Source organism: Myotis nattereri (genome assembly GCF_964212035.1).
Source record: "Myotis nattereri genome assembly, chromosome: 2".
Lineage (NCBI taxonomy): Eukaryota > Metazoa > Chordata > Mammalia > Chiroptera > Vespertilionidae > Myotis > Myotis nattereri.
Genome location: NC_138076.1, coordinates 167,394,920 through 167,683,277, shown reverse-complemented (window position 1 = coordinate 167,683,277; position 288,358 = coordinate 167,394,920). Strand labels below are relative to the sequence as shown.

At 42.8% G+C, this 288,358-nt stretch overlaps 9 protein-coding genes and 2 pseudogenes across 16 annotated transcripts; 6 read left to right on the top strand and 5 right to left on the bottom strand.

The window, feature by feature from the left end:
* Nucleotides 1–29,521: 29,521 nt before the first annotated feature.
* Nucleotides 29,522–30,451, bottom strand: LOC308512932 (olfactory receptor 8S1-like; the record flags this gene model as incomplete). The annotated part of the gene is made up of 1 exon (XM_081082656.1): nucleotides 29,522–30,451. The coding sequence occupies one exon, from the start codon at nucleotides 30,449–30,451 to the stop codon at nucleotides 29,522–29,524; it is 930 nt and encodes a 309-aa protein (XP_080938782.1).
* A 30,494-nt stretch (nucleotides 30,452–60,945) lies between these two features.
* On the top strand, nucleotides 60,946–70,575 carry LOC308513939 (glutamate dehydrogenase 1, mitochondrial-like; annotated as a pseudogene). The gene is made up of 3 exons: nucleotides 60,946–61,011; nucleotides 62,553–62,758; nucleotides 69,189–70,575. The product of its transcript is annotated as a glutamate dehydrogenase 1, mitochondrial-like (transcript).
* A 5,685-nt stretch (nucleotides 70,576–76,260) lies between these two features.
* Nucleotides 76,261–79,446, top strand: OR5BS1 (olfactory receptor family 5 subfamily BS member 1; the record flags this gene model as incomplete). The annotated part of the gene is made up of 2 exons (XM_081083995.1): nucleotides 76,261–77,033; nucleotides 79,284–79,446. 2 exons carry the CDS (start codon nucleotides 76,261–76,263, stop codon nucleotides 79,444–79,446), a joined length of 936 nt encoding a protein of 311 aa, XP_080940121.1.
* Nucleotides 79,447–85,282: 5,836 nt separating this feature from the next.
* Nucleotides 85,283–87,277, bottom strand: LALBA (lactalbumin alpha; the record flags this gene model as incomplete). The annotated part of the gene is made up of 4 exons (XM_081084316.1): nucleotides 85,283–85,404; nucleotides 86,140–86,215; nucleotides 86,662–86,817; nucleotides 87,145–87,277. The coding sequence occupies 4 exons, from the start codon at nucleotides 87,275–87,277 to the stop codon at nucleotides 85,344–85,346; spliced, it is 426 nt and encodes a 141-aa protein (XP_080940442.1). The 3' UTR covers nucleotides 85,283–85,343.
* A 16,287-nt stretch (nucleotides 87,278–103,564) lies between these two features.
* On the top strand, nucleotides 103,565–104,545 carry LOC308513937 (olfactory receptor 11A1-like; the record flags this gene model as incomplete). The annotated part of the gene is made up of 1 exon (XM_081083994.1): nucleotides 103,565–104,545. The coding sequence occupies one exon, from the start codon at nucleotides 103,565–103,567 to the stop codon at nucleotides 104,543–104,545; it is 981 nt and encodes a 326-aa protein (XP_080940120.1).
* Nucleotides 104,546–120,205: 15,660 nt separating this feature from the next.
* Nucleotides 120,206–122,805, top strand: LOC308514243 (lysozyme C, milk isozyme-like; the record flags this gene model as incomplete). The annotated part of the gene is made up of 4 exons (XM_081084320.1): nucleotides 120,206–120,344; nucleotides 121,345–121,506; nucleotides 122,090–122,168; nucleotides 122,739–122,805. The coding sequence occupies 4 exons, from the start codon at nucleotides 120,206–120,208 to the stop codon at nucleotides 122,803–122,805; spliced, it is 447 nt and encodes a 148-aa protein (XP_080940446.1).
* A 14,258-nt stretch (nucleotides 122,806–137,063) lies between these two features.
* Nucleotides 137,064–156,834, bottom strand: KANSL2 (KAT8 regulatory NSL complex subunit 2). Of its 2 annotated transcripts, XM_081115115.1 has the most exons (10): nucleotides 156,747–156,834; nucleotides 155,918–156,176; nucleotides 154,729–154,907; nucleotides 153,625–153,739; nucleotides 150,174–150,337; nucleotides 149,783–149,949; nucleotides 148,671–148,767; nucleotides 144,132–144,385; nucleotides 138,453–138,572; nucleotides 137,064–137,784 (listed from the first exon to the last, which is right to left on the bottom strand). In XM_081115115.1, exons 2-10 carry the CDS (start codon nucleotides 156,166–156,168, stop codon nucleotides 137,653–137,655), a joined length of 1,479 nt encoding a protein of 492 aa, XP_080971241.1. In that variant the 5' UTR covers nucleotides 156,169–156,176; nucleotides 156,747–156,834; the 3' UTR covers nucleotides 137,064–137,652. The 2 variants fall into 2 exon arrangements, with proteins under 2 accessions (XP_080971241.1, XP_080971242.1); XM_081115116.1 differs by lacking the exon at nucleotides 153,625–153,739 and having other exon boundaries at nucleotides 156,747–156,804.
* Nucleotides 156,835–168,760: 11,926 nt separating this feature from the next.
* CCNT1 (cyclin T1) lies at nucleotides 168,761–210,434 on the bottom strand (the record flags this gene model as incomplete). Of its 5 annotated transcripts, XM_081083117.1 has the most annotated exons (9): nucleotides 209,416–210,434; nucleotides 205,083–205,164; nucleotides 188,973–189,101; nucleotides 183,950–184,010; nucleotides 181,327–181,389; nucleotides 179,872–179,917; nucleotides 178,580–178,743; nucleotides 178,348–178,418; nucleotides 168,761–170,167 (listed from the first exon to the last, which is right to left on the bottom strand). In XM_081083117.1, exons 1-9 carry the CDS (start codon nucleotides 209,571–209,573, stop codon nucleotides 168,761–168,763), a joined length of 2,181 nt encoding a protein of 726 aa, XP_080939243.1. In that variant the 5' UTR covers nucleotides 209,574–210,434. The 5 variants fall into 5 exon arrangements, 4 of the variants coding, with proteins under 4 accessions (XP_080939243.1, XP_080939244.1, XP_080939246.1 ...); XM_081083118.1 differs by lacking the exon at nucleotides 188,973–189,101 and having other exon boundaries at nucleotides 209,416–209,618; XM_081083120.1 differs by lacking the exon at nucleotides 178,580–178,743 and having other exon boundaries at nucleotides 209,416–209,581.
* A 5,758-nt stretch (nucleotides 210,435–216,192) lies between these two features.
* SPMIP11 (sperm microtubule inner protein 11) lies at nucleotides 216,193–247,774 on the top strand (the record flags this gene model as incomplete). The annotated part of the gene is made up of 4 exons (XM_081084767.1): nucleotides 216,193–216,271; nucleotides 244,051–244,173; nucleotides 247,041–247,185; nucleotides 247,632–247,774. The coding sequence occupies 4 exons, from the start codon at nucleotides 216,193–216,195 to the stop codon at nucleotides 247,678–247,680; spliced, it is 396 nt and encodes a 131-aa protein (XP_080940893.1). The 3' UTR covers nucleotides 247,681–247,774.
* Nucleotides 224,120–224,671, top strand: LOC308512286 (elongation factor 1-beta-like; annotated as a pseudogene). Its single transcript has one exon. The product of its transcript is annotated as an elongation factor 1-beta-like (transcript).
* A 449-nt stretch (nucleotides 247,775–248,223) lies between the features above and the next one.
* Nucleotides 248,224–266,153, bottom strand: ADCY6 (adenylate cyclase 6; the record flags this gene model as incomplete). The annotated part of the gene is made up of 21 exons (XM_081084766.1): nucleotides 248,224–250,644; nucleotides 250,849–250,973; nucleotides 251,755–251,959; nucleotides 252,739–253,002; nucleotides 253,297–253,426; nucleotides 253,510–253,545; nucleotides 254,398–254,576; nucleotides 254,870–255,028; nucleotides 255,266–255,382; nucleotides 255,550–255,637; nucleotides 255,829–255,926; nucleotides 256,153–256,339; nucleotides 256,514–256,539; nucleotides 259,390–259,518; nucleotides 259,634–259,775; nucleotides 259,855–260,013; nucleotides 260,527–260,654; nucleotides 260,820–260,931; nucleotides 261,025–261,146; nucleotides 261,542–261,691; nucleotides 265,296–266,153. 21 exons carry the CDS (start codon nucleotides 266,151–266,153, stop codon nucleotides 250,519–250,521), a joined length of 3,540 nt encoding a protein of 1,179 aa, XP_080940892.1. The 3' UTR covers nucleotides 248,224–250,518.
* Nucleotides 266,154–288,358: the final 22,205 nt, after the last annotated feature.

The following is a 288,358-nucleotide window of genomic DNA, read 5'->3' as shown; positions in this document are numbered from 1 at the left end:
TCTTTACACTGATTCTAAATATCGTATTTTAAAAACATTGCTTGAGTAACCATCCTAACAGAGATTCACATTTTGCCTTTAAATGAAGTATATGAAGCTCAAGTTTATAAATCTGTGGAGGCATGAGAGTAATTATGTCAACATGTTCAGACCTAATGGCTAGGACATGACTACCTCCTTGTGGTGCAATTTCAGAATTATAAGGTTTGATTACTGAAAATTTATATTTTCAAATCAGAGTTTTGGCAACCAATGTCACAGAAGCCATAACTTGGGGTAGAAAGAGAGTTGTCACAGATCCCAGATGGTCCAGGAAATCTTTATAGGAAAAGTACTATTTGATTCTGTCTTGTTTAGATCATCAAATTTTAGAAAGAGAAGAGAAATATTTTCCAGGCAGAAGAAACATTTTAGCAAAGAGAGAGAGAGAGAGCTGTGAATGTATAATGTATGAGATTAAGACCATGAACTTTGATGTTAAACATAGTTGAACTTGCATCCCAGCTCTGCTCCTCACCTGCCTGTGACCCTGTGTGAGAATAAACAAGTAATCTTTTCTGTCAAAGAACAGTTTAGGCAGCCACCAGTTTGGTTCACATGACTTGGCAGCCACCATGTTGGCCACATGACTTGCAGCTCTCCTGGGGCCGCCATCTTGAAATGGCAAAGGCCAACCCTTTCCTTTAAATTAGCCAATCACAAAAGACTGTGCGCCTGAGCTCCAATCAAGAGTGAGGTACAGGTCACGTACATCAGGATTAAAAAGCCAAGCAGACCTCCTGCTCAGGGTAGGTGTACTCCCAGACCATGTGCTGCGCACCCTTCTGCAGAAGTAAAGGTATTTGCCTTGCTGCCTGGCTCCCGAGTATGCTTTGTGTTCTACCAGGACCCCCGAATTTGGGGGCTCACCTTACTTCTTACACCTGGGCAGGCTACTTCTCTTCCTCCCATTCCCTTGCCTAGAAAATAAATTTGGTCTTGCACCCCATCAGAGCTTGATTGTGGGGATTAAATGAAATGTGCACATAACATTTAGCACATTATCTGACCCATTAGTGCTTGCTTATCCTATATAATAAAAGGCTAATATGCAAATCAACCAAACAGCAGAACGACCGGTTGCTATGATGCACACTGACCACCAGGGGGAAGATGCTTAATGCAGGAGCTGTCCCTGGTGGTCAGTGCACTCACACAGGGAAAGTGCCACTCAGCCAGAAGCCAGGCTCACGGCTGGCGAGCGCAGTGGTAGTGGCAGGAGCCTCTCCTGCCTCTGCAGCAGCGCTAAGGTTGTCCAACTGACGGCTTAGGCCCACTCCCCTAGGGAGTGGATGGCTTGGTTAATCGACAAAATTGTCGCATTTGGGGTTCAGAAAATCCACAAGTGATTGTTGAGAAACAAATGCATCCACAACATGTCACTGTTTGGTGCGGATTTTGGGCTGGAGGCATCATCGGACCATTCTTCTTTGAAAATGCAGCTGCTCAGGCAATAACAGTTAATGGTGCTTGCTATCGCGACATGATAATCCATTTACCCGATATGCTATTCCAGACATAACCCTATACTGTATGCTTTATGAATCAATAAAAAGTTTACAACTTTTAATTATAAACCTATGTTTTCTATCAAAATTACTTCTTGCGTGAGTTTTGGGACACCCTTTATTTCACTGTAAGTTGTCATTTGGTAAAAAGAGTAAACAACCTAGTAATTGCTAGATTTTTTCCTCTTTTGGGGGGGGGGCAAGCACAATAAACCATATTAAACTTGCATGTCAACTATAAGATGCATCTGAATTTCAGAAACACTAAAATATGAAAAATGTGCATCTTAGAATCCAAGGAAAGTATGTTATCATTCGCAGATAGATATAGATATATGACATTTCACAAAAGAAAATATGTTATCCTGGTATTACAGATTCTTTGCAGAGGACCAATCTGCAAAGAATCTGTAATACCATGCTTAATATTTAGATTTGATCCTATTGTTAAAACCCTTCCCCTCTTGGTGGTTTCTAGGCACTCTGTTTGTAGTTCTTAACTCACACATTAAAATTAATGTTTAGTTTTCTTTCTTATGTGGTCTCTACAAAATCTTCAGTACATACAAGATGTTCCATAGATGATGGAATTAGATTGAATCTGACCAACATGGTGGTGGGTTAGGGTCTCATCAGGGTCTCATCCTAGTACTCAAATAATGAGCCATAAGCTTAAATGAATGCAAAGAGAAGCAGTTATTTTTCCTGAGCATTATAGCTGATAGATGGCTCACCTCCTCCCACTGTGTGTTTGGTAATTTTATAAAAGAAACAACCACAAGTGTGGTTACCAAACTTTAGCGGGCATCTGAATCACATGTTAAAACATTGCAGTGTTGCTGAACCCCACCCCCAGAGTTACTGATTCAGTAGGTCCAGGGGTGGAGCCTGAAACCTTGACTACAACAATTCCCTAGGCAGCCTGATACATCTTGTCTGAGGATTACACTTTGAGAACTAGAGCAGTAGAGAAAACTGTGTCTCCAGAGCCTCAGCTAGCGACATTATTCTGATAGCCCTTGGCTCATCCGACCCTCTCTCTAGTGGGATGGCTAAGTCGGCCTCAATGCCCAGAAGGCTATGAGCCTCCCCAGTCCACTGCCATCTCTGGCTTTGGCTCTTCTTTTTGTTTGGCATTCTCTACATTCACAATGACACTGAACTATTGTCCTGGGAGAAGCAAGTGTGATCCCTTTGAGCATTGCTAACCCTTTGAGGGAGTGATTACTGTGGAGTGAGATTCTGCCAAGTATCTTGGGGTCTTGTTACGGCACTCTGAACTGTCGTCTCTTCAGACCCCAGCAATTCTGCCTCTTTCAACAGATCACAGGAAGTTTAGTTGAGGGAAGTTTGTGGAAGCATCTCCCCAGTGTCTGAGCCCAGGAACAATTGCTTGACAGCAAGAATGTTAGCCTCCCTCATCTAGAGACTTCTGAAGAAATTGGCCAGATGCCTACTTTGTCTTCAGTTTTCTCTCCACAAAAGAATCAAAAATGCACAAGAGAAAAGATGCCCTTGAGGCTTTCCTAGTGAGTTCCAGCATGATTTGCCCCAGCCAATTATATCTACATACTGCCCTCAGCCTCACTCACTGCAATTGTTCAGAGCCAGCTGGGTGAATATTCTGGATTTAGAAAATATTTGTTGACTGATATAGGATAGAAATCAGGCCATCAAGTCCCTTAACTATTAACACTTAAAACACAAAACTTGCTTAGCGGGTTTGGCTCAGTGGTTGAGTGTCAACCTATGAACCACAAGGTCATGGTTTGGTTCCTGGTTAGGGACATACCCAGGTATTGGCCTCGATGCCCAGTGAGGGATAGGGGTGCTTCTCTCTCACCATTGATGTTTCTATCTCTCTTTCACAGAGCTCCAAGTATCCTTGGGTTAAGGTCGCAGTTTTCCAGACCTCATCTCTGTTTAGAAAAGACTTGGGATACAAGGCAATGGTCTGCGGAGGAGTAGATCACAATCTCAATCATCCAAACTTGGTTTTCCAGTTTGCCACATCTAAAAATGGTATTTGCATTTCTAGCAAAATATAAAAGAACTTTAGCCCATAATAGGTAAAAGGAGGTTTAGGAACCCTAATTTGAACAAATGGTTTGGATAGGCAACATAATGGAGAAAAGGAAAAGATCAGAGGTGAAGCAAAAGAATCACAGTTTGGGCTGCAGTAGACTGCATCACAATTGGTCACATACAGTGATGGAAGACTAATTCTGTGCCATCAGACCATCCATTTTTGAAGTCTCAGAGTTCAAAACTGGCAGCAGAGTAAGGGAAAGCTATACTGACACTCTCCCAGGACCAAACTGGAATTACAACTAACATGAAGAAAAACCATCCTGAATTATCAACTGAAGACTAGCTGGAGAGAACCCTGATAACAAGGATCTGCTATGACCCCTGGGATCTGTGAATTAGAAGACAGGGTAGAAAAAATCATGCAATCAGAGAACCAACAAGAACCCTGATAACTGGAGACCACAATGAGACTGGTAGGAAGTATGGAGGTGCCAAAGGGCTGGCCAGGCTCCCACAGACAGCAGCTAAAGTTCCAGAGGGATATCTCAGCTGTGGAAGGGTTGCCACTAAGAACTCTGGGGTCTAAACCCCAAGCTTGGCTCCCCAGCCCAGAGAACCAGAATTGAGAAGGTGCCCACATAACATCTGGCTGTGAAAAGCAGGGAGAGATGGCTGGAAATATAGGCACTCTCTTAAAGCGCCAACACTCAAAATTTCATGTGCAGCCACTCACCTTGGGCTCTGGCAGAGGGAGGGCATAATCGACTAGAGCTGTGTGAGGAGAATCCAGGGCTGGGAGCTCTGAGGTTAGAGCTCAGAAGGCACCCACCCTAGATTCCTGTGCTCAATCATTCCTTCATACTACAGAGGACTTCTTTCTCCAGTACACCTTTACCATCCAGGTAGCTTTTGCCTTGGACAGAAGCAATTTCCCTACCCTACTGTAAAAACCTCACCCTGTGGAGTCTATGCCTTGCTGTGGTCAATAGCCTGAGACTAATCAAGACTGAATAACAACCAGACAGTAGACAGAGGCAGGTCTCTGAAGGCTTTGAGTCTTTGCCTGATATAATTTGGGTCCCTGGGCTAGCAAAAGCAGACCTTGCTGCACATCTTGATCCTTTCCAAAGGCACCCAACCCCAGCAGACAGAGTCACAAACTATGGATTGCTGATAGCTCTGAACAGTACTCAGGTCCAGTTATAAACAGTGTTTGACATTGTCTTGCACCAGGAACTGGGAGTCATAGCAGATCTACCTAATATATAGAAACAAACCCAAACAGGCAGCTAAAATGGGGAGACAAAAAAACAAGCCTCAAATGAAAGAAGAAGAGAATTCTCCAGAAGAAGAGATAAATGGAATGGATATAAATGATCAGATATAGAGTTCAGAATAATAATTACAAGGATTCTCAAGAGCATGAGAAAAGATATAGAAACGATGAAAAATAGCCACTCAGAAATGAAGAATGACATAGCACTAATAAAGAACACATGGAAGGAATACACAGCAGATGAGGGGAAGCTAAGGATTGGATCCGTGAATTAGAAGACAGGGTAGAAAAAATCATGCAATCAGAGAACCAAAAAGAAAAATAAAACAATTAAAAACAGGAAGACAGCTTAAGGGAGCTGTTGGACAACATGAAACATAGCAATGTTCACATCATAGGAGTGCCAGAGGGAGAAGAAAGTGAGCAAGAGATAGAGAACGTGTTTGAAGAAATAATGGCAAAAAAACTTCCCTAACCTGGTGAAGGAAAATGTCACAGAAGTCCAGGAGGCACAGAGACTCCTAAGCAAGAAGAACTCAAACAAGCCCACACCCAAACACATCATAATTAAAGTTCCAAAAAGTAAAGACAAAGAGAGAATCTTAAAGGCAGCAAGAGAAAAGCAATTTGTTACCTACAAAGAAGCTCCCATAGGCTGTCAGCTGATTTCTCATCAGAAACTCTACACATTAGAAGGGAATGGCATGAAGTAATCAAGGTAATCAAAAGCAAGAATCTGAGACCAAAATTACTATATCCAGCAAGGCTGTTATTCAAAATAGATGGTGAAATAAAGAGCTTCCCAGATTTAAAAAAAAAAAAAAAGGCTAAAGGAGTTTATCACCACCAAATCAGCACTGCAAGAAATGCTAAAGAGACTGCTATAATGAGAAGAAAAAAATGAGAGAGAGAAAGAGAGAGAGAGAGAGATGTAGGCATACAAAATTAAATTGGCAATAAATAATGACCTATCAATATTAACCTTAAATGTAAATGCATTAAATGCTCCAATCAAAAGATATAGGGTAACTGAATGGATATGAAAACATGACCCAATTATATGCAGTCTACAAGAGACCCACCTCAGAACAAAAGACTCACACAGGATGAGAGTGAAGGGGTAGAAAAATTTGTTTTTCCATGCAAATGAAAATGAGAAAAGAAAGCTGTGGTATCAATGCATATCTGACAAAATAGACTTCAAAATGAAGGCCATCACAAGAGACAACAAAGGTCACTACATGAAACTAAAGGGATTGATCCAACAGGAGGATATAACCCTGGTAAACATATATGCGCCCAATATAGAAGTACCTAAATATATATTTTTTAAAGACAAAAACTTCTGTCCAAGCTGATTTGGCTCAGTGGATAGAGCATTGGCCTGTGGACTGAAGGATCCCAGGTTCAATTCCAGCCAAGGGCACATGCCTGGGTTGCGGGCTCGAGCCCCAGCAGGGGGTGTGCAAGAGGCAGCTGATCAATAATTCTCTCATCATTGATGTTTCTATCTCCCTCTCTTTCTCCCTTCCTCTCTGAAATCAATAAAAAATATATTTTTTAAAAAACTTCTGACAGCTTTATGGGAGAGATCAATAGCAATGCAGTCATAGTAAGGGACTTTAACACCTTTCTGACATCACTGGATAGATCTTCCAGATAAAAAATTGACAAGATAACAGTGACTATAAGTTACACACTGAATCAGATAGATTTAATTGACATTGACAGAACATTTCACTCCAAACTGCAGAATATACATTCTCCTCAAGTACACATGCGTCATTCTCAAAGATAGACCACATGTAAGAACACAAAACAAGTCTCTACAAGTTCAAGGAGACTGAAATCATATCAAGCATCTTCTCAGGTCACAATGGAATGAAATTAGAAATCAACTATAGTAAAAACACTCAAAAACATTCAAACACATATAGGCTAAATAGCATGTTATTAAACAATAAATGGGTTACCAATGAGATCAAGAAAGAAAAAACTTCCTGGAAACAAATGAAAATGAGCACACAACCCAAAATCTTTGGGACACAGCAAAACCAGTCCTGAGAGGGAAGTTCATAGCACTACAGGCCTACCTAAAAAAAAACAAGAAAAATTATTAATGAGCTATTTAACCCTACAACTTACAGAATTAGAAAGAGAACAACAAGAAAATCTCAGAGTAAGGAGAAGGAAGGCAATAATAAAGATTAGAGCAGAAATAAATGACATAAATACTAAAAAATATATATATAAAATAATCAATGAAACCAAGAACTAGTTCTTCAAAAAAATAAACAAGGTTGATGAACCTTTAGCCAGACTCATCAGGAAACAAAGAGAGAGGACCCAAATAAATAAAATCAGAAATGAAAGTGGTAAAGTAACAACTGACACCACAGAAATACAAAGGATTATAAGAAAATACCACGAACAACTATAGGCCAACAAGCTGGACAATGTGGATGAAATGGACAAATTACTACAAAAATACAATCTTCCAAAACTGAATCAGGAAGAATCAGAACACCTGAATAGGCCAATAACAACTGAGGAAATAGAATCAGTAATCAAAAGCTCCCAGCAAACTAAAGCCCTGACCTGGATGGCTTCGCAGGGGAGTTTTCCAAACATTCAAAGAAGAACTAGCACCTATCCTCCTCAAACTATTTCAAAAAATCCAACAGGAAGGAACACTTCCAACTCTTTTTATGAGGCCAGCATTATCTAATTCCAAAGCCAGATAAAGACACTACAAAGAAAAAAATTATAGGCCACTGTCCCTGATATATAGAGATACTAATATCCTCAACAAAATATTAGCAAATCGGATCCAGCAATATATTAAAAAGATCATACATCATGACCAAGTGGAATTTATTCTAGGGATGCAAGGCTGGTACATTATTCCCAAATCAATAAATGTGATACATCACATAAACAAATTGAAAAATAAAAATCACATGATCACATCAATATATGCAGAAAAAGCATTCGACAAAATTCAACACCCATTTTTGATAAAAATTATCAGCACAGTGGGAATAAAGGTAGTATATCTCAATATAATAAAGGCCACAGATGACAAACCTACAGCGAACATCATACTCAATGGGCAAAAGCTAAAACCATTTCCCCTAAGAACAGGAACAAGACAGAGATGTCCACTTTCACCACTCTTATTCAACACTAGAGGCCTGGTGCATGAAATCGTGCATGGGTGGGGTCCAGCCGGCCAGCCCCCATCAGGCCGAACAGGCCAGGCAGCAGGATGGGCCATGGGAGGTTGGTGGGCCGGCCCCTCCCCTGATTAGGGTCAGGGGGCCAATCGAGGGCAAGGCCGACTGGGAGGAGGGGCCACGGGTAGTTGGTAGGCCAGCCCCACCCCCTGGTCCAACTCCGGGTCGAACTCCCAGTTGAGAGGACAATTTGAATATTATCCTTTTATTATATAGGAATTTCTAGCCACAGCAATCAGTAAAAGGAAACATAAAAGGCATCCAAATTGGAAAGGAGAAAATAAAGTTCTCATTATTCTCAGATGACATGATATTATACATAGAAAACCCTAAAGACTCCACACAGGAAAAAAACTAATAGATTTAATAAATGAATTTGGCAGTTTAGCAGGATACAAAATTAATACCCAGAAATTAATATCTTTTTTATACACCAACAATGAATTCTTAGAAAGAAAAACTAAATAAACAATCCCATTTACCGTTGCAACAAAAAAATTAAGATACTTAGGAATAAACTTAACCAAAGAGGTAAAAGACTTGTACTCAGCAAACTATACAGGATGGTGAAAAAAGAGATAGAGGAAGATATAAACAAGTGGAAGAATATACCATGTTCATGGATTGGTAAAATTAACATCATTAAAATGTCCATACTACCCAAAGCAATCTATAGATTCAATGCAATCCCTACTAAAATACCAACTGCATATTTCACAGATAGAACACAAACACTCCAAAATTTATATGGAACAAAAAAAACAACCCTGAATAGCTACAGCCATCTTGAGAAAGAAGAACAAAGGTGAAAGAATCACAATACCAGACGTCAAGTTGTACCACAAAACCACTGGAATCAAAACAGCCTGGTACTGGCACAAGAACAGACATATCGATCAATGGAACAGAAATCTACCCAAGCCATTATGCTCAATTAATATTTTACAAAAGAGGCAAGAGCATACAATGGAGTCAAGACACTCTCTTCAATAAATTGTGTTGGGGAAATTGAACGGAAACATGCAAAGAAATGAAACTAGACCACAAACTTACACCATACAAAAGAATAAATTCAAAATGGACAAAAGACTTAAATGTAAGTTGTGAAATCATAAAAATCCTAGAAGAAACCATAGGCAGCAAAATCTCAGACATCTGTCATAGCAATATGTTTACTGATACATCTACAGCAAGGGAAACTAAGGAGAAAATAAACAAGTGGTACCACATCAAAATAAAAACTTCTGCACAGCAAAAGAAGTCATCAACAAAACAAAAAAGGGAGCCCACAATGTAGAACATATTTGGCAATGATACATCTGATACAGGTTTATTTTTTTTTAATATATATTTTATTGATTTTTTACAGAGCGGAAGGGAGAGGGATAGAGAGCTAGAAACATCGATGAGAGAGAAACATCGATCAGCTGCCTCCTGCACACTCCCCACTGGGGATGTGCCCACAACCAAGGTACATGCCCTTGACCGGAATCGAACCTGGGACCCTTTGAGTCCACAGTCCAACGCTCTATCCGCTGAGCCAAACCAGTTAGGGCTGATACAGGTTTAATACTCAAAACATATAAGGAACTCATACAACTTAACAAAATGAAGACAAACAATCCAATTAAAAAATGGGCAAATAGACACTTCTCCAAAGTGGATATACAGATGGCCAATAGGCATATGAAAAAATGCTCAAAGTCACTGATCATCAGAGAGATGCAAAATAAAATGACAATGAGGTATTACCTCACACCTTTCAACAAATGACAAGTGCTGGTGAGGATGTGGAAAAGGGAACCCTATTACACTGCTGGTAGGAATGCAGACTGGTATAGCTATTATGGAAAACAATATGGCGTGTCCTCAAAAAATTAAATATGGAACTTCCTTTTGACCCAGTGATCCCACTTCTAGGAATATATCCTAAGAATCTTGAAACACTAATCAGAAAAAAGGCATGCAACCTTATGTTATTAGCAGCACAATTTATAATAGCTAAGCTTTGGAAACAGCCCAAGTGCCCATCAGTAAATGAGTGGATAAAAAAGCTTGGTACCATGGAATGCTATGCAGCAGTAAAAATGAAGGATCTCTTACTCTTTGAGACAGCATGGAAGGACCTGAAGAGTATTATGCCAAGCAAAATAAGCCAATCAGAGAAAGACAAGTATCACATGATCTCTCTCATATGTGGAATCTAATGAATAAAATAAACTGATGAACAAAATAGATCCAGAGACATAGAAGAACAGAATAGACTGCAGAATTTCAGAGGGAATGCGGAGGTGGATGGGAGGGAAGAGGTTAACCAAAGACCTTGATGCATATATGCATAATCCAGAGGACACAGACAATAGGGTGGTGAAGGCCTGGGGCAGGGGGCAGGAGCAGGCTAGTAGGGGGTCAGTGGGGGGGGGGGGGCATATGTAATTTTCAACAATAAAGATTTATTAAAATAAAATAAAAGTATTCTGGAATTATGGTTAATATGCTGAACATATAAACTGATTTGGGAGCAACTGACATCTTTACAATAGTCAGTCTACCTGTTCATAAGCAGAGATATTATTCTCTATGTATTTAGAAGTTTTTAATGTTTGTCAATGGGCTGCTATTATATATTTACTAGGGGCCCGGTGCACGAAGTTCGTGCACTGGGGGTGGGGGGGGGGGCCGGCGCGGGGAGTCCCCTCAGCTCTAAGTGCATCCTCTGTCACGTTCTGGAACCCTGGCCGCTCAGAGCCTAGGCACAGGTCTACAGGCTCGGGATGGCCTGGCTCCCAAGGATGCCTGTCCAGGGGACATAGGCCTTTCTGCACCAGCGCGCTTGCAAGTGGCCACAGAGCGAGAACCTCCGCCTGCACCCGTGTGTGCACTCCAGTGGGGCGGGAGCTTCCCCTGCATCACCATGGCCCCCGGCTCCCAGGCCCCTGCGCACACATGCCAGCCAGGCGGGAGCTTCCCCGGGGTCCATGCGCGCCTCTGCGACCCCAGCTCCCCGGTGCCCTCATGAGCACAGGGCCACGTGGCCACGGGGTGGGACCAGCCCCAACCCAGTCTCCCTGGCGCCTGTGAGTGCACGCCAGCCAGGCAGGAGCTTCCCCCGCATTGCTATGTCGACACAGAGGAAGCTCCCACCCTGACCCCAGCTCCCCCAGCTTCTGAGTGTGCCACCCCACCCCCCGGCTCCCAGGCACTTGTGCTGCCTATGTGTGCACAAGTGGCTGTGGGGCTGGAACTTCCCTTGGGTCGCCATGGCGACATGGGGGAAGTACCTGCCCTGCCTCCAGCTGCCCAGTGCCTGTGTATGCAAATTAACCTGCCACCTTTGGCAGGTTAATTTGCATACTCACTCCTCATTGGCTGGTGAGTGTGGCTGGTGGGCATCCTGGGGGGTGGTTAATTTGCATGTTTCTCTTTTATTAGTGTAGATATTTATTAATTAAGTAGATGCAAAGGAGTAGCTTATTAATCTTTTAAATTTGCTTCTATAATTATTCACTTCTATCCCACATTCCGTAAACTGTACCTGATTCAAATGTACCTGAATCAAATGCACACTCTATATTTTAAAATGTAAGACCTCAGGTAGGAGAGCTTAGGAAAAATAAAATAGGAACAACATACTGATTTCTAATCTGACTGCACTACATACAGCACAGCCAGTGGTGAACCTGAGGAGGGGCAAAGAAGGATTAAAGAAAACAGACAAGAGAATATAGTTGGGACCAGGTGGATCACTGTGCCTGGATGAGGAAACAATGACACAGCCTGTAAGCCAAAGCTTTATTTTATAGTCAGATCACACAAAGCAAAACAAGGGCAAGATGTTTACAATGTTCTTTCGAGTTTCAAATCTACTTCTTTCCTGTTGTTGCCATTCTCTGAATTCTATCAAGCTTTGTTTAGGCAGCGCTTGCTGCACCTCCTGAAGCCCATATCCCTTAGCTACCTAGGACTGCAGGGTCAGACTGTAAGGTCAAGCTTACAACCATAGCCTTTTGGCTATAATTGTGCTGGGAGGGCTTTGCCCTCCAAGCTGGGACTTGTATGTGGCTTTGCCACAAGTCAGCCCAAGGCCTGAACCTGTCCAAACGCTGTAGCTGCTCTCCACATCTGACAATTCATTTTTCTTTTCCCTGCTGTGTTGGTCATGGTTCTCCAGAAAAACAGAACTAGAAAAACAAATTAGATATAGATTATATTAGTAGATAGATGATATAGATAGATATAGATATAGATAGATATTAGATAGATAGATAGATAGATAGATAGATAGATAGATAGATAGATACATACATACATACATACATACATAGATACATAGAAACATAGATAATGTATTATGAGAGATTGACTCACATAACTATGGAGACTGAGAAATCCCATGATCTGCTTTCTGCAAATTGGAGGCCCAGGAAAGTCAGTGGTGTAAGTCTCAATCTGAAGAACCAGGAGCACCAGTATGTGAGGGCAGGAGAAGATGTGTGTTCCAACTCAAGCAGAGAAAGCAAATTCACCCTACCTTCACAGTTTTGTTCCATTTGGACCCACAACAGATTGGATGATACCCACCCACGTTGATGGGGGCAAATTCTTACTCATTCTACTCATTCAAATGCTAATCTCTTCTGGAAACAACCTGATAGGCACACCCAGAAATAATTGTTTCACCAGCTATCTGGGCATCCCTTAGCCCAGTCAAGTAAAGACACAAATTAACCACTGTACCACCCTATCTGCAGGCATACTTGCCATTTTATTCCAGTAAATAGCACAAGGTCAGGTGAATGAATAGTTCTATCTCCATTCTGGAGCATTATCTATAACTGATTCCTTCATTCTTGTAACCCCTTTCTTTATTGTGTTCCTTTGTGAAAATTGCAAGAAAAGTCAGCAATTTGGCCAGAGACCCTGTTCTGCTCCAATACACTTCATCTGTGTCAGCCTGCTATCTCTGAAGATGGAGCCAAGATTCCACTCTCAGACTATTTTGCAAAGCGCTGCTGGATATGAGTCAGTATATCAAGCTTTTTTTCCTCTCAGCCTCTGCTTTTGTGGAAGTTTATTTACTTCAAAATCCAGACAAAACATTTTAATTTAATTAAAATGCAATTTCCCCAAGTGCTCTGTGCCTATAATAATCTTTCTTCTCTAGAGATAATTTTTGTCTTCTGAGAAGAATATACACAGCATTTTCTGAGCCTCTGGCACACTCTGTGGCCTCAGCTCCCTCTGCAGAGCAGCTCCACTTCCCAGCTCTGGAGGCTGTAGATGAGAGGGCTCAGCAAGGATATGAGCACACTGAACTGAGTGCAGAACACTCACTCCAACACTGAGCCTTAGTTGGGGCCGATGTCCCTGAACAGAGCCATCCCATAGAACAAGCGCACCACAGTGAGGTGGGAAAAAGCTTTGTCCTGGCCCTCAGAGGAGTGGATGCTCAGCATGGCAGACATGATTCTGGAGTAGGAGAAGAGGATCAGGGGAAGTGTCAGCAGCCCCAGAAAAGCACTGGACCCTGAGAGAAGGAGTTCTTTGGCAGTGGAACAGAGGGACAGGACAGAGGGAAGAGCCAAGGCAGCTCACCGCAGAAATGGGAGATAATGGTGGACTCACAAAAATGTAACTTGTGGATGAAAAGATTATTCCCCAGTGAGTTTAGAAACCCCATCACCCATGCCACACTGACCATTGCAGTGCAGAGGCCTGTTCATGGCCACGGTGTAGAGCAGTGGGTGGCAGGCAGCAGCATAGTGGTCATAAGCATGGGAGAGACAAGACGGGTTTCAGCACACCCAAAGAGGAGAAAAAGGTGGGGCAGTTTCTCAGGAAACTCTGAGATACCTTTCGTATGAGGCAGGAAGTTCTATAGCATTTGGGGCATAATAACTAAGAAGCAGCTATCTAGGACAGGTGTGCGAGGAAGAAACACATGGGTGTGCGGAGGTGATAATCCCCTCTGATCACCAGGATCATTGTCAGCAGGTAAAGCCCCACGAACAGCACAAAGAGCAGAGCCTGGATGAGGGAGCCAGCAGACAGCCCGAGAAGGATGAACTCAGTGAACAAAGTGAGATTGTTCATGAATGTTTATAAATTCCACTCCTAGAAAAAAATCAACTGTACTATAGAATCTGAGTAATTTCTAGTGATCAAAATAGCATCTCCATACCCTAAAACTTCTAAGACTATACTTCTTTCTGCTTAAGAATAGAAAAGGAACAGTTGAGTAATTCCAACTGTGACAGCTATGGGTCAAATTGGTAAAAATATGTTAGAGTCCTAATCCCCCAGCACCTCATAATATGACTTTATTTGGAAATAGTGTCATTGAAAATGTAACAAGCTAAGATGAGGTCATACTGGAGTAGGGTGGGCTCTCAATCCAATATGACTGATGTTCTTATAAGAGAGAGAACACCATGTGAAGACAGACACACAGAGTGAAGACAGCCGTGTGACAACAGAGGCAGAGACTGGAGTGATGCACCTGCAAACCAAGGAATGCTGAGGATTGACAGCCATCACCAGAAGCTAGGAAGAGACAAGGAAGGATTCTTCCCTACCCTACAGGTTTCACGGGGATTGTGACCCTACTAACACTTTGATTTCAGACTTATATAGCCTACAGGACCGTAAGACAATAAATTCCTATTGCTTGAAGCCACCCAGTTTCTGTACTTTATTACATCAGTCCCAGGAAGCTAATTCAGTGATTTTCAGGGTTTCTGCCCCTTGGTCCTTCCAAGCAGGCCTCACTAGCTCTGTCAGTGAATATAGCAAACATCTTTGAACCCTAAATCAGATTATACACTTTAAGGTATACTTATGAGAACAAACAAAGAATGCTTCAAATAAAATTGTTTTTAAAAAATAGATATTTAGTTACAGTCATTTTATATTTGGATTTGGGTCTTAAAGCCAAGAACTATAGAACTCAACCATGTAATCATAGACATTCTGAGTTTTGGATAAAGACATGGAAAAGGAACTTGAATGATGCTACTAGAGATTGCAAGAGGCTTTCCAAACACTTTGGGATTCCTTCAAGGGGACCCTATCTCTCCAAATCCATGCTAGTAAAACTGGAAAATATTGGGTGGGGATGCCTCAGAAAGTTTGCTCTCACAGCATCTCACAGTGGGGATATGGAGGCCCACAGAGATGAACTGACTTGCTCTGCAGCACTCAGCTGTCAGTGGAACAGCTGGGAGTTAAACTGAATGCTTTACTCTCAGTCCAGTGCTCTTTCCATCATAGCACATCCAGCAAATGGACAACATATTTTTTAGTTATTTAACGTATGTTTAGAAAACTGTGTAACATGGCACTGTGCTTAAAATAGAAAAGCTGGACCAGAGAACTGAAAGCTATGTTAACTTGAGCAAGTTACTCAACCATTTTATAGACATGGAGGTCAATTTTCACTGCTATACAATGGGACAGTTATGTCTTCTCACATGATTGACCTGAACTTATTTAAAAATGCTTATGTCCCACTGGTGTGGCTCAGTGGTTGAACATTGACCTATGAACCAGGAGGAGGTCATGGTTTGATTCCCGGTCAGGGAACATGCTCGGGTTGTGGGCTTGATCCCCAGTGGGGGGTGTGCAGGAGGCAACCAATCAATGATTCTCTCTCTCCCTCTCCCTTCCTCTCTGAACTCAATAAAAATATATATTAAAATTTTTTTAAATGCTTCTTAGTGGTTGAGGACTTAACTCTGACACTAACTTGCTTATTTGGAGACTGTGATGGAATCACTTTCATCTTACTCTTAGTGTTAGCTCAGGACCTGATAATTAAATGCTCATTAAGTATTTCATTTCCTTCCCTTTATTTTGCTGCTGTTGTTATTGTCTTTACTGACTCAAAAACATCTAGGCCATGACTTTTAACTATGTCTACATTTTTTGCTGGAGCCTGAACTGGGTTATTCTAACTACCTTCCTAGCAGTCTCTTTTTTTTTTTTAATCCTCAGCTGAGAATATTTTTTCCATTGATATTTAGAGAGCGGAAGGAGAGGGAGAGACAGAGAGAAACACCGATGTAAGAGAGACACGTCAGTTGATTACCTCCCGCATGCTCCCGACCAGGGCCAGAAGCCTGCAACTGAGGTACATGCTCTTGACTGGAATCAAACCTGGGACCCTTCAGTCCGAAGGCCAATGCTCTACCTACTGAGAAAAACAAGCTAGGGTCTTAGCAGTCTTTTCAAAACTAGTCTCCACACCCATAACCTCTTTCCCTTGTCAGTCCATTTTACCCTTGTTATTTTATAAAGCAGGTAGTGACGACCAGGTTAGACAAGTTACACTAGAGAAAATTCAAAGGAAAATAAGCCTTTGAAAGAGTATTCAACTTCACAGTTAAAAAATAATCAAATAATTAACAGGAACATGGATCCAATTTTGTGATTTTTCGAAGAAGTTTACAATAATAATCTTAGGAAGACTCTGATATGGGTGATAACTACACATTATTGATAGCATTGTGAACTGCACACTATGAGTCAGCAATCTATAAATCCTTGGATTTATGTTAAAAATATAATTCAAAAGACCTTAAATGTGACATATCAAATGATGAACACCGCATTATTAAATGTTCAAAAAATGGAAATAATACCTCCATATCCCAGAATGTCTAAATACCAACTGGATAGAATATGTAGCCAATAAAAATCTATAATAATATAGAGCTAATATGCTAATTAGACCAGATGGCTCAACGACCTTCCAGAACGACCTTCCGGAATGACCAGTGGGCAGGGCCACAGGGCCACGAGGCAGCCAGGACTGCGAGGACTGAGCCCCTTGCACGAATTTCATGCATTGGGCCTCTAGTAATAATCATAAAAACTATGGGGTAGCATGAAAACATACCAACAGTGGCTGCAAAAACTGAATATGAAATTTCTCTTTGATATGATTAGAACTAGCCTTTAAGACTCTATGCTATGGTCTCCCTCAAACCTCTAAGAGCTGCCCCTTTCTTTCAAAGTGCTCCCACCATATCTCTGGTTTTAACAGGACACTTACTTCCCTTTCTCCTTTGATCATGCATCCAAAAAATGTACTTGCTCCTCAAAAAAATTAAGAATAGAACTACAACATTATCCAGCAAGTCCACTTCTGGGTATTTACCCAAAAATAAACAAACAAAGAAAAGCATAATTTGAAAAGCTGTATGCACTCCCATGTTCATTGCAGCATCATTTACAATAGGCAAAATATGGAAACACCCTAAGTGTCCATTGATAGATAAATGGATAAAGAAAATATGATATGTAAGTGTGTATGGAATATAAATTCCATATATTTTAATGGAATTTTATTAAGCCATAAAAAGAACGAAATTTTGCCATTTGTGACAACATGAATAGAATTTGAGGGCATTATGCTAAGTGAAATAAGTCAGAAAAGGACAAATACCATATGATCTCACTTATATTTGGAATCTCAAAAAAACACAAGTTCATAGATACACAGAACAGATTGGTATTGGCCAGAGGTGAGGGACAAAAATGGGTGAAGGAGGTAAAAAGGTATAAACTTCCAGTTACAAAGTAAGTAAGTCATGGGATGTAATGTACAGCATAGTTAATAACACTATATTGCAATTTGAAAGTTGAGAAAAGATCTTGAAAGTTCTCATCACACAAAGACATTTGTAACTATGTATGATGACAAATGTTAACTAGATTTAGTGTGGTGATTATTTCACAAAACATACAAATATCAAGACATTATGTTGCACAACTGAAACTAACATAATTATATATGTCTATTATACCCCAATTAAACAAATAACTTTCTAGAAAAAACGTAGGAGGAAATCTCTGTGACCTGTACTAGGCAAAGATTTCTTAGTATCGAAAAAGCAGGAAGTATAACAGAAAAAAATGAGTTAGACTTCATCAAAATTTTTCAATGTGCACTTTGGAAGACACTGTTAAGAGTGTAAAAACTGGCCAGGTATCTCAGTTGGTTGGAGTGTCATCACAATACAACAAGGTTTCAGGTTCAATCCCTGGTCAGAGCACATAAAGGAAACAACCAATGAATGCATAGATGAGTGGAACAACAATCAATGTTTCTCTCTCTCTCTCTCTCTCTCTCTCTCTCTCTCTCTCCCCCTCCTCTCTCTCAAATCAATAAAAATAAATTAATTTTTATTTAAGAACAACAACAACAATAATAATACAAAACCCACAAACTGGGAGACAAGGACTGGTGCCAAGGTATATAAAAATCCCTACTATTTATTTAAAAATATCCAATTTTAAAATGAGCAAAAGTCTTGAATAAATACTTCATAAAAGAAAATACATGAATGAATGACTACTAAATGTATGAAATAGTGTTCAATAACATCAGTCATCGACAGAACCAACATGGCGGCATAAGGTATAGACCTGTGCGTGCTGCCTCCCACAACAACTTTGAAACTACCAACTATACGACAAAACAGCTATCATCCAGAACCATGGGAAAGCTGGCCCAGTGGAAGTTCTACAACTGGAAGGAAAGAAAGAAGCGCATTGAGACTGAGTAGGAGGTGCAGAGGCACCAAGAACAGAGGTATGGAGTCGCACACTATGCGGGCTGCAACTGGATGCTCATTTTTTTTCAATTGGAAGGGGATACAAGCTTGTTTGGGGTGGGATTCTGAGGTCCCAGACCCCTACGGGGAGAGGCGGTACGGCCTTGCAGCGGGTCGGAGAGCGAGGGTGGCTTTCTCGCGGAGCTGCTCGCTGGCACTCGGGGAAGTGGAGACGCGGAGTCACGGAGAGGCGAGGAGTCCCAGAGACGCTGACTACAACCATTGTTGTTTGCTCCGCCCTGGTGATTCTCTGAGACCCCACCCTACTCAATTTACATCCCCACCCAAGCTGTGCCAATGGCACAAAAGGAACTACCTCTGCTTTTACAGCCTAACCCAACAAACTGCAGATTTCAACTCCTCGCATCCATAAGGGGCACACTCAAGAAGCAGAATCAGGTTCAGAGGAAGCCGGAGCCGGACCCGGCTGGGCTGGTGACATGGAACCACTGTACCAGCAAACGCACAAGCAGGTCCACCAGATCCAGTCTCACACGGAATGCCGGGAGACAGCAGACAAGCAGTCTGTGCACTCAGTAGAAAACAAAATCCAAGCAAGCATACCAGATATTCAGCCAGCTAGAACGCCTGGAGATTTTGTCCAGCAAGGAGCCTCCCAACAAAAGTCAGAATGCCAAACTTCGTGTTGACCAGTTAAAGTATGATATCCAGCACCTGCAGCCTGCTCTCAGAAACTTACAGCATCGGTGATACGCAAGGGAGCAGCAGGAGAGACAGCGAGAGGAGCTTCTGTCTCGCACCTTCACCTCCAACGTGGAATGCAGTACCCCCTGTGAGGCTGCGTGAGGCTGCGATGGCCCCTGCGAGGCTGCGACCGCCCCTGCGAGGCTGCAACGCCCCCATGAGGCTGCGTGAGGCTGTGGCAGCCCCTGTGAGGCTGTGGCGGCCCCTGCGAGGCTGTGATGGCCCCTGCGAGGCTGCGACAGCCCCTGTGAGGCTGCGTGAGGCTGCGATGGCCCCTGCGAGGCTGTGACGGCCCCTGTGAGGCTGCGTGAGGCTGTGATGACCCCTGCAAGGCTGCGACATCCCCTGCGAGGCTGGGACGGCCCCTGCGAGGCTGCAACGGCCTCTGCGAGGCTGTGACGGCCCCTATGAGGCTGCATGAGGCTGCGACGGCCCCTGCGAGGCTATGGCGGCCCCACTGAGGCTGTGATGGCCCCTGCGAGGCTGCGATGGCCCCTGTGAGGCTGCAATGGCCCCTGTGAGGCTGCGATGGCCCCTGCAATGCTGCGACGGCCCCTGCAAGGCTGTGACAGCCCCTGGGAAGCCGGCGGAACCACGCAAGCTGCCCAGACAGCTTCGTCAATGGCCCGCGAACCAGCTCGCAGCCCCACGCACAACTATCACCCGAAGGGCGAGAGAAGTGAGAGCAAATGTAGTGTTGTTTTCTCCTCACTTCAGGTAGTGAAATCATCATTTTAAACATAAGAGGATACATTATTTTAAAAAGCAGTTACGTGGCTCCGTACCCTTTCTGAGTAGAGCATGAACAAGTCGTGAGAGACCTTTCCAAACACAGGGACAAGTTGCGGATGGAAATAGCTACATTTTCCATGTGTACGACCTTTGACCCGGCGACAAAAAACGTACACCTATAGATGAGGACAGTGGGGGGGGTGGGGGTAAGCGCAGAGAGTGGGGTGGGAACTGGGTGGAGGGGAGCTATGGGGGGAAAAAGGGGGAACAACTGTAATAATCTGAACAATAAAGATTTATTTTTTTTTAAAATAACATCAGTCATCAGAGAAATGCCAAATAAATTCACATAGATATTTCAATAGACATTCACAAAACTGGAAAAAATTTAAAAAGGCTGACCAAACCAAATGTTGGTGAGATGTAGAACAATCAGAATTTGCAAACACTGTTAATGGAAATATAGAAGGATATGACCCCTTTGTAAAAATATCTGGCAGTTTCTTGTAAAACTTATACCTACTTAATGATCTAACTAGTAGCCCTGTGCACGAATCCATGCACCAGTAGCTTCCCAGTAGCTTGCTGCTGCCCTCCAGTAGCTCTCTGCCCACTGCCCTGCCCTCCTGTAGTTCCCCCTCTCCTCCCCCCCCCCATAGCTTGCTGCCCTTCCCCCTCCTGTAGCTCTCCGCTGCCCACTTGTAGCTCACTGTCCCACCCTCCTGCTGATCCGTGATCCGGTAGTTATGTGGCCAGTTGTTATGCTTCACGGTGTAAAGACCATTGCATATCACATCTTTTTTTTAATATATTTTATTGATTTTTTACAGAGAGGAAGAGAGAGGGATAGAGAGTTAGAAACATCGATGATGAGAGAGAAACATCGATCTGCCTCCTGCACACTGCCCACTGGAGATGTGCCCGCAACCAAGGTACATGCCCTTGACCGGAATCGAACCCAGGACTTTTCAGTCCACAGGCCGATGCTCTATCCACTGAGCCAAACCGGTTATGGCTGCATATCACATCTTTATTATATAGGACTAGAGGCCCGATGCACAAAAATTTGTGCACTTGGGGGGGGGGGGGTTCCTCAGCCTGGCCTATGCCTTCTCGCAGTCTTGGACCCCTCAAGGGATGACCACCTGCTGGCTTAGGCCCGCTCCCTGGGGGGATTGGGCCTAAGCTGGCAGTCAGACATCCCTCTGGCAGCCCAGGAGCCCTCGGGGGATGTCCACTTGCCAGCAGGGAGCAGGCCTAAGCTGCAGTTGGACATCCTTAGCGCTGCTGAGGAGGCGGGAGAGGCTCCCACCACCACCGCTGTACTGGCAGCCGTCAGCCTGGCTTGTGGCTGAGAAGAGCTCCCCCTATGGGAGCACACTGACCACCAGGGGGTAGCTCCTGCATTGAGCATCTGCCCCCTGTTGGTCAGTGTGTGTCATAGTGACCAGTCATTCCCAGTCATTCTGCTGTTAGGGTCAATTTGCATATTACCCTTTTATTATATAGGAGTGCCTGGCAAGCCTGGGTGATGGGCTGATGGCTGTTTTCAGGCTGGCCACAGCCCCTTCAGGGTAGGGGTTCCCCCCTGGGGTGCCTGGCCAGCCTGGGTAACAGGCTGATGGCCGTTTGCAGGCTGGCCACAGCCCCTTCAGGGTAAGGGGTCCTGCTGGGGTGCCTGGCCAGCCTGAGTGAGAGGCTGATGGCTGTTTGCAGGCTGGCCACAACCCCCAGCCACCCAAGCTCCCATTGGAGGCCGGCTGGGAGCAGGTATCTGGGATTTATTTGTCTTCTATAATTGAAACTTTGTTGCCATGAGCGGAGACCACAGCTGGCTCAGGGCATGTGGGAAGCTGGGCTTCTTCCATCGCCCAGGCAACCAAGTCTCCTGCTTGCACCAGCTTCGTGGCTGCCAGCTGCCATCTTGGTTGGGTTAATTTGCATATAGTCTCTCTGATTGGCTGGTGGGCATGGCTTATGGAGTAGCAAAGGTATGGTCAATTAGTATCTTTGTCTTTTATTAGTGTAGATAATTTCAATACTAGATACTCTCCCAGAACAAATGAAAATAATTATGCAGAAAAATGCTTTCATGAGACTGTTCCTTGCAGCTTTATTCATAATACCCCCAAACTGGAAGCAGCCCAAGAGAATGGATAAACAAATGGAGATGCATTCATACAATGATATATTACTCAATAATAAAAAAAAACAAATTACTGATACATGGAACAACATGGATGAACCTCAAAAACATGATGGATAGAAGTTTGACACAAAATCGTGCATACTATACAATGTTGTTTATATGATGTTTTGTAACAGGTAAGACTAATGTATAGTGGAAAAAGCAGAACAGTGATTATCAAGGGAGGAAGAGGATACAAAATTGACTGGAAAGAGACATGAGGTAGTTTGTTTGGGTAGTGGTAATGCTCTATACTGAATAGGCATTTGAGTTAGACAGTTGTTTATCAGAATTCACTGAATGACATTTTCAATATTTCAGCATGTAGATTTTACCACAAAAGCAAAGAAGAGAGTGCAGTCAAATTTTGAATTCTAGTTAATGATATGCATGCTGAAGTATTTAGGGTGAAGTGTACTGATGTCTGTAACTTTTTTGAAATGCATTTTAAAAAGGCAATTGGTGAATGGATAGATGAATAGAAAGTTGATAAGGCACACATACTAAAATAGTAAAATTTAGATGTGATTATATGGATATATAGAATTCATTCTTTGCTTTATGTTTAAAGATTTTTATTTCAAATTAAATCAATGCTAAAAACATTGAAAATATTAGAATATTATAAGTAACAAAATATCAATGAAGGTTCCGGTCAAGATGGTGGAGTAGGTAAATGTGGCACTCACCGCCTCCCACAACCACATCAAAATTACAACTAAAATACAGAACAACCATCATTCAGAAATACCTGAAATCGAGGAACAAATGTAATAATCTGAACAATAAAGATTTAATTATAAAAAAATAAAAATAAAAATAAAGACACGGGGAAAAAAAAAAAAGAAATACCTGAAATCTAGCTGAAAGAGGGGGAGAGGGGGGAAATTGAGGAACCAGCTGGGCACACACCCAAGCATGGCGGTTTAAAATCTGGAGGGATAGCTTGACTGTGGAGGTTTTACTGAGGAGCGAGGGGTCCCAGCCCCACACCAAGGCCCCCAGCCAAGGGTTCCAGTGTTGGGAAGAGAAGTCCCCACAACTTCTGAACTTCTGGCTGTGAAAACCAGCAGCAATTGTGGCAGAGTGGCACAGAGACTGCTGGAGCCCTAGGCAGCACCTCTTAAAGGGCCCACACACCATCTCACTCCCTCTGAGCTCTACCACTGAGGAAGCAGCTTGAAAGGAACCTGGGACATCTGGGGAGAAACTAACTTGTCTGGAACCAGGATGAGAGCTATAAGGGAAGCTTTCTCCCAGAAAGAAGTGCTGGCAGAGACCATTGTTCCTTTGCTGAGCCCTCCCCACCACAGAGGCAACAGGCATTGCCATATATGAATCTTCATCAAACTGGCTCATACTTTTCACCCCACCCTGGTGAATCCCTGAAACCCTGTCCCTCCCTACTTGCAGGCTCAACCAAGCCATTTCCAGTGTCTTTTCCATAAAACCTGTCTCTCTTGCCTCATGCTTCAGACTTTCCTAAAATCTCTCAAACAAGCAGGAGCCAGCTCCAGCATGCCCCCATACCTCTCAATAAGTGGCCCCAGGCCCAGCACTATTGGCAGCCTGCTTTGGTTCACAGTTTGGCCTCTCCTGGGCACCCCCAAGCCCAACACAAGTAGCAGCCATCTGCAGATTGCTTTGTAGCTCATACTAGGTGTTCCTGGGCAAGGCAACAGGAGTGACTGACTTTGCACCCCCCAGGAGACTCCAGAGTCAGTGCACCTGGTGGTCAGCTTTGACCATGCCAGATTACAACCTACCACCTCCATGAGTGACACACTCAAGAGGCGAACCCAGTGAGCACCAAAGCTCCACTCAAGCAAGTTCTATTCCATAGGGTCAGCTCCTGCACAGCAGCAGCTCTTCTTCTATAGTTGTGGGCAATCCTTGTAACCTGAGGGTCAATCCCTCCTAGTGGTGACAATATCAAACAAGGCTCAACTTTAATAAGATAGTGCACACAGCTCACACAGGGGTGCACCTGGAGCACCCAGCTCAGACGACTGAGGAGGCTGAGCCCCTGGGCCCTATAGGATACTTTCTACACAAGGCCACTCTGCCAAGTCCAGGAGACATAGCAGATCTACCTAACACATAGAAACAAACACAGGAAAGCAGCCAAAATGCAGAGACAAAGAAATGTGTTACAACTGAAAGAACAGTAGAAATATCCAGAAAAAGAACTAAATAAAATGGAAGCAAAAAAATACCAGATACAGAGTTCAAAACAATGGCTATAAGGATGATCAAGGAACTTACTGAGTACTTCAAGGAACTTAATGAGAATTTCAAGGAACTTAGTGAGAACATCAACAATATAAAAAAGGACCAGTGAGAAATGAAGGATACACTAACTGAAATAAAGAATAATTTACAGGGAATCAACAGTAGAATAGAGGGTACCAAGAATCGAATGAAGAATTTGGAATATAAGAAAGTAAAGCACACCCAATCAGAACAGCAAAAAGAAAAAAAAGAATCCAAAAATATGAAGATAGTGTAAGGAGCCTCTGGAGCAACTTCAAGCATACCAACATTTGCATAATGGGGGGGGGGGGGAGCAGAAGGAAAAAGGAAGGACCAAACAATTGAAAACCTATTTGAAAAAATAATGACAGAAAACTTCCTATACCTGGTGAAAGAAATAGACATACAAGTCCAGGAAGCACAGAGAGCCCCAAATAAGATGAACCCAAAGAGGCCCACACCAAGACACATCATAATTAAAATGCCGAAGGTTAAAGACAAGGAGAGCATTTTAAAAGCAGCAATAGAAAAGCAGTTATAGAGGATGTGAACATGTACATGCACATGTGCACATCCTGATTTCTCAACAGGAACTTTGCAGGGCAGAAGGAGTGGCAAGAACTATTCAAAGTGATGAAAAGCAATATTAACCTATAACCAATATTATTCTACCCAGCAAAGCTATCATTTAGAAGTGAAGGTCAGATAAAGAGCTTCCCAGACAAGAAAAAGGAGTTCATCACCACCAAACCAGTATTACATGAAATGTTAAAGGGTCTTCTAGAAGAAGGAGGAGGAAGAGGAGGAGGAGGAGGAGGGAGAGGGAAGAGGAAGAGGAGAAGACATAAAAAGTATGAACAATAAAATGGCAATAAATACATATCTATCAACAATTGAATCTAAAAATCAAAATAAATGAACAAGCACAATGGAATCAGACTCATAGATCAGAGAACATTCTGACATTTTCCAGATGGGAGGGGGGGATGAGAGGATGGGTGAAAAAGGAGAAGGGATTTAGAAGTACAAATTAGTCATAGCCCATGGACACAGACAATAGATAGGTGAAGGCCTGGGATGGGTGAGAGATAAGTGCAGGGGGCAAGGGAGAAAAATGGGGGACATCTGTAATACTCTCAACAATAAAATAAGATTTCAAAAATATCAATGAAATTTAACACATTATATGAATAATAAACAAAAATTAAAAATAACTAAAATTAATTCATGAACAAATATCAAACCCAAATATAACACTAACCATTAAAGGAATTAAGTTGGCAATCAAAATTTTCCCTACACAACAACAAAAGACAAGAAATACTCAAAAAAAATTTTTTTTTAGTTTTTTTTTATTGCTTAAAGTATTGCAAAGGGTATTACATATGTGTCCATTTTTTTCCCCCCACCCTTGACAGTCCCCTAGCCTCCCCTATCCCCCAGTGTCTTATGTCCATTGGTTATGCTTATATGCATGCATACAGGTCCTTTGGTTGATCTCTTACCCCCCTCCCTCCTGCCCCGCAACCCTCCTCGGCCTTCCCGTTGCAGTTTGACAATCAGTTTGAGGCAGCTCTGCCTCTGTATCTATTATTGTTCAAAAGTTTATAATGGTCTCTATTATCCATGAATGAAGAAATACTCAAAATTTTATAGATGAATTTTATAAAGCCTTCAAGGATTTCCCCTTTTTACTGAAAATATTTTAAGGAAACACAAAGATGAAAGAAAACATACTATTGATGCCAAGATCAGATGTCTGGAATGGGCAAATCTATACGGGCAAAAGAAAGATTAGTGATTGTGTAGGGGGAGGGTTTGGAGTGTTACTGCCTATAGTTATGGGGATGATAAAAATTATTTGGGATTGGTTTGTGGTGATGTTTGCACACTCTGTGAATGTGCTAGAGACCATGGCATTGGATTGAATAGATGAACTCTGTGATGTGTGAAACATAATTTCATTAAAGCTGTTAAAAAGAAAACATCAGGTGAATGCAAGAAAAAGAAATTATACTATCTCACTTATGAACATAACTAGGAAATTCTTAAGTTAAATACTGATGAAAGTTAATTCAATTTTTACTATTCTAAGTAGCATTATTTCAAGAATGCAACAATTCTTCAACATCAGGTAACCTATTATAAAAATTTATTATTAAAAAATCTAATAATAAAAACCATTTGACTATTTTGATGAATTTATTTTTTTATTAAACAGGTATTTATTCCATGCTTAATATGTGACAAACACTATACATTAGTAAACAAAAGAGAAAAAGTCCTGATACTCAATAGAAATAAAAAAACACACACACACATATGACCCCAGCTGGTGTAACTCCGTGGTTGAGCGTCTACCTATGAAGTAGGAGGTCCTGGTTCGTTCCCAGTCCGGGCACATGCCCAGTTTGCAGACTCAATCCTCAGTAAAGGGTGTGCAGGAGGCAGCCAATCAATTATTCTCTCTCATCATTGATGTTTCTCTATCTCCCTCACCCTTCCTCTCTGAAATCAATAAAAAATATATTCTAAAAAAATAAAAACAACACATTTGATAAAATTTTACATCAATTCTCAGCAAAATATGGTTAAAAGAGATCTCGTGTACTAAGTCAACAATGTTGATCAAAATAAGAACAAACATCATCCTTAATGCTGAAACATGAGCAGCTTTCTCACTGATCCCAATAAAAAAGATGTCTATATTAGAGACTGATGTCCAACAAATTAACTTTAAAATATGAAACATAAAAATTGCAATGAAAAAATAAATTATTTCCTTTATTTAAGATGAAATAATGAAAACATACTTTAAGATAAAAAATTAAAATGTAATTTTCCTTTATTTATGATGAAATAATTAAAGCCCCAATAGTATCTTAAGCGATTAGAACTAGGAAAATAGTTCAACAAACTTGACAGGTACAAGGTCAGTGTACAAACCACCAAGCAATCCTACATACTAGAAATAATTAAGTAATAGATGTAGTTTAATTTTTAATTCATAATGAAAACAAAAACTAGAATGTATTTGGTAATATAGCTAACAAAAGTAGTGTGTGACCTTTATCAAAATAAAATTCACCAGTGGCAACAGAACATCCTTCATGCACAAAAATCTTGTTGAGCCTTTGCATAACCACCACCTTGCCCAGCTATGACCAAACTGAGTCCATGGCCCAGAACTGGGCTCACAAGGAAGGAAGAGATTTGCATTCACATAGTAGACTATTCTACTCATATAATTATTTCCAACTGCTTTGGCAGTGAGGTCCCTTGGTGAGACTCCATCTTAGATATATTCTCATTTCTTTGCCCATAATTGACACATTCAAAATTTACTTATTGTGCAGCAAGCATATCTAAATTGTCTTTAATATTCTTAAAAATGTAGTGCAGATGCCAAAAAATGTCCGTGATCTCTTTGAGTTTATATTCTCTGCAGCTGGAGAGTGCAAATTGAAGGGGACAATGACAGTTGATAGGTTGTAAATAAGCAAAAACCAAAGGTAATTTCAAAAAGAAATAATTAATTTTTTACCACAATTTTAATGCACATATTTCTCACAAATCTCCTTCTCACTAATTCTCCAACTGAGTTTCATGATCTAAGGGACCTCTGCAGAAATTCTGTTGGTTTCTTTCTGAAGTTGCCACAGGCCTTGTGCAGCGTTTGCTCTGCTATTGATGCTCTCGTGTTCTGCCATTTCTACAGCATCACTGGGATGAGGGCCAGGGCTACCTGTCTAGCACTGCACACGAGCTGGGGAATCTTCTTTTATCATGGGGTCCCCTCACAGGATTTTTGGCTATTAGGTAAATGGTTTGAAGAGGATAAACAAATGTGCTATGTGTGGTCTTTATAGGACATGCATAGGTCCAACAAACAATTTCAAATTTCTCCATTGTCCTTGGATACCTGCAGGTATATGTCTATACCTGAAATTCCATGGTGGCACCAAAATATGTCTTTTAGGTCATTTCCTTGCAAATGACAGAATATAATTCTGACTTACTTAAACAACGTAAATTAAGACAACAACAATAATTAAAGAGGGAATTCATGAATTTCGCCTGGGGTAGCTCACAGCATCCAGGGGAGAGTCAGTGTGGCAAGGTGGTAAAAAAATACACTTAGGGGTAAGTCCATTTGGTTCCAAATTCCATCCCCACCACTTACCTCTCTGAGGCAGTTTCCTCCCTCTTCTTAAAATAACGATAACTAAAGCATTTACCTAAGGCACTTGTGGTTAAATACACATTATGTATATAAAATGCTTGGCACAGCCCCTGACATCATGCAAATATCTGATCATGTGTTCTTATTATAATTCATGTTTATGAATCTGCCTTGAAAAGGAAGAATCTAGGATAACACCAGTCATCTTATCAGTGGGCCATTGGGATTGGCTGTCAGAGTACAGCAAACAGAATGGCTGACCTCTGCCTCTCTCTCCTCATCTGAATCTCTCCTCATTAAAATTCCTACAGAGTGAATGGTCTGACATTGACCATGTACTCATTCCTGTACCAAACACTGTGCCAGGAAGAATGAATGAATAATGAGCAGGGATGGGGAGAATTTGGGGTCACCATGATTAACAGAACCTATGATTAGAAGTCTCTGTGGAACTATATTGAGCAAGTGGAATTTAACTGCTAGAAGCATGGCAAAGATAGACGAAGTATAACAGAAATGTGTACCATACTGTGTGTAATAAATTAAATATTTTTCTAGGAAAAATACCTAGGACCACTTTTCTCTGACTCAGGCTCAGCTGGTAACATTCTAAGAAATTTAACTCCATCTCTGCTTAAGGATTCTTAAGAAAAGCTGTAGGGCACCTTGCAGATCCTGATATCAGAGAATTCTCCTGAATATCCAGGCACCACTTATCGGAGTTCTACCCAGAATCCTCATCATTCTGATGTTATTATTTGAAGCACCAGAAATATTTTCTCAACATCCTTTTCACAGCCGCCTTCATCTCCTTGTTCTTGAGGCTGTAGATGAGAGGATTCAGCATAGGGGTGATCACACTGTACTGCAAGGAGAAGATTAACTCTCGAATGGATCCAGAATTTGGCATGAGATAACGGAGAAGTCCCGAACCATAAAAGAAGATCACAGCAGTGAGGTGGGAGGAGCAGGTAGAGAAGGCCTTGCTTCTGCCTGTGGAGGAGCTGATGCGCAGGATGGTGGACAAAATGCGAACATAGGAGAAAAATATCAGGAGAAAATTTCCAAAGAAATGCAGGAGGCTAGAGCAGAGCAGGGCAGTAAAACTTGCAGTCACATCAGAGCAGGACAAGGGGTAAAGAGAGGGCAGCTCACAGCAGAAGTGGTGGATATCTTGAGCCTCACAGAAGTCTAAATTGAGAGCTACAAGGATATTGATAAGAGCATCCAGAAAAGCCAAACTCCATGAGGCCCACACCAGCCCCATACACAGCTGTCTGTTCATCACCTGGGCATAGAGCAGAGGAGAACTGATAGCAACATAGCGGTCATATGCCATCACAGCGAGTAGGCAGGATTCGGTGCCCCCAGAGGCAAACAGAAAGAAGACCTGAGCCAGGCAGCCCTCTACTGAGACAGTTTTCTTCTCAGACAGCAGATTCTCCAGCAGCTTGGGCACAGTGACAGAGGAGTGGCAGAGATCCAGGAAGGACAACTGCCTCAGGAAAAAGTACATGGGGATGTGAAGACGGGGATCAAACCCGATCACCAGCAGCAGCATCAGATTCCCCATCAGGGTCAGGAGGTAAATAACAAGGAACAACACAAAGAGCAGAGCCTGGATCTGGGGGTCCGCAGACAGCCCGAGGAGGATGAACTCAGAGATGACACTGTGGTTCCTCATTGCCTTCAGTATGTCTTGGGAATGTCTGAAATAAACTCGGTGAAGCCTCTTCTAATGTCTGATATCTCAGTGTTTTCCATTCACAAAGTTTCATGCCCACTCAAAAAATGTATTTCTGAAATGGTAGGTCTCTAGATTTCCTAAAATGTGTAATAATCTTTTCTACAGAATCCCAACACTAGATCAACTCCCTGTCCACATTTATTATTCTTTCTGTAATGTCTTAGAGTTACTTTGCTGTTGTTTTATTATTCAACCTACAGAAGGATGTTTGTAAATGGTTGATAATAATCCAGTAGAAAGAGAGAAATTCCAGGAGGAATGAGATACAATTGCAGAAATGGTGTCTGGAGCAGCTGGGTTTCACAGCAGAAGCAGAGCATGGATGGCCTTAGGTGAGAATGGGTTTTCTTCATCCATCAAACACGCATGCAGTCAGTAGAGTTGGTGTTAGGAAGGAAGCACTTCTCATCTGATGGCTTTTGTTTTCACTAAGTATTTAAATGAGATCATTAATGGAAAGTGAAGAGGGGTAGTGTCTGGACATCTGCCCAGTGAGGAGAAAGGGAGTTAATTAGAGACGAAGCAGCACAGAGACATCCCAGATACCATGTAATTTATCACAAGAAACTGTTGACTGATATGAAAACATATTCTGGTCATAATCTCCATGCACCGTTTGTGTGATCTATTCAGAGTCAGCTCTTGTCAAGCCTTCATGCCACTTGTAAATACAGACTACCCTCTAACTTTCAAAAGCTTGACCCTTTTTTCCAACTGTGATCCAAGAACCCAGATTACAACCATCAGCTCAGGATAACCCTTCAACACTATTAACCACACCATCTTGACCTTCATGTCCTGCTCTATCTCTTGTGTTCATACTACAAGACCAACACATTCAATTTTTCAAAAGCCATGCTTTCTCCCCCACTATTTATCCAAACAACACACAGGCCTAAAGCTACTCTTAGGAATCAATTCCACAGTACCTGCATTTCTCGCCTCGTTGAGCAATAACTAACACTGAGTTAAAGAAAAACCTTTGAAAATCCAGTAGCCCAGAAGACAAATAAGTTTAAATATCAGTGTGAGAATTTGGTATTAAGGTGAAGTTTAAAAATTCCTGTTGATATAGATCTCCTCCTTGATTTCTAAAAGAGGAAAATACATGGGTAAATTGTAAAAACCTAAATACTTCCAGTCATGTGGGGATTGCATTTTCTCTTGTTATTATTTTACTTTTTTCTTTTACTCACCTCTCATGGTCTAGCTATAGAGACTGGATTCATCTGGAGAACAGTACACCAGTGGCAGAAGATGCTGGAAAAGCAAGGAATCAAACCATGAAATTCAGACAACCGCCCGTTATCATTTCGGAGGGCAGCAGAAAGAAAGCTCCCCTCTGTTCTACTCATCTCCAAATGGAGCCCCACTATTAGCACTAGAAATTCCTTGAACTTTGGGGAAATGTCCTCTCAGAAATAAAGGCCAAAGCACAAAACTCTTGCAGAGGACAAACCTGAAAATTGTATCCTGTCAGGCCAGACTCCCTCACAGGTAGAGGTGGACTATATTAGCTATTTGAGGGCCACAGAAGTAAATAAAATCATCACTTTCACCTGGTGCTACAGTTTTACTGTTCTCGGTGCTTCGTTTATTCAGGCTAGTGAGTCCAGATGTGGAATGGAAACAGCTCTGAGAAGCTGCCACTTCATGTTTTCAGTTACTGTCACAGTTAGGTGGAGGTAGCTGACTAGGTCATTTCCAAAGAAAAGCTGCCCGAGAGGAGAGGAGTTCGTCTTAGAATGAGACATGCAAAAGCATCTAGGAATTGTAACTGCCTCAAAGGAGTTGCTCAAAAGTATTGTTTAAAAACAGAAGTGTGTGTGTGCATGAGTAAGTGAATGGAAGAGACTCAGGCGGAGAGGAGTCACAGAGAACAGATCTGATTAGAAACCAATGAGGGACTTGGACATCCTAGACTCCCATGAACCCAGATGTAGAAAGGATACTGGATAAAAATTTCACCCACTGGAAAGGTTTGCACCAAAGCTGTGCCGTGTGCCCTGTTCTGAACTTCCACATACCACAGAATACGTAATTATGGGGGATAACTATGACTAAAGATTTGTTTGTGGACCCTATATGTTTGAAGTGCTTGGAGAGGGTTACTTTTTGAGTCACGAGGTGATATTCTGATCTCCTCCCAACTATAACAGACAGCTCTCAGGTATCAGCCTCCCCAAACCTCCAAGTTTCTAGTATAATGTAGGCTTTCAGCCCCAGAAACAAGGAATACAGCAAGGGATATAGCAAAGAGACGTGTCTCAATTGTCCCATGTGTAAAATGAAGACTAAAAACAATTACTTTGTTAAGTTATGAGTTTTTAACTTACTAACTTAAGTATAGTGCTGAAGACAATTGAGGTGCCAAAAAATCATTAGATTCTCTTTTCTTTACCCCCAATCCAAGTGTGTAAATTTCTCAAAAGGAAAAAGAGAAGTGGTTTTGAGGAGCAGACCAAAACATTTAAGGTAATAGAAACAAATACTACATCAGAGAAAAATGTTCTCCTACCTCCAGAGCAGGAGAATAAAAAGATAAGTTGAGAGATGCCAAACCGGTTTGGCTCAGTGGATAGAGCGTCTGCCTGCAGACTGAAAGGTCCCAGGTTCGATTCCGGTCAAGGGCACGTACCTCGGTTGCGGGCACATCCCCAGTGGGAGGTGTGCAGGAGGCGGCTGGTCAATGTTTCTCTCTCATCGATGTTTCTAACTCTCTATCCCTCTCCCTTCCTCTCTGTAAAAAATCAATAAAATATATTTAAAAAAAAAAAAAGATAAGTTGAGAGGACTGAGGGGGAACAGAGTGCCCGAAGAGGAATAACAAGAAGTGGTGGGAATCAGGGTAAAGGGGTCCTACAGAGAACACCATCAGAGAACTGAGAAAACATTACCTGATTTCTGTCTTTTCCTGGCACTGAGTGCATCTTGTTTTTCTGAGTTGGTGGGCATGACTCTCAGGAGAAATTCACAAGACAGAAAATGTTCCACAACATTGAATCATGTAAAGGGACGTTGCTTTTTCTATGGGAGGCTTTTTGTGCATAAATAGAAATCTGTAAGCTCAATACTCAAAAGCTTCTGCAAATCAGAAACCTCTTCTAAACTTTGACAGCATTTTTACCCTTATCCCCTAATGTCTCCACAAAAAGACAAAGAAAAGCTTGAAAATTTCAAATTCCTAATAAGTAGTATAGCAATTCTTTCATTCTTCCTCTAGCACAATTACACAGTCATTTCTTCACAAATCTCTCTCTGTGACTGTTATTACATTGCTAAAAGCACCTTCTTAACAAAGGAGGCTCAGGTGTAGCCATTCATAAGGGCTTGTGGATGAAGGTGCCTAATAGGTTGGCAAGGTCTGACCTGAAAGCCCAGGGGATGTCTAGGTCCATCCTGATTGTTGGGAAGCTCAGCCCCAAGCATACTTTGTATTCATTAGCTAAGAATGAGTACCGGAAGATCCCAGTGCGAATTCCCACTGAAACTCAGTGACTCACAGCTTACCTTTAAATCATCTTGCTAATGTTTGTCATGAGTTTAATTATTATAGACAGTAAAGACAATTATTATTATAGAAACACTATCAGGTCTACAGTAATTTAAATTTTCCTACATATTTGACTTTGTTGCTCAGTGTTTTTCTTCATCTGCAATTGCAAATTCAAAAGCTGAAACTAGGTTGCAATGGATGAGTTTAACACAAATTAGACAGAGTTAAAAACTATTAGTGAATCAGGATAGGTCAGAAGAAAGTAAGAACTTCCATCTGAGAACGTTTTCTTTCTCCTTTAAGAACTTGTTTTCATTTTTCCTGTAGTGAAAGTCTTCTAATGATATATTTATCTCACCTTCATTCTTAAAGGACATAAAATCATAATTTTTTAAATTCAGTACTTTGAAGATAATATTTCATTGTCCTCTGTCCCCTTGTTCATCTAATGTTTCTCCTGAAGTCAACTGTTAGTCTAATTCAGTGATTTCCAACTGATGTGCTGTAGCACACTGGTGTGCCTCAAGAATTTTTAAAACAAGCAACACCTGACTATTTAGTCAGGGGCACTGACCTTTTTTCCCTTAGATTATCAAATAAGAAAATGACAACAGCCAACACAACAATAGCCATCTGGTGTGAATGAGTAAAATTATATTAATTTTTCGTCAGATTGGCAAAAAATATAATAATTCTAGAGGCCCAGTGCACAGATTTGTGCACAGGTGGAGTCCCTTGGCCTAGCCTGTGCCCTCTCTCAATCCAGGAACCCTCAGGGGATGTCTTATAGGCGGTTTTGGCTCGATCCAGACAGGAGGGAGCCTGATCCCTGCAGGCCTGATCTAGACAGGAGGGAGCCCAATCCTGTGCATTGAGCGTCTGCCCACTGGTGGTCAGTGCGTGTCATAGTAACTGGTCGTTCGGTTGGTTGGTCGCTTAGGCTTTTATATATATAGACTAGAGGCCCGATGCACAAAATTTGTGCAAGAGTAGGCCTTCCGTCCCCCAGCTGCCAGCACCGGCTTCCTTCTGGCACCCGGGACTCGGACTTCTCTTGCAGCCCCGGCTTTGTCCTGAAGGTCGTCTGGAAGGACATCCAGTCTAATTAGCATATTACACTTTTATTATTATAGATGTTATATGTGCTATGAGATGAAAAAGGTTGAAAATCTCTGGTCTAATTGTACTTCTCTGGAGTTAATTTGTCTTTTTTTTTCTTGCCACTTTCAGTATTATGTCCTTTGATTTAGTAATTTTATTATGATGTGAAAATGTGTGACTTTCTTTTTATTTATCATATTTGAAGTTTATTTATAGAACTTCTAGCATTTGTAATTAATATATAGTGTGTCCCAAAAATGTATACACACACTTTGAATAATTAAAAAGGCAGTGTTTATTAAAATACATTTCATTTTGTATTAAAATACATTTTAAAATTGAGCTATTAGCTGTTAAAGTATGTATATATTTTTGGGGACACCCTGTATTTTTTTCAGTTTAGAAAAATTTCACCCATTATCTTATATATTGCCCCATTTTCTCATCCATTACTCATTCTTTCTGTCTTCCTTGGAATTCCACGTACATGATGTGTATGACTCTGAGCTCAGGAAAAATTCACAAGACAGAAAATGCATTCTATACATTATGTATGTCATACTGTATTTTTTTCTGTGCCTTGCTGTATATATTTTCTTCTTACCTATCTTACATGTCACTAGTATACTCCCAACAATGTCTAATCTCCTTTAAATGTATACATTGAGATCATAATTTGTCATTGAGTTATTTCTAGAATTTTCATTTAGAGATATTTTTATAGTTTCCAAAAATAATATGCTAAAATTCTCAATCTGTTTTCAAGCTTCATAAATAGTTTAAACTTTAAAGCGGTGTGTCTGGATCTGCTTCCAATGACTCTAGTTTTTGTTTCCCCAGATTCTTGTTTAATTTTTTCTATTGAGAACGGGATATTATTATGAAATTATGGTGAAAATTAATCAAGACTCTGGATTGCAGTCTCTTCATCCAGAGAGAATTTTCACTTGGCATGGACGTCATCAGTTCTGGATTATTATTTGTAACTGCAGGGGCTGAGATGAAGTTGGGTTTCAGCCCATGCCAAGCCAGCCAGTTTCCAATCCAATTTTACTTCAGGGTGTTGCCCTTTGAGGTTCCAACCCACACCCTTGGTGGTCCCTGAAATCCATTTTTCCCATGAACTTTAGGTTTACATAATTAGGTTTACATGAGGTCATGAGGATGGGGCCCTCATGATGGGGTCAGCTCCCTTATGAGAAGAGCCCAGAGAAGTTGCTTTCTGTCAATCTTCACCATTCAGTCTATGGTATTTTTTTATGGAAGCCTGAGTTAATACACTACAGATGTTCCTTCTCAATCCAAGACAAATGTCTCCACCTATGCTTTAGATATTATTCCATTCTGCTTCCTCTGGGATCTAGCATCTTCAAACTTGTTATTTTTCTAGTTGATATTTAATTTTTCTTCTTCCTTGTGTCTTGCATTTAGTAATTAGCACATTCAAACTATTTTCTCTATTTGTGTGTATCATAACATTGTTTTTTCTAAAATACTTTCCCATGCCCTAGCCAGTTTGGCTTGGTGGATAGAGCGTGGGCCTGCAGACTGAAGGGTTCCAGGTTCAATTCCAGTCAAGGGCACATGCCTGGGTTGCGGGCTCAATCCACAGTGAGGGGGTGTGCAGAAGGCAGGCAATCAATGATTCTCTATCATCATTGATGTTTCTATCTCTCTTTCCCTCTTCCTTCCTCTCTGAAATCAATAAAAATATATTTTAAAAAATAAATAAATAAAATAAAAATACTTTCCCAGTCCCACATATCCTTGTAGCTTCTAACTAAATTATCTCATTTTCTCACACCCAAGTATATTAAAGTAATAATTGTATTACCTGGCTATCATTTCTGCATCGACCACTCTTCTGAAGCATCTCTATGGTTTACTAATGACCTCTGAAACTGGTATGAATTTGCTCTCAACCCTGAAATGCATAAAACAGCATTTTCTATATTTTCCAATGTTTTGTTGTGTATTTTTAAAAGGCGAAAGATTTATGCAATCTGAAGAGAAACCAGAGTATGTTGTTTTTGTGTATTTTTAAAAGTGTTTATATTATGTAATTTTTCAAACATGCATAAAGACTTGAAAATATAAAGAACCTCCATTATACCACACATACTTAACAATCTTAACTTTTACCATATTTGCTCTAGATTCCTTTTTAAAAATAGAACATTATAGATCTGAAGTCTTCTTGAGAGCTTGTTTGAAGGTTTTAACAGGGGAGCACAGCTCCTTGTATATCCTTGACTGAAGACTGGTCTCCTCTGGGGGGAAGGTAGTCCTCTTAGACATACCGAGCGAGCAGCTTTGGGAGGGACACATATGGATCAGTGATGGAGGAGGAGGACACCTGACTAGCCAGCCAGATCAGCTGAATCAACCCTGGCAACCAATTGGGTGACAGATGCCGCAGCCAGATCACCCTCACATCCTGAGGTTTTCTTTATACTATTCCCTTCCTCTACCCATAGATAACCACTACCTTAAAGTCAGAACATAGCCTTCTATGATAGGCAGAATGGCCCCCTAAGGATGTCCACTCCCTATTCTTTGGAACCTATGAATATGTTACTTTACATGGCAAAAGGGACTCTGTAATGTCATTAAGGTTACAGACTTATAAAAATGGAAAATTATCCTGGATTATCCAAATAGACCCAACTTAATCACATGAGTCCTTAAAAGCAGAGAACACCCATTGGAGAGAGATGTGGCAGAAATGGAAGTCAAAGAGATTCAAAATATGAGACTTGATCCATAGTTGCTTGAGGAAGAAAATATAGAAAGCACAAGAAGTCATGTGACGCCGAAACCGGTTTGGCTCAGTGGATAGAGCTTCGGCCTGCGGACTGAAAGGTCCCAGGTTCGATTCCGGTCAAGGGCATGTACCTTGGTTGCGGGCACATCCCCAGTGGGGAGTGTGCAGGAGGCAGCTGGTCGATGTTTCTCTCTCATCGATGTTTCTAACTATCTCTCTCCTTTCCTCTCTGTAAAAACTCAATAAAATATATTAAAAAAAAAAAAAGAAGTCATGTGACCAGCTTCTAGGAGCAAAGCCCAGACAACAAATGACAGGCAACAAAGAAACAGGGACTTCAGTACTACAATTTCTTTTTAATTATTTATTTGTTTGTTTGTTTTTTAAATCTTTATTGTTGAAAATATTACAAATGTTCCTTTTTTTCCTCAATGACCTTCTAGCCCGCACCCACCCCCGCCCCAGACCTTCACCACACTATTGTCTGTACACTCTGGATTATTCATATATGCATCAAGGTCTTTGGTTAACCTCTTCCCTCCCACCCACCCCCGCATTCCCTCTGTGATTCTGCAGTCTGTTCCATGCTTCTGTGTTTCTGGATCTATTTTGTTCATCAGTTTATTTTGTTCTTTAGATTCCAGGTATGAATGAGATCATGTGATATTTGTCTTTCTCTGACTGGTTTATTTTGCTTAGCATAATATTCTCCAGGTCCCTCCATGCTGTCTCAAAGGGTAAGAGATTCTTCTTTTTTACTGCTGCATTGTATTCCATGGAGTAAATGACCACAGCTTTTTTATCCACTCATCTACTGATGGGCACTTGGGCTCTTTCCAGATCTTAGTTATTATAAATTGTGCTGCTATGAACATAGGGGTGCATACATTCTTTCCGATTGGTAGTTCGGGTTTCTTAGGATATATTCCTAGAAGTGGGATCACTGGGTCAAATGGCAGTTCCATATTTAATTTTCTGAGGACACTCTATACTATTTTCCATAATGGCTGCACCAGTCTGAATTCCCACCAGCAGTGTACTAGGATTCCCTTTTCTCCACATCCTCACCAGCATTTGTCATTTGTTGATTTGTTGATGGCAGCTATTCTGACAGATGTGAGATAATACCTCATTTTCATGTTTTATTTTGCATCTCTCTCTGATGATTAGTAACTTTCAGCATTTTTTTTTTCCATATGTCTCTTGGCCATCTCTATGTCCACTTTGGAGAAGTGTCTATTTAAGCCGTTTGCCCATTTTTTAAATGGATTGCTTGTCTTCTTTTTGTTAAGTTGTATGAGTCCTTTATATATTTTGGATATTAACCGTTTATTAGATGTATCATTGCCAAATATGTTCTCCCAAGCAGTGGGCTCCCTTTTCATTTTGTTGATGGCTTCTTTTTCTGTGCAGAAGCCTTTTATTTTGATGTAGTCCCATTTGTTTATTTTCTTGTGTTTCCCTTGCCCCAGGAGATGTATCAGTAAACATATTGCTATGAGAGAGGTCTGAGGTTTTGCTGCCTATAGTTTCTTCTAGGACTTTTATGGTTGCACAACTTACATTTAAGTCTTTTATCCATTTTGAGTTTATTCTTGTGTATGGTGTAAGTTTGTGGTCTAGTTTCATTTCTTTGCATATTTCTGTCCAATTTTCCCAGCACCATTTATTGAAGAGACTATCTTTACTACATTGTATGCCCTTGCCTCCTTTGTCAAATATTAATTGAGCGTAATGGCTTGGGTAGATTTCTGGGGTCTCTGTTCTGTTCCATTGATCTATGTGCCTTTTCTTGTGCCAGTACCAGGCTGTTTTGATTCCAGTGGTTTTGTGATACAACTTGATATCTGGTATTGTGATTCTTCCACCTTTGGTCTTCTTTTTCAAGATGGCTGTAGCTATTCAGGGGTTTATTGGTTCCATATAAATTTTTGGAGTGTTTGTGTTCTATGTGTGAAATATGCAGTTGGTATTTTAATAGGGATTGCATTGAATCTATAGATTGCTTTGGGTAGTATGGATATTTTAATTATGTTAATTCTACCAATACATGAACTCAGTATATTCTTCCACTTGTTTATATCTTCCTCTATCTCTTTTTTCAATGTCCTGTAGTTCTCCAAGTACAAGTCTTTTACCTCCTTGGTTAAATTTATTCCTAAGTATCTTAATTTTTTTGTTGCAATGGTAAATGGGATTGGCTTTTTCATTTCTTTTTCTGAAAATTCATTATTGGTGTATAAAAATGCCATGAGGGGTGCGGCTATAGGGTTAAGCCTCGGACTGACCTGTTGGCAAAGTCACAAACAAGTCCCAGCTTAGAGGGCACAGTCCTCTTAGCATAATTAGGCTTGACCTTATGACCTCCTTAGATCTTATCTGGGAAGCTAATGGGCTGAGGGAGGTGCAGCAAGTGCTGCCAAAACAAGTGAAACTCACAAGAACAGTATAACTATGGTAACCAATCTACCAAAACAAGTGAAACTCACAAGAACAGTGTAACTATGGTAACCACTTCCTTGTTTACCTCTGACTATAAAATAAAGGCTCAGCTTGCCTCTGGATCTCTCTCTGTGGCCTCAGCCAGGCACAGGGAAGATCCACGGAGAATAAAGAGAGAACCTGGCTATGCTGATCATCTGAACGCTGTCTCCGTGTTCTTCATTCTTTGCTGACTCCATCCACACCTTTGGGAAGCCCTGGCCCGCTGGGGCTGGACCCCGGCAATGCCATCCATTTCTGGGTGCTAATTTTGAATCCTGATACATTGCCAAATTCATTTATTAAGTCTAGTCATTTTTTGGTGGAGTCTTTAAGATTTTCTACATACAATATCATGTCATCTAAGAATAATGAGAGTTTTACTTCCTCCTTTCCAATTTTGATGCCTTTTATGTTTTCTTCTTGTCTGATCACTGTGGCTAGGATGTCCAGTACTATCCTATATAATAAATATATAATAAAAGGGTAATATGCAAATTGACCCTAACAGCAGAATGACCAGAACAACCGCTCGACCAGTCACTATGAGGTGCACTGACCACCTTTCGGTCCCTTTCCCAAGCCGGCAGGTTCCAATCGCCCAATGGTGAACAGGGAACTGGGGTAGGTGGCGATGGGCAGCAAGGCTGGCAAGTGGGCAGGAAAGGCCGACCTCTCAGTCCCTTCCCCTGGTCATTAGGCTCCAATCACCTGATGGCGTACAGGGAACCGGGGGTGGGTGGTGGCCACTGGAGAAGATGCCCCTGATATCAGGTTAGGCCTAGGGACCATACCTGCACATGAATTTTGTGTGTCGGGCCTCTAGTGTGAAATAAGAGTGAGAAAGTGGACATCATTGCCTTGTTTCTGTTCCTAAGGGAAACGCTTTTAGTTTTTGCCCATTGAGTATGATGTTGGCTGTAGGTTTGTCATATCTGGCCTTTTTATGTTGAGGTATGATACCTCTATTCCCATCTTGCTGAGAGATTTTAGAAAAAAAAGGGTGTTGGGTTTTGTCAAATGCTTTTTCTGCATCTGCATTGATGTGATCATGTGATTTTTGTCTTTGAATTAGTTTATGTGATGTATCACATTAATTTATTTGCAAATATTATACCAGCCTTGTATCCCTAGAATAAATCCCAATTGGTCATGGTATATGACATTTTTAATATATTGCTGGACCTGATTTGCTAATATTTGTTGAGGATTTTAGCATCTATGTACATCAGGGATATTTACCTGTAATTCTATTTCTTTATAGTGTCTTTATCTGGTTTTGGAATTAGGATAATGCTGGCCCCATAGAAAGAGCTTGGTAGTGTTCCTTCCTCTTGGATTTTTTTTTTTAACAATTTGAGGAGGATAGGTGTTAGTTCTTCTTTGAATGTTTGCAAAACTCCCCTGTGAAGTCATCCTGACTAGGGCTTTTGTTTGCTGGGAGTGTTTTTATTACTGATTCAATTTCATTAGTTATTATTGGCCTATTCGGGTTTTCTGATTCTTCCTGATGATGTGTCTTTGCATGGGCCTGTTTGGGTTCTTTTTGCTTGCGACTCTCTGGGCTCTCTGAACTTGTGTGACATTTTCCTTCACCAGGTTAGGGAAGTGTTCTGCCACTATTTCTTCAAACAGGTTATCTATTACTCACTTTATTCACCCTCTGGTACTCCTATGATGCAAATATAGTTGGGTTTCATGTTGTCCCACAGCTTCCTTAAGCTGTCCTCCTGTTTTTTAATTGTTTTTTCTTTCTGGTTCTTTAGTGAGTGATTTTTTCTACCATCTTATAATTCACTGATCCTATCCTCAGCTTCTCCTAATCTGCTGTGTATTCATTCCAATGTGTTCTTTATTAGTACTATGTCATTCTTTATTTTGTACAGGTCATTTTTCATAGTTTCTATATCTTTTCTCATGCTGTTGAACATCCTTGTTATCATTATTCTGAACTCTATATTTATCATATTCTTATCTCCATTTCATTTAACTCTTCTTCTGGAGAATTCTTTGTTCTTTCATTTGGGACTTATTTTTTGTCTCCCCATTTTGACTGCCTGTTTGGGTTTCTGTCTGTGTATTAGGTAGATCTGCAACAACTCCCAGTCTCTGGTGCAGGACAATTTCAGATGCTGTTTTTGACTGGCCTTGAGTACCATTTGGAGCTATCAGAAATCTACAGCTTGTGGCTCTGTCTGTCTGCTGGGTCTGAGTGCCTTTGGGAAGGACCAAGATGTGCAACAAGGTCTGCTTTTCCTAGTCCCTGACCCCAAATTAGATCAGGCAAAGACTCAAAACCTCGAGAGACCTGCCTCTGCCTCCTGTCTGATTATTAATCAGTCTTGATTAGCCTCAAGCTATCTACTACAGCAAGGTTTAGACTCCATAGGGTGGGGTGAGAGGTTTTCCAAATGGGTGGGGAAATTGCTTCCCCCACAGGCAAAAGCTGCCTGGATGGTAAAGGTCTACTGGAGAAAGAATCTTCTGCAGTATGAGGAAATGACTCAGCGCAGGAATCCAGGGTGGCTGCTTTCTGAGGTTTAACCCCAGAGGCACCAAACCTACTTTCTCCTCACACAGCTCTAGTCCACTCTCCCCTCCCTCTGCCAGAGTCCAAGGTGAGTGACTTCATACAAAATTTTGAGTGTTGGCCCTCTAAGACAGTGTCTGAATTTTCAGCCAACTCTCCCTGGCAGACAACCAGATGTTATGTGGGCATCTTTCTTAGTTCTGATGCTCTGAGCTGGGGAGCCCAGCTTGGGGTTTAGATCCCAGAGTTCTTAGTGGGAACCCTCCACAGCTGAAATTTCCCTCTGGAACTTCACCTGCTGTCTCTATGTGGTCTCTACTTTCTGTCCTTGGTTATCAGGGTTCTCTCCAGCTAGTCTTCCTTGATAATTCAGGATGGCTTTTCTGTATGTTGGTTTAATTCCAGTTTGGTCCTGGGAGAGTATCAGTGTAGCCTCCACTTAATCTGCTGCCATTTTAGAAGCTGTCTCAGTCCTACAATTTCAAGAAACTGAATTCTGCTGTCAATCTGAGCTTGGAAGTGGATTCATCCCCAGAACCTCCAGAAAGGAATGCAGCCCTGCTGACACCTCAATTTCTTTCAGCTTAGACTCTAACTGACCTACACAACCTTGAGATAACAAATAGGTATTGTTTATTGTTTCAATTTGCTAAATTTGCAGTAATTTTTGAGACATAAAGCCAATTTTTTGGTACACTGTTTTGAAATCCAAAGTGAAAAATTGATTTTTTTTCTGGGCTCATTCCTACTGTGTCTCAGAAGCAGTGGGTGTCTAACACAATGGGTGGAGGTCAGTGAAGCAGCAAACATTTTCAGAAATTAACATTTCATAACATTATCTCATTATTTTATCATTATCATTTGGATTGAATGGAGCCTGGCCTGAGAGGGTGGGAGGGAGAACCAGTTGTTCAAATCTATGAGGTCACAGTTGAGGTCACAGAAGAATTTAAAAGGGCAAAGTTGATAGGGGAGCAAATGAGATGGGGATGTTGTGAGATGTGACTCAAAGAGAAGTTCTAGGGGTAAAGGGGTGGGGTGCAGTGGATTTGGGGCACCTAACTGGTTACTTTTCTAGGCATAATTGCCTAGTTTGTGACTGGGGTTTGAAGGTGGGGAAGGATGGGAGGAGGAAACTGGGAGGCAACTTCTCATATGTCACTGCTTTGGCCTCTCAACCTCATGGGTTTTTGACAGTCAACTATGAGGCTTCCCTCCTCCCCACAAAGCACTTGAAAGCTGGAGCTAACAGTCCACCAGCCTGTAGTACTACACTTAGTCGACCATGAAGATTTTGTGAGGTGAGACAGGATGGGGCATTTGCCATTGTGACTTCATTATACACTGCTTCCATTCCTTGCCCGACAGCCTTCCACCACCTCAAGGAGCCTCTGGCCAACTCCCTAGCCCCAATCTCAGCCAGCTATTATTTTTTACTTAAGATTCTCTCTTTTATTTTTCACCCACCTTCTCACTGGAATTACTGAGAAAGAGGACCACGACTTCACCTGGGGCAAACATTTCCTTTCTCTCACCCTACTTTTCTTTACATATATGTAAACACACACACACACATTCAAAACACAGATGCTTCCTGAACTACTGAGACATCAGTGTCAGTCCTGGTAATTCTCCAGTGGGTAAGTGCTTCTCTTTTCACTATTCACCTGCCCTCTCCCTATTCATTTATGCCTCCCCAGGGCCTGGAGGAACCTCCATCTTCAGCTCCAGAGTCTCTGGTTTCTGCTCAAGAACAAATGGCACAGCATACCTTCCATGATCGAGAACAAAAAGCTGGAAGGACATTCAGGCAGCAGATTAGGTAAATGAGCTATTATGACCTTCAAATGTCGTTAGATTTGGATATGCTTTATGGGAGAAAAACTAGAGTTACCTGTCTCCCACCCTCTTCCGGGTGCACCTATTTCCTGGATGGGGAAGGTGGGATCTTTCATGTGTCCTCTCCTCTCCACCTCCTCAATGGAAGGGACAATAGAGAATATTTACCATCCTAATTTAGAGGGTGGGCATCAATCTGAAATTCCTCTAAGAGTTAGTTGAGCATACAACCCAGGAACATTTGTTTATCTCAGAGTCAACTTTCTAAGAAGTCCTTATGTCCTCTACAGTATAAATCAAGGCCAGCCATCCCAAACCATGCTTCCCTTGGACCAGTTGGAGAGGGGGACCAGAATCTGTTGCTTGAAACTGAATAGTAGACCCAGACAGTGTTACCCATAAAACAGAAAAAAATGGGCTTACTGTGAGCTTATAGGACAGGAACGTTTCCAAAAGGAATTGGGACTTGGCTTGAGCTTTTGAAGTATGCAGAGTTTCTAGGAATTCAGGAAGAAAGAGTTAAAAATGTCTTCTAGGTTTCTGGTCATCTATCTTATTAAAGTACTTAGAATGATTAACTGGGCCTCAAATCTGAAAGCCAGTGAGGAATCAAGAAGCCTGAAACTTGTAGAGAAATGGAAACCTGTTCTAAGAGTATGAACCCTCTCCAGACAGCTGCAGGACTCAGAAGAAGAGTGAGTAGAGACTGGAGTTTCTGAGAGTTCTACATGGGAAAGCACATAACCACATCAGAGGCCTGTCTTCTCTACTAAAGAACAGATGTTCTGGCAGCAGAAGTGGGCACAACACTGTAAAATAGTAATACCAATAATATTTGAAATTAACTTTACAGTTATAAAGGCTTTCATATAATTCCCCAAACCCTGTAAGATAAAGATCATTCCTCCTATTATTCAGGTGAGGAAACATTCATAATTGGCAAAGAGACTTACCAAAAGGCCCAGAACTGGAATTTGGTGATGCTGGAATCCAAACTTTTCTCTCTCCAAACTCCAAATTCTTCCCACTGCTATAGAATTAGGATTCCAATAACTCAGCTATAAAACAAGGAGAGCACAATAACTAGGCTCCTTGAGAGAAGTCATATCAGAGAGTGGAGTCAAACAGACCTGACCTGAGTTGGAATCTCAGCCTTTACACTATTATGACTTAGCCTATCAGAGCCTACACAGTACAATAGTCCACCCACACCCTCACAGGGCTGTGTGAGGATATGTGGTTCAAAGCACCCACCTCAGTGCCTGGTTCATGGAGGCTCAATCTTCTCTGGCCCAATTTCTAGTAATAAATCACTACAATTCTACTGTGAGTACATCTCTTTTTTCTTCTCCTCTCCTCTCCCCCCTAGTCTTCTCCCCTCCTCCTCCTCTTCTCCTCCCCACTGTCTTCATAATGTGACACATTTTCCATACAAACAGTTGTTCTATGGAAAATAATACAATAATTAATAAATAATAATACAAGAATAAACTTTCACATACTCAGAACAGTAAACCTGCTTTTGCCCCACTCTCTCTATGTATGTATGTATGTATGTATGTATGTATGTCATTCTCTTCATATCACACCAGACATACACACACAGAGGCCCATACTTCCTAATCCTCTTTCCAATGTCCTTTATCCAGTGTGTCAATTATTCACTATATGTTTACAAAGATTGGATTAAAATGCAGCCTGCAGGAGAAAATTCTAGGTGAACCCAGTTCTGTTTTATTTTCTCTTCCTTCCTCATTCCCTAAAATAGGCAGATGAAATCCTCAGGAAAACAATCTTAAAAGTAAGAGGGTTTTCAGGATAACAGGTATGGCTTGTCCCCAGGTTCCACAGAAAAAAACAGCATTCTAGCTGGCAGAATTCTGTGCATGAGCCATCTGATATAATGGTTCCAAGATACTCACCTTGTTCTTTGCTACGCTGAATCTATGTTCATCAGTAGTCCCCTCTTTCCTGGCCGGTGTGCTCAGTGGTTGAGCGTCGACCTATGAACATAAGGAACCTAGGAGGTCGCGGTTCAATGTTTGGTCAGGGCACAAGCCCAGGTTGCAGGCTCCCTCCCCAGTTGGGGGGATGCAGGAGGCAGTCAATCAATGGTTCTCCCTCATCACTGATGTTTCTATTTCCCTCTCCCTCTCTCTTCCTCTCTGAAATCAATAAAAAAATAAGAAAAAAAAAGAGTCCCTTCTTAACAAGAGTCCCCCCGTATCTTGTGACACACGTTGAGAAAGCATAGTGCAGTGAGTGATGGTCACCGTTATTAAACTTGACAGAGATCTGTTAGGCTCAATGTTCTCTTGGACTCAGTATTTGCTCTTTTCTGTGTTCCCCTTCCCTGTGGTCAAACTGGCCTCCTTACCCTTGTTTCGAAAAATAAATTGCTCCTTTCTGTGGCAGGAGTTGTACAAGTAGGAGGTCCAGGCCAGAGATAGAAGATCCTTGAGTTCTGAACCATGCTCTCCCCTCCATCATTTTTCTGCCTTTTTTCCCCAATCCTTTCTTAGGGTTCCACACTAGGGTTCCTGAAACAATTCTAGGAGGAAATGACCAACCCCTCCTCCCTCCTGTTTGTTACCAATCCCCTGACTTCCTTTGGCCTGTCACCTCTACACAGGTCTACACCGGGCCAGAAGACTCACGCTGAGTCTGCTCAGGATCCACTAGCATGGTAGATGAGACTGGTTGTCCATTTTCACCCCTCTTTTCCTTCCAGTTACCCCTCTAATCTTATATACAACTACTTCCTCTCCCAGGTAATTTTGACACTGATTACATTGGTCTTTAGAAACAACAGCTTGGGTTGTGCTGCCAAGAATAAGCAAAATCTTTCAACTTCTTCCTCAACCTTAAATCCCCATCTCCACTCCGTCAGAGTTGTGAAGAAAATAACACATTGTGGGGGAACAAAAAAGGAAGCAGTTTGGTCACTGAAAGTACTTTCTCAAGGTGGATCTGAGCTGTTCACGTTAAGGAGGGTGAAGGGACTGGAGCGAACACAACCAGGCAGGAGAATGGTCAAGTTTAATGATAGTGACCATCACTCTTATTGCCACTGCTCTATGCTTTCGAGTTCTCAATGTGCTGTCACAGGATACTGGGAAGATAAGGTTGCTAGTTCCAGAGGAGACATGAGAGGGGGAAGATGAGACCCTGGCTACCATGTTGCATTTTTAGTATAGAAACATCAAGAAGTCTCATTAGGAGTTGTGAGGATAGAGTTTAGGAGAAGAGAAGCCCTTGACTTATATTTCCAGTACATCAAGTTTATTTTATTTTGATTCTTTATTTTATATACTTAAGAAGTACAGTTTGAGGGTTTGATATATGTATATACTATGAAATAACATAATAATGAAAATTAACATTTCCATCCACTCACATAATTTTTTGGTGATCTACCCTCTTAACAAATTTCATACAGTACAGTATTGTTACCTATAGTCAACATGCTATACATTAGATCTCTGGAAATTATTCATCTTGCATAAATGAAACTTTGTACCTCTTGACCAGTATTTCCTCATTTCGCTCTCACTCAAGTCCCTAATAACCACCATTTACCCTGTTTCTGTGAGCTTGACAATTTTAGATTCCACAAATATAGATCATACAGTACTTATCTTTCTGTGTCTGGCTTATTTCACTTAGCATAATGTTTTCCAGGTCCACCCATATTGTCATAAATGATCATTTTTTCCTTGTTTTCCAAGGCTGAATAATATTCCTTGTGTGTAGATGCCACACTTTCTTTAATCACTCATCCATTGTAAACATTCGTTTGTTTCATATCTTGGCCTTTGTAAATAATGCAATCAATGTAAGAGTACAGGTATCTGTTAAAGAACAATAATCTTAATTACTTTAGATATATACCCAGAAATGGTATTGCTTGATCATATGGTAATTCTATTTTTAAAATTTTTGAGAAAACACCACTGTTATCTATAGTGGTTGTACCAATTTACAATCCTACTAACAATGTACCAGGCGTTCCTTTTCTGCACATCCTTGCCAATACTTGATAGCTTTTTTAAAATCGAGGTAACTGATATATAACATTATATTAGTTTTGGTATATAATGTAATGATCCTATATTTTTATATACTGCAAAATTATCACCACAATAAGTCTAGTTAACACATATCACCATGGTTACAAAATGATTTTTTTTATGATGAAAACTTACAAAATCTACTCTCTCAGCAACTTTCAAATACGCAATACACCATTACTAACAATCGTCACAATGCTGTACATTACATGCCATGACTTATTTATTTTATAACTGGAAGTTTGTACCTTTTGACCCCTTCATCCATTTTCCCCATCCCCTCAACCCCCACCTCTGGCAACCACCAAGCTGTTGTCTGTATCTGAGTTTGATTTGTTTATTTTTTTAGATTCCACAAGTAAGGGAGAGCAGAGTATTTGACTTTCTCTGTCTGACTTATTTCACTTAGCATAATGCCATTCATGTGATTGCAAGTGGCAAGATTTCCTGATTTTTTATGGTTGAATAATATTTCATTATGTAAATATATCACATTTTCTTTATCCATCCATCCACCAACAGACATTTAGGTTGTTTCCATATCTTGGCTATTCTTGATAATGCTGCAATGAACACAGGGGTACATATACCTTTTCAAGTTGTTTTCATTTTCTTTGGATAAATACCTAGAAGTGTAATTGCTGGATCATATGGTAGTTCCATTTTTAATCATTTGAGGGACCTCCATACTGCTTTTCACAGTGGCTGCACCAATTTACATTCCCATCAACAGTGCTCAAGGGTTCCCTTTTCTCCACATCTTCACCAACACTTGTTTATTCTTTTTTATAATAACCATTCTAACAGGTGTGAGGTGATTTTGTGGCTTTGATTTACATTTTCCTGATGATTAGTGAAGCTGAGCACTTTTCATATACTTCTTGGACATTTGTATATCTGTGTATCTTCTTTGAAACAATGTCTATTCAGGTCCTTTGTCCATTTTTTCAATTGGGTTATTTGCTTTTCTGCTGTTGGGTCTGAGTTCTTCATATATTTGGACTATTCACCCCTTATCAGATATATAGTTTGCAAATATTTTCTCCAATTGCATAGGCTGCCTTTTCATGTTGTTGAATTTTTCCTTTGTTGTGCACAAACTTTTAGTTTGATATAGTCCCACTTATTTTTGCTTCTGCTGCCTTGGATTTTGGTGTCATATCTAAAAAATAATTGTCAAGAATAATATCAAGGAACTTTTCCCTATATTTTTCTTCTAAAAGCTTTACAGTTTCAGGTCTTATATTTAAGTCTTTAATCCAGGTTGGTTTGACTTTTGTGCATGTTGTAAAATAAGGTTCCAATTTCATTATTTTGCATGTGGATATCCTGTTTCCTCAATACAACTTATTGAAGAGACCATCTTTCCCCCACTGTATATTCTTGGCACCTAGTCCAAGATTAGCTAGCTGTGTGTGTGTGCATTTACTATTATATCTGGTCTCTCTATTCTGCTACATTGGTCTATGTGCCAGTACCATAATGTTTTGATTACTACAGCTTTGAATCAGAATGTGTGATGCTTCCAGCTTTGTTGTTCTTTCTCAGGATTGCTTTGGCTATTTGAGGTCTTTTATGGTTTCATACAAACTTGAGGATTTTTTGTTCTATTGTAATTTTAATAGGGAGTGCATTGAATCTGCCATTTGCTTTGGGTAGTGTGGACATTTTAACAATCTTAATTCTTCCAATCCATGAGCATGGAATATCTTTCCTTCCATTTATTTGTCGCTTCAATTTCTTTCTCGATGTTTTAGTTTTCAATGTACAGATCTTTCACCTCCTTTGGTTAAATTTATTCTTAAATATTTTATTCCTTTTGATTCTACTATAAGTTAAATTATTTTCTTTTTAAACTTTTTTTATTTTTCAATTATACTTGACATTCAATATTATATTCATTTCAGGTGTACAGCATAGTGGTTAGGCATGTAGATAACCCAAGAAGTGACCCCCAATAAATCTTTGCCTACCTGACATTGTATATAGTTATTACAATATTATTGACTATATTCCTGTGACTATTTTGTAACTGCAGTTCTTCTTTTTTTAATATATATTTTATTGATTTTTTTACAGAGAGGAAGGGAGAGATATAGAGAGTTAGAAACATCGATGAGAGAGAAACATCGATCAGCTGCCTCCTGCACACTCCCTACTGGGGATGTGCCCGCAACCAAGGTACATGCCCCTGACCGGAATCGAACCTGGCACCCTTCAGTTGGCAGGCCGACGCTCTATCCCACGGTTGGACAAACTTTTTGACTCGAGGGCCACAATGGGTTCTTAAACTGGACTGGAGGGCCGGAACAAAAGCATGGATGGAGTGTTTGTGTGAATTTATATTAATAAATTCAAAGTAAACATCATTACATAAAAGGGTACGGTCTTTTTTTTTTTTTTTTTAGTTTTATTCATTTCAAACGGGCCGGATCCGGCCCGCGGGCCATAGTTTGCCCGTGGCTGCTATCCATTGAGCCAAACCAGTTAGGGCCCAATTTGCACTTCTTAATCCTTTCACCTTTTTAACTCAGCTTCCCAACTCCCCCTTTTTTTTAATATTTTTATTTTAGTCCTTTGATTTTTGTTGTTGTTGACATACTAATTTTTCAGGAGTGTGCCATTTAATTGCCTGTATTTTTCAATTTGCCAAATTTCTCCTTTATTAATTTCTAGCTTAATACCATGTGGTAAGAAAAGATACGCTATCAATCTTCTTAAGTTTGGTAAGACTTGCTTTGTGGCTCAACATGTGATTCCTCATGAATAACATTCTATGTGTGCTTGAAAAGAATGTGTATTTTCTTGCTGTTATATAAAATGTTTTGTATATGTCTGTTAGATCTATTTTGCCTGTTATTATTCAAATCTACTATTTCCTTATTGATAATCTGCCTGCATGTTCTATCCATTGTTGAAAGTGGGATATTAAAGTCTATTTCTTCCTTCAGTTCTGCTAATACAGGGTGGAGCAAAAGTAGATTTACAGTTGTTTGTATAGAAAAATAATACAATAATTAATAAATAATGCAAGAATAAACTGTTTCAGACACTCAAATTATAAACCTACTTTTGCCTCATCCTGTGTTCCAATATTGGGTGTATATATATTTAGAATTTAAATTATCAGTTTGTTCTCTGTAGCTATGAATTTGTTTCTGTTTTGTTTATTTTGTTTTTTAGATTCCACATATAAGTGAAATCATATGGTATTTGTCTTTGCCTGATTTATTTTACTTAGCATAATACCCTTAAGGTCCATCCATATTGTCAAAAATGGTAATATTTCATTCTTTTTTCTTATCCAAGTAATATTCCATTGTATATATGTACCACATCTCTTTATCCATGTATCTTTTGATTGGAGCATTTAACCCATTTACATTTAAAGTAATTATTAAGTATATAGTTATTACCATTTTATTGTTTTCTGATTGTTTTTCTCTGTCCCTTTTTTATTCTCTTGATCTCTTCTCTTATAATGTTGACTTTCTATAGTGTTGTGTTTAGATTCCTTTCTCTTTATTTTTTGTATACTCCATGGAGTTCATTGGTGGGCTTCTTGGTGGAGTCTGCAAACCAGTTAACAGAATCTGCAGCTGGTTTCTGAGATCCATGTAGTGGTTGCTATGAGTGCCTATCCCTATTCTCTGCTGCCAGCTCCCCACTACAATTACTCAGCTGTGCTGATCACCTCTGTGATCTGAGTAGGGTGAGGTAAAAGTGGGTCTCTTGGGCAATGTCTTAATAGGCTGGGAAGCAGGGCGTTCTTTTCACTCTTACTTTCCCTCATGGGAGAACCACAGGCTGAGAGGTTCTCTCTTGACAATGAGCTATGCTGCCTCTGAGGAGGGGTGACATGGGTAAAGTGAAACTGTCTTTTCTTACCCTCTCCAATGCATCTATTCATGGCCTTTTTTGTTTAAATGAGGCGATTGGATTTCCTCACTGGACTACTGATTTCCTACAGGGGTATTCCCATCCACAAATAGTTGTCAAAATTGATGTTTCCATGGGGAATATGAAGGTTGGAACCTCCTTTTCTGCTATCTTGCTGATGTCACCCACCCAGTGCCTCATCAGAATTATATCATCCTTTCTTTCCAGAAAATCCACTGAAGAAACGATGAAGCCAAAGGTTGGTTAAGACTTCCAAATACACTGGTTCCTTTGGGGCTGGTTCCTAGGGGCAATGGAGGAGAATAAGCTGTGGCCAGGAGGCAGGAAAGCTGCCTAATAAGGACTATGTATTGAAGGACTTGGGCACTGTAATTTGAAGTGCTTTTGACTAGCTAGCTGGTGGGCCACTGGCTATGAAGACTAGTAATATCTTCAATGCCCCTACTACACTAGATGAATCCATGGGGAAGCAGGTTATGTGGATATTGATAAGGTAGGTAAATATATGGATCTTTTTATACCTGTTATCCACCAGATAGATCGAAATGACAGGAGATATGGGCTGAAATTGACCCAATTGGGTTTGAAGGAGTCTTGGACTACCTGACAAATGGGGTGTCTATCTCAATTCCAAAAATGCCTTGTATTCTATCGGTTTCACATGTGTCAGTTCAGATTCTGGGAGAATTAGGGTAATGTTCCCAAGATTTGTCTCTTATTTTAATAGGAAATACAGGTAATGCTCACTGAAGCCCTGTGGGACCAGGTGAGTACAGCTGCCACCAGCTTGAAAGCATGGTGAGAGGTGGGAGGAGGAAGAAAGGGCTTAAGAAAGGAGAAAATTTCTTTCTGTCCCCTTGAGTAATTAAATTCACTGACTGATGGTGAAGAATTACCATACTTTGTCCCATTTTGTTCTATTACTCATCCAGTCTCAAATCCTCAGAGATTCCCAGTGTCTGCATCTTAGCACCCCTTCTTGACATCCACCAGTCCATTAGATATTGCCCTCTCAAACATGTCTTCTCTGCCAGCCTTTTAATAAAAACTGTATAATAAAAAAGTTAAATCCAACCCACTAGCCAAGTACCTTAGGGAAAGTACTGAGAAAGCATCTACTTTAACTCTCAGATGAGAAGGCAAAGTTACAATTTCGTTATGAAAAGTAAAGACCTTAATTCCATTTCTGATTGGAAAGAAAGTTATTTTACCTCTGGAGCCATTAAATTTGTCTGAAAAATACTTGACTGTGGCTCTTGATTCCTGCATCCTAAGACATAATTTTCTGAAAGATTTGGTCCCTCCAGAATGAGTTCGCTTCAAAATAAACATCTCAAAAAAGAAATGAATCAACCTAAAGAGTAGAAGTATTTAATTTCATCCATTTGAATACCAAATTAAGTTCATAAAAATTATCAATTTTTGTATAATTGCTAGTGAACTCTTGTTTCTGAGGATAACATGCCAAATGGTCCCATTGCTTCTGAAGGTCTTGCCTGGGACATGATTAGGATCCTGTCATTAGCACAGAGGAGAATTATTTTATTTCACTGGCTATAGCTGGAAGGTCTCTATCGAGACATTAAAAAACATAAAATTTGGATTAAGTTATTCAGATATAATTCCAGCATAATTCAATAGTTGGAACACCATTCTGCTTTGCATTATTTATAATGGGAAATTGTTTTGTTACCAAGGCATTTCTATCTCTCTGAATTTCTTCAGAGTATTTTAATGAAGATTCTGAATGGACATAAATGCCATATTTGCTCTGTGGCATCACAGGTTGCCAACAACATTTTTTAAATGCTTCAAGATATCCTACATCTTCCCAAATTTATTGACAATAGTTTAAGTGAGAATAATGGCTAATAGTAGAAAGTATGGCTCGAGCTTTCCTGTTATTTAATTTATTAGATTTGAGAGACTCAGAACTGCTATTGTTGGAGAATCCTAAGTGTTGAGAAGTAAAAGAATAATAAGTATCTGTACTTTGGATGTGAAGAATTGTCCTTCCTGTTGTTAAGAAGAAGATAAAATTTTAATTTCATTTCAAGGAAATTAGATTAAATCATTTAAATTCGTTTAAAGAAATCTAGTTCCCAAAAAATGTCTTCCTTTGTAGAAGACAGTTAAATTAGATGTTTGATAATGAATAAAATTGTTGAATCCTATCAAGAAGGTATTCTGAGACCTGAAAAACTATGAGTTGAAAATGAAAAATAGATTCATTAGGTCACCAATGGGAATTTGTTACCTTCAGACATCTAACTGAAGCAATGCCATGGCAAGTAAACCTCAGAATCTAGATGATTAAGCCATATTTTTTGAAATTGTTTTAAAATACACTTAAATTTAATGAATTTGAAATTAGCTTCTTTTAAATTCTACAAAAACTGATATATTTTTCATTTTGACAAAATGTCCTTGGTTTCCCAGCTACCTGAAAATGACAAAGTAGCCAACTCTCAAACATGAAAATGCCAGATTTCACTTCTTATTTTAATGGTATATCAATGCAGAAGCTAGTTATGCCCATAAAATAACCAGAGCAAAATGCTGCAAATTTTCATAACACAGACATTTATTTAGTTTCTGAGGCCTTCCCCAAAACATTAGCTACTTCAGCTTCTCAATCTTAACATTCTCATTGCATGTACATTTAAACTCTTGAGGAAGCGTAAACAAGAATTACAGTACAACTGATCACTTCTGAACCCATAATATCAATTTCCCATATGGAGACAAGCAAGGAAAGACTGTTTATTAAGTCAATGACTATAATTTTTTTATTAAAGATGAGGGAAAGTCTCCACAGCCTCTCCTGCAAGCCCTCATTGAACAATATTATATGAAATGAGTAATGAACTTTTTAATTTTCTGTGATTTTCAATGACTCTTCCTATAATTTTTACAGCAGAAAATAGTCTTCTTAATTAAAATGCTATATAGAATAACTATTTAATGTTCTTACAAGTATTATATTAGCTAAAGAGTGAATTGCTTATGTAAGGGTCAGAAAACCATTCTTTTGGGAACCAGCACATAATTGGATACTTATGACATAATAAAGGGTGAATATGATATAACAGAGTGAACAAAGGGTGGCTGAGAGGCAATAAATTGATAACTGATACTGTCTGCCCCATTGACTATTCTACCATATGCACCCTTATACACGTTAAAACTCCAGAATATCAACAAAAACAACTCTATTTCCACCAAAGAAGATACAGCTATCTTTCTTAAAGTCCTCATCTTTTCCTCAATGAGGCAACTGAGGTTTCCAAATGTCATTATATTCATCTATGGCTGGGTGAGAGCATAGTTACATACTTAGTTTTACAAGAAACTGCCAGAGCTTTTTCCAAAGTGATCATACAATTCTGCACTCCTCCCAACAGTGTATTAGAGTTCTAGCTACTCTATATCCTCACCAACATTTGGTGTCTTCTTGTACGTTATACTTTAAATACAAATATGTGTTTAATAGCTATGTTTAGCTTCAGAACAAGAACCAATTAAACAGAAATGAAATATAATAGTGGGTTTCATTTATATTCCTTTTACAACTCAGCCCTCTTTAAACAACTTTCTGTATTTCACCCATTTCTCATATGAAGAAATGGTGGCCCAGAAATATATGTAGAGTGAAAGTCAATGGGATTTATTGCTAGGAAGCCATAGTCTCTTGGCATTCACACTCTATAGCCTACTGACTGGAAAATCCTATCTGAGAAAAAAGTGATATGCAAATTGACCATCACTCCAACACACAAGATGGTCACCCCCATGTGGCCAAAGATGGCCACCACAAGATGGCCTGCAGGGGAGGGCAGTTGTGGGAGATCAGGCCAGCAGGGGAGGGCAGTTGGGAGGGGCCAGGCCTGCAAAGGAGGGCAGTTGGGGGGAACCAGACCTGCAGGGGAAGGCAGTTAGGGGTGACCAGGCCAGCAGAGGAGGGCAGTTGAGGGTGACCAGGCCTGCAGGGGAGGGCAGTTGGGGGGAACCAGGCCTGCAGGGAAGGGCCACTGGGGGGGACCAGGCCTGGAGGGGAGGACAGTTAGGGGTGACCAGGCTGGCAGGGGAGGGCACTTGAGGGCAATTGGGCCAGCAGGGGAGCAGTTAGGTGTTGATCAGGCTGGCAGGGGAGTGGTTAGGGGGTGATAAGGCTGGCAGGCAGAAGTGGTTAGGGGCAATCAGGCAGGCAGGCAAGTGGTTGGGAGCCAGCAGTCCTGAATTGTGAGAGGGATGTCCCATATTGGAGAGGGTGCAGGCTGGGCTGAGGGACACACACCCCTCCCCTGCACAAATTTCGTGCACCGGGCCTCTAGTTCAGTGATGGCGAACCTTTTGAGCTCAGCGTGTCAGCATTTTGAAAAACCCTAACTTAACTCTGGTGCCATGTCACATATAGAAATTTTTTGATATCTGCAACCATAGTAAAACAAAGACTTATATTTTTTATATTTATTTTATATATATATATATAAATGCCATTTAACAAAAAAAAATCAACCAAAAAAATTAGTTCGTGTGTCACCTCTGACACGCGTGTCATAGGTTTGCCATCACTGCTCTAGTTCTATATATAAAATCCCTTTGTAATAAAGTCTATAATATTAATTTTTCCATTATTTTTTGTCTTCTGTCAGGTGAGGATGGCTTTTAGGGATATACAAAAGGAGGTAATATTAAATTTCAATTCTCTAAATTCCCTGGCCACATCACTTTCCTTTGCTCCCGTTTTTTTTCCATAACCTACTGTGATGTTGATTCTGATCAAGATTTTCGTGTCTTCATCTAGTCCAGGAAGCTGAGGCAAGAAGATGCCTAACCATTCCCTTGTGGAAATATGATCACATAGACAGAAAACTGTTTCTACCAGAAACCCTCTCAGCAAGAATACCCTATGTGGTTATAGGAAATGCTGAGAAGTGACTGAGTTGGGAGGAGTCCCCAAGTGGCATGGTAAATTGCCTTATTAAGAGCATATGTCTATTACCTGCAGGGAAATGCAAATTAAAAGCCAGAGCTAAATTTCTTTGCTAAACAGAAACAACCCTCCTCCTCTGCTGTTCCTCCATACAGATTTCAGTCTTTCTTCTATTCAAATCCTAATCAAATATTTAAAAATATAATCAAACATGCTCTAGATTACTGGCCTGCCCAAGCACTGAGTTATTATATTAGCTTGCTCACAGTATCGCTATATCTTGGTCCTATGGTCCTACCAAGCCTTGGCTTTTTCTTTTTCTGTTTGTTACAGTGGAGAGCAACAGGCACTGTCTATACAATGTGCTTGTATTTTACACAAAACTTAGAGCAAATACTAATATTGTAAAATGGGAAATGGGAAACATCTGCACAGATTTCTTAACTTGTGTTCCTCTGAGTAAAAACATAGCTCCATTTAAATATAAATATAATATAAGCCTCCTGTGGTCTTAAAAACAGTAGTCCTCTCTTCCTAGTTGGGGAGAATGATAGGTAAAGAGATTGAGAAGCCACTGAAAATAAACTCCACTATTTCACTATCTCAACCACTCTTGGCCTTACAACTGCATCCCTTTCTATAGTTCAAGAAGTCATGTCATTGTATCCTGTTACTGTGTCTGGGACTAACTCTATGAAAAATTATAGCAGTCTTTCCTCCATATGGCAAGAGTGCAGTGGGTAGCGATCAGAAGCTTCATATTTCACCCAAGTTTCACCTTGGGGTTAGGGCACCTCCAATCTACCCAGCACTTTAGTCCCCTGAGTCATGAGTCTCCTCCAGGAAGGACTTGAACTAGTAGGACTTGAGTGTGTTTGATTTCTATCCTCAGGGCTTCTGTAGCAATGAAAAGTCCCATCTGACATCCTCAGTGCTGAAGCGCTCATCTGGTGCTGCTTCATAGAGTCCATCAGTCACAACCCCTGCCCTCATAGGTCCTCCAGGCCGGTGCGGACAAAATAGACACCCTAACCCAGACTTATAAGAGCAATTTTTGTACTTAAATACTAAGAGAAGAAAGGAAAGCAAAAGATAGCAGGGAGAGGCCAAATTAAAATGTACTTTCTTTCTGATGATGTAAACATTAAGACCCAGCTCCAGAGCACTGTTATATAGAAAGACCATCCAGCCGGCTCCTGAGAGCTAGGCGGCCCAAAGTGTCTCATAAGCAGCAATGTACTTTGGGATGAGTAAGAAGAATTTTTTTAAAAGGTCCTTCACCGATACTTAAAGCTTCACCTCAGAGAACCACTAGAGACTCAATGGGGAGGGTGAAAGGGCAGAGTGTCTCTTGCCCCTAAAGAGGCCAGGGCTCATCCCATTTCTTTATCCATCATTCAACAAACATTTACTGAGCATGTGCTGTATGCAGGGCATTAGGTCCAAGTGGTTTGGTGTGAGAGAGAGAAAACAACACGAATTCTGCTTTCTGGAAACTTAGAATTTAATTCCCTTCCCAGGAAGCCCATACCCCCACACAGACATCCCTATGTCTGACCAAGTCTATAGCCAGAGGAAACTGGCCACTGAGTCTCTGACTGACTCTCTCTGAATTCTCATTATTTTTCAGCTACAGGAAGATGCTCGGACTCGAGGTAAAAAAGCAGTATTCCAAGGTTTGGATTAGCCGGGAGTGGTGGGAAGAAATAAGGAGTTCATCCCAAAGTCTCATCATTAGACCTTCCATTTAACTGAGAGCTAGAGTCCAGGTCCACTTTTCCTTTCCCCTTCAGTCAAGATTGTCATTGGCTTTCCTTGATCTTCCATGATCACTGCCAGTCTCTCTTCTGTCCAGCCCAGTAACTAGACAGACACAGCAAGATCCCTTTGTCCCTTGGGATGGCTGTTGAGGACCTGGGGACACTCTCAACCTTCAGTCAGACATGGCCCTTTTCAGTAGAGGAGAGAGAGCAAATGCAGAGGTGAGTAGCTTCCCAGCTCTGCTGTAAGGACTGAGCAGAGCTGGCATAGGGACTGAATAGTGGGGAGGTCAGAATGGAATGATTATTCAAGATGGCCAAGTTATAGTTCTCAAATGCCCAAATGCAAATTCTAGTGTTCCAGGAATATATGCAAAATACCCAGGAGCCTAGAATTATAGCATGAAGGCCATATTGGTATCACCTTCCTTCACCCATCGAAGAAGGAACTTATATCAGGGCTTTTCAAACTTTTGCATGTATGCAAATCACCTGGGTACCTTGTTTAAAAAGAAGCTACTGATATAGTAGGTTTAGGTGGGGCTCTGACATCCTACTTTTCTAACAGGTTCCTAATGCCAAGCTGCTGGATCAGACTTTGCGTAACAAGGGTATAAATGATTGAGCCCAATGAAATATCCTCTAAGGTCAGAATAAAATAAGATTTAATTCAGTGACTTCCAAATCCCATGAAAAGACTGAGGAGACTTTGTATGTGAGTGCAGGAATCAAAGGGAGGAGAAAATCAAAAAGAGGTTCTGACTACTACAGGGTCTCTCTGGGAATTGGAACTACTCTATGCTTTTCTAGCCCTCCACAAAACAGAGCTCATAAGATTCCAAGCCTTCTTGGGGATCTATAAATACAGCCAGTCCAGACAGAACCCACTCTGATCTTTCTCCAAACCTGGTCAATCACCTCCACTCCACTCAAGAGTGATAAAGGAAATGGCCAAGCAGAATCCTTCATGAGATACAGAGAAAACTTTTCTTGGATGCTGATCCCTAAGGATCAACAAGTCAAAAGAGCCAAGCTTACCTGAGCTTGAAGAATGCTCTCCCTTATTCAAGGAAGACTGACTTCCAAAAAAGTCACTGTAGGGCCCTGGGAACATCTGCCTATTGACCAAGGACCAAAGACCACGTTAGATTTAGGATCCTAAATTCTAAATCTGCTGTTGCTTTTCTGCTGTCTAAAGTGATAGGTGAGGGAGAAATTCAGAATAAAATGAGAATTCAAGTCTCATATCAATTTTCCATGCAAAAGAAAAGGAGACAAGTAAGAAGTCAAGGACCTGCTCCAGTGGCAATGGCCCAGTACAGAGGCATTTGACAAACTCGTAATGCCCAGCACTGGTTAAACAGGTCTGGTGGCCATGATTCACTATGCTTTGCAAATGACCAGATGTCTGGTGCCATATTCTGCAACTGCTCAAAGATCTTTAGCTTCCCCATAAGTTCTGGCCTCTCCCACCCTGACTGGCTATACTCCAAACTAAGGATGTGAGCAGGACTCTGGACTTGTAGGGAGATACTTCCAGACCCTGGTAACAGAATGACTCCTTTCTGTATCTACCCCAGGGATGAGAAACTGCTTAATGTCACCTGCATCCAGGACTGGGTAAGTGACCTTCTACGATAGTCCCTAAGGGAAATGGCATCCTTCTAGAAATGGGTGTAATGGCTAGTAATATATCTCGGTCTTGAGCCTTCAGAAGCTTATACTTCCAATATATATCTCTTCTAAAGGGGAAGGAGTTGGCCTCCCATCACTCTTAACTAATGAACTATAGAGCCAGAGCTTCCTCCTCCATCCTCATCCCCAACAAAAATCCCTGGAATTGCAGAATCAGTCCTGGACTTCACCATAATAAATACTGGGAGATCCTCTTCATTCAGTTCTGAGAATAACGGAATAAAGAATGAGGATAAGAAAAGAAAAGCCGCCGAAACCGGTTTGGCTCAGTGGATAGAGCGTCGGCCTGCGGACTGAAAGGTCCCAGGTTCGATTCCGGTCAAGGGCATGTACCTGGGTTTCGGGCACATCCCCAGTAGGAGATGTGCAGGAGGCAGCTGATTGATGTTTCTCTCATTGATGTTTCTAACTCTCTATCTCTCTCCCTTCCTCTCTGTAAAAAATCAATAAAATATATACATTAAAAAAAAAAAAAGAAAAACCATGAAAATAGAATTAAACATCAGGGACTTAGAAGTAAAAGGACTTAGAAGGAGAAAATCAATAAAATGAGAGTCCGGGGCCCCAACATTGGGAGATGTCCATTTATTTACCATAGAAAAAATACTAAAAAAAAATCAGGCTACAACACTAAATATTTTAATTTAGACATTAGAAATGACTTTCCAATTAGTGACTATTGAGAAACAGAGGTCTGGGTAGTCCAGAAAGACAGAAACACCACGTTCTGCAGAAGACTTTGGAAACAGTTTTTAAAAAATCACTTTGATGTGTTTCAAGAATGGTCTTGCCTGAACCAGGAAATGGAGAAGGTGAACTCCCTAGATCCCTGTTGGAACCAAATTTGATCCTATGTTAGAGAGTTGGCCCTACTGAAATAAAATCCATTCCTCTTAAAAAGATAAAGCTTTATACTTTAAATTGATCAGTGTTGAAACCATGAAAAGAATAACTGACAGATAATGTCATATTTACATACATTTTAAATGTAATTATTGTAAACCTTTACATATGAGGAACACTTTTGATTGGATAAACCATATTAGATTTAAGCCTTTACTTAATTTTAATATTCCTCTGAAGCAAGCATTAGAAATTTTCCTGACTTTCCTAATGAAAACACAGGCTCTGAAAACTAATAACACTATGTCTCCTAACATCCAGCAAGAGCTCTTTCCTTTGGGCCACATGATTATCAGGGAATTGCAGCTCCCAAAGCCAGTAATGCCATTCCAGGTAGAGAGTGATAACAAGATCCCTAAGGACAGTGGAGGCAAGGGAGGGGAGCCCAGTGGTGGGATCTCTCTCCCTCATACACTCACAACCTCCTCTTATTTGGTACAGAAGCATCAGGCCTCCAGATTCCTGGACATCCCAAAATTTGAGAATTTTACTGCCCAGCACTGAAGAGCAGCCACCAGGGGTCCAGGCCCACAACGTGAAGAGCCAGCACTCTGTTTAACCAGCTTGCTACCCTGGACCCTAATCATTCAATCAAGGAAGAAGACCTCCTTGGCTTCTGCCAGGTGTTTCACCCAGATGACCTGTCCCCTGAGCTCCACTCTGCCCATCCTACTGTTGTCAGGAACCCAGGCTCCATGGATCTTCACTCCAACTTGGTAGAACAGCACCCCACCGAACAGGTAGGATCCAATACAAGGAGTGAAAAGATGTAAGAATGAGGGCAGGGCCAAGCCAGGATCTTTAGGTCTCTGGGATCAAGGCAAAGAGCCAAACAAGAGTATCAGCTGTGGATAGTTTTGTATAGGGAGGAACATTCAGGAATCAAAGAGAGACAATTATGGGATAGAAAGATGAAAAGGTAGAAATTTTAAAAACACACTGAGAAATGTGTGGCCATTATCCCCTTCTGGAAAGTGTTCTGGAAACTTACCTTTGAGGCTTAATTCGGAATCAAGAGTCAAATACAATAGGTTCATAATAAACTCCATTGTCAGAATTTTCATTAATACAGTACTTGAATGTGCTGCCCTCAGAGACACTGCTTAAGTGATGAGCTATTTCTTTCATCTTTTCAACTCCCCTACAATTTCATCTGACATCCAATCCCATATGGAGAAGACTGTCTCATGCTCACATGTAGCACAGACAATACTCTATCTGGGCTTACCTAGGGCTTATTGGGAATTCTTTTTAAGACACAGTCTGAGTAATGGGTGATCGAGAAAATTGGACTCATTTGCATGTGTCTAAGTATAGTGAGTGTATATTTTCTTGAATAGTCCCTTTTCAAGTATTTTATCCCAGTTTCCCCATATATTAGCAAAATGCATGAAATGTTCCAATTTTTTGGAACAAGTTTACATCTTTCAGAAAGAACACATACACTCACAAAATCTCATCATCACTCAAAACTGTTTTGGTTCGGAAATTCAGGCAGAAAGCTTCCTTTCTCTTCAATACAACATAGCAAGTGTAAGATACCAAAGAGTGAACACTACATAGAAGAAAAACAGAAGATGGTATGCAGTCAGTGGATCTCCTCCCTTAGTTTGTGTTGGGATAGGGTCATGAGGGTAGAAGCAGCACTGTGAGGACTGCTTATCCTTTCACTGCCTAGTAAATTAAATTTCTTTTATTCCTACCCATGAGACTGTGACATCTAGGGCATAGCTTTGGTGTCTGAAAAATAGAAGTTATTATGTAGACATCATCACTAACTCAGAAGAGGGAGTGAGACTCATGGGCAGAAATGCCAGGATCTACGGCATAACTGGGAACTTGGAAATCAAGTGAGTCCCAAGCACATCGTAATTGCCAAGCAAGGAAACCAGCAAACAACTGATAAAATAAATGTGATGTAAAAGATATTTGCCCGGCTCTCTCTCTCTGTGTGCACTGCCCCTCCAGAAGGCAGGCACCACACCCAGTCCAAGCTTTTAATCTATTTTATGTCTGTCTTTCATTATTTCTTTAATCCCGAAAGCGCCTCCTAGTTTGCATGAACGGGTTCAAGTCTCCCTCTCCTTGCAGTGCAGGCGGCGCGGGAAGAAGACCTCGGCCCCAGCACCGCTTGATAGAATCCTAGAAAATAATTTCATTTTTTAATTAACTGACCTTATCTGGGGCTCCTCAAGTTCTTCGTCTCTGGTGGTTTACGGATCAACTCCCTGGGGTGGTTGGAAATACACAGATTTTATCCTGACAGCCCCACGCTGTGAATTAATTGTGGGGTCTGGCTGAGAGATGTTCCTTTATAAAGGTAAGAAATAGCCTGGCTGCATCAACCTATGAACGATCAGATCATGGTTTGCTTTCCCATCAGGGCACATGCCCAGGTTGTAGGCTCGATCCCCAGTGTGGGGTGTGCAGGAGGCAGCCAGTCAATGATTCTCTCTCATCATTGATGTGTCTATCTCTCTCTCCCTCTCCCTTCCTTTTTGAAATCAACAAAAAATATTTTTTAAAAAGGTAATAATTCTTTCAATTCTCTAAAGATTAAGGAAAGTTATTTATGTATATGCTATTTTCAGTTAGCTTTATATTAATCAAGAAACCTGAGAAGATTTCTCAACCCACTCATCACTGAAGTTCAAAACCATTCCTGAAGGGTAGTTGGAGTCTGTATTAGTTTTATAGGTCTAGTGTAACCAAGAACCACAAACATAGCTTAAACAACATAATATTATTTTCTCACAGTTTGGGTGTATAGAAGTCCAAAATTGAAAGGTTACGGTCCAATATTTATGTCCCCCCAACCCAAATTCATATGTGGAAACCCAATGACCAATGCAATAGTATTATTTCATTTGGCAAGTGATTAGGGTTAGATGAGATCATAAGGGTGAAGCCCTCATGAACGGGAATAGTGCCCTCGTAAGGGTCATGAAGAGCTTGCTTCCTCTCTGTCTACTCTCCATGTTTGGATGCCATGTGATATCAGCCGTGTACTGTAGGCAACCGACATATTTCTCTCTCATATTGATGTTTCTCTCTTTCTCCCCCTCTCCCTACCCCCTTGTCTCTCTTTAAAATCAATAAACATATCTTTGGGTGAGAATTTAAAAAAATATCAAACATGGATATTGAGAATTTCAAGGAAATGGCAACATTTTAGAACTGTAAAGTGTGTCCCACTCCACACCACTCTAACTGGTGTATTTTTTAAGTCAGCTACTTTTCCAGGAAGCAGTATGGCCATGGGAGAAAGACTCAGATTTCAGCTTTGAAGAGGAGCTCAGATTTCCAGACTGGACTAGCTCTTCTGAATCTCCTGAGAATGAAGTATGGTAGCAACCATCTCAAGTAGAAACTGTAGTTTAACTCTAACCCTGCTGTTTGGCTTAACAATAGAAAAGTTATTTTGATTTTCTGAATTATATAAATCATCTCATTCGATTGAATGCCTTATTGATTGTAATGTGAATATCCCATTGATTGTGATCTTACTGGTTTTAGGAAGCATATTTTTCTGGTCCCAAAAACCAGGACAGCACAATGACTCTAAATTGCCTCGATGGCTCTAGATAATGTGTTCCTGATAACTCAGTGGTCCCAAGACCCGAGGGCTCTAGAAAATGTGTTTCTGTCAACGCAGTGATCCGGAGACCCAAAACTATAATTAACATGCTTAATTCTGCTTCTATAAACTGCTTTTTTGCGAACCAGGTTCCCCATTCCAATACCCTTGTAATTTTTGCCTCTATAAATCTGGTGTTGCGGCCATCTTATCACTTCGAGACTTGGGAGAGCGAAATGCCCCCTCAGAGTTCCAGATTGCAAGAAATGTGACTCTTTAATTCGAAAAAAAAAAAAAAAAAGATATTTGCCCTATCAGCTCTTACTGGATAGTGGAATGTAGGGATAGAATGTCCAGATATGGTATTGCATTTGGTTCAATGAATAGCACTGTATATTAGAAGGTCTGGATTATGTGGGGGTCCAGAATGAGTCACTACAAGATGTCCCTCTGTGGTATGCAGATTGTTTTGAGCTAAAGGCAACGTTAGCCATAGGCTCAAGAGAAACTTCTGCCCGCTCCCCTTAACTACCTATGTGAATTAGAGGTCTTGCCCATAAGAGATTATCAGAGATCACTTCTTTTGACCTATTTATAGGGTAGGGCAAATTTATATTTACTAATGTCTACTCTTCCAATCATCCTGCAATGACATTTTGAAGCTCATTATGTCTTTTATACCCACGTTCTCTTTATATCTATGAACCTCTCTTGCATGTGGGGTCTCTGACTCTCTCATATCTGAGGGTTTCCCATACATATGTATGTATTAAATTTGGTTATGTTCTCTTGCTAATCTGTCTCATGTCTATTTGATTATCAGACCAGACAGAAGAATCTTGAGGGTAGAGGGAAGTTTGCTCCTCCCCCACAATCATAAGATCACGAATCCATATTGGCCTTGCGCAAGTGATTCTGCTTTGTGGGCCTCAGTTTCCTCCCCTATAAAGGAGGCACAACAGGAAAAATGATGAAGGCTCCTTTTATTTCTAATATCCTGTGATTTACATAACTATTCCAACATAGCTATTTCCCAGATAGTGAAAAAGCCACCTAGTCCAAAAATATTTCCTATAAGAAAGGACTATTTAGGATTATTTGTCAAAGATAGTAAATTTTGCACATATAAATGTACATATTACATGAGGGGGAAAGGTAGTTTTAAACTCCTTTCTAAACAAATGAACATAAACCCAGCTGGTATGACTCAGTGGTTGAGCGTCAGCCTGTGAACCAGGAGGTTCGATTCCCGGTCAGGGCGTATGCCTGGGTTGCACCAGGATTGCGGCTCGATCCCCAGTGTGGGGCGTGCTGAGATAGTAAGTACAGGAAATAGTTTAGGACTAGGGGAACAAAGAGAAGGGACTGGAGCATCAGCAACTAGAAGCCTGCAGGAGATTCTCCAGGGGCTGAGTCTCAGATCTCTGAAGAGGGGTGCTACCCATCTGTGCTGCTATCTCGGGAGCTCAGTCGGGGCTTATAGAACTAGGAGGGGGAGCTTTCTTGCTGCTGCTTTATCTGAGAGGGCATGAGAAGACTAGTTCTGGGAGTTCTGAGGAAAAGCTGGAAAGCAGAACCCCAACTATTGCTGGCGTGATGCTAACAGAAATAACAAATAGTCTCCCTGTAGTGCCAGAACCTAAGAAGATTTGGTTGTCAAAGGAGAAATACACTTTCCAGATTCTGCACATCACAAGGCTTTAAGAGTGGGTTGGGAGAATAGAGAGAGTACCTCAATAACTACTATGAACCTCCATCGGGATAAATATAGAGAAACCACAGCTAGGCACTTCATAATAAACTACTGAAGAACAAAGAGAAAACATTTAAAATAGCCTAAGACAAAAGACAAATTACCTTTGTGAATGAAAAAGGGGCCAATACTAAACCTGACAAGCTCAGCAGAGGCCTGCATGGCAAGCCTTACAAATTCAGAAACCTACCAAAGTAACCACAGAGGATGGTCTGAAATTAAAACCGCCTAACTGAAAGTGAGCAATAGTGGGTAGTCATACCATAGGCTGGTCTCTTCTTTGAGAAAGATCAATCTTTACCTGTCCATTGTCTTTTTGCATCTAGAGTAACATACCTTGGGAATGTCAGCAACCCCCATTTATCCAGACCCCTCAGAGCACATTCTCCCACCAGAACAAGAGCCAGGAGCCCCTCATTATAATCTTGTTCTCCAGCATGCCATCTCTACGTGCTATAAATGTTAATTAACTACCCTATAAAAGAAGTATATGTCTGTTTTACTTTTTATCCAATCTCAGAAATTTTGCCACTTTGCTTTCTCTCACCTCCCTAATTTACCACTAGTGGATTTCATGTAACCTCTTATACCTTCCCCTTTGATCTATAATAATAAAAGGGTAATATGCTAATTAGACCGGACGTCATTCTGGATATCATTCCGGATGAAGCCAGAGGTCAGAGGGAAGCCCGGGTGTCAGGTGCCTGCCGGTGGCCAGAATGAAGCCTGGGTCCCGGGTGCCAGAGGGAAGCTGGTGCCGGCAGCTGGGGGTAGGAAGGCCTACTCTTGCACGAATTTCGTGCATCGGGCCTCTAGTTATAACGTGCAAAACTTCCATTCTCCGGAGCATTTTCTCAATCCGTTGAGATTTTGCTTCCCAACAATTGTTAGCAGTTTGGCTCAGATAAACTCATACTAAAAATTCTCTACAGGTTTGGACGTTTTTACCTGGACGCCTTTGAACAGGACCACCTTTAGACACAGGCAGATGTGCTCTCGGTCTGGATTTGTGTTTTAGGGCTTCCTGTGTCTGACATTCTTCACGGGGTGCCAGTCCTGCGGAATCCAGCTGATACACCGCCCACAGCCAGCACACTCCATAAATCAGACTCCAAATATTTGGACCCTAAAATTCCCTGCCCAAACAGCCTCGGGTCCACCTGCAGGTCTCAGAAGAGTGTGCACACCAGGCCTGAGCGGCGCGGAGCTTGACGGTGTGGGATGAATTCTTTTACGCAAAGACCCTCTGAGCTCATGAAGAACCAACCCAATGAGGGGACAAGAGAGGGCCTTGGGTCAAGGGCCTCCATTTGTACTTTTTACCTGGGAAATAAGTGGGGGTGAGCCTGCCTTTGAAGGAACAACCATTAGACTGAAAACTGGTTTCCCAACAGAAAGGACAGAAGCCTTAAGTCAGTGGGTTGATATTTGAAAATAATGAAAGAAAATAAATGCAAACTAGAGTTCTATACCTCAAAAATGCACCTTAAATTGGAAGAAAAAGTACCTCAAAAATGGAGCGCTCCTCCGCCACCACAGGGCTGGTGGGCTGGGCTGAGGGGGGGCGCGCGCTGGGGGCCAGGGCGCCCGCATTCCCAGGGTCGCGGGGCGCAGCGGCTCATCCCGGTCAGGCGGCCAAGCGACCGGCAGCAGAGGGACGAGGGCAGCCGGCCCAGGGCCTCCGAGAGCGCGCCTCCCGCGCGCGCCCCCACGCGGCCGCCCGGGGAAACGCTGCTGCTGCCCTGGCCGAGCGACGCGGTTCCACAGCCCAGGCCTACACCCCGCGCGCCGCGGACCGCGAGGATGGCCCAAACTTAAGGTGGAGGGCTTCTTCCCCCCCCCCCTCCCCCCCCCCCCCCTCCATGCCAGAGTACTGGAGGGCAAGCTGACCCAGCACGTCAAGACCCGGGAGAACGAGGAGCACAAGCAGGACCTGGCGCATGGAGACCACGTGCTGAATATGCCCTTCCCCATCCAGCTCAACAGCGGCTCCTGGGAGGTCATCCAGGGCTCCCGAACCCAGCGCAGCCAGCACTGCGCGCCCTGCGAGGCAGGTGTCTCTTACAGCAAAGATGTGAGTGTAGACGAAGTAGAAGTTTGACGTGTAAATGCGCTGTGGTTTATGGGCCCATCAAAGGTGCTCAAGCTGGAGGTTAGATCAATCCCAAGAACTATGGTAATGAATTGGAAAGGACCACAAGGAGGTTCTCCATGGAACTAGCAAAAAAGGGCTTTATTGGTCCTGGCATTGATGCGACTTCCCCAGGTGAGCGGAAGCTGTCGGGGATTGCTGACACCAATGTCTGCACCATAGGGCACTTGGATATGAATGCACATGCCCGCATTACCGGTAAACGCATCAGTCAAAGCGTTACCCACAATTGTAGCTCTACCATTGGCCCACTTCCATGGGATTGAAAACTTCCTCAGTGAAGCTTCTTACATAAGCATTTTAGGAATGGCTTCCGGGTTTGGAGAGAAAACATTTGTTATTCAGGAATTCAGCAATGTGGGCTGCACTCTGAGATATTTGCATTGTATTGGTGCTAAATGTGCTGGTGTTAGTGAATCCGGGAACACAGGGAATTTAGATGGCATTGACCTAAAAACAAACAAACAACAAACAAAAAAACTAGAATACTTCAAGTTGCAACACACATAGATCCTGGGCTTCCTCAAGGCAAAGCTCTACAAAGGAAATATCTTGGAAGCAGGCATACTGATCCCTGCTGCCAATGAGAAGCAGTTGACTGAATCCAGTGCATCCAGAGTCCAAGCCAAGATCATGGCCAAAGCCACCCATAGACCAACAACTCGAAAAGCTGTTAAGATTTTTCTGGAAAGGAACATTATGGTTATTCCCGATCTCTACTTGAATGCTGAAGGAGTGACAGTATCTTACTTTGAGTGGCTGAAGAGTATAAATCATGTCTGTTATGGTTGTTTGACCTTCAAATATGAAAGATTCTAACTACCGCTTGCTCGTGTATGTTCAAAAGAGTTTAGGAAGAAAATTTGGAAAGCGCTATGGAACTATTCTCGTTGTACTCACAGCAGGATTCCAAAATATTACCAGGTGCATCCAAGAAAAACATTGTGCATCTGGCTTAGCTTACGCTATGGAGTTTTCTGCCAGGCAAATCAATCGCACAGCCATAAGGTATAACCTAGATTGTACCTGAGAACAGCTGCCTGGGTCAATGCTGTTGAGAAGGGCTTCAGGGTATACAATAAAGCTAGCTTGACCTTCAAATAAATGGATCATCGCTGACATCTTAACTACGGTCTTCATCTGTAACTTCTGCAAACCTATCACACAGTTTTACATGTAACCACAGACATCTCTTTCTCATATGGACATCATTCTCTACAAGTCAATCCAAATCAGCCCTTGAAGAAGAAAAACTTAAAGTTAGGAGATCATATACAGGCTGATGAGTGTGACAGTAGAAACTGCCTATGCCAGAGGGCCATTTGAGAAATTTTGTCTTTAAATAAAACGTCTCCTTTCATCTGGCTATGCTCCCTTCGCCATGGTTTGATCCCAACACTTTAGTTATCTTTTGTTTGAGGTAAGCAGTCAGTTGCCCGCATTATTTTGCTCTGTCCAAGTCTGGGATGGGACGTGCTATAACTTTGACACATTTAAGAAGGGGTGTGTGGCTTTTTCAGAAGATGATAGGGCCCTAAAATGAATTATTGTTATTTCACATCAGCAAAATAACTCAATTTCATGAGTTGCAAACAAAAATAAAAGCTGTTTCTCTTCATGCATTTTATTCTTTTAGAATGAAATAAATACATTTTGCTGTGATAAAATTGTTTTTAATTACCAAGCCTAACATTGCCTCAAGCAGTGAATGCTTATAAACATAAATTTAAAAAAAAACTAGCACTCTTATGACATAAAACAATATCTTTTATAGCTCATCAGTTCTGTATTGTTATCCAGAATAAGAAAAAAGCCATATGGTTAATTATCTTCATAACTGATGGAAGCTGTTTGCGTTAAGACTATCTGAATTTGCTAAATATAATTATGCCATATAGTCCAAATAATGCAGGAACCTCCTTATCATGTTAATTTTTCATTTCCTTTGAAGATCTAGTATGCTGAGTAATTGCACAGTATTTCAGATAGAGTAACACCAACCCCACCCCCACAAAATACCTATTTGGTTTTCCTGTCTGGAGTCTGGCTGACAACTCTAAGTATTGCCAATGTCTCTACCTCAGCCTGATTATGAATCCCCCCCACCTTTTTTAGAGGTTTTCCATGCTACACACAAGCTTAATTAACAAACTGGGGCTTAAAATATTAGATGGAGTGTTTTGTCTGGAATGTTTTTAACCAGCGCCTTTTGCAAGTGGTATACCAATGAAACACTAGATATTATTTATGTATTGCATGTGCCTTTTTAAAAAAACAATAATACCCTTTCCAAAAATTTCTAATTACTTTATAACTCCATGACTTAACCTGTTAATAAAAAGCTGTTAAAATTCTGCCTTTTGCCCTAGCTGGTTTGGTTCAGTGGATAAAGCATCAGCCTGCAGACTGAAGGGTTCCCGGTTTGATTCCAGTCAAGAGCACATGTTTGGATTGCGGGCTCAATCTCCAGTGGGGGGCGTGCAGGAGGCAGCCAATCAATGGTTTTCTCTCATCATTGATGTTTCTATTTTTCTCCCTCTCTAAAATCAATAAAAATATATTTTTTAAAAACAATTCTGCTTTTTCGGCCCTGGCTGGGTAGCTCAGTTGGTTAGAGCACCATCCTGATACACCAAGGTTGTGGATTTGAACCCTGGTCAGGACACATACAAGAATTAACCAATCTATATATATAAAAGCCTAATATGTAAAATGTTCCCTCAGGAGTTCGATCGCTCACTATGACATGTGTTAACCACCAGGGGGTGGTGTGAAATGAAGGAAGGCCCGCCAGCAGCTGGCAGCTGCTAGAGATCCTACCTGTGCAATAATTTGGTGCACTGGGCCTCTAGTGAATGCATAAATAAGTGGGACAACAAATCAGTATCTCTCTCTCTCTCTCAAAATCAATAAATAAAATTTTTAAAATTCTGTCTTTTTAAAAAAGAAATGAAAGGGAAATATTTTCGGACAAACAACAGCTTAAGACATTTGGCACCAGCATACTTACATAACAGAAATACTGAAAGGATTTCTTTATATAGAGAAAAAATGTTCCTAACTGGAAACATTGAACTAGAGAAAAAAATTAGGAGAACCTGAAAATGTGAACATGTGGGAAAATTCAAATTAGTATTGATCTGTATAGTAACTTAATAATGTCTTGAGGAATTATACACATACATACATATGTATACATGTATGCACATACATATAATAAAAATGCACAACAATAACAGCACAAAACGTTGGAGGAGGTAAAAAACAAACATTAAAACTATGCTAAAATCCTTATATTGCCCAGGAAGCAGTAAAAGTTCTAACTTATAGGATGAGTGTGGTAATATCCATGACAACAACTAAAACAGGAGTAAAAGACTGTCTCCTAATAGAAAGGAAGGAATGGAGTGATTTTTTAAAATGGTTAATCCAGCCGAAACCGGTTTGGCTCAGTGGATGGAGCGTCAGCCTGCGGACTGAAGGGTCCCGGGTTCGATTCCGGTCAAGGGCATGTACCTGGGTTGCGGGCACATCCCCAGTGGGAGATGTGCAGGAGGCAGCTGATCGATGTTTCTAGCTCTCTATCTCTCTCCCTTCCTCTCTGTAAAAAATCAATAAAATATATTTTAAAAATAATAATAATAAATAAAAATAAATAAATAAAATGGTTAATCCAAATGAAGACAAGAGAGAGAAAAAGAAATTTATATAGAGAACAAATGGTGAGATGGGAAGTTAAGTCCAACTACTTAATATAATCCAACTATTTAATATAATCAGTAATTATATTAAATGTAAATAGCCTCAGTACTCTAACTAAAAGAGATTATCTTGCTACTTAAAAGAATTTTACCTTAAATATCAGGTACAAAAAGGTTGACAATAAAAGGATAAAAATGCTATGTCTCATAAATAATAAAAAAGAAATATCAGAGGCCTGTGGCTTTCTTACAAAGGTCAATCTTTGCCTCAAGTGAGCCGTCTGTTGTCTTTTTGCATCTAAAATAACATACCTTTGAAATGTCAGCATAATCTTTCCCAGACCCTCAAGGCACAACCCAGGCACCAGAGCGGTAGACCACAGAACCCTCACTGTCATCTTGTTCATCTTGTTCCCTGCATAACAACTCTATGTGTTGTACATGTTAATTATTAACTATTCCGTACCCACCGATGTAAAAGAAGTATGTCCCTCCATTTTGCTTCTTATTCAATCTGCTTTGCTTGCTCCTGCCCCTTATGGATTTCATGTAACCCTCCTTACATCACCTCTTTTTATTCTAATGTATAAAGCTGCAAAACTGCCATTCTCCAACGCATTTTTCTCAATCCGTTGAGATTTCACTCCCTGGCAATTATTGTCAGTTTGGCTCAAATAAACTCACAAATTTCTCAATTTGTTTGGACGATTTTTACATGGACGTAACCACTAACAATGATTATTATGTAAGTGATAGAGGTACTAATCACTGCTACAATGGCAATCATTTTGTAATATATAAATGTTGGTCAAATACTGAATGGCTAAGTTTCCAAGCAAAGGATCTGCAGAGTTATAGTCTGTGAAAAGAGAACAAGTAATCAGTAAAACCTTTAAAATAGTCAAAGGGGTGCTCCAGTTATACTTAATCAGCTCCCTGACTGTTGATGTTGCAGATAAATTCTGGAGAGGAAAGTAACCTTTGGTGACTTACATGCATAATCGGATGAACATGTGATATCCAGAAAATACACACCACTTACATATACTTTCTGCTTCTGTATATATTTAAATTTGTCCATAATAAAAAGTTTTTACCACAATAAAATTTTGTTTTAAAGTTTTTAATCTGTTTGGATTTCATTTGAGTTGCAATAAGTGATGACACATTTTTATTTTCTTCTTTTATCATTAAAGTATCTTTAATATCTTTATGTTTAAAGATCTTCAATAACTTTTTTCACTTTTGTCTTTTATCATTATCTTATTTTTATAATGACAAATATAAATTTAAAACATAAGAAAAAGGGAAGGAAGGGAAAGGAAAAGGAAGAAGAGAGGAGAGGAGAGGAGAGGAGAGGAGAGGAGAGGAGAGGGGAGGGGAGGGGAGGGGAGGGGAGAGGAGAGGAGAGGAGAGGAGAGGAGAGGGGAGGGGAGGAGAGGAGAGGAGATAAAGAAGGAGGGAGGGAAATCCAACCTTTAGAACTAAAAAACCTTAGAACACTATATTATCCTTAGAAATTGCTGGCCATCCTAGGGTCCCAGTTATGTGATGCAACCCACTGAAACAAGAGTGATACAGGAGAGGAATAGTTGGCCCTAGAGAACTCATTCAGATGCAGATCAGACCTCCTGCTTAAGGGCCTCTCCAGGGACCTCCCAGACTCTCTAGGTCAAGTCCCTCTGGCCACTGTTATTTGGGCAGCAGAGTCAAAAAGGCTTCCCTTCGGATAGAAAGACCACAGGGATTTTACCCTGCTCAGAAGCTCCACTCTGCATCTTCTAAAGGAGGGACGAGGTCGGGAGAGCTCTAACCACGTCAGTGGCTTTTGTTTCTGTGTTGGAACAGATACCATTCTGTAGCCTCCACTGAGAGCCTCTCTTGTTGGTCTGTGAAGACAAATCTCCATCTCATTTAAATGCATCTTCTTCTAAAACTATTCACTCTGGGAACCTGTGAGTGCACAGTTCATGAATAGAAATCAGATCCTCATCTATCATCTTCCTGAGTTCTCTCTCAGGAAGGGAGGGGTGACCAGTCTACCTTCCTCTGATTTAGACTAAACTCCATAACTGTCCATTTTACCAGGTGTTCTAGGAGTTCTTTTATGTTTTACCCTTTATTGTTTTTGTTTTTGTTTTTGTTTTTGTTTTGGCTTTACCATCCCTGTGATGTGGAGAAAATGGTCCAAGTTTGACTTGGTTTTATCCAAATCTCCTGATACCAACTTAGAGAATAACTCAGTCTTCGTGGACTCTCATGTTAAATCCTGAGATTACAGTGCAAACAGTGGACATTATAATTTCACAGAAACCCTTGTACGGGAAGCCCTTGGAGTAAGTGATTTTCCATTGTGAGGATTCCTTCCTGCCTGGCTTCCATGAAACCAGCAAGCCCCTTTGTGTGCCACTTCTGCTTGGGTTGACACAGAAGGGGAGGAATTTCTACTTAGTACCAGAAATACTCCCGGAAGATCATTCCTCAGTCCTTAGGATTTCTAAGCTGAAATGGACTTTAGAAACCATATAGTTTTCCCATACTGTTTTTTATTCAATGAGGCTATTTTGTTGTTTTTTAACTCACAAACTGTGGCAGAAAAACGTCTTGTACCATCAACAGGTATCCCAATACCATAGCAATCATTAAAACAGTCATCATGGTCTGTCAGCTGGATGCCAGCCAAACGTTTATTACTGACTCACTATGCCAGCCAGCCCTCCTGTGGTTCGAACTCAGTTCCTTTTGGAACGGGAGAATAGCACTTCTCAGTACTCTGGCATCTATCCCCAACTCCCTTCCTTTCCCTTTCCAGTCTGGATAGTCGCTGTTCTCTTCTCTTTCCTTCCTAGGTCTGATTCTCTACACTCCTCCTCCCCACCTCTCCACCTTGGCCAGTAGGTGACTGTCTTAAGCTGGGAAGGGCTGATGAGATCTCACTCGGCAGGGTTGCCTTTGCTGCATGATCTGTTCTGTGTTAGCCAAGAAGCTTTACTGACAATGCCTCATCACCAGGCATGTCCTGGGACTGATAAGCCATTTCAGCATTCTTCTCTGTTCCTGTCCCTCTAAAGGAAAACTTGTCTGCTCCATGGAAACTGGCAACATAACCACAGTCACCGAGTTTGTTCTCCTAGGACTATCCAACAATCCTCAGGTCCAGGTAGTACTCTTCGTACTGTTCCTGGTGACTTACCTCCTGATCCTCACAGAGAACCTGCTCATGCTGCTGGTGATCAGGGCTGATTCCCACCTCCACACCCCCATGTACTTCTTCCTGAGTCACCTCTCCTTCCTGGATGCTTTCTATTCCTCAATCATTGTGCCTAAGCTGCTAGAGAACCTTCTTTCCAAGTGGAAGACCATATCCCTTCTTGGGTGTTTCACCCAGGTTTTCTTGGTCATATTTTCTGGAGCCACTGAAGCTTGCCTCCTTTCAGTCATGGCCTATGACCGGTTCCAGGCTGTGTGCCACCCACTGTTGTACATGGTGGCTATGGACAGGAAGGTGTGCACTGGCCTGGTGGGAGCATCCTGGGCCATAGGAATGGGGAGTAGCCTCGTTAACACCCTTCTCCTGGCTCAACAGAACTTCTGTGGCCCCAACGTCATCCACAGTTTTGTCTGCGAGCTTCCTCCAGTGCTCCTTTTGGCCTGTTCTGACTCCCACATGAGCATCGCCTCCATCCTGACAACCGTGGGGGTCCTGGGCTTTGGCACCCTTGTCCTACTGCTGGGTTCCTACACCCGTATCATCATGACTGCCCTGAGGATCAACTCCGCCATGGGTCGGAGCAAGATCTTCTCCACCTGCTCTTCTCATGTTCTTGTGGTCACCATCTTTTATGGTTCAGGAGTTTTCAGGTATGTCATACTGTACCTCCTGAATATACATGTAGAATATTCCAAGTGGCCTTGGTCTGTAGATCCAAGCATTGCAAAAGTAGCAGGATAATAATTGTGATGTAATTCAGAAGGCTGGGCTCTAGTCCTGGCTCTGCAGAGAACAAACTGTGTGAATTATGAAAAATCCATTTCTTTTTGAGGCCTCAATGGTCGACTCTGAAAAATGAGCTTATTCAAGGACTAAACATGTTCCTAATTACTTTAACCTATGATTTCGGAGTTCTCAAAGGGGAATCAGGGAGCCTTTAGTAGATTTTTATTCAAAAAAATAAAAACATATTTTTGAAACAGATCCTCTCTTTCTTTCCTGCTGGAAGGTGATGTCTTCAAAGCTTATTTATGTTATAACTATTTATTAGGCACCTACAAGACACTGGGTGCTTTACATGATTGATTTGGGCATGTATCATGTCACAAGAAAAATATTGGTAACTCCATTTTTATATAAGGAACCCGAGTTTGAGGAGTAACCAGGTAATTTCCCAAAGGTCCCAGAACAAGTTAATCATGGAGCCATAATTTAAAACAAGTCTCACTGGCTTCAAGCCTCATGCTGTTTCCTACCATGCTTCTCTCAAACATAAACAGCTCCAGCTGATGAGTCCTCATTTATAGGAGACACAGTAAGTATGGCCTGAGCTCTCTATTAGTGAAATGCAGATGGATTTGCACAAATTGCTCCATACTCGTCTCACCTGCTTGTGACTTGGAGAGAAGTCAGAGGTGGGAAAAAATTGTAAAGAATGGTCTAGGTCACAGTGGTCGGCAAACTGCGGCTTGCGAGCCACATGCGGCTCTTTGGCCCCTTGAGTGTGGCTCTTCCACAAAATACCGATTTCTGCGCATGGGCCACGAAGTTTCAGTCGCACTGTGCATGCGTGCCCGCATGTGGCATTTTGTGGAAGAGCCACACTCAAGGGGCCAAAGAGCCGCATGTGGCTTGGGAGCCGTGGTTTGCTGACCACGGGTCTAGGAGAGCTCACCTGAGCCTGTGGGCAAATCTCATCTTTCTCTGTCTCAGTATCCTCATGTGCTGTACGAGGACAGTAAGATTTCTCCTACCTACCTCACAGAAATGTCAGGAGAGATAAAGTAGATGATGAAAAATCATAGTAAAACAAGTAACTTTTTTAACCAAGCATACCAGAACTCACAAAGAACATTTCAATGATGATGACATCATTGCTAATAATAATAAGTAATGCTTCTGTGGGAAATACTCCCAGTGGCACTTTAACAAGATACAGCCAAAATTTTAATCTTATTACTTTGAACTTATATATTGTGCTGAACACATGTTTACCCTCCACTGTGTTTACCAAGCTTGATCTTTTCTAAGCCAGGGAAAAACGCACCTAAAAAGGCAAATGTTTGTCCCCTACGCATTATAAAAATAATGTGCTATGATTCTGACGGTAACTCCCAGAGTTGGGAATGTTGGGAACAATGACAGTTTTATTGGATTAAGCTTACAATTTTGCAAGAAAGAATGATCACAGGATGAGAACATGTAGTTGTATATATAGAGAAGAGAAGATAAAAATTCCTCACATTATCATCACAGCTATTAAAGAAAGGTGCTTTGGGGAGTATGAAGTGTTCTGGAAATGCATGGGATTATTATTAGTTCTACTCTAACCTGCAGCACTTGATCTGTTGCAGAACTTTTGTGCCCAGGGCAGCTCCTGTAATGTTCTGCATAAGATCACTCATATTTGGCCCTGACTAGTGGGTTCAGTGGTTAGAGCGTCAGCCCACGCACTGAAGGGTCACGATTCCTGGTTAAGGGCATGCACCTGGTCAAGGTTACGTACCTGGATTGCGGGTTTGATCCCTAGCCCTGGTCAGGGTGCTTGCCAGAGGCAACCAATGGATGGTTATTTCTCTCTCGCTCGCTCTCTTTCTCTCTCTCTCTCTCTCCCTCCCTCCATCTTTTCTCTCTCTCTTTCTCTCAGAAATCAATGGAAAAAATATCCTCAGGTGAGGATTAACAAAAAAAGATCACTCATGTTTGAAGGCATTTGAAGGCAGAAATGCTTAACTTCTCACTGACCATACAGTCATTTCTAGCTGCCGCCACCAGTGCTGGTCGGCTCACTCTGAGGACCCTCCTTGCAGAGTCTCTGGCATGGGGTAGACTGTGGCTGCCAACAGTACTGTGGCCATTGTCCTGAGTTCGGTTTATCCCTTTGTGCCCTTGCCTTCCAGGTACATGACTCCAGCCTCTGGTTCAGTCCTGGAGCAAGTGCTCTCCATGCAGTACAGTGTGGTGACGCCTCTGCTAAACCCCCTCATCTACAGTCTGAAGAACCAGGAGGTGAAGGCAGCTCTGAGGAGGATGCTGGCCAGGCAGCCCAGGCTGACCTTCTAACCCAGGCCCCACCGCCTCACCCGGAGGAAAAGTTATGGGAAAGAAGAGGAGGCAAAAGGGCTGTCAGCACTCAGGGGCCTCAGCATTCATTCTTTTCCAAAACAGAAGTCTTCGTTTTCCTCACCCAGTGCCCTCCCCAGTCAAGCAAGCTTGGGAAACTTCACAAACCAGATGACACCATCCACCGGGGGCCCAGTCACCACACAGGAAAATGCTCACAGCTTCACTGGCCATTTCTACAACGATCGCTTTTCCCTCTCATTTCTTGTCCTTTCTACCCCTCCCCTTTCTGCCTCTTCCTCACTCTTTTATTTTTGTCTATGCACAAAGTGTAAATCAACCTAGCTGGCCACTAGCAAATATCCCACTGCATTCTGGGAGAGTCCAGTCTTGGTACTGTGAGACCCAACTTCTCCTTTTTCCCTTCCCAAAAAATTCCTGGCAAGATCTACAGCTCCATAACAACTCAGAAAGAAAGAAAGTAAGTAAGTGTGTCTCCTCCTGTCTTTGTTCTTAACAAGGAACATCTAAAGTAAAGCCTAAAAAAAATAAAATAAAATAAAATAAAGCCTAGCAAATAACAAATCCTCAATAACTACTTGTTGACTATTTAAGGAATGAAGGCTAAGTTCATCTGAAGAGTCCTTTCTCTTAAATGATCCCAGAAAATGGGAGGAAGTGAATATCATCCTCTAACGTGTAAGTCTTAAGAGCAAAGCCCCTGTCCTAATAGCTTCTGTATCCTCGGTGTCTAGAATAGTCCTGTCACCTAATAGATTCAATTAGCATTAGATAAGTGGAGGGGAAATGAATGAATGAAAGAGAAGGGGGAGTGAGAGAAGGAACATATTAAAAAGAATATTTAATTTTATTCAGTAAAATTCTTGCATTGATAGCAATATAGATATCAGAGGAAAAGTAGCAGGGAGAAAAAATTGGGATAGAAAGAGAGAAAATGATTCCCTATTTCGGGGCACTGTCCTGGGTCCTCCTCACATAGAGCTCTGTGAATGGCATGCACAGTGACAGCCCTGCCCTGAGGCTCCTCACAGCCCACCTTAGCCTAGAGACCACCTCAGCTCCCTGCCTATTCCAGACACCCCAGCCGAAAGGAATGAGGAGTTGGAGAGAGCAGAGCAAATGCTCAGCTGCCATCCCACCTTCCAATCAGCTCCCAAGAAAGTTCTCAGGAGAGAACAATAGCAGTTTCCTTCCTGTTTCTACCTAAAGGCCAACACCTCTGCTTCAGTCAAGACTACCTCCATGCCAGCTCCCTGGCTTAGCTCTGTCCTTGACCCTCTGATCCTCTCTGAAAATAAATGTATGGTCAGTTTCTTCCTGCAAAGGCCTCTTAAGATTATGGCCTTATATATAGTATACCCACAAGTGAAATTTCTTAATCTTCTCTATAGGATGAGGGCCAAGGCTATGGGGCTGAGCCAGCCTCAATTTTAGTTGTATTTCTGCTCTGACCACTTGATGGAGCTGGACCCTTATATTTTCCAGAGCATATCGCTCCCTGAGCATGTCACTGAGGCAGGGTAATAAGAAGTAGACGTGTGAGCTCAATGGGAGTAATGGACATCCAATCCTGCCCTTACCATACACCCATACAAGAGGATTACTCTGAAAACCCTGTATACTTGGGGAAAAGCTTTTTGTCCCATAATTAGGAGAGGAATAGCATTCAATACCCTGGAAGATGCATCACATTGTCTTTAAATTCACACAAAACTTGATATGATGAATATCAAGTTATTTCCTGAGAGCTTGTTTTCACTAAGTATACAAGAGGGATGGTCTCCCCACCCCTGCCAAGCCCTATAGGTCCCTAAGCAGGCCATGGGGGCCTCATTTGGAAGCTGCTAGTCTCTGAGATAAGTAAAGTCAGATTGCCGAAAGCCCCAGCGGGTAGAGGGGGTGGGGGCAGTGTAATTAGCTATATTAGGCATCTTAGGAAAGCAGGAAGAAGACAAATTAGAAGATAATTCAGCTAATTCGGAAATGTGGCAGATTAAATTGGCGTTTTGGAATGCTGGATTGTCAAAGAAGGAAGAGATTTCTGAAAAACCACCTAGGTTAAAACCCTCATTTTAAGAGAGGAACTTGGGGTACAGAGGACAGAGGTGACCCGCCCAGATTTGAACCATCAATGAGCAGCACAGACAGACATTAGCACTCAAATCTCCTGATTTTTCTTCTTTCACATTTCTCATAATCATTAGAAAAAATAAAGTTCTGTGAAAATCCTTGTTAAAAACAAGAGAAGCAGCGAGGAGGAGCAATGGCAAGCAGGGCCAAACCCAGGCCCGGGGCCGGATGCTTCTATCACTGAGCTGACTCTGAGGGGTCTCTGTTTTCAGCTCTAGTTTCCAGACAGAGTTCCTCTCACAGCTCTTTGTGAAGAGCATTCCCTTGTCTCAGAGACAAAGAAATCCCTCAGCCCTTTTCAGATGCTTGAAGCCCCTGCCCTTGCCGTCTTTTTCCCATTCCACATCTCCATCCGTCAAAATCCCACCCACATACAAAGCCAACTCAAATGCTACTCCTTTCATGAATCCTTCCTTGATCCCCTTTCCCACACATCTACACTAATAAAAGAGAAACATGGTAATTGGCGTACGACCGCTACCCTTTTCATTGGCTAATCAGCGAGATATGCTAATTAACTGTCAGCCAAGATGGCGGCCGGCAGCCAGGCAGCTTGAAACTAACATGAGGCTTGCTTGCCTCAGTGACGGAGGAAACCAACGTTCCCCGCCTGCGGCTGCAGGCCTCTGAGCCTGCAGTTTGAAACATTTTAACAAATACCGCCGGACTTCAGCCAGCAGATTCGCAACATTGTATGCAAAGGCCAGAAACCTACTTTCAGGAGCAGACGCCTAAGAGCTGGAGCCAAGCCTCAAGCTAAAGCTGGCCCAGAATAAAAAAAAGAAAAAAAGAAAAAAAGGAGCGTTTGGGAGTTCAGTCACCCCCAGCCTGTAAACAGCCCTCAGCCCCTCACCCAGACTTGCCAGGCACCCTAGTGGGGACCCCCACCCTGATCCAGGACACCCTTCAGGGCAAACCAGCCAGCCCCAACCCGTGCACCAGGCCTCCACCCTATATAGTAAAAGGGTAATATGCCTCCCAGCACTAGGATCAGCGGAGCCGCGAGGCCTCCTGGCACCGGGATCAGCATGACAGGGGGCAGCGCCCAAACACTCTGATCGGCCCTGCTCTGTGTGTGACAGGGGGCGGGGCCACAAACCCCCCCCCCCCCCCCCGGGCCCTGCTCTGTGTGTGACGGGGTAGAGCCATAACCTCCCCATCGGCCCTGCCCTGAGTGTGACAGTGGCGGCGCCCCAACCCCCTGATTGGCCCTGCTCTGTGGGTGATAGAGGGCGGCACCCCAACCCACTGATCCGCCCTGCTCTGTGTGTGACAGGGGACGGTGCCCCAACTCCCCTATCGGCCCTGCTCTGTGCGTGACAGCGGGGAGCTCCTCAACCCCCTGATGGGCCCTGCTCTGTGCATGACAGGAGGGAGCTCCCCAACCCCTGATGGGCCCTGCTCTGTGTGTGACAAGAGGGAGCTCCCCAACCCCCTGATGGGCCCTGCTCTGTGTGTGACAAGGGGCAGTGCCTCAACCCCCGGATTGGCCCTGCTCTGTACATGACAGGGGGTCGCGCCGCAACCTCCCCATCGACCCTGCCTTGAGTGTGACAGGGGGTGGTGCCCCAACCCCCCAATCAGCCCTGCTCTGAGCCCGACCAGGGGCTGCACCTAGGGATTGGGCCTGCCCTCTGCCACCTGGGAGCAGGCCTAAGCCAGCAGGTCGTTATCTCCCGCGGGGTCCCAGACTGCTAGAGGGCACAGGCCGGGCTGAGGGACCCCCTTTCCCCCCGAGTGCACAAATTTTTGTGCACCGGGCCTCTAGTATAAATATAAATGATCTTCCCTCCTATGAATATAAATGATCTTCCCTCCTATGAATGCTCAGGGCACATTTCTAACCTTCCCCATGATATTTATGATACTACTAGAGGCCTGGTGCATGAATTCATGCACAGATGGGGTTCCTTGGCCTGCCTGGAGATCAAGGCCTATCGGGGGGCTGGCCGGCTGGGGGAAAGGACCCTGGGAGGTTGGCCAGCCGCCTCTCCCCCATTGGGGCCTATCGGGTCAGCCAACTGGCAGGGGGAAGGGACTGCGGGAGGTTGGCTGTGGGAGTGCACTGACCACCAGGGGGCAGCTCCTGCGTTGAGCATGTCATAGCATCTGGTCGACCGGTCGTTCCAGTTGTAACAGTCACTTAGGTTTTTATATATGGACTAGAGGCCCGGTGCACAAAAATTTGTGCACTTGGGGGGGGGGGTCCCTCAGCCCGGTCTGTGCCCTCTCACAGTCTGGCAGCCCTCGGGGGATGACCACTTGCTGGCTTAGGCCTGCTCCCCAGGGGATTGGGCCTAAGATGGCAATCAGACATTCCTCTGGCAGCCTGGCAGCCCTCGGGGGATGTCCACTTGCCAGCGGGGAGCAGACCTAAGCTGCAGTCAGACATCCTTAGCACTGCTGAGGAGGCAGGAGAGGCTCCCACCACCACCGCTATACTGGCAGCCATTAGCCTGGCTTATGACTGAGCAGAGCTCCCCCATGTGAGAGCACCCTGACCACCAGAGGGCAGCTCCTGCATTGAGCATCTGCCCCCTGGTGGTCAGTGTGTGTCATAGTGACTAGTCATTCCCAGTCTTTCTGCTGTTAGGGTCAGTTTGCATATTACCCTTTTACTATATAGGATAGAGGCCTGGTGCATGGGTGGGGGCCGGCTGGTTTGCCTTGAAGGGTGTCCCGGATCAGGGTGGGGGTCCCACTTGAGTGCCTGGCCAGCCTAGGTGAGGAGTGATGGCTATTTGCAGCTTGTCACACCCCCTTCAGGGTGAGGGTCCCCACTGGGGTGCCTGGCCAGCCTGGATGAGGGACTGAGGGCCGTTTTTAGGCTGGCGGGCAACTGAAGCTTCCAGCCTCTTCTTTATTTCTTTTCTTTTTATTCTGGGATTTATTTACCTTCTATAATTGAAACATTGCTGCCATCACTGGCGCTCCCAGCTCTGAGGCTGCGGCCGGCTGAAAGCAGGTATCTGGGATTTGTTTAGCTTCTATAATTGAAACATTGTTGCTTTCAGGCTCAGAGCCAGGCCCAGCAGGCGGGGAACCTTGGCTTCCTCCATCACTGGAGCAAGCAAGCCTCCTGCTTGCTTCAGCTGCGTGGCTGCCGGCCGCCATCTTTGTTGGCAGTTAATTTGCATATCACCCTGATTAGCCAATGGGAAGCGTAGCGGAGGTACGGTTAATTACTCTTTTGTCTTTTATTACATAGGATTCCTTGTATATTATTATTTATTAGTGTTTATTTCATCTCTCTTACTAGTTCTTTGGCCAATTTTGGATCTCTTCCATAGTTCCTTAAATATTCTAGGTGATCCATAAAAGTTTGTTGACTGAGTTGGCACAGAAAGTAAATCCATCTTTCTAAGTTCAGCCTATTTCCTTTCCAGTAGAGATGGAAGGTAGCTATGATCTATGGCTTCAGTATCCATCCACACACCCTATTCCCTCTCCCACCAGGAAGAAAATACAACCAGCCATTCAAAATCAGATCCTTTATTTAAGACAGAGGTAGAATCCATTGTTGTAGTGAAAGTGCCACCAGGAGCATTCAGCATGGGACAGAAGTCTAGAGCACCAGTCACATACCCCAGAGAACTGTCCTCCCATGTCCAACGGTGTGACTACAGGGCCCACATCTCAAAGGCAAATTAGCTTCAAGAGAGTAGAAAGATGCAAACTGGGGTATCTTTGGGGAAGGGGAGTTCCAGGAGCAGAATAAGAACAGAAGAAGCAAGAACTGTCTGTGCTCACAACTTCTCGCAGAGCCACTGTTCCAGCTTCTCAGAGCAGAGTGGCTTATGGGGCAACCTGGTAATGGAAAGGAGACAGAGCAAGTTGGCTGACTGGATCTTAGCTTAAACTTCCATCTAGCTTTATCCTCAGGAGAGCTGAGGTGGAACAGTATAGGTGAAAAATACAGAAAGACTTTCCTAGCCAGACGAGCCACCTAGTGGAGTAGGGTCCTTTTTTAAAACTAAAATAAAATAAAATAAAAAATTGCAGGGCTAGAAAAGGTATACAGAGGTACTGAGGGTTCACTTTAGGGTCTAGGACAGGGGTGGGCAAACTTTTTGACTCGAGGGCCACAATGGGTTCTTAAACTGGACCGGAGGGCTGGAACAAAAGCATGGATGGAGTGTTTGTGTGAACTAATATAAATTCAAAGTAAACATCATTACATAAAAGGGTACGGTCTTTTTTTTTTAGTTTTATTTATTTCAAACAGGCCGGATCCGGCCCGCGGGCCGTAGTTTGCCCACAGCTGGTCTAGGACTATACAAGTAGAATCAGATGTTCAAGTCTAGCTGAAAGGAGGTTGGGTCTCAGCCTTCTATGGGAAACTCCTATTAAGACAATTGCCAAACAGGAGTGGAGTGATGGAGGCTTAAAACTTGGAAACCTGAATCTGCTCGATGAGTGTTGCTTTGGAGACTATATTCTAGATTAAATGGCCAGAAGATAGAGAGGAGAGGAGTGGTGCAGGAGTTAAAGGGGTGAGAAGAAGAACGGGAAGGGGAAGTAGAAAATAGAATAGGGACTCACCAGTAGTCAATTCCGTCACTATCCAGGATCTTCTTGGCACATATCATGTCATCAGTAAGGTCATCATCCAAGAATTCTGGAAATAGTTTGAGGGAACAAAATGAGAGAGCTGAGTATTATCCAGAAATGTAATGAGTTTTTCTCTTCCCTGGATCTAGTAGGTCTGGTCCTTCTCTGGAAGCTTATGCCTATTGCCTTTCTACATAAGAAAGCCAATACAGAAATCCAGTGCCTCCCCTAGCTGAGGGGCATGTCTGGAGGAATTATCAACCTCATCAACTGACTTACTCTGAAAATGCTGGGTATCAGACTTCAAGACTCCCAGACAGCTCAGATCATCTACCTATAAACTTCAGGGGACTGTTCGGGGATTTGGTGATCATGAACAATTCTAACAGCCTCTTACATAGCATTCTCAATTCAAGTCCCAAAGTTGATGTGGAGTCCAAGGCAGTGAATCCAGAGATCATCCAGGGCTAGGCTCCAGAAAAACAGAGAAACGGGATAAAAGAGGCTACTCACTATCACAGGAGATGTCACAGATGTTCCTTGACTGTATCTGATTGTCCCTGCACCAAAGTTTATTATTGATCTGGAAGAGTCCATATTCTGTCTTGCCATTGTTATTGACTATGGTTTGTGTGTCATAACCACTGACATGAAATATGTTACAGATCCCTGGGAAAAGAGGAGAAAGGTATCACAGAAATGTCCAGGCATAGCATAAATGAGGACCTGTATTCCTAGGAGAAAATGGCTCTCCAGCAAGTCTTCAAATATGGCAAAGCAACAGAGTATCTTGATGAGATCAAAAGAAAAGTTCCAAAAAGATCAGACAATGGGAGAAAGAAAATATAGGAGTATAAATGTACTAAACATGTAAATAGATCAACACAAGAGGATTATTAGATATTTGGATGAAAGTAAGGATGAAAGGGGCGGGAAAAGAGGGTGGAGGAGAGAAGCAGAGAAGAGTGGGATGAAGCAAGGCAGCAGAAAACTCACATTCAGGTAGAGTGACGCCTCCATAGCCATCCATGTCTTTCAGCACCTGGGACAGCTCACATTTTGTAAATTGCTTGGCCTCAAGGGCAGGGAACAGAATGCCCACCAGGAGCAGAGACAAGAAGGACATCATGTTGGCTTCCCCCAAGAATCTGAAGTGGGCGCACCACTCATTCTTCACCTCCTTTTATTTGCGGAGAAAGCCTCATGAGCCCTGGCACCAGGCCCTACTTCTAGGAAAAGGATGAAGAAAAAAGAGTTGTGCCACACAGAAACACTGAGCCTGCCAACTTCCTTCCGTAATTTCACCCCACTTTTCCTTCCCCTTCCCTAATCTCTAGTCTATACCAGGTATTGTTTTTTCTCTGTCCAGAGATAGTTCCAAGCATGATCCTGTTCCGCAGTTGGCTTGATTTATAACTTTGTTTCTTGTGGGGTTGGTTCTAGGAAGGAGGATGTCCCCAGCCAACCTCAAGAACAAAGGAGACCTCAGGGGTATTATGAGTGAGGCAATCAGAACATACAATGAAAGTCCATGGCCAATGCCCCTCTCCCCCTACAGACATACAGATTATGTATAAGGATTATATGTCATTATATGCCATGGTCCCAGGATTAGAACTAGCACTTGTCCAGTCAACCCAGGCATAGTACAAAGCCAAGGAAGAGTCCCTTGATATAGTGGTTCATGGCTGAGGGCTCAGGAACGGTTATAAAATATGGCAGCACAGACTTTCAGAATCAGATATAACTTGGATCTAGAGACTTACTACTTCAGGAAAACAGACAACTTGAAGAGTGTGTGTGACAGTACATATTTATGCGTCCTCTGCACTATTATCAGGCTCCCACCCCCACCCCCAAACCTGATTCTGCACTGGCATTCATTAAAACATTGTGTAAACCCAAGACTAACAACTTGTAGCAGATTTGTTCATGGGTATAGAAACTTGTAGACACCCTCAGAATTGGCCTCTGTAGATTAAAAATAGCGTGACCCAACCCAATAGAAAAACGGGACTTAAATCACTTTAAGATTAGGCCAGGATATACATGGATCCTATAAAAACAGATTCTAGGTCTGAGCTCTAAGATCAGTGCCCCTGAGCAAGTGGAGGTGAGGGTACTGAGTCTGAATAATTCCTTCAACTTGCTGGCAACAAGCTCCATGTACCAATAGCTGTTCGCCTCCTTCATGCCAAGGCTCATCCTCTGAACATACCTTCTTACATTGCAGAGAGGTGTCCTTCCCAGCTGAGCTATTTAAGACTTCCAAACGTAAGGCATTGCAAACTGTATATTCTACAACTCTTCGGAATCAGGGAAAACTCCTCTTGGTTTTATCCCATTTCTGTACCATGGGTAACCAGTATATGAAGTAACATGAGTGAAATGAGTGTGGAGATCTTGGAGTGCCAAGAGAGAGGAGGAGAAAGTCCTGATAGCAAAGAAATACATTTTCAGAAACAGAAAAAAATGCTGTTACTGAATTTCTCCTTCACTCCACCCTAAGGTATTGGGAGAGGTACATGAAGGACAGGAATAGGAATTCTTTACACTAAGCAAGTATGGCTGAGAATGTGACTGGGAATGAGAGGATGATCTTGAACCACGTGTGATAGGGACACATTTAAAAAGCTAGTCCTGCCCAGCTGGTATGGCTCAGGTCATGGCTCGATTCCCAGACGGGGCACATACCTAGGTTGCAGGCTCAATCCCCATTGTGGCATGTGTAGGGGCAGCAGATCAGTGATTCTCTCTCATCATTGATGTTTCTATCTCTCTCTCCCTCTCCCTTACTCTCTGAAATCAATAAAAAAATAAAAATAAAAAATATAAAAATTTTAAAAAGCTAGTTCTAAGGACTAGTCTTTCTAATAGTGGAGTCTAGTGTAAAATAACTTCTGTCCTGGGCTATGAACTAAGTGCCTGTGATAGAATAAACTAGTGGGCCAGGAATCACAGGGACTTTCTATACTTCCAGTCAAGTCAAGACTTATGGCAGTAGCCCGCTTGCCTATAATTTGACTAGAGGCCCGGTGCACAAAATTCATGCACAGGTGCAGTCCCTACGCCTGGCCGGCAATCAAAGCATGAGCATCTGGTGTGGAAGGGCAGGTCCCAGCTGACCTCTGGGCCCTGGGCAGCACCTGGGCCCCCAGGTCCCTGTGAGCCCCCATGCACCTGAGTCATGGTGCCCAAGTCCCCACACGGAGATGCAGTGAGCGCAACCAGACACCACATGCTGGGGTGCAGCATGGGCCTCTGGGCCACCCAGTGGTGCCACACAGAACCCAGGCAGGCAGTGCGCTCTCTCCCAGCCATCCTCAAGGCCAGCTCCTGCGTGAAACCACGGGGAGCCCCACCGGCTCCTGCAGTCCCGATGGCTGTGGGCCTGGCTCACCCAGAAGAGGCATGGGTGCAAGGTGGACTCCTTGAGGGTGCCTGGCACCTAAACGCGAGCCCTGGCGTCCCAAGGGGAGGTAGCAGGGGGAGTGAGAGCGAGCTCTGTAGGCACCCCGCATTCTCACCACGCCTCTGTCCCCGTCACCCCCACCCCCAGGTAACCAGAGAGAGGTTGCAGTGTGTCACTGACAACCACCATGTTCCACGCTGCCTCTAATGGTCATCGCATGTCATAGCAAGTGGTCGAACTCCTCAAGGGGACAATTTGCATATTAGGCTTTTATTATATAGAATTACCTCTATCCTTCTCTATAAGCAATAAAAGCAGTATTCAGATCAGCAATCACAGCCAAGTGCAGAAAAGAAAATAAATATGCCTCGGATAAGAGGAACCATTACTTTCCTAGAAATGTTTGTAAAATAGTGTTTCTTGAGGTCATCTGAAAAAGAAGATAGATATCTAATGGGAACAGTTGCATTCAGAGAAAGATGCAGATTCTTGGAAATAGACCAAAGAAGAACAGCAAACAATGGTCACAGCACTGGAAGAGAGAGTGTATGGCAAGATGTTCACAGGTCCTGGAGAAAAGCTCCTACCTCACCAGAGAGGCTTCGTTAGGTGGTCTGCTTGCAGGCTGAGATCTGAATCAAGGCAGTGAAGAGGCATTCACAACACACCGGATTTTTCAGAAACGTACTAGGAAGCTATGTTCATTCTCTCAGGTGCTACGGTAAAAATCAGGGTTTCTCAAGCTGTCCTTTTTGGAGGACATCTAGAGATTAAGGAATCAGAAGCATGTTTCAAAGCATATTCGGCAGCCACCATCTGAAACCGGGGTTTGTAGATGAGCAGACAGAGTCCAGGACAACCATTTGGAAGGACACCCTAAGGTGTCCTTCCAAATGATATTGAACATTATACTTCTTCTGGTTAATATCCTCACCTTGGTCTACTTCCTCCCATAATTCAAGTAAATCATCACTAGATGAATACAGCTAGATCTTCAATTTAAAACCCAAATTTTGGGCAAATTCTTAAATTAGAGAATTATTTAAATTAAAGAGTTATTTAAAGCAAATAAAATTTGGAGAGGGGGTGCTCTCTATTGGCACTTTCTGATTTGGTTGCTTATACAAATGTCCTTGCAAAGTCACTTAGCACTATTGATTCGCATTCTATATCCACACCAAAGGTCTGCTCTCAATTTACATAGAATGACTTTAAATTGTTGTACTGCATTACTACATATATACCTGCTTTTTTGTTTACATGAACCATTAATTAATTTATTTTTTATGTGTGTGTGTGTGTGTGTGTTTTAATCCTCACCTGGGAATATTTTTCCATTGATTTTTAGGGAGAGTGGAAGAGAGAGGGAAAGACCAAGAGAAACATAGATGTGAGAGAAACACATCAACTGGTTGTCTCCTACACGAGCCCCAACCAGGACCCGGGTCAGGGAGGAGCCTGCAACCAAAGTACATGCCCTTGACGGGAATTGAACCTGGAACCCTTTGGTCTGCAGGCTGATGCTCTATCCACTGAGTCTCCACAGGGGGAGTGCCACTCAGCCAGAAGCAGGGCTCACGACTGGTGAGCGCAATGGCAGTGGCAGGAGCCTCTTCCGCCTCCACTGCAGCGCTAAGGATGTCCAACTGCTGGCTTAGGCCCGCTTCCCACAGGGAGGAGGCCTAAGCCATCAGTCGGACATCCCCTGAGGGCTCCTGGACTGTGAGAAGGCACAGGCCAGGCTGAGGGACCCCCTCCTGAGTGCACGAATTTTGTGAACCAGGCTTCTAGTATTATAATAAATTCATATATTCACCCACTGTCAACAATTTGCCACATTCATATTCTTTTTCCCCAACTTTATTGAGTTATAATTGACATATAACATTGTGTATGTTTAAGTTACACAATATGATGATTTGATACATGTACATATTGTAGAATAATTACCACAAGAAGGTTAGTTAACACCTCTATCCCCTCACATAATTACCATTTGCATGTGTGTATGTGTGTGATGAGAACATTTAAGATCTATTCTCATAGCAGAATATAATACAGTATTGTTCATTACAGTCATATTGCTGAACATTAGATTCTGAGAACTTATTTATCTTATAACTGGAAGTCTGTACCCTTGACCAACATCTCTTCATTTTCCCCACCCCTTGCCCCTGGCAACCAGCATTCTATTCTTTGTTTCCATGAGTTGGATGTTTTCAATTTCACATGAGCGAGATCATACAGTAATTGTCTTTGTCTGACTCATTTTACTTAGCAAAATGATCTCAAGGTCCATCCATGTTATTGTAAATGACAGGGTTTCCTTCTTTTAAATAGATAGATATAGATAGATATAGATATAGATATAGATATAGATATAGATATAGATATAGATATAGATATAGATATAGATATAGATATAGATATAGATATAGAGAGATAGAGATAGAGATAGAGATAGAGATAGAGATAGAGATATCACATTTTCTTTATCCATTCATCCATTGATGGATACATGTTATTTCCATATCTTGGCTATTATGAATAATGCTGCAATGAACATGGAGACTCAGATTTTTCTTCAAGATTATGATTTCATTTCCTTCTCCTATATACCCAGCAGTTGGATTACTGGATCATATAGTATTTTTATTTTTAATTTTTTGAGGAATCTCCATACTGTTTCCATAATGGCTGCACCAATTTACATTCTACTAATAGAGCTCAAGGGTTTCCTTTTCTCCTCCTCCTCGCCAACACTTGTCGTCTCGTGAGTTTTTTTGCAACAGCCGTTCTAACAGATGTGTGTGATGTCCAACTGTGGTCTGAATTTGCATCTCCCTGATGAGTAGTGATGTTGAGCACCTTTCATGCACGTGTTCATTATCGATAGCACGCCTTCTTTGGGAACATGCCTCTCCAGGTCCTCTGTCCATTTGTTAACCAGGTTATTTCATTGAGTTTGCTCTTTGGAGGGATTTTGCTTTGTTTTATTACTGAGCTGTGATGAGTTCCTTATCAGTATACAACTTGCAAATATTTTCCTTCGTTTTATATGTTGCCTTTCCATGTTGTTGATTGTTCCTTTTGCTGTACAGAAACTTTTTAGTTTGCTATAAATCCACTTGTTTATTTTTGCCTTTGTTATTGTTTCCAAAGTGGCCCTAATCCACCTGAAGGGCACGTGCTACAGGGACTCCTGCCCTCTTTTCAACGGTCTGAATCCTAATGTCATTTCTTGCTGTTCATCCCTAATTCTCTTTTGGGTTTTGATCCCCCACTTCTACCCATGTATTTCTCACCGGCTGTGAGCCTTGGCACTGGCTTCCTGACGCTTGCACATGCCCTGCGTGAGATCGGCCGCTCTGGCTTCCAGACAGTTTGCTCCTTCGTGATGGAAGCGTGCGCTTGGTGCCCCAGCCGCCTCCACGGGCCGGTTTCTTCTCCAGCACAGTGGAAGGCTGGACTTCTAGCTTACATTCCTCTGCGGCCGTGTTTTCGGAATTTATTGCTCAGTTCCAGGTGCTGTTCTCTACCGCTTCCATTTCCATAGTTTTTTATTTACTTCTCTGATTACCCCAGCCTGAAACTTCCAGGCTACTTCTCCCATTTGAACTCCTCCCCCTTTCCATGGGCATCAGAGTAAAGGTAGACACGATTGAGGACTTTACCTAATTGTGCTTGTTTTTTATTCTTCACAACACTGCCAGGTAAGACTGAAGAGGTATTTCCAATATCCTTTTAAAGGGTTAATGTAATCAAAGGAAGGTAGAGACTTAAATTACTGATTTAAATGCTGATACTATAAGCATTTAATGCCATACATTTTCTTCTAAGTGCTGCTTTAGCTGCATCCCCAAATTTTTAATGTTATATATTTATTTAGTTCAAAATATTTCTTAATTTTCCTTAAGATAGCCTCTTTGATCAGTTGGTTATTTAAAAGTATGCTCTCTAATTTCAGAATATTTGGGGGGATTTTTCATACATCTTTCTGTTATTTTTTAAGTTTGATTCTATTATGATATTTTAGTTCTATCTCTTGCTTACATGTAATTTTATTGTTCTATTTTGTTTCTGTTGAAATTTATAGAATATATTTTTATTTTTATTAGTCAAACTGAAAATGTTACTAATACATTTTAAATAAAGTTAATTAATATCTTAACCATTCTCCTGTAGAACGCTAGGCCGTGGAAACTTATACTCTAAATATTGCCTTGCTTACATGTTCTTATTTCCAATAATTTTAGTTTTGAATAACTAACCCCACGAACTAGATATTGTTATTATTATTTTTTGTTACAGGCCAGATTCCCTAGGAAACAGCGTCTGAAATGGAGATTGATACGCAGGAAGTTTATTGGAGAGTGCTTTTGTGTGTGTATATGTTGGGGTGGGGCGAGATGGGAAGCTGTACGAAGGAAGATTGGTCAGAGGGACAAGGTGAACTGTGGTGCAGTCACAAGGAAGTGCTCAGCCAAACTCATAGGCAGTTGGAGCTGAAATGGCCCTGGGTTCCTATTCTTAGAAGTGATAAGAGCTACTTTAAGAATTGCCAGGTTGGTGTGGGTCAGTGGTTGAGCGTGGACCCATATACCAAGAGGTCACCTCTGAGAACAGCACCCTAGTAAGAGATTAGTTGCAATAGCGCCCTCTTGTGGACAGTCTAAGAACAGCACTCTAGTAAGATGACTAGTCTAGGAGTCTGAAAACCCAATTGACGGTCCTAGAGGCCTGTGGCCCTTGCAGGCAGGTGTTGCAATAGCGCCCTCTGGTGGGTATTCTAAAAACAGCAACGTAGTTAGGGATTAGTTGCAATAGTGCCCTCTTGTGGACATTCTGAGAATAGCACCCTAGGGGTTCAATTTTCAGTGAGGGCACATGTCCGGGTTTTGGGTTCTATCCCCAGCGGAGGGCGTACTGGAGGCAGCCAATCTATGTTGATGTCTCTCTCTCTCCCTTCTTCTCTCTAAAATCAATAAAAACATATTTTTTAAAAGAATAAATAACAGTGAGAGCTCTGACAGGTCAACCTTTCCTCTACCCAGGATGACCCTACCATACATTGGCAAATACTTTTTTTTTTCTCATATATTTTATTGATTTTTTACAGAGAGGAAGGGAGAGGGAGAGAGAGCTAGAAACATCAATGAGAGAGAAACATCGATCAGCTGCCTCCTGCACACTCCCTACTGGGTATGTGCCCGCAACCAAGGTACATGCCCTTGACCGGAATCGAACCTGGGACCCTTGAGTCCGCAGGCCAATGCTCTACCCACTGAGCCAAACCGGTTAGGGCGGCAAATTCTTTTGTTGAGGGAAAATTTACATACAATTAAGTCACCTATTTTAAGTGTACAGTTTGACAAGTTTTGATAAATATATACTACACCCATGTAACACCACAATCAAAATACAAAATATTTTTCTCACTCCAAAATTCTCTCATATCCCTTAGCAGTTAGTGCCTCCTCTCCAGCACCAGGTAAACTTTGATATTATTTCTATAACTATTAGTGGACTTGCCTATTCTAGGAATTCACATAAATGGAATCATACAATATTATATTTGGTGCCTAGCTTTCTTTGCTCAGTATATGTTTTATATTCATCAATGTTGCTGTGTGTAACTATAGTTCATTCCTTTTTATTACTGAGTAGTTTTCCATTTTATGAACATGCACAAATACTTATTATTCACTTGATGGTGGACCTGTGAGTAATTTCCATCATAGGGCTACTATAAGCAAGCTGGTATGTACATTCAAGTGCAAGTCCCATTGTGAACAGATGCTTTCATTTCTTTTGGATAAATACGGAGGAATGAAGTTGATGTGACATTTGAAAGTGTATGACTGATTTATTTTTAAATGTCAGACATTTTGGTCCAAAATGCTGAATCATTTTTGCATCCCATCAACCATGTATGAGAGTTGCCATTACTCCACATGCTCAGCAACACTTAGTATTACCAGCCTCTAATGTTGGCCGCTCTAGTAGGTACATAATGGTATCTCACTGCTCACGAATATCTCTATATGTAACAACGGACCGATCCTAAATCATCTTTTGTAAAGTTCCTGTTCAAATCTTTTGTCTATTTTTCATTATTTTGTCTATTTTTCTTCTTTTTTTTTAATTCTCACCCAAAGAGTGAGAATATTTTTTCCGCTGATTTTTTTTTTTTTTTTAGAGAGTGGAAGGAAGAGGGGAGGGGGAATAAGAGGAGAGAAACATTGATGTCAGAGAGACACATTGATTAGCTGCCTCACACATATACCCCAACCAAGACCATGAATCGAACCTGCTATCCTCTGGTGCACAGGCCAGTGCTCTAACCAATGAGCAACACCCAGCCAAGTCTGTCTATTTGTCATTATGTTGTCAACTCTTTTAAAGTTAGAAGAGTTTTTTGTATATACTAGATACAAGTTATTTTTTAGATTATTTATTATAAATATTTTTTCTCAATCTATGGCTTGCCTTTTTTATTTTTAGTAGCTTATGAATAGCTTTATTTTTTTTTCTAAGTCAGAAATCTAGAAGCAAAGAGTGCAGATTTGGTGCTTTGAATAACAATCAAAGGCAAAATTGTGTGGAATGTCAGATTTGAATTCTGCCTCCACAATTTAATAACTGTATGACCCTGGACAATGTATTTGCCCTCTCTGTGCTGTAGTTGCCTGATACATATAGAAATTGTAGATCATGATATTAACTACTTCCTAGGGTTCTTGTGAGGCTTCAGTGAGATAATTTTATAAAACTCTTATCAGAGTGCATATTCAGCAAATGGTCTCTTTTGTATTGTTATTTTACTACATCCTCTTCTTTATTCCTCTCCATTCATTCTTTTTTTTGGGGGGGGGGGGAGTTGAAAACATTTATTGATGAACAAGATGAAGCGGGATTCAGAGAAAATGATGTATCAGATATTAGCTGCATAAATTTGGCCCAGGTTCAAGGTCAACAAGTGGAAAGTCTAGCGTCAGCTAAGAAAATGGTTCCAACAGTCTCTGGGAGGGAGGTGGGGATTCACAGCACATGTCTGGAATCAGCTGGGTGACTGTAGGACTGTAGCTGGGTCTCCGGAAACAGCCCACCAACTGTAGCTGGGTCTCTGAAAACTGCTGGTCAACAGTGGTTGGGTCTCTGGGAACTGCTGGGCAACAGTAGCAGTATCTCTGGAAACTGCTGGACAACAGTAGCTGGGTTGCTAGAAACTGTTGGACAACTGTAACTGGTTCTCTGAAAACTGCTGGACAACAGTAGCTGGTTCTCTGGAAACTGCTGGACAACAGTAGCTGGTTCTCTGAAAACTGCTGGACAACTGTAGCTGGGTCTCTGGAAACTGCTGGACAACAGTAGGTGGGTCTCTGGAAACTGCTGGACAACTGTAGCTGGGTCTCTGGAAACTGCTGGACAACAGTAGCTGGGTCTCTGGAAACTGCTGGACAACAGTAGCTGGGTCTCTGGAAACTGCTGGACAACTGTAGCTGGGTCTCTGGAAACTGCTGGACAACTGTAGCTGGGTCTCTGGAAACTGCTGGACAACAGTAGCTGGTTCTCTGAAAACTGCTGGACAACTGTAGCTGGTTCTCTGAAAGCTGCTGGACAACTGTAGCTGGGTCTCTGGAAACAAGTGTTATATGGATGCTCCAAGGAGCTGGTGGATTGCAGGAGGGGCCACCTGGTTAATGAACCTCCTAGGTGTTGAGTAGGGGTCCCCAGACTCCAGCTCTTGCCTCCAGGAGAAATGAATAGATAACTGTCAAGAATGTGATGATTCCACAGGGAAGCCCTCCTAGTGGTGCTTCAGGCCTTTGCAAGGGTGGCTTGTGTGGGGGTGGGGGCGGCTGGGAGAGGTCAGTGGGAGAGGGGGAGGAAACTTATGTAATACTTTAAACAATAAAGAATTTATATTTAAAAAAAAAAGAGTGACTTGTGTCTCTAGATGCAGAGGCCAGGTGGTCAGAGTCAGAGTCTGGGAAGTCCTGCGTATGTGCCGGCATCAGCTGTGGGCTCGTGGGCTGTGGGGACACAGCCTGGGCTGCTCGGAGGGTGAGGGCCCGCTGGTCCAGCTGGGCACAGGCCACCTCCTGGGCGTCTCCTGCAGCGGGGCGTGGGCTCTGCATCTCCCTCTTGTTCTCAGGAAGTGCACAGACTGGCCCCGTCTGGTGTCAGCAGCCAGCTGAGCCTCTCCTGGGGCCTCTGCTCCCCGCCTTCGCTGTGGAGGGACTCGTGTTTTCTCTGATGCTGACGATGGACTTGTTTGCAGGCCCCCCTCCCTCCCGTGGCCCGGGCCCTTGTCGGGGCTCGTGCAGAAGGCAACCAATCTGAAAGATCAGACAGAGGGCGAAAACCAGGACTACAGGCTTTATTACAGGAGAAGGACCTGCCGGGCTGTCTCACAGGGGAGGACAGCAGCACGCGCAGGGGTGGGCACGCCTTTTGAGGGGCAGAATGGGAAGGGGTGGGGGCTTGGTGTACTCAGCGCACACTGATTGGTGGCTTACTGCATGGTCCATATAGGACAAGGGCTTGGGGTATTTGGCAGGTGTGGATTGGTGGTCCATGTATAGTCCATATAAGGTACCTGGTTAGTCACGCAGGTATTTCTCCGCCCACCAGTTGGGGGAAGGGAGGATCTATCACAATCAATGTGTTTCTCTCACATCCATATTTCTCTCTGTCTTCCCTCTTTCTTTCATTCTCCCTAAAAATCAATGGAAAAATATCCTCAGGTGAGGATTAACACAAGAAAAAAGAAAAGATTGCTCTGTCATTTCTTTTCAAGCAAGCTCTTATACAGGGTTGGGGAGGGGAGGGACCTACAGTTGGTGATTTTCCAGGTTCTGCCTTCTTTCTTTGCTCTTTTAAAGATCTCCATTCATTCTTGATGCTTATTTTAGTGAGTTGGAAATGAGGATACAAGAAGTTAGTTCTATGAAGATGAATTTTTTCCCCAGTCAGGATTTTTGCATTCAGAAAAGCCAGCTCTGAATGAAGGGGGTATCTGATCATGGTAATATGGACCCTTCATTAAGATGTGGATACCTGAAAGTAGTAGATAGATAACTCTACTAACCTAATTTTGTTTTGTTCACTGCTATATACCTAGAATCTAGACCAGTGTCTGACAGGTTATAAATCTTGATAAATATTTCTTTTTCTTTTTTTTAATCCTCACCTGAGGATATGTTTATTGATTTTTTTAGAGAAAGAGGAAGGGAGAGAAATGTTGATGTGAGAGAGAAACATTGATCAGTTGCCTTCTGTACATGCCCCAACCAGGAATTGAATCCACAACCTAGGTATTTCCCAGTCAGGACTGGGAATCGAACCTATAACCTTTTTGGTGTACAGGCTGATGCTCCAACCAACTGAGCCACCTTGCCAGGGCGATAAATGTTTCTTAAATTAAAGTCATGATACATTTTTATACAAAAACTAGAGGCCCAGTGCATGATTTCATGCATGGGTGGGGTCTGGCTGGCCCGCCCTAATGGAGGCCATCGGGGCCAGGCTGGCCAGGGGGAGGGGCCACAGACGGTTGGGGGGGCCGATCAGGGCCCTGATCAGACCGGTTGGCCACCACAGTGCGTGTCATTGCGACCGGTCGTTCTGGTCATTCCAGTTGTTTCGGCGTTCCAGTTGCTTGGCTTTTATATATAGATATAACTTAATACCTAAAAAAAATAATAATATGTTGCTCTTTCATTTCCACTAAACTCACAGATAATACCTCAGGAAAAAATCTAAAATTTAAACAAACTTTTAAGCACAAGTTGGATATTTTTATTACTATTATCATAAACGCTAAGTCAATAAACACTAGCTTTCCTTTCTACTTAGAAAAAACTCTTATTCTTCCCTTTCTCCCCTGGTATCTCCCTCAGGCTCTTTACACAACCCAAGACCTAGGAAGCCATATTTTATCCTCAGCTACTCCCTCAAAGAAAACACACTAATTACTTCCTCGCATTTCCTCATGCAAGTCCTTCCACTCGCTCTTTCACCTGTCGAGGTAAAACTCTTGTCAGCTTCTTCCCGCAAGGGCCATCCTAGTCTGTCACTCGGGAAACCCAACCCCTGCCGACCCTGTGCTCACTTCCTTCCGGCCTAGATCTGTTCTCAGCTTTCATGCGGGAGGACCTGAGCGCTATGCTTCTGTAGCACGCTTCCTTCTTCAGTGGTCAGTCAGCTACACTTCACTGTCTGCTCCCATTATCGTGAAGGGGCCTGACCTGGTTTTATGTTAATATGTGATGTTAAACTATTACGCAACAGAACGAAATACCTATAGAATTATACTGTAGCTTCCTCCTGCTTCCAAGAGATTAAAGCAGGTCTGAACCCATGCCAGAGTGGAAAGACTGCAAACCTAGTCCTTAGAGGTCAGACTCTAGATAACCCATTCCAGTGCTGCAAGGACAGGTCATAGCATACTCACAGTCACCTTGGGGTTCATTGTGAGAATCAGCTACATATTAAATAAGCTCATGTTTGCTTATTCAAAGTATTGGATAAAGATTGGTTTTAGTTGTGGCTATTCTTATGTCTTTCCAGCCTTCCCCAACTCCATAAGAAAAAGGCCATTAAATCTGAGTGGGCACCTGAGTGTGGTCCCTGGTGGACCAGTACATCTGAGGGAGCAACTGCAGCTGCTCCATTTGGCTGCAGACTGCACCTCGTCCCCAGTGAGGCTCTTCTTCAAGCCCCACAAGGGAAGGGAGGTAGGAAAAGCAGTGGTGTCCATGGCAGCACATATAGAACAGGGATGACAGGCTTCGGTGAGCACCCCGGGGTGGGGAGAAACCAGTACCATGGAGCCTCCACAGGGGAGAAGCAGAAAGTGCGGAGCTGGCAGCTGGCAGAAGAATCTCATCCAGGGGTAAGACAACCAGGACCGAAGGAGTGGACTCCGAGCCCAAAGCAGGTCAGGCCTCCTCTCCACTGAATCTGAGTAGCTCGAGCTTTTCTGGGCCGACACTATTCTCTGCCTACAAAGGGGACGACCCCTGATCCAACCTAAACAAATTCAGAAAAGAGTTTGCCATATTTTTTAAATGTTTTGTTTGTTCCAGGAGGTTCCAATGAACGGGGCCCATACTTGCCAACAAACTTCTGGAGGCTCTACAAGAAGAAACTTCATTTCCCCAACTCTGATCCTGTCATGTGAGCCTCATCTTATTTTCATACCCAAAACTCCTGCTGTAAATAATAGTTCGCCCCATAAGAATCACCTCTATGAAATCAGCAGTGGTAGGTGGGTATGTATGGGTTTTCCATCATCACCACCCCCTTGGTCCTTGTTCTGCCTCTAAGTCTCTATGGGCTAACCATATTCCCTCTTCTTATTTTTTTAATATATTTTTATTGATTTCAGAGAGGAAGGGAGAGGGAGAGAGAGATAGAAAGGATAAGAGAATCACTGATTGGCTGCCTCCTGCACACCCCACACTGCATAACCCCTTCTTCGTAGGAATCCCTCCAATATTTGAAAACAGCTATCATATTCTTCCAGTAATTTGTCTTTTCTAGATTGAACATTTCCACATTCTTCATATGTTCCTAATACATCACAGTTCCCAATGCCTAATTCATGATAATCAACAAAATCTCAAATCATTTTTACATAAGTAACTACCAAGTCATCGTAACCTTCCTGTATTTTTTCTACTGATTGTTAAAGCCTACATTCAGATTTTATATGTGCCCTGTTAAATTCCATCTTGTGTTTAGTCTAGCATTCCAAAAGACAAGATTACTTTGAATTGTAATCTATCAACTGTAATATTGGTTTCCCCTCTTTTTTTCATATCATCTGAAATTTGATGAGCCATGAATATTTATATGTCTATCAAAGTCACTGCTAAAATAGGTACAGAAGACAAGCTCTATAAAACCTTCTCCTTAAAAAAATAATAAAATAAAACCTTCTCCTTTACATAGATATCTTTCTCTGATTTTTAGAGAGTCATTAATGAATAATTTTGGTGAACAGTAGCCAAGCTAAGGGTGTTAACTTTAAGCTCACAGTCATTATCTTTTCTATGAAGCTTTACTGAAATTAGTATGTTCTTTTTCTGTCTGTTTCTCCTAATCTACTAAATTATTAATACTATAAATAAAGGACATTACTGAGGTTTTACATTATAATTAACATCACATAGCTCCTGGTGATGCCTCCTTAAGGGACTTCCAAGTGTTCTATAGAACATCTACTTAAAAATTTTACTAGGGCTGCTGAAACCGGTTTGGCTCAGTGGATAGAGCGTCAGCCTGCGGACTGAGCGGTCCTGGGTTCGATTCTGGTCAAGGGCATGTACCTGGGTTGCAGGCACATCACCGGTGGGGGATGTGCAGGAGGCAGCTGATCAATGTTTCTCTCTCATCGATGTTTCTAACTCTCTCTATCTCTCTCCCTTCCTCTCTGTGAAAAATCAATAAAATATATTTTTTAAAAAAAATTTACTAGGGACCAAGGTCAAATTCACTGGTTAGCAAGAGCAACGGTAATTTTTTGATCATAAGCACTGATTCAGAGCCCAGACCTGAAAAGTTGTGGGTCATTAACTGATTAGTTGGTTTGATTAGTTTTATCTAGTTTCTTCCCTTGCTCCATCTCTCTGCTAAACCCAGGGTCCTATTCCCTTCTCAATTCAAGTCTCTTTCCTGGCTCTTTAAGAAGGCACTAGTGTAGAGAAGATAAAATATGTTCGATTAAATCTGAAAGTATTCTATTCACTCTATGTCTGTACCTCTCATGTGACCAAATGTGTTTCTGCACAGCAGCCCAAAACCAGAGGGGAAAGACAGGACCAGGAAGGAACACAAAAACCCTGTGTTCTCACTGCCATCTGCTAATGTGAATATCATCTTTCTTACTGAAAAAAATGAGAAAACTCTATATCCTGTTGGGCTTTCTAGTTTCTTCCAAGTGGCAATATTCTTGTATTCCCTCAGTTAGAGGGAACCCAGAGATTCCTTCTCTCTTTTAGTAATCATTGAAATGCTTTTTTTTTCCCTAGCCCAAGCAATAATTGTCAGATGCTGTGATTTTTCTGTGGCAATTTACTATTGGAAAATTTTTGTAACTAACTCATTCATTCATTCATTCATTCATTCATTCCACAAGTACTTATCAAGGCCTTCCTGTGTGTTTGATGTTAGGGTAATGCTGTAATAGCTGCAAGAAGGAATCCTGTACCAGGATAGAAATTCCTAAAGAGTCCGCAGCTAGGTAAGAAAAATGGGGCGTTCCACCTGTATGGGGGATACAGAGTAGGAGAACCAAGAAAAAGAAAGCATGCCCTGCTTCCGACAAACTGATGAGAGATTAGGCAAAGTCTGAAAATGGCTTTACCAACAGTCAGCAGGCCACTTGGCCGAGGGAAAAGAATGGCTTCCTGAGAGAGTGGGATCTGAGTTCATGCAGATCTTTCTCTGTGGCGTCTCTCTGAGAGTGAATGGCATATTGTGCTTACTGGGATTTCCAAGTCTCACGTACTTAGAAGGGAAAATAGCCTGAGATGAGCAGCTGCTTCAGGAACGTGCACGGCCTCAGAGGAGGACCATCTCCCCAGGAGGTCACGGCCACTCCTCCCACCCTTCCAGAAGGCCCACCAGGTATGTTCTCCTGTTGATGCTCAGCCAGAGTCATCAGGTAAATAGCTCCCTGATGACTGGAAGCGCCCTATGCTGCTGCCTGACACTAACATGTCTATCACTCAGAAAGGATTTGGGAAAGCAGGACAATAGATCATGCAGCAGCTTTGGAGTCAAGCAAACCTGGGTCCAAAACAAAACTCCAGGGACCTTGATTGATTGGCTTACACTCACTGGGTCTCCATTTCTCTTCCAGAAACAAGAGACAGCATGGCCTGTCTCCAGTGCTTGCTGTGGTGAAGAAATGACTAAGCCAAGCATAGTGTGTGGTTGTAACGGGATCTAGGTGAATGTTACTTTCCTGTCTCCTCTTGGGCCCAGATCTAGATGAGGAAGCAACCCAGTAGTGCCAGCGAGAACCAGACCACCTGGCTGATCCTAGTGGGCTTCGGGGAGCTGCAACGCCTGCGCTTCCTCCCTTTCACCCTCTTTTTAGCTATTTATGTGATAACCGTGGGGGGCAACGCCCTTATCGTGCTGGCTGTGGCCTCCAGTCGCACTCTCCACACACCCATGTACTTCTTCCTCTGCCACTTCTCCCTGCTGGAGATCGGCTATACCTCCAACATCATGCCTCAGCTGCTGCGGAGCTTCCTGAAAGGGAGGGAAGCCATCTCGCTGGCCAGCTGTCTGCTTCAGTTCTACATGTTTGCCTCACTGGCTGCGGCTGAGTGCCTCCTGCTCTCGGCCATGTCCTACGACCGTTACTTGGCCATCTGCCGCCCACTGCACTACCCTGCCCTGATGAGCACCTGGTGGTGTGGCTGCCTGGCTGCTGGAGCCTGGTTCAGCGGCTTCTCCTTTTCCGCCCTCACTCTGGCCCTGGCGGCCCCTCTGCCCCTCTGCCCTGGCCGCAGGGAGATCGACCACTACTTCTGTGACTTTGCTCCTGTTGTAGGGCTGTTCTGTGGTGACAGAGGGGTCATGTGGGGAGCTGGAGTGAGCATTTCAGGCTTCCTGACACTGGCCCCTTTCCTGTTGATTGTGACCTCCTACGCCTCCATCCTGAGGACTGTGCTGCGAATACCGTCAGGCCGCGGGAGGCACAAAGCCTTCTCCACCTGCTCCTCCCACCTCAGCGTGGTTGGGGTGTTTTATGGCACCCTCATCGTGGTCTATGTAGCACCAACAGACCACATGGCCCCCTTACTTCGAAAGGCTTTCTCTGTCCTCTACACTGTGCTCACCCCTATGGCCAACCCCATCATCTACAGCCTCAAGAACCAAGAGGTCAAGGGGGCCCTTCATAGGCTCTGGGGACAGCTCACCCGAGGACAGCTATCGACTTCTTCCTGGATTCTAGCTTAGCCGCATCCTCAAAGTCTACAGGACTAAAGATCACTGTGATGAAAATATGGAGATTGTGAGATTGAAAATAGTTGTCTAACAAAATGAGGTAACTTCATTTTTCTTCCAGTTGGGATGGAGTAGGGATCAAAAATTGTATGCCTGGTATAGGGCTTAAATACTATAGACACTCCATAAATATTAGTTGAAAAAATGGATTAAGTAAATAATACTGAAAAGAATGCAAGAGGGAGCAGAGCATAGCACCAAGTGGGGAACATCTGCAGACCATTCATCTAAGGTGGCAAGGGCTGAGGTTGGCAGGTTGAGAAAGGAGGGCTAAGGAGATGGTAATAAGAAGCATTAAGAATTAAGGTATCTCAAGAAACCATCAACAAAACAACAAGAAAGCTCGCTGCGTGGGAGAACATATTTGCCAATGATATCACCGATAAGGGTTTAATCTCCAACATTTACAGGGAACTCGTGCAACTTAACAAAAGGAAGATAAACAATCCAATCAAAAAATGGGCAAAGGACCTAACTAGACACTTTTTGAAAGAGGGCATTCAGAAAGCCAAGAGACACATGAAAACATGCTCAAAGGCACTAATCATCCGAGAGATGCAAATCAAAACAACAATGAGGTACCATCTCACACCTGTCAGAATGGCTATCATCAACAAATCAACAAACGACAAGTGCTGACAAGGATGTGGAGAAAAAGGAACCCTCGTGCACTGCTGGTGGGAATGCAGACTGGTGCGGCCACTGTGGAGAACAGTATGGAGTTTCCTCAAAAAACTAAAAATTTGATCCAGTGATCCCACTTCTAGGAATATATCCCAAGGAACTAGAAACACCAGTAAAAGGATATATGCACCCCTATGTTCATAGCAGCACAATTCACCATAGCTAAGATTTGGAAACAGCCTAAGTGCCCATCAGCAGATGAGTGAATTAAAAAACTGTGGTACACAGTTTTTTCTACACAATGGAATACTATTCTGCTATAAAAAAGAAGGAACTGCCAAAACCGGTTTGGCTCAGTGGATGGAGCGTCGGCCTGCGGACTGGAGGGTCCCGGGTTCAGTTCCGGTCAGGGGCGTGTGCCTGGGTTGCAGGCACATCCCCGGTGGGAGGTGTGCAGGAGGCGGCTGATCGATGTTTCTCTCTCCTCGATGTTTCTAGCTCTCTATCTCTCTCCCTTCCTCTCTGTAAAAATCAATAAAATATATTTTTTAAAAAAAAAAAAGAAGGAACTTTTACCATTTGCAACAGCATGGATGGACCTGGAGAGCATTATGCTAAGTGAATAAGCCAGTGGGAGAAAGATAAATATCACATGATCTCACTCATTTATGGAATATAATAAATAACATAAACTGATGAACAAAAATAGATCCAGAGACAGAGAAACACTGAACAGACCAGTCAAACCTCAGAGGGAAGGCAGGGGGGTGGTGGTAAGAAATCAACCAAAGGACTTGTATGCATGCATATCAGCATAACCAATGGACACGGACACTGGGGCTGTGGGGGCTTGTCCTGGGGGGGTGGGAGTGGCTGGGGAGAGGTCGCTGGGGGGAAGGGAGACATATGTAATACTTTAAACAAAAAACTAATTAATTAATTATTTTTTAAAAAATAATTAAGGGCCGAAACCGGTTTGGCTCAGTGGACAGAGCGTCAGCCTGCGGACTGAGAGGTCCCAGGTTCGATTCCGGTCAAGGGCATGTGCCTGGGTTGCGGGCACATCCCCAGTGTGGGGTGTGCAGGAGGCGGCTGATCGATGTTTCTCTCCCATCGATGTTTCTGGCTCTCTATCTCTCTCCCTTCCTCTCTGTAAAAAATCAATAAAATATATTTTTAAAAAAAATAATTAAGGTATCTCATGACATGCTTCAAATAGAGAAACCAAGCTCTGGGGGTTAAAGTCAGTAACGTAGTGATGTAGGTAGTGATGGGATGCGAGCTGCTCCCACTGCAGAGACAGCTCCTCCTTGGGAGGGAAGGGTCCTTAGAGGCCCAGAAGGAGCTCCATGGTCATGCCTGCAGCCCGGAGGCCAATTGGACCACTGCTCTGGGATTCCCATTAGTCCACTTGTCCTGGATGCTGTACCAACAGGTAATAGAGTAAAGGAAGGGAGCAATTAAATGAGGGAGAAAAAGAAAGGAAAGGAAACCCAATGTGAGGATTCTGAAATTCTGCCTCTAACGGGGAACGTTTGAAAGTTTTGAAAAAATGAGCCAAAAACATTTCTAATTTTAAATACATGTTTCGGCATGTTTCTCAAGGTATGGTATGTAGGTCGCCTACATCTGAATGAGATGGAGTAGTTATTTACAAATGCAGGCTTCTAGGCTTCTCACTAGACCTACACAATCAGAATCTCCAAAGTGGGGCCCAGGGCTCTGCATTTAACAAATGCCGCAAGAGCCCTGGCAGGCTGGCTCAGTGGTTGAAGCGCCATCTTGTACACCAAAAGGGTGCAGATTCAATTCCTGGTCAGGTACATGCCTAGGTTGTGGGTTCGATTCCCTGTCAGGGCACATACAGTAGGCAACCAATCAACATTTTTCTTTCTCTCTCTCTCTCTCTCTCTCTCTCTCTCTCTCTCTCTCTCTTCCTTCCTCTCTTTCCAAAATCAAGGATTTTTTTAAATGCCACAACTGATTCTCAGTGTAGGGAGAGGGCATGGTTTCCAGGATGAGAGGGATGATAACAGGAAAACAGAGAAAGAAAAAAGAAAATATAGTTACTCGTGGATGTAAAGACATAACCCTCGCATAGTGGGAATAAGACAGTTGTACAAAAAAGGCCAGTGAGGATCTTCAGGAAGCAGAAAATCTGGAATAGACGATTGCTTCAACTGGATTGAAAAAAAGAACAGAAAATGTCCCAGTCTGGAATGATGCTCGGGAAATGGTCAGGGTCAGGGGTGGGCAAACTTTTTGACTCGAGGGCCACAGTGGGTTCTTAAACTGGACCGGAGGGCCGGAACAAAAGCATGGATGGAGTGTTTGTGTGAACTAATATAAATTCAAAGTAAACATCATTACATAAAAGGGTACAGTCTTTTTTTTTTTTTAGTTTTATTCATTTCAAATGGGCCGGATCCGGCCCGTGGGCCGTAGTTTGCCCACGGCTGGTTTAGGCTCTATTTGAGTTTTTAAAGTTTCTCTGTTTTTTCTTTTCACTAACGTCAAAAGTGGAATCCTGTGCTGTGTGTGCCAGTCTTGGAGAGAGGACCAGGACAGAGTGGACAGAGGGCACATCAGGTTCCCCGAACCAGAACCCAGCACCCTCCTCAGGATGCATGACTCACACTGCCCAGAGGCGTTGGGTCGCTCTGTGTGATTGCCATTGAGCACACAGGCAAGGGATAGGTAGGGAATTGTGCAGGAGGCCCTGGAGGCCAAGCCCTGCACGAAGCATGGGATTGTCTTTGTGATATTTTCTCAAGAGTTTTGAGAAAGCCCCAAGCCCTTCCCTTCACCCCCCCACCACCACCACCACCACCTGATCCCCATACACTGCCCCCTGCCAACTCCTAAAGCCAGAAATTCTGATTCAGAGTGTCATCTTTTTAAATCATTGGTCAGAGGTACATGGTACTGCCGTATGAAGGGAAGAGCAGACCTATCCATGTTGTGATCCCAGTTCTGCCACATACTAGCTTAGGCAAATTACTTAACCTCTCTGAGTCTCAGATACTTCATCTGGAATAAAATAAATATAATAAAAGGAATAAAATAATAACAACAACAACAGGATTGTTATGAAAATTAAATGAAAGACATATAATAAATCCCTCTATCTGTGCACTTTGATTGGCCTATGATATACTTTGTTTTAATTAAATTTTATTCGGATGACATTAGTCATCATGGACATATAGGTTTCATGTGAGGATAGCTAATTTACAAAATCTGGGACTGTCTGGCAGCATGCAGAACTCAGAACTTGAGGGCAGCTTTCCCTAAGAGGTGCTTGCAGCAATTACCGGGACACTGAGACGCGTGGCCCCTTAGGGCAGGGCTGAGGATCTGCCATAGCTGCTTGCTCCGCCCTGTTGATTCCCTGAGACCCCGCCCCACCCAGGCTGCAGCAGAGGCTTTTGCATATGAATGCCCTGGCCCTTGGCAACCTGAAAATTACCTAACAAATTGCAGCTGGGCCAGACAGACCCAGAACTTCCAAGAGAAGGCCCAAGGCCCCACAGCAGCTTGCATTGCTTCACAGCTGGGCCTCATCTGGGCACCTCCAAACTCCAAAAAAGGAAGGGGAATTTGCAGTTCCCTGCTGGGTAACCTCAGGCAGAGGCTAAATTAGCACCTCCTTAGATCCAAGAGCCAGCGTACCCAGTGGTCAGAGTGGGACCGTCCAGATTACAACTCCTCAGATCCATAAGGGACACACTCAGGGCGCAGACTCAGTGAGCACCAAAGCCCCACTGAAGCAAGTCTTGCCCTGGAAGGGTGTCTTCAGCACAGAAGTTCTCCCACTGCAGACACAGCTGATTCTCACTGCCAATTGGCCTGGAGGTTAATTCCTCCCAGTGATCCTACAACAATCAAGGCTTAACTACAACAAGACTGTGCACAAAGCCCACAAGGGGGTGCACCAAGAGTGTCCACCTCAGGTAACTGGGGAGGCTGAGCCACTGGGCCCTACAGGACACCTAGCACACAAAACCACTCTACCAACACAGGGAAGCATAAAAAATGCAGAGACAAAGAAACAGGTCACAAATGACAGAAATGGAGGAAAGCAAATGACTGGATATAGAGTTCAAAATCACGTTTATAAGATTTTTCAAGAATTTTATGGAAACTGCTGATAAATTTAGTGAGACCCTGGAGGATATGAAAAAAGACCAACTAGAAATTAAGCATACACTGACTGAAATAAAGAATAATATACAGAGATCCAACAGCAGACAAGAGGATCCCAAGAATCAAGTCAAAGATTTGAAATACGAAGAAACAAAAAATACCCAACCGAAAAAGAAAAAAGAATCTAAAAATATGAAGATAGTGTAAGGAGCCTCTGGGACAGCTTCAAGCGTACCAACATCAGAATTATAGGGGTACCAGAAGAAGAGAGAGGGCAAGATATCGAAAACCTATTTGAAGAAATAATGACAGAAAACTTCCCCTACCTGGTCAAAGAAATAGACTTACAAGTCCAGGAAGCGCAGAGAACCCCAAACAAAAGGAACCCAAAGAGGACCACACCAAGACACATCATCATTAAAATGCCAAGAGCAAAAGACAAAGAGAGAATCTTAAAAGAGAAAAAAAGTCAGTTACCTACAAGGGAGTACCCATATGACTGTCAGCTGATTTCTCAACAGAAACCATGCAGGCCAGAAGAGAGTGGCAAGAAATATTCAAAGTGATGAATAGCAAGAACCTACAACCAAGATTACTTTATCCAGCAAAGCTATCATTCAGAATTGAAGGTCAGATAAAGAGCTTCACAGATAAGAAAAAGCTAAAGGAGTTCATCACCACCAAACCAGCATTATATGAAATGCTGAAAGGTATTCTTTAAGAAGAGGAAGAAGAAAAAGGAACTCTTACCATTTGCCACAGCATGGATGGAACTGGAGAGCATTATGCTAAGTGAAATAAGCCAGTCAGAGAAGGATAAATACCACATGATCTCACTCATTTGTGGAATATAATGAACAACATAAACTGATGAACAAGGACTGATCCAGAGACGGAGAGGCATTGATTGGACTGTCGGGCCTTGGAGGGAAGGTAGGGGAGGGTGGGGGTAAGGGGGAAAGATCAACCAAAGGACTTATATGCAAGCATATAGGCCTAACCAATGGACATGGACAACGGGGGGGGGGGGGGGGGTGAGGGCATGAGCGGGGGGAGGAGGGGAGGGGGTAACGTGGGGATAAGGACACATATGTAATATCTTAATCAATAAAAAATATATTTAAAAAAAAAGAAAACTACAGACCAATACCCCTGATGAGTACAGACACAAAAATCCTAAACAAAATACTAGCTAATCGAATGCAACAGTACATCCAAAAATAATACATCAAGATCAAGTGGGATTCCTTCCAGGGGCACAAGGATGGTTCAACATTCGCAAATCAATCAACGTGATATACCACATTCACAAAAGAAAGGATAAAAATCATATGATCTTGCCAATAAATGCAGAAGAAGCATATGATAAGATACAACATTCATTTATGATTAAAACGCTCAATAAAATAGGAAGAGAAGAAAAGTACCTCAACATAATAAAGGCCATATATGATAAACCTTCAGCCAATATCATACTCAATGGTGAAAAATTGAAAGCTTTTCCCCTAAGATCAGGAACAAGACAAGGATGTCCACTCTCAGCACTCTTATTCAGCACAGTACTGGTAGTTCTAGCCAGAGGAATAAGGCAAGAGAGAGAATTAAAAGGCATCCAAATAGGGAAGAAGTTAAACTGACACTTTTTGCAGATGACATGATGCTGTACATAGAAAACCCTGAAGACTCTACCAAAAAACTACTGGAAACAAACAAATGCAGTCAAGTTGCAGGATACAAAATCAATGTGCAAAAATCCATTGCCTTCCTGTATGACATATTTCAATAAATATTAGCTTCTTCTCTCTCCTCAAGGGAAGTCAGAGACTCTCTCTCCCTTCGGTCACAACATCACCTGAGACCAGCAGAGAGAGGCTATAAAGAGACTCTGGCTCAATTTATGAAATGTTTTCATGTAAAACTTTTTTTATGTTTTTATTTATTTCAGAGAGTGGAAGGGGAGGGAAACAGGGATAGAAATATCAATGATGAGAGAGAATCATTAATTGGCTGCCTCCTGCATGCGCCCTACCAGGGATCAAGCCCAAACCCGGGCATGTGCCCTGATCTGGGATGGAACCATGATCTCCTGGTTCATAGGTCAATGCTCAACCACTGAGCAATCCAGCCAAGCAGAGATGTAAATTCTCATTAAAATATATTCAATCCTCTGTGAGTCTCAGTAGTTGGAGCGTCGGCCCTCGCACCCAAGGATCTCCGGTTTGATTTCCGGTCAAGGGCACATACCTGGGTTGCAGGTTCGATCCCAGCCTCGGTTCGAGCATATGCAGGAGACAACCAATTGATGCATCTCTCTCACATTGATGTTTCTCTTTCTCTCTCTCTCCCTCCCTCCTTCCCTTCTATTCTCTCTAAAAATTAATGGAAAATATATCATCTCAGGTGAGGATTAACAATATATATATATATATATACATTCAAAATACCAAACAAAACAAATAAGATATAAATCTACACTTGGACATACCAAAGTGAAACTAGAGAATATTATGTTAAAGAAGAAGGCACATACAATTACATCCAGTGCCGTATTTTCTGAATAACTAAAATTGAAAGCAATCTAAATGTTCATCAACAGAAGAATGAATATAAAATAGGGGGCAATACAATGAATCACTGTAGAGTAGTCAATGTGAATGAGAGCAAGTATCAACATGAATACATTTCAAAAACAATGAACACCTGAGTGCCCTCAGCAGTGCCCAGCCCCGCCTCTCGCTGCAGTTGTGCTTGGACAGAACAGACCCAGGGGTGCCCCTTCTTCAGCCTCTGATCACCCACCAACCTCTTTTCCAGTCACCGCCTTTGGAACCATCTCAGCCATCCTCAGCCTCTGAGACCATGGTTTGAGCTTAACTCCTTATTGCTGAGCAACCATGGGCTCCCAAATTCGTCAGAATGATTCCACCGAGCTGGAAGCTGCCGTCAACCTCCTGATCAACCTGCATCTGAGGGCCTCCGACATCTACCTCTCTCTGCGTTTCCATTTGACCACGATGATGTGGCTCTGGAGGGCATGAGCCACTTGTTCCAAGAGTTGGCTGAGGAGAATGAGAGAACATGGAGAGACTCCTGAAGATGCAAAACCACCTCTCCAGGCCGTGCCGGCCTCCAGGATGTGCAGAAGCCTTCCCAAGACAAGTGAAGTAAAACTCAGGACACCTTAGAAGCTGCCAGGGTCATGGAGAAGAACCTGAACCAGACCCTTTTGGATATGCATACTGAGTTCTGCAGGCACACACCCTCATCTCTGTGACTTCCTGGAGAACCACTTCCTGGATGAGGAGATGAAACTCATCAAGAAGATGGGCAACACCTGACTAACCTCCCCAGGCTGACTGGCCCCCAGGCTGACTGGTCCCCAGGCTGAGCTGGGCAAGTATGTCTTTGAAAGGCTCGCCCGCAAGCACAACTAGGAGCTTTTGGAGCCCAGATGCCTTTAAGGGGCCCCTCTGAATCCCCCTGGTATCTGGCTTCTGGCTGAGCCTCTTCCTGAAACCTCTAAGCATCCTTTTAACCACTCTAGAGCCTTGTCCCATGCCTTGGACCAAATGGAAACAATAAAGCACTTTGCAGCAAAAACAAACAAACAAAAACAGTAAACACCTTGAACTGAAAATGCAAGGTGCAGAATAATATACATACTACCAGACCCCTTGTTAAAGACTTAAAACCACGCATAACAATGCGTATATTGTTTGGGGGCACATACATGTATAATGAAGACATGAAAACCTGCACAGAAATAATGTACACAAATTCAGAATCCTTATTACCTTTGTAAAAATAGGCTCAAGTAGAGGCTATTTATTGTACAAAACCCAGTATATCCAGATCTAGAAGCAATCAGTCTAACTCCTGGCACATTGAGACCATCACCAACCCCACCTTTTTTTAAAGGTCCTACTTCCTTGAGGTTTATATATTTTGCCCATATGCCTCCCATCTCCTTTTGGTTACTCTCCCTCATTCTTTAAGAACACTGGTACTGCCTTAGCTGGTTTGGCTCAGTGGATAGAGCGTCGGCCTGCAGACTCAAGGGTCCCAGGTTCAATTCCGGTCAAGGGCATGTACCTTGGTTGCGGGCACATCCCCAGTAGGGGGTGTGCAGGAGGCAGCTGATCGATGTTTCTCTCTCATCAATATTTCTAACTCTCTATATCTCTCTCCCTTCCTCTCTGTAAAAAATCAATAAAATATATATTTTTTTAAAAAAAAAGAACACTGGTACTTGTTTCATAGAATTTCTCTCCATCCCAAGATCTGCTACTACTCCAAGTGATCAAAACATTCACTGAGTGTCCCATCCAAAACGCAGCTTCCGCCCTGGCTGGTTTGGCTCACTGGATGGAGCGTTGGGCTGGAGACTGAAGGGTCCCAGGTTCGATTCCAGTCAAGGGCATGTAGCTTGGTTGTGGGCACATCCCCAGTAGGGGTTTTGCAGGAGGCAGCTGATCAATGTCTCTCTCATAGATGTTTCTAATTCTCTATCCCTCTCCCTTCCTCTCTGTAAAAAATCAATAAAATATATTTTTTTTAAAAAAACACACAGAAAACGCAGCTTCCTCAACCCAATAGGCATCTGCTCCACTCCACTTCAGTCACCCATTCCCATGGCTCTATCCCGGGAACACTTCATGGAATGTCTAACCATAAACTCAGGCATCTACTTTTCTCACCAACATCTTATTCTTTCAGGTCACTTGCTCAGTTGTTCCTAATACTCCTGTTTTGATTCCATTAAGACAGTTCGTCCATTAATAGTTACTTCTACTGTACCTCTGTGTATCAGCCTCCTCTTTCTTCACTTCCCTCCTTATCCAGATAAGATTCAATAGTCCAGAATCTAAACCACTTTTGCCAATATCGTCTATTACCTTGCCTCCTTTCCTTTCTGTCACACTTTCCTGTGGGGAAAAAAAACAAACAACAATGATCTAACCCCAAATGCATGTTTTCATAGGTGCCCTTAGAGCAACATTCAACCTCTTAAATGTGACTTGGCCTCCACATGCTTCTACAAACATTTCTTGCCACTCACAATCTTGTATCTATGCTTCAGCCATAATGATTACCTTTTATATCCTTGACTACATAGGCTTTTTCACATTGTTTTCCTCTACCTATAACAATTTCCCACCAACTTTGCCTAGCAATTCCATAGAAAGTGATCAATAAAGATTTGTTGAATTAATTTAACCAATGAAAGCATGAGTAGATGGCTAGCCAGACCAATTAGTTACCCTAAGTAAATAAATAAGCTATGCCTCGTGTTTATACCTTTACATCTCCAGGCCAACATCATATGATGCCCTTTAACATGTATTTCAAGACCCACAGAGGCTCCCGTCTAGCATGGCCACTGTTATTCCTGTGCACTTTCTCTAAAATTATTGATCTAACCCTAGTCAGCTTTTCTCAGTTGTTAGAGTGTCTGCCCACAGACTGAAGCGTCACCGGTTCCATTCCCAGTCAAGGGCATGTAGCCTCAATCCCAGCCCAGGTCGGGGTGCATGTGTGAGGCAACCAATCGATGCATCTCTCTCACCAATGTGTCTCTCTCTCTCTCTCTCTCTTCCCTTTCACTCTCTAAAAAAATATCATCAGGCCGAAACCGGTTTGGCTCAGTGGATAGAGCGTCGGCCTGCGGACTGAAAGGTCCCAGGTTCGATTCCGGTCAAGGGCATATACCTGTGTTGCGGGCATATCCCCAGTGGGAGATGTGCAGGAGGCAGCTGATCGATGTTTCTCTCTCATGGATGTTTCTAGCTCTCTTTCTCTCTCCATTCCTCTCTGTAAAAAATCAATAAAATATAAAAAAATATATATCATCAGGTAAGGATTTAAAATAATAATAAAAGTATTGATCTAGTGCTAATTCTTCCTTCACAATGTCTTTCCATAGAAGTGAAACTAAGACCTTGTACTCTAATTATAATAATAAAATCTTTTTAAGCACTTTTAATATATCAAACTCAGGTAGATTTTATTGACACCATCTTATAGTTGAAGAAAATGAGGCTCACAGATTTGAATTTAAGGCAGTAAGGCAGTAAAGCAAATCCAAGACTCAAAACTTCAATCTTTTTTATTTCAAAGTCCATTTTCTTTTCTTAATCAGTGTTGCATTCTTGGTCAAAAATAAAAGAGAGGAAGAAAAAATAAATAAGCAAACAAACAAATGAGAGGAAGAAAAGGAAAAGAGATGAATACAGACATTACTTTTATGAGTGAATAATCAAAGTAGAAGAAATAAGATTTGTAAAGAACAAAGGAACAGAGGAGGTGTGGAGAGAATGAAGAGCCAGAGGAAGAGGCCTGAACAAGGATGAATTTAAGGTAAGAAATCCAGGTTTCAGCGTCAATGACAGCACACACATCCCAGAATGGTGGAAGTTAATGAGCTTTATCTGTGTTTGTGCTGGGAAGGTGTAAAGCGACATCTCCTTTAACTATGGAAGGGAGTAAACAACAGTGAGGAAGAGGAGGTGACCTGGCGTTTTGACATTGCCCAAGGGAAGAGGATATAGAGGCAGATCCTTGACCTGGTCGTGGACAACACGAGCAACCTTTCCCAATCTGACTTCCTTTTCCTCTCTCTGCAGGTACCTGCTCTCTAGCCCTTGAAATTCCATGTGAATCCTTGTTCTTGGCTCAACTTCATAAAGTTTAATGTCAGAAAGACATTGTGTTGTCCTTCTTGTTGTTGTTATTTTGGGGTAGATGTTGAAGTTTTTGCCTAAAACAAATCATTCAGCCAAGAAGGGAGTTCAAAAAGGACATGACCGTCTCAGGACCTACTGGTTAAACTCCTCACACCATCCTCCTACAAGCAGGTTGAGATTCCCTGTGGCATTTCCAACAAGGTCATCAAGTTTTCTAAGAAGACAGAATAATCTTTGTTCCAGGAAGTACAGTTCTTGACTGATACATTATCCCCCAAGGGTTATATAACTGGAAGTTGCTCCAAGCCTTAATACCTATACATAAAACCAATGACAAAATTAAACTACTTCCCAGCTGCAAAGCCAAACAGGGCTCAGAGAACAGAGAGCTATGAGCCAAGGCCAGAGACAGGGCAAGGTATAGAAACTGGACACAAAGATTATGAGAAGTTAGACTCCTTGAGTTATGATCAGGACTAAAAATTCTACCATAAAAAAGGAGGCACTTCAAACAGACACTATCCCAACTTTCCTATGGGACAGGCACTCAATTCCTCCAGCAGTGTTTTTATCCTAATCCTTTCTCCTTTCATCCTGACTTTAAACCCTAGACTTTGAGCTGGATGAAACCTCAGACTGTGATCATGCCTCTTCAGAGTGAGAAAAACTTCATCATACTTCTTGAAGATTTTAGCTGGTGCCATGGGCTGAATGTTTATATCCTCCCAAAATTCATATATTAAAACCCTAATCCCCAATATGATGTTATTTTGAGATGGGGCCTTAGGGAGCTAATTAAGTCGTGAGGGTGGGCCTCTCATGATGGGGTTAGTGCCCTTATAGGAAGATACACTCAAGAGCCTTCCCCGTCTCTCCATCACGTAACATTAGAGAAGCTGGTTATCTACAAACTAAGAAGAGGGTCCTCACCAGAAACCCCATTAACTGGTCCCTTGATCTTGGGATTCCCACACCTAGAACCCTCTTTGGGTTGGTATGTGGGTTAAATGGTTTAAAAGCAGGCAAAGTGCTTACTATTAATAGCTCGTCTGACTCACAGTTGGTGCTTAATAACTATGATTATGTGGAAGAGAACTTGTACTTTGTGGCCTGAGACCAGCAGAGAGAGTATATAAAGAGGCAGACTCTGGCTCAATTTATGAAATGTTTTAATATAAAACATTTTGTATGTTTATATTGATTTTAGAGAGAGGAAGGGAGAAGGAGAGAGGAATAGAAACATCAATGATGAGAGAGAATCATTGATAGGCTGCCTCCTGCACATCCCCTACTGGGAATCAAACCTCCTGGTTCATGGGTTGACGCTCAACCACTGAGCAACACCAGCCGGACTATGAAATGTTTTAATAATTAACACATACCTGACATGCAATACATGCCCAATAAATATTGAATGAATATGTAATACAAGTAATAAAGAAAGATTTTACAGAATGAAATGGCGAGCCTCGGGATGTCATACATTTGTTTTCACTATACCTTCTCAGCGATGTGTGATGATACGTTTTATGTCAACTTGACTAGGCCACTGGGTGCCCAGATATTTGGTTCAACATTATTTCTGGCTGCGTCTGTAAGAGTGTTTTAGGATGAGATTAACATTTTAATTAGTAGACTCCATAAAGCAGATTGCCCTCCCCAACCAACTGTGGCTACCCTGACTGATAGCAGTCCTGGAGGTCACAGAGCTAAAAATCTTGTGATTCAGCCACTACTGGAAAGTAGTAGGAAGACCTCTTTGTAGAAAGCTGCTAGAGAAGGGCCAACAATAAATGCACAGATGTGCATACAGGGGAGACCAGCAAATATCATGAATAAAATAAAAAGCTGAGATATTGGTCTTCCCTTGCCTTTAGACTCAGACTCAGACTGGAAATTACACTATCAGCTCTCCTGGTTCTCAGACTCAGACTTGTACTAGAACTTACACCATTGGCTTTTCTGGATCTGGACTTCTCAGCCTCCATAACCTCATGAAAAAATTACTGATGATAAATAAGTACACACCCATTATATATTTGCAATTTTATATATATATATCAGTGATTAAAGATATTAGGGATAATTCAAGTGTAGTTGGAGGATCAGATCTGACTTCTTTCAGATGCAGAGATATGAACTTAGTCTCTAGTGGCCTTCTGTTCAACCAGTGGTTTACTGATCGCAGATGTCAAGTGAGCCTCAATGGCTCCAAACTTAGTGATACCCATCAATGATACCCACCAGACTGAGTGGGAAAATACCTTTAGCCAAGCACAGATAATGAGCCAAAGTTCAGGAATGACATCAGAGGAATGGCTGCGTGAGAGATCCCCTTGTCCTCTACCCCTAAAATTTCAATGAGTCGATCAACTATAACTCCACAAAAGATTCCCTGCTCAATAGAGGCAAGCCTGAGAAATCCACACATTGAAGCATCTAAAAGTGGGCAAATGATAGCAAACATGGGAGGCAAGAAGGGAGGAGAGCTAAGACAGCCAGGGATGCAGCCTTGTAGCCTGGAGCTTGTGGCCATGCTGGGCCTGAGAGAGGAGGAAGCCCCTGGTAGTAGGCACTGCCTTTGGCAAGAGGAGCAGAGTCTGGGGGAGCACTGATTCAGGAGTGAGCAGTGAGAACTGCGACTGAGCCAGCCTAGTCATCTGAGCAAGGACATAGTGTAGGGGTTCTGCCACCGCTGTCTGCTGTTGGGCGGTCATGGCTCCAAACAAAGGAATGGCGCCACAGAGCCCCGCCACCCACAGACTCCTAAAACTCGCCTTCAGTCACCCTTGGTGTCGTGTGGAGGAGTACATTATCTTCAAACCAAAAACAATTACAGCAGAATGGGTATTTCCCTCTGTGACTGACCATCCCCTCGCTCCCGTGGACATTACCAAGAGGGCAAAACAAATCCCACCCCCAACCAACTGTGGCCACACTGACTGATAGCAGTCCTGGAGGTCACAGAGCTAAAAATCTTGTGATTCAGTCACCTACTGGAAAGTAGTAGGAAGACCTCTTAGTGGAAAGCTGCTAGAGAAGGGCCAACAATAAATGCACAGATGTGCATACAGAGGAGACCAGCAAATATCATGAATAATCACAGTAGTGAGGCAGCTCAGCAAGAAAATGAAAAATCTCCACAAAGCAAACTGGAACACAGGGAAATATCTATACTAATAAAAGGGTAGTATGCTAATTAGACTGGACGATTCCAGGCAACCTTCTGCACATCCTTCCTCACAAAGCCGGGCCCAGGCAAAGCCAACCGCCTGCGATCCCAGGTGCCAGTGCCTGCAGCCCAGGAGACAGAGAAAAGCCGCCCACCCCACAGTCCCAGGTGCCTGTGGCTGGCCTGGGCAAAGCCACCCATCCATGGTCCCCTGTGGCTGCGGCCTGCCCAGGCAAAGCCGGCCTGGGTCCTGGATGCCTGTGGCTGGCCAGAGGGAGGGAATCCTGGGTCCCAGGTGCCGGGCCAAGGCAGAGGCAGTTAGGGGCAATCAGTCAGGCAGGCAAAGGTAATTAGGGGCGATCAGACAGGCAGTCAGGTGAGTGGTTAGGAGTCAGCAGTCCCAGATTGCTAGAGGCATGTCCAACTGCCAGTTTAGGCCTGATCCCTGTGGACATCCTCCGAGGGGTCCCAGATTGGAGAGGGTGCGGGCCGGGCTGAAGGACACCCCCCCACACACCACCCTCTGCACAAATTTTGTGCACCGGGCCTCTAGTGTGATATAAATGACAGAGAATTCAAGATTGCAACAAGATGCAAAACAATACAGAAAGGCAAAGTTCAGCAAAGCATATAGGATAACCTCCTTTGGGGACATTCCAATAAAGCACAAGCCTTGAAAATCACACTTCTTTCTCCTACCATCCCCTTCTTTCCCCATTCCACCCCTCCTCCATGCATTGGCCCAAATCTAGGACTGTCCGCTCCCCCATTGAGACTTTATTCCTGGTACCATTCTTGGTTACATCCCCTTCCTTGAAATTCACACTGGCAGGACCAGCTTGGGGAATTAGGCTTGGGCAGCCAAGTCCTTCTTCCTGGCACAGATGCCAGCACAACTGTTCACTCAGAGACACCTTTGTGTCCACAGGGTATAAGAGACGAGAGTGTCCTAGACATACCAGTTCTTGGGTTGCACCAGCTGCAAATATGAGGACAATCCTGATTATCTCCCTCCTCAGCTGCTTCTTTGCAGCTTACAATGCCAAAGTCTTCTCCAAATGTGAGCTGGCCCGCCAGCTGAAGGCTCATGGAATGGATGGCTTCCATGGCTACAGCTTGGCAAACTGTGAGTATGAACTACTCATCCATCCTTTCTGTCTCTGCCCAAAGTGGCCCCCTTCCCCAACCCAGCAAACTCTCCCCAAACCAGCTTTCTCCCACTCCCCTGTCTGCTCTTCTTGTCTCTGTCCTCTCTGCCTTGTAATTCCTATTTGGTTCTCCTTTTCTCTCTTTCCACCAGGAATTACCCTATCATAGATTTTCTTTTGCTTCTCCCACAAATCACCTTTCCACCCAAAGGCTTGAACATATGCAAAGCCTAACCTACCTACTTTTAGTTTTGCTGCCATCATCTTTGCTTTAACCTGCATTCTTTTTAGTTCAGGTCATTGGAGCACAATAGGTGTTGCCCTCCCACCCTCTCCTCTGCTCTTTTTTCTGCCAAAAATAACCTATATCTGCTAAGTTTGTCTAAGGTTGTTCTACTAGTGTCACAAGGGAGTTAGATGGGGATCATGAGAATAGAAGGCAAGGCAATGAAAAGGATTGAGAGTCATCTATCACGTTGGTAGGTACACATGAAACTATTTCAACTTCTCTTGATATCTTCATTTTTCTCCATGCCAAACCTTCTCTTTCTTATTACCCCCAAAGATAGTTTGTCTGGAATTCCTTCCTAGGATTCTCCTCCACTACCTCGCCACCTTTTCTCTTGCATATACACCTTGGGATACCGAGCAAAAGTGCATATACATGGCAAGAATTGGGTATTTGGCTGGAAGGTGAGGCTGGAAAGGTTAGACTGTGGAACAGACTGTGATTGATTAATGATTGAGCATTCCAAATATTTAACTAATTGTTATTACATACTTACCATGGCCTCATTATTGCTTAAGCCTGGGAATACATCTGGATTACAAATGACCTCTAACACTGAGGGTCTTGTAGCCTTTGCATTTTAGTCTTAATGGACTTTCCTTTCTGGTAGCTCTGGTAAAGCACAAGTTGAATCTTATTATGGAGCATGCTCCCTTTTTTACCCACACCTTTTGCTTTCTCTGGCACAGGGGTCTGCATGGCTGAGCATGAGAGTAGCTTCAACACCCGGGCTTTTAATGGAAGAAACTCCAATGGCAGTAGTGACTATGGGATCTTCCAGCTGAACAACCAGTGGTGGTGCAAGGACAACAAGTTTCCCTCAGAAAATGCCTGCAACATAATGTGCAGCAGTAAGGACTCTATCCCCTCTGAGGGCTGGGTGGAGCGGGGGCAGATAAAATAAATGCCAAATTCAATGCGCTGCTCCCTGACACCTGACCCTCAGCATGCACTGTGGTAGCTCAGTATACAAAATAAAAGGGCCCTAAGTAATCTCACACTAAAACAGGATTCCACAGAGACCCTCCTGCTGAAAAGGGGGGAGAGAGATACACTGACCCTTGACTAAGCCTCACCTTCCTGAGTCCCCATCTCTCAAGACATGCTATCCCATTCCTGACACAGACACCTCTGCATCACCACTCCACAAACCCACATAGCACTCAGGACACACTAAGCAGGTGCCTGAAACAAAGGCTCTCTCTAGTCCATCAAGTCCTGGATGCCCTCTGGAGAGAACCGGTCTCAAAAACAGATTCTTAGCAAAGGCACCAAATCCCGGCAAAATTAAAGGGAAACCCCCCGAAGGGCTCTAGAGATAAAGGGTTTCTGAATCTCAAGGCTGTTTCCTTTGGGACTCTTCAAAAAATGATTAATTACTAAAACAGGAAAAGGGATTTTTTTCCCTCTGCACTCATCCACTTTTCCTTTCAGAATTTCTGGATGATAACATCAGTGACGACATCAACTGTATCAAGAGGGTTGTGAGAGATCCTAACGGGATGTCTGCTTGGTAAGGAGAACGTGAAGGGCAGAGACCAGCCACTCTGCCAGGGATGGGCCCAGACTGTGTCTAGGATGCTGATGTGAGCAGCATCTCTACTGTAGGATTTTCCCTGGGCTTTGTAAAGAGTGGAGACTGTTCTCCTGAGGTGAAATGAGGCAGAATAATATTGTGATGTTTTCACTCCAGGTATCACTGCAGTACCCACCCACTTGTGTCTCAGGTGGGCAAGCCTTCCTGACCTGGGACTCTCCCACAGCATAAACAGACTCCAGCCAGCAGGCCCTGCATTCCCTCTCCATCGAGCCCTTAGCAGTGGTTCTCAACCTTCTGGCCCTTTAAATACAGTTCCTCATGTTGTGACCCAACCATAAAATTATTTTTGTTGCTACTTCATAACTGTGATGTTGCTACTGTTATGAATGGTAATGTAAATATCTGATATGCAGGATGGTCTTAGGCGACCCCTGTGAAAGGGTCGTTCGACCGCCAAAGGGGTCGCGACCCACAGGTTGAGAATCGCTGCCTTACAGACTTCTGACTCTGCCTTTGATCTATGTTTTATTTCTCTATCCTTAGGGTGGCCTGGGTAAATCACTGCAAAAACAGGAATTTGTCCCAATACCTGGCCGGCTGTCAACTGTGAGACTGTCCTTGAATATGGCTCCTGGAGAAGGTGGCCCAGAAGGCAGGGCAATGCTTCAAGATCCTAGGAAGCTCTGCATGTTCCCCCATCTTTGCCTCCAAAATAAAAATTACTGAAATTCAGCTGTCTTTCAAGTAGCATGTTTAAGGGCTGGGTCGTGATGGAGATTTGCCACATGATATAGACAGCTGGATATCCTGTTCTCTCCAAGCCCACCATATCTCCTCTGGAAAGATACTTGAGGGAAAACCCTTGCCTGAGAAATTCTTAGGGGTTACCCGTCTAAGGACACTGACATTTGAATATAGCATTCTAGACGCCAGCTTCTTTGAAATTCATTTAGTAGAGGTGGCTAATATTATTCTCCATAACCATGAAGGAACGTTCAAGATAAAACAGAGAGAACTGTGGGAGAGATTTGGTTTAGACATGGGGAAGAATTGGCAGAACATCAGGATGATTATGTTGGCTAGGGTAAATGATTAAGCTACTATAATCGAGTCCCAAAAATATGGTGCTCTCACAAAATAGTCCAAGATGGGTAGAAAAGCTACCTTGTCCCACACAAGACATTCAGAAACCCAGATTCTTTCCCCCTGCATCTTCACCGTACTCTACAGCGATGCTACTCAAAGTGTGGTCCATGGACCAGCAGTATGAGCTTCACTTGGGAGCTAGAAATGCAAATTCTTGGGTCCACTGCAGACCTATTGGATCCTAGTTTTAACCTCTGTTGTATTAAACTCCCTGGGTGATTCTTATGCAGAGAAACATTTGAGAAGCACTGCCCTAGGGTACTATCTTTACCTACTTGGACAAAGCTGGATTGAAGGCATTCCCTACTCCAATTTTCTGGAAGAAGAGTAAGTGTGGAGAAACACATATGCTATGTTTTAAGGCCTAGGAAAGGCACATGTCACTTCCATTTATACTCCAAATACAGAATTTAATCACGTGCCATTCCTAGCTGCAAGGGGGCCTGAGAAACGTAGTACCTACATAGGTACTACTTTTGTTCTACTACAGTGGACAACTAGCAATTTCTGCCATAGTAACTAATAAATCACTTAATAAAGTAAGTCATAATCACATTCCAGTAATGTAAGTGTTTCAAATGTACAGTCTGACTCATGGGATATAACCATGTAAGAGTATTTTTTTGTCCCACCATACCTTTGCATTTATTCTGTGGGGTGGGTTCTTCTCTTGCTTCTGGATAAAAGCTCAGGCAACTAGCACGGCTTCTCTAGTCACCCTCAGATCATGAAAGTACACGAACTCTGTCTCTTCTCTCCAGCTCTTTTTTTTTTTTTTTTTTTTTTTTTACCTCTCCTACATCTTTTATAAACTGACAATGGAATATCAACTAAAGATGCAAAAGTATATTTCATCAATCTCCTTTTGTAAATATTTGTGGTCTTCCATTTCACTTTGAAATGTGGCATCTATTGTCTTAAGGCCTCAGCTGAAACTAAAACAAAGAGTTCCCCATTTAATCTCCTGAGATAATATCTTTTAACCATTTACGAAGTACCTTTGGAGACTGCTTATTTGGCCATGCTCAGTGTTACGGAAAGCAGGGCACTGAGGTCTCATTCTCTGACTGCCTGTGCCGTGGCCTGGCTGCTCATGCGGCAGGAAGCCAGCTCTCTGAATGGATAGCCCCACTCCTGCTGCTGTTGCTGCAACTGCTGGCTGGACTCCATTCCTTGTCTGGTTGGCATCGCCATGCTGAGCCCCAGTGGAAGATTCCTAGATAGGAGAAGAAAGGAATAGAGGAACAGGAAGGTACAACAAGGAGGAAATAAAGAGACCAGCTTGTGTTCTGGCACCAGTATAACACAGCTCCTTATCAGGGCTAATTCTCCCCGTTTTTTTGGAGCAAGTTCTCTGGGCCTCCACGTTCCAAGAGGCTGCATGGTAAGTTCTCACAACTATCCAAGAACCCTGTGGCTTCCTGAGGTAGAGTGAATTACGCCTTCTTCTGTCATGTGATCTTCCAAAGCACTGCAGTGGACAAGGATTATTTCCCCACCACATGGATGTTGAAAGTGGCCATGTAACTTGCTTTGCCAATGGAATGTTAGCAGGTGTGACAAAGTAGAAACTAAAAATGTGCTTGTATAGTCTTCTTTGGCACCTTGTGCTCCAGTGATTGTCAGAAGAGAGCATGCCCCAGGTAGCCACTGTACCTCCACCACCTGGGCTCCAGAATGAAACATATGGAACAGATTGAACCCTGCCTAAATCCTGGCTGCTAAAGTAGATCCTTCCACCCATTTACTTGACCAACAATCCACCAGACCCAGGAGCACGTACCAGCTTCAATCCTTGTTGGGGAGCTTGTGGGAGGCAACCAATCAATGCGTCCCTCTCACATCAATGTTTCTCTGTCTCTCCCCCTCCCTTCCACTCTCTCTAAAAATCAATGGAAACATGTCCTCGAGTGAGTACAACACAATAAAAAGGAAGAACAAAGTATTGATACAAACAATAATATGATTGAACCTCAAAATAATTATACTGAATGAAAGCCAGGCAAAAAAAATAGAGTACATACTGTATAATTCCATTTATACAAAACTTTAGAAAATACAACTAATCTACATATAGCGATAGAAAGCAGATCAGTGTTTTTGGGGAATGTGGGGAGCCCAACCAGTGTGGTTCAGTGGTTGAGCATCGACCTATGAACCCGGAGGTCACAGTTTGATTCCCAGTCAGGGCACATACCCAGGTTGCAGGCTCGATCCCCAGTGGGGGGGCGGGGGGTGCAGGAGGCAGCCAACCAATGATTCTCTCTCATCATTGATGTTTCCAATTTCTCTCTCCCTCTTCCTTCCTCTCTGAAATTAATAACAGTAAAGAAGGAATGTGGGGATTCAGGAATGGGAAGGAGACACTTCACAGGAAGGAAAGTTTTCATAGTACTAGAGATGCTTGCTATATTGTGGTTTCATGGATTTATACATATATCAAAATCTACAGGGGACTCTTTCCCCCTTCCCACCTGGGATTCTGTGCTTGTTCTCCAATAAATTTCCACCTTTGCTATTAAAAAAATCTACAAAATTGCATACGTTAAATATGTACAAAATATTGTACATCAATTATGCCTCAATAAAGCTGTTTAAAAAATAAAACTGGTAAGGGTCAACCATAAGCAAGACAACAATATAAATCTCTATAAACTACACTCTGCCTAAAAGAAAAGTTCAACTAAAATTTAGAGTTATATCCAATGCATGTGGGATAAATGCATTATAAGAAGACAGACTAGTATAGGGCACCATGTAAAGGGTTCTTACTCATGAGTTTATCTGGATTCTTGCACCAGTGCTGACACTAATTGCTTGGTGTTAATCGGTTGAATTATGTCCTCCCAGAAAAATATGTTGATGTCATAACTCTCAGAAAGTGAGCTAATTTGGAAGTAGGGTCATTGGAGATGTAATCAGTTAAGATGAGGTTATGAAGTTGCAGGCGAAGGAATGCCAAAAATTGCTGAAAAACCATCAGAAGCTAGGAAGAACCAAGGGAGGAATTCTTCCCTTCAGGTTTCAAAGGGAGCATGGCCCTGCAGACATGAACGTAGTGACTACTTATGACCACCAGAAGGCACTAGAGAGACAGTGTGAGCTTCTTTTTCAATAATGAAGGGACTTCAAAGGCTGGGGAAATCTGCCCCCCTCAGGGAGAGAGTGGAGGAAAGATTAGAAGAGAGGTGAAAATGTAAAGGGGAGGGAAAAGGGAAGAAAGCAGTCAAGTGGGCGTGTAGAGGAGGAACAGAACCCATAATGGATGGAGGTCTCTGGGACTAGATCCAACTTCATCAACAGTTTTCTATCCATTTCTTACCAAGTGTACAGTCATTCTAATTCATGACACTATCTCATCTCGCCTGAAAGACTACAATACCTTTTAATTATCTCCTTATGGCCACACCTACCTATCCCCTTGTCACCTATTTTTCACACTGCCACCCAGGGAGTCTTCAGAAAATACAAGACTTAATTACTCTTTTGCTAAAAATAAAAAAGCCTCAGGAACTCTTCCTTGGACTTAGGATAAAGACCAAACTCCTTGCTTGGGCTACACATTTGTACCAACCTTCCTCTGCTCCAGGGCTTTTGCACATGTCCTCCCTCTGCCTGAAGTGTTTCCTCCAACTTCTCTTCAATTCTCTCATTCTTAGTTAATTTCTCCTTGTCCTGCAGATCTCATCTCACTTTCCCAGGGAGGAGGCCCCCAGAGCTGTGGGATGGGTTCCATCTTTGTCTCTGTAACAACCTCACAATTGTAATATGAGTGTTTGTGAAAGTATTTCATCTTTATCTCCCCTTTTAGACTCTAGACTACAATAATAGGGATTGTTTCTGTTTAACTCACTGCTATATCCCTACCCCTCCATAGTGCCTAGAATTTATCTGCATTTGATAAACACCTCATATTACTAGGAAAACTGAATAAAAGTGGGTGGCACTAGGAGTCCCCACTTAGTGGCTGGAACCTGAGTGGGAGGTAGTGTTCTGATTCCGAGAGGGGCTCAGCCAGAGTTGAGATGGACTTACTGTGAAATGTAAAGCAGTAGAGGGGATGGGAGGATCCATTACGCTAAGGATAACCCTTCCTGCCTGTGTCTGACCCTTTGTCACAGCAATTTAGGAATTCTTTTGGCTTATTCTGCCCTCACTCCTGCTAAGTTCTCCTTCTCAGAATTCATTGGATACTTAAATCCCAAATCCTTTGAGTTTGGTTATGCACCATAGACTGCCAGGACTGGAAGAATTACTACTGAGAATAAAAGGAAGACTGCACTGTTAACCAATAACAGGAATAAAAGAGAGAATCAATAAATACAATTCAGTCTTCCGGTAAAGATGATAGTATAAACAACTTTGCAATAAATTTGAAGATTTATGTGAAAGGACAAACTCCTAGAAAAAATATAACTTACCAAAACTGACACAAGAAACAATAAAGTTTAATAATCAGATACTGTTAAATAAATTGAGTCAGAAAACCAAAATCTTCACACACACACACACACACACACACAACACCCTCCAGCCCCATATGACTCCATAGGCAAGTTTTACTAAATATTCCTGGAAGAAATAATTCTAATCTTACACTATTCCAAAGAATGGAAAGAGATGATAGAAGTTCAAGTTATTTGAGACTAGCATAACCATGACAACAAAACAATAAAAGAAAATTACTGGCCAGTTTCACTTTATAAACTCAGATGCAAAAATCCCAATACATACATACATATACAAGGTTGGGAAATAGGTTTACATGTAATACAAATAAATAATGCAGTAATAAATACCAATACAGTGGGGCCTTGACTTACGAGTGTCCCGCTAACGAGTTTTTCGAGATACGAGCTGACTCTCGGCCGATTTTTTGCTTTGAGTTGCGAGCTAAAATTTGGGTTACGAGCCAGCTTCAGATACCCCACCGCTAGTTGGCGCAGCGAACATCACAGTGAACGCCACAACATCAGCCCAGCATCACGTGTCTCACTCGTTCACTTTTTGATTTGAAATACGAGTAATTTGAGTTACGAGCTCCATCACGGAACGAATTAAACTCGTAAGTCAAGGCCCCACTGTACAAGAATAAACTCTATTTCATATACTCATAACTGTAAACCTACTTTTACCCACTCCTGAATATCCTATATAATAAAAGGCTAATATGCAAATAGACCAACCAGCAGAACAGCTGAACAACCGAACAACCGGTCACTATGACGTGTGCTAACCACCAAGGGGCATGTGCAGAACATTCGCCGTGGCATGATGGTGGAGCAGGTGAGCAGGGGCACCAGACCAAGGAGGGGCACCTGTCATTGTCATCGGGGCAAGCCTCTGGTGAAAATTCTGCTCCCAGACGCCGCGGTCCCACCCGGCGCTCGAAACTGCTGCTGGTGCCCAGCGCCGGTTCTGATCACTCAGCATCATCAGTGGGTGGGAGTGGTGGCTGCCTTCCCCGATCACCCCTTAGGGCTTCTCCACCTCCCCCTGCTCCTGAGGGGCAATTGGGGCAGCAGCCACCGCTCACACCCGCTGACGGTGCCAGCTCTGCTCGCACCGCTGCTGGTACTGGCCCCAATCTCTCCATGCTGTCAGTGGGTGCAAGCGGGGCAGCACCATCAATGCGTGGGAGAGGAGGCGGCAGGAGCGGGGCTGCCAGCAGACAGGGGACTGGAGGCCGTGGTGGGAGGGGCCGTGCAGGGGCACAGAGGATGGGCTGAGACACGTCCCTGTGCCTACCACAGCCTTGCAGCCCACAGTTCCTTTCAAGGTGCACAAATTCATGCACTGGGTCCCTAATTATTTATATAATAAAGCAACTATGCAATTAGATTATATTCTATCATCCTTGGTGTCCTTAAGAACGAAGATGGCCAACGTGGGGGAAGAATGTGCAGATGTAAGATAAAAGTTTAGTTAAAACCCTTTAATCCTAAAAGTAAGAGTCTCATTATGAAATCATGAGGCATTATATCTTTTTTTTATAAATGCATTGGGATTTTTACATCCTGGAAAAATAAACTAGGAATATGTAAAAAGAACAATAAATTATAACCCAGTGGGTTTATACAAGAAATACAAGATGTGTTTAAATTTTTAAGTACTAATTTTAAAAAATCAAGAAAAAAGAAAATTACGTCTTTCAACATATTCGAGATTAAAGAGGAAAAATTATAATAGAATTTTTCTGATATAATCCAGTATCAATATGTGATTTTTTTTTTAACTTAGCAAACCAGGAATAGGAAGAAAATTCATTAACTTGATAGTATCTAAAAATACAAAATAAAAAGCTTCAACAAATTTTTATTTTTATTTATTTTTTTGCTGCAACAAGCTTTATTGTTTCCATTTGGTCCAAAGCATAGAACAGGGCTTCAGGGTGGTTAAAAGAATGACTGATAGTTTCGGAGAAAGGCTCAGTTAAAAGCCAGATACCAGGGAATGCAGAGAGGTCCCTCAAAGGGCTCCAAACGCTCCTAGTTGTGAGCCTTTTGAAGAGATACTCATCCAGCCTAGCCTGGGGGCCAGTCAGCCTGAGGTGGTTAGTCAGGTGTTGCCCATCTTGATGCATTTCACCTTCTCATCCAGGAAGTGGTTCCCCGGGAAGTCACAGAGATGGTCTGTGGGGGTAGAATCCAGGGCATGCTGCTCCAAGAGGGCCTGGTTCAGGTTCCTCTCTAAGGCCAAGGTGGCTTCCATGGCATCCTGAGTTTTGCCCCACTCATCTTGGGAGGCTTCAGCGCATCCTGGAAGAGAATGCGGCCACCGCACTGGTTTTGCAATTTTAAGAGATGCTCAGCGCCATCTGGACGAAGCCTGGGCTATGAGGGCGGAGGCAGCTGGGGCTGTGAAGGCCTACTCTTGCACGAATTTAATGCATCGGGCCTCTAGTTTATACATAAAAAGGGGTAAAATTTCAGGCTAGGAGACCTGAAGGAGGCTGTTGTCTTTCTCAAGGGTCACAAATGTAACATAAATGAGTGCAGCAGACAGGTTCTAAAATAGGAAGTGATGGAAACTGTGGAAAATGAAAAGCATATGCCTTGTCTAAAAAGACAGCCACTATTCAGCTCCAATCAATTGTTTTTTTGTTTTTTGTTGTTGTTTTTAAAATATAGTTTATTGATTTTTTACAGAGAGGAAGGGAGAGAGATAGAGAGTTAGAAACATCGATGAGAGAGAAACATCGATCAGCTGCCTCCTGCACATCTCCTACTGGGGATGTGCCCGCAACCCAGGTATATGCCCTTGACCGGAATCGAACCTGGGACCTTTCAGTCCGCAGGCCGACGCTCTATCCACTGAGCCAAACCAGTTTCGGCCCAATCAATTGTTTTCATGCAAGAATTATTGCCCAGTATTGCTAGTGATGCATGGGGTTCGGGACGCAGAATCTCCTTCTTATGGGTTCTTGCCCTACAAAGTTTGAAGAATAAACTCACAGACTAAAAGGCTTCTTTAGTAAAAATGTGGAAGTTTATTGGAGGCATATACAGACTCCAGCCTATGGAGGGGTCCCCAAATGGGAAAAACCTCTCTCTCTCTCTAATGAAAAATAAAATCTTCTAAGTCTCTTTGTCTCCAGGTTTATAAAGGCTGTAGCTCTTTGCCTCTTCATGACCCTTTCTAATTGGACCCTTCCTTAACTTATGACTCCCGTTGCTTTCCTAATTGGTCATTCTTCTGCAGAGTATCAGTTTCAAAGTCCAAAGCCCACGTGGTGCCTCCTCTTTCTCTCCCCCTTATCTTACAACGTTCCTCTAGCCTCTGTGAATATATGCTTTTCTCTTGTAACATTTCTCTATCCTCCATGAATGTAAGATAAGCATTCTGGCATCTTGGAGCTATCTCCTTCTATGCGTTCTTCTCCCATGGATCCCCTTATTCCCTAAAACTGCCTGTTCTGTCTCTAAAATTCCTTTCACTAGATCTTCCAAATTTTCAAGAAATTTTCATTTTTTTTTAATTTTCAAAATAGTGCAAAAAAAAAAAAACCCAAACAATTATTGGCCACATCTGGTGCAAAGGTCACCAGTTTGCAACCTATGGCTCAAAATAAGGTAATGTCAGTAGAGATGAAGAAAAAGGACCAACCCAAGGGATGTTGTGAAGGAGGAATTATGATTGTGATCAATTGGGTGTGGGTAGCAGAAGAGAAAGATAACAACGTATGGCTGCTAGACTTCCAGCTGGTCACTGGGTGGATGGTCTGCCATTCTCTAAGCTGTGGAAGACAGAAGTGGCTTAAAGGACATTGGAGTAGCTATAGCGAATTAGCAGCAGGAATATAATACTGAAGGGGATAGAAATCATTTTCAAGGTGCACCCCTCAGTTCTCTACTCACCAGCCCCATCCCTACATCTCTGGACTCAGCTGCATCAATCACACATGGTCAAAGAAGAAGAGCACTGGAACCAAGCAGCCAGGTCTGAGAGATGTTGGTTAGATGCACTGATCAAATGCAATCACCCACAGGGGCTGGACAGTGAGGACAGGCGGTACTGTCTGCTGATGCCAGGATGATGGCAGTCCTGGTGGCCTGGGGTTACAACCAGGATCGCAATCATTGCAAGCTGTAAGATCTGGGCAGCTAAGCCAGCTGGTGATCAGAAAGGTTAAGAAAATGAAAGAACAGGGAATCCAGAAAATATATCTCAGAGGAAATTTTGAGCTAGATGTCAAAGAAAATTGAGACCAAGACCTCTTGCCCATTACACCAACCCTGGTTACTGGAACCTGAAGGCATCAACCTTTCTTTATCCTAGTGACATACTAGTCACCAGGCTTCCTGAGAAAAGAAGGAAATCCTGCCATTTGCCATGACAGGGATGGAACGTTGAGGGCATTATGCTTAACCTCAAACTCAATAGAAACAGAACAGACTGGTGCTTGCCAGAGGTTGGGGGATAGGGGCCATGACAGGGAAATGGGTGAAGGTGATCAAAAGGTACAAACTTTTAGTTATAAGATTAATATAAGTTCTGAGGATGTCATGTACAGTTACATTTTTTTTAAAAAAGCTAAAGGGTAAGTAGGAGAGCCAGAGGGGTTTCTTAAAAAGAAGCCCTTATCATCTCTGTAGCATGAGAGCAGACACACCTGAGAAGCAGGCTGAGGACTTAATAAGAGCTGAACTTCAGAGAAGCTTAACACTAGAAAGACTGAAATTTAGTATATACCTATATTGCCCAAAAGCAGTCAAAATGACTGCATTGTGAAAGAATAATATCGGAGCACTCTTCACTTATGTTCCTTAGCTTTTCCAATAACTCACTTCTATTCGACATTTCTTTCATGAATTTAGGGCGCAAAAGAAATACAATAAACAACTTATTAGAACAAGTATCACTGCATAAAGATTCAAATAACAAGTACTAGTTTAGCTTATTGAGCAACTGCAACTTATCAAGTATCGACAATTTATCATGTACTTGTATGTTATCATGTGACGGTAATCGAAAAAAAGATGAAAACTGTTATTTCAATACAGAGCTGACCTGGTCATATAAGAAATTTACTCAATTCAATAATAAGAGTCATAATTTCCCCAAGCAGTCAAAATAACTGCTTTTGGGCAATATAGGTATAACACATATATATATACCGGAAATGAAGGAGGGGGACGTAACTACAATTATTAATAAACGCATTCATATGTTGTAAAAAAAGTCACAAAATTCTAAGACATTGTGTCCTTATATACATAATTGTTTTTCTAATTGAAATTAAAAAACAGTCAAAATGATTTCCTTGGGCAATCTAGTGTTAAATGCTCAACCAAGGTTATACTGTTATGTTAAGGTCAAGGGCCTGATTGGAAAAACTTGGAACCCTAACATATGGGATAAAAACATCTGCGTGGAAGCCCCTAAGAACACTGGCACTGCAGACCTCGCTAAACCCTCAGAGTCTGCAGGGGCAGCCCAGCACTCCCTAGCAAGTGCCAACACTGCCCAGTGTAGGAAGACACTAAGCATGTACTGCAGGGGTCCTCAAATTTTGTAAACAGGGGGCCAGTTCACTGTCCCTCAGACCGTTGGAGGGCCGGACTATAGTTTAAAAATAAACTATGAAAAAAAATAAATAAATAAACTATGAACAAATTCCTATGCACACTGCACATATCTTATTTTGAAGTAAAAAAACAAAATGGGAACAAATACAACATTTGTATTTATATGTGGCCCGCGGGCCGTAGTTTGAGGACCTTTGATGTACTGCAATGAATCGCTCAATACTTCCCATTTACTTTCGTGACTGCATACTGAGGGAAGGGGAATACTCAGTCTTTTCAAGGATTATTGGATATAGGTCTGGGTTGACACTGAAACCCAGAAATTGGAAGTGTCATCATGGTCCCACATCATACTGGGGGCCCTTCCATGAGCTCATTGAAGATGGTTACCCATAAGACTAACTGGAAAAAAACACCCAGCCTGAGCCCCTAATAAGGCACCATTCCTCAACTGCTTTAACGTCTTCTTGGTAGTAAGTGGTATATATCAGGTGACTTCCATCCTAGAAGAGTGAGGCGTAGGTACATCCTCACAGGGATGCCTATTTCAGGTACAGGTTTCACCTTTCCTGTTCACAGAACAGGCATGAAATTTCAAACATAGCACCTGACCGGGAATTCACTGCACAGCAAAGGAGTGGTCCACGTGCTGCACCCTCCAGAAGCAGCTGGCCTCAGAGAGTCCTGGAACAACCCACTGAAGGTACAGTTGGAACACCAGCTTGGAAGAAATACTTCGCAAGGATGAGTGCCATCCCTCATGACACAGTGCATGCACTCAATCAGAGGTCTCTATAAAGTGCTAAGTTCCATTCATTAGAAAGAATAAATGGGTTTAGGACCAAAGGCTAGAAGCAGAGAGGCCCTATTTATCACACCCAGTGACCCAATGGGGTATTCCCACCTCACAACTTTAGGCTCTGCAAGGTCAAGGTCCCAAATGGGTGCACTCTTGCCAGGAGACATAGCAAGGACCCAGTTGAACTATAAACTACAGCTTTTAAGAGGCCATTTTATATTGTTTCCAGGAAGTAGCAGGAAAGAACCTCCATTTTCATAGGATAACTGATCAGCAGAAGTAGGGCTTCTTTTATACCAAAAAAAAAAAAAAAAAAAAAAAAAGGAAAACCCCAGGTCATCAACTTGGGTGCAATATTGGTTTTCTGTTGCTGCCATAACCAATTACTACAAACTTATGGCTTCAAAAAACATCAGTGTATTATATCACAGCTCTATAAGTTAGAAGTCCGGTACAGGTCTCTCCAGGCCAAAATCAAGGTATGGGCAGGTTGTAGTCCTCTCTGCAGGCTCTAGGGCAGCCTGTTTCCTACTCGCTCAGGTGTTGGCAGAATTCAGTCTCTTGCAATATAGGACTGAGCAGGCTGTCAGCTGGGGGCCATATTTAGCAAATAGACACCTCTCCCTGGTCCCCCCTACATGTCAGAACCATCACTATCCTTCTCACACTGTCATTTTTCTCTGATCACAGCTGAGAAAGGTTCTCCACTTTTAAGGGCTTGACATTAGCTTGGGCCCACTGGAATAATCCAGGATATTTCCTTTCCCCATAACCATGTCTGTACAATCCCTTTTGCCAAGTAAAGTAGCATGTTCACAGGACCCAGGGATTAGGACATGGACATCTTGGGAGATGTTTATTCTGCCTGCCACAAGTGCAGTGTGGCACTACATTGTCTGCTTTAACTGGACATGTGTGGCTACCCTGGCCTGAGAAGGGTATGATTACCAAAGGCTCAAGACAGGAATGAGTTAGGTTCACACCACCAAGTAAGCTACATGATAACCAATGATGAAGGGAATTTATGGTGTTTAGTGAAGGGAGGTGACAAAAGTTGTTGCCCAAGGACAAACTGCAGCATTGGGAATTGTAACTTGCCCTAAGCTACCTTCCTCCTAGGAGGCCCCTCAGGAATTGTGAACATGCATGGAGAAATGAATCTGTCTGGCACAAGAGGCAGAATGCAGAGGCCATTAGAGTATGCCACCCAAACCTCAAGAGCATGTACTGCAAATAGTTAACAGCTTCCAGCTCCCTCACCTTTAGGTGTCACACTAAGGCCACACTTCCCTCAGGCTGCTACATGACTGAAAACAGAAGGGATTCTAAGTCATTACTTCTAACAGAGAAACTTTATCTAGGACTCATCAGCCCTCTCATATAGATACGATGCACTCTGGGGCTCTTCTGACCAAATCGTTTTCCTTGTGCCTAACAGAACCCAAGACCTTGGTGTGGCAACTTCTCAAAACTCACCCTTGCTGCTGGGTTTGCAAGAGTGACACAAAATTTCTGGAGTATTAATAATTCCTTGGCCTCCACTTCCCCTCCCCTATCCCAGAAAAGTGCTCATGGGCCTGTTATTTTACAAAACAATCATCTGGAGTGATGAGTGGGTGCTAATGGTTTGTACATCACTTTTTAAAAAAATAGGAATTTGATAATCTTGTTGCAAAAGCATATTCTTATTTACAGCTGCATAAATGCTTCTCCTGTGTTATGAGTATACTGCAGGACCTATGAAGAGATCTCAAATTCAATGGGCCTTCTGAGCTACTTTCAACCATTCTCTGGATGTAAATACTTAAAGCCAAAGTGATGATGTAACAGCTATTTTCAACCAAAATAAAAATTCATCCTACTGCAAGAATTTTTTAAATAAACAATACCTATTTAGTCAGGAACACTGACCTCCTCTCCCTTAGACTGTCACATAAAAAAAAAATCACAACCAATCAGCAAATATTTTTGGTGTGCCACAGAATTTTAGTAATTATTTTGTGTGCCATGAGTTGAAAAGTTGAAATCGCTGGTCTAACCATAAATTTTTTGTTCCTTAGTTTGGTCCTTATAGGTGATCTTTTGGCCTCCTTGTCATAATGCACTGCAATAAACAACTTCTAGCATAGGTAACTTAACCCTACTTAAATTTTTAACTTTACTCTTCGATTCATCAAAATGATCTTGATAGTCCTGGCAGGTATGGCTCAGTTGGTTGGGTGCCATCCTGTGCACCACAAGATTGCTGGTTCCATTTCCGGTCAGGGCATATGCCTGGGTTGTGGGCTCTATCCCAGGTAGCGGGCGTGCAGGAAGCAGCTGATGTTCCGCTCTCACGTCAATGTTTCTTTTTCCTCATTCCCTCTCCATTCCCCTCTCTTAAACAAACAAAAACAGTAACTTTTATAAGATCTGGACAACTTATGCCTATCTGTGACCCAGCATCAGATCCAACTTCTCCAGGAGTTTTATATATTCATATACATATACATATGTAATTTACATACATTTACATAGAAGATGGATGGTTAAAGATACATGTTTATGGATATACATTCCTAGTCCTACAGAACTTTAAAAATGATAATCAGGCATTGTGAAAGAGAAATGGGAGTAGAAGTAGGGGGCACAGAGGAGAGTGGAAAGGAAGATATTTGGAACTGGTAAGCTTTAATAGGGAGGTCCTGCCCCTTTCCATTTACTTCTAACAGAACTTTATCTTATCCTGCAAACCAAAACTAAAGTAAGTTACTGAAAGTGTATTTACTTCTTGGGATTTGTCCTATTTTTCCTTTCCCATCAGAAACAGCTCCCTAAGGACCACCACCCCAATTATATATATATATATTTTCTCTCAAATACAAATAAAACATGCATTCAAGTGATTTATATTTTCATAACATTTTAATATTTAATAGAAACTATATACAATAATTTTTTATGGCATTTTACATTAGGATAGTCACTACAGAAATTTACATACGTTGAAGATGGATGGTTAAGGAGGACCCAGTCCTGTGGGCTATTTTCTGAAGTTACAGGTCAGAGTTTATTGGGGAGGAAGGGAGTTCAGAATCCCCAACTAGGTGAGAGGTGAGAAAAGGCTAAAACACAAGCTGCTATATAGCAATGGCCAGACACGGGGTCCATCAATATCCCAGGGGTGCACAACTCCCACTTAAAGACTTTGGAAATCCCCTTACCAAGATGTCTCTTCTCATGGCACAGAGTCCCAAATACTTGCTCGATCCCAGCAGCTCTGACAAGATTCACCTATTTTTCTTCCTCGCCCAGAGCGGAAAGACACAACTTTTAAACACTACTACTGGTCCCTGCCCCCCAAATTTGGTGTATGTTTGACTATAGCACCCAATAACCCAGAAGGAAAACAAAGTAGTCTGGGTTGTCCTTTAGAGAGGTCAGAAATACTTGTTTAAAGAATGGGAAATTCAAATCCTCCAAAGTCAAACGGTTCCCCAAACAATCAACTGATAGAACTGTGTTCTGGCTTCCCGTTTGCAGTCGCCACTCCACTTTGAGACAACGGTGCAGAGGCTTTCTCAGAATTTCGAGATCCCTGTGATCTGCACCCATCTCCGGCCATCTGCACCTGGCCCTGTTAAAAGAAAGTTACCTTGGTTACAAATTCCTTTGTTGTGGTCTGAAGCGTGAATCTGACTTATCAATGCCCATGTATCATAGCAACAAGAACAAGACAGCAGAAATAAAATAATACTGGACAGTTGCTCTTCCCCATACTTGTTATTTCTTGAAGCATTCCTAAGACTCCCAATGGGAGGGAGAGCTGTGGGTTGTTTCTTCCAAATGAAACAGCCATTCTGTGCTGAATTTCCAGAACAACCAACAGGTCACAGGAAGATGGTCCTTTGGGCCTCTGCTTGAAACCAACAACTATAGTATAAGTGCTGGTCTTCAGTCAGGGCCATTTGTATCCCACCCAAGGCTCAGAGAAAGAAACCAAATTACATTACTTATCCTTACCCTATGATGAAAATAATTCCAGTGCTGAACTCTGCCTTAAAAGGAACAATGTACCTAGATTCCTTGTCTAGCTAACTAAATAAATGTGTCCTGCTGAGATATGAAAACCGGGATTTCTAAGAGCCTATCTGGAGAACTACCATCTGGGACACCTTTACAGTCTCCGTGTGATGACGTCCCCACTCACGCTCTGGGAGTACATGCTAGCACAGCCAGCAGGGAACCCTCTGCCTGGCTGCATGGCTACATGAGGGAAGCCTGGCCGGGTTGTTCTTCACTTGCCAAAGTATCCACTGGGCCTTCAGCAGTGTCTTTGACTGAATGATCTTCAAGGGTTAGTGAAGGATCAAAAAGCAAGGGTGAAGGAGGACACTGCATACCATCACCCACAACATCCAAGTCCTAGGAAAAGACAGAGAAATGCGGATCAGCAAAACCAAACGAACCAATTAGCTAAAGTTGGCATATTTGTCAGCAAACCATAAAGCAATTTTCCCACACTTCCCTTACCCCTTACCTACCTTGAATCAAAAAAAGACTTTCCCATAATGTCCAACAAATGGGGTAAGATCCAAAAGCACTAAGCATTTTTCCTTGCTGCCAAGTATAAAGCAGGGACCACCAGTCGCTTTAAAAAGCATATTTCCCAATCAGCATAATTACAAATTAAACTGAAATACTGCCTTAAAAAATGGGTAATATGAGCTTGTTTGATTAATGTCCTAACAGCCACAAAGCAAGCCAGTGAGCAAGAGGGAAAGGGAGAGAAGTGAAATAAATACGTAAAAAAACTCAAAGTCCCTCTTAACAGCTAAAAAAACTGTTTTGGTTAAGTCCTTATCCCCACAGAATTATGAGTTCCTGATTCTTAAACCTAACAATCCAAATGTAAACAAACAAAAAATATATTTACAGACTATGTTTCATCCAACTGAATTGGCCATTCCCACTGGGTCCTGAATGGCCAACAAACCACAGGAAGACATTGCTCTTGGCTCCTGTTTGAAACCAACAGCTACAAAAAAACCACTGGTCTTGATTCAGGGCCTAAAGCATTGCAAAGGCTCAGACAATGTGTCAAACAGACTTGCAAGTCACCACTTTCTAAGAGGCTATCCCTAAACTCTCCTGTTTAAGAGTGAAAATTACCCAAGGGTTTGTACTCCCTTATGTCCAATCCACTTTCTAGAGAGTCTATGTTTCCACTAATCTAATTTCACGAGAAGCTCACTTATTTCTATGCTTTTAAATAGGTTACGTCTTAGAGTCAAAAATCCTTCCCCTTCCTTGAATCACATCTTCAAAACAATTAAGGTTGAAAAAAGTAAATAAACAACACTGGACTTAAAGCTGGTTAATTTAAGCAGACACACAAAGAAAAGGGTATCAGCTACCTAAAAGGATACATTCACTTCAGATATGAAATATCCACAGAAACCAGTGCTCTCATATGGTTAAGACAATAAACTATTTTCTTTAATTCTTTTACTATGCACATTTATTATACAAACTAGAGGATTCATGCACCGGTGGAGCCCCTCAGCCTGACCTGCTCCCCCTCGAAGCAGCAGGCAGCCAGGGATGAGCCCAAGCCCAGGCTGGGCCCCTGCTCAGCTCCCACTCATCCCAGCCCGGCTGCGCCTGCCACCGCTGTTGCTCAGCAGCGTGCTGCCACCGCAGCTGCAATCACCAGCCATGAGTCTGGCATCTGGCGCCCCACTGTGGGAAGCTCCTGTGTTGAGTGTCTGCCCCCTGATGGTCAGTGCATGTCATAGCAACTAGTCAAACGGTCATTTGGTCACTTGGGCTTTTATATAGAGATAATTAACTTGGAATTTAAAAGAACCCATTTAAGTGGTGAGGCAAAAGATTTCCAAGTCTCAAGAGGACAACAGTCAAGAAATGTTTTCAAAAGAAAATAGATACTGAAAAGGCTTTTCTCACATACAGTGTTGTCTGTAAAGAGAACTGAATTTGGAGAAAGGAACCAAGAAAGAAAAAAATAATCAGCAGAAAAGTCTACCATAATAGGAATGTTTAATTGCAAGTATCAAAACATTCTGAGAATCCATTTTTGTTCTGATCTCAAAAACCATAAACACACACAGAGCAAGCTCAAAGTTAATAGGAATAAACTATGATGTTATTTGCCAAACATCTTTGGATCAAAACACAGAAAACAGACAAGTGTAATACACAGAATGACATGCTTTTTGTGTCTCAGCCTGTTGGCTAAGATCAAGTGCAGAATTTTTACACATAGTAATAACTCATACCAGGCCCTCCCCTGAGTGAAGTTATCAAAAGTTATTAACATGCTATAGAAACTACATCTAAAACAATACAGGTAACAAAATTGCTTAGTGAAACTCATAATTAAGAAATCGTTTTTGCCCTAGCTAGTTTGGCTCAGTGGACAGAGCACTGGCCTGTGGACCAAAGGGTCCCGGGTTCAATTCCGGTCAAGGGCACATACTTTCGGTTGTAGGATCCTCCTTGGCCCGGGCCCTGGTTGGGGTGCATGCAGGAGGCAACCAATTGATGTGTTTCTCTCACATAGATATTGCTTTGTCTTTCCCTCTCTCTAAAAATCAATGGAAAAATATCCTCCGGTGAGGATTTAAAAAAAAGAAATCATTTTTTCCCAGCAAAATTTTATACTAATATATCCAGAATTTGTGGGAGGACAAAGATTATTTTCTAAAACTGCATTTTATTTCAAATTTTCTGGAGAATTTACCTCCAAAGATTAAGAATAAAACTATTTTTTAATGACCAATGTAGTTCATCAAAAGAACATTATTATAAACACAATAGATCATCAATTACAAATAGCTAATTGTTTTACAAAGGTCCATCTTAAAAACCCACTGGATTCTCAAAAGTAAAGCTTTTTTCTCTTATGTTCTTTAAGAAATCTGTGCCAAATATAAAGATGAACAGATCTGATAGCATATATTTTTTAGAATCTTTTAAAATTAAGAATTCTTAAATGTAATAGGAATGAAGAAACCAAAAAAAAAAAAAAAAGAAAGATTTCTTAAATGTTAGGTTTTGCCTACCATCACATCTTACAGTCTTTAATATTTTGTGTAACTATTCTCCAAAGAACAAACAAGACTACAATCTCCAAAGATATTGGGACAGTCATATTTTCTTAACTCTAATTATCAAAGGTTTGAGAAAGAAAAGATCACTTAAAACTAACATGGCAAAACAGGTGAAAGGGGAAAACCAAAATAATCAAAATAGAAATGGCTCTCAAAATTATCAGATAACAAATATTAATAATCTAGTACATCTATATAAAACACATACTAGTTTTTACATTAACATTTGAAGAGAATTTGGTGATGTAATGGTTATTAGGTTATAGTTAGACCCTATAAAGCTCCTCATATTACTGAGTTTTAAAAATAAAAGCACCCCTTGGGTTTTCCTCACATGTAAAATAAAGGAGTAGCTAAAAATCTGTCTCCCTCAAAGCCCACCGCATGGGAGAACATATTCGCCAATGTTATCACTGATAAGAGTTTAATCTCCAACATTTATAGGGAACTCATACAACTTAACAAAAGGAAGATAAACAATCCAATCAAAAAATGGGCAAAGGACCTAACTAGACACTTTTTGAAAGAGGACATTCAGAAAGCCAAGAGACACATGAAAACATGCTCAAAGGCACTAATCATCCGAGAGATGCAAATCAAAACAACAATGAGGTACCATCTCACACCTGTCAGAATGGCTATCATCAACAAATCAACAAACGACAAGTGCTGGACAGGATGCGGAGAAAAGGGAACACTCATGCACTGTTGGTGGGAATGCAGACTGGTGCAGCCACTATGGAAGACAGTATGGAGTTTCCTCAAAAAGTTAAATATGGAGCTCTCATTTGACCCCGTAATCCCACTTCTAGGAATATATCCCAAGAAACCAGAAACACCAATCAGAAAGGATCTATGCACCCCTATGTTCATAGCAGCACAATTCACCATAGCTACGATCTGGAAACAGCCTAACTGCCCATCAGCAGATGAATGGATTAGAAAACTGTGGTACATCTACACGATGGAATACTATGCTGCTCTAAAAAGGAAGGAATTCTTACCATTTGCAACATCATGGATGGAACTGGAGAGCATTATGCTAAGTGAAATAAGCCAGTCAATGAAAGAAAAATACCACATGATCTCACTCATTTATGGATAATAAGGATCATTATAAACTGATGAACAAAAATAGATACATAGGCAGAGTAGCCTTGAACAGACTGTCAAACTACAGCCGGAAGGCTGGGGAGCGTTGGGGGGCGGGAGTAAGAGATCAACCGAAGGACTTGTATGCATGCATATAAGCATAACCAATGGACATAAGACACTGGAGTGTAGAGAAGGCTGGGGGATTGTCAAGGGGGTGGGGGGGCCGGGGGGAGGAGACATATGTAATACTCTTTGTAATACTTTAAGCAATAAAAAAATAAAATCTGTCCCCCTCAATTTAGAGTTACTTATTTACTCTAACAAAATCTCAGTAGAAAAGTTTGGGAAACACCAGAATGCATAATCTCTAAGGTCCCTTTCGAGTTCTCATAAGCCATGAATCTGTGTGAAAGAAATTTTTTCTTTTTAAAGAAACTTTTTAAAGAGCAATTATAATCAGGATTATAACAAAAATTGTATTATAAATGAAGTAATAAAAACCACGCTTTTTACACCTATTGACAGTATATAATCCTAAAAAGGAAATTATTGAGGGAAAAATTAATGCCATTTCCCCCCCACACACATATTACCCTGACCTAGTGTATCTTTTTTAGTAAATCTTGAGGCTACCCAAACCTTACTTCCACCTCATATCCCATTTAGATTTGTCCCCTTAAACATGTCATGGTTAGACACAAGATACCTCTATTATGAAATTCAAAAGACTTATCTTAATAATAAGGACCTATATCCAGAAGGCTAAAGATTAATAAGCAAAGTGCCAAGACAGAGGTGGGATGTTAACTGATCCCTAAAGTCAAATAGTAGGATAGTGCTAAGTAGGGAAACAAAATCTGAGCTGGATTTATGTGCTATGGCCAATCAAACAAGCTAAAAAAGACAGAAGTGTACATATTTCAAAGTAAATACTCAGTGAGATCACTGGTCTAGTCCATTCACAACAGGATTATGTAATAACATCAAAATTGAAAAATAGTAACCAAGTTAAGTTTACAGTAATTTCTTGTGATACACATTAATCTGAAAATGAAACCCCTTACTATGGAGCCAAAACACAAATTTACAGTGTCATAAGTAGGTATCAGAACTCAGTATTAAGATGCTGGTGACTCACTCACCTTGCAGATGGGTAGCATATTTCCTGTTACACCAAATCCAACCATAATCCTGACTTTCTAACTTCCCTTAGTTTACAATTTCCCTTACCATTCCCTCAGAAAAATTTCTGCCTATCTAAACGGTCTCTAAATGAATATGCTAACATATACATACAACCATGCATGTATCATTTCAAAAACTTTATCAAATCTCCTGAGCACAAAAGACTAATCTATTCTCACCATCCTATAAAAATAAAAGCCTAACATGCAAATCGACCAAACTGCAGAACGACCAGTTGGCAGAGGGAGGAGACGGCGACCCGCGGGCGACGGTGACCAGTGGAGTCAGAGGGATGACTGGGGGGCGGGACTGGCCAGTGCCATCCCCTGATCGCTCCACTGGTCACCTCCCATAGAGGGAGGCCAGACTGCTGCTTAGGCCCGCTCCCCATGTGGGGAGGGGGCCTAAGACATCAGCCTGACATCCCCTGAGGGCTCCTGGTCTACAAAAAGTCGCAGGCCAGGCTGAGGGACCCCCCCACCTGAGTGCACGAATTTTCGTGCACCGGGCCTCTAATTAATAAATAAGGCCGTGCCTCAAGGGCCAACCAGAGCAGACTTCTCTAACTTACATCACTGAACTCCAGAGGTAAACTCTCAGTGGGCTGAAGCTCAGCAGCACTCAAGTACAGATCCATGGGGCCGGCTTCCAGATCGTCTGGCACAGACAGTACCTGCTCGGGCTTATACATCTGAGGAGGCAACTGGAAATGCAGTGGGCAGCAGGGATCTTCAGAGAGGCTTACAGGAACTGGTTTGTTGCAGGGTACCTCTTCAGACCCCTGGCAGCATTTGAAGAGAACCTGATTCGTGTCCTGACAAATATCTGCAGAAAAACGGTCAAGGGAAATAAAATGGACCTATGGGAGATACAAAATACAAGTGTCTGCCATGTAAAACTCAAGGTCTGCACTACAAGTTAATTGGTTACAATTGACACAGAACAAAATGCAGTTAGCAATTTTTCTAATTCTATCTCAATCAGTAATTTAAAACTAGTCCCCAACCTCCATTTCAAGATCCTAGCCATGTAAACTAGACACTAATCTTGTTCTCCCTTATAAAACATTTCAAAACACAGTGCTGAGCATACAGCAATAACAATCCTAGGAATCTACACTTACACAGAAGAGATATCGTGACAAATGCAAACAGTCTGCAGAGGCCTCTACTAACCCCTTCCAAGACTCAAGAGAGACAAAGTTGTTTCTGCTCCATTAAGAAAACTGACAAAAAGTTTTTAAACCTTGTTTTCAAATGCTTACATGATAAAATTGTTTAAAGCAGCAGAGAACTGGAACTGGAGAAAATGGAAGCTCTAATAATAGTGACTAGCTATCATTTCCTGAAAGAAAGTAAAAATATATTTTCATACCCTTTTTTTTGGGGGGGGGGGGGAGTGTTGGGGAATCCTTTTATTATCCCAAAGAGAAAAGAGATAATTTTATGAAAGCCCATGGAAAGAAAGTAATCCAGGAATGCTCCTAGGTGCTCTAACAGGACAGCCAATGTTAAGGCTAGAAGCAGAAAAGGATTATTTCCAAGTTGACAAAGAAGCTCTGTAGGATGAATCAAAATTGAAATCATAATCAGATCAGATAAAATTCCAGTTCAAGTTACTGTACAAAGCACATTTTACACAAGTGTTATCATTTCTGAAAACCCTAACTGTATGGTTATTTTCCTATTTTAAATTTAGGCTTATTTTTAAGTACGAAAGCACAATTTTCTATAAGCTGACTGTTTCCAGGATTATTGAATGTCAAGTGTAAACCTATATAATTCCTATATAATAAAGAGCTAATATGCTAATTAGACCAAACAGCAGGACGACCGTCTGGACAACCTTCCGGACAAAGCCGGGGCTGCAAGGATGGAGGCAGCCGGGGCTGTGAAGGCCAATCCCCTTGCACAAATTTTGTGCATCAGGCCTCTAGTTAATAAATAAATTGGGGGGGGGAATGTTAAGGTAATTTTTAAAAACTAAAAAATCTAATGCACATTGTAATTTTTAAACCAAATAAAAATTCTTTAATAAAGCCATTTCTTTCATGATGCTAAGACAGGGTTTCACAACCTTGGCACTAATGACATTACTGGCCGTCCTGGGCATTGCAGAGTGTTGTTCAGCAGCATTCTTAGCCTCTACCCACTAGATGTCAGTAGCACCTCCATCTGAGTTATGACAAGCAAAATGCCTTCACACATTGCCAAACGGGTCAAAATGACCCCCAGATGAGAATCTATACTCTAAAGGAATAATGGTACAAAATAAATAAATATTTATTAAATGAAAATGAATGAGTAGAAACCGGTTTGGCTCAGTGAATAGAGCGTCGGCCTGCGGACTGAAGGGTCCCAGGTTCGATTCCGGTCAAGGGCATGTACCAGGGTTGCGGGCACATCCCCAGTAGGAGATGTGTAGGAGGCAGCTGATCGATGTTTCTCTCTCATTGATGTTTCCTTTTTTTTTTTTTTTTTAAATATATTTTACTGATTTTTTACAGAGAGGAAGGGAGAGAGATAGAGAGTCAGAAACATTGATGAGAGAGAAACATCAATCAGCTGCCTCCTGCACATCTCCCACTGGGGATATGCCCGCAACCCAGGCACATGCCCTTGACCGGAATCGAACCTGGGACCTTTCAGTCCGCAGGCCGACGCTCTATCCACTGAGCCAAACCGGTTTCGGCTCATTGATGTTTCTAACTCTCTATCTCTCTCCCTTCCTCTCTGTAAAAAAATCAATAAAATATAAAAAAAAGAAAATGAATGATCAAAATGAACAAACATATGAATCTGATGGGAACAGATTTGCAGTCTCTATGTGCTTAAGAAAACCCCAATCTAATTTAAATTTTTAATATTTAAAATGTTAATCCATTAAATGCTTTAATCACAGTATTTTTCTTGGAATTTAAATGACTTTCATAAGTCTCTTATTTAATACCACATATCCTGGAAAAATCCTCCCCCCATCCTCATCCACCCCTTTCTTTCAGCTGGGGACAACAAAGACAAAGAGAAGGGAATGGTTGACCTACAACTAGAGTCTGCATCCTTTACTTTCAGTCCAGGGCTGTCTCCATTAGACCAGAGTAAAGAGTTAACAGGTCACCAATGGCAGTCGCATCTTTCTCTGGGATATGGACTTAAGGAAGGGTAAGTGACTTAGGCAACTATGGAATGAAAAACAAAAGAACACAAAAGAAAAAATACTTCTCTTTTCAAATACATTTCATTTTCAACTTTGCTTTTTAAAATATTAATATTCTAATAAACTGAGTATAGTACTATAATGGGTGGGGAACATCCAATCCGCAGGCCATAAAAGGCCCACGAAATCATTTGGTCTGGCCCTGCCAAGGCATTAGGAGTGAGTTAATTATAGAGTTAACCAAAAGCAGGCAAATTTTTAAGTTGATAATTTTGTATGGCCCACGAATGATGTTATAAATATCCAGATGACCCTTAGCAGAAAAGGTTCCCCACGCCTATACTACAAGTAAAGTCTAAACTACTTTGATACCTGTAAATTAGTTTTTTGCCTTATAAAGTAATTCAAACTCACTGAAGAAAACCTGAGAAGTACAAAGCAGAGGAAAAAGGGCATTCATAACCCCACCATCCAAAAATAGTCACATTTCTAATTAAACTTCCTCCTAGTATTTAGTTCCATGTAGTTAAAACATACTCTACAGAATCCCATATCCTATTTTTGTTATTATCAAATGTTTTCCCAAATCATTCATAGTTTATTAAATGTTTAATGATAACATATTACTATTATTTTGTATCAATTTTTTCCTCCTCATCTCTGAAAATTTTAAGTCTCAAATTAGAGAAATTTTATGTAATACTGGTCCTATATTTAATTATCTCCTTAAATAAATTCACAGAGGTGATAGTAACATATTAAAGAATATGGATAGTCAAACTGCTTTATAAAAAGCCTATAACACTGTATGTTCCCACTGGTAGCCCTTAGAGGGTCCATTTTACCACACTGTCACCAACTTTTAAAATTCACTCATTAAAAATCATATATATAAGCATCAAACTTATGGATTAAAACATTTGTTTTATTTCCTATTTATTTACAGTAATAAGCACTATTAAACTATCAACTACTTCTTTTTGAATCTGTCCAAAGATTGCCTTTAAGCAATTCAGTTTTGAGAATTTAATTTCAGTTATTAATTACTTTGCACAAGATTTTATACATTAAGGACAACAATCCTTTAGCAGACATTTGTTGTTGCAATAATTAATAAATTAGTAAAAGGTTTTTCAAAAAGAGCAGAAAAGTCAGTCAGTTTTCCTTTCAAAAGGCCAGGGAAGGTTCTCCTCTTCCTATTGAAAAAATATTTTACTTTTCAGTGTTTTATCTCTTGCCAGACAACTGAAATCCAGCAAGATTTATGCCTTTCATATAATAAAAATCAGACTCAACAAAAGTTTTTACAGTGAAAGTCACTTTCTCAATCAGTGTCCATATAAAATGTACTTTCACAATAAACAGTACAGTTTGGTACTATGTAAATGTAGTCTCACAGCAGATTCAAATGATGCTCTGATGGTTCAAAAGCAAATTAACTGGGGAGTAATTATCCAATTTTTGGAAAAAGTAAGTTTCCAATTTGAATGAAGTCTAAAAATACAAGTTAAGAGCACTAACCATACAAATGGATAATACTCAAAGAAAGCTCATAGTTCAGAATTGTCCTTTGTTATTGTTAGAAAATCCACAATTTTTTTTTTTATAACTGGATTTAACAGTATTATAATTCTAATAAACAAGTTAAAGCAGGAACCTCTGTATCTGGAATCCCAGTATTAACTGACTACAAATAAATATTAGCCCACATCTATCACCAATGACTCAGATGTTTCTTTCTAATGAATTGACCATTACATTTCCTAAGTTCTGAAATGGCCAACAGACCATAGAAAGACATTTCTTTAGGCTCCTGCTTGAAACCAGCAGCTTCAGCAAACTGCTGGCCTTGATTCAGGGCCAAAGGATAACAAAGACCTTCAACTGAGCAACTATCAGTGTCTCCCACTAGCCTTTCGGTCTAGCTAGCAAACTGAACAAAGTAAAAAGATACGAGTAATGCAGTGTCTGGTCATTGGAAGAGACTGATTAGAACAACGAACATCATCCACAAAGGCCAAGCACCTCTGACTGGAACGAGTGGTATGGGCCTAAAATGGAAAAAAACAGGTAAGTAAAAAAAGAAATAAAAAAACACAACCAATACGCCCACAAAAGAACATACAACCAATTATGTATGAGAATACTTAGTTATAAAATATAAGAAAGGTACATCTTTAAAAGCTAAAAAATTCAACATTTAAATGTATTCACCAATACGACGTAAAAAAAATAATTTTTAAAAACTCATGTACAAATGAATCAACCCTAATTTCAATCTTACCCCTCCATATTCTGAACGTGCAACATAGACTAATGATTTTCAAGCTATTTTATCTTTTAGCAGAACCCTTCTCGAAATTGTAATCTTATGTGAAACTTCAATAAAACACAAAAATGAAATTACTCTTACTGAAGCAGAGACCAAGGGCCTGAGAAAAAAATTTAAGTGATCACTTAATTCTGCTCCTATCAACCTTACTTCCCAACATTCATTGCTCCTATTATTCTACCTATTTTCCTGCCTTCTAAAACACGATTCCCAAGGAAAGTGGGCTTAACCTGTGCCTATTTCTGAACCAAAGAACTGAGGAATCTGTGGCAACCCCTCAATTTGCAGATGGGAATAGAGGCCAGAGAAGTTATCAGCGCAGGCACAGTACTGGTCAGAAGAAAACTGAGACTAGAACCTGCGTCTCCGGACTTCCAGTAAGTGCTCTTTTCCTTTTTCTTTTTCTTTTAATATGTTTTATTGATTTTTTACAGAGAGGAAGGGAGAGGGATAGAGAGTTAGAAACATCGATCAGCTGCCTCCTGCACACCTCCTACTGGGGATGTGCCCACAACCAAGGTATATGCCCTTGACCGGAATTGAACCTGGGACCCTTCAGTCCGCAGGCCGATGCTCTATCCACTGAGCCACACCGGTTAGGGCTAAGTGCTCTTTTCAATATACCCCACGTCCAGTAAGTCAGATGTCAGAGCCAAGACTGTACCACAGTGCTTGGACAATTACTTTATAAAGGAAGCAAATTTATAAACCTTATAAGTATATACACAAATTACCTGTTGGGCAGCACCATCTGTGGCCAGCATTCTGCGTTCCTTCAGCTGCCTATGTAGTAAGGCTTCTACTCCATAGCGCTGACGATACCTCCGAAGACATTTTAGACGCTTTAAGTTGTCTCGTTCTTTGGCCAATAGTCCCTCTGGGCCAGTCAGGAGACTACTACCTGGAGAGTCAACAACAGTCAAGATGTTATTTGCCAAGAAACCAAACAAGGGCTAGTCTCCAAATAAACAAGTGAACAGAAAAATCTTGGGCCATAGATAGGCAGTTTCAAAAGCAAATCAGGAACCTCTGTCTCCTCCACTCCAGATACCAACAGAGATAAATGTAACTACTAACAACATGTGGGTTCACATGTTGAACCTAGAATAGGCTGTTGCAACTTGCCTAGAGCTTCATGTTCCACTTTCCGATTATGTAAGTAACGACGCTTCTTCTCTTTGAGCAGATGCTGAAGTCGTTTAAACTGATCAATGTACAAAGACTGTAAACGAATTAGTTTCTCACGCATAATCAGGGCCACTTCTTCAGCTGTGTAGACACCAGCATGTCTGGAATAGAAAATTCCCAGCAGTGCATAAGAAAACACAATAATAAAACCCAAGTTTAAAAAGAGAAAAAGATAGATATTAGACGATATTTAATAAGCAGTCAGTGCTGATACAATTACCTTATTAACAGAAATCTTTTTACCATTCAAGCTGTTACATAAAAAAAAGAAACTGATTGATGTGTCTCTGTCTCCGTCTCTCTCTCTCTCTGTCAAATCAGTGAAAATATATCCTCAAGTGAGGATTAAAGAAGAAAAATAAAAAAAAAAAAATAAAAAGTTAAAGAAAAATTTACTAATTATTCTTAAGCTGAAACTTCATCAGTCCTAGATACTGCTATAAATGAGCTTTTAAAGATTACTTTTTATAAAGCAATTAAGTAAATGGTTACTTTGAGGCAAATCACAAAGATATATATCTACAAAGGGTTGTGGGGGGACGATGACTATGACAACAGTAATTGTAGTTAGGATAAATCTCTAATGACATCATCAAAAATACAAATAGTAGCCTTTCTGAAACAATCAAGTGAAGATATATGCTGCAAATTGTTAATGATTCAAAAAGTAGCCCCAGTTATGACCAACACTGACACCAAAAAAGAATTTTAAAAGAATTTCATTAAATAAACACTTGTATTAAATATAATAAGACAGCCCAGCCACCGTTGCTCAGTGGTTGAATGTCAACCTATGAATCAGGAGGTCAGTTTGATTCCCAGTAGGGGCACTTGTGGGCTCAATTTCCAGTGTGGGGTGTACAGGAGGCAGCCAATCACTGATTCTCTTATCACTGATGTTTCTACCTCTCCCTTCCTATCCCTTCCTCTCTGAAATTCACAAAAATATATTTTAAAATATATATATAACAAGATAGTAATATGTAACCATATTAATAAATTATTAGCAGACATTTACCAACTCTATTTACATTCCTAAAAATGCATATATTTTAAAGAGCCTAAATTTATTTTGGATAATGTTCCTCGTAGGATTAAAAAAAGCCTTGCCCTTGCCCTAACCAGTTTGGCTCAGTGGATAGAGCGTCAGCTTGCGGACTGAAGGGTCCCAGGTTTGGTTCCGGTCAAGGGCATGTACCTTGGATGCAGGCACATACCCAGTAGGGAGTGTGCAGGAGGCAGCTGGTCGATGTTTCTCTCTCATTGATGTTTCTAACTCTCTATCCCTCTCCCTTCCTCTCTGTAAAAAAAATATTAAAAAAAAAAAGCCTTGCCCTATCTGGTTTGGCTCAGTGGATAGAGCACCGGCCTGTGGATGAAGGATCCCAGGTTCGATTCCAGTCAAGGGCACTTGCCCGGGTTGCTGGCTCAATCGCCAGTAGTAGGCAGCCGATCAATGATTCTCTTTCATCATTGATGTTTCTCTCTCCCTCTCCCTTCCTCTCTGAAATCAATAAAATGTATTTTAATAACAGCCTTGTATTTCATTGCCTAATTGCTGCACATATCTGGACCTTTATTTTTCCCTTTGGATGTTCCTTTTAGGAGAAACTGACATTGAGTACCTAATCCTTTTAACACTTATATTTCTCACATAACTGATATTTTAGTTGATAAAGTAGTTTCTTATAAGTTATATTCATATGACTGTATCCCCTAGACCAGGGGTGGGCAAACTTTTTGACTCGAGGACCACAATGGGTTCTTAAACTGGACCGGAGGGCCGGAACAAAAGCATGGATGGAGTGTTTGTGTGAACTAATATAAATTCAAAGTAAACATCCTTACATAAAAGGGTACGGTCTTTTTTTTTTTTTTTTAGTTTTATTCATTTCAAACGGGCTGGATCCAGCCCGCGGGCCGTAGTTTGCCCACAGCTGCCCTAGACACTGATCTCTAGATTATTAATAAAATCAAGTTTCTGGACCTTTAAAAAACTTTGTGACCCTAGACAGCACACACCTCTTCAATGCAGCAAGTTTGGCATTTACAAAAGCACAATGAAAAATAAAATTAAAAATATGCTTGATATAAAATTACTGTGAAAGAAAACATTCCTTCTCAAACTACTTAGATGGACTTTCCAAAAGAGTTATTTCGGAATTGCTAACTATACAGAAATTACTCAAGAGAAATAGATTAAAATCTACTCAGAAAAATGTAACCCTAAATGATTTCTAATAAACCTCAGAATCCAAGGTAATGAAGAAAACTCTTAAGAATTGAAGTTCAATAGTCTAGTCTAGAAATTCATTACTCCTTCCATTATTTACATCCTTCCACATATATCAGTGGTTCTCAACCTTGGCTGCACATTAGAAATCAGGATTGTAAAAAGATTCCCAGGTGATTCTAATGTGCAGCCAAGGCTGAGAACCATTGACCTAAATAGTCAGTGGGAAGCGCTAAGAAACATAAGTCAGAAAAGAAAAAAAAAAAACGTAAACTAAACTAAACCATGAGACATAGCAATCTGAGACTTAGAGGAGCAATCCTGAATGCTTTCATGTTTCTACAACTCCTAAAATGAATATGGGGTCAGTGAAGAGAGAAACCACAGTAAGATATAATTAGGCTGATTACTCACATCTTGGTTTCTAAATCAGTTTCTCTCTCTTAGGCATGAAACCAAAGGATATTCTTGAAACATCTTTTTATTTTTCTTAAAAAAAAAAAAAAAAAAAACCCATAAGATGTAACTTTGCAAATGTAGTTTTTCAAATACAATCACTTTATTATTCCTGAGGTTTACGCCAAGAATGCATTCACGCCCTAGCCAGTTTGGCTCAGTGGATAGAGTGTTGGCTTGCGAACTGAAAGGTCCCAGGTTCGATTCCTGTCAAGGGCACATGCGTGGGTTGTGGGCTCCATCCCCAGTGGGGGACTTGCAGGAGGCAGCTGATCCATGAGTCTCTCTCATCATGGATGTTTCTCTCTCTCTCCCCCTCTTCCTTCCTCTCTGTAATCAATAAAAATATATTTTAAAAAAAGAATTCACATTAATTTCCTCTTCTCTAACTGATCTAAGCATTTCTCAACTCTATGTCCAAGAAATTTCCTATTTTCTCTCCTATACTTACTCAGGTGTAGAATTAGATGTCCAAAAGTTTTCCCAAATTACAAGACCTCTAAAAAAGAATCAAATCCTGCTTCAAAGTGAAATGATGATGAATCGTGACACTTTAATTTACAGAATCTGTTTCTGCTCACAAACAGCTAAGCTTTCTTCAGCCCTTTTAGGTTATTAATCTTTTAACAGTATGCAGTACTACATTCCATGTACTAACTACATAAAATATTTAAAAGCCTATGTGGAATTACAACTTACTTCAAGGGATCTTCTTGATCACTGTCTATGCTATCAGCTTCACTGTCAGGGTCACCTCTCCATGTCTGATCCACAGTAATGGGTTCCTGCTCCCCATCACTCCAGCTGTCTTCATCTGAGGCAAGGAAGGGACAGCAGCCATTAAGACTTCCCACCTCTGTAACTCCATCACACAAAACTAGGTTACTTAACACATCAACCCAAATCTTAAAATTGAGTTAACCATGCCCTCAAACAGACAAGGTCCAACTCAAAGTTATTTTTGTTTCCTAAAATTACCTTACCTAGCAAAGATGGTATGTATAAAAAGAGCCATTAAGAAAACAGTCATAAACTCAGGAAAGTAAACCTAAGCACACTCTAGGGAGGGGCTATAGGGACTGACCTGTTGGCAAAGCCACAAACAAGTCCCAGCTTAGAGGGCACAGCCCTTTTAGCATAATTAGGCTTGACCTTATGAAGCTCCCTAGATCCATCCTAGGTAGCTAATGGGCTGTGGGAGGTGCAGCCAAGTGCTGCCAAAACAAGTGCAACTCACAAGAACATTGTAACTATGGTGACCACTACCTTGTTTACCTCCCGCTATAAAATAAGGCTCAGCTTGCCTCTGGATCTCGCTCTGTGGCCTCAGCCAGGCACAGGAGATCCACTGAGCCCGAGCTTATTCTCTTTGTCTGTCTTTTCTTTAATCCTTTGTACCCCCCCCCCCCCCAACCCCTCAGGCTCACCAAACCCTTGGCTGTGCTGACTCTGCACAGCACACTACTTCAAACTGAAAAGAATTGGTAAATAACATAGCAATCCTAGAATCTCAACAATTTGCCAATCTGTAACAATAAAAGCATAATATGTTAGACTGGAAGACCTTCCGGACAAAGCCAGCGCTGGGAGGGAAGCCCCAATCCCGGGCGCCTGCCGAGGGCCAGAGGGAAGTCCGGGGAAGGAAGCCTGGGCAAGGAAGGCCTACTCTTGCACAAATTTCGTGCATTGGGCCTCTAGTGAATTAATAGTATTCTATTATCAAGTACCATATACTGTGCTAAAACCAGTAAGTTCTTGTTACCTTTCTTCCTCCTTTTTCATTGTAGGAGAGAATATCCTTACCCAGAATTCGGCTGGCTTCACTGCGACTACTTTCCGGAGTCTGAGGCCCCAGCTCTGTCTTAGCGTACGAGCTCAGCTGGCACAAGAGTGCTTCACCCACTGGCCCTGGAGTGGCCTTCTTCATTTGAGCATGAAGTGCCAGTGCGTTCCTACGGGCATGTTCAGCACAGAAGGACACCCTAAGGAGACAATTAACATTTTATATTCAGATAGGTCCTTTCTTGAAAAAGTTCAATAATTTTCATTACTCGCTGATGTTTAGGTCATTTCTAGGAAATTAAAATAACCGTTATCTCGTCCTAGCGGGTTTGGCTCAGTGGATAGAGCATGCCTGCGGACTGAAAGGCCCTGGGTTTGATTCGGGTCAAGGGCACATGCCTGGGTTGCAGGCTTAATCCCCAGTAGAGGGCATGCAGGAGGTAGCCAATACATTTTTCACTCTCATCATTTTTGTTTCAAGCTCTCTCTCCCTCTCCCTTCCTCTCTGAAATAAAAATATATTTTAAAAAATAAATAAAATAAAATAACCATTATCTTCATTTACAAATATTTAAAAGTCAAGTGAGGCAGAATAATTTAACTGGCCCAAGATCAACTCTCTTGGTTTTACTAAAGGGAAATGCAGGTAGCATAACCTAGTGCTCTATCCACCAAACAAAGCATTCTGACAATCTCAACAAATCAAAGAAATCCACTTTCATCTTTCAAAACTGGTTCTGGAAGACAACTCTACAGTTTACTTCAATATTAATACATAGTAGTAATAAGAAGTCGCACACAATTTTAAAAAGGTATATGCAGAATGACCTACCCAAGTTATGCTCCACGTGGATATCTTTGTATGTAATGAAAGCTATGAAGCCTTTCCCAGAATACACATTGTGCGTATTATTTAATAAGGTTCAGAAATGGCCAAGAGTCACGGACCCCAGGGTTAAGAAAAAACTAGATTATCCCTTTAAAGGTAAGGGCAAACAATCCAAAGAGAAGATCTGAGTGACACAATTGAAAACAGTATCCTTCCAGTGTTCACCAATTTTTTTTCTTTTCCAAGATACGTTATTCATAATCCGTGTCAGAAGCACGTGGGCTAAAAACTCAGCAGCTACGTCCGAGCCCGCAGGATACCCCCTTCCACCCTCACGTTAAAACTGAAAGTACCAACGACAAGAATTCTGCACATACATACCCATCTTTCTTCTCAGGCTTTGGGGCAGCACTGGGGCATCTTTTCCCATTCTTCGTCGATATGTAGCTACATTGCTTGAAAGGCGCATTCTTGTCCTCAAGGATATGCTTAATGCAAAACTCCTGTCCCTCCAGGCGAGGCTGCGAGCATGGGCGGTGAGTGAAGGAGCAAGCGAGGGGCTCCTGAGGCCTGGGAACGGGGGTGATCCTCCCTCGATTGGTCGGCAAGACGTGGATCCGAATCCTGTTCATACCAAAGCCTGGAGGCCACACAGAAGGTCAAAAGGCCCCGACTCTCGTCCAAATTCCTCGTCCGCAAGAGCCGGGCGGACCGCGAGTAAGTTTCTAAAGGGCAGACAAGACCCTCTCCGTCCCTCTCCTCGGGCGTCAGGGAATCAGCCTCGCCTCCTCTTCTCCCTCTGCGCCCCCCAGCCCCCCAACTCCCCACACCCCCTACGCTCCCCCTCCCCCCACCACGCTAAAAGTATGGCAAGGACTCGCACCTCCGCAGCACGAGGGAGAAGCCTCAGCGCCGGCCCCCCGCGGCGGCAGCAACGCCGCAGAGCCGCGCCCCGCCTCCGCCTCCCCGCACGCCGCCTTTGTCCCGACCCGCCTCAGAGCTCATGCCCGTCCCAGCCCGGCCTCGGCAGCCCGTGAGAGCGCCATTTTGGACTAAGGTTCCGAGCACCGGAGAATCTGGGTCCGGGAAGCCTACAGGAGGAGAGCGACCCCGACGCTGATCGAGACAGAGTAGCAGCCCGGAGGGGGCAGGAGGGGCAAGGCAGCAGCCTAACTGCAGAGACCTAAAGTAAGCACCGCCGCCATCTTACCTCTGCCCCTGCGCCGCCCTGCGCCGCTCCGCGCCGCGCCGCTCGCCCTTCTGGCCCCGTCAGCCACTTCCAAGCTCGGCCCCGCGCCTTTCCTGGATCCGAACCGCTGATTGGCTAGCGCTCCGACGGCGGTGTGCCACCATTGGCCAAAGTCAGCTACCTATCATGCTTCGGGGCGGGACCCCAAGAAAATGTGCGGCTGAGGTAGGAGAGACGACCTGTCTGTCTGTCAGCAACTCCGCCCCGGGGGCGTGCGGCGGCCCAGCGCGGGCCGCGGAGTCGAGCTGGGTTTCCAGCTCAGAGCGAAGCGGGTGTTCGGGCCGCTGTGGGGCGCTGTCTGTGGTCTTTGCTTGCCGCTCGCTCAGCACACCTACACAACTAGTAAAAAAATCAGACACTTGACACTTCATACAGGAAAAGCCCTTAGTTTTCTTTTGTGAGCAGTTCATTTACTGAAACACTTTCTGAGAATTTACTGAGTCTGAGCGATTACATACATAAACATTTAATTTTCCAAGCTACCCTAAGAGGCAGAGGCTATTATCTCCACTCTACAGATAACTTAGAAATAGAATGGGCCCATATGTACTAAATGAGGGAGAAGGCAAATTTGAACCCAGCCCTCATTCTAATTATTATCCCTTTTTGCCTCTCATATGGTAAAGAGCATGGGACTGAGAATAAGGAAATACTAGTTGTGCTTTAGACCCTGATTGAAATTCTCTACAGTTCCATGCTAAATAACGCAGGTATATAGAAAGAGCAGACACAATCCCAGTTTTATAATCCTTTAAGGATTTTTTTAGTTAAAAGCATCTCTTTTTCACTTCTTGTGGAAATGAACTAACATCTTCCCCATAAACTTCCTGGATCTTTTCTGCATCCCAACCTTCCCAGGCACTCTTATCTGCTGTCAGTTTAACTTAAATAAGAGATTTCTCCACTACCTATGAGGAGGTGAGCATGCTCACAGTGGAGGTGAGCAGAGAATCCACAATGCTCAAGAACAGCAGTTTAGCCACAAGAAATGATTAAAACAAAGATTGGAGAGTGGTGGGACAGGTGAAGTGCTGTTTCCAGAGATTAGGGTAGCCCTAGAAGGCCCTTTCCTGAAATTTATTCATTCAACAAATTATTTACTGAGCACCTAAGTGCCAGACACTAGAGAACAAGAAAGACAACCCTGCTTGTTTGAAGTAAAGATTCTAGAAGTAGTTTGGGAAACGTGGATGCAATACTAACATAATAGCAGCTACGATTTATAAAATCCAACCCTCAGAGGGTACAAAGAAGACATTTGTTATAAATACCCTATAACTCAAAACTAGCCAGAGGCAGTCACATTACAGAAAATCTTGGAATCAGAATCTGCAATCAAATGTGGCAATGTAAAAAAGGAGTATTATGCCGGGGTCCAACCCCAGCAGGTCCAGGGGTCCCCAAAGGTGTGGACAGAGTCGGCGAAGAAGGAATGACATGGAGACGGAGTTCAGTTGATCAGCAGCCTAGCCAGGATCTCTAGCCAGGATCTCCAGCCAAGTTCTGGTCTGGATCTCCAGCGAAGTTCTGGCTAGGATCTCTTGCTAGGTTCTCCAGCCAGGTTCTGTAGCCATGTTCGCTTGCTAGGTTCTCCAGCCAGGTTCTGTCCAGGTTCTCCAGCCAGGTTCAGTCACCAGGTTCTAGTCAGGTTCTCTTGCCAATTTCTGTAGTCAGGTTCAGTCCAGGATCTTTTGCCATGTTCTCTCGCTAGGTTCTGTCTCTAGGTTCTGAGGCCAGTTTCTGTCCAGGATCTTTTGCCATGTTCTCTCCAGCGAAGTTCTTCTGTCTCTAGAGAACGTTCTGTGTAGGTTCTGTGCCTAGGTTCTGTCTCTCTCTCTGTCTCCTAAGTTCTGTCTGCTGTTGTCTTGTTTCAACTGTATTTATACCAGTTGATTCCAATCCTATCAATCTCTATTACAAAGGTTAGGGCGTTTCTTATCTCCATTCCAGGGAGTAAAGATTATGTAGCTTAAGCATGATTATTCGTAGTTAAAGTGATTAATTACCCGCCTGGCACTTAGTTAAGGGATTTTATTCCCTCCCTAACTTCAGGGGAAAATCCCTACCTGGGGAAACAGCCTTTCTCAGAGACCTTGGTTAAAACACATAGTGCCAAGAAGATGAGCAAACATATTAAGAACAGTATGCCATATATGCCAGGTCCTTTGAAACAGCAAGGATGGACCGGCTCCCGGCAGTATTAAAACTATTATTGGGAACAATGTAAAGAGGAGTTAAGAACTAGTTAGAGATGCAACCAAGATTTTGTTTAGTTAGAGGCTCTACTGAAGGTCTTAGTTAAAAAAAAAAAAAATCCTCCTGCTGAGCCCCGAACAGACAAAAAGTACTATTTAGAACCACTTCCTTCCAAGTTGGAGAAGGGGCAGATATTATTTAAGGGTCACGATATTAACAAATTCTTTGTGCTGTTTAACAAAGTAGATGGCTGTTTTTAATCCACTGCACTCTTTTGTTAGCTACTGAATCGGTTAAAGTGGACCTGAGTGAGGGTGTTTGTTGAGGTTGGGAAAGATGAATTCTTTTTTTTAAATTTTGAGAGTACCTTTTTAAAGCTAGGGACAGTGAAATAAGGCAGGTCTTAGGACAGAAGCAACAAGAGAAAACCTAGGGTGGGGCTGCTTTGACCCACCGGGAAAGTCAGAGAAAAGGAAGCCTTGGAGACAGGTTCAAGGGGTTAACCTGGGAAGAGCCCCCAATAGCCACTGCTAGAGGGTAGAAGACGCATGCCTATGGGGGAAGAAGATAGAGAAGGGAAAGGCATGGGTGTACTCCTGGGAGGAAGAGTGCAATTGGAAAGAATTCTTGAAGGAAATAATTTTTGAAAATTTGGGAGTTTTGGGGACTAATCCTAGAGAAAAGTGTGTGTGTGTTGAGAGAGGGAGGGAGGGAGGGGGAGAGAGAGAGAGAGAGAGAGAAAGAGAGAGAGAGAGATGAGAGAGAGAATGCCAAACTCTTGCTCTTTATTTTATTTTAATGTTTTTATTGATTTTAGAAAGGAAGGGAGAGGGAGAGATAGAAACATTGATGAAAGAGACACCAATTGGCTGCCTCCTGCACGTCCCCCGCTGGAGATCGAGCCCACAACCCAGGCATGTGCCCTGACCAGGAATCAAACTGAACCTCTTGGTTCATGGGTCAATGCTCAGCACTGAGCCACACAATCTGGGCCAAACTCTTGCTTTTTCTATAGTCATCCTCATCTCAGTATATGACAACTCCATCCTTCCAGTTGGTCAGGCCAAACAAGTGGCAGTCATCCTTGACTTCTTTGTCTTCTAACCTTATAAGCAGACACTACTGGCTCCAACTTTAAGATATGTAACTTCTCTTTATCTTTAGCACTTCCAACCGGTTCAAGCCACTCTTTTCTCTTAACCTTAATTATTGTGAGCCTCTTTACCCTTGATTCCTACAATCCATTTTGAACAGAAGCCCAAATGAACATTTTTTAAAAATTTTTTCCAAATGAACATTTTAAAACCTAAGCTAGAGCATGTCACTTCTCTGCACAAAATGTTTCAGTGGTGCCCTATTTCACTATCTCTATAATGGCTTACAAGGCCCTACAACATCTAGCCTTTTATTTCCCCTCTAACCACATATTCTACTCCTCTCCTCTCCTCACTATTTTCATACTGGCCTCCTTGCTCTACTACCTCAGAACCTTTGCATTTGTTTCCTGGAATGCTCTTACCCCAACTATTTCCATGGCTTGCTCTCTCACCTTTCAGATCTTTGCTGAATTGTAATTTCGTGAGACCTTCCTCCCTAGCCATCTTATTTCCAATTTCAACATTCTACTTACCTGCACACACACTCTGTCTCTCTCTCTGTCCCTCCTTCCCTGCTTTGCATTCTCCAAAGTTCTTATTATTGAACTGTTTTGTCTCCATACAACTAGAATATAAGTTCTACAAGGACAGGATGCTTTCTTTCTTTTTTTGTTTTTTAAATATATTTTACTGATTTTTTACAGAGAGGAAGGGAGAGGGATAGTTAGAAACATTGATGAGAGAGAAACATCAACCAGCCACCTCCTGCACACTCCCTACTGGGGATGTGCCCGCAACCAAGGCACATGCCCCTGACCGGAATCGAACCTGGGACCCTTCAGTCCGCAGGCCGACGCTCTATCCACTGAGCCAAACCAGCCAGGGCTTTTTTTTTTTTTCTTACTACCATATTCGCATCAGTAATCAGTACACAGTATTTGGTAGGTACTATTTTCTAGGGAAGGAATAAATGAAGGGCAAGGAAGTGTCTGAAACTGCTTTTCAGAAAAGGTGTCTCTAGTATAGCAGGTCCTCAATTAACTTCCTTGTGTTCAACATCGTTTTGTTATAACTTTGAGAACAAAGCACTTCCCACCAGGGCCACTGTATGTGGAGTTCGCACATTCTTCCCATGTCTGTGTGGGTTTTCTCCAGGTACTCCCACAGCCCAAAAACGTGGAGTTAGTTTTGTCTAAATTATCTGTCTGAGTATGGGTGTGTGATGAGCCCTGATAGTGTCCTGTCCATGGTGGGTTGAAAAATCATTACCTTACTTGTTTTTATTATTCTTTCTTTTTTTAAAAATATATGTTATTGATTTTTTACAGAGAGGAAGGGAGAGAGATAGTCAGAAACATCAATGAGAGAAACATCGATCAGCAGCCTCCTGCACATCCCCCACTGGGGATGTGCCGGCAACCCAGGTACATGCCCTTGACCGGAATCAAACCTGGGACCTTTCAGTCTGCAGGCCGACGCTCTATCCACTGAGCCAAACCGGTTTGGGCTTATTATTCTTTCTTAAATGAATGTATAGTTCACAGTTATTTCAGTGTTTAATATTAGGCTTCGGGTCTTTATTTACAAATTTGGTGATTTTTTTTCTCACCAGAAATATGCTATAGGAACTTAACTCGTTTGTCAATTAGCCTATAGTAAAATTGGTTTTCTTTCCATCATTTCACTTGATGTGTTTCTAAGAATCTATCAATGACATTAAATTAGAACTTACTATGTTAAAGTTTTTTGGAATGCTTTTACTTCCTTTTAGAGAGAAGGGGGAGAGAGACATGGATCAATTGCCTCACCCACACACCCCAACCAGGGATCAAACCTGCAACCTTTTGGTGTACAGGATGACACTCCAACTGAGTCACCTGGCCAGTACTATATTCAAGTTTAACTTTTCATTATCTGTTGGTTTTGAGTATTATGTGAAATGATATTTGTCTCCCTACACTGAAATTCCACAGTGCAAAAAGTTAGCACAAGTAGGACATGTGACAATCCATACACCAAATTAATTCAGAAGTAGACCCGAGAGCTAATAAATACAGGGTGGGGCAAAAGTAGGTTTTTAGTTGTATGTGAAAGTTTACTCTTCTATTATTATTACTAGAGGCCTGTTGCACCAAGAGATTCACGCAATAGGCCTTCCCTTCTCCTGGCTGCCGGCACAGGTTTTCCTCTGGCACCCGGAACCCAGGCCTTCGCTCTGGCCCGAGCCGCCTTCAGTCTTCAGTCTTCCCTCCGCCGCTTGGAGCCTACGTATGCAAATTAGTTGCCATCTTTGTTGACGGTTAATTTGCATATCACTCTGATTATCCAATGGGAGGCATAGCAAAGGTACGGTCAATTACCATGTTTGTCTATTATTAGATAGCATTGTATCCTTTTTCCATCTTAACAATTGTAGACCTACTTTTGCCCCACCTTGTATAAGTTTCTGATGGAATCCACAGGAGTCATAGAAAAAGGCTTCAAACTTTCTGAAGTTGAATGATAGAGATCAAACCAATTTATTTAGGTCTCAAAAGTGTGAGAAGAGTAGGGGAGGGGAGGGTTAGAGAGCAGTCAAAGACTTGTATGCATGCATATTAGCATAACCAATGGACACAAACACTGAGGCGGTGGGGGCTTGCCTGGGATGGGGAGGGGTCAATTGGGGGAGAAGGAACTATATGTAAAACTTTAGACAATAATTTAAAAAAAAAAAATGTGGAGCTCTGGCTGGTGTAGCTCAGTTGGTTAGAGCGTCATCCTGTACACCAAAAGATGGAAGGTTCAATTCCTGGTCAGGGCACATACCCAGGTTTTTGGTTCAATTCCCCAGTCAGGGCGCATGCAGGAGGCAACTGATTGATGTTTCTCTCTTACATGGATGTTTCTCTCTCTCTTAAACCAAAAGTAAAAATTTTTACAGTGTGAGGAAAACTTATAAGCCTAGCTCTGCATCAGTTAGCTTAACAAACCCTGTAATTGGGGATACAATTGTACACAACCTTTATATTGATTTGTTTTCATCTATTCCCAAGGATGGTACAGTTGATATTAACTCTCTTAACAAAGGCAAATCACTATTTTCCTATTCTTTCATTCAGACCTGACCAGAATTTCTAAAATGACAGTGACGTCCACAAAAGTTTCAGATGTACACAGTAAACAAAACTCTTATTTTTAAAAATGGAATAAATGAACAGAACTCAAATGATTTTTCAGAAACATATATAATTCTGTTCAATTTATTTTTTCCTTTTAGAGCTTTTAAACTATAGCCGAAACCGGTTTGGCTCAGTAGATAGAGCGTCAGCCTGTGGACTGAAGGGTCCCAGGTTCGATTCCGGTCAGGGGCATGTACCTGGGTTGCAGGCACATCCCCAATAGGAGATGTGCAGGAGGCGGCTGATCGATGTTTCTCTCTCATCGATGTTTCTGACTATCTCTCTCCCTTCCTCTCTGTAAAAAATCAATAAAATATATTTTAAAAAAATAAAATAAAATAAAAAATAAATAAATAAACTATAACTACTGCTAACTCTGTGTTATAATTCTGGAGTACTTTAGCATAAAAATACTTTCCCTTTAAATGTGTAACGAACAAGATTTACCTGTGTGTACAGTTTTATTATATCCCAGGAAAAGAGTATTCACTATCAATTTTTCAGGTACCACCAAGAATGCTGTTATTTTTTCCTTTCAAATGCACTCCTTATCTATACCATTTCATATTTTTCAAAACCATGTATAATATTATGAATCATGTTGATAGTGCTTGCTAGGTAAGGAGTACATATTGCTACCATCTGTTAGAGCTATGTATTTTTTGTGTAGCAGTTACTCTCTCAGGTATCCACACAATATTAAATGAGGGTTTCCTACATCATACTTTATACTCTCCGGTTCATTGTGATGACCAAATCTTAGGCCTTTCCAATGGACTCAATTCCCATAGGATCTTGTGTAGTAAGAAGGTACATACTACTATCGAAAGTAAAACAAAACTACAGTAAGAGCAATAAAATGGCAGTTAAAGACTAGCTTGAAGACTCAGTATGCAAAAATAACAATGAGTGTTTTATAATTAACATTTATTGATGGGATGGATAAATACAGATTGAGAAACATACTTGACAGCAATATATCAAACTGATAGCCAGACTATAAAATGTATACAACATCCTTTTTTTAAATTTAAAAAACAATTTTTAATTTTTTTTACAAAGAGCCCTTACTGTAATGGTCACTTACATCCTATCATTCACATAACAACAGTAGAGATACCAGGGGTAGCATCCAGAAGTGAGATGCCCCAAGGAGGAAAGAGGCAACAGCAGAATAATATGCTGAGAAAGGATTCTTAAGAGCAATACAAAGAAAACAGACAAAAATATCACCACAAAATTGTACCTGAGTGACATAGATTGGTAAAGTATTTTACTTTTCTTTTTCCTTCTTTGCTCTTTGGTCTGGTAAGAAAACGGACAATTTTAGGTGTGTGGAGTTCAGGTGGGAACAAGGTCAGTTTAAATCCAGAAACCTAAGTTAACACTAAATTAGGCTGCTGCATTCTTTTCTTTGAGTGCTTAACCCAGCCAGCATCTCCATCTTGTAATCAATTTCAAAGTGATTAACCACTAATCAGTTAGGTCCTCAGCTTTCAAATGAAGACTTCCTGATAACCTGATGAATACATATTTGCTCTGGCTTCAATTAGCATGCTGTCAAGCATCCCTCTCCACACTTAACATGACAAAAAACTCAAGATCTTTTTCTTCTTTTCATTCAACCATGAATACACACACTCATAAAAGGGGAGAGTAGATACTACTTTTTAGTAAACATTCTTTTTCTTTTCCTCCCTTTTCCAATGCCAAGTTTATATTAAATACTTTAGAAACATTAAAATGGAAAGGTCGCCCATTAAAAAATAATTATCATCCTAGACCATTCTATCAGGCAGGATTACAGTACCATGCTTGTTTAAAACTCACATCCAGAAGTATAAAAAGATAAAATAAAACTTGACAGGGTGATACCACATAACATTTCTTAAACCATCAGGAGCAAATACTCAGTTAAAAGCTGTGTTAACAAGCAGCAACATGAGAAATTTGGGGAGGTATCAAAATCACTGAAAGTTTAAGTGGAACTGCAGAAGGCTTATTTCTCAACATGTGAAGGGTTGCATAGACTGCTTAAATTCTCCCAAACCCTAGAGAATAGTATTTGTATTCTAACTTCAAAATGGTCTAGAATCTCCCTTTTCCTAGCATTAGTATCAAAATAATTCATCAACAAAATAATAATCCTTTTAAAAAAGTAATAATTTCCCAAGTTCCCACAGTTCCCACGTTTCTGTGGGAAACACAGATGTTTAAAATCCAACCATACTGGGATAAGATCCCCCTCTAGTTGCCTTCGTCCAAGAAGCAAGGTATGAGGGGTATGCCATTTCCAATATGGGAATTAGATAGCAGAGGCTTAAGGAAATTCAGCACTAAAGTTACCATGATTTTATTTCTGTATCCTAATCCAATGCTGTTTCTAACTGGAAATTTTATTTCTATTTTCACAGGTGAAGCCAGTAATACAGAACTATAAAAAAGAATGCATTAAATCAAAACACTAAAATCATTTTTAAAAAAGAAAAAGAAGCAAGCTGAGGGTCTCAGATATAGAAACACATTGATTCATGAGTGAATAGACTAAACTAATTCCCAAGTGTTTTCTAAACCCAAAAAGCATAACTGATACTTCAGAAGACCAATTTAGCTTTAGATAAATGCTTCATTAAGAGTTCAGCTAAGAGCAACACAGGTATTACCAGCCTTAAGGACAATCCACAGGTATTAGTTTTTGCCAACATGAGATTCAATCAAAGTTTAGGAATGAGATTTACAGAACTTGAGGCTCCAGGCCTGCTTACCACCACTTATCCTTGATAATTTAGGTTAAAAGGGGGTTGGGGGAAACCATGTTTACTGGACTAACTTTGGATGTAAAAATCCCATTTCTCACCCTTTGAAAGTGTGAGGGGAGAGAAGAAACCACACAACCCTTTGAAGCCTAAGTTTGTGAGAATTTGGACAATATGCATGCTACTTGACAGGCACACTGCTAATCCAAAGACAATGCAAAAGCTTCATGCACAGCCCATAAGCTGGTTCATGACATATACACAGATCTAAAAGCAGACATGGTAGGTATCCTAAAACAGTATCAGGAGGCATTAATATAGAAAAGACTCTTAACTGATCTATACCAGCAATGATCTAGTAGTGCATAGGCCAGACTACATAGCATAAAGCAGCTCTTAGGCTCTAGTAAGCACTTTTTTCTAGTTCACTCCTGACAAAGTTCTAAGGAACTAAGTAGATTGCCATAGGGAATTGCTAAGGAAGCCAAGCGGATATGTATGTCCCTGTGGTAAAGGAGTACATGTGATTAGAAAATATGCAACATTTGATGAGAAAAATCAAAAGCTGGAAAAGACATTTTCATAATTAAATCAGTGATCAATTCCACAAAGATACAGAAGCAAACTAAATAACCTTCTTGGAAGGTTGGGAAGGAAAGCAGACACCACACATCTATCAATTAGCACAACACACACTGTATCAAGGAGAAAGAGGAAAATGTCATCTATAAAAGTGAAGTGACATTCCATGTAAAAAATACTAGTTTATAGATTGGCAGAGAGCTCATTTTACACAGCAATGGCAGGCACCCTAGACAGTTCAAATATGACAAGATGCTGGATACTAATGCACCTTCGGTTAAGTCTACTGTACAAATAAATTCCTTCCTATATTAGGCCAGTGCACCGTCAATTCCAACTGCTTCAGTATTCTCCCCAATCTGTTCCTGGCAAGCAGCAGCACATGTACAACTCCTGTCTCCCTATGACTTCCAATAAAAACATTTCAATTTGTCCATAAGGAATATTTGGTATGAAGAGAGCTCCATTAAAAACAAGACAAATTCAAATTGTATCCTTTTTCCACAGCGAAAAATAAAAATAAAAATGCCATGAAGACCAAAGAATATCACATCAAATGATCTGTAGCTGGGTGGCATTTTCAGTTAGACAACTTGGTTTATTAGAATTCTTCTAGTCTCTTAAAAGATTTCTTTCCTCAACAAAAATGTTCACTCCTAAAATCTGGGAGAATCAAGCACCCATAAGAACAGACACCTGGTCCATTTTTTAAAGGATTCTTAGAAGTCTGAAGAACTTCTGCCTAGCATCTAAAGTCACCAAGAATTGACAATCTACACGTAACAGTGTATGTGGGCTAGGCTTACTCACTCTCATGGCACCAGTACTGTTAATTCACAAGCTCCAATTTCTGAAGACATATAGGCTACAAAAAAATGAGGATGCAGCGGTTCCCCTTCAGCTATACAGATAAAAAAGCAAGTCTCACATTTATAATATAATTTAAAATACAATGTCCTAACAATTCCCAAATCACAATTTCACTGTTTTCAGGATCCTCTAGCTCCATGGCTTTTCCCAGAACTATTCTCAAACATGGTCTGGGCTTTCACAGGCAGGATATATAGCACATACCCCTTCCCATCAGAGACCCTGAGACTGCTCTCACTTGAACACTTTCCCAAAGGCCCAACTTGAAAAAAGATACACCCAATTCTGTACAGCAGAAGCCAGCTTTGCTCTCCAAACCTTCTTCCTCAACCCCATCTTTGTTCTGAATCAAAAGAAAAGGGGGTTAAAAGGAAGTTTTTATAATGGAATCCAAAATCAGGCCATTGGCTGCACTTGCCCAAACTTGAATTTAGAAGGCTACCACTCAATGACAACATAAAGAAAGGGGTTAAATATCATGTCAAATACATGCCTCTTCCTTTATGTTCTAAAGGCCACACCGTATTCTCTCTAGTAGACTATTGGGAAGTGAAAATGGTGAGGGATAGGGAGGGAAAATAGAAAACATGATATTTAAACACACACACTTAAAAACATACATACCCACACTTGCATACACACTTACAGGTCTCAACACTTCAAGTGGCCAAAGTCTATCTCAGAACTCATGGCCAAAAAAAGCCTACCCTCCCCACCCCCCTTCACACCCTCCACCCTCCAATCCCACCCCCAGGATTCATTGCTATGTATTCCATAAACACAGCAAAATCCCTATCCCTTTCCCAATTATATATAAAAAAAGAAAAACTAAACAGATAACTTACTTTCTTTAAATTATTTTTTTAAAGTCTCTTAAAAGATTTTGACGTTTAAATACTTCCTCTCTTCTGACATATTAAACACCAAAAAGATCCACAACTGTTTGATATAACAAACCCTCCATATTTCAGTCCTGGCAAGAAGAGGGAAGATATCAACTCTAATTAACCTAATTAAGAGGTGGAGAGGCCAAGAATAGAGAAAGTATTATTTTCCTTTCACAGCTTCAACATATTCTCACTTTTCTAATACCAATAAAAACTATAAAATAGTTACATTTCTGAGGCAGTAGATATAATAACCAAGGCCCTCTACCATCCTCCCACTTATGTCTCAATATTAATTTATTCCCTAGTCCAAGAAGGGAGACATATTTCATTAGGGAAGTAATTTTCTTAGTTCAGAATCAGTAGTTTTTAAAAAAACCAAAAACAAAAAAATGCATTTTTAAAGTTTTTCTTCTCTTTTCTTTTTCACTTAGGAAGGGGTGGAAGTGGTGGAGGAGGTTCTGAAGGTAGAGGTGGTAGTCGGGGCTTGTCCGTATTGCCGGATCTGGAGGACATTCCACCAGCCCGTGGATTCAGATATTCACCATAAGAATGAACAAATTCAAATGCAGGCGGAGGAGTGGGCTGAACACCCTGGGCACTGAGAAGGGAATGAAGCATATTCACAGTATCTTGATAGTCTATTGTCTGGGTTGTGTTGTGACCATTGGCCCCAGCAGGGCCTTTATCCAGTTTCATATGAGGAACTCGAGTTTTACAGCTAGGCTGTGAAAAATGAAGGCCACTTGTGTCTGAGCTATGCCCAGGCAACTGGGCCATTGCAGGAAGAGGAGGGAAGGAGAAATTTATGGAAGAGGATTTAGTACTCTTGGCAATCTTGGCTGGATGATCAAACACTGCCCCTCCAATCTCTTCAGGGGGACCCCTTTTACGAGCAGAACTGGAAGAGGAGAACGAACTAGACAAGCTATAGGCTTTGTGTGCTAAGGAGCTTGCCTGGCTACTATGTTTAGGATCACCTGGCCGTTTGTTCCCAGTACCAGCTGGAAGCTGTGAGTGAGAGTGCTTGTGTGAGTGGTGATTATGATGATGATGATGATTAGATGGATGAGTCTTGTGCTTTTCTTTGTGCTCTCGGCTTTTTGTGATACTATCATCCACAGAATTGTGCTTGTCAGATGCTGCATGGACTTTAATGCGCATTTTTATCTCCTCTGGTTTCGAAGAGGCAGCTTTATCTCCACTTGCCACCGGAATTCTCATTTTGAGAGCTGTTTTGTCAGCCTTTTCCAAAAAAGGCCGCTCAGGATTTTCTGAGCCCTCCATGGGCATTTTCAGAATGACTGAAGAATGGCTATCATGTTGAGACAGGAGGTTTTGAGCAGCATATGCATACTGTGACTTCACATTGGCCTCCATGTTCTCCAGTTGCCTCTTCTGGGCAGCCAACTCTTCTGCATGCTTTGCACGGTATTCTTTCAGTGATACTTTAGCTGATGGCACACTCTTACTGTTCTGCTTCTGGGAAATAAATGCATTTGAACTATCCTGTTGCAAGGAATGATCAGCTCCTATAAGTGCTACATTCTCACTAGTCCGATGACCCTGAGCAGGTTCTAGTTTAAAAGAAGGTTGGGAGGACAGCCAACGCTCGCCCTGCAATATATCCACACTGCTTATGTTGCTGGACGACTCTTCAGTGGTTGGAAGGGAAGGCACTGAACTTGTGGTAGAAGAAGTTGACATGCTCATTAAACCTGCAATAGTTGTGTCTGAAGAGCTTTGGGAAATCATATTGAGGATTGTCTGCTCTGAAGTGTTTGCCTCTGCTCCTCGGTCTGCTGCTTTTGTTTTCGTGGCAGCTGGGCATGCCTAGAATGAAGCAAATGATATCTCTTCACTTCAGGTAATTTATTATACGGAAAAAAACCACTGCAATGAATAGACTGTGCTTGCTTTGACATTGAAGCTTTTTATAACCCATAAGCAGGAGACTACTGTAACATGAAATTGATAATTATTACCATCAGGAGACATAAGATTTTAAAAACCTTCAATCAAGAGTCATGCAAACAGGATCTCAAAGAGATATCTGCACTCCTATGTTCACTGAAGCATTATTTGCAGTAACCTAGATATAAAGGCAACCCAAGTGTACATCTATGATGAATGGATTAAAAAAATGCGGTATATGAACTATTTTTATTTAAAAAAGAGGAGAAAGATTTTGGGAAGTTAGCAGAGTAGGAAGCACCAGGAATCTGTCTCCCCACCTAAACATCTGCACTAGCAGAATCTGTCTGATGGTAACTATTTTGGAACTCTAGAGTTTTTTGAAGGCTTGCAACTTACAGGGTAAGCCTTGAATAGTAAATTGGGGTTAATTTCCATCAATTTCATTTCTCAGCACAGTAGAACCAGCCATTGCCCACCCCCAGCCATGTAGCAAGCAGCTGTGCACCCATTTCTGGAGTAGTTTCACAAACCTTGGGAAGCCAGGGTGAGCAAAAATGACTCTATCCTCTAAATACTGGGCATCTGTGCTATGATCAATGAATGCTGCTTCAGATCACAGAAGTACACGCCAAGAGACAGGCAGTCGTTGTTGCACCTCCCCCGTCTGAAACAACTTCCTTCCAGGGGATTTAAGAGACCAACACCATTCCTCCCCTATCACTTTTTTGTTTTCCCTCTCATAGGAACCAGACATTAAAGAGTAGTACATTCAAAAACAACTCTATATACAGGGAAAATTAGAAAATGACCATATATATCCAGGAAAAGGTTCTGAAAAGACTAACTTTATACTCCAGGCCGATATTCAGCAAGAATCAACCTCTCCCCCAAAAAGAATGGACAAAACAATACAAAATCAACCACTTCACCCAAAAGAATGAACAAAACAATAATAAAAACAGCAAACCATGGAGGACGGAGAAAATCTGATTTCTAGAGTTACCACATTATTAGATTCAAATGTCCAATGTTCAACAACAATAAAAAGTCACAAGGCATATTAAAAAACAGGAAAGTATGGCCCATTCAAAGGAAAAAACTTAATCAACAGAAACTATCCCTGAAAAAGACCCGATGGCAGATCTACTAGACCAGTGGTTCTCAACCTGTGGGTCGCAACCCCTTTGGCGGTTGAACGACCCTTTCACAGGGGTCGCCTAAGACCGTCCTGCATATCAGATATTTACATGACAATTCATAACAGTAGCAACATTACAGTTATGAAGTAGCAACGAAAATAATTTTATGGTTGGGTCACAACATGAGGAGCTGTATTTAAAGGGCCAGAAGGTTGAGAACCACTATACTAGACAAAGACTTTAAAATCACTCCCTTAACATGTTAAGCGCCCAGTCACCGGTGACTGACACTATACTTTCCATCTGGAAGACAAAACAGGCTGCGCACTTAACGTGTTAAAGATATTCAAGGTACTAAAGGAAGATGTGGAGAAAAAGTCAAGATAACAGTGTGTGAACAAAATGAAAATATCAATTATCAATAGAGATAGAAAATCTAAAAAGGAAACAGAGCCTAAAAACCTGTGATATGCCCTAGCTGGTTTGGCTCAGTGGATAGAGCGTCGGCCTGCGGACCGAAGGGTCCCAGGTTCAATTCCGGTCAAGGTCATGTACCTTGGTTGTGGGCACATCCCCAGTGAGGGGGAGGGGTGTGCAGGAGGCAGCTGATCTGATTGATGCTTCTCTCTCATCAATGTTTCTAACTCTCTATCCCTCTCCCTTCCTCTCTAAAAAATCAATAAAATATATTAAAAAAAAAAAGAAATCTGAATCTTGAAGAGATGCCTGTACTCACAGTTAAAAAAGAAAAAACACAAAAAAACAAAAAACCTGTGATACACCATCAAGTGGACCAACAAATGCATTGTGGCAGTTTCAGAAGAAGAAAAGAGAAAGTGGCACAGAAAATAACTGAAGAAATAGTAGTTGAAAACTTCCCAAATTTAATGAAAGATATGCCATAAACATCCAAGAAGCTCAACAAACTTCAACTAAGAACTCACAGAGACTCACATTGAGACACATTATAAATCAAATTTTCAAAGGCCAAAGACAAAGAATCCTGAAAGCAGCAAGAGATCACAAGATTTCTCATCAGATACTTTGGATGCCAGAGAGTTGGTACATTCCTGGTGCTAAAAGAAAAAAAAACAAAACTGTCAACCAAATATCCAGCAAAAATGTCCTTCAAAAAAGTGAGGGAGAAATTAATACATTTCCAGATAAACAAAACTGAGTAAGTTCATGACCATTACACTGGCTCTACATAATATGCTCAAGGGAGTCCTCCAAGATGAAACGAAAGGAGACTAGATGGTAAGTTGAAGCTATATGTAGGAAAAAATATCTATGGGCAATTATAAAAGCTAGTATTATTTTTAAATGGTTTATAACTGCACCTTTTGTTTTCTACTTGATTTAAGAGGCTAGCAAATTTTAAAGACAAAAACAATTATTAGTATAAAACTTAGTTATAATGAGCCTAACATTTAAAATAATTATCAGCTTATGTTTTGGGGCACAAATGTATAAAGATATAATTTTGTCATGTCAACAACTAAAAGAGGTAGGAATGCAACAGTAAAGAAGAAAAGTTTGGCCCTAGTGGGTTTGTCTCAGTGGATAGAGCATTGGCCTGAGGAATGAAGGGTCCCCGGTTAGAGTCCAGTCAAGGGCATATACCTTGGTTGCAGGCTAAATCCCCAATCCTGGTCGGGTCTCATGTAGGAGGCAACCAATCAACATGTCTCTCCCACATCAATGTTTCTCTCTCTCTCCGTGTCTCTCCCCGCTCTCTTCCACTTTCTAAAAAAAAACAATGGAAAAATATCCTCGGGTGAGGATTAACAAAAAGAGAAAGAGAGAGAGAGAGAGAGAGAGAGAGAAAAGTTTATATGTTACTCAAGTTAAACTAGCATGAATTCAAATTAGAGAGTTGTAACTTTAGGATGTTAAATGTAATCCCCATGATAACCATAAAAAAATAGCTGTAGAATACACAAAAAATAAAATTTTTAATTTTACTATTGAAAAATCAACTAAGTAACAAAATAAACTGATGAATGGAGTGGAACCAGAGACATGGAAGCATGGAACAGTGTGTGGAATGTCGAAGGGAAAGGGAGGAAGGTGGGTGGGTGGGAGGTAATCAACCAAAGAACTTGTATACATATATGCATAACCCATGGACACAGACAATAGGGTGGTGAAGGCCTAGGGCAGGGGACGGGGGCGGGCTGGAAGGAGTCAATGGGGGAAAAGGGAGACATATGTAATACTTTCAACAATAAAGAATTATTTTTTAAAAATCCACTAAACACAAGACAGTAATGCAGAAAATGAGGGACAAAGAGCAATAAGGCATACAAAAAACAAATAGCGCGTGCGCGCACACACACACACACACATACACACATATATCCTATATAATAAAAGCCTAATATGCAAATCTAACGGCAGAACAACTGGTCACTATAACATGCACTAACCACCAGGGGGCAGATGCTCAATGCAGGAGCTGCCCCCTGGTAATCAGTGCACTCCCATAGGGGGAGTGCTCCTCAGCGACAAGCCTGGCCCACAGCTGGTGAGTGCAACGGCGGTGGCGGGAGCCTCTCCTGCCTCTGCTGCAGCGATAAGGAGCAGCGAGCCGAGTGGTAAGGAGCAGCGAGTAGGTGGGTGGTAAGGAGCGAGGGGTCCTGGACTGCAAGAGGGATGTCCGACTGCCGGTTTAAGCCTGATCCCTGTGGGGAACGGGCCTAAGCCAGCAATTGGACATTCCCCGAGGGCTCCCGGACTGTGTGAGGGCACAGGCCAGGCTGAGGAACACCCCCCTACACAGTGCACAAATTTCGTGCACCAAGCCTCAAGTATACATATAAAAGGCTAAGTGACCGACTGTCCGTCCGTCTGACCATCCAACCGACCAACTGGCCAGTACATACAACACATACTGGCAATTTAAAAATAAACGTTGAGCCCCAGCTGGTTTGTCTCAGTGGATAGAGTGTTGGTCTGCGAACTGAAAGATTCCAGGTTTGATTCTGGTCAAGGGCACAAGCCTGGGTTGTGGGCTCGATCACCTGGCGCTGAGATCCAAAAACCCAGACAAAGATAGTACCAAAAAAATAAAATGATAGAATTGAACAAATTACAAAATTATAAAAATGAACAAATGTGACTATATCAAGCTAAAAAGCTTTTGTTCACCAAAGAAACCATTAACAAAATGAAAAGACCATCTAAGCCAGTCAGAGAAAGACAAGTACCACATGATCTCACTTATATGTGGAAGCGAATGAACAAAACAAACTGAATAAAACAGATTCAGAGATATTGAAACATGCAACAAACTGATGTATTTCAGAAAGGGGGGGGGGAGAAAATGGCAAGAGACTAAACATGCATAGTCAATGGATAAACATTAGTGGCGGAAGGCCTTGGGAGAGGTCGGAAGTGGGGTGGAGGGGGTCTATGGGGGGGGATATTTGTAATATTTTGAACAAAAAAGTTAAAAAAAGAAAAAGTAAAGACCATCTACCAAATGAGAAAAGATACTTACAAAAAGATATATTTAATAAGAGTTTAATATCCAAAACATATAAAGAACTCATATAATTAAATATCAAAAAAACAATCCAATTTAAAAATGTGCAGAGGACCTGAATAGCCATTTCTATAAAGAAAGAATAGATATACACATGGTCAAAAGACATATGAAAAGATGCTCAATATTGCTAAGTTTTACAGAAATGCAAATAAAAACCACGAGATATTATCGCATGCCTGTCAGAATGGCTATTATCAAAAAGTCAACAAACAAGTGTTGGCAAGGATGTGGGAAAAGGGATTCCTCCTGCACTGTTGGTGGGGGTGTAAACTGATGCAGTCACTATGAAAAATAGTATAGAGGTTCCTCAAAAAATTAAAAATAGAACTACCATATGATCCAGCAATTCCACTTCTGGGTATATAACCAAAAGAATCAAAAGCAGGGTCTTAAAGAGATATTTGTACACCCATATTGACAGCAGCTTTATTCACGATAGGTAAAACTTAGAAGAAACCCAAGTGTCCACTGATGGAAGAATGGATAAACAAAATATAGTACATATATACATACAATGGAATATTACTCAGCCTTTAAAACAAATAAGATTCTACAATATGGATGAAACTTGAGGACATTATGCTAGTTAAAATAAACCAGTCATTAAAACACAAATACTGTATGATTCCACTTATATGAGGTACTTAACAGTAATCAAAATCATAAACACAAGAAGTGTAATAGTCATTACTAGATGTTAGGGTCAGAGGAAATGAAGAATTAATGTTGAATGGGTATAGAGTTTCAGCTTTGCAAGATGAAAAGAATTATGAAGATAGATAGTAACGGTGGTTGCACAATAATATGAACATATTTAATACCACTGGACTGTAAACTTAAAAATGGTTAAGATGGTAAATATTCTTATTTGTATTTTACCACAACTTAAAAAAAAAAGGAAATACTGCCATTTGCAACAACATAGATGAAGCTGCAGAACCTTAGGCTAAGTAAAATAAGCCAGACACAGCCCTAGTCAGTTTGGCTCAGTGGATAGAGCGTCGGCCTGCGGAGTGAGGGGTCCCCGGCTAGATTCCAGTCAAGGGCACATGCCTGGATTGTGGGCTCAATCTCCAGTGTGGGGCGTGGAGAAGGCAGCCAATGAATGATTCTCTCTCATCACTGATGTTTCTCTCTCTCTCTCTCTCTCTCCCTTCTCTCTTCCTCTCTGCAATCAATTTAAAAAATTGTTTTAAAAGCCAGACACAGCCAGAACCGGTTTGGCTCAGTGGATAGAGCGTTGGCCTGCGGATTGAAAGGTCCCAGGTTCGATTCCAGTCAAGGGCATGTACCATGGTTGCGGGCACATCCCCAGTCGGGGGAGTGCAGGAGGCAGCTGATCAATGTTTCTCTCTCATCGATGTTTCTAACTTTCTATCCCTCTCCCTTCCTCTCTGTAAAAAATAAATAAAATATATATAAAAAAAGCCAGACACAAAGAAAAATACTGCATGATCTCCCTTATTAAGGAACCTAAAATAGTCAACCTTACAGATGCAGAGTAGAATAGTGAATGCCAGGGTCTGGGGGGAGGGGGAAACAAAGAAATATTAGTCAAAGGGTACAAAGTTTCAGTTATATAAGATGAGTAAATCCTAGACACCTATACTATACAGCATAGTGCCTATAATGAACAATACAGTATTGTATACTTAATCACTTCTTGGCGTTTTGGCTAAGATCAAATGTAGTATTGTACCCTTAAAATTTACTTAAGTGTTCTATCACCAAAAAAAGTCACAGCAATCTATACAAATGCTACAAGGAAATAAGAGAAATGAGGTTGTGCATATCTAAAATTAATCCTTGAACATCTATGCCTTATGACTGCGATTGCAGGTAGTCCAAAATCAAATTCTACAAATTCTGATGAGGTTTTATATTAAACTAGTGGCCCAGTGTGCGAAATTCGTGCAGTGGTGGTGGTGGTGGTGGTGGTGGTGGTGTGTGTCCCTCAGCCTGGCCTGAACCCTCTCTACTCTGGGACCCCTTGGGGGCAGTTGGACATCCCTTTTGCAATCCGGGACCGCTGGCTCCTAACTGTTCACCTGCCTGCCTGCCTTATCGCCCTTAACCACTCTGCCTGCTGGCCTGCTCACCCCCAACTGCCTGCCCCTCCCCCCCTGCCAGCCTGATCGCCCCCAACTGCCCTCCCCTCCTGGGCTAATCGCCCCTAACCGCCTCTGCCTCGGCCCTGCCACCATGGCTTTGTCTGGAAGAACATCTGGAAGGTCTCCCAGTCTAATTAGCATATTACCCTTTTATTAGTATAGATAGATTAAAAGATGACCTACATGCTCTCAAGTTTCCCTTAAACCCTAGGCAAACTCATTTTCTACAACTTATTCAACTCAAAAGAAAATTAAGCTTATCAGTCTGGATTTCTAAGAAATGCAGGGAATGTTTTATATGGGGGTTTTTGTTTTGTTTTGTTTTGTGTGTGTGTGTGTGTGTGTTTTTAAAGTATTTTTATTGAATTTTAAAGAGAGGAAGGAAGAGGAAGAGAGAAAGAGAAACACCAATGTGAGAGTGATACATCAATCTGCTACTTCCTGCACATCCCCTACCAGAGATTGAGCTGGCAACCTGGGCATATGCTGACTAGTAATCAAACAAACCAACAACCTTTGGGTGCAAAGGACAAGACCAACCGAGTCACACCAGCCAGTTCAGGAATGTGTTTTATTTGTTTGTTTTTAAATTTGTTTTTATTGATTTCAGTGAGAGGAAGGAAGAGGGAGAAAGAGATAGAAACATCAATGATGAGAGAGAATTTTTGATCAGCTGCCTCCTGCATGCCCCACACTGGAGATCAAATCACAACCCGGGCCATGTGCCCTGACCAGGGATCAAACCATGACCTCCTGATTCATAGGTAAATGCTCAACCACTGAGCCATGTTGGCTGGACTCAGGAATGTTTTTAAAATAAACTTTCTGACACTGGATAAAAAGAGGAATTATTTCATTATTCATAAGTAAGACTTTGAAAAATATCTGAAAGACAACTTCAGACTTTAATCTATATAAAAACAAAATTCTAATTCTAAAATCCATTTCAAAAGCAGGTAATATAAAGACAAAATTATGGTATGAGCTCTAACCCTGTAGCTTTGTATCTTTCCTCTACCAGAAGCCAAAACTATATGACTCAAAGAAGCCATGTTTTTCCCCTTAACAGACTCCATACAGAAAATAACCAACGTTGCTGACCAAATGACTGTATCACAAGAGTTGTAAAACACAAAACAAATTCTGCTATCACCTACAGCCATTGCCTCTGGGCCTGCCCCTCAGTACCCCAAGATATGAAGTTGAAGTTATGATTATAGCATAACTACAAGAAGGGAAATTCCAAAAAAGAAAATAGTTTGTTCTGTTCCATAAGCTGACAACAATAATTCTTACCCTCCAATTCCGAATTCGTTTGAGCCTGTTGGGGGTTTTCTCCAGAATCTGTAGAAATTCATGTGTCAGTTCTACAAATGAAATAGAGCATTTAAGAAAAACTCACAGAGACAAAGTAATGAAACAAGAATACCCTCAACTAACTATTTTCATCTGAATCAAGTCACCTTTGGCCAGATATGTGACAGATCAAGATGAAGTGCTTTTCAAGGACCCTTACTCTAAAACTTACCATCTAAAAGTTCCAAGGTCACAGTGGCGTCAACATACTCCCACCAGTGCTTCCCATCAGTTGAGACTGGGATCTCCCAGTTGGACCACTTGCAAGCCAGATGAATGCAGACACAGGCCACTACAGGAGGTGTGTACTGCAGGCTAAATGTGGTCAAATGCAGGCTGACATCAGAGGGAAGGAAACAAGAGAGTATCATGAGCTCTCAATTCTGAACCCAAAGTTAAACTCTCCATTATTTTTTAAAAAAACAAAAACAAAAGAAAAAAAAAGTAAAAAAAAAAACCACCAATGGCAAGCATGTAGGGTAAGAAATACCCAGTGCTCTGATCCAGCACTAAACATTATTTTCCATTAACCCACCAGCTCAGGTAACATTTATAAATTTTCTGACTACGCATCATTCAATTCATATAACTAATGGACCAAAAACAAAAACAAAAACGTAAAATAAACTGGGTACTCAGTTTTTTAAAACAACAATCAATTATTCTGAGAATAAGCTCAGAACTTAAGGAAAATGATAAGATTTGTAATATGTATAATTTCTAAATTAAATACTTAAGAAAATATCCTAAAAGTTATCTTGTCTCTTGCCAATCATAGGTCTGGTCTATTTAAAGAAATAAATAGACAATCACTCTCTCAAGTGTGAATATGCTCAATTGCTGGTTTATTTTTAAAATTTCTCTTATCTGTCTATTAAAATGAACTTCTTAGCCCTGACAGTCATTAGGAATATCTTTGGTTTCCATGAACACAACCAACAGACTGGAGATAAGAATGAGCAAGTCATTTGATAATACAAGTTATGTATTAATTTGTTCTTTAAAAAGAAAAAGTATTACAATTCTTTACACATATATATGCCCATTTATCTGGGAGTATGGGAAAAACAAAGAGTCTTTTAAAATCCTCCAAATCAGATTTTCAGTCACTATCAATGACTTCCAAGTTTACCAACTTTCAGAACTATGTTCTTGGATATTTTAAAGCTAAGTAAAATGCAGAATTAAGAAGGTTATCAATCAGTAGTATATAATTACATCACCTTAGCAAATTTAAAAAACACCATGGAAATGTAAAGCACAACATGAAAATTGCATAAAATTCAACATTAACCAGAGAATTGTTTGACACACTGTAGTCAAAGATCCATGCTTGGGTCTTTGGATTCTAGTTTACTAAGTGCCAAACCTGACATCATTCCTTATGCCCTTCAAAAAGTGACAATCCCAACCCAAGTAAAGTTCTAACCCAAAAATATAAAGGAAAAATATTAAAATATAAACCTGTTGGTTGCCATGAAGTAAGAAGTCTGTGCTAAGTCCTTGCTTGCTAAAAAAAAGAAGAAAAGTGAGGGGGAGGGAAAAAATTATCAGTTCCATATATTCTCAACAATAAATTAGTAGCATTTAATATTTGCAAGGTAGATAATATAGTGGTAAATGAAGCTGACATGGCTCCTGGCCACATGAAGTTTACATGCTACCAAAAACAGATTAGTAATTTTTAATTATAAATAATTGGATTGCTTCAGTCCTAGGAATTCAAGCTTTATTCTTTACACTGAGTATCCGACACTTGTTTAAAATGCAATTTCTAGACATCCTCCTTAGAGTTTTGACTCAGTATGTTTGAAGAAGGACCCAAGCATTTTTAACAAGTACCCAGATTCTGATACAACGGTTCACTGAGAAATACTAAACTAGGGGATGAACTACTGTGGAGGCAAGATCAGAATCTAAAAGACGTTGATATGTTTGGGAAAAGTTATTTGTGCTTTAAAATAATAAGTTTAAATTAAGTAACCTGTGATTTAATCCTAAAGTAATCAAATAACAAGTTATTTACTATATTACCAAAAGAAAGTTTCTTCTTCCAAAACAAAAAAACTGCTCTGGATGACAAAACAAATTTTAATCTTCCTTAGATTAAATATTAGCATATGTCCATCTTTAAGCCTATCCTTGCTCAACACAAGCCATTTAATGCTTTCAAAATATCAAAAACTCAGGGAAAATATTTGGAATTTTCAGATAAAACACACATAAGCAAAATTCAAAATAAACCAATTATCAGTTTGGTCTACAAAAGGTACTGAAATGCACAATGATACGTTGATATTCTTGATACTAATATTTAAACTGAGTAAGAGAAACTGGGTTCCATGCAATTATCGCTACTAAAATTAAAATAAAAAGGATTGTCAATCAAGGAAGTAAGTTCTAATAACTTCTAAATGATCCTCTGGGTGGTCTTAAAGAATGCCTAGGACAATCAACCCTACAATCAAATTAAGATAGCCCATTCCCAAAATCCTTAAAATTGCTATTAGTTACTTATGATTTGGTGACTTTTCAAAATCTGCCCCCAGCTTTCACAAACATCCCTCAAGAGACTAACTCTTTAAATGGAGATCACCTAAACACATTAATTAGCAGCTGTGTTATACATTTATATACAGCAATTTTAGCCTCTAAATCAGTGGTTCTCAACCTTCTGGCCCTTTAAATACAGTTCCTCATGTTGTGACCCAACCATAAAATTATTTTCGTTGCTACTTCATAACTGTAATGTTGCTACTGTTATGAATCGTAATGTAAATATCTGATATGCAGGATGATCTTAGGCAACCTGTGAAAGGGTTGTTCGACCGCCAAAGGGGTCGCGACCCATAGGTTGAGAACCGCTGCTCTAAATGGTAAAACAATTTTAGAGCACTCTCTCAAGCTGGGATTCCTTACCTCGAACAAGTTGAGTGCACTTTACCACATGTGTATGTGGGTGATCAATTGTTAGTTCAAAGCCTAAAAAAAAGTTAACTGGTTAAAAAGCTAAAGTACTCAAGACATTTTATACATCTTTTATCTGAGTCATCATTAAAGGCCTCCCTTATTTTCCTATCCCCAAATTATTGTTCAGAGGCTAAGTCCCACAAAACATGTAGCACGCTTTTCTCTAAGACACATTATCTCCAAAGCTGCTTATAATACTTTGAGCTAGAAGATACCACTAACATAGTAAAACTAATGCAATCTCAAGACCCTTGAAAATCAATAACCTCTAAACATGAAACACATTTTAGGTACAACAGAATGTAGTAATATATGGTTGGAAGGAGCAGTTTTAATCAAGTGTTGACTATCTTATAACACTTAACCCTGAGAAAACATTTTAAAATCTATTCTCTTACCTCAATTTTGTTCCTTTTCATCATCTTAATTACAATAGGTACTGATCATTTTATCCAACCCCAATGATCTTTATTAAACTACTTAAGGAGGAGGATCAGTGTTATCTATAAAAATTTTCTGAGTTGATGAGACAAATTTTTAGATAAAGAAATTCTATTGAGAAATTTACATGATGTAAATTATTCTAAAAGGCTAACTAATTCTTGCAAATTAGATCTTACTGGTTTCCACATTTAAATATTAATAAAAATTGATTCCACCAGAAAAATACCATTGTCCCCTAAAATATGGTCACAATGAAAATAATTTATTTAGCAGAAATTAACTTCAGTGATAAAGTTTGAAGAACTCAGTGTGTATATATGTATGTGTGTGTATGTGTCTAGTGTCCCCCCAAAAATGTACACATACTCTAACATCTGATAAGTCATTTAATTTTCACTCTTTTTCAGGTTTAACTCATTTGAAATAATGGGTGAAGTCAGACTAAGCTTTGAACAAAGAAAATTTATCCTAAAGTGCCCCTCGACTTTTTTATAGGGATACATAAAAGGAAGCCTATGGTACAAAACCGGCAACAGTCAATGACCTGAGGACACACAAATACCAAACGAAACGACTCTTGATTCCATTGCTTTGTGTTATCAGCAGCAGTTCCTGGACCAGAACAGTCATCAGGCACTGACCAAAAAAATTATTCATTTCTGTAGATTCTTTTAAATTCTGAAAATGAACTGTATGTTAATAAACACTGACTTTATAATCATTCAAAGTACATATACATTTTGGGGGGACACCGTGTGTGTGTGTGTGTGTGTGTGTGTGTGTGTGCGCCGTGTGCAAAATCTTTATTTTCCGTATTTGCTAATAAACTTTTTAAGGTAGTCTCTCTGATGAAAATAATAATACTAGATTAACAGAATATCACCAGCATTGCCGATGAACTGCTATACAGCAGATCCTCAAGTAACTTTGTTTTGTTCAATGTCATCTATATATATAAAAGCCAAGCAACCAGAACAACTGGAACAACTAGAACGACCGGTTGCTATGACGTGCACCACAGCGGCCAACCAGACCGATCGGGGCCCCAATCATCACCCCCAACCACCTGCAGCCCGTCCCCCTATCCTGCCCAGCCCCGATTGGCCCCCATTGGGATGGGATGGCCAGACCTTACCCATGCACAAATTCGTGCACCGGGGTTCTACGTTCATTATAATGTTGATGAGACAAAAAAAAAAAAAAAAAATTGATTCCCAGCTGGGGCCACTGTCTGTGTGGAGTTTGCACATTCTTCCCCTGTTTGCATGGGTTTTCTCCAGGTAATCCAGTTCCCTCCTAAATCCCAAAGATTACATGAATTGGTGTGTCTAAACTATCCAAGTCTGAGTAAGTGTGGGAGTGAGCATGCCCAGCATGGAAGGGCATCTTGTCAGAGGGGGTTCCTGCCTTGTGCTCTGAGCTGCTGGAATAGTTTTCCAGCCATCCCCAACTCTGAGCTGAAATGCTCGGGCTGGAAAATAATTATCTTACTTGTTTTTTATTAATCTTTCTTAAATGTATGCATAGCTCACATTTATTTCAATGTGTAATATTAGAAGTGTTTTGGATCTTTATTTACAAGTTTGGTGATGTTTTTGTGACCAGAACTATGCCATAGGAGCTTACTCTTGTTCATATCAATTAGCCTATTGTAAAATTAGTTTTCATTATATATAGTTTCACTAAAGCCAATTTTAAGAACCTATTGATGAAGTGAGGACTTACTGTAGCTTGAATTCTTCCACCTACACTCTGCTGTTCTAAACTCTGATTTCCAATTTAAAAACAAATGTTACCTAACTATAATGACAGACTATAAAAATCCATGGAAGAAAAAGAGTTCTTTAAATAGTTGCTGCCATTAGTTATCAGAAAATTAAAAACTGCCAAACCTTAAAAAGCAAATCATGAATCCCAGAATGGGGAAGAAAAAAGGACTGCTGACTGCTATTTCAGAGGTCAGTGTGCCTTCATCCTTTCTTCCATATAGGTAAAAGTGAGCTCAATAACCTCTAAATTTGCAAAACCTTTCCAAGAAATTGTCCTCTTGTTTCCTATTTTGCAAATGTTAAAATCATATCATAGTGCATGCATATTTCTTTAATGTGTTAAAGAAAAATAAACTTACCTAAAGTCTGCAGAATTATGCTTTCTAATATCACCAGATCTTGAACTTGTTGCAGGTAAGCCTGCAGGTGAGAAGACACATAAGGTATAACATGCTAATATAAAGTGTAAACAATTCTAACACCCCTCCCAGAGAAACCAAAGCCACAAAAGGCAGGGGTGGAGTTATGAGATGGAGTAGGAACTGAAATTAATCTTTATCCCTATTGAGTACAGATTCTCCTTTTAAAACAAAAAAGAGGTATACTGAGAGAAAACATTTTATTCATAAATAGCTATAGAAAAAGCACCTGAGATTTCGTTCATTTTCTGATTGACATTTTAGGTTTTATAGTTCATTTGATATAGCTACAAGAAAATTAAAAATACATCATCTTCACATCATCAGAATACATTTCCAGAGCCTTCCTATAGGCCAGTGGTTCTCAACCTTGGCTGCACATTAGAATCGCCTGGGAATCTTTTTAAAATCCTGATTTCTGGGCCTCATCCTCCAGAAATTCTGTTTCTTTGTTATGGGGTGAGGCCACAACATTAGTAACAAAGAAACAGAATTTCGAGAGGATGAGGCCCAGAAATCAGGATTTTAAAAAGATTCCCAGGTGATTCTAATGTGCAGCCAAGGTTGAGAACCAGTGCATGGGCCAGTGATGGCAAACCTATGACACGCGTGTCAGAGGTGACATGTGAACTCATTTTTTTGGTTGATTTTTCTTTGTTAAATGGCATTTAAATATATAAAATAAATATCAAAAATATAAATCTTTGTTTTACTATGGTTGCAAATATCAAAAAATTTCTATATGTGACACGGCACCAGAGTTAAGTTAGGGTTTTTCAAAATGCTGACATGCCATGCTCAAAAGGTTCGCCATCACTGGCATAGGCAATCTCAAACATTTGACTCTTGTTAAAACTTCCCTTTTGGGAAGTAATGCTAGATTTCTAAAACTTCCTAAGAGAGTTCAAAGAAAAGGGAGCAAACAATAATAATGGAAACTACCTCACTAATGTTTTAATATTGATTATATGCTAAAATGATAATACTTATGATTAAATATATTATATAAAATATATTGAAATTAATTTTACTTTTTTCAATTAAAAATTTTAAATGAAGTTAAAATGTTTTACATTACACATGACTCCCCTTGTATTTCCAGTGGACAGCACTGGTCTAGAACTCTAGGAGAATTAGACTTGAGCCTGGAGTTAAGAGACTACGTTAAAATTAACTTGCCACTTAACTTTATGATCATTATGAAGTCCAATAAGGACTTATAATTATGTTAGTTCTCTTTTCCATACAGTGAAGGAAATATCTTCCCCTAATCACCTCACAAAAATATAGAGACTCAGGCCCTGGCCAATCTGGCTCTGTGGTTAGAGTGTCAGCCCATGGACTGAAGGACTGAAGGGTCAAGGGTTTGATTCCAGTCAAGGGTTTGATTCCACTCAAGGGCATGTACCTTGGTTGCAGAGTCAATCCCAGGCCTGGTCAGAGCGCATGCAGGAGGCAACCAATTGATGTGTCTCTTTCACACTGATGTCCCCCCCCGCCCCCCCGCCCCGATTTTCTCTAAAAATCAATGGGAAAAAATACTCTTGGGTGAGGATTAACAACAAAAAAGATTCAGGTGAGAAGTTATGTAAATATACTTCAGAAAAGAAAAAAAAAGCAGAGGTTATTATTATTATTATTGTGTGTGTGTGTTTTAATAGGTTACTGATTTTTAGAGAGCGAGAAAGGGAGAAGAGAGAAACACTGAAGTGAGAGTGCAACATTGAAAAGCCACCCTCACTTTCATCTCCCCACTGGGGTGGGGGTGGGGGGTCAAGCCTGAAACCCGGCATGTGCCAGGACCAAGAATTGAACCAGCAACCCTTCAGTGCATGGGATGCCCAACCAACTGAGCCACACTAGCCAGGGCTTTGTGTTTTATTTTGTTAAAATAAAATGGTCTTTTTTGGTCAATTCTATAGACCAGTGGTCGGCAAACTGCGGCTCGCAAGCCACATGCGGCTCTTTGGCCCCTTGAGTGTGGCTCTTCCACAAAATACCAACTTCTGCGCATGGGCCACGAAGTTTCAATCGCACTGTACATGCGCACCCACACATGGTATTTTGCGGAAGAGCCACACTCAAGGGGACAAAGAGCTGCATGTGGCTCGCAAGGCGCAGTTTGCCGACCACTGCTCTAGACTAATAAAGACATTTAGTAATTAGTCTCAAACCTAAAGTTCAGAGCAATAACTCTTTTCCGTAAGAACTACTGGTGTAGCCCAAAGAGAAAATGAAGGAAGTCAAGGCACTGCCATGCAAAACATTTAATTCACATAATTAGGGGCTATTGTCAATACACACACAAAATAAATATCCTCCCCTACAAAATCCCTTTCTCCAATATGAGAACACACAATTCTATTTATCTATCTGATAAAGGATGACTCATGCATCCACTGAAAGAGACTTAAATAATCTAGTAGGAGTAATCCATAATTTTTCTGCAAGCACTTACAAATGTCAGACCTCTCCAATTTTCACGACTCATCACACCCCAGTCACTGACTTATAAAGCCAGGAGAGATTTTCCCTTTTTTAAGAAAGGCAAAGAAGGATGGAAGAAAAAAAAGCTGTATGTATATGCATAGGATAAAAGTTTAAAAGAAGCCGAAACCGGTTTGGCTCAGTGGATAGAGCGTCGGCCTGCGGACTGAAAGGTCCCAGGTTCGATTCCGGTCAAGGGCATGTACCTGGGTTGCGGGCACATCCCCAGTGGGAGGTGTGCAGGAGGCGGCTGATCGATGTTTCTCTCTCATCGATGTTTCTAACTCTCTATCTCTCTCCCTTCCTCTCTGTAAAAAATCAATAAAATATATTAAAAAAAAAAAAAAGTTTAAAAGAATATGCCCTGACTGGGTGGGTCAGCTGGTTGGAGCATCATCCCGTATACCAAAAGGTTGTGGGTTCGATTCCCAGTCAGTGCACATACCTAGTTTGGGGTATATAGGGGAGGCAACCAATCGATGTTTCTCTCTCACATTGATGTTTCTTTCTCTCTCTCTCTCTCTCTCTTCCTCTCTACACACACACACACACACACACACACACACACACAAGTCTGAAAGAATATAGTATACCAGAACTGTAATCAGCATTATCTTCCTAAGACAGGGGTTCTCAACCTGTGGGTCGCGACCCTTGGCGGTTGAACGACACTCTCACAGGGGTCGCCTAAGACCATCCTGCATATCAGATATTTACATTACCATTCATAACAGTAGCAACATTACAGTTATGAAGTAGCAACGAAAATAATTTTATGGTTGGGTCACAACATGAGGAACTGTATTTAAAGGGCCAGAAGGTTGAGAACCACTGTCCTAGGAGGAGGAGGAGAGGAGATGCTTTAATTTTCACTTTAAATGATTCTTAATTGTTTGGATTCTCTTATACTGAACATATATAACTTATAATTTCTTAGAAAGTTCTCTTAGGAACAACAAATAATTAAAAATATATATGTGTGTGTGTGTGTATATATATATATAAAAGAATATGTATATTCTTTTATATAAGATATATATATATATATACCTTTTATATAAGGTATATACCTTATATTTTATATAAGGTATACACACACACACACACACACACACTAGGGGCCCAGTGCACGAATTTGTGCATCTTGAAAGGAACTGTGGGCCGTGAGGCTGTGGTAAGCACAGGGGCGGGTCTCTGCCCATCCTCCACGCCCCTGCCTGGCCCCTCCTGCCATGGCCCCCAATCCCATGCACTGGCAGCCCCACTGCTGCTGCCGCTGCTCCCACGCACTGACAGCAATGGCCCCACTTGCACCCGCTGACGGTGTGAAGTGATTGGAGCTGGCACCAGCAGCGGGTGCGAGTGGGGCCAGCGCTGTCAGTGGGTCAAGCGGCGGCTGCTGCCCCAAACGTCCCTCAGGAGCAGGGGAAAGTGGAGAACTCCTCAGGGGCAATCAGGGCTGGCAGCCGCCGTTCGCACCTGCTGACAGCGCCGAGTGATTCGGACCGGCGGCGGGTACAGGCAACAGGTGTGAGTGGTGGCTCCGGTGCCAGGAGCAGGTGCAAGCACCAGGCAAGATCGCGGTGCGTGGGAGCAAAGAATTTTCAATAACCACCAGAGGTTCACTCCGATGAAAGTGACTGGTGCCCTGCCTTGGTCTGGTGCCCCTGCTTACCTGCTCCACCATCCCACCGTGGCCAATACCCACCATGTTCTGCACATGCCCCCTGGTGGTCTGTACACATCATAGTGACAGGCTGTTCTGTTGTTTGGTTGTTCCACTGTTCAGTCTATTTGTATATTAGCCTTTTATTATATAGGATATACATGTATATGATGAAATACTACATTTAAAGCAAGTGGAAAATTGCCCTAGCCAGTTTGGCTAGGTGGATAGAGTGTTAGCCTGCGGACTGAAGGGTCCCAGGTTGGATTCCGGTCAAGAGCATGTACCTCAGTTGCAGGATCCTCCCTGGCCCAGGCCATGGTCAGGGTGCACAAGATGCAACTAATCAATGTTTCTCTCTCACATCGATATTTCTCTTTCTGTCTGTCTCTCCCCCTTCCACTCTCTCTAAAAATCAATGGAAAAATATCCACGGGTGAGGATTAAAGCAAGTGGAAAATTAATAAAATGGGAAAATATCTGTGATATAGTAAGTAAAAAACACACAACATAGATACATATACAGCTATTTATAGAAAAGAAGCTGGAAATAATAATGGTTTACTTATAGATCTGTGGTCCAAATTATATCTAGGTGATATATTTTCTCTTTTGTCTGCATTTTCCAATTTTACTACAACGAATACAATTAACTTCTGCCATAAAATTTCCATGTTTTTATTAAGGAAAAAAACAAACACTAACAGGTTCCTTTAAAAGCCCCCATTAGGACTTCAATAAATCAAAGTTACAAAACTAAGATATAATAAAAAAAATTTAAGAAAAACATATGTGTAATCAATCCCTTACCTCACTCCTGGTATCAGGAAGTGACTCCTGTGGGTGGAGACAAGCATGTGCTACCTTGATGACATGTTCCAATTTTTTTGGCTGCTCCTCTACTTTAGCTGCTAGAAATAAGGCTGCTGGAGCCACAGTCTAGATGGAAAAAAATAAATCATATTTAACATTTGTTTATTTCTAGGTCAAAGTACAGATCTAAAAAAGAACTAAGTCTCAAACCAAGTTCTTTGCTTACCTCAACCACATCACCTTGGTTATGCTTTTTCCTGTACTTAAAAAAATGTCCTCCCCTCACCTATCCATTAATCCACATCCACTTCTAAAAACGGATCCTGCAACACTCTCATTAAAAGCTACCTATTCAAGAAGCTACTAAATGTAGAGAGCTTTCTATTTAAAATGAGGTTCTTTATTAAGTTTGCATTAAAACAGTTTACATACTTCTTAAAAAGGCGTACACTGAAATGTCCAGAAAAGGCAATTCCATACAGAAAAAAGAAAATAGATTGGTTGCCAGGGACTAGGAGAAGGGAATGAGAGTGACTGCTAAAGTGTGAGGAGTTTCTTTTTCTGGGGTGATGTAAATGTTCTGGAATTAGATTGTGGTGGTGATGGCACAAGACTGAATATACTATAAACCAGTGAATTGTACACTTTAAGAGAATACTATTGTATGAGAATTATCACATTTATACCTATACAGACAGTCCTCGGGTTACTTCGGACTTGACGTATGTCATTTCGTGGTTACGTCGCCATCTCCCATTTATTTATAAAAAAAAAAAAGTTCTGTCATTTCGATGTATGTACATATGTGCTTTATGTTTTTATTATTTATTTACCGCAAGTAAAGGTCAGGAATTATCTTTTAAATTTTTTTTTACTGTTTCACTTCATTACTGCTGTGTTTGTGCTCCATGTGAGTGACGTAGGTGCTTATGTAGGTGGGTTCTGACTTATGGCGAAAATCGCATGGCATTATGTTGCACCATAAGAACGGATCTCTCGAATGTAACCCAAGAACCTACTATACTAGCGGCCCGGTGTACAAATTCATGCATGGGTGGGGTCCCTTGGCCTGGCCAGCGAACAGAGCCGATCGGACTGGCCGGCTGTGGGAGTGCACTGACCACCAGGGGGCTGCTCCTGAGTTTAGCATCTGCCCCCTGGTGGTCCATGCACATCATAGCTACCAGCCGGTCATCCAGTTGTAATGGTTGCTTAGGCTTTTATATAAAGAGAGACTAGAGGCCCGGTACACGAAATTCGTGCACGGGAGAGGGGTGTCCCTCAGCCTGGCCTGCACCCCCTCCAATTTGGGACCCCGAGGGGGATGTCCGACTGCCGGTTTAGGCCCGATCCCACAGGTTGCAGCTGCACCTTGGCCTTGTGGGAATCGGGCCTAAACCAGCAGTCGGACATCCCTCTCAATCCGGGACTGCTGGCACCTAATTGCTTGCCTGCCTGCCTGATCGCCCCTACCTTGCCCCCCTGCCGGCCTGATCACCCCTACCTTGCCCCTCTGCAGCTTGATTGCTCCTAACTTGCCCCCCTGCTGGCTGAATTGCCCCTACCTTGCCCCTCTGCCAGCCTGATCGCCCCTAACCACCTCTGCCTCGGGCCCTGGCCTAAGCCGCAGTCTAGCCTCCCTCTGCAGGAGGCGACCTAGTAGATCAGGGGAAGGCGCCATCCCCATTACCCTGCTACTGGGGGCCTAAGCCTAGGTCATTTGCAGCTGCGTCTCGGCCCTTCGCAGCCAAGCCTTGGTCCTTCACAGCCTCACACCTGCAGCCCCGTCTGCCTTCTTGATCGCCCCTAACTGCCTCTGCCTCAGCCCCAGGCCTAAGCCACAGTCTGGCCTCCCTCTGTGGGAGGTGACCTGGTAGATCAGGGGAAGACGCCGCTCCCATTACCCCACTGCTGCTGCCACTGCCGGCCTGACCCTGGGCTCTTTGCAGCTGCACCTCGGCCCTTTGCAGCCACCTGTGGCTGCCTGAGCCTGGGACCTACACAGCCGGCCCGGGGCCCACAGATCCCTCCCACCATCATGACCCAGTGGCCTCGGGCCTACAGACCCTTCTTGCCGCCGCGCCTCAGCGACCCAGGGCCCACAGATCCCTCCAGCCACCACGCCCCAGGGCCCACTGTTCGGTCGTCCGTCTGGTTGTGACGGACCCTGGCTCTTTATATATTAGGATATTGGGGGGGGGGGGGGTTCATACATAAAAAAATGAATTCAAAGTATAGTAGTATATTCAAGAGGTTATAGAAGGAACTTAAAAGGGGAGAAAAATGCCTTAGCCAGTTTGGTTCAGTGGATAGAGCATCAGCCTGAGGACCAAAGGGTCCCGGGTTCAATTTAAGTCAAGGGCATACAGCTTGGTTGCCCTTGGTCAGGACGCGTGCAGAAGGCAACCAATCAATGTGTTTCTCTCACATCAATGTTTCTCTCTGTCTTTCCCTCTCTCTTCTACTCTGTCTAAAGATCAATGGAGCCGAACCGGTTTGGCTCAGTGGATAGAGCGTCGGCCTGCAGACTCAGGGGTCCCAGGTTCGATTCCGGTCAAGGGCATGTACCTTGGTTGCGGGCACATCCCCACTGGGGGGGCGTGCAGGAGACAGCTGATCGATCTCTCTCATCGATGTTTCTGGCTCTCTATCCCTCTCCCTTCTTCTCTGTAAAAAATTAATAAAATATATTAAAAAAAAAAGATCAATGGAAAAATATCCTTGGGTGAGGATTAACCTAAGTTAATAAATAAATAAATAAATAAATAGGGGGGAAATTCACAAGTAGATATCAAACACAGACACTAAACAATATAAGAGTTCAGAGCAATATGACATACATGTAGCCTGCTGATCTGGGGAATCTCAGAAAGTAGAGCTTCTCTTGAATCTTAAGAATATTTCAATGAATCAAAGATGGCAATGACAAGAGCTAGAATTCACCAGTAATAAAAATTTCATAGAATTGAAATACATACTTCACTTTAATAAATAGACCTGACATGCATTCTAAAAAAAAAAAAAAAGTCACCATTATACTCAGGGGATACATTCCAAGACTTTCAATGGATGCCTGAAACTTAGAAAGTAACAAACCTTATATAGACTATGATTTTTTCTTGGATACATACATACCTATGATAAAGTTTAACTTATAAATTAGGCACAATAAGATTAATAACATTAACATAATAAAATAACTATAATATACCAAAATAAAAGTTATGTGAATGTGGTCTGGCTCCCTCCCTTCTTCCCTTCCTCCCTCCCTCCATTTCCTTCTCTTTTATAACTGGGATGGCTACTAAGGCAAGACTGCAAAAGATTTCTTTATGTTACTCAGAACAATGTGCAATTTAAAACTTAGCAATTGTTGCCCTGGCTGTTATTTCTCAGTGGTTAGCGTCGTCTGAGCACTGAAGGGTTTAAGGTTCGATCCCTGGCACCGATTGAGGCATGTAGGGGAGGCAAACAATCAATGTCTCTCACATCATTGTTCCTCCCGCCCCCCACTCCCTGCTCCCTCCCACCTCTCCATTCTCTCTAAAATTGAATGGGGAAGGAAAAAATCCTTGGGTGAGGATGAACAAAAAAATGTATCAATTGTTTATTACAGGAATTTTCCACTTAATATTTTCTACCATAGATGACCACAAGAACTTAAAACACTGAAAGCAAAAACCTTGATAAAGGGGGACTACTGTGTATTCCTTCTGTTCTGTTCCACTTTGATATAACAGATTTTTCCTCCACAATTCAATTCATAGCAACAATTCTCTTCCTTCATATCTGTTTCAGTTGTATATGGAGCTTGCTACATATACATTCCTAGAGTTTAGAGTAAGGACAGAACCAGAGAAAAATGGGCATGAACAAAGGTTTGGGTTATCAGGGCATGAAGCACATTTTGAACACTAAAGTGAGTAGGTTAAGTGATACAGATAATGGAATGTGGGATGCAAAAGATTTTTTAAAAATTGTTGACAGTATTACAGATGCCCCGTTTTCCCCCTACTTTGGCCCCTCCATCTAGCCCCCATCCCACCCCAGGTCTTCACTACACTATTGGCTGTGTCCATGTGCTATGCATATATGTTCTTTGGTTAATCTCTTCCTGTCCCTCCCACCCCGAGATCTGTCATTCTGCTCCAAGAATCCATGCTTTTAGATCTATTTTTGTCAGTTTATTTTGTTCACTGGATTCCACATATAAGTGAGATCACATGATATTTGTCTTTCTCTAACTGGCTTGTTTTTAAAAAAATATATATTTTACTGATTTTTTACAGAGAGGACAAGAGAGGGAGAGTAAGAAACATCGATGAGACAGAAACATCGATCAGCTGCCTCCTGCACACTTCCTACTGGGGATGTGCCTGCAACCAAGGTACATGCCCTTAACCAGAATCGAACCTGGGACCTTTCAGTCTGCAGGCCAATGCTCTATCCACTGAGCCAAATTGGTTAGGGCTCTAATTGGCTTATTTTACTTAGCATAATAATCTCCAGGTCCATCCTTGCTTACAAAGGATATGAGTGCCTTCTTTTTTACAGCCATGTAATATTCCATTGAGTAAATGTACCACAGGATTTTTACCCACTAATATACTAACGAGCTATTTCCAGATTTTAGCTATTGTAAATAATGCTGCTATGAATAGGGGTGCATATATTCTTTCTGACTGGTGTTTCGAGTTTCTTAGGATATATTCCCAGAAGGGGGATCACTGGGTCAAACAGCTGTTCCATTTTTAATTTTTTGAGGAAACTCCACACTGTTTTCCATAGTAGCTGCACCAGTCTGCATTCCCACCAGCAGTGTACTAGGGTTCCTTTTCTCTACATCCTCACCAACACTTGATTATTGATGGTAGCCATTCTGGCAGGTATGAGGTGATACCTGATTGCAGTTTTAATTTGCATCTTTCTGATTAGTGACATTGAGCATTTTCTCATGTCTATTGGCCATCTGCATATCCTCCCCGAAGACGTGTCTATTCAGATCCTTTGCTCATTTTTTAATTCAATTGTCTTCCTGGTGCTGAGTTGTAGTTCTTTGCATATTTTGGAAATTAACCCCTTATCAAATGTATCACTGGTTCTCCCAAACAGTGGGTTCCCTTCCCATTTTGTTGATGGTTTCTTTTGCTGTGCAGAAGCTTCTTATTTTGATGTAGTTCCATTTGTTTACTTCTTTTGTTTCTCTTGCCCTAGGAGATATATCAGTGAAAATATTGCTACGAGATGCCCAAAATTTTATTGCCTGTTTTCTAAGATTTATATGGTTTCATGACTTAAACATTTAAGTCTTTTATCCATTTTGAGTTTATTCTTGTATATGGTGTAAGTTGATCAAGTTTCATTTTTACTTTGTATGTACCTGTCCAATTTTCCTAACACCATTTATTAAAGAAACATTCTTTACTCCATAGTATGTTCTTGCCTCCTTTGTCAAATATTAATTGACCATAATGGTGTGAATCCATTTCTGGGGTCTCTGTTCCATTGGTTTATATATGCCTATTCTTGTGCCAGTACCAGGCTATTTTGATTACCATGGCTTTATAGTACAGTCTGATATCTGATACTGTGATCCCTCCAACTTTGTTCTTCTTTCTCAAGATTGCTGAAGCTATTTGGGGTCCTTTTTAGTTTCATATAAATTTTTGAAATATTTGTTCCAGATCTGTGAAATATGCCAATTGGTACTTTATTTTTTTTTTTAAATCCATACCCAAAGATATTTTTCCCATTGATTTTCAGAAAGAGGGGGAGGGAGAGACAAAGACCAGCATTGATGTGAGAGACATATTAATTGGTTGCCTCCTTTAAGCACCCAGACTGGGGCCAGGGATCGAACCTGCAACCCACGTACATGCCCTTGAGTGGGAATTGAACCTGCTACCCTTTGGTGCCAGAGCCAACGCTCTAACCACTGAACCACATGGGCCAAGGCACCATTGGTATTTTAATGGAGATTACATTGAATCTGTAGATTGCTTTGGGTAGTATAGACATTTCAATTATGTTAATTCTTCCAATCCATGTACATGGTATATGCTTCCACTTGTTTGTATCTTCCTTTTTTTCCAATGTCCTATAGTTTTATGGATACAGTTCTTTTACCTCCTTGATTAAGTTTATTCCCATGTATCTTATATTTTTGTTACTGCAATGGTAAATGGTGTTTTTTTTTTTAGTTTATCTTAGAGTTCATTATTGGTGTATAAAAACACCATCAATTTCTGGATGTTAACTTTGTATCCTGCTACTTTGCTGAATTCATTTATTAAATCTAGCAGTTCTTTGGAAGAGTCTTTGGATTTTTCTATGTATATCGTATCATCTGGAGTTTGTCCATTTCACACAGGTTGTCCAGTTTGTTGGCATATACAGTAGGTCCTCAGGTTACGTTGGAGATCCATTCCTATGGCGCAACATAACGCGATTTTTGCCATAAGTTGGAACCCACCTACATAAGCACCTATGTCACTCACATGGAGCACATACACAGCAGTAATGAAATGAAATAGTAAAAAAAAATTTGAGAAAGATAACAATTCCTGACCTTCACTTGTGGTAAAGCCTATCTAATAAAGAGGGAATATGCTAATTGACCCTCACACCATCGTAAAGATGGCGGCACCCACAACCAATAAGGAGGGAATATGCTATTGACTGCCCCGCTCTCAAAGATGGCAGCACCAACAGCCAGTAAGGAGGGAATATGCTAACTGACTGCCACACTCTCAGCAATGGCAGCTCCCACAGCCACAAGATGGTGGCACCCAGTCCCCTCAGCCCCACTTGGGCAGCAGATGCGCAGTCCCCTCAGCCCCCCAGGGCTGGCCCGAGGTGCAGGCAAGCCTTGGATGGCGGCTGCCCAGCTGCCCAGGGCCAGCCGAGGCTTGCTCTGCCAGCAGTGGCAGCAGGAGAGGTGTGATGGGGGCGTCGCCTCCCACCTCTGAGGGCTCCAGGACTGCAAGAGGGCGCAGGCCAGGCTGAGGGACGCCCCCTCCAGTGCATGTATTTTCATGCACTGGGCCTCTAGTAAATAATAAAAAAACATAAAGCACATATGTACATATGTCGAAATGATGGAACTTTTTTTTTTTTTTTTTTAAATATTTTTTATTGATTTTTTACAGAGAGGAAGGTAGAGGGATAGAGAGTTAGAAACATCGATGAGAGAGAAACATCAACCAGCCGCCTCCTGCACATCCCCCACTGGGGATGTGCCCGCAACCCAGGTACATGCCCTTGACCGGAATCGAACCCGGGACCCCTCAGTCCGCAGGCCGACGCTCTATCCACTGAGCCAAACCGGTTTTGGCAGAACTTTTTTTTTTTTTAATAAATAAATGGGAGATGGCGATGTAACCACGAAACAACGTAGGTCGAGTCAGTCATAACCCAAGAACTGTCTGTAGTTGTTCACATTATTTTCTTACAATCCTTTTTATTTCTGTGGTGTCAGTTGTTACTTCACCTCTTTCATTTCAGACTTTATTTATTTGGGTCCTCTTTGTTTCTTGATGAACCTGGCTAAAGGTTCAGCAATCTTGTTTATCTTTTCAAAGAACCAGTTCTTGGTTTCATTGATCTGTTGAATTCTTTAAGTCTTTATGTCATTTACTTATGCTATCCTTTATTATTTTCTTCCTTCCTTCTTACTGTGAGCTTTCCTTGTTATTCTCTAATTCTTTTAGTGGTAGGGTTAGATTGTTTATTTGAACATTTTCTTGTTTCTTGAGATAGGCCTGTAATGCTATGAACTTCCCTCTCAGAAATGCTTTCTGTGACCCATAGATTTGGAGTTGTTGTGTGTTAATTTTCATTTTTTCCCAAGAAGATTTTTTAAAAAAATATATTTTATTGATTTCTTTTTACAGAGAGGAAGGGAGAGGGATAGAGAGTTAGAAACATCAATGAGAGAGGAACATCGATCAGCTGCCTCCTGCACACTCCCTACTGGGTATGTGCCTGCAACCAAGGTACATGCCCTTGACCGGAATCGAACCTGGGACCCTTGAGTCCGCAGGCTGACGCTCTATCCACTGTGCCAAACCGATTAGGGCACCCAGGAAGTTTTTTATTGCTTCCTTGATCTCACTGGTAATCCATTCACGTAATAACATGCTACTTGAATGTTTGAGTTTTTTATTGTAGTTGACTTCTAGTTTCATCATTGTGATCCAAGAAGATGGTTGGGGTTTTCAATTCTTCTTGAATTTGTGGGACACAAAAGATGTTTAACAAGAGTGACACTAAAAATTTTAGAAAAATATGCAGAGTTAAATAAATATTTAGAAAGATTAGTCTAATGGTATGTGGAACTAAAAGAAGGAAAGGATAGGATATATTTTAAGTTAATTTCTTTAAAAGAACAATATTGAATAATCCAGGCATTAGAAATAAAATTTAGAGTAGACACTAGTAGTAGAAATACAGGAGAAAAAGAGATACAGATATCACTTGGAAAACTAATAGAGTTTCACTAAATATGTGTATGTATTTTCATGTAGAGAAAAAAATTCTAATGAGATATACTCTAAAATGTTAACAGGATTATCTCTGAACAGTATGCTATATGAAAATCATCATTTTTTCTTTTATTCTGTCTTCTTTTAATTTTATGATGATGATACACACTTATAAGGAGAGAAAAATCAGTTAACAATATAAAAATTAAAAGAACTTTAAAAATGATTAGACAGAGTTTTAAAAGGAAAAGGACAACTCAAAGACAACACTTAAGATTTTTAAGCTTCCAAATTTGCCTTTAAGGGGCTAAAAATATATTTGAAAGGAGATAACCAGATATGGTATACAAACAATGTCTAACAAGGCAAGATAATACCTCAGCCAGTAAAAGCCTGCAAAAGTTAAATTTTAATCTAATCACTTATCAAGTTGGCTTACTGAAACATTTCCCCATCAAAGGCAGTTTCTCAAAGAAATTTTTTAAAAATATGATTTTAGAAAGGAAGGGAGAGGGAGAGATAGAAACATCAATGAGAACCTAGCTGGCATGGCTCAGTGGCTGAACGTCAATCTACGAACCAAAAGGTCATGAGTTCGATTCCAGGTCAGGTCACTTGCCCAGGTTTTGGACTCGCAGGAGGCAATGATTCTCTCTCATCATTGATGTTTCTCTCTCCCTCCCTCCTTCCCTTTCGGAAATCAATACAAATATATATATTTTAAAAAACATCAATGAGAAACACCGATTGGCTGTCTCCTGACACCTGCTACTGGAGATAAAGCCCGCAACTCTGGGATCCTTTAGTCTGCAGGATGACGCTCAATCCACTGAGCCACACCGGCAGTCTCAGAGGAATTCTTATAAGATTTTTCTTCATTTTAAAAGAATAATGCCAGCTAATATTTGTTTGCTATGTGCAGACACTTTGTAAATTAAATCATTTAAATCCTATTAACTACACTATGACATAGGCACTATTAGTGACTCCAAATAGATAAGAAAACTGGGGCTTAAGGTAACTTGCCAAAGCAGTACACCAAGGATCCAAATCTAGACATGTCTGACTCCAAAGCCCATTCTCCTAACCTCTAAGAGTCAACTAATGAGAGTAAAATGTACCTAATTAAATTTGGTAGCTATTTAAAATAAAACACCTGCACTTTTAAATATTTAAATACAGCATAGCCCTAGCTGGTTTGGCTCAGTGGATAGAGCGTCAGCCTGCAGACTGAGAGATCCCAGATTCGATTCTGGTCAAGTGCACATGCCTGGGTTGTGGGCACGATCCCCAGAGGGGGGCGTGCAGGAGGCAGCCAATCAGTGTATCTCTTTCATCATTAATGCTTCTATCTCTCTCTCTCCTTTCCTCTCTAAAATCAATAAAAATATAATAAATAAATAAATAAATAAAATACAGCATAAACACGCACATACACAAGTTCTTCATTACCATTTTTATATTCCCTCACTTGAAAACATTTAAAACTGTACTATAAAAAATCAGGTAATGAGGTTGAATTTCTTCTCAAAAAGAGAGTAAATGCTATGCCAGAATTTAAGCAAAAAAATAATAAATCAGTAATATAATCATACTCAGTAAAGATATTAAATTTACTTCAATAAAAAGGCAAGTTCTCTACCTTTATTGGAAATATACTGTATCTTGATCTGAGTGGTGGTTACATATATATATAATAATGCAAAAAGTTATTGAGTTGGATATTAGATTTTTTTGCTTTACTGTATGTTATAGCTCAATAAAAATATATAAATAAAAAAGACAAGAGTTCTAGGCTCCAAAACACTGTCAATGAAGAAATACAACTAAATGAGAAAAGTATTCACAACATGTGACATACAGATCTAATGCGTAAAAGTGCTCATATAAATAAAAAAATCAGAATAAAGTGAATTGACAATCAATTTTTAAATTTATTCTTCAATTTCCTGAGAAGAAAAGCCAACAGTCAAAAGCAGCTCAACCTCACTAATTGAAGAAATGTAAATTAAAAAAATAATAATAATTTAGGACTTCCTGTATCTTGTTCAACACTTGAACAAGTAGTTAGAACTTACATTTCCTGAAGTAACAAATATTTGTTGTTAGGATGTAGAGAAAAGGACCCTCTCCTACAGTGCAGGAAACAATGTATATTGATGTAATCTTTCAGCAGGACAAATTGACACAACATAACATTTTTAAATGCATGCCCTTTGGCACAGCAATTCCACCTACATGAATTTATATTAAAACTAGAGGCCCAGAGCACGAAATCGTGCACAGTACAGTCCCCAGGCCTAACCTGCGATCAGGGCCATCTTCCCTGGCTGCCAGCAGCCGGCCCCACCCCCAGCCGCCACTCACCCTGGTTCCCTGTTTGCCATCCAGCGATGGAAGCCTGACGGCCGGGGGAGGGACCAAGAGGTCAGCTTGCCCGCTTGCCATCCCCACCCCCGCTGCTGGTCACCCTCTGTGTGTGTGAGGCGACTGGCAGGGCGGGGGCCTTGGCCTGGCACTGCCCACATTCCCTGCCACCCTCCCCGGGTCCCCGTTCACCACTGGCGATCAGAGCCTGCCGGCTGGGTAAAGAGACCAAGAAGTGGTCAATGCACCTCATAGTGACTGGTTGAGCGGTCATTCTGGCTGTTCTGGCGTTATGGTCGCTGGGCTTTTATTATATAGGATAGTCATATAAATGCATTATATCTGTACCAGACTATCTTATCTAATGTTATTTGTAATATAATAAATTACAAACCACCCAAATACCCACCAATAGGGAGCTGGTGAAATAAATTATAGCAAAAACACAAAGAAAGGGGTGGGGGGAGTTGTCAATCGGGGAAAAAGGAGACATGTAAAACTTTAGACAATAAATAAAATAAAAACACACAAAGAAATGCTATGTGGTTATTTAAAATAATGAGAAACCAATATGAAAAGATGTCCAATTTATACTGTTAAGTAATAAAGGCAAGTTGTGTAAGAGTAGTATAGTAAGAAGTGATTTTTATATGTACAGAAAAATATCTAGGACACCATATTCCTAAACATCCTATATAATAAAAGGGTAACATGCAAATAGACCGAACAGCAGAACAACCAACCAAAGGGTAATATGCTAATGATATGCTAAGGCTGCTCAACCGCTCGCTATGACATGCACTGACCACCAGGGGGCAGACAGTTGACCACTCACTATGGTGTGCACTGACCACCAAGGGGCAAATGCTCCAACCAGTAGGTTAGCTTGCTGCTGGGGTCTGGCTGATCGGGACTGAGTGAGACAGGCCAGACACGCCCTGGACCCCTCCCGCAGTCCCTCCCTGGCTGGCCAACCTCCCATGTTCCTCCCAGGTCCGATCATGCTACGATGGGGTCCCTCAGCCTGGTCTGCGCCCTCTCGCAATCCGGGACCCCTCGGGGGATGTTGGCAAGCTGGTTTCAGCCTGATCCAGCAGGGCACTCCCCTTGGGAGGGTGCCAGATGCAGGGCTCATGGCTGACAAGCACTGTGGTGCCAGCGCGAGCCTCTACCAATCCGGACTGATTGGGCCTGTGGGTTTCGGCCCAATCCCTGCAGGCCACCCAGAGGGACCCCACCCGTGCACAAATTCGTGCACTGGGCCTCTAGTTTATCAATGGTTACCTCTGTAAGTGAGATTACATTTCTACATTATACATTTTATATTGTTTTCATTTTTACCATGAGCATTTATTACCTTTGTAATAATAATTAAAAAAAACACACCTGCCTGGCGTAGCTCAGTGGCTGAGCATCGACCTATGAACCAGAAGGTCATGGTCCGATTCCCAGGCAGGGAATATGCCCAGGTTGCGGGCTTGATTTCCATTATGGGGCATGCTGGAGGCAAACAACCAATGATTGTCTCATTACTGATGTTTCTATCTCTCCCTCTCCTTCTCCCTTCCTATCAATAGAAAAATATTTTTTAAAAATGCATAGGAGCTTGATAGGACATGTAACATCAATGCTACAACAATGTATTAAGTCCCCTCAAATTTGAATTTGGATTTATAACAGCTAAACTCTTCAAATTAGCATACTAAAGGGGAAATATTTTTTTAATCTATTTCTTTATTGATTTCAGAGAGGAAGGAAGAGGGAGAGATAGAAACATCAATGATGAGAGAGAACTGGCTGCCTCCTGCACGCCCCGTACTGGGGATTGAGCAACCCAGGTATGTGTCCTTGGCCGAAATCATACCTGGGACCATTCAGTCCGCAAGCTGACGCTCTATCCACTGAGCCAAACAGGCTAAGGCAAGGGGAAATATTTTTGATCTGTTAATTCCAAAATGTGCCCAAAATCAGTTCTCTAGATCAGGGGTCCTCAAACTACGGCCCACGGGCCACATACAAATACAAATATTGTATTTGTTCCCATTTTGTTTTTTTACTTCAAAATAAGATATGTGCAGTGTGCATAGGAATTTGTTCATAGTTTTTTTTTAACTATAGTCCGGCCCTCCAACAGTCTGAGGGACAGTGAACTGGCCCCCTGTTTAAAAAGTTTGAGGACCCCTGCTCTAGATAATCAACAATCCCAAATTAAAAGTCACTGGATTTGAAAAAGGTCACAACATCACAAAGAATCTCTCTATACCGGATAATTACCATTCATTCATTCAACAAGTTTACTAACGGTTCTTTGGAGGATACACAGAAAAGTGAGTCTCTGTCCTTGCTAAGCTTAATACATAGGAAATAAGGAAAGATAATTTAGTAACAAATTGACTTGAGATTTATTTCACCCTGGTTTTCAAATCTTTACCATGATAGTACTGAATAGTTTCCTTCTTCACCACACCCCTAGTGGGGATTCCTGTTGGCAGTGAATTGGCACCAAAGAACACTGGTTGACATAATGAAAGCCAGACAAAAAGGTGACATAGTGAGCAATTTTATTTATATGAAATGTCCAAAACTGGGAAATCTATAAACATGGAGAGTAGATTAATGGTAGCCTATAGCTAGTGAGATGGGAGAATGGTGGGGTGAGACATAAGGGGCACAGGGTTTCCTTTTGAGGTGATGAAATGTTCGAAAATTGATTGCAGTGATGACTGCCTTCATCTGTGCATATACCAAATATCATCAAATTGTGTATTGTAAATGGGTGGATTGTATGGTATGAGAATTATTTCTCAATAAATGTTCAAAGCCCTAACCGGTTTGGCTCAGTGGATAGAGCGTCAGCCTGTGGAATCAAGGGTCCCAGGTTCGATTCCGGTCAAGGGCATGTTCCTTGGTTGTGGGGACATCCAAAGTAGGGAGTGTGCAGGAGGCAGCTGATCGGTTTCTCTCTCATCGATGTTTCTAACTCTCTATCCCTCTCCCTTCCTCTCTGTAAAAAAATCAATATATTTAAAAAAATAAAAATCATCATTCTCCCCTTTAAAAAAATAAAATAAATGTTAAAAGAAAAAAATCTTTACCGTAACAAAAGGGAAGAAATGCAGAAAAATTTCAGAACTGGCAAACAGCTATGGACTTCCTCTTCAAATTTTGTTCTTTATCCATTACCTTCTATTCTAGAGCTATCAGATACCCTCATTAAATGCTTCTCTCTCCCACCCTAGCCAAATTTGCTCAGAGGTTAGTGTCGACCCACAGACTGAGGGGTCTAGGGTTCCATTCCAGTCAAGGGCATGTACCTTGGTTGTAGGCTCGATCCTGGCCCTGGTCAGGGCACATGCAGGAGGCAACCAATCGATGTGTCTCTCTCACACAGATGTTTCTCTCTGTCTTTCCCTCTCCCTTCCACTTTCTCAAAAAAAAAAAAATCAATGGAAAAAATAGCCTTAGGTGAAGATTAACAAAAAGCAGCTTCTCTCTCCCTTAATAAGGGTCTGCTCCTTGCCATCAGAGATAGAGCATAGCTGGAGGTAAGGAGGGTAAGAGTAGTAGAAAGCCAAGCTGATTGGATAATCAACAAAAATTGGGAATACTTAATCCACAAATCCAAAGGGTTTTCTGTGCAATTACTCCCAATACTGATCCCACCAATATCTTACGTTACAAGAACAGTATCTAGCTTTACAGAGCCTCTTCCTATGGCATTAGGGAAAAAAACTCAAAATTAATCATGCTAAGTCTGAAACACTTTTCCTCAAAACAATATTAAAAAAGAAAAAGAAATATTTAACTCACAAATCCAAATGTGTTCATCAAATGTAGCCCTATTACCTGTGAGTTTATTAAACAAGTATAGTTTTACCTACAGCTGAGATATCACTATGAACTCACTTTCAAGTCACTTATAAATAATGCTAAATAGGTCCATTTCAGGTAGCAAAACTGAAAATAGCACTATTAACAATTCTGTCCAGAAAAGAAAAATCGCTTTATTACTATTATTTTCTTTTTCCTGTCTTAAAAGTCATCCTCAGTCATTACATAATGTACCTCTACCTTCCTCCTCCAACCTGTCACTGACTGAAATTTTATCAAATCTAAATAACTTATATTCATTTGTTTTCCTATGACCATATTATTTACCACTAGAGGCCCAGTGCATGAAATTCGTGCACTCGGGGAGCCCACAGGGAGTGGGCCTAAGCCGTCAGTCAGACATCCTTAGTGCTGCTGCGGAAGCAGGAAAGGCTCCCACCATCATCAGCCATGAGCCCGGCTTCTTGGGGCCCCGCCCCCCACCAGTTGCCCCAACCGGCGGGGCGATTGGGGCCCCAGAAGCTGGGCTCACAGCTTCTGGCTGAGCGGCACTCACCCTGTGGGAGCACATTAACGACCAGTGGGCAGCTCCTGAATTGAGCGTCTGCCCCCTGGTGGTCAGTGCACATGACTGGTCGTTCCACAGTTCAGTCAATTTGCATATTAGCCTTTTATTATATAGGATTTCAAAAATTACAGCCCGGGCCAGGTGGCTCAGTTGGCTGAACATCATCCCATGCACCAAGAGGTAACCGGTTCAATTCCCCATCAGGACACTGGTTGTGGGCTTGATCCAGAGTAGGGAGGTATATGGGAGCCAGCAGGTGGATGTTTCTCTCTTTCCCTCTCCCTTCCTCTCTCTCTCTCTCACATCAATAAAAACATATTTTTTAAAAATTACATTTAAAATTAAGCAGTTTCCCTTTAATTCTATTCTCCCAATCCATATGTTAAGTGTTCAATAACCTATTTCTTTACTAAAGATTCCACTTACTCTAAGGATGCACTGAACCTACCAAACAACTAACTAGACCAGTGGTCGGCAAACTGCAGCTCGCGAGCCACATGCGGCTCTTTGGCCCCTTGAGTGTGACTCTTCCACAAAATACCACGTGCGGGTGCACACGTACAGTGCAACTGAAACTTCGTGGCCCATGCGCAGAAGTCAGTATTCTGTGGAAGAGCCACGCTCAAGGGACCAAAGAGCCATATGTGGCTCATGTGCCACAGTTTGCCGACCAATGAACTAAACGCTTCAAAGGAAATTTGGAAGGCTGGATTCAGAACAGTAGTATGGCACATAATAAAAGTGACCAACCCTAAATTCTAAACTCCAAATCCCAGTTCAGCAGCAAAGATCAACCACAAAAGAAAAATGAAGTTGGAATTAATCATAAAAGGATTAAACCATATAAAAAATACTTACATATCGATGGAACTGTGTGAAGGACTGAATCATGTAGAATCGATGCATGTATACTATAGCAGTGTTGATCGTCAATTGTGAGCTTAAATATTCAAGTTAAGGCCCCAAACCAGGCAGGCAGTACAATTCCCGAAAGTACAATCTTTCTATTCTCCCAAAATGACCATGCAAGCTGAGCACAGCAGATGTTCCCAAATGAAAATATTTACCTCTCCATCAAATTATTAACTACAGTTAGCACACCTTAAACATAACAGTTATTCACTACAAATTTACTGAATAAACAAGCAAGCTTCTTAGCATGTGTGAATCAAGAAGGGACATAAACAAAATTACACAAGTCCTAAACCCATCACTTGCCTATTGAAAATCCTGCAATGGTGATTCATTAGCTCAGGACCTCTCCTCACATGATTTACAAGGCCCTCCCTGACCTGGCCCTAGAAATATGGCTCAACTTTTAAACTTTAGCAATTTTTTCAGTTCTACTTCTCTCTGGCAACCAAGCCTTCTCATAAGGTGATCCCTGGGACCAAAAATACTGTGGAATGATTTTATATTCAATCACTGACAAAATGTTAAATACCTTATTTCTAAAGACCTCAGAAGACAATGTGGGGTATACAGAATGAGGCCATTTCATATTGTCAACAACCTTACTAACAACACACATATAAAAAGGAAAGGGCTAGGATGCAACGAAACAGAATTTCAAACAACATGTTTAACTCAGTACACTGACTGGGTGCTTAAAAAACACAATGGATATTGGCAAGAAAGAGAACACCTTTTTTGAAGTGAGCACTTAAAACATAAACATTCAGCAATATATTTAAGTGGAAGGTGCACCCAAGGACAGCTTTTCACTTTCAGAATGAAAAGAACTTTAAAACTATTCTAGCCTTTTCTGCTACAAAATGAGTATATTTTCTGACCAAAATGCTAGAATTGGCCTGTTCTTTTCGGGCCCATCTGTGCACGAGGCTTCACCGATGAAACAGGTGGCCATAGCAAGGGTGCACCCTGGTAGCTAGCACCTGCTTTTGCACCCTGGTAGCAGGGGTGGTGCTGACCCAGTGCATGTTCACCTTCAAGAGGAAGACAGGGCAGATGACCAAGATCATCAAGATGCCTATATCCAAGCCCTGCATCTCTGGATATTGCTTACCACCTATGCTATTATTCTAGACAAATTCAAGAACAGAAAAACTCAAGAATGCCCTAAGGAAGACTGGGTAACCAAGAAATTACTAAGATTCTGCTACACATGTGAAAATGATGCCAGAATTCCAGAAAAGTTCAGTTCACATGGAAACTCCTACAAGAGTAGAAGAAATTATGTGGCCTTATCAAAGGAGGAGCTGTCAATTTTCAGATTAACAGACTTCGAATTGACACTAAGTTTTCTTACATAGGAGAAAGATGTTCAATATGTCATAATGTCATTGACAACTGCTAGCTGGTTTCAGATGAATGTCGAAGTTACTGCAACTGAAGAGAAAATATTATGCTACTGAAATTGATCCTGTTCTGCCCAGCCTTCCTGGCTCAGTGGTTGAGTGTTGACCTATGAACCAGGAAGTCAAGGCTCGATTCCCAGCCAAGGCACATGCCAGGGTTGCAGGCTCAATCTCCAGTGTGGGGCCTGCAGGAGGCATTCGATCAATGATTCTCTCACCATTGATGTTTTTCTCTCTCTCTCCGTCTCTCTTCCTCTCTGAAATCAATAAAAATATATTTAAAAAGAAAAAGAAAAATTGAGCCTGTTCTTACCATAGAGGAGTAGTACTCTTATGTTATAGAATGGTAAACAAAATGACATGGTTTGTGGAATAGATTTCATCAAAACCTAAAGAAACTGACAGACTCTGACGTTATGCTCAAGGAACATGAAAATTTCTCTGATAAGCTCCAACATAGTATACCTGTGTTCATATTTTTGGCTGGTATCAGTATGTACTAGAGATTATCCATCAAGTTGGTGTTTATTATCCAAACGTGAAAGTAGTGTCCAACTTCATGGATTTTGATGACAATGGGGTACTCAAAGGATTTAAAGGAGAATCAATTCATGTATTTAACAAACATAATGATGTCTTAAAGAATTCAGAATATTTCAATCAATTAAAAGACAATAGCAATATAATTTGTGTGAGAGACTCCCAGGGACACTTAAGGCAGATATGTAGCCAAGTTGAATACATTCTTAAAAATGGGTATCTAAGTGAGCGAGGGGATGCGCTTTTAGAAAAGCACATGGAATCTAATGATATTGGTCTAATAAAAGACAAATCATTGGAGGGGGCCACCTCTAACTTACAAAAAGATTCTGTAAATAAGCATTCTTCAAGAAGACCTCTTTCCTCAGGATGAAATTGATGCAAGAACTGTGCATCTGTTCACCTTGCTGAAAGACTTTTATTTATAATATATTCTTGCTTTGCAAGTTTTTCTCTACATTACTGAATTATTTTCAAACATGTGGAGTCCATCAACTGGAAGCTCCTTCTTCTCCACCTCTCTCTACACACCCCTCACCGTATTTTTTAACATTTAAAAAAAAAATCTTCCTTTTTGTCTGACATCTTAGCAGCCTTGTAGCAGCTGCTCTTTAAGTTTTGCTATGCCACCCAAGGTCAACAATAAAGATACTGGAAAGTCAGCCAAGAAAGACAAAGACCCAATGAACAAATCTGGGGGCAAGGCCAAAATTAGACGTGGTCCAAAGGCAAAGTTCAGGACAAGTTCAATAACCTAGTCTAGTCTGACAAAGCAACATTATAACAAACTATAACGAAGTTCCCAACTATAATAAGCTTATAAGCCCAACTGTTTCCCTTGAGAGACTGAAGATCCACAGTTCCCTGGCCAGGGTAGCCTTTCAGGAGCTCCTTAGCAAAGGACTTATTAAACCAGTTTCAAAGCACAGAGCTCAAGTAATTTACACCAGAAACACCAAAGGTGGGGATGCCTCAGCTGTTGAAAATGCATGAACAACCGGCCCCACCAGCTGCGTATTTTGAAAAATAAACTGTATTAAATCAGGGAGAGGGGATATCTTAAAGTTAAAATTTGAAAAATAACTATTTCCAAAGAGCATTTTGTAGTTAATGTTGTTAAGATGTTTTTGAGGAGTCTCTTTATACTGGGAAAGTTTGTAGAAGTTTAGAAAGTTTTATGAAATGGTGAAATAATGTGTATGATTTTTAAGTATAGCCATTTTTGTAATTTGTGTGAATTATGCTGATAGTATCTCCATCTACTAAAATTGTGTTATTTTGGTTAATTTGTTTCAGGAAAATTGATAATTACCAAAAAATACTGGTACTTGATGTTTGAAAAAACTGTTGGTATCCACATGTCACTAATCATGATTAAATGTTTTGTATCGAAGTTCTGATAATATGAAATGAAAAGCCAAAAAATGCTTGGAGGAAAAAAATCACTATATTACCTCATCTTTGAAATATGAGAAAAACAAACACACATCAGCACTGAGTATCTTAAAACCCCAACTTTTTTTTTAATCTCTAGAGAATTTTTGTAAGAATTTATTTGAGCCAAACAGGATATGCCGGAAAGTAAGGTCTCAACATGATTCAGAAAAATGCTTTCAAAAACCCAATATTTTTCAATGTTTTTTTAAACCGTTAGATCATTAGGTCTACATCCCTACAAATCTTAACTGGCATCCCCCCTTCCTCTGAAATTCTATGAAACTCTAACAGTAGCTACTATTTGAACTTGAGTGTCAAGTATTGTGTAGGCCATTGAAATTAAATGCAAGAAGTATCACCCCATTTTACAGAGAACACCAAGAATTTGACAGCTTTCTTAGAGAGAGAAGTGGGAAGAAGAAACTGTGAACCAAAGCTGGGCATTAATTCTAGGCCACCCTTTATAAGACCCTCAAGTAATGAATTTCTCAAAATTCTCTATACACACTAAATTCAAGACGCAGTCATCAACGCTAAAACCTCCACCAGGGCCTAGGCCCTCGGGCATAGCAGAAAAGCATAACCTCAAAGTCACCAGAACAGGCGATCAGAACACACCGAAAATGGCCTAAGAACGGCCGGTTAAAACATAAAGCCGGGAAGCACACGAATTCCCGGCAAGGTTGGTGGCACCGGTGAGCGAGCGGGAAATTAATTGCGCCTCGCCTCCCTCGCGCGAACACTGAACTTTCAGCCTGCCCCACCGCAGTCTCTCCCACCCGACATCAGCCCTGCCCACCCTCTCCCCACTTCCGTCCCTTAGAGAGCCTGGGGCCTGGACGCGAGCGCCAAGGCGGGACTGATTCCAAGGCCGAAGGCCTAGGCCGCAAGGATACACATAAAGACGTTGCCCCATGTCCTGGAGCAGATTGGCCGCCTGCTGACGATAAGAAAGTTCTTTATCTGGGTCCAGCCCAAAGCGACGGGATGGGCTATTTTCCAGCTGTTCTCGAGTAAAATACCACCGTTTGTTGTTCTTTCTCTCTTCCTCCATAGTGCTCCAACCAGAAGGCAGCGGCGAAGGCTGCAAGCGCTTCCCAGCGTCACTTAAGCGGCGACACACATCCGCTGTGCGGAGGCAGCTGCGCCGTGACGAACTTCCGCTAAGGATGGCCGGATAGGTTGTGACACGCTTCCGCCGAGAAGAATAGTTGAAGGCTCTACTTCCTTAATGGATCACGCGACAGCCAGTAACCAAGTAAACAGCCAATAGGCGAGCAGGAAAGACCTCGGGGTGGGGACGCGAGTGCCCATCATGTGACTCTTGGAGGGAGGGTGAGGTTAAAAGTTTTCGTTCAAAACCACGTCCCCTCTCGCGAGAAGTAGGCTGACAATTCGCGCCCTGCGCGAGAGGGTGAGGCAATGTTTGTGGCGGGATTAGGCGCCCGCCCACGCGCCGCTCCGCGGCTTCTCGGAGAATTTCGTTTGTGGCGGAGGTGGCGATATAAAATGGGGCAGATGGAGAACTTGACAGAGAAAATAGGTGAGACTGACAAAAACTAAAAAAGTGATCATAGTGGCCCTATCGTATATCGTAACGTGAAGCAACTGGAAGCTCTCACACTATTGATAACAATGTAAATTACGCATTTGGGACGCTAAAGCCTTGAATGCATTCCTAGTTCTCCACAATGATCCAACTTAAAGGAATAAAATAAATAAAGTCGCTTTCCTTGATTCAGCTCCTGTCACTCAACTTATTGGCTGTCATGCAGCACGCAGAACTAGTTTTCACTCAATTACAATAATACTTTGAGTTTTGTTTATTTCTAGATGTGGCTGTTCCAATGCAGTAAGTTTAGTTTAGTTTAGGTCATTCTCAATTATTTCCTTCCATTCCAGGCCCTATCTGCCATATACTGCCTGCAGTAAGCCTTACCTCTGTTTTACTCCAGAAAAATTGAGGTTCAGAAAGATGTAAATTACATCAGGTTATATAACATTCAAAAATAATAATTATTTCAGACTTCCTTCATCATAGACTTTTTTCTTTTAATAGAATAAGCACTTTTCCAGTTATGTAGTCATGTATGTTGTTTTTTAAAAGTCGAATTTATTTCTCCCAGATCCCTCTTGCCTATATCTCTGACCTGTGTTTGGTTCTCCACTTAATCTCTTGGATCAGCGATTTTCAACTGATGTGCTGCAAGAATCTTTAAAACATGCAATACAGGCACTGGCCTCTTTGCCCTTTCAGTGGTTCTCAACCTTCTGGCCCTTTAAATACAGTTCCTCATGTTGTGACCCAACCATAAAATTATTTCCGTTGCTACTTCATACCTGTAATGTTGCTACTGTGATGAATCGTCATGTAAATATCTGATATGCAGGATGGTCTTAGGTGACCCCTGTGAAAGGGTCGTTCAACCGCCAAAGGGGTCGCGACCCACAGGTTGAGAACCGCTGCCTTAGATTGACAAATAAGAGAATGACAACAGCCAACGCAACAATAGCCATCTGGTATGAATGAATCAATTATACCTTTTTTGTTACATTGGCCAAAAATATATAAATATTTTCCGGTGTGCTACAGAATTTTAGTAATTAGTTTGTGTGCCATGATGTGAAAAAAAGTTGAAAATCGCTATGTTAGATTGGTGACTCCATTTTGAATTTGCTGTCCTGGTTGAGTATGCTAGTCTTCCAAGAGAAGTTCTGGTATCCGTAAGACTTCAGGCAATGCACCTGCTAACCAATGGCTTGCTACCCTGCCATACAGAAAAGGAGGACCGTGTAAATCAGAGAAAAGAAATATTCCTTGGCTGAAGATTAAATTACTTGAAAGTAGGCAGCAGTGATAACATAATTGATAAAGGTGCCTTTTTGTGTCAGGCCAGAATCCAAATCCCAGCTATTCAATTTTTTTAAAAAACCATCTTAACCATGTTTTGAATTTACTGATTTTAGAGAGAGAGAGGACGGGAAAGAGCGAAAGAGAAACATTAGTGTATGTGCCCTGACCGGGGATTGAACCCGCAACATTGATATATTTGGATGATGCTCTAACCAACTGAGCTACCTGGCCAGAAAATCATTTTTAAGTGTACATGTCAGTAGTGTCAACTATATTCACATTATTATGTAACTGGTCTCTACAACTTCTTCATTTTGCAAAACTGAAATTCTGTACCCATTGAACAAGTCCTCATTTACCCCTCTGCCTACCCCCACTCTACTTGCTGTTCCTATGAGTTTAACTACTTTAGATACGTCATAGACATGGAATCATACAGTATTTGTCTGTCTGTGACTAGCTTATAGCATTATACTAAGTTTTAGTATAATGACCTCAAAATTCCAAGCTACTCCTTTAACTAGCTGTGTGATCTTAAATGTCATCGCTGCATACTGTCAGAACACCTGACACATAGTAGGTATTCGATACATGTTTATGGTCGAAATAATGTTAACCCTCTGGTACGTTGCCCTTAAAGAACAACTGACAAATCTTAAGCCAGAGGAATTCTTTGTTGTTAAATAGGACCCCTTTTTTCTGTAAATCATACCTATAAGGCTACTCTTCTTACTCACTAGACTAATCTTGTACAGGATTATACCATATTTCATGGTTTAATCTTATTTTGCTGTGCTTAGCAATGTCATATTTCAGTTGTGTCAAATATTACCATTTGTTACAGATAAAACAATTTCTCCCAACATTCTTATAGTTTCCAAATTAAAATATGAAAAGATGGTGTTCTCTTCCAAACTATCCCTAACTCCACATTCAGTAATGTCATGGTAGCTTGAAATTGGCCAAGGTGTGTATGTGCTGATAAATTATTAACAGCCAGCTACCCAGAAAAGTAATTGTAAGTATATGTATACGTACATAAAGTTTATTGTAAAAATTACTGATATAAAGGATGGGTAACACACAATTTATAAAAAATAAAGTATGCAATCTTTATTTATAGCCAACTGGTTCTCACAGAATGCTTTCATTGAGTTTTACCGAACTGCTTGAATCAAGAACCAACCTATGATTGCATTTGACAGATGAGGATAGCTTTGACTATTGGTTGACATTTTCATTTGCATTATCCAATAAGATGAAAGTGAAACAATGAGACTTATGTTGGAACTTTATTTATCAGTGACTTGAGCAATGTCTTTGCTGAATTGGATAATAGTTTTTGAATACTGAAAGAATATTTCAATTTTTTGTGCTATTTATAATGTAATGGCACCAAACGTGATACACTTTTAAACTTAATCTACATAAAGTTTTCTCTACACTTTCTTAACTCTAGTCAGTCAATAAAACAATAAATTAAGTCTTTGTCCGTAGCATTTGCCAATTTCTGTAGTGTTACCTCCCACCATGGCCAATTTCAAGCGACCAATGTGACATCACTGATTATGAAATTGGAAAGAGATGAACACACAATCACATAGTATACTCACCATGCAGAGAAAATATACAGGGACTTCTGGTTTCCAGTCTGATGTGTAAAGAGCTTGGAAATCATCACGCAATCAAACAAAAAGGCTGAACTGAAAATCAATAATTCTTCTTAAATGCATCAAAGAATTAAGGTAACAGGACAACCTCTACCACAAAAAGTGGAGAGACGGGCAGAATCAGCAGGCAGAACAGAGAATCATGGCTCACTGGGAGCAAAAAATACTACTGGAACCAGCAACTGGTAGGAATACTTAAAGGGGAATTGACCAATTGCTGGTAAGTGAAATTGGACTACATTGAAAGATTTTTAAAAAACTCCTGGGGCTTTGCCTTAAGGAATCCCCCACATTTTTGTGCATTTTACCTTCAGGAACCCCGTATGTCTTACTATGAAGATTGGAAAATATTATCCTCATCCTTCTGGCAAGGAAAAGGAAAGTAACCATTTTGAAATACAGAGCTTTTGTTGTGTTTTTTTAATTTATTGATTTTAGGAAGGGAGAGAGAAAGAGAAGCATCAATTCGTTGTTCATTGGTTGATTCTTTTCTCCCCATTGGTTGATTCTTGTATGTGCCCTGATCAGGGATTGAACCCGCAACCTTGAATATTGGGATGACACTCTAACCAACTGAACTACCCAACCAGGGCCAGAGCATTAATTTCTTGACAAAGACCTATTCTCAAGGAAAACTACTTGAGAGCCTAACCCAGGGGTGGGCAACCCCTGGTACCCGTGCCAAACATGGCACGCCAGTAACTTTTGCTGGCACCCGAAACCCTCTCTTATAATCTTCCATTTACAATTTTGTTCTTAATATCGATTTTTTTATTTTTCAGATAAATTCAGTGTAGGTGCATCTTAGATAAATAAATAATTTTACATAGCAAGTTATCTTAAAGACCATAGACATAGATTGACGAGAGAGGGGAAGAGCAATTTCAATAGCGTCGAAAACAAACTATTGAGGACTTGGAATGCCATTCCAGAAAATTTTTTCTGTTTAAAAAACTTTGCAACAGCGTTACTCTCCATGTTTTCATCCACATACGCTTGTGAATCTTTGTTCTCAGTGATGAATTTTGTTAAGTCTCGTAATAGGAGTATCCTGACGGTTGAAAGTAGCAGCTTGTGCATATCTCTGAAGGTCGTAAACCTGATGTAAAATCTCTGTCATCAGTGATGCAGCAGCAAAAGTCCCACTGATAATATCAAACGGAGTCATAAAGTTTTCTGTTGGACTATCAGTGTACATGTATACATTAAAAAATAAATGTATTTTTCATCATCATATACTGTGTTTTTGTTGCTCGAATGAATTTTATTCTTCAAGGTTCTTCACATACGTACACCTTAAGAGATATCAAGTAGGCGTTAACATGTTCTCAAAAAATTAGGGTTGGCACGCAGAAGAATTTTGAGTCAGAGATTTTGCTTGTTTTGGCACGCGCTCACAAAAAGGTTGCCCACCCCTGGCCTAACCAATGTGGGAGAAGGAAAACAACCAACTCCAGCCTCCTCTAGCTTGTTTCAGCTGAGGGAAGAAAAAAGACAAGAAGCATTTGTGAAGGTCACAATCCAGGAACACAAGCTCACTGAAAGACTGAGGCCTAATAGGATTGGAGAACACTTCTCTCCCACCCCACCATTTTACCAACACATCAGTAGGGATCCTCTGTAATAACAGGGCATTACAACTTGGAAGAACTACAAGCTCAGACTATTTAAGAAGGAGTCTGTAGGGAAACCCAAAGACAATTTAGCCTCTGGCACCTATTTCTATAGCACACAGAAAACAACCTAATTCCCAGCCAGATAAACATAATATCTCAGTCCCTTTTACCCAGTATATTATGCCTGTCTACAAAAAAATTACAAGGCATGCTAAAAGACAAAAAAAAAAAAAATACAGTCTAAAGAGGCAAGACAAGCATCAGAACCAAATTCATATGTGGCAGAAATTTTGGAATTATCAAACCAGGAATTTAAAATAACCAGGATTAATATGTTAAGGGGTCTAAAGGGAAAAGTGCACATGTACAAAAACAGATGAGTAATGTAAGCAAAAAGGTGAAAACTCCTAAAGAATCAAAAGAAAGTGCTAGAAATCAAAAGCACTAACAGAAATGAAGAATGCCTTTGATGGACGTAGTAGATTGATCACAATCAAGGAAAGAATCAGTGAATTTGAAGATATGCCGATAGAAACTTCCCAAGCTGAAAAGCAAACACGAAAAAGGAATTAAAAAATTAAAAACAGAAGAGAATATCCAGATACAATAGCTGTAAATAACCTCATGAACAAAGGTAATAATAAAACGTAGTAAGAGAAGTGTTTTTAGTATTTACTACTTTTATATTTTTAATGTAATTTATTCTATTGTAATTTTTAGAATAATGGTTGTTTAAGAACAGCTCAAAAAATTCCTTGCCTGGCTGGTGTGGCTCAGTGCTTGAGCGTCACAGCCTATGAGCCAAGAGGTCACAGTTGGATTCCTGGTCAGGGCACATACCTGCATTGTGGGCTCCATCCCCAGTGGGGAACACGCAGGAGGCAGCTGATCAATGATTCTCTCTTATCCTTGATGTTTTATTTCTCTCTCCCTCTCCTGTCCTCTCTCTGAAATCAGTAAAAACATATTTTTAAAAATTCCTGAAAGTTTAGCAAGTGGTTCTCAAAAGTAAATAGGAACTAGCACAGTACTGCTTGAAATGAAGGCTCATTGGAGGTACCATCTTCAGATTTAAATACTGTTTGCTAAGGTTCCATTATATGCAGAACACTGTGCTGAGGAAATTTGCATACATTATTATCTCATTTAATTCTCATACCTCCATGAAATAGATACCATCTCCATTTTTTTTTAACTTAAAAAAACACCCAGGGATGATTATATTCCAAGTCAGGCACTTAGAATATAGTGAAACTAAGATTTGAGCCCAGGTCATTGCTCTTTCTACTCATTGCCTTCTGAAGCTTACAGGATAATAAAACGGGGCAAATAAAAAGGTAACTGGCACTTGATTACTCCATTTTCCTGAAGTTACTTAGCCAACTCCCACTCCAGCTCCACTGTGAACCCATAAATCATGTGCCTCTTTAGACTAAAGGAATGTCAGTCATAATAATTCTTCAGAACATTACTATGGTTACCAGTTTGGTGCTCCAGCCTGGACATTCCAGAAGAGGTCAGGGAAGAGCTAAGATGGCCTTCTTCAACTTGTATCTACTGGGATATCAAAATTCCTTTCAGCACAAGAAAAGGGACACAACTGAAGAAACAAGTAAGGGGAATATAGAGTAGAGGGTTAGAAGGCCCACTTCTGAGCCATTTACTTTTCCTACCTTGGGTCAGAGATTTATCCCCCAGCATTAAAAATTATACTAGTTAAAATAATGGAGTAGGCAGAGTATCCATTCAGGTTCCCACTTCTGTCATTTAATATCCTTACTAAGATACCCAATTTGTTCAAATAAATGTATTCATTTGCTCATTTAGCCAACATTTAAGCACCAACTTTGTGCCAGGTTTTATCTTGGTGACGGGTTACAAAGATAGATAGAATAAGGTCTCTGCATAAAGTGGCTGACTAGCAAATGCAGATAAGTATGCAAACAAAAGATTTGCAATATTGTATGAGATTAAATTAAATATGGAATGCTATGTAGACCCAAAAGAGGAAGTATCTGATACGTTGGATTTGAAGTGAGAATAGGGGGATACTTTAGAGAAGACCTCATACACAAAATGCTTCCAGAAATGAGTGTTAAAGGATGGTTGGAGTTCAAGTAGACAAGAAGGGAATATTGCACAGACAAAGGAACAGAAACTTGAGAGAGAGCCAAATTAAGTGAGCACTCAAGTCCTTGGGTACAGATGAGTGGTGAAATAAACAGATGCTGGGGAGCAGGCCTTGAAAACTAGGCAGGGGCCAGATAATTAAGGATGATGTTAGTCATGCTAAGCATTTATATATATATATAATTGTTGATAGTATTACAGACATCTTCCGTTTATCCCCCTCCTCCCAGCTTCTACCCACTCACCCCCAAGTCTTCACCACCCTATTGCCCATGTCCACGGGCTATGCATATAAGCATGCTAAGCATTCTAATTTTAGAGGGAGACATGGAAGGATATCTAGTTGGCAGTGAATACATAGTAGACTTGTATTATATTCACAATGCCTAGCAGTGTCTCATACACAATAGAGGTTTAATAAATTCATATGTGTAGGGTGAACAAATGAATAAATAATATAGAGTGACTAACCAAAACAAGTTAGGGGAGGCTTTGCAGGAGATGTGACGATTGATTAAGGTCTTAAAAGGTGACTTGTTTGAAAGCACAGAAATGGAGAAGGATTTTCTGAGCCAAATAGAGAGCACATGAAGGAAATTAAATATAGGCAGGTACTAAAGCAAAAGTGATGTTGAGGTGAGGGATGGGGGTTACTGGAAAAGTATAAAGCACAGAGTTAAGATTGTGAAGGATTGACCTCCATTGGGCACTCTCGGTCCTCTTTCTAATTCCATCATAGAAGCTCTGTTTTACATATCCAGTTTTCCAGGTAAGACTTGTACAAAGGATCCCACTGATGGGCCCTAGGAATCCCTTAATAGCTCTACACCAGCCCACTCCACTTGCCCCCAACCATTTGAGTCCCAACATTATTCCATGGGGCTACTGTTGTCTCCAAATAAGCTTTTCATCCTCTCTCAGAGAAACACACTTGGCTTAACCCACAAATTTCCCCTGTTCCAGGCCAAGAGCAGGCCTCTCCTGCCTGCCGGTACTAGAGGGACTTCTCACCATGAGATAATTAAGCTTCAAGCCTGGGATTTTCCTACCCAGTTAGCCACTTAAACACTGGTGGACAAGACTCGGTTCCAAAAAGGCCTGGGTCTCATTTCTGATGAATTACTTTGTAGGCTAGTCAGAAAGAATTCACTTTATAAAAACTGGAGTCCCTGTGGGATGACAGGGAAGCGTCCTGATATCATCTGCTTACCCATGTTTTTTCATTCCAATGGCAGACCATCAGAGACAGGAGGCTTGGCTAACCTGTTGGCCTAAAATGTAGAGGGAAGACTGGACATCAAATTTGCCTCCCCTCAGCCCCCACTTGGTTCCCTCACCCCCTTCAATTTTATACCCTCTGGTTATCTCTCAAGATTTGGACAGAGGAGGTCCATTTGCTAAATTATAATTAATCCCTAATTTTGTTGATTCAGGCATTTAATAATAATTATCTATTTAGCATGTACTGTGTTCCAGAAATTGTAGTGAGAACTCTACATGCATGATTCCATGTAATCCTATCAACATTCCTATGAGGTAGATATTACTATTCCTTTTATCAATAAGGAAACAGGCTCAAAGAGGTTAACTTATTTACCCAAGGTCACAGTGATAGAGCCAGAATTTGATTCCAAATTGTCAAATACCTATGCCTGTGCTCATTTTAAAAAATATTTCTATTGGTTTCAGAGAGGAAGGAGGAGGAATAGAGAGAGAGAAACATCAATGATAAGAAAATCATTGGTTGGCTGCCTCCTGCAGGTTCCTCCACTGGGGATTGAGCCCACAACCCAGGCATGTGCTCTGACCGAGAATCAAACGTGATCTTCTGATTCATAGATCATCACTCAACCACTGAACCACACCGGCAGGCCCTGTGCTCATTTTTATTTTAATTTTATTTTTTTAAAATATATTTTATTGATTTTTTACAGAGAGGAAGGGAGAGAGATAGAGAGTTAGAAACATCGATGAGAGAGAAACATCGATCAGCTGCCTCTTGCACATCTCCTACTGGGGATATGCCCGCAACCCAGGTACATGCCCTTGACCAGAATCGAACCTGGGACCTTTCAGTCCGCAGGCCGACGCTCTATCCACTGAGCCAAACCGATTTCGGCTGTGCTCATTTTTAAACATTTATGGAGACAACACAAGTCTTTTGCTGTGGGCAGACCACTGTACAAATGATTGATAGCCTTTCTATGAAAATCTATTAACCTCTAAACCCTGAAGTTCAAATGTCAGGTTGGCTTTACCTAGAGTTACTTATTCTCTGTTCCCCAACAGGTGGTTCCCAAGAGTATTAGGAGCTGAATGGTAACTTTCAGTCAGAATTGTTGACCTGAGGACTTCTTTATGGAGTCAACACCTGTAACCTTCTCCTAGAGCCCCTGGGCAACTTCCCAAGAGAGTTACAACATTCTACAACCTCACAGTAGTGTTCTACAAGCCCAGAAAAAAAGTAACTGGGCTAGTTCCTTCTGACATTTTTTTAAAAAACACACACATATGCATATCCACTACAGAATCATTATTATGTGGTCCATCTACTATATGCAGGTGCCAAAACAATAATTTGATTTTGTTTTCTATACTTAAAACTCAAACTTTGCTTGAATTATTGGTGGAACTTCAATGCTAGGAGTTCAATCATATTTTATTTCTTCAAATAAAACTAGGCAGCTTCATTTCCAGGACAAGAATTTAGTGAAATCACTATTTGACAAGGCAACTAGTTACCATAGATCCCATTTTTCCAGGAGGCATCTTGAAGTCAATGTGGCCCATCAGATCCTGGAGTGTGGCTAACCTAATCAATACCCATAAACTCCTAACCACCAAGTAGGAATCTCTGGTATAAACCAGCCACTAGACATCAAGCTAGCATGCTTGGATCAATTAAGTCCTATATAATGAAAGTTGGATGTAATTACAGTAGAATCTTTTGAGTTTTTTTTAAAATATATTTTATTGATTCTTTACAGAGAGGAAGGGAGAGAGAGATAGTCAGAAACATCACTGAGAGAGAAACATCGATCAGCCGCCTCCTGCACATCCCCCACTGGGGATGTGCCCGCAACCCAGGTACATGCCCTTGACCGGAATCGAACCTGGGACCCTTCAGTCCGCAGGCCAACACTCTATCCACTGAGCCAAACCAGTTTTGGCTACAGTAGAATCTTATCAGACAAATAGTTGGTTAGTTAATTTAAAGGAAGATTCCATTGTAAATTGGGGATTCAAGAAAAGATACATTCCTTATATATTTTAGTTTCACTTAATACGTATAACTATAGATTCACCAATTTTTTTATAAAGTGCCAATTCCTTTTCCTTGAAAATGTGTCTGTTCAGAAAAACATAGAACAGACAGTCAAACCTCAGAGGGAAGGCAGGGGAAGAAAGGAGGGGGTAGAGATCAACCAAAGGGCTTGTTTGCATGCATATAAGCATAACCAATGGACATAGACACAAGGGGGGTGGGGCAATGGGGAGGAAAAGGAGACATATGTAATACCTTAATCAATAAAGAATTGGAAAAAAAAATTTAAATGGAGAGGAAAATCAATTTTAATATACAGAAGGAACCTATATTTACCATTATAATTAATGGAAAACACAAGAACCATGATTTTTTTCTCTATAAGAGATTTACTTGTAATAACCTCATTTAATAAATTGTTCTCTTGGTTTAACAAAAATAATAAATTATTGGCCAAGAAGAAATGTTGAAGAAGAAAAAAGGCATTATATAACACATTAAAAATGAAAATTACAGAGATACACTAGCCAACTTCAATAATTGTCATTATTAGGGTTTTATGTATGATTAGTAGCTATGGAGATAGTATAATGGTAATGTGTAGTATAAAAAAATATTTGGAGACTAGAGGTCTGTTTGCAGTCAGGAACCAATTTACCCAGCACATTCATATGTAATACCTGATGCTTACTGCTGGTCAAGATTGGCTATATAGGGTGGTGGTTAACAAAATGACCTCAGGGTCAGCATGTTTGAGTTCCAATCCCAATCTCATCTCTGTGAGCTGATAATCTTGACAAGTTACTTAACTTCTCCATGTCTTTTTGTTTCTTTTTGTGTGTGTGTGTGTGTGTGATTTCTTTTTTTTTTAATTTTTATTTCTTAAAGTATTACAAAGAGTATTACATATGTCTCCTTACCCCCCCCCCCACCCTTGACATTCCCCCGGCCCCTCCCCCCCCCCCCGTGTCTTGTGTCCATTGGTTAATCTTATATGCATGCATATAAGTCCTTCGGTTGATCTCTAAATCCCCCCCCCCAAACCCTCCCCAGGCTTCCCACTGTAGTTTGACAGTCTGTTCAATGTTGTGTTTCTTTGTAAAATGAGATAATTAAAGTATCAACCTCATAATATTGTATTAGGTTTAATTGAGATAATGCAGTTAGCAGATGTCTGGCTGTTTATAGGAGCTCAATAGATAAAAGATGAAAGGATGTCTGCTAACTAGAATGGAACATTTACATTTATAATAATAAAAAAGTAAGTGATTCTCTATCTAAATGTTAAAAAAAAAAAAAGAAGAAGAAAATGTGTCTGTTGATGATTTTTCCCCTTTAATGCATCATCTACAATTCCCATTTGGGTTTATTTAAAGTGGATTCAAAAGTGTAGCTGACCAAGTAGCTCCATTGGTTAGAGAATTGACCAGATATGCCAAGGTTGCGGGTTTGATCCCAGTCAGGTACATACAAGAAGCAACCAATGAATACACAAATAAGTGGCACAACAAATTGATGTTTCTCTCTCCCTTCCTCTGTCTAAAATAAAAATTTAGAAAATAATAAAAGAAAGTGGATTTGCAAAGCAAACTTATTTTTTAATGATTTTCTCAAATCTTTAGTTGTCCCCCTCATGTCTAATCAACAGAAATATCTAAAAGTTATTTACTTTTTTTTCAAAGTATTAAATATGAAGAATAGTGCTAAAAAAGGCTTATAATGAAAAATAAGAGTTTCCTGCCCTAGCCTTCTCAGCTCCACTCTTCAGAGATAATCATTTTCAACTATTGTTTCTTTTGTTACCTTTCTACTTCTAAAGAAAAAGTTTACATGCATGTATTGATTTATCCATTTGTGGTTATTATATGTTGCCTTCCTATTTAAGACAGTTGAGAATTTAGCTTTCTTTTTTAAAATATATTTTTGTTAATTTCAGAGAGGAAGGGAGAGGGAGAAAGAAAAACATTAATGATGAGAGAGAATCATTAATCTGCTGCCTCCTGCACACCAAACTGAGGATCAAGCCCACAACCCGATCGAGCCCACAATGCAGGCCTGTGCCCTGACTCAGAATTGAACCATGATCTCCTGGTTCATAGGCTGACGCTCAACCACTAAGCCATACCAGCGGGGCGAGAATTTAGCTTTCTTATACCATACCCTGCTCTTCCGCTTTCCCACCCTAGTTTGTCCAGTGTAGTTATGTCAGTCTTAGGTTTGTGGTAGGCAAAATTTTAAGAATGGCCTGCAATGAAACTCCCCTTGTATAATTCCCTTCCCTTTGAGTTTGGGTGCAATATCTGAGTTTGGATAACACGCTGTTATCCAAACATGGAGAAAGGGAGATTATCTGAGTGAGCCTAATTTAATCACACACACCCTTAAAAAGCATAGTGTTTTTCCCAGCTAGCAGCAAAAGAGGAATTCAGAGATTGGAAGCATGAGTAGGATTTGGCACATCATTGCTGGCTTTGAACATGGAGGGGGCCACATGCCAAGAAATGTGGGTGGCATTTAGAAGCTGAGAGTAGCCTGGCTGACAGCTAGCAAGGTCTCAGTCCTACAACTCCAAAAACTGATTTCTGCCAACAATCTGAATGAGCCTGAAAATGCACTCTTCTTTAGAATCTCCATATAAGACCCTACCCCAGCCAACACCTTGATTTCAGACTTGTGAGACTAACTAAGCACAGAACCCAGTCAAGCCTGCCCAGACTTCCAACTTATAAAACTGTGAGATAATAAACGGATGTTGTTTTAAACCACTAATTTCGTGGTCGTTTGTGATACAGCAATAGAACGCTTAACACAAGTTTAAATCTATTGATTTCGGTCTTTCGGTCTTACAAGTATGTAAAAATTGTTCATTACTGAGCCACATAATGTCAACTTTTTATTTATTCCTAGAATGAAGAATCATTACTATTTTTTTCATTTGCTTGGTTCTCCATGTAACTGTTTTTACTTTTCCCAAAAAAGTATTTCAATGGCTCTGTCAAATGCCCAGTGATACTTTTTCCGGTCACTCAAAACACAACAGATAATCTATCAACTCTATTTTTTTCCCAAACTGCCTCTCTCCCACTCCAGTCTAGACTGATCACTCTTTAAGCCTGGTGCATAGCTCTTGTTCTAAAGCTTGCTTTTGCCTCTAGGGATTTATTCCCTATTTCCTAGAACCCATGTTTTCTTTCTTGGTTTATTCCCTTTCTTTCCTGGTATATATCCTCAATTAGCTTTCTAAGAATGTGTAGGACAAGCATGTCAAACTCAAAGACTAACATGGGCCAAATAAACAAGGTTTAAGTTTATGTGGGCCACAAAAAAACCAAAAGCTTCAATTTTCATAGAAACGTAGGTTTATTTCGATAGAGACATGCTGAATACAAAGGGCTAAAATAAATGAGTAATTGTTAACAAAATAGAACATTTTAATGAAAATATTTTTTCTTGAACATCAATTTACCAGACACTAGAATAACTGCACAAATTAATAAGCGTAATGCAAATAAACCTATTTTTCTTGTTCTCCAAAAGCAAAATATTTCCTGTTGTGCACACCAAACAAGTTAGTACAAGACTAATGACATGGCAGTCGGCTGCTAAAATATTCGCTGCTAGTATTAGTGGAGAGAAATGGTGCACCTGTGTGTAAGGCGCGTAAGGGAAATGAATGCAACATGATTATAGTAATCAGTAATTAGCAAATGTAGTTTGTTATTAATAATTATGTATAACAGGATATTGTAAAAATTAACTTACGAAATTTTTGTTAAAACGTTTCTTACATACCGTTATATTGGTTGGGCCGCAAAAATATTCTTTGTGGCCCTAACCAGTTTGGCTCAGTGGATAGAGCATCGGTCTGCAGACTGAAAGGTCCTAGGTTCAATTCTGGTCAAGGGCATGTACCTTGGTTGCGGGCACATCCCCAGCAGCGGGTGTGAGGAGGCAGCTGATGGATGTTTCTCTCTCATCGATGTTTCTAACTCTCTATCCCTCTCCCTTCCTCTCTGTAAAAAATCAATAAAATATATTTAAAAATATATATTCTTTGTGGGCTGCATGCAGCCCGAGGGCCACGAGTTTGACATGGTAGGTGTAGGAGGATATCTCATCAAATATTACGAAAAGGAAAGATCAGCCTGCCAGGAGTGAAGAAAGCTTTGGGCAAGTATGGCCCTGCTAATGTGGAAAACGCCACAGGAACTGGAGCTACAAATAGTAAAGATGATGGTGACATTGATCTCTTTGGATCTGATGAGGAGGAAAGCAAAGAAGTGAAGAAGCGAAGAGAAGAACACCTTGCACAGTATGAATCAAAGAAATCCAAAAAAACCCTGCACTTATTGCCAAGTCTTCCATCTTATTAGATGTGAAACCTTGGGATGATGAGACAGATAAGGCAAAATTAGAGGAATGTGTCAGAAGCTTTCCAGCAGATAGCTTGGTCTGGGACTCTTCTAAACTGGTTCCAGTGGGTATTGAATTTTAAAAATTCAAATATAGTGTGTAGTAGTAGATGATAAAGTTGGAACAGACATGCTGGAGGAGTGAATCACTGCTTTTGAGGACTATGTGCAGTCCATGGGCATGGCTGCTTTCAACAAGATCTAAATCTACCTTGGATCACTGCCCTTAAAAATAAAAGCTTGAAAGATTTTTTAAAAAACAAGAAAAAAATGTGTAGGAGGCATATTTTTGAGTCCAGAATGGTTTTATACTACCCTCACACTTTACTGTCAGTTTTCTGGACATGGAACTCTGGGTTGAATATCATTTTCTGAGAATTTAGAAGGTCTGTCTTGATTGCCTTCTAGCTTCCAGTTGGATTCTTTTGTGTGACTTATGTCTCTCTGGAAGCGTTTTAAAATATATATTTTTATTGATTTCAGAAAGGAAGGGAGAGGGAAAGGGAGATAGAAACATCAATGATGAGAGAGAAATATTGATCAGTTGCCTTCTGCACTCCCCAAACTGGGGATGGAGCCCACAATCCAGGCATGTGCCCTGACCAGAATTGAACTGTGACCCCTTGGTTCATAGGTCAACACTCAACCCCTGAGTCACGCTGGCTGGGCTCTCTGGAAGCTTTTAATTTTCTTTTTGTTTCCTAGTTTTCTGAAATTTCATAACGATGGAACTTGCTGTAGGTCTTTTTTTATTCATTATGGTAGATAATCCATGAGCTTTCTCAATCTGGAAATTTGTGCCCTTCATTTCTGAGAATTTTTCTTTTATTTATTTTTATTAACTTACTAGAGGCACAGTGCACAAAATTCGTGCATGGGGGGGGTCCCTCAGCTCAGCCTACACCCTCTCTAATCCAGGACCCCTTGGGGGATTGGGCCTAAACCGGCAGTCGGACATCCCTCTCACAATCCTGGACTGCTGGCTCCTAATCCCTCAGGTGTCTGCCTGCCTGGTCACCCCTAACTTCCCCCTCTGTTGGCCTAGTCGCCCCTCACTGCCCCCCCTGCCAGCCTAATCACCCCCAACTCCCTCCCTGTCGGCCTGGTCGCCCCTAACTGCCCTCCCCCCCTGCTGGCCTAGTTGCTCCTCACTGCTTACTGCCCCCCCTCCAGCCTAATCGCCCCCAACTTCCCCCCCTGCTGGCCTGTTCACCCCCAACTGCACCCCCCTGCTGGCCTGGTTGCCCCTAACTGCCCCCCCTGCCAGCCCGGTTGCCCCCAACTGCCCCCCCTGCCGGCCTGGTCACCCCTCACGGCCCCCCCGCAGGCCTGGTTGCCCCACGCAGCCTACTTGTTCAGTTGTTTGGTCGTCCCTCACTAACCCCCCTGCTGGCCTGGTCGTAGGCAGCCATCTTGTGAGGGTGTGATGGTTAATTTGCATATTGCCTCTTTATTATATAGGAGTTTCTATTATCTCTCTTTTTGGAAATTCCATTTGTCAGCTATAAAACTTCCTGAACTGATCCTTTAACTTATTATTCATCTTTCTTTATATTTTCTTTGTTTTTAAATTTTTACTCTTTGGGAGATATTTCAAATCTATCTTCCAACCTTCCATATTAATTGTCTATTGCTGTGTAACAAATTACCCTAAAACATAGAGGCTTAAAACAACAAACATTTATTACCTCACAGTCTCTGTGAATCAGGAATCCAGGAACTGCTTAGCTAGATGTGGCTCTGGATTTTTCTTCAGTGTGGTTGTGGGCAGGCTGGTCAGCAGGAGCTGCAGTCATCTGGTGGCTGAAGGCCTTAGGTCCTCTCTGACTATTGACAATAACTCAGTTTCTCACCACATGAGCCTCTCCATAAACTGCCCGAGTGTTCTCACATGCTCTGAGTTTTTCCTCAGAGCAGGTGATCTGTGAGAGAGAGAGGGAGAAGGAAGCCACAGTACCCTTTTATGACCTAGACTCTCCAGTGTCACTTCCACTTTTTTCTATTTGTTAGAAGAAAATCACTAAATCCAGTCCACACTGGATTTAGGAAATAAGCTCTACTTGAACGAAGGAATGTCAAATTGTGGATATATGTGAAAACCACCACACCTTTATATCAGAACATTTTGTTTTGGTTACTATCTTATTTCCAATGGCAATTTTTGGTCCTCTGGTTTTCCCTTTGTATATCCTCTCTCCTTTCTTCACAGCTATTATACATTATTTGAAGTTCTGTTCTGTTCCCTGCATTAGCTCTTTTTCTTCTGGGTACTTTTTCCTCTGAGTTTATTCTGGTCTCTCTTTTTCTTATCAATGACTGACATTAAATAACTGGGGATGGATCCTTGGCTCTGCATTATAATTTAAGAGTAAGCAACTAAAAAGCTAATCAGAAGCCTGGGAGTTGGGGGGTTGTCCATTGTGGCTTTTTTCAGTGCTTTTGTCTGGACTCTTCAATTTCTTTAGGGAAGAACTATATAATTGCTTCTCTGGAGATTCTATGTGAGGTCCCTTTCCAGATGCAATTTATTTTTTAAATATTGCTTTTAGGAAGAAAGAGAAAGAGAGAAACATCACTGTGAGAGAAACACATCGATTGGTTGCCTCCCACACAAGCCGGAGTGGGGATGAAACCTGAACCCAGGCATGTGACCCTGACCAGATTCCAACCTGAGACCCTTTGGTGTTGGGGCCAATGCTCCAACCATTGAGCAACATGGGCCAGGGCTTAACAGAAATATTAAAGGAACAGGAGGAGGAAGAGGGGGAGGAAGAAAAAATAATAAAATGGCAATAACTACATACCTACCAATAATTACTTTTATTTTAAAAATATTTTTATCGATTTCATAGAGGAAGGGAGAGGGAGAGAAATATCAATGACGAGAGAGAATCATTGATCAGCTCCCTCTTGCACGGCCCCAGAAGCCCAAAACCCAAACACGTGCCCTGACCGAAAATCAAACGCTGACCTCCTGGTTCATAGGCAGATGCTCAACCACTGAGCCACGCCAGTCAGGCTCAATAATAACTTTAAATGTAAATGGATTAAGTGCTTCAATAAAAAGATATAAGGTGAATAGATTTAAAAACACAAGTGTTTATTGATAGATGATTGGGTAAAAAAGATGTGCATATATATATGTATACATATATATATATATATATATATATACACATTTGTCATAAAACAGAATGAAATCTTACCATTTGTGGCAACATGGATAGTCCTAAAAGGTATTATGCTGAGTAAAATAAGTCAAAGAAAGACAAATACCATATCATTTTACTTATATGTGGAATCTAAAAAACAAAACAGAAACAAACTCATAGATTCAGAGAACAAACTGATGGTTGCCAGGTGGGAGGGGGATTGGGGGACTGGTTGAAAAGGTGAAGGGATTAAGAACTACAAATTGGTAAAACACAGCCTAGGGTATATAATCAATAATCCTATATAATAAAAGCATAATAAGCAAATTGACTGAACAGCAGAATGACCAGTTGCTATTACGCACACTGACCACCAGGGGTCAGATGCTCAACGCAGGAGCTGCTCCCCTGGTGGTCAGTGCACTCCCACAGGGGGAGTGCCACTCAGCCAGAAGCTGGGCGGGTGATAAGGAGCGAGGGGTCCCGGGCTGTGAGAGCCCCGACTGGGAGAGGGATGTCTGACTGCCAGCTCAGGCCCAATCCCCCCCAGCAGGTGGACATTCTCTGAGGGGTCCCGGACTGCGAGAGGGCGCAGGCCAGGCTGAGGGACCCACCCCAGTGCACGAATCTCGTGCACCGGGCCTCTAGTATTATAACTATGTATGGTGTCAAGGGGGTACTAGACTTATCAAGGGGATAACTTTGTAAATTATATAAATGTCTAACCACTTGCTGTACACCTGAAACATATAATATTGACTGTAATTAAAAAGTAAAAGAAAATGTTGAATATATTAAAGACAATCATCTACCATTAAGTAGGCTTATTCCAAAATACAATGATGACTTAATGTTAGAGGATAAATTGATATAATACTTCACATCTATATCTCAAATTTAAAAGTGATAGCCCTAGCTGGTTTGGCTCAGTGGATAGAGCGTTGGCCTGAGGACTGAAAGGTGCCAGGTTTGATTCTGGTCAAGGGCACATGCCCTGGTTGCGGGCTCGATCCCCAGTAGGCGGCGTGCAGGTCAATCAATGATTCTCATCATTGATGTTTCTATCTCTCCCTTCCTCTCTAAAATCAATAATCCTATCTAATAATAGAGAAACATGGTAATTAACCGTAACTTCGCTACCCTTCCCATTGGCTAATCAGCAGGATATGCAAATTAACTGCCAACCAAGATGGCGGCCGGCAGCCAGGCAGCTGAAGCGAACAGGAGGCTTACTTGCTCCACTGATGGAGGAAGCCAAGGTTTCCTGCCTGCCGCACTAAGCTCTGAGCTCTGAGCTCTGGATGCAACAATGTTGCAATTATAGAAGCTAAACAATCCCCAGGTACCTGCTTTCAGCCAGCAGGGCCTCAGAGCTTAGAGCGGCCAGTGATGGTAACAGAGTTTCAATTATAGAAGCTAAACAAACCCAGATACCTGCTTTTAGCCGGCAACGGCCTCAGAGCTGGAGTGGGCTCTCAGCTCCAGTGACAGCTATAAAAGGTAAATAAATCCCAGAATAAAACAAAAAGAAAAAAAAAAGAGGCTGGGAGCTTCAGTCACCCACCAGCCTGAAAACAGCCCTCAGCCCCTCATCCAGGTTGGCCAGGCACCCTAGTGGGGACCCCACCCTGATCCGGGACACCCTTCAGGGCAAACCAGCCAGCCCCCACCCATGCACCAGGCCTCTATCCTTATAGTAAAAGGGTAATATGCAAACTGACCCTAACAGCAGAAGGACTGGGAATGACTGGTCACTATGACACACACTGACCACCAGGGGGCAGATGCTCAATGCAGGAGCTGTCTCTGGTGGTCAGGGTGCTCTCACATGGTAAGAGCTCTGCTCAGCCACAAGCCAGGCTGATGGCTGCCAGTACAGCAGTGGTGGTGGGAGCCTCTCCTGCCTCCTCAGCAGCGCTAAGGATGTCCAACTGCAGTTTACGCCTGCTCCCCACTGGCAAATGGACATCCCCCGAGGGCTGCCGGGCTACCAGAGGGATGTCTGATTGCTATCTTAGGCCCAATCCCCCAGGGAGCGGGCCTAAGCCAGCAGGTGGTCATCCCCTGAGGGATCCCAGACTGCGAGAGGCCGGGCTGAGAGACACCCCCCCCCCCCAGCTGAGTGCACAAATTTTTGTGCACCGGGCCTCTAGTGTGTGTGTGTGTGTGTGTGTGTGTGTGTATGTGTATATATATATTAAAGTTATAGATAACTGTCTCACTAGAAATTAAAAAGTCATTTGACAGAGAAAGATAAATATCACATGATCTCACTCATTTGTGGAATATAATGAACAACATAAACTGATGGACAAAAACACAGCCAGAGACATAGAAGCATCAAACAGACCGTCCAACCTACGAGGGAAGGTTGGGGGGTGGGGTAAGAGATCAACCAAAGGACTTGTATGCATGCATATGAGCATAACCAGTGGACACAGACAGTAGTAGGGCGTGTCCTGGGGGATGGGAGTGGCCGGAGAGAGGTCAATGGGAGCGGGGGGGGGGGGGGGGAGGGGGGGGGGAGGGGGGGGGGAGAGGAGGAAGGAGACTTATCTAATACTTTAAACAATAAAGAATTTAAATTTTTTAAAAAGACATATATAAAAAAAGGCATTTGATGTTTTAAAAAAACACAGTAAATTAAAAATAAAAGGATATTCCTTAACATAATAAAGACCTACCACCTCATATCATACACAGAAATCTAGGTGGATTAAATAGCTGAATATATAAAACAAAACCTATTTTTACAATCTTAGAGTGGTTGTAGAAAAATATTCCTTTAGAACATACAGCCCAGAAGCCTAATAAAGTTAAAAGGTAAGAGATTGAGAGAAATATTTGTTATATATAGATATGTGTGTATATATAAACACATGTATATAAACATATTTTCATATGTATAATTCAAATATATAATATTTAGAATATACAAACGCTTGTAAATAAGGCACCAACCCAGATTCCCCTTCTCATCCAACATCAGATATTTACTTATTGGGAACTGATTGTGCCAGGCACATGTTAGGCATGGGAAATACGGCATGATTAACACAGAAAATAATTAAGTATAATATATTCACAGATTATAATCGATGTGTTTATCTCACATCGATATTTCTCTCTGTCTTTCCCTCTCTCTTCCACTCTAAAAATCAATGGAAAAATACGATCTCAGTGATCCATACGAGAAGCATGGATTGATCCTGCCGAATGGAGACATTAGGTGAAACTGCACATACCTTGGGGGAATGGCTAGTGGCCCTTGTGGGGAACAGTTCAAGTCAGCCTTTTCCTGCTTCCACTATAGCACAGAGGATCTCAAGGGATCAGACTGTGTAGACCAGTTCCAGGCCAGGCAGGAATGCATGCAGAAGTACCCGGAGCTCTATCCCCAAGATGAGGATGAGGAGGAGGAGGAGGAGGAGGAGGAGGAGGAGGAGGAGGAGGAGAAGAAGCCAGCAGAACCTTTAGAAAAGGCAGCTCCCACTGAGGCCACCACAACCAAAGAAACAAAGGGGCCAAGCTATGAAGGCCATGCTGCAGCACTGGCTCCAGGCCTTCCACCTCAGAGTGCTATGAACCTTTTGCAAATGCCTTTCAGTTACTCTCCAAGGAAGTCTTTCCCTCGATTGTTCTGTGCACTGCAATGTACAAAATAACGTATTTTGATGATCAGGGGTTTTGGCACCTTGACATATACACTGAAAAACATGGGGTTAAATGTCTGTGTATCTCACATAACTCTACCAGTGACTGTGGCTGCTGCTTTCGAATTCTCCTCTGAGATTACCTCTAAGTTTGCCACTTTGAAATAATGTGCTGAATACCCTCAGCAACCAAAAATCATCATCTAGGAGTGTTTCTTATGAGTGAGCTGATTTATTCTGATTCATTATCTCCCTTTTAGTAGATTTTATACCCGTTTGGGAAATGAAATAGAAACAAAAACATCTGCCTTTAAAAATGCTGGAATGGGGCCATTCCTAATACAAGAGGTCAGATAATCAGATATTTATTTCTCAAAAACCATCTTGACCTTGAGTATATGAGGTACTAGGCTTCATTTCTGATACATTTTGGTTTCCATTTTTATATTGAGCTCGAGGTTTTCTTTTTAGAGAGTGGAGCTTTGGACCCTCCGACTCACAGACCTTTTCTAAAAAGAAGCTGCTTTTACTGTTCTTGTTATTCGAAAAGCCCTCGTTTGGGGCCTGTGTTCACACTGTCTCTGACTCAGCCTGTTCAGAGGCAATATTCTTGAGAGGTGGGGACCTACTTATTACCAAAGTAGCAACCAAGAAGGAAACAGAAATTAAAAGGATAGCACAGTTTAAAAAAAAAAAAATCAGGAGAGGTTATGTAAATCCCACTTTTTTTTAACTGTTTAAATCTTTATTGTTGAAAGTATTACATATGTGTCCTTCCCCCCCCCCCCCAATAACCCCCTCTAGCCCGGCCTGGTCCCCCGCCCACCTAATTGTCCGTGTTCCAGGTTATGTACATATACATACGAAGTCTTTGGCTGATTACCTCCCACCCACCCACCCTCCCCCACCTCCCTCTGAGATTCCGTACTCTGTTCTATGCTTCCTTGTCTCTGAATCTTCTCTGTTCATCAGTTTATTTTGTTAATTAAATTCCACATATGAATGAGATCATGTGATACTTGTCTTTCTCTGACTGACTTATTTCACTTAGCGTGATAGTCTCCAGGTCCCTCTATGCTGTCTCAAGTGGTAAGAGATTCTTCTTTTTTATTGCTCCATAATATTTCATGATATAGATGTACCACAGCTTTTTTATCCACTCATCTACTGATGGGCACTTGGGCGGTTTTCAGATCTTAGCTATTGTAAATTGTGCTTATGAACATAGGGGTGCATACATTTTTTCTGATTGGTGTTTGGGGTTTCTTAGGATATATTCCTAGAAGTGGGATCACTGGGTCAAATGGCAGTTCCATTTTTAATTTTTTGAGGAAACTCCATCCTGTTTTTTATAATGGCTGCACCACTCTGCATTCCCACCAGCATGTACTAGGGTTCCCTTTTCTCCACATCCTCACCAGCACTTGTCATTTGTTGATTTGTTGATGGTAGCCATTCTGACAGTGTGAGGTAATAAATACCTGATTGTCGTTTTAATTTGCATATCTCTGATGATCAGTGTGAGCATTTTTTCATATGTCTCTTGGCCACCTGTATGTCCACCTTGGAGAAGTGTGTATTTAGGTCCTTGGCCCATTTTTTAATTGGATTTTTTGTCTTCCTTTTGTTAAGTTGTATGAGTTCCTTAAATATTGGGGATATTAACCCTTTATCAGGTGTATCATTGCCAAATATGTTCTCCCATACAGTGGGCTCCCTTTTCATTTTGTTCATGGTTTCTTTTGCTGTGCAGAAGCTTTTTATTTTGATGTAGTTCCATTTGTTTATTTTCTCCTTAGTTTCCTTTGCCCCAGGAGATGTATCTGTAAACATATTGTTATGAGAGATGTCTGAGATTTTGCTGCCTATGGTTTCTTCTAGGATTTTTATGGTTTCCAGACTTACATTTAAGTCTTTTATTCATTTTGAGTTTATTCTTGTGTATGATGTAAGTTGGTGGTCTAGTTTCCTTTTTTTTCTTTCTTTTTTTTTTTTTTGGCATGCATTTGTCCTAAAGTCCACATTTCTAACTTCCCAAAAAATTAGAAATGGCCACACTGACCCTAAATTCCCATATGACCACAAACAGGCAGAGCAAAGTAGCAGCTGCCCCTTTAGGTGGAACAGGTTTCTTACTCAGTTTGGCTTACTCATAAACATTATCTGCCTGGCTCTCACAGGAAACTGAGTTTGGGGGTGATGGAGAGTAACTTAGAAAGGCCCACTTTATACAGAATGATCAAGGAGGTAATCTTTGAGCAACACCCTGAAGAATGAGAATGAGCCAGCCATGTGTAGAACTGAGGCTAGAGTTTCATCTTTATAAGAGCAAATTTCAAAATCTAGAAACAGTTCAAAGCCAAAACTATAGCAAAGCACCTCCACCTCCCACTTTGATGTACTGCTTTCACTGCATCCCAGCCAGATGCCTGGAACTCATCTCCCACTTGACATGCTATTTCATTGTGCACACCTGAAGTATCTATGCACTCTGCCCATCATCCCATGACCTTAGAACAATATTTCTGATCTTACTATCCTTTCCACAAAGACAGACAAGTTGGCTACCCTCTGCGAAATTGGGTTTCAACCATGTCATTGAGCCTTCCACTGAACATTCCATTCAATAGAAATGAAAAACACCACAATGGGAAACGTCTCATATCTTTCTATTACTTCAGAACTGGGTTGAGAAATTCACAAGGAGGGTGGGGAAATTATGGATAAAAGACAGCATTCTCTTTGGCTCCTAGCAAGGCCACATCTATCTTACCCATCTTTCTAACCCCAATTTCTACATTCATAAATTCAAGGAACACACAGTTCCTAATTCTACACTCACCCTTAGTTACACAACCCAAATAATCTTGCAGGATGCTTGCCTTCAGAATGATTCTCTGGCCCCACTCTCTGGCTGATTTCACCTTGTTAATACAATTACTCAAGTGGTTTGATCCTTTTCTGTCCACCAGCGCTCGCACTTCAACCTGTTCTATGTACTCAAATCAACCACACTCTCACTTGGCCCTACCTAGGGCTTTAACAGCAACCATAAAATGAACCTGTTAATATCGACACTCTTCATTCTTAACATTCTTACTATAATGATATTTTTAAGTCATTCACAATTTTTCTTTGAAGATACGTGTTTTTTTTCTTTTAGTAGGTGTGAGTGTATTAACATTCAACTTAAAAAAAGCCCACTCAAGCTTTCCTTTATTGTAGTCATAATGAAAACCCATAGAGGTGAGTCAGTACATTAGGTAACTAAATATTCTGCCAGTCCCTGCCTCCTGTTCTTTCCCCCTGATAGAGAACCGAAATAGAAAAACCAAAGAGGAAACTGGGTGTGGGAAGCATACTTTGGTCTATCCTTGACTTCAGAAACTCAGTTTTATCAGGTACCCAAAGTTGTTCAGATTCAGAGGCTAAGTCACAGTAAGTAAATTCAGAGTGCTTCAGTTTCCTTACTTATAGATGGACATAATAATGCCTTTCTTATAGATTTTCTATGGAAATTAACTAAAATAATGTATGTAATACATCTAAGACCTAGCACATCAAACTATACAACAGATAATTGGAAGAAAAGTTATAAATCATAATATGTAAGTTCCTATTTACATGTGGAATATATATATATCTTTCTTATGACTGGAATTTTGTTGTCTACTTCTCAAGACATACTTGCCAGGATAAACCCGGGAAGCAGTATTTTAACCATGAGATCCCTTAAAAAGAAAATTATGCTGGCTGGCTTCAAAGTATATCTCATCCAGGCCCTGAAAGTCTGGTGACTACAGCTACCACAGAAGAGCACCCCTAACCAGTAACCAGAACTCTCATGTCTACCAATCAGTGGATTCCTGCCCCTCCCAGACGCACTCTTCCTGATCCTAACACTGGTTACCCCTGCAAATTCAGCCTAGCTTCCAGAGTTCATTCACCTTATGCCCAAATTTCTTGTACATAAGCTTTCCCTTCTCTGTCCTGCCCAGGGGAGCTTGGCCCCATATCTGTCCTTTCCTTTGCTGAATTTCTCTCGCCATTTTAAACCCTGCTCTCCTATCTACTCTTAGCTTCTTACCTGGACACTTCTCTTGGTCCAGGAGTGTCTTGGTCTTAGCTTCAGACAGATTAGCTCTTACCTGGCCCTTTGCTGAAACAACTCCCTTGCCTTGTTATATGAAACCCTAGGTCAAGATAGACCTTATCATAACACAAATCTACACTCACTGTTCATTGACAGAAGTTTCAGAGGCAAGTTGATGGGGTTGGGGGGTAAGAGAAATTATGCTTGTTCTTGTCTAGAGACCAATGACCTCTCCCTGCCACTCTCCAGTGACAGCCCTCTAGCCACAGACACAGTGACATCCAAGCTGTGCACATCCAAAGGACCTCACTCCATCTTCCTCTACCGCTGCCTTTATTATTCCTCCTCCCATAGGAATTCACTAACTAGTCCTCAGAGTTGCTCTTGCTTCCAATTCCAAGTGAATCTCTTCAAAGAAAGCCTAAATCCCAAGTCTTTGGTAAAAACTGAGCACATCTTATTTGCACTATCGTTTTCTGGATCCTGCCAGAGGGTGTAATAGGTAGTTTTCACCGCCCTGGCTGGAATGTCCTCTTCTCAATCTCCTAGGTCTCCTGGTCCTCCAGCTGCCCGTTCTGTGACTCATCTGCTAGGAAACAGCTGGCATGTCATTCTTAGACTCCAGCAGAGGGCACTGTAGTTCTGGCTTTTCAAAGTTTCTGCCTGAAACTAGAGGGGAGATGATACTCAAGCTGCTCATAACTGCAATCATCCAAAGCCTAAGGGATGGGCACCTCTGGGTGGGTGTCTGTGCTGCAGCAGACAGCCACTTTTCGCAATAAGCTCAGCCTTTCCCCAGTGGTCTTCCCCCACAGAGACTGATCCAGTCCACTGCAAAGCAACCGCCAGGTTCCAGTAATCTTCCCCCATGTTGGCCATAGGAAATGATATTCCACATTTCAGTGGAGCTCAGGCAGCCAGGACTCTGCCTCTGGATCAAGGTAATGATATCATGTCCCACACCCAACTCAAGGCTGCTCTGGGGTCTCTCGAGCAGACACCCTCGACGAGACTCCCAATGAGCTGTACGTAAAGGAGCTCACCAAAAGGATAGTTCTGTCTATAGATTCAATGCAATCCCAATTAAAATACCAACGGCATATTTCACAGACCTAGAACGCACTTGCCAAAAATTCATCTGGAACTAAAAAAGACCCCGAATACCTGCAGCAATCCTGAGAAAGAAGAACAAAGTAGGAGGGATCTCAATACCAGATATCAAGGGGTATTACAAAGCCACTTGTTCTCAAAACTGCCTGGTACTGGCACAAGAACAGACATATAGACCAATGGAATAGAATAGAGAACCCAGAAATAGACCCAAACCACTATGCTCAATTAATATTTGACAAAGGAGGCAAGAGCATACAATGGAGTCAAGACAGTCTTTTCAATAAATGGTGTTAGGAAAATTGGACAGATACATGCAAAAAAATGAAACGAGACCACCAACTTTCAAAATGGATAAAGGATTTAAACGTAAGAAGGGAAACCATAAAAATCTTAGAGGAAGCCACAGGCAGCAAAATCTCAGACATATGCCGAAGCAATATCTTCACCGGTACAGCCCCTAGGGCAATGGAAACTAAAGAGAAAATAAACAAATAAACAAATGGGACTACATCAAAAGAAAAAGCTTCTGCACAGCAAAATAAAGCTATCAACAAAACAACAAGAAAGCCCACTGCATGGGAAAACATATTTGCCAATGTTATATCTGATAAGGGTTTAATCTCCAACATTTACAGGGAATGTACAACTTGGCAAAAGGAAGATAAATAATCCAATAAAAAAATGGGCAACGGACCTACATAGATACTTTTTAAAAAATATATATTTTATTGATTTTTTTACAGAGAGAAAGGGAGAGGGACAGAGAGCCAGAAACATTGATGAGAGAGAAACATCGATCAGCCGCCTCCTGCACACCCCCCACTGGGGATGTGCCCGCAACCAAGGTACATGCCCTTGACCAGAATCGAACCCAGGACCCTTCAGTCCGCAGGCCGACGCCCTATCCACTGAACCAAACCGGTCAGGGCTACATAGATACTTTTTGAAAGAGGACATAAGGAAGGCCAAGAGACATATGAAAACTTGTTCAAAGTCACTAATTATCTGAGAGATGAAAATCAAAATGACAATGAGGTACCATCTCACACCTGTCAGAATGGCTATCATCAACAAATCAACAAACGACAAGTGCTGGCGAGGATGCAGAGAAAAAGGAATACTCGTGCACTGCTGGTGGGAATGCAGACTGGTGCAGCCACTGTGGAGAACAGTATGGAGTGTCCTCAAAAAACTAAAAATGGAACTTCCATTTGACCCAGTGATCCCACTTCTAGGACTATATCCCAAGAAATTAGAAACACCAATTAGAAAGGATATGTGCACCCCTATGTTCATAGCAGCACAATCTACCATAGCTAAGATTTGGAAACAGCCTAAGTGCCCATCAGCAGATGAGTGGATTAAAAAACTGTGGTATATCTACACAATGGAATACTACGCTGCTGTAAAAAAGGAAGGAACTCCTACCATTTGCAACGGCATGGATGGACTTGGAGAGCATTATGCTAAGTGAAGTAAGTCAGTTGGAGAAAGATAAATATCACATGATCTCACTCATTTGTGGAATATAGTGAACACATAAACTGATAAACAAAAACAGATCCAGAGACACAGAAGCATATTTCAGACCATCAAACCTCAGAGGAAAGGCCAGGAGGGTGGGGGGGGAATAGGGAGAGATCAACCAAAGGACTTGTATGCATGCATATAAGCATCACCAATGGACACAGACACTAGGGGGGGAGGGCATGAGTGGGCAGGGGGGTGGCTAATGGGGGGCTAAGGACACATATGTCTTAATAAAGAAAAAAAAAAGGATAGTTCTGCCTGACTGGTGTGGCTCAGTGGTTGAGTGTTGACCTGTGAACCAGGAGGTCATGGTTCGATTCCCAGTCAGGGCACATGCCCAGGTTGCAGGTTTAATCCCCAATAGAAGGTGTGCAAGAGGCAGCCAATCAATTATTCTCTCTCAACATTGATTTTTAACGTATCCCTCTCCCTTCCTCTCTGAAATCAGTAAAAACACATATATTTTTTAAAAAGAGGCTAGTTCTCTCAGTCCACATTTCCCCTTAGTCCTTGGTCTTTCCTGGATGTTCTGATTAGATTATTTCCGGAGTCAGTTTGGTGTGGTGGCTAAGAGCATAGGCTCTGGAGCCAAACTGCTTGGGTTAAACTCATGTCTCTTCCCTACATCAGTCACGTGACCTTGGGGAAATTGCTAAACTTCTCTGGGCTTCTGTTTCCCTGTTTGTAAAGTAAGATGATAGTGCCTATCTTTTATAGTGCTGCTGAGCACAGTCACTAAGCATTAGCTCTTTTTGTTGGTACCTGAAGATCCACATGATCCATTTTATGCCAGCCGTCTGCAACCAGCACTACCTCAGCCTTTCTGTGACCTCACGCTCACCTTCCTCCCCGCTGTCCAGGATCCTGAGCAAGCGCACCACGTTGAGGAAGATATTTTTGGACATGGATGCAAAGGAACTCCCACCACCTGTGACATGTGCCCTGTGGATTGGTCTGTTTCCCTGGGCTCATGTTCCTGTCCACTTCCTCCTGAAGCACTGGCAATTTCCTTGTATCAGGGAAGACAGTAAGTCATTGTAAGATAGCCTTCCAAACACACGTCAGCCCATTGCAGTCCATCTTAATGCCCCAGCCAACTTCAAGGAGTTAATACCCAGCATTGGGTGTTACCTTCTGAGCAGGAGTCATTTGTTATGTGCAGGAAGTACCACAACATTTCTCTCAAGCTGATCTTATATGATTTTCTAGTCAGGGTGGTATTACTCTGCTAGAAGTAACACCAAGTCTAAGACAACTGCAAGTAATGAGTATTAGATATTACCACCACTGTGTACTAAGCATCTGGAACAGGCAGGCAAGTACCACAACCTGGAAATCAGAATTCTGGGAGCCTCTGAGGCACACACATTTTAAAAATTCTTCAACCTGCCGAAACCGGTTTGGCTCAGTGGATAGAGCGTCGGCCTGCGGACTGAAGGGTCCCGGGTTCGATTCCGGTCAAGGGCATGTACCTGGGTTGCGGGCACATCCCCAGTGGGAGATGTGCAGGAGGCAGCTGATTGATGTTTCTCTCTCATCGATGTTTCTAACTATCTCTCTCCCTTCCTCTCTGTAAAAAATCAATAAAATATATACATATTTTTAAAAACTATGTGGGGGAGCTCTTTAAAAAAAAAAAATTTCTCAACCTGAAAATATTGTGGCAAATCAGCCACAGTTCCCACTAACCAAGAGGCAATGGGCAAAGTAGTGGATAACTAAAAATGTTGCAATGAGCCTTAACCGGTTTGGCTCAGTGGATAGAGCGTCAGCCTGCGGACTCAAAGGTCCCAGGTTCGATTCCGGTCAAGGCCATGTACCTTGGTTGCGGGCACCTTCCCAGTGGGGAGTGTGCAGGAGGCAGTTGATCAATGTTTCTCTCTCATGATGTTTCTTACTCTCTATCCCTCTTCCTTCCTCTCTGTAAAAAAAATCAATAAAATATATTTAAAAAAAAATAAAAATGTTGCAATGACTCCATTGTCCCTGGGAAGCCTATAATATTGTGAAATTTGCAATATTAAATTGGATAAGTGAAAGATCCACCCATGTACTTTTGCATCACCCCAGAAGTCCTTCACAGTCCATTCAGGGTATTAAAGGTGGTCTATGGTAACTCCCATTTCGTGGCCCATTTCTAGAAGAAACTGTCCAGAGTACTCCATATCTATTTAGCCCCCAAAACCATATGAAGCATGGTATTAACTGGATGAAAAACCTCCTCTGTTATACCACCTACCAACAAAATGATGGAGTCTACTACCTTGCCACAGTGAAGCTTGCTTATAAAGAGCTCGTTGCATCCCTCTACCCAAAACATGCCCTTTCACAGAGTCTGTGGCATGATTCTTACCTACCCGTCACCACTCTTCACCTCAGGTGGCTTCCAAACCTGGAAGCTTCAAGAAGCTATAGTTACCAAAAATATCTCCCAGCCTGCCAAAAACTGATGCGAGGAGTACGTCAATGGCTGCTTGATTCAGGAAAAAGGTATCCACATGGGTGCTATTGTCCAGCACACCTCCAAGCACACTATAACCATCCATATGAGAAGCTGGGAATCTACTATTTGGAAACAGATAATAGAGAATATCATCTGGTTGTACCCTTAAGGACGATCTGTCTGAGGCCTTAGGACAGATAAAGAGCTCCCACTGTCACCTGCACCCAGACCAACAGTTACTACAGGCCAGATCCCATGGCCCACTAGAAATATGCTCCTGCTCTTTCTCTTCAGTTTACATCTGCTTACTCCCACTCCCTACTCTCCCAAAGTCAAACCACCAAACTCAAATGACACTGCTCCCAGGAACTAGCCCCTCTCGTTGCGGTAACCTGTGACGAAGCACAGACCAGCCCCCTGGTCAGGCCAGGCTTCCAGAACTCTATACCTGCCGCCTTTCCAAGTCCCCAACTACCTGTAGAGGGAGGGGATTCAAACAGTGTCCCACCCTGGCAGTGTCATTATCTCAGAGAATATTAGAGGGCACTTCCGTAGGAGTGCAAAAGGGAGGGAGGAGAGACAGAGTTGAGGGAGTGGGGCCAAGCCATGAAGAAGGGGGAAAGCAGCAGCTGGGGAAGAACCAGAAAGGAAGTGGCATCCCCACCCTCCACCAGCGGCGAGGCAGCAATCTCAACAATTTTCACAGAGAACGGCCAATTTTCATCCAGTTCCTGACAGCTCAGGATTCAGAAGGGTAAGCCAAATCCTATTTAAGCAGAATATGAATTTGTAAAAAGAATATTGGTGGGATTATATCAAACTAAAAAACTTCTGAATGGCATATAAACAACGAAATGAAAAAACAACCTGCAGATGAGAGAGAATATTTGCAAACCATATATTTTGATAAAGGGTTAAATCCAAAAAAATATAAAAAACTCATAACTTTAGCAAAAAAAAAAAAAATCTGATTAAAAAATGGGCAAAGGAACTGAAAAGACATTTCTCCAAAGAAGACACACAAATGGCCAACAGGCATTTTAAAAGATCATTAATCATCAGGGAAATGCAAAATAAAACCACAATGAAATAACACCTCACATGTTTAAAAAAACAAACATGAAAGATTAAGTGTTGGTGAAGATGTGGAGAAAAGGGAACCCCCGTGCACTGTTGGTGGGAATACAAATTGGTGCGGCCGCTATGGAAAACAGTATGTAAGTTCCTTCAACAATTAAAAAGAGAACTACCATATGATCCAGCAATTCCATTTCTGGCTATATAACCAAAGGAATTGAAATCAGGGTTTCAAATTGATATCTGCATTTCCATGTTCATTGCAACATTATTCACAATTCCCAAGACATGGAAGCAACATAAATGTCCACAATGCATGAATAGATCAAGAAAATGCAGTATATGTATACAGTGGAAATCTGCCATTTGCAATCACCTGGATGAACCTGGAAGACACAGAAGGCCAAATACTACAAGATACCACTTATATGAGGAACCTAAAATAATCAAACTCAGAAGCAGAGAGTAGAATGGTGTTGCCAGAGGCTGGGGGAAAGGGCATTGGGGGTGGGTGGGTTGGGGTGGAGGGCAGTAGTCAAAGGGTACAAGTTTCAGTTCTACAAGATGAGTAAGTCCTGGAGATCGATGCAGCATAAAGCTTGTAGTTCAATTGCTAAAAGTTTGCTAAGAGGGTAAATCTTGTTAAATGTTCTTGTAACAATAAAGAGAGTGGGAGGAAATCTCTGGAAGGAATATAAACGTTTATGGTATAGATTTTAGTGATGGTTTCATAGGTGTGTGCTTATCTCCAAACTCATTAAGTTGTATAAAATATGTACAACCATGTCAATTACACAACACAGTAAAAAAATAGTTTTTAAAATATTTGGAAATAAAAATTTCAAAAAGTTTAAATTTTAAAAAGCAGAAAAAAATATTGGGAAGCACATAAAAGCTGTAGAAGGAACGGAGAACCAAGCTTGATGGATAGTAACCAGGAAGGAACACTGTTCCGGACCATGCTGCAGACCTGGTCAGGCACAGCTACTGCAATCGGTGCTAGGGCAGGCACCACTGGCTCCCAGGACGCGGGGCCCTGCACGCTGTGCTACAGACAAGCAGGTTCACTGCTGCAACTTCCCACCAACAGAAAAAGGCTTTACTAACCCCTGCTTCTTTTCAACCTCATCTTTGATTCAAAATCTGGAACAGATGTATTTGTCCTAGCCAAACTTTCTGCCCAGGCCCTGGCTGTAAGAGTGGCTAAGTATCGTAGCCCAGCGATGTTCAACTTTGTTCATCTCGTGGCACACAGAAACTACTAAATGTCTGTGGCACACCAAAATATGTATTTTTTGCTGACCTGACCAAAAAAAATATGTATAATTTTGATTCATTCACACCAAATGGCTATTGCTGTGTTGGCTGTTGTCATTTTTTTATTTGACAAAAGGGAAAAGAGGTCAATGCCCCTGACTAAATAGTCAGGTATTGCATGTTTTACAAATTCGTGCAGCACACCGGTGTGCCTCGTGTCCCGCAGCACACTGGTTGAAAACCACGTCTTACTCTGCTCAGGGTGCTATAACAAAATACTATAGACTGGGTGGCTTGTAAACAACAGAAATTTATTTCTCACTGTTCTGAAGGCTGAAGGCCAGATCGGGGTGCCAGCATGGTCGGGTGAGGGTCCTCTTCCAGGTCGCAGACTTCACTTTTTGTCTTCCCATGGTGGAAGGGGTGAAGGAACTCTCTCAGGCCTCTTTTCTAAAGACACTAATCCCACTGATGAAGGCTCTGTCCTCATGACCTAATCACCTCCCAAAGCCCCCACCTCCAAATACCATCACTTTGGGCATTAAGTTTTCAAAGTATAAATTTGGAGGACACAAACATCCAGACCATTACACTGGGTAAGGAAGATCTGGTCTTTTCAGCCTAGCGATATATAGGTTTTGCCTCAGAGGGGAGTCCCAAGCCCTCATAAGAATACTAGATCTACACTCTACTACTCTGCCCTACCCCACCCTGCCCTACTCTCCGCTAGCCCCATCCCGTCCTTTCCATTTTACTCAACACGAATCAGGCTCCAGATCAATAGCAAGCTGGGCCCTCTCTAATACTTTTAACACTTGCTGTCCTGCTGCCTGAAATGTTCTTTCTGATACTACCATGTCCCACAGACAACTCCTTACCCTCCAAGACTCAGCTCAAACATAACTTTCCCTTTAGACCAATTAGAGGTCTGCAAATACACCAGTCCCCAAAAGGGATTGCCTAGCCAGATCAAGTGCCTTTTTTCACCTGCACTAACCCTAAATATCTGTATCTTGATTTCAGCAGGAGGCCACTCAAAGCCCAGGAGACAGGGAGGAGCAAGAAAGTGGGGAAGGTCTCTTGATCTCCGGATTCTCCCTCCCTCCCCTCTGTCACAGGCATTGTGATGTGACTCCTGAAGATGCCAAAAATGGAGAATCAAACGTGTGTGGCTAGGAGAGATCCCTGCCATGTGTGTGGGTGGCATGGAGAGTAGAGGCTCAGAGAATCAAATAGTCCCAATTGTCAAATCTGCTCTCGTTTCAGACCAGAAGGAACCGGTGCCCACGAAGCTTCCCCCGATTATCTCAAAAGATGGGAATTATTATGTGCACCAGAATAGCCACACGAAGTACCATGAAGCTGTACGGAAGGTGTTGCTAAAGACATGTGAGTACCCCTGGGTGGGCTATGTCTTGAGTTCCTAAAAAATGGCCTGGATGAGGTGGGGCATGGTTATAGGGCAGGGAATAAAAAGAGCCAAGAGGAGAGACTGAGAAGATGAAGGAGAAAGTAGACCTGAGTGGTGGAGTGAGCAAGATAAAATAAAAACTGAATCAGGCCTGAAGGCAGAAGGTCCAGGTTTCAGTCCAGTTCTGCCTCTTTTAAATGTCTCAACTTGAGTAGTCACTTATTCTTAAATTAACCTGTTTCCTCGTTCATTAAAAAAAAGAAAAAAGAAAAAGAAACAGAAAATACCTGTTCTACTAATCTTACAGACTTGCTATGAGGATCAAACCAAAAGTGTGACAATTTAGGAAAAGTACTTGTATATTATTGCATGCTATGCCTCCAAGGAGTGGTAGACCAAGCTCTAGCTTTGGAATTCGAACTGAGTTGAAGTTCCAAACAAGTTGTGTAACCTTGAGAAAATTATTTTAAACATTTAACTGCTCCAAATCATCTGGAAATGGAAACAATACTCTAGCATTGTGTGAAAGTTAGAGAAGATGTACATTTTAAAAAGCATCTAGGACAAATTACTGATACATTTGATAACATGTAGGAACCTCCAGGGAATTATGCTATGTAAAGAAAGGCAGTCCCTGAAAGAGCACATGCTGTATGATAACGATTGTATAAAACTTTTTTCCTTTCTTTTTTAAAAATATGGAATGCTTCACAAATTTGCGTGTCATGCTTGCTAATCTCCGTATCGTTCCAATTTCAGTATATGTGCTGTGGAAGCCAGCACGGTAACATTCTTTTTAAAAATATGTTTGTATTGATTTCAGAGAGGAGGGAAGAGGGAGAAAGAGATAGAAACATCAATGATGAGAGAGAATCATTGACTGGCTGCCTCCTGCACGCCCCACACTGGGGATTGTGCCTGTAATCCGGGAGCAACCCGGTCATGTGCCCTGACCAGGAATCAAACCATGACCTCCTGGTTCATGTTGATGCTCAACCACAGAGCCACACCAGCCAGGCAAGCATGTAACATTTTTTAAAATTATGTAAATGAAGAAAAGATTATTGATTACCAATGTCGGGGGTGTGGAGGTGGAGGGTGTGGCTATAAAAGGCAACTCCAGGCTCATGCAGTGATGGAGCTGTTCTATACCACTACGCTAATAGCATGGCTGTGATATTGTACTAGATAGTTTTGCAAGATGTTACTCTTGGGGGGCAGTGGGTAAAGGGTATACAGGATCACTGTGTATCATTTCTTCCAACTATGTGAATCTGTAATTATCTCAAAATTAACATCTAATTTTAAAAAATAAAGCTTTCAGAAACTAAAAATGACATCCATGGCCCTGGCTGGTATAGCTTAGTTAGCTGGGCATTGTCCCATGCACTGAAGGATTGTCAGTTTGATTGCCAGTCAGGACACATGCCTAGGTTTTGGGCTTGATCCCTGGTAGGGGGTGTGCAGGAGGTGGCTGACAATGTTACATTCTCACATTAATGTTTCTCTCTCTCCCTCTCCCTTCCTCTCTCTCTAAAAATCAATGAAAAAAAAATATTTTAATGACATACATGGCCCAGCCAGCGTGGCTCAATGGTTGAGCATCGAACTATGAAACAGGAAGTCACAGTTCAATTCCCAGTCAGGGCACATGCTGAGGTTGCAGGCTTGATACCCAGTAGGGGGCATGCAGGAGGCAGCCGATCAATAGTTCTCTCTCATCATTGATGTTTCTACCCCTCTCTCCCTCTTCCTTCCTCTCTCTGAAATCAATAAAAATATTTTTTAAATGACATGCATGAAGGATTATCTAAGAATTATTTCTAATAGCAAAACTTTTAAAAAGCTTATTACAATTAATAAGAAAATAAGTAAAAAATGTAACATCTATTCAATGGTGTATTAGGGATTTTTAAAAAATGATTATAAAGACTATGTACTCATATTATTAGGCTATAATTCTAATTTTTAAAAATATAAACATTTTATACCAGTGGTTCTCAACCTTGGCTGCACATTAGAATCACCTGGGAATCTTTTTAAAATCCTCATTTCTGGGCTTCATCCTCCAGAAATTCTGTCTCTTTGTTACTAATGTTGCGGGCCCACCCCATAACCAAGAAACAGAATTTCCGGAGGATGAGGCCCAGAAATCAGGATTTTAAAAAGACTCCCAGGTGATTCTAATGTGCAGCCAAGGTTGAGAACCACTGTTTTATACACTAGTATAATCAGACTTATTCAAATAGTGAAAATACCCCCCCAAAATCGAAATAGGTCTGACATCCTTTCAAAAGTTTAAGAACACCTGACATTTACGACATGACAGGTACTTGATAAATGATACGTATTAGCAGTATGTAAACATGAGGTAGTATACTTGCTAAATTTCAGAGAATTACCTGGAATGAACAAAGAAAGGAACTATTTCAGAGAGGAAGGAAGGGAATGAGGATGATTAAGCGTTTAAAAAAAAAAAAAGCCCTGGCCACTCGCTCAGTGGTTAGAGCATCAGTCTGCAGACTGAAGGGTCGAGGGTTTGAACCTGTGGACCCATCTTGCATACTTCCCAAGTGGGTTGACCACTTGCTTTTCCACTATTTTAGCATGTGGGGGAAGCTCTCTAGGAGACGGGCTTAGTAGCAGCAGGAAGAACCAAAACTGATTCAACTGACCATGAAGGGTGTGAGATGCTGGAATCCGGAAGTAAAGCTGGGTGTGGTGACCAACCTCCTAGGACTTCTCAGCACCTGGTCAGGCCCAGTTGCTTGTCCTGCCCTGAGCCACGAAAGGGGGTACAGAACTAAAAGAAATGGGATAACTTGTGCTTTCCAAAACCTTTCAGTCCCCAATCAAGTCTTTAGAGTCCCCTTGACTGATGCTCAGAACTTCAGCTTCTGGAGGTCAAATGAGCCAGGAGTGCGCCCAGAAGACACCATGCCGTGGATCCGGAGCCCTCGCCACTGCCTCATTAACAGCCCGATGACCAGGTTAGGCAGGGAGGGATGTGGTGGGGAGACTATTCCCTCCACTCAAATCCTTGGAGACTGTTTCATCTCTACTCAGAGTTAGGGAATAGAAGAGGTATTTTGAGTCTTACCAGGGAAAGTGGCCCCAAAATTTGGGCAGTGGTGGCAAAGGAGGTAAAGATTTATCTGTGTCTTTGTTTCGCCATGTGGATATGACTTCTGAGCAGGCACAAGACAAGTGTCTACAGGATTCCTGTGGGAATCCTCCCCGTTGCTGCCTCCCGCCCTCCAGCCACTATCCATTGGCAGTAGTCCTACTTCCTCATCACTACCCCTGCCCATTCTGCCCTGAGATAGTCTTGACCTATGTTTAAGGACCCCCGCCACACACACACACACACACACACACACACACACACACACACACGGGCCTAGCCTGACTGAATCTGAGACCCTCTCTTTTCCAGGTTTATGGATCACACTATCCTCAACGACAGACTATTCAGTCTGTATTGAGCAAGATGTGCTTGCAGAAAGACAGGATGGTCCGTGGAAGGAGGACAAAGAAGGGGAAAGAGGAAAAAGGAGTCCTGGCTCTGATGGCTGACTAATGGAAAAGTAAACTTTAGATTGGACCAGAAGTCACTCCTATGCTCTGAACGTGAGGGGGAGGGAAACGGTTCCAGTGCCCAAATTCCCGTGAGGTCAGGTATGTGAGAAGTTCTTGAAGCAGCCAGAACTTGGTGTTTGCTTGGGAGGGGCCAGGGCACTGGAAAGACCACCACAGGGGGTCCTGACCTCATGCGTGGAAGAGGCCAGAGTAACAGATCTGGGAAGTCTCACGGGTCCTCATGATGCTGCAGGGCCTAGAGGAGCTATGCTCTCAGAAGACACTGCAGCTTCACTGCGGCCGGGAGGAAAGCAGAGGAAGTCCTCTGACCACAGACAGCTGAGGTCCACCCAGCCTTCAGGCAGGAGGCTGCCTCCACACCAGGCTCTGCTGATTCTGACCCAACCCGGGGCCCAGAACAGCGGCAGAGAACAGAGAATTTTACAAAGAGTTTGATTTTATTGATATTTAAATATATTAAATATTTCACTGAAATACATGGTACATCCCCCCTCCCCCGCCTCCCACAGTGGTTACAGTATAAAACCAAGTCCCTGGGCCTCCTTTCCACTGGTTTCTCCCACCAACCAGTGAAGAAGGGGACAGCGATAGCCCGGAGGAAGAGCATGGCTGGCACTGTGGTACAGGGAGCCAGGGTGTGGACAGGCCCGTCCCGCCTAGCAAGCAGCAGAGACAAGTCACCCAAGACTGCGGTCTTCCCACTCTGGTCTCCTTATACCCTCACCCCCACCCCATGTCTCCAAGCAGTCCCTTCCTATCCAGGGATATGGCCGGAGGGAGGGAAGTTGATTTTCTGTCTGGGCCAACTAGTCTTTTCCCCTCTTCCTGCCTTGTCTTAACAAAGTGCCTAATGGCCTGTTTGGTTGATGCATGAAGATTCCCCAAAGGCAGGCAGTTCAAATCAGAAACCAGGCCTCTACCAGGAGCTAGAGTCAGAAAGGGCATGAAGAAGGGAACTTGCCCTTTTTATTCCCAATCCAGCAACTCTGGGACCCACTCGCCTCTGCCTCTCGTCACCTCCAAGACAAAGCAGTCGTTAAGCAAAATTCAGGCTTAAATAGGTACAGACAGAGAAACCAAGGCACCAACTAATTCAGGCCAGAGGCAAGAGGTTGCAGGGAAAGGGAAAAAGAAGGCAGGGATAGGACAGGAATATAGGATCCAGCCTCCTAACCCTCCTGCCAAGCCCTTGCAGGCTGCATGGGGGTCGGGGAGCCAGGAACATGCTAGACTCAGGTTGAAGGCTGGGGAAGGCCAACTTTCAGGCCCGCCTACCCCATCCCCTCGTACCGGTATCTGGGTCCTCAGAAGGATCCCATGCTACCCCAGTCCCAAAGCATACCTCGCCCCAGGACACCAGCTGGGAAACCCAAGAAAGTCCTGCCCACCAAACCCCAGACAGTTCAGGCTGGTCTCTGCCCAGGCAGGGAGATGGTTATGCTGCACACATGGCCCCAATGGCACTTAGGGATTTGGCACAAAAAGGACTCTTCTCCCCAGGGACCCCTTCTCTGCCAGGACACCAAATCCCTCTCCTGGGCCCCCTGGGCATCTCTCTCCGTCCTTTGAAACCTGAAACACCGCCTTTCCCCAGAAGACAGAGGCTCACAGGAGAGAGGCAGCCTGGGTGGAGAGCTGAGGAACAGGAGCACGAAGGACACGGTCCTGGACGACAGACACGCACACGAAGACCGACGTGCACACACACCGCACCGACACACAGGCCCTCCCAGGGCAGAAGGCTTGGGAGGATAGTTTGGGATCAGGGTCATCCTCCTGCAGGCCCTGGCCCTTTCTAACTTGGCAACAGAAGGGGTGAGAAGCTCCAGCCCGCCCCCCCCCCCTTGCCAGCAGACAGCAAGAGCGCACAGGGGCAGGGTGACCTGATCCTGACTGTCGGGCCCTCTGATCAGAGTCCGGCCCCACCCCCCTCCCTGGCCAGCCTGCTCTCTTTGGCACCTGCAGGTGAATTTCCAGCTCCTGCTCTGACATCCCCACACAAATGCCTGCTCTCTGGCCGGGCATTTTCACAGTACCAATGAGGCCAGATGCCCCTTTCCCTGACACTTTGCAGGAACTGAGGCTAAATCTGAGCTGTCAGAAGTCCCTTTGTTCCCCTTTGGGGACAGATCATGGGACTAGGATTTGGCAAATGGAAACATTCCCCTGAAATATGGACAGAACTGGGTTCTGAGAGCATCTCCCTCCTCTGCCTGTGCCTAGGAGGGAGACCTGGCTGAGGCCAGGAGACCCCAGGACCATGCTGGGGATGCAGGCGTAGCAAAGGCAAGCATGGAATAGGCACTCTTCACACCTGCCCCAGTCTGTGTACAAAGTATTCCCAGGAAAAAGGGAAAGGAAGGGCCCAGCCCTGAGCCTGCTGCCCAGACAGGGAAAGGGAGGCATGGCAAGCTGTCATTTCCATCTTTCAGGCAGGAGGGCTCCCACTGCTACTCCCTCCCCTGCTCCCAAAAGCTGGCATACAGGAGACAGAACAGCCCTGCCTCAATTTAAAAAGAAAGTCACTTACAAAACCTTCTTGGTATCCCCTCATTCTCCAGCCTGAGGGCAAATGAGCATGGCCCAAGCAGCCTGCTGGCTGTTCCCTTTTGGGTCAGCAAGGTCTTGAGGTACAGTGCCCCCTGCCACAGCTTCATCCAGCAAGCAGAGTCCACTCAAATGCCCACCTTGGTCCCTTCAGCTAAATTAGTAGCTGGGCCCTGCTAACTGCTGGGACCCCCATTGAGGAAGTAAGTGGTCATCTCCCCCTTGCCCTTCACCTTGACCACCCCTCGACACTCCAGCTGGTAGCCCTTGGCAGCTAGAACCTGGTACAGGTCCGTGGTCACCTAGGAGGATGGGAAGGGAGACTGCTTAGCTGGGATCCTTCCTGCTACATTTGTAGGGGCCCAGGGGTCCTCTCATCATACTAGCTGCCCTCCCCCAACCCCCAGCACACTGCCACCCGATCCCTGTCCTAATGATTGCAGAAAAGGACCGACAGAAGCCCCCTGGACCCATACCCTACCAGCCTCTGCTCACAGGGCCCTCACCTGGATTCGGTCAGGAACTCCTGTGCTGTCCATCCGGCTAGAGACATTCACTGTGTTCCCCCAGATGTCATACTGTGGCTTCCGAGCCCCAATGACGCCTGCCACAACGGGGCCCATGTTCAGTCCTGGGGTGGAGAGAGCAGTAAGACATTTGAGATGAGTGGCTTTCCAGGGTCGCCCAGGGAGTCATCTCACCTCCTGGCACCTTTAGAAGGAGCCAGAGAAGAAAATGGCAAAGGGACAAGTGTCCTGGTTGTAAAGAATGGTCCTGTCAGTTGAGGAGCTCCCCCGAGGCTGGACAGCTCTGCTGGAACAGTAGCTCACCTACTGAATGTGTGCTCTGTGCCAGCCACTCTGGTAAGCATTGCCATTAGTATTTCATCCTCTCAAAAGCCTAAAAGGTAGGTATCAGTATCCCCATTTTCCAGATAAGGCAAGTGAAGCTAAGAGAAGGTAGATGACTTGCTAAATAAGCCAGTAAGTGCAATATCCCGAATTCAAACCAGAGAGTCTGACCACAGGACCTATGCTATTAACCACTCCCATCCTCAGTCCATCTGAGAGGAGGTACCCCTCATCACACTGGCCGTAGGTAAGGGCACAGGTACTGGAGTCGACATAAACCTGGTTTTGAATCCCAGTTCAACCACTTACTAATTACTTAATCTCTGAGAGTCAGTTTATCTTATCTGTAAACGGGGATGATAATGTGAGGATTAAAGTGTGAAACTGTGCCCAGCACATAGCTGGCCCTCAATGAATGATTGCTGTCCTTCATACCAGACAATATAGTGAGAGAAGGGAACCCACAGCGTCCCGATGGGGGATCTGTGATGCCGTCCTGCCTGGTCCCTAGGCTTTCCCCAGAAACAGCCCTGGGAAACCCTCCAGCCACCAGGCCCTCACCAATCTTCATCTGGAAATTGTTGAAGGAGTGCTCATTGATGTGCTTCATCTGCTCCATGAGCCGCATGGCATAGTCTGCGAGGGCAGTGATGTGGGAGCGGCCCACCTGGTCGTAGGTGCTGGCATTCAGCCCCGAGGCCGCCATGTAGGTGCTGCCAATCGTCTTGATCTTCTCCAGCTGCCGGAACCGCTCCTCACTGATGATCTGGACAGCATAGGGGAGCCAGCTCTCAAGGCAAAGAGGCCAAAACCAGCCCTGCCCCCAGCGCCCATTCCTTGCCATACCCTGGCCCCTTCGCCACTGCCCTGTCTCAACAGCTCCCCTCCTTTCAGTGAGAGAGCCTCCCTCCCAGCTGCTGGTCTCAGAGCAGGGCTGAGGAGCCAGGAAGACAGGCCTCCCTCACCAGGCAGCCATCAGAACCCAGGCCAGGGCTTGAGCGCTCAGCTTCGGGTCAACTCAATAGCTCACTCACAGAATCCAGAACCACAGGAGGGATATCAAGCATCAATTATTCCAACCTGACCTTTTGGGAAACCGAGTCCCAGAGTGAGGAAGTGCCTCCCCTCCAGCGGAGTGGAAAGCCCATCCCTGACCTGGATGTTTAGGACACTTCCTTATATTTTGCTTCTATTTCCTTATTTAGGGGGACCATCTTGCTCACTTGGATTAATCGGGCTCTGTCCATAGACTCTTGCTTTCTTCTTCAAAGACATTCACCTGGTACCTAGCCTGTCTCCTCCAGATCCTCTTGTCCTCCTTTGCTCCCTAACAATCATGGCCCTACCCGACTGGGGCACCCCTCTATGCTGCCTCTTAACACCTTCATGGGTCCCTACCCTCCCTCCACTCTACCTACCCTTCCCCTTCCCCTAACATCTCTGGGTCCCATAAAATCTCCCTCCCTTCTCCAGCCACCCCTCCAACCCAGCCTTCTCAACCAGAGTTCCTCCCACTCTGCCAGCACCAGCTCACTGGACAAGCACCTCATCAAAGTCAGCGATGATCTCGTTGAGCAGCCGCAGGCACTCCACGCCCTCATTGTTTGCCTCCAGCTCCACGTAGAACTCAGAGAAGTTGGCAATGGAGGCAAACATGACAGCCACACACTCACAAGACTGATAGTAGAGCTCATCGTTCCGGCGCTCCCGGGCCAGAAAGTGGGCGGCCACGTCCTTGGGCAGAATGTTGTGCAGCAGCCTCCGGTTGTAGGCCTGGAGCTCCTCCATATCCTCCTTCTCCCCTGTTGCCTGTGGACACCACACCCATCACCCCGTGCCCACCATTCACAAGGGGCGGTGCAGCAGCCAACGCCTGAAGGTGGGCATAAGAGGGAACCACGTGGGAGAAGGAAGGCCTGGACAGACGAGGCCTAAAGAACAGGCAAAGGGGTGAAGAAGGCAGGAACAGAGACACAGAGGAGGCATGGAGCCAAGGTGGGCTTGGGGCGGCCAGAGCCTTAGCCGGCTAATGAGATGCATTTCTGGTTTGGCCTAGGCTCTGCCCCCCAAGTCCTCCCCCCCTTCCCGGGCCCACACGGTCACCTGCAGTTTCCAGAGGAAGTCCAGGCGGGCAGTCGATTCCACCTGCTGAGCATGCAGATACAGCGCCAGCGCAAACACCAGCAGAATCACGGGGGTCATGTATTTGAGCGCCACCCTCCCTGCAGCTGGGCTGCGGGTAAGCAGAGGCATGCTCAGTGTGTGAAGGAGGTACCTGGCAGCCCTACCCTTCACGGCCTCAGAGCCCTGACTCACCAGTCCAGCCCATCGATGGTCTCATTGGAAGAAGCCCTGGCAGGAAGACACGAGAGACAAAGTCATGGTTCTCGCTGGGATACAGATGGGGGCAGGGCAAGGGAGACAGAAACTGCATCGACTGAGTACATGCCACAAACCAGACAACGGGCCAGGGCTTTGCTTACAGTCACTCATTAAGAGCAGAGGTTCCACTCCTGGCTCCTCTACTTACCAGCTATGTGACCTAGTACAAGTTGCTTAACTCTCCAAGCCTGTTTCCTCATCAACAAAAGAGGGATCAGATCTCAATAATGCATGCAAAAGGCTTAGCCTGACAGTGTTAGTTACTGTCATCTTCACCACCACCCTGTGAGACAGGTGGCATTGTCATTTAACAGATGAGGAAACTTAGGTGAAGAAAAGTTCAAGGTCAAGTTAATCCCCTGTTCAAGGTCACACAGCTAATGAGGGGCAGAGCAGGGATTCAAACCCAATGGACTCCAGAGGCTTTTTCAACTACACCAGGCTCTGGCCACAAATCACAAGGGGTGGGGTTTTACAGAGGGAAAGCCAGAGAGGTGTCCCAGGCAAAGCCCTCAAGCAGGAGTCAGAAGTTTTGGTTCCTGGTCAGGGCTCTGCCACCAAGCAGCTGTGTGACACAGGAGTGGACATGAAAGCATGCAAATTCGAAAGGGGATTTTTTTTTTTTAATGTCTAACCTAGAGACACAGGGATTTCCCAGCACTGGTGACCCCTTGGGGTGACAGTTTGAGGTTATATGCTGGGAGCTCCTCCACCGCCTCCTTTCCCCGCACTGATAAGGGGTGAGTGGTGACATTCCACGGGCACAAGGGGCCTGGGCACCAGAGACTTCTGGGGGATGAAAGGGCCTGAGGATGAACTCACAAGCCATGGACGCCAAGCAGCAGGTCATAGTTGTCGAAGATGGTGGCTGGGGGGCCCAGCAGAAGCAGCACCAAGTAGATGAGCCCCAGAACAAAGATCATGGCCAACTTCCCGATGCTACTGATGTGCAGGAAGACAGAGCTGGCCAACAGACTCAGCAGCATGTTCCCGACGAAGTACTGGGGGCGACAGCAGGGGAGGTGTTGGGTGAAGGCAGAAGCCAAGGTGCCCCCATGCAGAGAGACCCCCGCCCTCCCCTCCCCTGCCTCACCTGAGCTCCCCTCCACAACCTCAACCCCGAGCCTCTTCCACCCTCCAGTCACCCCACAGCACACCGGGGCCCCTGGCTGCTCTTGAGTTGGCGACTCTGGTGAGATCCCTGTGCCCACCACCAGGTCTGGCCCAGAGGGGTCAATCACTGGTGCTAATCAGGAAGCCCCTCTGCCTGCCCTGCTCAGCACGGCTTGGTCACCTCAGGAAAGCTGCAGGTGGGGGCGGTGCCCTCGCACAGGGGAGTATCAAGACCCAGAGAGTAATTGAGCTGCTGCAGGTGGCAGGCGGTGACGTTGGCAGGTGTGACATTCAGTATCCTCGCTGCGCAGGTTCGTATGGGGGTGTGGTTGCAGGTGAACTGTAGACGTGGGGAGAGGTATATCAAGGTAACCAAGGGGTTGCAAGGGCCATAACCCAGGTGCCTTATACTCCAGGGGCCCAAGTTCTCACTGAGAGATGACAAGAGATGGGGAGATCAAGGATGGAGGACTGGAATTGACCTCACCCCCTCCTTTGGGAAAACAGGCTCCCTGAGGGCAGGCAATGTGCCCCGGAGCCCAGAGCAGGTTTTGGCATGAGGAGGGAGGACCTTTACCATGTTGGCGATGGCGGAGGTGAACACAAGCAGGACTGAAAAGATGCCGACTGCAGTGCTGTGTGCCCGCGAGCGGACAATGCTGCGGGACAGGCGTTGCAGGGCCTCAGGGAAGATCTGTAGGTAGGAGACGGATGAGTTGGAGGCCACATCAGCCAGGGGGTATGGCCACCCAGGGGTGGGGCCCAATGAAGAGACACGACCTTCTCCTCCCTCTCCCCGTGTGACCACCCCTGGCCCATCCTGCCCTCTCCACCAGCCCTGGAAGACCCCTCCCTACTCACAGAGCCACAGGAGTACACGGCGCAGATCAGCACTGTGATCAGCAGCAGCAGGAAGATCCCGACATAGAGCCCAAGCATCAGCGTTGAGCTGGGACGGAAGAGAGCCCGAGAAAATGTTACCCTGGAAGACTGGGTGTCCTTGTCCCACCTCCCGCTCCCCAGATGGGCAGGGCTCGGGCTCCAGGGACTGTGGGCTTCTGTGGGTGTCTGTGTGGGTGTTTAGGAAGGTTTTGGGAGGTGCTGGAGGGAAGAGAGGCTGAGCAAGGAGGGGCATCTCACTGTGGGAAGATGAGGAGCTGGATGAAGCAGATGAAGCAGAAGACCAACAGGGCACAGGCCACGTAGGCTCCGAAACGGGGATCCACTTTCTGCGAGTACTGAGGGAGAGGAGGCTGAGCTGGCACTGGGCTCTGCCCTGGGGAGGAGCATACTACCAGGGGCCTCAAGGGGGAGCAGCAGTTGGCCCAGCTGATAGGAATTCCCACCATGACCTGTGGTCACCTCCCATTCCCCCAATCCCTCTCCTGTTCCCTCACCTGTGCTCAGACTTCCCTGCCTGGACCTGCCTCCTCCCCAACCCTCCTCCTTTAGCATCCCCCAAACCTTCTTTTCAAGATCCTCTCTCTGGAAGGTGAGCAGGAACCGGCGCACGTGGTCCTTGCGCAGCTGATCGATGCTGCGGGCATCGATGGCACGGCCCAGGAACTCGTCCACCTCATCCTCAGGGTTCAGGGCGTCTTGGGCGCCCCGGCTGAGGGCAGGGGACATGGCTTCACCAGGTGCATGAGCACGGCCATTGCAAAGGGAAGGACGGGGCAGCACCCAGACGGAGTGTGAGCGAGTGTGTGGCACCTGCTCTCACACAACACATTTAAGGTCCAGGAGAGGGGGACCTCTGCTCCCCACAACCCCGTCCCAGGTGCAAATGCCGTCCCCACTCCTCCTCCTCAGTCACCCAACTTACTTGTCTTTGCTGGAATCATCAATGCCCTAGAGAAAGGGACAGAGTGTGCAAGTGAAGTAAAAGCTGTCTGCCCTGCTTCCCCCTCCCCAACACTGCTGAGGGTTCCCCCATATTCTTTGGGAATCTTGGGACCCCTGGGGTGATATCATCTCTCCCACCCCCAATACCAGAAATCACTCATAGTGATGGCAGTCGCAACCAGGCGGGCAGAAGAGGGAAGGGGGGCACAGAGTGATAAGGGAGACAAGAAAGTGAGGCCTAATTCTATGAAGCCAGCATCACCCTAATACCAAAACCAGATAAAGACAACACAAAGAAAGAGAATCACAGGCCAATATCCCTCATGAACATAGATGCCAAAGTCCTTAACAAAATTCTAGCAAATCAGGTCCAGCACTACATCAGAAAGATCATACACCATGACCAAGTAGGATTTATCCCGGGGATGCAAGGATGGTACAATATCCGCAAATCAATAAGTGTGATATGTCACATAAACAAATTGAGAGATAAAAACCACATGGTCATATCAATTGATGCAGAAAAAGCATTTGACAAAATCCAACACCCTTTCTTGATAAAAACCTTCAGCAAAGTGGGAACAGAGGGATCATACCTGAACATAATAAAAGCCTTATATGACAAACCTACAGCCAACATCATACTCAATGGGCAAAAACTAAAACCATCTCACCTAAGAACAGGAACAAGACAGGGATGTCCACTTTCACCACTCCTGTTCGACACAGTACTGGAAGTGCTACCCATAGCAATTAGACAAGAAGAAGAAATAAAAGGTATCCAAATTAGAAAAGAAGAAGTAAAACTGTCATTATTTGCAGATGACATGATACTGTACATAGAAAACCCTAAAGACTCCAAAAAAATGATTAGACTTAATCAATGAATTTGGCAATGTAGCAGAATACAAAATTAATGCCCAGAAATCTATGGCATTTTTATACACCAATAGTGAACTTACAAAAAGAGAGGTTAAAAAAACAATCCCATTTACCATTGCACACACAAAAAAAATTAAGATATGTAGGAATAAACTTAACTAAGGAGGTAAAAGACCTGTACTTGGAAAACTACAGGACATTGAAAAAAGAGATAGAGGAAGACATAAACAGATGGAAGAACAAACCGCGTCCATGGATTGGTAGAATCAACATCATTAAAATGTCCATACTACCCAAAGCAATCTATAGATTCAACGCATTCCCTATTAAAATACCAATGGCATATTCCACAGACCTAGAATGAACTCGCCAAAAATTCATTTGGAACTAAAAAAGACCCCGAATAGCTGCAGCAATCCTGAGAAAGAAGAACAAACCAGGAGGGATCTCAATACCAGATATCAAGCTAAATGTTACAAAGCCGCTGTTCTCAAAACTGCCTGGGACTGGCACAAGAACAGACATATAGACCAATGGAATAGAATAGAGAGCCCAGAAATAGACCCAAACCACTATGCTCAATTAATATTTGACAAAGGAGGCAAGAGCATACAGTGGAGTCAAGACAGTCTCTTCAATAAATGGTGTTGGGAAATTTGGACAGATACATGCAAAAAAATGAAACTAGACCACCACCTCACACCATACACAAAAATAAACTCAAAATGGATAAAGGACTTAAACGTAAGAAGGGAAACCATAAAAATCTTAGAGGAATCCACGGGCAGCAAAATCTCAGACATACGCTGAAGCAATATCTTCACCGGTACTGCTCCTAGGGCAATGGAAACTAAAGGGAAAATAAGCAAATGGGACTACATCAAAATAAAAAGCTTCTGCACAGCAAAATAAACCATCCGAAAAACAAGAAAGCCCACTGCGTGGAAGAACATACTTGCAAATGTTATCACGATAAGGGTTTAATCTCCAACATTTACAGGGAACTCATACAACTTAACAAAAGGAAGATAAACAACCCAATCAAAAAGTGGGCAATGGACCTACATAGATACTTTTTGAAAGAGGACATAAGGAAGGCCAAGAGACATATGAAAACATGCTCAAAGTCACTAATCATCTGAGAGATGCAAATCAAAACCACAATGAGGTACCATCTCACACCTGTCAGAATGACTATCATCAACAAATCAACAAACGACAAGTGTTGGCGAGGATGCGGAGAAAAAGGAACCCTCGTGCACTGCTGGTGGGAATGCAGACTGGTGCAGCCACTGTGGAGAACAGTATGGAGTGTCCTCAAAAAACTAAAAATGGAACTCCCATTTGACCCAGTGATCCCATTTTTAGGAATATATCCCAAGAAACTAGAAACACCAATCAGAAAGGACATATGCACCCCTATGTTCATAGCAGCACAATCTACCATAGCTAAGATTTGGAAACAGCCTAAGTGCCCATCAGCAGATGAGTGGATTAGAAAACTGTGGTATATCTACACAATGGAATACTACGCTGTTGTAAAAAAGGAAGGAACTCCTACCATTTGCAACAACATGGATGGACCTGGAGAGCATTATGCTAAGTGAAATAAGCCAGTGGGAGAAAGATAAATATCACATGATCTCACTCATTTGTGGAATATAATGAACAACATAAGCTGATGAACAAAAACAGTTCCAGAGACAGAAAAGCATCTTTCAGACCATCAAACCTCAGAGGAAAGGCAGGGAAGGGTGGGGTAAGGGGGAGAGATCAACCAAAGGATCTGTATGCATGCATATAAGCATCACCAATGGACACAGACACCACGGGGGTGAGGGCAAGATCGGGGTGAGGGGAGGTAATGGGGGGATAAGGACACATATGTAATACCTTAATCAATAAAGAAAATAAAAATTTAAAAAGGAAAAAAAAAGAAATCGAGGCCTAGGTCCTGGTGCTATGGGTCCTCACCATCTGGCGAAAAGCCTTAGAGTCCTTGGTCCGGGAGAAGGCTCGGTCGGGCACCCAGCGTGGCATCAACCCTTCCATGGAGTTGGCCCGTGTCCGCTGCAGCTTGGCCAGCATGGCCTTCTCCTCTTTCTATATGGGCAGCATGGGCACAGGCTTAGGAAAGGGGCCCAGAGAAGGCCTCTGCCTGCACCACCCATTTGTCCTGCTCCCCGCCTGACCCTCCCCTAACCCACCCTGGCCTGACCCGTTTCTGGCTGGTGCCCAGGATGAGGAAGGTCTCAATGTGCTGCTCCTTGAGGTACGCGTTGCGCTCACCGCCATGGCCTGGCTCCACCTCGTAGTCCCCGTTCAGGTACTGCAGCGTGGCCCGAGTGATGTGGATGCGGCTGTGTGGGCACGGGAGGGTGAGACCTGGGCGCTCTCTCCCACCTGCTCCCATCCTCACCACCTGGACCCCACACTCACCCGGCCCGGCCCCCCGCCTCCATGTGGTTGGCCAGAGTCACGTCATTGGACCACACATCGAACTGCCATTTCCGCAGGCCGAGGACACCGCAGTGCACGCGCCCGCTGTGGATGCCCACGCGCATGTTCACGTTCACACCTGTCACCTCACGCACCAGCCTGGGAGGAGGTGGCTCTGGCTTAGCTCCTGGCATTGTCTTCCCTACTCCCATCCCAGAGCCCGGCCTTCCGCTCCCCTCAGAGCCGGGCGGGCACGGACAGGCCTGCCGCAGGGCACAGGAGCACAGCCTTGGCTGGTTGTGGGCAGAGAACTGCACGGGGCTCAAGGACAAATGTTTGAGAACTGGGTTCGCCAGCAGGGGTCCAGCAGCATCTGTGGAACTGAGCTCGGAGAGGAGGAATCACCGTTCTCCCCACGGGCCTATCCAGCTGGCATTCTCTCCAGCCCTTGACCCCTCCCCCTGGGTCCTGCCACCCCACCCTCACTGGCTGGAGTCTCAGGTACACAGGGGCCTTGACAGGGGCTGAAGAAAGATCCATTTCCTCCCCAGTGATGGATCTCAAAGACAGAGAAACTGTCCAAAACTAAGGAAAAGCCCTGAGAGCCTATCGAAGGGTAGGAGCAGTCTGGGGCACCTTCAGTGCCAGGAAGCCTGGGAGGGTGCTGCTTACGAGATGGCCTCGATCATGTCCACCCCCATCTCCACACAGCAGTGGGCATGGTCTGTCCGGGCCTCCGGCAGCCCTGACACACAGTAGTAACAGTCCCCTAAGATCTTGATCCTCAGGCAGTGATTTTCCTAAAGAGGGAGGAGTTGGGGGAGAGTCACCTTACTCTCTTGCCCACCCCGCCTCAGGCCCATCACCCTCACTGCAGTCTCTATCTGCCACCACGCCCTCAGGCTGCTGCCAGCCAGGCTGTGCTCCCACCAGTCCACCCTGCCCCCAAGCCCCAGCACCCTCACCGCAGCCAGCTTGTCAAACCGCGCAAAGAGTTCATTCAGGGTCATGACCAGCTCCTGTGCGGTGCACTGGGATGCCAGGCTGGTGAAACCTTCGATGTCCGCAAACAGGATGCTGTGGACGATGGGGGAAGATAGAGGTGCCACATGACCCTCCAAGACTCCCAGATCCCCCACTTTTCCTGCATCCTCCCCCCCCCCACCCTACCTGACGTTGTCATGCTTCTGGATGTAGATCTTATGGAACATCATGTCTTCTTTCTTTGTGTTAATGTCTTCTTTCATCTCCATGGCAACATGCTGGGGCAACACTGATAGCAGTAGCCGCTCCTAGACCAGTGGTTTTGACAGGGCACCACTATTTTCTTGGCCTCGCTTTTTAAATCCCTCCTGGTTCCACCACATTCCCTGAGCCCTCCCAGACTTCTCTGTAGACCCGAGCTTCTCCTCTGGATGGTAGCCTGACCCTCCTCCATTACAGCCCTCAGCTGATGGACGCCCCAGCCCTCTCTGACCACTCCACATTCAACCACGCCTCAGACCTGCTCCTGTGCTCCCGTCTGCTCCCTTCCACCCTCAGGACAGAAACCCCAGGGTCATAGGGCCTCTGTGACACACAATCAGAGGACCATTCACTTATTCCACAGAGTTGTATGGAGCAGCAGGTCCAACCTGCAAGTTATGCGGGAGGAGGTAGGGGAAGGCACCTCAGGGAGCAGTCCCACCTGCTGCCGGTTCTCATGCTGCAGGTGCAACCGGGCTTGGATGTAGCCACGCGTCTCCTGAAAGGCCTGTCGCTGAGACACCTCGGCCGGGTAGTGTGTGCAGATGCCAATGACGTTGGTGCAGAGGAACAGCAGCATGTTGGCACCGAGCTGCAGGAGGGTACAGGAGCTCGGTGACCACCCTGCCCATGCACAGGTGTGACTAGATTCTATAGATGAACTCCTCTGGAGAGGAAGGCAGGGATCCTGTGCCATCTGTCCCTAAACTGTCCCCATCCCTGGGAAACATCTGCCCTACTACCCCCGCACACCACCCCCACCCCCCAATAGGAGTCCAGCTCCCTTCCTGGATCACTGCATGGCAAGAAATGAGATCTTTCCACGGCTCCTGGGAGCACAAACCTGGGCAGGTAGGTCACGGGACTGAGCCCAGCACACTATGATCTCCTACCCCACAAACATCCTCAACAAAAGACAAATGCTGCTGCTTCGGCACCTGTGTCTCCTTGCAGGACAATGCCCAGGAGACTGAGCCCTACATCCTCCAGTGAGTGCCCGGGACAATCATCTCCTCTCTCTGGGCCTCTCTGTGCTTACAGAACCTGGAGAGGGAGAATAGGAAGATCTCTAAGGTCCCTCCTGGCCCTGACATAATAAAAATTACTGTTATTGTTACAGGAGCTAATTTGTTTGCTAACTACAATGTGCCTAGATTCTATATATGTGTCTTCTATACATTAACATATGTATTTCTTACAACTCTATAAAGTAACACTATCTCATTTTAAAGGCGAGGGACTGAGGCCCAGAGAAGCTAAGTAACTTGCCTAAGATCACACAGCTGGTAGTGACTGGTGTGGGACTAGAGTCCAGGGCAGCCGGACTCCAAAGCTTCTGTCCTAACCCTGCTGTACAGTACATCCCAGGTGTCCGAGGTTCCTACTCACTCCATTTACCCAAGCTTTGAGGCCCAGCCTCAGAGTCCAGGCTTGGGAGTCATCGATTCTACAGACACAAAAAACCCTTCCCAACTGGGATGGGGCACCACCACGCCCAGACACCCCCAACACTTGGCCCCACAACCTAGGACCCTGATCTCAGGATGCTCAGCCCTCAATCTGCATGAGTAGCACTGACTGGAGAGCAAGTTTGAAGGAAGCTGGTCTCAGTGCTGCTGGAAACTCAGGGGTTAACCTGGCATTCATGGCTCCACCCCAGAGTTGGCTGGGCCAGGCCCCTGCTTTTGAGAGAAGGGAGGGAAAGAGCACCAACTGGAAGCCAGGAGTTCTGGGCTCTGCCCACAACCAGACCTAGTCTTGCAAACTGGGCAGGTCACTTAATCTCTGGGACCGCAGTTTCACTTTTCTTGGGTCAGAAGGAGGAGGGTCTGGCTAGCCCGCGAGCCATTTCCAGCTCTGACCCTCTACCACTGGCCTCCTGGTCTCCCTTCCCAGTCCAGATGACAAGGCCCCCCTCCCAGCAGCAGGGGTGAAGAGGGGGGCACACTATCTCCCTCAGGGGTTTCTAAGAATAGCCCCCAGTGGGGGAGAAGTAAAGGGGGGGGGCACAAACCAAGCAACTTCCCTTCCTGGCCCCAGGAGCCCAAGAGGAAAATGTGAGTCATGATAGAGGGAAGGGGAAGGGGGACGAGAGACTGAAATAGATCTGTACACAGACCCCTATCAAACTGTGAGAAAAAAATGGATGCCAGGGCACTGCAGGAGACTCCAAGTGGGGCGGAGTTAACTGGGTGAAACTCTCAGTGTGTCTGAGTGAGTGGGTCAGAGACGAAAGGCTTCTTCCTGTGAGTATGAGCGAGGCTGGATCTGGCAAAGGGTTTCCCAAGGAGCCTAGAAAGGAGGCCACATCCCCACCCTATCCAGAGCCATATGCAACTGGGTGCAGGGAATGGCCCTCAGCTCAGAGAGGAGGTGTGGAAACCTCAGCCCTGGGACTAGCACAGGGGCAGGGGCGACTTTCTCCACTCCTCTCAAGAGTGTGCTTGCGGGGCCCCACTGGGTGAGGTTGCAGCCAGGTGCCCCAGGGGAGGCGGGAGGCTGGCATAGTCCTGGCCTCCATGGGACTGTGCCTCCCCAGTCAGGCTCTGGGCCTGGCTCTGGGCACCATGCCAGCTGAGAGCAAAGAGACACCCACCCACCCAGAAATGGGTGGGAGGGGAAGGGAGGCACCACCTCCAAGCTCCTCCTCCCCCGGAAGGCAGTCCAAGTCCAGAGCCCGGTTTGATAGCTATCCTGGAGGGAAGTAGGGGGCTAGCAGGGGCACAAGGACCCTGGCCCTTTAAGAGGCCTGACAGTGCCCTGCAGGCACATGCTCCACAAACAAAAGGGCTATAAAGTTACTTTTAAAAAGGTACATTCTGTTCTGGGAGCGCAGGCTAGGCTGGGAAGGGCATCAGGCCAGAGCACCCAGCTTCTCACCCTGGGAGCCCCAGGCAACTTCCTCTTTGTGGGTGGGGCTAGGGTGGGCTACAGGCCACAAGCCCCGGGCCAGGCACAGAGGACAGCAGCCTCTAAATCAGGTGCCAATAGCAGGATCATGAGTTGTGCTGGGCGGGCGGGCTGTGCCCATAGCAGCCCCTGAAGGATCACCTGGCCAGACAGCCTGGTCTACTCCCTGGTCAAGCGGACGGCATGAGATGGCCGACTCCACAAGTTCACGGCTCTCTACCAGGGACTTCCTGGATGCCCCTTCACTGGGTACCAGCACCTGCAGCGTCCCCACACCTCCATGCCCCACAAGAGAAGGCTGAGCTGCCCTGCCATGCTGTTAGATTCACTCTGGGAGAGGGTGGGGCCCTAAAGCAACATCATGAGGCAGACACTATTTTTATCCCTGTTTTATAGACTGGGAAACCAAGGCTGGGAGAGGCAAGGCTAGTCGTCTAGGTTCTCACAGAGAACACAGCCCATTGGATGGCCAGGTCCTCCTGCAGCCGAGCCTTCATTTCTCACTCAACACCATGTCAAGCCCACCTCGTACTCCACTCAACTCGGAGGCAGCAGCCAGCACAGAAGTACCGCTGGTACAGGCGCTCCAGCCTGGCTGAGCGGAACTGCTTGGACTGGAAAACCTGAAGGCAGGGGTGCCAGACCCTTGGTGCCCAGTGGGAAAGGAGAGGGCGGGATGAGCTCAGACCCTAACACCTCTCTTCTGCAGTCCAACCCCATTCAAACCACTCCCAGTCCAGGAGATACGGACCCACTCTTCACCTTGCCTGTCGTCTCAGAGACAGCCTTGGTCCGGGAGACAGGCAACTCCTCCCTCGCTAACTCCATCTAAAACCTGCCCAATTCCTCCAGATCCCCACCGAGAGCTACATTTCAGAGATGGCACCAGGGCCTGAGTCTCAGGTGTCAACTGGGAGCCAGACATGTCAACGCCCGGATGGTCGCCTACACTGCCCTCTGGGCCTGAAACAACTCCACCTCCAGCCGTACCTTATGTCACTATGGCTACACCACACTACTTCAAAGGCCTCGAGCCCAAGAGCTGTAGACTGTGGCCCACAGTGCGAGGACAGGCTTGGGTACTCCCTCCTCTCAGAGTGCCCTCTGCCCCAGATCCCAAAGGGAGGCCACCCCCTGAAACTTGACCTCCCATCACTTGCCCCTCTTCCCAGATAGAGCCAGACATCCCCGCACCCCATAGCCACCCAGGACTCACCCACTCCAATTACCAGACCCCTTCTCATTCCTAGCCTGGTGCCCCCATACCTGTCTTCCTGACCACCCACCTGCTTCCAGAGGAAGGCATCACCACGGTTGAGTTGCCAGGCCAAGATCAAATGCAAGATGGAGAGGCCCAGGCCACTGAAGACAGCTGCCCGCATGCGGATGGGTAGGAGCGTGTAGGTGATGTAGACAAAGAACACGGGGCACCAGAGGCCCGCGGACGGGCTGTGGGGGTTGGCTGCCAAGGCGCCCCCAACCTGCACAGCCGCCAGGATGCCCAGCACCACGTAGCTCACTACCCACATGGAGTCCTGGCGGAAGCTGTGTTGGTTGCACACCACCATGAGCACCACAAAGAGGACGGCCGCGCAGGCCAGCAGGGCCACGTAGGCAGGCTGAGGGCGGGCGGGCGCAGCATGAAAGGCCAGCAGCACAGCGGTGAGCAGCACGAGCACCGCCATCAGCAGCGTGAGGCTGCTCTGGTTCATCTGGAAGAAGTACCGCTGGTACAGGCGCTCCAGCTTGGCTGAGCGGAACTGCTTGGACTGGAACACCTGCACCAGCCGGCGCCAGCAGGATCGCCTGCTCCTGGGTGCTACATCGGGTGCCACCTCAGCCACCCCAACCGCCACCGTTGTCTCAGGGTCCTCAAAGCCCAGGGCCACGGCCCGCAGCCCCAACTCAGTGCCCTTGCTAGGGCCACCCCTCCGGATGAAGGCCTCCTCCTGCCAGGGGCACTGAGGTGGGGCTTCAGGGGTGGGGCTGGGTGGCTGTGCATCCCGGAGGCAGCTCATGTAGCGGGGTGCGCAGAAGCCACTGGTCCGAGTCCTGTGACGAGGGCGCTTCTGCCCATTGCGTTCACCCCAGGCTGTTTTCCGTTCATCCACTTTGGGGACCAGAAGGCCACTAAACCATGACATGCTGCAGGGAGGAGAAGAATGAGACAGTATTAATACCACCATCACAGCCTGCCACCACTAGTAGCTATTATTAACTGAGCACTTCCCATTGCCACGTTCAGTGCTTCAGACACATCATCCTCACAAAATGCCTCTGAGGAAGACCATGGTATCCCCACTCAGCAGGTGAGGGAACAAACGGAGACAGAGGGAGGTGAGGTGAGTTCTGCCACATACGTGTGAGAACTAAGATTCTAACCCAAATCCATCTGATTCCCAAGCAGTACATTTCAACATTCACCTCTTCCCTAAAAGGCACAAATTTCCTGGTGATTAGAAACTCCAGTGCCTGTGTCAATGAGCAAAGCTGCCCTGGTTCAGGAGGGTGCACGCCCCGAGCGCGGGGACAAACACCAGCCCACACCAGTACATTGTGGCCCCTGGCGTCCCAGTGGAGCCTGTTCTGATTTTTCAACAGAAGCTGAAAACAAATATATAGATTTCAATGAGAAATCTCCTGATTTTTCAACGCTGGCAAGTCAGTCACATTTTTCAATGCTGCAAGCCAAATAAATCAAGTCCACAGAATGGATTCGGCCTGGGAGCTGCCAGGCGGTGACCTCTGTACAAAAGGGAACCTTTCCACATCCTTCCCCATCGCACTGACACACACTCGCACACTGGGCACCCTTCGCCAAGCTGAATCCAGCTTCTCCCTCAGGTCACGGTTTACGTGGAACTTCCTCAGGAAAGATGTCCCCGCTACGTTTGGTTCCCTGTTTACCCTCTGTACGTTTCCTCCGTGGTACCTACCACAGTTATAATTAAATCATCCTTTGTTTAACGTGTGTCCCTCTGACTATACACAGATTATATCTATTTTGCTCAGTGTTTTATCCCCAGCACCAAGTACAAAACTTGGCTCATGGCAGGGACTCAATAAATGTACGTTGGAAAAATAGAAAGCTCAAAGGCTTTGGTATAGAGCAGCTGACGTGAAATAATAATGATAATATTATGATTCGTCATCTCTCTCACAGCACTCCAGTCCTCTTTGCCGGTCCCCGATACACGATGCACAGGCCAGCCTGGGACCTTGCTGCTTGCTGTTCCCTCTGCCTGGAACAAGAGCTCCTCAGGTCACAGCTCCAGTGTTCCCTTATCATGAGTTTTCTCTGACCACTCTATTAAAATAGCAACCCCCTTTCCTGGAGCCCCTATCTTTCTTCCTAGCTTTATGCTTTATTTTTCTCCGCAGCTCTTATCAGCAACTGCCATTCCATATACTTTTCTTATTTATTTGTCTGCAACCTCCCTAGGGTCCAAATAGATGTTCATTGAGTAGATGAATGGGTGGGTGGATGAGTAATACTCCCACGCACGTTCTCTGTGCTTTAAACTTTTCAGGGTCCTTTTACAGGCTTAATTCCATCTGATCTTCACCAGAACCCTATGAAGCTGGCCCTGTGGCCACCTGGGCATAGGACAGATTTGACAGGAAAAAAAAACTAAGTTCCACTGCAGCTGTATATGGCTGGCCCAAGTTACAGAGATCACGAGTAACCAAATCAGCCCCGGAGCTCAGGTCTCCTGGCGTGAAGTGTCTTAACCTGGGTGGGAGGACTCCATGACAACCCCCTCAATGTGTCTCCTGGCTGAGCCCAGCTCCAGAGGTGAGGATGAAAGCACTGTCATACAGGATGCCTGTGCCCCCACCAGTGCTACACTCCCACAGGGCACCCTGAGGGGCTCCTTGTACTTAAACCTGCCACTAGCAGCATGACATTTGTACTCACTAGGGGACAAGAGGAGAGTGCCCAGGGCTGGCCCTAGGTGGCCACAGGACCAACCCCTCTAGCCAGACAAGCTGTGCTCCAATCAGACACCCAGGGGCCCACAAAGCAGAATGCAAACTGGGATTTCTCTGCACTGAGGAAACCCCCACCGCTGGCTCACCCTCAGCCAAGTGTTCTTGCATCCCTTCTCCTATGTCTCACAGAGCAGCGCACCCTTCAGACTCCTTAACATCACCAACAGCACCATATGGAGGGGCAGGCAGAAACCCAAGACTTTTGATCGGGATGTTACTTGCAAAAGGTCACCAAAGCCTGGCTCCTCAAAATACTTCATTAGAAGCGTGATCTTCGGAGACAGACCAGGTTTCAGACCTTATTGTGATTATCTGCTATCTTCACCGCCTTTGACAAGTAGCTTAATCTCCCTGGGTCGGTTTCTTCATCTGTGCAATGGGAATAGTACAAGTTGTGAGGAAAGACTCTAACATACCTGCCACGTAGCACACACTCAATAAATAGTTCTTCTCCCACCCTACGCCACTTTGAACCCAAAACTCCCAGTGTTCAAGAGATGGAATGACAGAAAAGTCATGAGCAAGAACACCCATCTCCCCAGCCAGTCAGACGCCTGGTTCTATCAGTCCCTGTGTCCCCAGCTGTCAGGCCCCAGAGCTGCTGGAGACAGAGCCCAGAGTGAGCAGGTTTCCCACACCACCCCATGATATTCTGCCTTAGTCTCCTCCCCCTTTCCCAGTCCCTTGACCTGTTACTCTCCCCACCAGCACCACTGGTCCAGAACTCTGTTCCCAAAGGACCTGCTTCTGGCCATGTTCCCAGCCCCCTGGAAGCACATCCTAACATCTGGCTCATACCCTCAGAGGAAAGGGCAGACACTGGCCAGGGGAACACATGACCCTCCCAAGAACACTCTGACTCCCACTAGGGGATAGCTTCAGAGCTCTGTAATTGTCCAGCAACTGCAACCATCCCGCCCCGGGCTCCACTCCAGGCACTGCCCATCTTGGAGAACTCACCCCATGTCAGGCTAGCATGGCAGGGAACAGGGGAGGGCACTGTTCAAAGCCACAAAACTTCCCTATATGGTCCCTCAATCCACCCTGTCCAGGAACCCATCACTATGAGCCGCAGACCACCTCCCTGTTCCCCAGAGACAGGCTCCTGAGCTTGTGCCAACAATGTCCTCCTCCCCTGGCTCCCTGGCTCTTCACGCTACAGATCTGCTGCTCCAGGCACCACGGGCTCCCACATGTCCATTCAGCCTGGCAGGCAGAGGCCCAGTGCCTCCCATACCTCAAGTCCCTCCCAAACCTGGATCTGCCAACCTGAGACTCAAAGTCTTAAGTGGGCCCAGCCCCAGCCCCAAGGATGGCTCTGTTCACCGCTTTGCCCGAACCTTCTTCCTGGCTACTTCCTGTCCACCCTCTTTCCAGGGCCCTCTGCCCCTGCCCTCCTTGGCAAGAGGAGGCTCCAAGGGACTTAACATGACTTCAGAAAAGTTCATGGCAGAAGGCACTGCCCAGGCAGGGCCCTCCAGTGCCAGCACCACCCACCATGCTGGGATATGGGCCTCAATGCCAGGCCTTTCCAGATGCAGAGGAGCCTCCCCTGTAAGAGGTCCAACAGTACCTTCTCCTTGCTTCCCAGCCCCTGGTCTCCCTAAAGACTGCAGAAGGCTCCCACCGCCACCCACGAGCACACCAGCCCTCCAGGCTGCCCCTCCTCGCAGGGTCCTCTGGTGTGGGGCGAGTCCTGCCGCCTGATCCACTTCTAGCTTTGCACTCAGGCCCCGGAGCCGGTTCTTCTGTCGGCTCCCGGGCCCACGGTGCAGCGGCCCTGACACCACCCCTCCCCGGCATGCCAAGGTCTGGGGGGCGAAGAGGGAGACTCGCAGACCGAGGCATCCCTCCCTCCGCCCAGGCTGCCTTTCCTTCCCCGAAACAGTCACACTCTAACTCGGAGGCTCGCCCACTGCCACAGCCCACGGGACGGCGCCTCCCGCGAGCACGCCTTTCCCGGGTCGGGAACGGGCTTCGGGTGGAGGAAGGGACGCGTGCGGCAGGGAGTGGGGGCCGCGAACCTGGGGCCCCCCATCTCCTCCCCGACTGCCTTCCGCCGCCCCAGTGGCCTCGGGCTCCCCGCAAACACTCTCGAGACTCGACCACCCGCTTCCGCGCCCACCGAGAAACTCCGGGAGCCGCGCGGAGTCCCCCAGCCGCACCGCGCGCCCGCTCCCCCCGCTCCCGGGCGCGTCTCACCTGCCGGCCGGGGTCGGCGCCTCCCCCGGGCCCCCGCCCCGCCGCCCCCGCGGGCTCCGGCCGGCGGGCCGGCCGTCCCGCGGTCCTGCTCCGTGCCCGCGCGTCCCGGCCGTCCCTCCGGCCGTCCGCCGTCTGCACGGCCCGCGCCCCCTCCCTGCTGTCCAGCGCAGCCGCCCTCTACCCCGGATCCAGAAGTCCCCTCCCCGCCAGCTCCCCGACTCCCCGCCTTAAAGGCACAAGCTCCTTTTGTCTGCGCTCCCCTCCCCCTCCCAGACGCCGGGCTGGGCGGCCCACTCCGGTTCCCAGGAGCGGGGTCGGGGTGGGGAGACGAAAGGAGGCGCCCCCTCCTTCCGCGCGCCCCCTCCTCTCCTCCGCTCGCTCCCTCCCCCAGTCCTGGGAGAACAAGCGGCCACTGTTCTGGGATCAAGACCCCGGGGGGTAGGGGACCGTCCTGCCGGCTCCCGGCTCCCTCCGCCAGGGGCTGCATCCTCCAGCCTTCTCCCGCCGCCCTCACCCCTGGGGTCTCCCAGAGCCCGCAAACACACCCTCGCGCAGCGATTACTGCCCCCCGCCCTGCACATGGAGGGTCGGCTTCTGGGCTGACAGGGACCCCTGGGCCTGAACCAGCACTGGGCGCCCACACCTCACCCCATCCCGTCTGCCTCCCCCAGCCCCCCGCCCCCGCCCCCGCCTGCCACGGCCCTGCTCCCTCCCGCGGGAACTCTGTTTAATAATTAATTAAGATTTCATTCCACTAGGCGCCAGGTGTGTGCAGCCTGCTTCCCCGCTCACCACTTTTTTCCTCCTCCCCCAACTCTCTGGGGCACTGGCCGCAAAGCGAGCCTACTGCACCCAGAGCCCAGCAGGGGGACGGAGGGAAGGGGCACTCTCCGAGCTACCCACCCGCGGGCTCCACTCACTCTGCGGAGCTCCTCCCGCACCTGCCAACCTGCACAGTCCCTCCCCCAGGACTTTTTACCCAAAGGGTAGTGCTTCCCAGCTGGGGGAGCGGGGGGGGGGGGGGGGGGGCGGGGAGCGGGATGGTGAAAGGGGAATGCATTCTGCTAGGCGCAGGAACTGAGAAATTGTTTGGGACTGTATTTTCCACGTTTCCAAGCACGGAGGAGTAACCCAAGTTACCTGGGTGATGGGAAAATCTTGTGCAAGCTGCTTTAACCCTTCGAAGGTTAAACCAGAAAGGGAAAGAGGGTTGCGTTCCCGGGATGTAGGTAAGTCTGACATGGTAGAGGGGGTGCCATTCCTCCAGAGCTGGGAAGAGGGCAGCTTGCCTGACATTCCTTGAAGACCACCCCGCCGGCCCCGCCCCCCCCCCACCCACCTTCTCTCAACCGGGTCTGTAGCTCCTCCTCCATTGGCAGCCCCTTCCAAGGTCCCACCACCTAGATACCTCACGCTGCTGCCTCCTCAGACCCAGCCCTCCCTACATTCTTGTCCTTCAAAGTCCAATTCGTGTCCATGTCCAATACCCACTGGGATTCTTAAACCCAGGACACAGCTTGAGGCAAGCAAGAGGGGGAAAGAATTAGGAAAATGCATCTCCCTCAATTATCAGGCATATACTGAATGACTGCATACTATATACACTTACTCTCTTGGAGACTCATCTATAAAATGGGGGTGAAACTACCTGCCTTATTTTTCTTACAGGATTTTGAGGATCCACTAGAAAAGCGTTGGTTAAACAGTTTGAGAAAGGGAGCGTTTACTCTACCGTGTATGATTCTCAGTTGTGCAATTTGGCCTTTGGGGCCGTTTTGCCTGACATCGTCCTTCAAGTGGCCAGTGCTCTCACCACTATTAAAATGTCCTCCCTATCCTGAATCCAGTATCTGCCATTTACCTCTTAGAATAATATGTTTATGGGCCATATGGGGGAAATGCAGAAGACAATTAAGGAAAAGAAATGCGTGCCTGGTGAAATTGATATTTTGGAATGGAAGGCTTTGTCCTTTGTTTATTTTAGAATGAAAAACATTTTGGACGCCACTCAAGTAAGCTGGGTAAATATGTTAGGGGTCCACCTCTGAGCACTTTAAATCACACTGGCTTCTTCTACCTTAGTGTTGGGCTGGTCTTAGTCCTGCCTCCTGAATTCCATTTCCAGTTACTGAAGGGCAAACACCATGGGCACCTTACGCTATTGACTGTCCGGGCCTTAAAAGTATCTCTTACTTCATAGATAGTGCTAGGCACATCAGAAATACTCAATTACTGAATCTTTAAGTGTATAGGATAGTAGAGCAGAAGGGATCATAAAAATGATCTAATTCCGCTGCTATACTATTGGTAATTATATAGCATTTCCTATGAGCTGAGTATTATTCTAAGCCCTTCTAATTCTTATAACAACTTCACGATACTATTATTATCACCCTCCTTAGAGATGGGGAAAGTGAGGCACAGAGAGGGTCAGTAGTTTCTCCAAGGTCAGAGAGGAAGTGGTGGATGCAGATTCTGAACGCCGCAGTCTCGCTTCAGAGTGTGTTTATGACCACTGTGCTACACCGACTATGGAAAACCAAGCCCCTGACGTGGGAAGTGACTTGCCCAGGTCACACAGCTAGATGATAGCAGAAGTAGGACCAAAATTCATAGCCACTAACCCCAATTCATTGCTCTTTCCACTCTGCCTCACTATAGGTCTGTATACATCACAGACGTGAATTGTGCCAGGCCTTCCCTCATGTCTCCTCAGAAGCACAGACATTCTTCTGCTGGTGGGAGGACTTTATCCCCATCTTGCTGTGGGGAGTATGTACACTGAAGGATGGGGACAGTGGGCCCTGGGTCTCTAGCTTCATGACCTAAAAACTGTGAGTACTGCTGCTACTGACCAATTGCAAAGGGCCAGTCCCCTCATTAGACCAGCAGGTTAGAGTCTGTGCCTTCCACCAACCCGCTCCATGACAGAGGATTGCCCATGTGGGACATATTTCACTCAAGTCATCTACCTCTGAAATGTAGCAAGGCTGTTTTAAAAAGCTTGCAGGTGAGTAGCTTGGTGGGAAACAGTCTCTGAGAAACAGACTTACTCTGAGTCCCTAAATGGTACACTTAGCAGAACATGATAAAATATTAATATATTAAAATAACTAAATACAAAATGTTGTGCTATGCCAGAGCTAATAGAGGCTAGAATAGCAGGCACCAAAGTTTTAGAAAAAAAAATATATATTGTAAAAGCCTTAACATTGAGAAAATCCTATCTTTTTATTTTTCTTTGAACTGGTACAACCTGGCTATTACTCAATTTTCATGGCAGAACACCTTGATCCAGCCTGTGGAACACCAGCCCTGCTTAGTTTGAGAACCACTACAATAAGTAAAATATTCAGAAAGAGTCTCATTATCCCAGGATAGAAAATAAACAGCAAGGCAGGGATCAACTGGAAGGCGTTAACTCTGACCAAAGAGAAGAAAAGAGAGAGAGAGGCAGCTGGCATGAACTATTTCTGTTTCTCCAAGTCTAACTTGGTCTCAGCGGCCTTGGTTTTTCTAATACAGACCACAGTCGCAGAGTGATGTAGTCTCAACCTCTCATTTTCAGGAAGAGGAAATTCCTACACGGAGAGTGTATTCTATGTAAATGCAAAGTCCCATACAGCCATAGTGTATCGGGACAACTATAAATAGCCAGTGTTGGAAACACCCTGTAACATAACAGATGGACGGGCTTGAGTCCCCTGAGCCTTCCCTGGGTTGTTTGGGAAACAGCTAAGCGAGCCTCTGCCTACTCCCTTTACAAAGCACGGATCCTTTTACAGTGCACATAACCACTCCCTAACTTTTCTGTCTTAAAGATCAGATTTCTGCAGATTACATTTTCTCAAAGTAAGAAAGATGTGTACAGATAGCCCACATCCATTCAATCCAGCAAATGTACACTGTCCACTTCACCATCCCTAACATGACTGCTGCTCCCACCACTGCCCAAAGACCATGGTTTCCTCTAGGTCCCGGGGGTAGAGGAAGCGCTGGCCACCACCAGTCCCACAACCACTAGCACCCACAGGAATGGAATTACTGACTGTAAACTCCAGAGAGATACAAACTTCCCTCTCCATTCCTAGTTCCCTGTCATTCATCCATCCATCCATTCTTTCCACAAATATTTTTTGAGTGCCTACAATGTGCCAGGTACTGTTTTATTAACAGGTGCTTGGGATACAGTAATTAAACTCAGAAGACGGACTTCCTAGTCTCATGGAGCTTGTCTTCTAGTGGGAGGAGACAAGAAACAAATGAACAGTTGACAAGATAGTTGATAGTGATAAATGCAATGATGGCCATTAGAAGTGAGGACGGATAGAAAATGACTAGGGAACAAACCTAGGTTGGGTTGTCCAGAGGCCTCTCTAAAGAAGTGACATTTACATAGAGACCTAAATGACAAAGAATCAGTCATGCAAAGAACCTGGGTAAAGAACATTCCAGGCAGAGGGGACAGCTCATGCAAAAGTCCTAAGGCAACAGGCAAGCTCACTGTGTGCAAGAAACAGAAAGTCCATGAGGCTGAAGCCCGAATGTGTTGGTGGAAGAAAGTAGAAGATGAGGTCAGAGAGGGAGGCATGCCTTAGCTAGTGCACCGCTCATAGGCCAGGGTAAGGAGTACAGATTTCATTCAATGTGTAATGACAAAGCTTTAAAAGATGCTAAGCTCAGAAGTCACATGATCTTATTAATGGTTTTAAAAGATCATGTTGGCTTCTGGGTGGACAATAAATCCAGGGATCAAGAGATGCAAGAGAAACCACTTAGGGAGCTATTGTAATGGTCCAGGAAGAAAGAGGCTTGGACAAGGATGATACTAGGGAACTGATGAGGAGTAGAAGGATTCAGGAAATATTTTGGAATTGGAATGACCTTGACTGTCCTTGGTTTCCTCTGCATGGCTTATCTATGTCAAATAATTACAGAAAATTGATAGTATTTATCGAGCACCTACTATATGCTAGGCCAGGGGTGGGCAACCTTTTTGTGAGTGCGTGCCAACCCTAATTTTTTGAGACCATGTTAACGCCTACTTGATATCTCTTAAGGTGTACGTATGTGAAGAACCTTGAAGAAATAATAAAATTCATTCGAGCGACAAAAACACAGTAGATGATGATGAAAAATACATTTATTTTTTAATGTATACATGTACATTGATAGTCCGACAGAAAACTTTATGACTCTGTTTGATATTATCAGTGGGACTTTTGCTGCTGCATCACTGATGACAGAGATTTTACATCAGGTTTATATTTCGTGACCTTCAGAGATATGCATGAGCTACTGTTTTCATCCGTCAGGGTACTCCTATTACGAGACTTCACAAAACTTATCAGTGAGAACAAAGATTCCCAAGCGTATGTGGATGAAACCAAAACACTGGTCGGATCTAGGAAAGCAGGGAGAGTTAAGGCAGCAGCATTGCTCTTCCCCTCTCTCCTCAATCCATGTCTATGGTCTTTAAGATAACTTGTTATGTAAAATTATTTATCTATCTAAGATGCACCTACACTGAATTTATCTGAAAAATAAAAAAGTCGATATTAAGAAAAAAATTGTAAATGGAAGATGATAAGAGAGGGTTTCACGTGCCAGCAAAAGTTACTGGCGTGCCATGTTTGGCACGGGTGCCAGGGGTTGCCCACCCCTGTGCTAGTCACTGGAAGTTACAGAAGACAAACACTGATTCATTTGCTCTACTGCCATAGGAAGCTCTAAGTTGGGGAAGCTACTGCCCATTCCAACCCCGCCCCATTTTCAGGGCCAGAGACACACCCTTCACCCCCTGCACTCTATTCCAATGCTGAGCAGGGGTTGATGGTGTCTGAGGAGTGTTTACAACTGGAGAATTGATGCCATAAAGAAAGAGTCCAAAGTTCTCCCAAGATCTCAGAGCAAAAATCAGGGCAGCCCAAAGCTCCAACATTGGGGAGATGGTGCAAGAGGAACTTGTTGGTGCCCGCACCACTGCCCATCTTTTTCTGGGTCTCCAGAGCCTCGCCTGCCAGAGCTCCAGTCAAGCCAGACTTCCTCTACTACCCTCAGTCTTCTGCGATTCCCCCAAGCTTCCTTCGTCGATTTCTGAGTCTCATGTGCCCTCTGATGGCATCTCCCTGACACTGCAGCCCATAGTTAATCTCAGCTTTTCACTACTCAATCTACAAGCCTCTTTGGCTACATGTTCCCAGGAGCCACATGGGAAATTCTAGAAATTGTCAGGAGGGCTAGAAATGCCATTAAGGCAAAGGGCCACATCAGCTTCTGAGTCTTAGAGGCATGAGCTAACTTTCCCTCTATTACCAGATTCATCTTTTGTTTATGAATTAAACAATTTTTGAGCACCTATTGTGGCCTGATCCCAGACAGCATGTGTAAAGCTCAGAGCTTTGAGTCACCAGGGCTTTGAGTTTGGAGCTGGTAATGTAAAGAAGCTAAAGCAATTTAGAATTCATTCTACTGTCAGGGGCAGTGCATCCAGTGACAGTGGCCCCAAACCAGACTTAGCCATGGTTCCTGCTGCCTAATTTCCCTTTGTTCCTGCCCTTTTTTTTTTAAGCCTGGTACTCTGGCCTTTCTATCCATTACATGAGCAAGTTATTCACTATCCTTCTGACACATGTCTTTTCTGCTCGCATTAGTTGGAGCTTGTTTCTGCAATCAAGAAAATCACCGGTACATTGGACAGTTGGTCAAGCCTCTCTGAACCTTCGTTTCCTCCTCAGTAAAATGGGATGATAACAATGACCTCCATGTGCAAGGCTGTTTTACTATATGTGTATTAATTATCTATTGCTGCATAACAAATTACCATACATTTAGCCGCTTAAAACAGCACACAATTTCTATGGATCAGAAGTCTGAGCAAGGCTTAGCTAGGTGCCCAGGATCTCACAAAGCTGCCATCAAGGTGTCAGTGAAGGCTGAAGTCTCATCTGAGACTCACATGAGAAAGAATAAATTCTAAACTCAGGTGGTTGTTCACAGGACTCAGTTCCTGCAGGTTGTTGGACTGAGGATCTCAGCTTCTTGCCACATGGGTCTCTCCAACACAACAGTTTGCTTCATCAAAGCCAGCAAGGGAGAGTTTGCTGGTGAGATGAAAGTCACATTCTCTGGTAACCTAATCACAGAAGTGTCATTCCATCTAGTTCATAGAACACTTATGCTGTGGTCTATGAGTTAGAAGCAAGTCACAAGGCCAGCCCATAGGTGAGAGGAGGGGATTACCCAAGGACATGAATACCCAAAGATAGGGATCATTGGGTGTAGGGAGCGGCTATAGGGTCAAACCTCAGACTGACCTGTGGCAGGGCCACAAACAAGTCCCAGCTTGGAGGGCAGAGCCCTCCTAGCATAATTCAGCTTGACCTTATAGTCCTCCCTAGTTCCTTTCTAGGTAGCTAATGGTCTGTGGGAGGTGCAGCAAGTGCTGCCAAAACAAGGTGAAACTCACAAGAACATGGTAAACATGTTGACCACTTCCCTTGTTTTGCTTTGTGTGCTCTGACTATAAAATAAAGCTTTGGCTTACAGGCTGGGTCTCCCTGTGTCCTCATCCAGGCACAAGAGATCCACCTAGTCCCAGCTGCATTCTCTTCTCTGTCTTTAAACCTTCACCGCCCCTCCTCAGGCTCACCGAACCTGGCCAGGCTGTGCGAGGTTCAATGGGGACTATCTTGGAGTCAGCCTGCCACATGAGGTAACTGTTAGCCATCATTCAAGACCTTGTTCAAAATCTCACTTCCTTCTTGAGGACTTTTTAAGTCTCTCCTCAATCCAAACCCCTCTTACAAATGGGGAAACTTGAAGATGTACTGGTTATTAGATGGGATTTTTTTTTTATTGTGTTAGGAGGGATGGTGTTAATTTGGTGCTATAAGATGTTCTTTTCAAGAAATACTAGTGGTAGAGCTCTGGCTGGTATGGCTCAGAGTGTTGAAGTGTCATCCTGGGCACCAAAAGGTGGCGGTTTCAATTCCTGGTCAGGGTATATACTCAGGTTGGGGGTTCAATCCCTGGTTGGGGCATGAGTAAGAGGTAACCAATTAATGTTTCTCTCTCACATTGATGTTTCTTTCTCTCTCTTCCTCTCTCTAACATAAAAATTAATTATTATTATTATAAATAATTTTTTAATGAAATACTAGTGGTGAAATATCATGATGCTCACTTTTTAAAACAAAAAATACTTGAGAATAGTAAAGAGAGAGTCATAGGTCATTCTTCCTTTCTTTCCCAATCCCCATGACTAAGTAGTTGCCATGGAAAAAGTTGCTTTTGCTCTTACCAAAATTGTTCAGGAAGTCAACATTATATATGTGTATAAGGGCTGAGAGGAACTGAAAGTAATAATATTTAACAAATATCAGAGGGCTCCCATTTTATGGTTGTGTCCACAGCTCTATATACAAATTCAAGAAAAGTCTTCTTCCATCAACCCTGAACAAAACACTGTGGGTTGGGAATGGTTGTCATTGACTTATAGATATTGTCATCAATAAAAAAGTGGTGCCCTGACCTGTTTGGCTAGGTGGATAGAGCATTGACCTGCGGACTGAAGGGTCCCAGGTTCGATTCCAGTCAGGGGCACATACCCGAGTTGCAGGCTTGATCCCCAGTGGGGGGCGTGCGGGAGGCAGCCTATCGATGATTCTCTCTCATCATTGATGTTTCTAGCCCTCTCTCCCCTCTTCCTTCCTCTCCGAAATCCATAAAAATATATTAAGTAAATAAATAAATAAATAAATAAATAAATAAAATAAGTGATGTTCAGCATGTGGCATTTCCCCTTCAGATCAGGACGAGAAAGGATCCTGGAGAAATCCCAGGGTGGATAACTAACTCCCAGAAATCGGTTATCACCCTGCTCATTGCCAGCCCCATCACAGAGAAATTGGGGGCCAACCCTCAGAACCAAGATTCTCTTTTGATTTGGTTTTGACCCAGGTGGATTTCAGCCCTTCGTTCAGGACTTGGGTTTAGAAGGAGAAGGGACGGGAGTAAAGTCAAACGCTGTGGGCTTGGCTCAGGCTGGATCCAAGACTCATGACCTCTGGGGCAGGAACAGACAGCACCTAGCTGCTTCATGCATTCTTGGCTCCAGGAAAAAGGATGAACAACCAGAACTTTCCTTTCTGAGCCTCACCTCTTTGGTCTTCTCGCTCTTCCTTCCAGCTCTCCTCATTTCTCTCCTCCTTTCTTTCTCTCTTTCTTTCTTTCTTTTTTTTTTATAAATATAATTTATTGATTTTTTACAGAGAGGAAGGGAGAGGGATAGAAAGTTAGAAACATCGATGAGAGAGAAACATCAATCAGCTGCCTCCTGCACACTCCCTACTGGGTATGTGCCTGCAACCAAGGTACATGCCCTTGACAGGAACCGAACCTGGGACCCTTGAGTCCTCAGGCCGACGCTCTATCCACTGAGCCAAACCGATTAGGGCTCTCTCCTCCTTTCTAAAGTAACATCCTCCCCAAACAAGAAAAATGCCATGAACACCACTTTAACCAAGAAATCAAATTTAAGCTCACCAAGAATGGGACAAACTGACAACCATATGCCCCCAGTCAGATGCACTGAGAAGGACACAATGCACCTAGGTAGTAATCTTACCAAAAAATGTTTAAACTGAATCTAATCAAAAGGAAACAAATTGAGGTGCATTTCTAAAACAATTGGCCTGCACTCTTCAAAAATATCAATATTATGGAAGAAAAAATCAGCTGGGAAACTGATATAGTTTTAAGGAAACTGGACAGACATAACTAACTGTAATAGATGATACTTGATTGGGTCCCAGAATTTTTTTTTAAGTCATAAGGGCATTGTTGGGACAATTGGGGAAATTTGAAATGGACCATATATTAGAAATATTGTATAAATGTTAAATTCCCTGAGTGTGATCATGTTTTGTGATTATGTAGAAATGCCTCTGATTTTGATAAATACATGATGAAATATTTAGTAGTGAAGTTGATGTCTGTAACTAACTCTCAAATGGTTCAGTAAAAAAAACACACATCTACACAGAGATAAAGCAAATGTGGGGAAATATTAATAACCAGTGAAACTAGGGGGAAGGTATATAAATTCACTGTATTGTAATTCTTGTAACTTTAAGCTTAAAAAGAAGCTTAAATTTTTTCAAGATAAAAATTTGGGGAAATGCCAAACCTTCATAGTTTTAATGCCAGCAGAAAAAATACTCCAGATGAGGAAAGTGACTAGGTACTGTGGTTCCCCTAAATTTCCCACAGAGCGGGGGTGAGGGTGTACAACAGTATTTGCCCAACAGGCATACTGAGTGCTAGGTGCCAGCAAAGCAGGAGCACTGAAAAATATTTATTTAGAAATAATTTTGTATTTGGTATTTTCCCCAAAACATCAGATTTGTCATGGAAAATTTCAGAATTTTCAATTTTTTTTACAGTTGAATTGTTTTTCACTGCGCAGGGATTGTCACAATCTTTTTCATGCTTAAGGCATCTAAAGTCTTAAAGTGCCTCCAACCACCCACCAAGGCTAATAGGCTGGGAGCCAGCAGGCAGGGGAAACAGGAAGGCACACAAGGGGACTGCACAGCTGTAAAAAGCCCTTTGGAATTAGGTAGCCCCCTCCCCCGCCCAAGTCTGGGAACCCAGCGATAAAGCTAGTTGTAATGAGGATAGAAACTTTATACTTCAGTCATCCTTGACTGTTTTAGGGGTCCTTGTTTATTGTCTTTTTGTTCTTCCTTAATGTTAGGTAAAGCGTTTTGTTTGCTTAAAACAAATATGAGCCTATCTCAGATATGCCCAGAGGAACCAAGAAAAGGGGGTTATGCACCCCTCCCCCCAGCCTCGGGCAGAGCTCTAAGGGGAAAGTAAAGCCTTCCAGAGCTGCCCCCTTGGCCAAGGGCGTTTTGTAGAAAAGCTTTTTGCCCCCTGCCTCCTCTCTTCCTTTCACTCCTGCCAATTCCCTTGTCTGTCCCCCCCTCCCCACCACCTTTTTCTCTTTCCAATGATGGATCGGTGGGTTGATGCATAGGTATGATGAATAGATTAATTTGAGCTGTGAAATCCAGGAGACCTGAATTCCAACCAATTGTGACATGGACAAACCTCAAAATGTATTCTTCCTTTCAACAAATATCCATATCTGAATGCCAAAGAGGTAACAGGCACAATTCTAGGTACAGGGGATACAGTGGTAAGCAAAGAAGACAGACAAGGTTCCTGCCCTCATGCAACTTGCATTCTAGGCCAGGGAGGCAGAGAATAAACAAGCAGACAGGTAAATACCACCCAGCCTGTGTGGCTCAGCTGGTTGAGTCCTCCTATGCTCAGAGAAGTCGCTGGTTTGATTTCCAGTCAGGACACATGCGCAGGGTTGTGAGCTCATTCCCCGATTGGGGGGGGTGGGGGGGTGGGGGGTGCAAGAGGCAGCCAATCAATGTTTCTCTCCCTCTTGCATCCTCTCTCTCTAAAATAAATACATTTTTTTAAAAAAACTATTTTAAAAAAAGAAAAGTAAATACTGTGAAGTTTATTGCAGAATCTAGCTACACATTGTCTGTCTGAATTCAACTATAAGCCATCCTGGAAAAGGTAAAACTATGGAGACAGTACAAGGTAAGTGGTTGCAAGGGATTTGGGGAAAGAGGATGAATGGGCAGTAAAACTGTTCTGTCTGCGACTATAATGACAGATACATGTCATTATACATTTGTCAAAACCCATAGAATGGGCAATGCCGAGAGCGAATCCTAATATAAACTATGGGCTTTGGATGACTATGATGTGTCAATATAGGTTTGTGGATTGTAACGAAAGTGCCACTCTGGTAGGGGAAGTTAATAGTGGGTGAGGCTGTGTGTGTAGGGGACAAGGGGACAAGTGGGAACTCTGTACTTTAGGCTCAGCTTTGCTGTGAACTTAAAACTGCTCTAAAAAAATAAAGTCTATTCTTTTCAAAAGGTGTTTTGTGGGAAATTAACATGCGATAAAAAGTAACTAGCAGGACCTGCTTTAGATAGGGTGGAAAAGGAAGCCCTCTCTGCGGCAGTTGTTCTCAGCTTTAAAATAGAAGCAGGAGTGCTTGCCTTCATATATATGTGCAAGTCCCCTTTAAATTGTTGTGTATCTTCCCAGGTGATGAAGTTTGCAACAACACCTATAATGTATTGTTAAGCAGCTCTGAAATGGCCTCCAGCCATCCTTGCCTTCAAGTCCTTGTGCAATCCCCACCTTCTGAATGTAGGCTGGACCTAGCCTAGCGACTTGCTTCTAAGGAATAAAATATAGCAAGAGTGAAGAAAAGTCACAACTTCTACCCCCCCACACATACACACCCTCTCAGAAGTAAGCTGCTCTGTTGTGTGTAATCCTATGATGAGGAATCGATGTATCCAGCCAAACCAGCAAAGACCTATGGTGAGATCTTACAGGATGCAACTACCAGATGCAATGTGTGGTACTGATTGGGACATATCAGCTGTAAAAGACATTTTGGGGCCCATGGGGGAGACTTGAATATTGACAGAGTTTCGAGAAAATGAAAATTAGTGAAATAAAAAGGTGAAGATTGTTGACTGAGAAAAAGAAGGTTCAAAATAGCTTGTTCATTATGATATCATTTTTCTAAAAAAAAGAAAAATTATTTGGTCCAGCCAGTGTGGCTCAGTGGTTGCTCATCAACGCATGAACCAGAAGGGCATGGGTTCGATTCCCAGTCAGGCAGGGCACATGCCAAGGGTTTTGGGCTTGATCCTCAGAAGGGGGCATGCAGAGGAAGCCAATCAATGATTCTCTTTCACCATTGATGTTTCTATCTCTCCCTCTCTTGTCCTCTTTGAAATAAATAAAAACATATAAAATATCATTTGTGTGTATGTGCATTAAAAAAAATAACCTACCCTATAGCCCAGCAATCCCATATATATATGAGTTCCTATGTCTACTAAAAGGTACATGTTTGCCCTAGCTAGTTTGGCTTAGTAGATAGAGCCTCAGCCTGTGGACTGAAGGTTCCGGGTTCGATTCCAATCAAGGGCACGTGCCTGGGTTGTGGGCTCGATCCCCCCGGTGGAGGATGTGCAGGAGGCAGCCTATCAATGATTCTCTCTCATGATTGATGTTTCCATCTCTCTCTCCCTCTTCCTTCCTCTCTGAAATCAATAAAAATATGTATTTTTAAAAAGGTAATGTTCAAAAATGTTTGTGCCAATTGTATTCATCATAGACAAAATTGGAATCATCCTAAAAGTTCATCAACAGGAGGATGGATAAATAAATTATGGTATATTCTAACAATGGAATATTACACAGCAATAAAAATAGCAAACTGCCGATAAATGCAACTCGGATGATTCTCAAAAATAGACTGCTGCGGAAAGGAAGCCAGACATAAAAGAGCACACACCGTACAATCCTTTTTATATGAAGTTCAAGAGCAAATAAATCTAATCTATGGTGATAAGAGCCTGAAGAGCGACACCGTGGGAGGCTGGATACTGACCATGAAAGGGCATAAGGAGCCCTCGCTGGTTTGACTTAGTGGATAGAGCTTTGGCCTGCAGAGTGAAAGGTCCCAGGTTCGATTCCCAGGTAGGGCACATGCCCAGGGTTTCCGGCTTGATCCCCAGTAGGGGGCGTGCAGGAGGCAGCCAATTAATGATTCTCATCATTGATATTTCTCTCTCTTCCTCTCTGAAAACAATAAAAATATATTTAAAAAAAAAACAAAAAAGGACATGGAGAAAACTTCTGCGGTAAGGATAATGTTGTAGACCAGCAATTTTCAACCTTTTTCATCTCATGACACACACACTAATTTCTAAAACATCTGCAGCACACCAAAAAAATATGTTTTTGCCAATCTGACAAAAAATACGCATACTTTTGATTTATACCACTACTATTAAAAATAATAGTAGCCCTAACTGGTGTGGCTCAGTGGATAGAGCATCAGCCTGCGGACTGAAGGGTCCCAGGTTCGATTCCAGTCAAGGGCATGTACCTTGGTTGCGGGCACATCCCCAGTAGGGGGCGTGCAGGAGGCAGCTGAGCGATGTTTCTAACTCTCTACCCTTCTCCCTTCCTCTCTGTACAAAATCAATAAAAATATATTTAAAAAAATAATAGTAATAGTAATTACCTACTTTTTAAAAAATTAATTCAGAGAGCAAGGTAGAGAGAGAGAGACATCAATGATGAGAGAGAATCATTGATTGACTGCCTCTTGCATGCCCCACACTGGGGATTGAGCCCACAACCTGGGCCTGGGCCCTGACCAGGAATCAAACCGTGACCTCCTGGTTCACAGGTTGTCACTCAACCACTGAGCCACACCAACCAGGCAATTACCTACGTTTTTGTTGTGACTTTTTAAAAAATCAGGTGCCACCAAAACCGGTTTGGCTCAGTGGATAGAGCGTCGGCCTGCGGACTGAAGGGTCCCGGGTTTGATTCCGGTCAAGGGCATGTACCTGGGTTGCGGGCACACCCCCAGTGAAGGATGTGCAGGAGGCAGCTGATCGATGTTTCTGACTCTCTATCTCTCTCCCTTCCTCTCTGTAAAAAATCAATAAAATATATTTTAAAAAAAATCAGGTGCCTATCTATATATATAAAAGACCACCACCATCGACTGGTCACTATGATGCACACTGACCACCAGGGGGCAGACACTCAATGCAGGAGCTGCCATGACTGCACACTGGCCATTTACAAAGAAACAGCACCACAGGACTTGGCGCCAACAAAGAAACACTTGGCTTCCCCCAAGTGGGACACAGGCCTCGCCACCACCCCAGAGCGACAGCCCACCAAGTCACAGGTGATGTGCCGAGATCTCATGGTGCAAAAGCAAAATGTGGTCCACAGCCCAGCCCAGCCCGGAAGCCATTGCTGTGGGCACCAGTAATGGCATCATGTAGCAACACCTGGCTTCCTTTCCCTAGCAACTAGCCTCCTTGCAGTTTCTTCAGCCCAGGAACACGACTTGCTTTATAGCCAGGTGCAAACATTTCACACTTTAACCAAATGTCTGTGAAGCGTTTTCCCCTGCCTCATCTCATTTGATCCTCACTGGAGTCCTGGAGTAGGTAGATAGGAGACTCCGTGGAATCCTATTTTCTTTTCATTAGCCAGAAAACGAAGATTTAGAAAGTTTAGAAACTTGCCCCTACTGAAAAGAAGTAAGAAATGGTGGAACTTGAAAATGACTCCAGATCTTCTCTGCACAGAATATAGTCAAACACTGCTGCAGTTAAATATTTCGCCCCTGTTCTCCCTGCGTGATCTACAATAATAATCTGCTTTGTTGATATTTACTGCTGTGTTGCTGACAATTACCTGAAAGAGAAGTTGGGGTGCTTTACTGGGCTGGAAAAAGTTTAGTTAAATCAGAAAGCAGGTCTAATTAAGCAAGTTTATTCTATATCTATAAAAGGCTAAGTTGACTTGCGCATGCACGATACATATAAAGCTCTCGCTGGTGCCAATCACACGCGTGTTTTTGATCTGTCATTGTCAATCGTGAATTTGGCTGACACTTCTATTATAGAGAAAGGCGAATAGCAATATTAAAATATTTTTTCTAATTAATTTCCTTTCGATGTGCATGAATCCATGCACCGGGCCACTAGTACTTGTATATAAGGAGTTCTGTTACCAAGAATTAATGAGACACAACCCCACTATGAGGTGTGACCAATAAGATGCAACTCTATTATATGGCCTATATATTTATGGTTCAACACAGGGCATTCACACCAAATGGCTATTATTGCATTGGTTGTTGTCATTTTTTATTTTTTTTATTTATTCTTACTCAAGGATATGCTTTTATTGATTTGAGAGAGAGGGACAGAAAGAGAGAAACATCAATATGAGAGAGAAACATTTATTGGTTGCCTCCCATATGCACCCGACCGGGGAATGAACTGGCAACGTAGGTATGTGCCCTGATCAGGAATTGAACCCGCAACCTTTTTGTGTACGAGATGACACTCCAATCCCCTGAGCCACCCGGCCAGGGCTGTTGTCATTTTTAAATTTGACAATCAAGAGAAAAGAGGTCAGTGCCCTTACTAAATAGTCAGGTATTGCATATTTTAAAAAATTTTTATAGCACACCGGTTGAAAATCCCTGTGATAGATCTTGATTTGGATGTTGTTACAGATGTAGATAATATGCCCCCTCCAATAGAATTGTACTTTATTTTTTTAAAACATATTTTATTGATTTTTTACAGAGAGGAAGGGAGAGAGATAGTTAGAAACATCGATGAGAGAGAAACATCAATCAGCTGCTTCCTGCACATCTCCTACTGGGGATGTGCCGGCAACCCAGGTACATGCCCTTGACCGGAATCGAACCTGGGACCTTCCAGTCCGCAGGCCGACGCTCTATCCAGAGCCAAACCGGTTTTGGCAAATTGTACTTTTAATATTTGTGCCCTTTATGTAATTGAGTTATATCTCAATTTTTTTTAATTTTAAGAAAAAATCCATATGGATTACACCCAAAAGGTGATAACTTCTGGATGGTGGGAATACTATGTTTTGATTTGTTTTGTCTTGTTGCTTATCTGTATTTTCTAACTTTCTAAATTGGTTTTAGAGAGAGGAAGAGAGAAGGGGAGAGAGGGAGAGAGAGAAAGAGAGAGAGAGAGAGATTTGTTGTTCCACTTATTTATGCATTATTGGTTGATTCTTGTACATGCCCTGACCAGGGATCAAAACCGCAACCTTGATGTATCAAGGTGACACTCTAACCAACTGAGCTACCCAGCCAGGGCCTCGTATTTTCAAATTTTCTACAGTCCATAAATATGGCTTCTGTAATAAAAGGTAATTTTTTAAACTGCGTTCCAAATACTTGATAATATTATTCCTGCTGCCTTGGGGGATAGTCAAGAAATGTACTTGCTGCATTATTCCTGAAGGAGATGGGGTGTGGCCACGAATAATAGGAAGGAATGAAATACTAATCACTTTGGCATCTGGGTCCCCAGTGTTGAACATGTGGAAGGACAGAGTGGACCAGCGTCTCTGGCCTACATAGTGTAATGGAAAGTACCCAGGAGGTAGAATATAAGGATCTGGATCTGAATCCAGATCCACCATGGACTGAATATGGCCTTTGAAAAGTCATTTAACCTCAGAAGAGGAAGGACTAAGGGTTAGTCACAGGGCATGGGCTACAACCTGGGTCATGACTCTGTGCAGATTCTCTCCACCACATGCTGTGTATGAGATTACCACCTGTGATAACAACTAATTTTAACATAGCCATTCCTTTTCTTTTGAATGTTTAAGCCATTCCATTTTCTGAAACACAGATGTTTCTGTGGAATTCCCAAAGATCCCCTGTTAAGCAAGCACTGTCCTTCTCCTTCATTAACGGTAAGAAAACGCCGTTGCTGAGATAAGTGACTTACCCACAACTCGGAAGTGATAGAAGCAGAACTTGCCTTTTGGTTTTCAGACTCCAAATCCTTAGTCCTTCCCACCTGGCCAGACGGCCTATCCCTGGCACTCACCTGTGCCTTCTTGGCCTGCACTTGCTCCCAGAAGCTCTATAGCTCTTCACTGTCAGCAGGACATTGATTCTGGGGAGGGATGGAGGCCTCTGCACACAGCATCCCTGAATGTCCTCATGCCTACATGACTACAGGTCAAAAGGGCCCTGGACTTCTCCTGGCTCTGTGTAACCCTGAAGGCCTTTGGGAGTCTAGGCTTCCAATACTGGGGAATCATGTGGGTCAAGGGTCTTTTTTTTTTAATATATTGTTATTGATTTCAGAGAGGAAGGGAGAGGGAGAGATAGAAACATCAATGATGAGAGAGAATCATTGATCGGCTGCCTCCTGCATACACCCTACCGGGGATTGAGCCTGAAATCTAGGCATGTGCCCTGACCGGAAATTGAATCATGACTTCCTGGTTCATGGTGAAGCTCAACCACTGAGCCACACCAGCTGGGCAGGGTCGAGGGTCTTTCAGTCTCACTTCCCAACTTGGCTTCAGGGTGGTTGCCAGCTCCATCTGTCTTCCTGACCCATGACAAGGAGCCAGGACTTTTCACCAGCCCTCTTCCCTCCTCCCTAGGAGCCTTCTAACCAAGCCCTGAACTTCCCTATCTAGGTCCTGCTGC

Excerpts from the sequence above, each read along its gene's own strand:
- KANSL2 (XM_081115115.1), bottom strand. The coding sequence starts at position 156,168 with ATGAACAGGATTCGGATCCACGTCTTGCCGACCAATCGAGGGAGGATC. Across the intron at positions 150,338-153,624 it reads GATCAAGAAGATCCCTTGAA|ACATGCTGGTGTCTACACAG; the intron begins GTAAGTTGTAAT and ends TTTCTATTCCAG. Across the intron at positions 137,785-138,452 it reads AAGGCCCAGTGGATACTTTG|GGCCAGGTGCAGATGGCCGG; the intron begins GCAAGTGAAGAA and ends TTCTTTTAACAG.